Source organism: Lynx canadensis, chromosome B2 (genome assembly GCF_007474595.2).
Source record: "Lynx canadensis isolate LIC74 chromosome B2, mLynCan4.pri.v2, whole genome shotgun sequence".
In the NCBI taxonomy this organism is placed as follows: domain Eukaryota; kingdom Metazoa; phylum Chordata; class Mammalia; order Carnivora; family Felidae; genus Lynx; species Lynx canadensis.
In genome coordinates, this window is record NC_044307.1 from 64,103,063 (window position 1) to 64,315,858 (window position 212,796).

General features: G+C 36.6%; 2 protein-coding genes and 1 long non-coding RNA gene across 3 annotated transcripts; all 3 read left to right on the forward strand.

Moving 5' to 3' along the window:
* The first annotated feature begins 345 nt into the window (after positions 1-345).
* Positions 346-122,127, forward strand: FAM135A (family with sequence similarity 135 member A). Its single transcript, XM_030315786.1, is given in 27 exon segments — positions 346-619; positions 2,210-2,298; positions 15,677-15,766; positions 17,211-17,326; positions 19,939-20,018; positions 37,118-37,257; positions 37,369-37,439; positions 39,123-39,296; positions 42,940-43,066; positions 43,988-44,141; positions 47,840-47,917; positions 64,769-64,818; positions 70,229-70,384; positions 96,770-96,843; positions 98,187-98,341; positions 98,558-98,817; positions 98,819-100,917; positions 102,367-102,527; positions 104,590-104,625; positions 104,628-104,648; positions 104,651-104,679; positions 105,188-105,285; positions 106,924-107,075; positions 108,830-108,904; positions 108,907-108,939; positions 117,755-117,868; positions 120,429-122,127. Coding segments are annotated over 24 exon segments (4,620 nt in total). The 5' UTR covers positions 346-619; positions 2,210-2,298; positions 15,677-15,766; positions 17,211-17,249; the 3' UTR covers positions 120,635-122,127.
* Positions 122,128-127,557: 5,430 nt separating this feature from the next.
* On the forward strand, positions 127,558-159,001 carry SDHAF4 (succinate dehydrogenase complex assembly factor 4). The gene is made up of 3 exons (XM_030315787.1): positions 127,558-127,703; positions 142,200-142,349; positions 158,835-159,001. Exons 1-3 carry the CDS (start codon positions 127,640-127,642, stop codon positions 158,942-158,944), a joined length of 324 nt encoding a protein of 107 aa, XP_030171647.1. The 5' UTR covers positions 127,558-127,639; the 3' UTR covers positions 158,945-159,001.
* An 11,329-nt stretch (positions 159,002-170,330) lies between these two features.
* On the forward strand, positions 170,331-212,086 carry LOC116738076. Its single transcript, XR_004343641.1, has 6 exons — positions 170,331-170,765; positions 171,177-171,315; positions 189,605-189,745; positions 190,971-191,054; positions 195,180-195,283; positions 211,355-212,086. It is a non-coding gene; the product is annotated as an uncharacterized LOC116738076 (long non-coding RNA).
* The last annotated feature ends 710 nt before the right edge of the window (positions 212,087-212,796 follow it).

The following is a 212,796-nucleotide window of genomic DNA, read 5'->3' on the forward strand; positions in this document are numbered from 1 at the left end:
AGAAATAGAGCTGAAGTCTTAGCACTCCCTCCTTTTGCGATCCTCCTATACCCTCCTCTTCAGCATGAAACACAGACTCTCGCCTCGTTTCTTTAAACCCCTTGTCAGACACTTCTACAGGCGTTCGCGCATTTTATTGACGCAAAACTCCCGTTCTCGCGAGAGCTTGGGATAGAGAGTCGAATAGAGTGGCTAAATCCCTAAATCTGTTGGCACTGGCGCTTGAGAGGCTTGGAACGCGGGGGAAGGGGCGGGGCTAAGTGTCTGCAAGGGGCGGGGCCTAGCCTCAGAGAGGGGAGGGACCAGGGAGGAACGGGGAGGCGAGAGAAGGCCGGGGGCGGGGCCGCAGGGCCGGAGACCTGTTGATCGCAGGTAGCGCTGGCTGGCCGGGAATCCCTCGAGACTGGGGCGACTGCGCATGCTCACTGGCCGTGGTGGGCCGGTAGCCGAGCGGCGGTGACGAACCGGCTCCTCCGCTGCGGTGGTTGCGGTTGCTGCGATGGCGATGTGAGGGGGCCCGGGGCGGGATGGTGCTGACCCGGGTAGGGCCGTCTTTTTCCAGCAGGACAACGAGTTCCACCGTCCGACAGGCAGTGGAGGAGGCCGAACCCGGCGAAAGGTAAGCCTCTGTCTTCACCGTCTCCCCGGGTTCCCTACACCCAGGACTCCTCCCTCCCTCCCTCTTTCCCACGGGCCCGGCAGGAAGCGGCCTCCTTCTCCTAGTCCCCGCTCGCCAGCTGCGGCCCCTCGTCCGGCGGCTGCCGGTCGGAGCCCAGCCCTGGGCCCGCTGAAGGTCGGTGGGGACGGCTGTGCAGAGTGCCCTCCGGGTGGCGAGGAGCCACGGCGCTCACCGGGTGCTCCCTGCCGCCCCTGCCCCTGCGGCATGTTCTTCGGCCGGCTCTTCCTGAACCTCACTCCAGTTCCCAGACCTCGCCTGCCCTTCGCCGTCTGCTCCATCCTCGCCGCTCTGTCCTCCCTTTACCCCTCTTTCGTAGTTCTGCTCTTTCATCCCCTCCTCCCACGTGCCCTTTCGCTCGGCTGGTCTCTCCGTTGAGGCAGTGTATCCTTTTTGCTCCCCTCGATTGCTTCCATCTCGCTGTGCATCCCTAGTCTGGCTCTTCTTCCTGACTCTCCTTACCCTCACCGACCAAGTTTGCCTCTGTGATTTCTTCCTTGGCTCTCTTCTCATTTTTCTCCTGTCGGCACATCTTCGTTCTCTTTTGTGAGTTTACGATTGTGTGTTTGCTTTAATGTTTTGCGCTGGAGTTCCTTCGGTGCCCCACCTTACCTTCGCAGGCCCTTACTCCCATAATCTTTAGCTCTTTTTGGTACCCTGTTTCATCAGTTTCCGTCTGATGGCTCGCGTCCTCCCGTCCTTTTCCTTTATTCCTTTATTTCTGTTATCTAATCTTGGGTGTTTCTCTCTCTCTCTCTCTCTCTCAAACTGCTTTTGGTGTTTTGAGGTTTTGTTTTGTTTTTGTTTTTTGCTTTTTCATAGCCTTTCAGTCTGTTTTACTTTTCATTATATCTCTGAAGAGTTGTCTCTTGTGCTTTCTACCTAAGCTAGGTATCCTCTTAGTATTCTTAATTCAGCTTCCAATTTAATAAAATCTCTTTTATCTCTTTTCTTCCCTCACTGGGAATATCATCAAAAGAGTGACAGTAGCAATAAACCTCTTATATTTACTGATTGAACCTTTAATTTCTAAGAATTACGTTTATATGTCAGAAGAAGTAAGTTGAATATAGACTTGATGAAAGTATAAAGGGTTAAGATTTGTTAAAGGCTGATCTACAAACATAAGGTTAAAATTTGGAAATTTTGTTGCCCTTCAGTAAATACAGTTGTCCAAGAGCTGACCTTAAATGAAATTTAACAAATTTTATTTTAGAGAATTCGTTAATTTGCTATTTTATATATTTACTATTGCAACTGATTGCATCATTTTCTTGAGGGTCTCTGTTCTCTTTAATAAATGCATATAATTTCTACTAATTTAAGAATAGGTGTAATGTGCCTACTGAATGAAAAATATGTGAGAATACAAGTATTAAATTTTTGAATTGGGCAAAAGACCTTTCTAACCAGTGTTGGAGCCCCCACCATTTAATTTACATAAAACTGCTCTGTTTAAATAATGGTGTAGTATTTTATTTTGAAGGCATCTGCTGAAGCAGTTACTTTCAGTGAAGTTTGCCTTTATTCTAGGGTTGAAGATCAACTGGATTATGTATTTCATTCTGGAATCTCAAAGCAGTCCACAAACAGTAAATTCTTCCTTACATTGTCTATGTCAGGTAGGACTTAAATTTTTCTGTTTCTGTTGTACAGAAGGGAGACACCAAGGCAAAAAAATGTAGTTTCTTATTCAAAGTGATACTAGAAATAAAAGTGGAGGGAAATACAATTTAGGATCCAGTGTCATTAAGCCACACCTCTTGGAAGAACCAGCAATTATTGTGTGTGGTAAGAGGTGATGAACTCCTCAACTTTTAAGACTTTTTTAAAGTGATTTTTCCAATGCAAATAGAGATAACTGCTGCTTCTGAAGGAAGCTTTCCATCTTTCAAAGACAAATCTTTTTTATTTTTAGGTAGCAATTCATGAAAAAAGTAAATGCCTACAAATTCTTGTTGTTGTTTTTTTGTTTTTTGTTTTTTGTTTTTTTTTTTTTTTTTTTTAGTGTGTTGATTCTGTGCTCTTAGAAATTAAAAAAAAAAAAATTATGGTGGACAACAGGCACAGGACTTGAAGTCAGAAGATCTAAACTAGGGGCATCTGGTGGCTCAGTCGGTTAAGTGCCTAACTTCGGCTCCAGTCATGATTTCACAGTTCATGAGTTCCAGCCCCAGGTCGGGCTCTGTGCTGACAGCTCAGAGCCTGGAGCGTGTTTCAGATTCGGTGTCTCCCTCTCTCTGTCTGTCCCCCAGCCGCGTGCTTGCTCTCTCTCTCTCTCTCTGTCTCTCTCAAAAGTAAATAAACATTAAGAAGATCTAAACTATTATGATGACTCATGACATTAATTTGTAGAAGCCATTTAACCTCTATAGGTAGGTGTTTCTACCTGTAATAAGTGGGTAAAAAAGGTGGCCACTCAGTGATCTTTCAGTGGCAAAGAAAGCCTTATTTAAAGATACTTAGGGCCACCACAGGCAAAACTTGCTATATAAATACTTTATTTCCATCTCTTTTAGACTGTGTAAGAGAATAATTGAATGCTTAAATTCCAGATCAAACTGGAACTTCAATTTTTTAATTTAATTTTAGACTTCTGTGAAAAATCTAGTAGAGTGCTGGTGAACTATATACTAGCTTATACTAATGTTCATATTACAATGAAACAGATACTGTTGCATTCAGTATATAGAATTAAAATGCCCTTTGTCAGGATTTGACACTGAAAAATGTAGGAGTTATTCATGTCACTTTGGTTACCTACATAATTTTCTGTTGTCTTATATTTTAGTTTTGTTTATCGTAGAAATATACCCTTGACAGTGGGGGTTCTTTAGGAATTAGAAAGGGCAAGAATTTCCTTCACTTTGATTCTGGGTATTGAGGAAAAACTGCTTAAAAGTGAATGTTGTGGTATGTATCTGTGTGTATTTAAGTGAATGGCTAGAGGTGGGTGCACATAGATTTGAAATGAGGAATGTGTTTTTTTTTTTAATTTTTTACTGTCTTTATTTTTGAGAGAGAGAGAAAGACACACAGAGCATGAGTGGGGGAGGGATAGAGAGAGAGGGAGACACAGTATAGGAAGCAGGCTCTAGGCTCTGAGCTGTCAGCACAGAGCCTGATGCAGGGCTCGAACTCACGAACTGTGAGGTCATGACCTGAGCCGAAGTTGGATGCTTAACCGACCGAGCCACCCAGGCACCTCGAGGAATGTGTTTTTTATTTTTCTTTTCCTTGAGTTGTTTGTCAAGAAGAAAGTCTGGAAATGAATAAGAATAAGCAGAATGGTGATACAAAAATAAAAGCTTAATGAACTCAATGATTTTTTAGAAAAGTTACAAAGCACTGGTTGTTAGGTCTAGATTTTTCAGAAGGAAGAGTGAAACAGCTCCATAATGGGTTTCACCATTTTATTTTTAAAGATAAGCATTTTTAAATAAATGCATGCTTAGTTATCAGTAATGTGCTAAATTTAATAAAAATTAGCCTCTTTTTTCTTAACAGGAATATAGAGGTGCCAGGCATATTGTCCCAGATTATACCAGGTCTCTCCTGCTTGAATAACGCCTTCTTATTTTGATGAAATAATCCTCATGAGCTATCTCTCAACCAAAACAATATCCTGAGAAAATATAGCATATTTCCTTTTATGGGATTAAGTCTCTTTACACCATCCATAATACAGAAAGTATTTCTACATTATATTATCAATATAGAAGTCTATAATTAATAGTATTTTGGAACATTTCTGTCAAGTTTTATGAAATGTCCTTTTGCTACAGTTCTTAATATAATCAAAAATAGAAGTATTCCTTTTTGAAATCCCCTTGAAGTTGTCTTATGGGATGCAGCTGCTTCATTCAAGATTGTTTTTAGGTCATTGGTATCTCTGACATCTGCTGCTTGATGTCTTCAAGTTGCCAGTATAAGTCATGGCCTGCAACTGGAAGTACTGCTCACTGTAAATGTCTAAACAGCAAGGTCAGGGCTTATTGACAGTCACAGTTTCAGACCTTAGAAGCCTATATTTCCTTTGCCATCACCTTTGTCTTCTGGAATTGAGGACCCCATATGTTAAAACCACCCTCATTTGTCCTCAGGCTTACTGAAAATTCATTCTTTTCCTCAGGAGGGTAAGATTAGAGTATAGGTGTCACTAGTCCTATTCTATAAAATTAGTAATTTTATTTCAAAGTATGATAATTATATAATATAATGCTTGCCAAGGGCCCCAGTTTTGTAGAAGAGTTCTGAAATAGCCCTCCAGTTAGGGGGAACCAAAGAAATGTCTTTAGGGAGTGAAATCAGTAGAAAAAATTTTTGAATAGAGAGTTGTAATATTCACGTTTCCTTCTTTTTTCCCCTGGTTTTTGTCAACACCTAAGATCTTAGTGGAAGCCAACTCTTTTCCCTTTAAGGTCTGATGGCCTGTAAATGACAATATATATTTTTAAGTTTATTTATTTTGAGAGAGAGAGAGTGCAAGCACAAGCAGGGGAGGGGTAGAGAGAGAGGGAGAGAGGGAATCCCAAGCAGGCTGTACGCAGTCAGAGCAGAGCCCGACATGGGGCTCTATCTCACAAACTGCAAGATCGTACCTAAGCTGAAACCAAGAGCTGATCGCTTAACCTACTGAGCCACCTAGGCACCTCCTAAATCACAGTATTTTTAAACCACGAAATTGAAACTGGTAGTAAAAACCTATTTAGTTGAGTTACATTGTTTCTCTAAATGAAGTCTTATTTTAAAAATTGAGATAAGGGACACCTTATCAGTTAAGCATCTGACTCTAGATCTCAGCACAAGTCTTGATCTCAGGGTCATGAATTCAAGTCCTGCATTTTGGGCTATGTGCTGGACATGAAGCCTACTTAAAAAAAATTAACATATTGAGATGTAAGGAATTGTTGAATCACTTTATTGTACACCTAAAGCTGATATAATACTGTATTTTAACTATACTGGAATTAAAATAAAAACCTAATAAAAAAGGAAAAAAAGTTGACATAAAATAAAATCATAGTATCAGCTGTTTATTGAGCACCATGTACCAAGTACCATGCTTATGGCTTCATGTGTGTGTGTGTATAAAATCTTTTTAATTCTTACCTTTTGACCTAGAAGTTACAAATATTTCCCCATTTGAGAAAAGTAAGATTTAGTAAGTCTGGATTAGAAGCCACATCTCTCTGACATCAGAGTTACTGCTAGACTAAAGAAAGCAAGATAGCATAGACTTTTATGAAAGCATTGTTTGTTTCTTAGAATATTTTTCAAAGAGGGGTTCCTGGGTGGCTCAGTAGGTTAAGCATCCAACTTCAGCTCAGGTCATGATCTCACCATTCATGAATTTGAGCCCTGTGTCAGGCTCTGTGCTAGGAGCCTGGAGCCTGCTTTGGATTCGGTGTCTCCCTGTCTCTCTTCCCCTCCCCCATTCACACTCTGTCTCTCTCTCAAAATAAATAAATATTTAAAAAAATTTTTTTAATTGTTTTTTATAGTTATGCATTTTTGAGAGACAGAGAGACAGAGCACATGTGGGGGAGAAACAGAGAGGGAGGCACAGAATCTGAAGCAGGCTCCAGGCTCTGAGCTGTCAGCACAGAACCCAATGTGGGACTTGAACTCATGGACCGTGAGATCATGACCTAAGCCAAAGTCAAACACTTAACTGACTGAACCACCCAGGCGTCCCCAAAATTTTTTTAAAAAAATAATATTTTTCGAAGAGAGCATTATACTTATTTTTGTTCTGGTCCTGAGCTTTGTTGTCTGTTGAGATAACCAATATGATGAAATATTTTAAGGGATGCTGGGCAGCTCCCTGAACTAGGTAGTAGATAATGGCTGTGGTTCTTTGTGAATTTCTCTTCATGTTAAAAGAGGTAACTAGTTTTTGGTCATTTGGGCTATTCTTGTTTTTTTTTTAAGTAAATAATATACTACATTCAAAGGAATTCTGTATTAAGTTACTGGCAGATTTGTTTTATGTCATTGATGTGTCCCTGAAAAGTTTATGTGAGCTGGGTTTAATAAATTAAATCTGTTTTCTCATTGTTGATATAATGTCAGAGGTAGCTTTCATTAAGTGTCCCATAATGAGCAATAGAAGTTATTTGTCTGTTTATGTCATTCTCATTTAGTAAGTCAACCATGGGAATACTCTCAGAAGTTACCAACATTCTTTCAGTGTTTAAAAAAAATTCTTTGTATGGATTTTCTATCACATTTAATACAGTTATCCAAAGTGAAGAATGTTTTTTTTTTAATGCTTATTTATTTTGATTGAGAGAGAGAACATGTGCATGAGCTGGGGGAGGGGCAGAAAGAGAGAGAGAGAGAGAGAAAGAGAATCCTAGTGCCTGACATGGGGCTCAGTCTCACGAATGGTGATCATGACCTGAGCTGAAATTTAGACTCAGATACTTAACCTACTAAGCCACCCATGCACCGCCAAAGTGAACAGTATTTTGTTTTGAGAATGCTTTCTTCTTAATCTAAGTGCCAGTTCTAAGATTAGTAATCATGTATTTCTCTTTTATTAGATAATAACTGTTCAAAACCAAATTTTAAAGAAATTAGAAGATAACAGTGCCTTTACAATTTCAGATTTTGTGTTTCTAGGTGTGGGATGTGAGACATTTGAAGATTTCATAATTAGAGAAAAATGCTAATTACATGGAAAATTAAATGTGGTTAATTTATCAAGGATTATTTTTTTCATTAATGCTGCATTCTGATTTCAGTTTTTCTTTTAGTGGGGGCATATTTATCTCATGGCTTGATGATTATTCAATCTATTTCCAAAACAGGTCAGGTGTGGACTTTACAATTATGTAAGTTTAAATTTAGGCCATGTAGTTTGGCACATTTGAAGGTTTTGTCATTTTTCCATTATTTCTTAACTGTAATCTTGGATAAGTTATATACACATTTTGCTCTTTAGTTCCCTTACCTGTAAAGTGGAGTAATGATAGCTCTTTTCAGATTTTTATGAGAATTAAATGAAATCACATAAAGTTACTGGTATAATAGTAGGTACTCCAAAAAGTTCTGAATGTTTGTATTTGGTTTCAATTTGATAGTGCTGTTGGGTTTATATCTGATATCAGTAGAGAAACATACAGCTATTTCAAATATACTTTGTCTATCAAGCTGTTCTCATTATTTTCCCTTTGGAAGGTCTCCTCTTCCCCTGTCTCTAAAAGAGAAGAATTTAGTACTCTTTTCTCTTCTTAAATATTTCTGTAATTTGGGCAGTATAGCATATGGCTGACTCTCAGGAATTCATTGTGATGAGTAATCACTAGCAGCAAAAGTTTCTAGACCAGTGATCTTCCTTAATTTACATCTTCCTTAGTAGATAAGCTCATCTTCACTGTGAATCATTTTGTGAAATGAGAGATGTTACTGATGAAAGTGTGTTGTGCATGTGAAATATTGTGAAGGCAAAAAGAGAGTTAAAAGCCATCTGAATGGTATGAACTTCAGAGTCAGGCAAGTGACAGGTGGCTTGGCCATTTCGAGCAGGATATAATACAGTGACTTAGCATGTTTAGCCCCTGCAAGAGGGAGCTTACAAAGCTGAGCAGGGTGTCAGGGCTTCAGCCAAACAGAAAGAGAACTAAATGTAAATCAAGAAATAACATATTCAGATGTTTAGATATTTAGACTGATATTTAGACTGAACCAACCAATGTAGACTTAACCAATTTAGGTGGCCAGAATTATACCAGATGGCAGGGTTAGGGATGCACAACTAATCCAGATATCACTGGTTGATTGTTCTCAGTTTGCTGTTGTGTAGTCTGACTTGGTCAGGATTAGCTCAAAGACTGTAGGGGCCTGAGCCTATGTAGATTGGAGTTCTACAATGCTCTAGGTGAGTGGGATTTAGAAAAGGTGGCAGCTCAGCACACTCCCACACCCAAAGTACACATCTTCAGACTTTTCTCAGTTTGCTGTAGCACTTGACTGTTATAAGAGTACTTTTTTCACAAAGTTAGGAGAACAGCATTTTGAAGGCTTCTGAAGGTGCTCCTATTTTGAGCTTCCTGCTTATTCATTAGGAGAAGGCCCAAGAAAATGAATCCAAAGCTGACTAGCTAGTAACAAATGGATTGAGTTAACCTCCTTCTTTGTTCCCATCATATTCGTATTTAACATATTTGAATTGAACTGTACGTATTAGATGCTTTCCTCTGTTGCTTCCAGATCCCAAATGTCAGTCTCAGGCCCCACATCTCTCTCAAAGTGTAAACCCCTCATCTATTTGGGCTTGAATGTGTTGTTCCTTCATTTGGTATCAGTTCCTATATGTCTGTCATATTTGGAGTTTCTCGCTATATTGAATATGAACATTTAAAGATGTGTTTATTTTTTGTACAATATGGCCCCTAAATGCAAGGTTACTGTGTTTAGTGTTCAGCTGAAGAAACTGAATTTTTTCCTAAAGCTGGAAAACAAAGTGAAACGTGTTTTACTCACTGGTAAATGGTATATTGATTGTCAACGTGGAAACTTTCTAGGGGAATTTAAGAGTAAGTTGGCCCATAAGTGATTTTTGCCTTACGTTATGTCTTTAGTATCTTCTACATAAGATTAGGCATCATTATTCAGCCTGTCATCGCTGAACCCATTTGTGCCATGGCTGCTAACTTGGGGATAGAATCTAGAAGCTGGAGTTGTTGGCTCTGTAATTGATAGAAGTGATTCCTTTATTCCTTGCGTTGGCAAAGGGAGTGTCTCAGAGTTCTAATTTTTCAACTCCTTTACTCTCTTCCTTAGGAGAAAGAACATCCATCTCAAACTGGGTCTGCAGTTTGAGTCAAGGCTGTTAGTTTTTTTATTTCTGTGAGAGGATCTGGTCATCCCTTGTGGTCTCCAGTTCATCTTAAGGAACCTCTAAGCTGTGCCTCTTAGTTTCAGGTATTTCCACATCCTTATAGACTTCTGATAACACTTATGAATTCAGACTGTGTTCAAAATGGTTAGTGGTTAGCTTTTGCTTTAGGATTAGTATAGATGATTTATGAGCATCTCCCACATTTTTCCAGATATCCATATCTGGACTCCCCTTTGTGGATATTGGAGGTCTCTCAGCTGATCTGATGGGAGTGAACATCTCTATAGTCTTAGAAAATATGCATGGTTTTTATGCACCTAGTGCTATTTCTGGGGCAGTTACTACACATTCCATCAGTTAAAGAGATGGCTTGGTATTCCTAGACTAACATATTCAATAGACCTTTGTATATGTAATTTAAAACTTTCTAGTAGCTACATTTTAAAAAATAAAATAAGCTGGGAAAATTAATTTTTATAATATATTTTATTTAACCCAACATATCTAAAATATTATTTCAAGATGTGATAAATATATAAACATATTAATGACATATTTATGTTCTTTTTCTGTACTAAGTCTTTGAAATCTAGTGTGTACTTTATGCTTAGAGCATATCTCAATTAGTGTACTACATTTTTAACAGTTAAAATAGAACATAGTCCTATCAAAATGATAAAGTTATGTTCAGTGGAAAAATTTATACTGTGTTAGTGTTTGGATTAAAATTTAAATTACTAAAAAAAATAAATAAAATTTAAATTACTTTAAAATTAAAAATTCAATTCTTCAGTCACTGTAGTCACATTTTAATTGTTCAATAGCCAGGTGTGTCTAGGGGCCACTGTGTTGGACAGAGCAGCTCTAGAGGGCCAAGAACTTCTCTTGCAGGTTAACAGGTGACTTTGTTTCTTTGGAAGTAAGCTATATTTTCCTGAGGTATTATAAGGTAATTGTCAGATTGTTCTCCCTGTCAGTATAAGAGCCTTTCAGTATAAATTTCCCATTTAGTATCAGAGTCAGTTTCTGTTTGAGGTCCCCAGTGCCTTCTTTGGATTGGAGTTTGTAGTTTAGTCAGCTAAATTCTCTTAGGGACCTAGGTAATGGCCCAGGAAGGAATCCTACTTCAACAGACCTCTCAAATTATTCTGTTTAGCTACTTTGCCAGGTCCAGGAAACAGAAAGAATTTAGTCTCAGGTAAATCAGCTTATCCCCGTAGCTCCAAATGCTCAGATTAAAGTGACAGATTCTAAGCCAGCAAGCTGACTGTGGAGCAGAGTTCCCATACATCATCTGGGTAAAAGGAAAGATGTTCTTTCTTCACCTTCTTTCATTCTTAAGAGAGGACAGACCAGGATTTTTCTGTTTCATGAAAGATCCTTTTCCTGAGGAGCAGAATGCCTAAGAATCTGTGTTAGTGAGAGATTGCAAACTCTAAATGCATTTGCCCTGTAGATGAATTTGATTTGAACTACATAGGTATTGTTTGTTTGTTTTTGTTTATTTTTTAGCTGTTTGGCAACATCTGAAGTTTAGTAGATTTCATCTTCAGAAAAAAAATTTTTCCAATTTCTCCTTGAAAACTTAGAACTGCTGACATCTCTGGGCCAGCAAGAATTGGCTATACCTATGTGGCAGTTGCTCCCTGTAATGGGAAAAGGGAAGTTTATGAGTTTATGAGAAGAGAATCACACAGATCCCCTTTGACTGTGAGAGTCCTCTGAGTTTTTCTTGTCCTTCTCTTTTTGCCTATTCTCCTTTTCCTTTAGTCCTTCTTTGAAATTTTTCTTCTACCAATACTTAAACATAAAAATAATTGTTTACTCCTTTTTTGAGGGGGAATGAAAATCAGATTTATCAGCATCACTCTGTCTATTCCTGTACATGTATTATATATTTCTACTAAGAGAATAATCAATAAAAAGACATGGATTTGAGAAAAATGAGACAGTAACAATAGAACAAAAAACAGCAGAATACGAGAGGAAGAGTGAAAGATGTTACAAACAGACCTAGAACATATGCTAGTAAAGGAATTTTATCATAAAAGTTTATTCATGCATGTCTCTTGTTTTCCTTAAATCAGTGTAATAATTCCTTTCTTCAAGTTGGTTGGGTTTAAATAGAAAAATAGTTACATTTAATATTTATGGAAGAGTCCATGTTAATTTATTAAATCTTTGTTAAATATTAAATTGAGTGCCTACTGGGTGTCAGGCAGTGGGGAGACAGCTGTGAACAGAGTAGTCAGAAATCCTGCCTTTAGGGGTGTCTGGGTGGCTTAGGGACACCTGGGTAGCTCAGTCAGTAAAGCGTCCAACTTTGGTTCAGGTCATGATCTCGTGGTTCATGAGTTTGGGCCCTGCATTGAGCTCTCTGCTGTCAGCGTGGAGCCAGCTTCAGATTCTGTGTCCCCTCTCTCTCTGCCTCTCCCCTAGTGGCAGGTGCTCTCTCTCTCTCTCTGCCTTTTTCTCTCTCAAAAAAAAATAAAGATTAAAAAAAAAAGAAGAAGAATTCCTGCCATTATAAAGCTTACATGTTAGTGGGGAAAAATAATAAAAACTAATAAATTAAAGCCTTTCATTTGTTAGATGGAGATAAGTTTGAGGGAAAACAAAAAAACATAAGGGAGGAAAAAGGATGTACCAGGAGAGTTACTATTTAGTTTATTTTTTTTGAGAGTTACTATTTTAGATAGTGTGCCCAGGAAAGGGCTATTTGAGTTCAAGACTGGAAAGAGGTGGAAGAGTGATTCATTAAAATATTGGGAGGGAGGGGCGCCTGGGTGGCTCGGTCGGTTAAGTGTCCGACTTCGGCTCAGGTCATGATCTCACGGTCCATGGGTTCAAGCCCGCGTCGGGCTCTGTGCTGACAGCTCAGAGCCTGGAGCCTGTTTCAGATTCTGTGTCTCCCTCTCTCTGTGACCCTCCCCCATTCATGCTCTGTCTCTCTCTGTCTCAAAAATAAATAAACGTTAAAAAAAAATTAAAAATAAAATAAAATAAAATAAAATATTGGGAGGGAAGAGTGTTCCAGAGAACAAATGGAAATGTCCTGGAGTAGGAATATATTTGGTGTGTTTGAGGAATAGCAAGGAAACTAGTGGGCGGAGTGGTAGGAGATAAGGTCAGAGAAGTTATAGAAGATACAGATTATATGAAGCCAACATATAGGCTGTCGTAAGGGAATTTTACTGAGTATTGTGGGAAACCACTGAAGGTTTGGAAGAGAGGAAAGAGATATAATTTAGGTTCTTTTCAAATAATGTATATTATTATATAACATTAAAATATACTACAAATTATGTATAACTGTATAGTATTAAATATATATGTTATGCAGTATATAAAGGATCATCTGGCTGCTTCTTTTGCAAATAGCTTGCAGTGGGTGGCATATTAGAGTATAGGTTAGTTGTTGTTGCTGTAACAAAGAGTTATAAGACATAAAAGGCTGAGCAGTCTAGATAGGTAGGACATCTGTGCTCTGTGAAGCTATTCAGGAGTCCAGAATCTTTCCATCTTTTTGTTTTACCATTCTTTGGGGTTTTGTCCTGATTTGCATGGTCAAAACTAGATCACTATCAAGAAGATGCTCCCCCTTTGAAAAAGGGAAACAATTGCATCAAGAAGAATAAAATACCTAGGAATAAATTTAACCGAGGAGGTGAAAGACCTGTACTCTGAAAACTGTTAAGACATTGAAGAAAGAAATTGAAGATGACATAAATGGAAAGATATATCATGCTTATAGATTAGAAAAATTAATATTGTTAAAATGTCCATAGTACCCAAAGCAATCTACAGACTCAGTTCAATCCCTGTCAAAATACCATTGACATTTTTCACAGAACTAGAACAAATAATCCTAAAATTTGTATGGAACAACAAAAGACCTTAAATATCAAAGCAGTCTTGAGAAGAAAAAACAAAGCTGGAGGTATCGGTCCCTGATTTCAAATTATACTACAAAGCTATAGTAATCAAAACAGTATGGTACTAGCACAAAAACAGACATATAGATCTATGTAACAGAGTAGAGAGCCCAGAAATAAACCCAGCTTATAGGATCAGTTAATCTGTGACAGGAGGCAGAAATCTATGGGGAAAAGACCATCTATTCAATAAATGGTGCTAAGAAAACTGGACAGAGACATGCAAAATAATGAAACTGGACCATTTTTTTTATACCAGATTAAAAAAAAATCCAAAAGGATTAAAGACTTAAATGTAAAACCTACATCCAAAAAACTTCTAAAAGAAAACATAGGCAGTAAGCTTTTTGGCATTGAGCTTAGCAGTATTTTATATATATATATGTCTCCTCAGGCAATGGCAACAACAGGAAAAATAAACAAATGAGATTATATCACACTGAGAGGCTTTTGCACAGTGAAGGACACCATCAACCAAACAAAAATGCAGCCTACTGAATGGGAAAAGATAGTTGCAAAGATGTATCTGATAAGGAGTTGATAGCCAAAATATATAAAGAACTCCTACAACTTGATAGCAATAAAACCCCCAAACAACCCAATTAAAAAATGGACAGAGGACCTGAATAGACATTTTTCCAAAGAAGACATACAGATGGCCAACAGACACATAAAAAGATGCTCAACATCACTAGTCATCAGGGAAGTGCAAATCAAAACCACAATGAGATACCACCTCACAACAGACAGAATGACTAGTATCAAAAAGATGAGAAATAACAAGTATTGGTGAGGAAGTGGAGAAAAGGAAACCCTCATGCACTGTTGGTTGTAATGTAAATTGGTGCAGCCACCGTAGAGGACAGTATAGATGTTTCTCAAAGTATTAAAAATAGAAATACCATACAATCCAGTAATTCATTCTACTTCTGGGTATTTATCCAAAGAAAATGAAAACACTAATGCCAAAAGATGTATGCACCCCTATATTCATTGTAGCATTATTTAAAATAGTTAAGATATGGAAAGAATCTATATATCCATCAAGGGATGAATAAATAAGATGTGCTGTATTAATACAATGGAATATTACTTAACCATAAAAAAGAATGAAATCTTGCCATTTGTAGCAATATGATGGGACCTAGAAGGTGTTTTACAAAGTAAAAAAAGGCAGACAAAGATAGATACCATGTGATTTCACTTATATGTGGTATCTAAAACAAAACAAATGAACACAACAGAAGCAGATTCATAGATACAGAGAACAAACTGGTAGTTGTCAGAGGGGATGGAGGTAGGGGAATGGGCAAAATAGGTGAAGGGAATTAAGAGGTATAAATTCCCAGTTATAAAATAAATAAATCACAGAGATGTAATGTACAACATAGGGAATTTAGCCAATAATAATGTAATAATTTATATAGTGACAGATGGTAACCAAAACTATTGAAGTGGTCATAAGGTATAAAAATAGCAAATCACTATGTTGTACACCTGAAACTAATATATTAATGTATGTTAGTTATAAATTACTAACAAATAAAATAGCAGTTATTGAAAGTGGTAAAGTCTATATGTTTATGATAAAGAAAAGAAATCTATGAAGAAGAGTGAATGTGATCTTTATTCTAATATTTTTAGTATCTAAAGTAATTTTACCAAGGGCAAGTGGTTTATTTTTTAGGCTATAAATATTTGGGGTGTGAACAAAACTATCCATAGCATATCCAGGCATTCTTTTTTGTCAAAATGTTTAAAATAGTTCAAGTGTGTGTATGTGTGTGTGTGTGTACATACGTACATATGCACACATGCACATTTCATATATTTATAATTTCAGAAATTACTTACTCTACCCAAGGAGTTATTTTAAAATGGTAAGTTTTATATCTAAAAAATTAATAAGCTTATAATATTTTGAAGATTCATGAAGATTGTTTTTGAGCCACTGAACTAAGAAAGTATTCTTATGTATTATTGCCCTTTGAAGTATACACAGTGAATCCTTAACAAAGATATAATAGTTAATATTGATATCAGTGAAACTGTGAATGAAAAATCTCTAAAACTTATTTTTAAGCCTTATGCAAGATACAGATCTTTTAGATAAATTGAGATTGTTAAGTAATGAAGCATATGTTTCCTTAAAATGGACTTCTTTGTGTGTAAAATAGAACAAAATGTTTAAAATGTTATTTTCTTTCTTTCTCACAGGGGGAACAATATATTTTCAATAAGAATCAGTAACTGGAAGTACAAGTTTGGTTATTTAATAATGTTAAAATGAAGCTTTAACCAACAGAGGTAAGAATATGTTACTTTTCTATTTAAGAGATCAGAATATTTATCAAATTTCTCTGAAGAACTATTTCAAAAACTATGAAGGGTCTGAGATTTTATCCCATTTGCAAGCTAACAAGTTGGCCTGCCACAATGCCATGGATGTGAGCAGAAGACAGGAGACTACTCCTAGATCTAAGAAAAGGATGGGTTGTATTCACAGCAGTAGCAGTAGCAGTAGCAGTAGCTATAGTACCAGGCCACACCTGCATGTGAGTAGTTTGTATTATAGGAGAGGAACCCCAAGCTAAGGGGACCCAAATCTTTTATAATGGATAGTAAGTCTGTCTGACTTATGCCTCAGGGGGAGACTATCTCTACTAATGGAATAAACAGATTTGCTCTTTGTTCCAGTATGAGACACTATCTCTGACTTCTAAGACTGTTCGATAAACATACATCCCTGAAAAGTAGCATGGAACAGAGACAGTCAGTGTCTCCTTGCAAAACATGCAGAAACAGCAGACTGGAGAATTGTCTTTCAACACTTTCTTAACTCTGAATTGTGTTTTAAAGCATGTATTATTGATAAAGATGATTGTTACAGTACTTTTTTGAAATAGTGAAAAGATGGAAACCACTGAAATACCCAATAATAGGAGATGGTTTAAATTATAATAGTAAACAATTGAAAATAATATTATAAAACTATGTTTATTGACATAGGTGTTCATCAAAAAGTTAAATAAATAAACAGATTATAAAATATGCATGAGGTTTGATCCCATTTTTATAGAAATTTTACAAATGCACACACATATGAAGAATATATACCCAAGTATACATTTTAGTGGATAGAATCGTGAATGTTTTTATTTTTGCTTGTGTATATTTTTTTAAACCTCTTAAATGAATACTTCAGGCTTTTGTAATGAGGGAAATTTTTTTTTTGAAATTTAAAAATGAATAGTAATTTAAGAACTTCATGTAACAGAAAAAAACCTTCATGAATTTTAATGGAAATTAAAGAATGCTAATTCTCTTTTTGACTCTGGGGTTGCCTTTATGTGCAATGTGAATAATTAGATTATTTACTTTTTTCTTTACTATTTTATCTGTAATAGATAAAGTCCAGAGTTTCTTTTAGCAGTTTGCTATATTATTTATTATTACATAGATGTCACAAAGGGAAACAAATCTTAGAAAATACATTCTGTTAGAACATACCTGAAATTATAGATTATTGCTATTTAGTACATAAATTATTAGTAAGTATATTTAGTTGATTCTGGTGCTCTTTAGTTGGGATAGACTAAGTTAGGTACACTGAACTAATTTGCTTCATTGCTTCATTTTTATTTTCTGCCTATATATCATACTCTGAAATATGTTTAAATATTAATGGTTTTCTTAAGTTGGCATTTTGTTGTGCTTCTCGTGATTTTTTTTTCTGCCTTCTCTTACCAAGGTGCTGTCACCAGATTTGTCTTCTGAGTATAAATTGAAAATGACTGAAGTTCAAGCAATGGTAGAATTCTCTGTGGAGCTAAACAAGTTCTACAATGTGGATTTATTTCAGAGAGGGTGTGTATTTTAATCATGAAGATTATATATCTTGCATAGGAAAAGGTGTACAGTTTCCATTTAAATTTAATTACATACTTATATTCCAGTATATATAAGGAAAACAATGAACTGTATTCAAATAATTATTTTCTTAGAAAAATTTTATTTTAAAGTAGATGTTTGAGAATTATTCATATGAATTTAATGATAATGCTGAATATATGTAATGTGCGTTTATGATTTTGTACTGAGCCTTGAAAGGACTTTTATGAAAATGTATAAGATCTCATTTTTGCTTGTAAAAGCTTATAGTGTATGGGAAAAATAAAATATATGCACAAAACAGCTAAGTGGAAACAAAATGATGATCTTTCAAGAAGTGTATATAGAAAGTGCTCTAGGAATCAGAACAGAAAGACATTTTTTCTGGGTTAATATGTTAGGAAAGTCATTATGGAGAGTGCGGTTCAAAGTAGGCATAAGATGAAGTGAAAAACTCTTGGTAGGAGAGAGCAGCATGAATCAAGCCTTGGAAATAGGAATGAATATGCTATTTTAAAGAATATTTAGTAAATTAGATATTCTCTAGGAGAATTGCAGAAGAAAAGATAGTAAAGAAATGAAAGGTTATGTTTGTGAAGGGCTCTTAGTGTCTGGAGAAGAGTTGACAGTAGGGATTTGGGCAGCCATCAGTGGTTTCCAAGTAAGAATGAAATTATCACTATTATTACAACAAACACTAACATGATGAAGATTGTGATATATTAGATTGATTGTTGTAGAAGAAATAGAAGCATAAGGGACAGTTTAGAAGTGCTTGCAGTAACTCAGGGAAAAAAACCTAAAGGAATGTACTAAGAGTGGTAGTAACGGAACTCTGACTAACAGAAGTTGGGTGAGAGAGATTTTCTATTAGTTTTTGTTGTTGTTTTGTTTTGTTTTGTTTTACTACTTTTGGCTGCTCTTGGCTTTGCCATCTTGTTGAAAAAATAAAAACAGCTGTCCTCTGCTTTACATGGTCTCTCACTTCTCAGCAGGACAGGCTGAACTTATTTTTATGGCAGAGACAGGAGTCAAAGAAGGAGAGCAGAGGATGCAGGACCCCTTGAATTGCCACTCTTGTTACTTCCACTCCATTCTGTTGACTAGGCAACTTATGAGACCAACCCGGGAGTCTAAGTTGATAGTTCTTAGGCTAGTAAAACCTACTTAAAAACTTTATGAGGCTTCTCTGTGACTGATACAGTTCATTCCAAGCTCTGGAACCCACACCCACAATTGTCTTTTGAGACATGACTACTAGATGTAATCACTATTTGGGGATCAGAATTCTGTGGGATCATGCCCTTAAATTTCCTAAAAGTCCTTTTGTCAAATTGAATGTCTACTTAGACACTGTTTTAGTTTCTGTAGCAGTCTTAAGAAAGGGATTTATAGTCATATTCTTGGTATGATCTTTGTCCATGGCAGCATTTTATTTGGAAAATCTTTAAGGGGTTTTGTTTTCCAATCTAACAAGTTCTAGTCCATCTATATTCCCTCTAGGTCCTGTTTGTAAAATGACTAGTTCTTTCTTTAGCTCCTCTCTTTCTTGCAAAACCTTATGATACTTAGCAAGGAGCAACGAGTTGACATTTTCATCATTCTGCCTGGAAATTAGCCTGCTCAAGTCCCAAAGTTTCTTAGATACATTGTCCAACTTCTTCTAACTTATTGCTGACAGTGTATTTTACAAAAGTTTCTGTGATATATTACATGGGTTACCATTTTTAAAATCTCTGTAGTTTACCCATTTTTCTTGCTTCTGTAATTGTAACTGTTACATTAGTCTCCAAATCAATGCCATATATTTGAAGTTTTCCTTATGGTACATACTACTGCAAAGTTACCAATTTGTATATTAATATGTATTGTGGCAATATGCAACTAATAATAAACACAAGCTTCAAACACAAAGCTTGAATTGAAATGAAAATAAAACATTTATTTTTGCTCACAAGTCTGTGGATTAGCTGAATGGTTTTGATCATCTGGGCTGGCCTGGCTGACTTTGCTGGGCTCCGTTATGAGTTCACACTCAACTGGAAGGTTGGCTGGGTGCTAGCTGATACAGAATGGCCTTACTTGGGTGGACTCAGTTCTGTTTTATGATCTCTCATCCTCCAGCTTATTTTCACAGAGGAGGCAGTGTCCGAAGAGAGAATCATGCAAGAAGACCTTTTAAGACCTAGGCTTGCAACTAGCATTCTTCATCTCTGCCAGATGGTATTGCCCAAAACAAGTTATAAGGCCAGTCCAGATTTATAAACCAAATTAAGCAGTGAAAGTCTTAGATGCCTTACTAACTCCTCTGGTTGCTATGACATTCTCTCATTTAAAGTAAGAAATGCTGTATATATTTCTTTTGTTTCTCTCATTCATCTTTATATATATGCTGGTTTCCCTTTGGGTTTTATTCATGCTGGTATTTGACCTGTGGATCTTGTTGTTTTTCACCAGTAATAAATATTATGGGAAACTGATATAAGTAGAACAATTTTATTGTTTAATGCATACAGATATATAGATATTGGGGCATTGCATATTTTAAAATATTTTTTGAAATCATTTTTTTGTCTATTTTTCTTCAGTTTTTACCAGATACGTGCATCTATGAAAATTCCACCAAGAGTTCCTCACAGAGTAGAAGCTAGTTTGTTACATGCAGCAGGTAAGCCAAGGAATACTTTCAACATTTAAGAAAATCTGAAGCATCATTATAATGGCTAATAATAACATTTAATAATTATTCTTCTTTTGGAGGCGCCTGGGTGGCTCAGTTGGTTAAGCATCCAACTCTTGATTTTGGCTTAGGTCATGGTCTCGCAGTCTGTGGGATTGAGCACATTGGGCTCTGTGCACTGACCTGCTCAGAGCCTACTTGGGATTCTCCCTCTCTCCCTTTCTTTTTGTCCCTCCCCCACTCACACCTTGTCTCTCTCAAAATAAATAAATTTTTTAAAAAGTCTTCTTCCTTTAAAAAAATTACCATTTTTTAATTACAAATATAAGATACTAAAGGGTATCATTATAATACCTTTTATAAGAAATATATTTAAGGCCTCAGTAAAACAAGCATGATTATAGGTTCCTTGTCTTTTGATTTCTTGTGAAGAACAAATGAAAGAATGTATGTGAAATTTCCATGAAAACAAACGTAAGTAGGGGTGATATCAATTACATCATGTAAGATGTAATTTTTAAAAATATACAGTGAATGTGTACATATAATTTGATATATGATTACAAAGGTGTTTTATGATAAAGTTTTATAGTATGCCTTTGAGAATATTTATTAGCTACATTTTGGTCTGGATTAACTACAGTAAAAAAACAAAACAAAACAAAAAAACAAAACAAATGCCAGAAAGCAATATATAAGGTATAAGATGAATATATTACAACAGTTCAGTAATTTACTTACATTCTGTGGAGAGACCAGCATTAAAATGTCTGAGCCCAAACTGGTGGTCCTGACATAATCAGTGGGCATTTTTTAGCTTTCCTGATACAGTATACCCTGTTTCATTCTATACATTTAGGAAATGAAATGGTTAATGAAACATTCTAGTGAGTTAACATATATGTCAAATATGAATAATGAATTTTGAAGGTATCATTAAAAATAAAATACACCTAACACTAAAGCTATGCTGACCATAATTCACTCTATTTTTTAAATTTAAGAAAATATTTTAGGAATTTGAAGTGTTTAGGATTATCTTTTTAGTATCCTATGTGTACTAAAATGCTAGATTATGATAAATTGTAATGAATTGTACAAAGTGGAGAGTTTATTCTTTCTTTCTGAAGACTCTTCAAATGCTCAGGGAGACTTCTTGCTTATGACCAAAAATATGTACATTCTTTCTTTTAAAAAAAATCAATTTTTGTGTTGGCCTGGCATACATATTAAAGTATATATTTATTGTCACTTGGACTTTTGTAAGTCTGCTTTCTATGAAACACAGAGGTTAAAACCACTAATATTACAAGATAGATTTGGTCCTCCCTTTTTGAACTTCCTTAACCTAGTAAACTAAATGTCTTCCCTATTGTGTCATCTAAAGTTGCCAGTTGAAAAAAAGACCTTTTTATTTATTTTTTTCAGCTTTATTGAGAATTAGTCAAATAGAATTTCATATATTTAAAGTATACAGTGTGATTTGTTATATGTACATTATGAAATAATTGACACAATCAAGATAATTAACACATCCATCACCTCACAGTTTACTCTTTTTTGTGTGTGTATTTGTGCGTGTGTGTGTACAGTGAAAACACAAGATCTACTCTTAACGAATTTAAATATACAAATCTTTATTATTAAAGGTAGTCACCATGTTGTGCATTAAATAGAACTGAAAGTTTACACCATTTGACCTCTCCATTTCTTTCTCTCATCTCTCAGCCCCTAGCAAGTACAGTTCTGCTGTTTCTAGGAAATTGACTGTTTTGTTTTGTTTCCATATGTGATTCCATGCAGTATTTATCTTTCTCTGTCTGACTTATCTCACTTAGCATAGTGCCCTCCGGGTTCATCCATAATGTTGCAAACGGCAGGATTTCCATCTTTTTTATGGCTGAATAAGACCTCTCTCTTTCTCTTTCTCTCTCTCTCTCTCTCTCTCTCTCTCTCCCCCTCTGTGTGTGTGTGTGTGATACCACATTTTCTTAATCCATTCATCCACTGACAGATATTTAGATTATTTCCATATCTTGGCTATTGTGAATAATGCTGCATTGAACATGGGAGTGCAGATTTGTCTTCAAGATACTGATTTCATTTCTTTCAAACATATACCCATGAGTGGGATGGCTGGATCATTATGGTAGCTGTAATTTTAATTTTTTTGAGGAACCTCTATAAAGTTTTCTGCAGTGGCTGCACCAGTGTGCACTCCCACCAACAGTGCACAAAGGTTTCCTTTTCTCTGTGTCTTTGCTAACACTTGTTATATTTTGACATTTAGATAATAGCAATTCTAGTAGATGTGAGGTAATATCTCTTTGTGGTTTTGATTTACATTTTCCCTGATGATTAGTGATGTTGAGCAACTTTTTATATGTACCTGTTAGTCATCTGTATGTCTTCTTCAGAAAAATGTCTGCTCAGATCTTCTGCCCATTTTTTAATCAGATTGTTTTTGCTATTGAGCTATGTGAGCTCTTTTTTTGGACTTTAATCCCCTGAGATATATATGATTTTCAAATATTTTTCCACATTTTGTGGGTTCTCTTTTCATTTTGTGGATGGTTTCCTTTGCTCTGCAGAAGCTTTGTATTTTGATGTAATCCCACTTGTTTATTTTTGCCTTTGCTTTTGGGGTCAAATCCAAAGAACATTACCAAGATCAGTGTCAAGGGCTTTCTCTCTTATGCTTTCTTCTAGGAGTTTTTTGGTTTTAGGTCTTAAATGTAAGTCTTTAATACAATTGAGTTAATTTCTGTGAGTGATATAAGATAGGGGTATAGTTTCATTCTTTTCCATGTGGATATCCAGTTTTCTCAGCACCACTAGGACACTATCCTTTCCCTATTATATGTTGTTGGTACCTTGTCAAAGATTAGTTGACCATGTGTGTGAGTTTATTTCTAGGCTCTGTTCTCTTCCCTTGGTCTCTGTAGTTTTTTTTAAATGTCATTATCACACTGCTTTGATTACTATAGCCTCGTAATAGTAATACTATAGCCTTGCAATTAGGAAGTGTGATGCATCTAGCTTTGTTCATTTTTTCTTAAGATTGCTGTGGCTTTAAATGAATTTAGGATAGTTTTTTCCTGTGTCTGTGAAAAATGGCATGGAAATTTTGATAAAGATGTTATTGAATCTATAGATCCCTTGGGATAGTGTAGACATTTAACAGCATTAATTCTTCCAATCTAAGAACGCAGGATCTCTCTTCCTTCATTTGTGTCTTCTTCAGTTCCTTTTATCAGTGTCTTATAGTTTTCAGTGTACAGGTTTTTATCTCCTTGGTTAAATTTATTCCTAAGTATTTTATTATTTTCGATGCTATTATAAATGAATTTCTCTCCTTTTTAAATAATAGAGTGATTTTAAATTTATGAAATAAACATACTAGAAAAACTTACTTTTATTTTTTAATTGAAGTATAGTTGACACATAATATTATATTAGTTACAGGTGAGCAACACAGTGATGGGATTGCTTTCTTGATTTCTCTTTTGAATAGTTCATTGTTAGTGTATAGACAAGCAACTGATTTTTGTATGTTGATTTTATATCCTGCAACTTTAGTGAATTTATTGGTTAGTTCTAACAACTTTTTGGTGGAATCTTGATATCATGTTGTCTGCACTAAGAGATAATTCTACTTCTTCCTTTCCTGTTTGGATGCATGTAATTTCTTCTTAGTGCCAAATTGCGGTGGCTGGGACTGCCAATAATAGAAGTGATAAGAGTGGGTACTCTTGTTTCTAACTTTAGAAGAAAGATTTTAACTTTTAACTGTTGGGTATGGTGTTAGCAATGGGCTTGTCCTGTATGGCCTTTATTATGTTGAGGTATATTTCTTCTATGCCTAATTTATTGAAATTTTTATCATGAAAGTATGTTGAATTTTGTCAAATGCTTTTTCTGCATCTACTGAAACGATCATGATTTTTGTCCTTCATTCTGTTAATATGGTATATCATTTATTTGCATATGTCAAATCACCCTTGCATCCCAGGGATGAATCTCTTGGTCATAGTGCATGATCCTTTTAAAGTACTCTTGAAAAAAATAAATAAATAAATAAAAATAAAGTACTCTTGAAGGGGCACCTGGGTGGCTCAGTTGGTTAAGCTTCTGACTTCGGCTCAGGTCATGATCTTATGGTTCATAAATTTGAGTCCCGTGTCGGGCTCTGTGCTGACAACTCAGAGCCTGGAGTCTGCTTCAGATTCTGTGTCTCCATCTCTCTCTGCCCCTCCCCCACTTGAGCGCTCTCTTGCGCTCTCTCTCTCTCTCTGTCTCTCAAAAATAAATAACACAGGTATTGAGGAGAGCACCTTTTGGAATGAGCACTGGGTGTTGTATGGAAACCAATTTGACAATAAATTTCATATATTGAAATAAATAAATAAATAAATAAATAAATAAATAAATAAATAACACATTAAAAACATTTTTTTTTAAATAAAATAGTCTTGAATTTGGATTGTTAGTATTTTCTTGAGGGTTTTTGCATTTGTGTTCATCAGGGTTATTGACCAGTAATATTCTTTTCTTGTAGTGTCTTTGGTATTGCTAGCCTTTTGAAATGAATTTGAAATGTTACTTCTTGGTCAATTATTGGAAAAATTTGAGAAGGATTGGTATTAATTCATCTTTAAATTTTTGATAGAGTTTGCCAGTGAAGACATCTGGTCCTGGGCTTTTATTTGCTGGGAGATTTTTGATTGCTGATTCAATGTTTCACATTTTGGTCTGTTCAGATTTTGTTTCTTTATGATTCAGTTTTGGTAAGGTGTATGTTTCCAGAAATTTACCCATTTCTTCTAGTTTATCTACTTTGTTGGCATATAATTGTTCATTGTAGTCTCTTACCCTTTGTATTTCTACAAAGGATAGTTATAGTGTCTTCTCTTTCATTTGTAATTATTTGAGTCATCTTTTTTTCTTTTTTTTTTTTTTTTAAAGCTATCAACATCTTTAATTTTTTTTTTTTTTCAACGTTTATTTATTTTTTGGGACAGAGAGACACAGAGCATGAACGGGGGAGGGGCAGAGAGAGAGGGAGACACAGAATCAGAAACAGGCTCCAGGCTCTGAGCCATCAGCCCAGAGCCTGACGCGGGGCTCGAACTCACGGACCGCGAGATCATGACCTGGCTGAAGTCGGACGCTTAACCGACTGCGCCACCCAGGCGCCCCGAGTCATCTTTTTTTCATAGTCTACCTAAGGTTTGTTCATTTTATCTTTTCAAAAAACCAACTCTTAGTTTCATTGACCTTTTCTATTGTCTTTCTAGTCTCTATTTCATTTATTTCCACTCCAATCTTTGTTATTCCCTTCCTTCTGCTTACTTTGGGCTTAGTTTGTTCTTTTTCTAGTATCTTGAGGTATAAGTTTAAGTTGTTTGAGATTTTTCTAGGTTATTTGTATGGCAGAAATTTACATGTAGCTAATATCATTTACAAAGTAAGGTTCTTTTGACATTATGACAAATATTATTTCAGAAATACCCAATAGAGTACTTTCTTTTTTTTTTTTTAATTTTTTTTAATGTTAATTTATTTTTGAGAGAGAGAGGAAGGGGGGGAGGGGCAGAGAGGGAGGGAGACACAGAATCTGAACAGGCTCCACCAGGCTCTGAGCTGTCAGCACAGAGCCTGACGCAGGGCTCGAACCCATGAACTGTGCAATCATGACCTGAACCGAAGTCAGATGCTTAACTGACTGAGCCACCCAGGTGCCCCTAAGTACTTGCTTTTTAAGTGCCTTAAGTGCCTTTTCCTGGACACTGTCACTATGATTTTGGTTTAGGTTTTTTGTTTGTTTATTTTTGGTTGGATTTTTATTAGGTGTAAGTCCAGATTGAGTCATTGTCACTATCACCAGCTTCTGATACTAATAACTGTGTGTTATTGACTGTGAAATGTCAATTATCTGATAATTTACTAGTGTGTGGAAAGGAAGTATCTTTTAAAAATAGTTGATAGCAGACACCAGTCTTTAAAAGAGAAAGCTTGGGTTTGGAAAGCAATAGGATTTTATAATATATAATTTTAGTTTGTATGTGAAAATATTATTTATGTGTGCATTTTTTATAGCATTACACTAGAAATTTTTAAGAGGTTACATCTTTTTTATTAAATTATAACAGCCAAAATCAAGAACATGAGAACTAGATTTTGAACATAAGAAGAAAGTGTTAATTTCTTTCATACTTTTTCAAAATAGCAAACTTTTGTCTCTCATGTCTAAAATGTAATACCTAATATAATTTTTCAAGATCTTTTTTTATCCTGGGGTGCCTTGGTGGCTCACTTGGTTAAGCAACTGACCCTTGATTTCGGCTCAGGTTGTGACCTCAAGGTTGTGAAGATCAAGCCCTACGTTGGGCTCCATGATGAATGTGGAGCCTGCGTGGGATTCTCTCTCTCTGTCTCTCTGTCTCTCTCTCTCTCTCTGCTCCTCCCCCACTTGTGCTTTCTCTGTCTCTCTCTATCAAAAAGTAAATGAATAAACACTTAAAAATATATCTTTTTTAATGTTATATCAGTATATTTTCTTTTTCTCTAGTTTAGAATATCTTTCCTGTTTATGGTACATGATCATATCTATGGATTTTTACAAATAAAATGACCTTTAACAAATTACGAGGTGTGCATCTTTCTTCATCCCAATACCATTCCCAGCATGACTATCTTTTATATGTGTGTAGTACCCCACAGGTTCTTGTTTCATCCTCTGAACACCTCTGTGATAATGTGAATCTGGTATTTCAGTTGTATTTTCTGCCATTGTACCCCAGGATAGCCTATCATGTTAAATGTTTAAGTTCATATGAAAATTAGGTATAGTAGATCCAAAATAATGTTCTCATGTCCAGATGAATTTTTCCTTATCAGCGATCTGGAAGAACAAAAGAGAGGGAGAGAGAGCAAGCACAAAGAAAGCAACCAGTGTAGTCTAGTCTTAGAGGTACTGATTTGGTTCTCTTTTTATGCCCCTTCTCTTCCAAGATGTGTTTCATTTTAAAATAGTATTTAAGAGTTCCTGGAGTTTGTATCTTTTTAATACTAGTAAATTTGTTAGGAAAAGGTATCCTTCCCAAAAGTTTCTCTAGAAATTATTCCTGTGAATTTGGTTGACTTTGTTTTAATAAGTACAGATCTTTGATGTCTAGACTCATCCTTGATAACATAAATATATTCAGATAGGGGTAATTTTTCTTTATCTGGTGTGTTTATTCTCTTTTTACCTCTCTTCCTTAAAAATTCACTTTTTCTTCTAAGGGCTTGGATTTTCTCTATACTTTTATTACACACCCTATTTTTCTTGTTGGATTTGTACTATCATCTTAAGACCTTTCCTTTCCAGCACTGTATTTTACCATAATTCCTATACTTTGTGTATATTTCTGGAAAACTTTTAGAAGAAGAAAGAAAGTACTGATTTTGTCTTTGAGTTGCTGAAGGGCAAGTTAGATGTAGGAATTAGATGGTATCATACAGCTTATTGCAACACATTTAAATTATTTCCAGCATGAAATTGTGCTGACAGTGAGAGGTTTGAGTCAGGAAATAGCTGTCATTTGCAATAGCATCAGTCATAAAAGACAATGAGTATTTATAGAGCTGTTGAAAATTGATTAATAAGAAAATATTTACAGACTTCTACAACAAAGAAGTCATTCTTGATTCTAAGGAACTGTCCCCAGTTTGAAATGTTAGAGCACTATGTACTATTGTGATAAAAAGTGCAAATAACAACTCCCCGTTTCTAATAACGATAGCATTTTTTTAGAAAGAAACATACATTGTTTTATTTGCTTTTTTAATATCCACCCATCCCTTTTTTCTGAAAAAAAAATAATTTTTTGCAAATAATACAAATAGTTAAAAAATCTATTAGTCTAGAAAGATTTGTAGTGAAAACATAGTTACTTCTCTAGATGCATCCACTTTTCACTATTTCTTTAGTTCTAATGGTTTCCTTTATATAGGCTTTTTTACTTCCTGGTATGATAAATGACAACTGAAGATCACACTACTTCCTCCCTCTCTTCTCTGCTTTTTAGGAGATGCCATTATGCCCGTGTCATTCTTTGACTGTTTCTTTGACCTTGGCTGTAACTGTTAAATGATATATTGTTTAAACCTCCATTTTCGATTTTAGCAAATAAGACAAATCCTATTTTGTAATGCCTCTTTTTTCAAATTTTCTCTTTTCCTCCACCTTTCAACTTGTTAAATATATCCTTTGCTTTATGTTATCAAAGTTTCTAACATTCATATTCTGTTTTGTAACTGTAATTAAATCTTACTGTGCTTTGTCTATGGGTTTGTTCCAAATGTTGAAAACAAGTAAACAGCTTTTCATTTTTCATTTCATTTTCATGAGAGGGAGAGTACTTATAAAATTGAAACGACTATCCAACATAAATAAAGGATCTTAAGTTTCTGGGAAGACAGGACAAATCTAGTTACCATTTTGGTATTGATCTGGGTCACCTGTTACAGAGAGGTAGCTATAGATATATCTTAGAAGCTGTAAATTCAAAGATGTGGCTCTGTTGTAGTTAATAAAGTAGTGATTTGGAATCAGGATACCAGCTTCCTTTTATGTTACCTTGCAAAACTCACTTAACCTCTGTGAGCCTCAGGTTCTCATCTGTGAAGTGTGTTACCTGCTTTACAGGGTTGTTATGTGTTTAAGTGAAAGTTCTCGGTAAACTGTAAAGGGCTGTATATATGTAAAATATTATTATTTGACTTCTGGTACTATAAGAAAGAATGAGAAACAGTCACGTTTTGACTTACTGTGTATACTATTTGTGAACCATTTAATGCACAGAGCTAAAAATTATAATAAAGTTATTTTGATGATTTCCTGTGATATATATAATTGTGCAGCATAGTAAGTACATAGGATAACATCTCATGTTAATATGTAAATTACAATGTTTTTTAAATTAATAAAGCCATTTCTGGGATAAGAAGAATGAGCTAGAATGACCAAGGGCAAAAAGGGAAATCCGAGGGAAAGAAGAGATCTCACAAAAGACCCCTGAATTTATAACTTGTCAAGGAAATCTAAGTACCTACCCTTGCATTTCTATGCTTATAAAACTAACTTAATCTGTAGATAGTGTTTGAATTTGGATTTGTTCTGCCACTCACTCGTAAGTGTTGTTCTGCCACTCACTCGTAAGTGTTGTTCTGCCACTTACTAGCTTTTGGTCTTAAGCAAATTACTCTGTTTCTCTGAGACTTACCTAATCAGTGGAGGGAAATAATTCCTGTCTTACAGTGTGTTTGTGAAAATTAAATGAGAAAATTAGATACAGAGACCTGGTATAATGTTCAGTAAATATTGGTTCCCTTTGTCATGTCCTCTATTTCTACCCTAAATTACCCCAGATGTTAAAAAACTGAAATAAGGTGGACTCTAGGATCTCAGAAACAACTTGATTTAAGGACAATCATGAAGAAGGAGTTGCCCGTCAACCATATATGTGCCTTTTCTTCCTTAGTTTTCAAGAATTAGCCTTACTAGTAACACAGGATAACTGAGTGGTATGGTTTAACCTTTCTATACCTCCTTTGGGTCTTTTCTTCCCCTATGAAACACCTACTTCTTACTAGTGTAAGGGTTCCGTGATATGTAAGAGTGTACTGCATACCTATGTTTAAACTAGTTTATCAGTGTGACATAGAAGACCGAGCACAGGCTTTGGGGCAAACAGCAGTGGCATTTGCTCCTAGATAAATTATTTAAATTATCAGAGCCTTGGTATCTCTAAAATAGATTAGTTCCTGCACTATAAAATTGCCTAAAGGATTAGTAATAATATACATAAAGCACAGTGCCTGGCACGTAAGTGCTCTGTAGATGGTAGCTAGTAGTAGTAAAATAAAACAACTACTTTCTTCTTCTTTTTTTATTGGATAAATTTGACATACAATATGTAAATTTAAGGTGTACCATGTGTTGCTTTGATACATTTGTTTATTATAATGTGATTGTTGTAATAATATTTATTGACATTATATAATTGTAGTACAATATTGTTGCCTATATTCATTATACTGTACAGTAGATATCTATGGCTTATTTACTACTCCTTACAGGTTTGTATTCTTAAATAACATCAAACTTATTTCCCCACCCCCTCATCCCCTATTAACTACCATTTTACTCTGTTTTTTACGACTTTGAGTTTTTTAGATTCTACAAATAAGTGATAATGCATTATTTTTTTTATTTTTCTGACCTATCTCACTTAGCATAATGTGCTCAGGGTTCATCCATCTTGTTGCAAATGGCAAGATAGTCTCCTTTCTAACAGCTGAATAAAATTCCATTGTGTATATATACCCCATCTTTTTTATCCATTCATTCATTGTTTCTGTATCTTGGCTATTGTGAATAATGCTGCAGTAAACATAGGAGTGCATTTATCTCCTTGAAATCTTTTCATTTTCTTTAGATATATACCAGAAATGAAATTGCTGGATGCTATGGCAGATCTTATTTTAATTTTTTAAGGACCCTCCATATTGTTTTCCATAGTGGTCAGGCCAGTTTACATTCCCACCAGCAGTGGATAGGGTTTCCCTTTCACCACATTCTTGTTAGCACCTATTGTCTGTTGTCTTCTTGATAATAGCCATTCCAATACATGTAAGGTGATAACTCATTGTGTTGTTGATTAGCATTTCCCTGATGATTAGTGATGTTGAACATCTTGTCATGTACCTATTAGGCATTTTGATGTCATCTTTAGAAAAATTTCTATGTAGTTTTTCTATGAGACTGCTATTCATGAGGAGAAAGAAGGGAAATTGCATAAAACTTCAAACAATAATATATGAGGAAGGTCTTATTACTATATATATATATTTTTTTCTCTACTTTGATAAAAATTTCACAGCTAGATAAGCATTTGGACTAATAAGAAATCAACCCTGCTTGAACAACAAAAACATTTTTCCAGTTATTTGTATTTGACCAGATTTTTTCAAAGTCATTTATTCTAGATAAAATTTTTTGCGTGTATATGTATTCCTATCTACCACCACCCAGTGCTTTTATACAGGTGATAGCAGTTAAGAACAAATTAATATCAAGAAAAAAAGGAAGGTTGGGGCACCTGGGTGGCTCAGTCTGTTAAGCATACAACTCTTGATTTCAGCTCAGGTCATGATCTCACAGTTTGTGGGTTTCAGCCCTGCATCAGGCTCTGCACTGACAGTGCATAGCCTGCTTGGGATTCTGTTTCTCTCCCTCTCTCTCTCCCCCTCCCTCTCTCTCTCTATCTCAAAAATAAATAAATAAATAAACAAACAAACAAACGTTTTTAAAAAAAGAAAAAAGGGTGGAAATAAGGACTAGCTATCAAAGTAAGGAGGGGTTGTCCCAGTTATGTGCCTTGGCAGTGGTTAATTGGCCACTAGAAATAAAGCTTCAAATATTTTGACATGCTGGTAGATGAACCATCTGTTTCCTCCCTGTTAGTTGTCTCCTTAAGCTTTTCCCAGCTATCAACTTTTCCAGGCCTTCCTGTGAGAGCCATTGAAATATTTTGACAGTTTTGCTGAATTGTTAAGATTTTTCATGATTTGACCCTATCCTACATGTCTAACTTTATTTGCTACCATTTCCTTGTGGATTTCTCCCCATGGAACCACTTCCAGTTTCTCACATTTGAAGAGTTCTAACTTACTTCATATTTTGTGCATGTATTTTCCACCTCATTGTCTCCTTTGTCCTAGTTTAGAAGTTTCCTCTGCTATGTTTCATAACACTTTTCTATAAACATCTTTTTAACATCTTATAATTTTTTGTTATTTATTTTATTACAACACAATCAAACATCAAGAATCATAAAAGGAGATTGCTTTTTTTAGAGTGAGGAAGATTTGGGGTGCCTGGGTGGCTCAGTCGGTAGAGCGTCCGACTTCGGCTCAGGTCATGATCTTGTGATCTGTGAGTTCAAGCTCCACGTCGGGCTCTGTGCTGATGGCTCAGAGCCTGGAGCCTGCTTGGGATCCTGTGTCTCCCTCTCTCTGCTCCTCCCCCGCTCATTCTCTGTCTTTCTCTCCTTCAAAAATAAATTTAAAAAATTAAAAAAAATTTTTTTTAAATGAGGAAGATTCTGGGGTGCCTAGATGGCTCGGTTGAGCATCTGACTTCAGCCCCAGTCATGATCTCACGGTTTGTGGGTTCAAACCCCGCATCAGGCTCTGTGCTGACAGCATGGAGCCTGCTTTGGATTCCATGTCTCCCTCTCTGTCTGCACCTCCCCCACTCACTTTCTCTCCCTCTCAAAAATAAACAAACATTAAGAAAATTAAAAAAATATAATAAAATGAGGAAGGTTTAAATAAATAAATCTTCATTTTATGTCACTAATCCATTACTGTTAATAGTAACTGAATGAGCTCAACAATCATGAATGGAAAACTCAGCAGAGTTAGATCTTTCAATAAACTTGGCATAGCTTATGAAACTTGAGTCCATTTGGCATTATAGCCCTCCATTTTGCTTTCCCTAGATTGAACAGCTTCCTTCTGTCACAACCATTGTCTTTTTACCTGGCTTAAGAGATAGTGATAATTACATTGGCATTTGCTTTGGCCTCCAAAATAGGGAGTTAAGAGATTATCCCATTGTAGTCCAATTATTTGCTTGAATGTTTCTATTCAAACTAGATTGGGAACTCTGAAAACAAGGGCAGGGTTCTTATTTATGTTCATATCTCTTAGTTCCCGATACTTTAGAAGCTTAATAAATTATGGTTGAATGAATGCTTACTTGTTCACAAAATTAATAACAGATATCAGTACTAGCTGTTTAAGCAAAGGGAATATAAATGTGAAAGATAATGATAGGAATAAAATATAAAACATAAATTATCACAACTTAATGTAAGTATTCATAGGCCTCTATCACAGGTCTCTAAAAGTGTAGATCAGATGTTTGGGTTAGCAGATAACTGACAGGCAAAGTGACAATAGAGTTCTTTCAACAAGAAATTAGGGCACTAAATTAAGTTTGATGAAAGTTCAAGTATTCAATAAATACATGCTAAGGGCTTATTATGTGTAAGACATAGTGCTCACTCCTAAATTATAGCAATGAAAATGATATATGTGGTCCTGACCTCATTGATGGAAGTTATCATCTAGTAAAGATTAAAAAGCACAGAGTGTTTCACATTCAAAACAAGAAAAGAACTATACACATATGTTTGGGTCTTTTTGTTTCTAAGACTCTTCGGTAATAGCAATATAAAACACAAAAAAGGATGGGGCGCCTGGGTGGCGCAGTCGGTTAAGCGTCCGACTTCAGCCAGGTCACGATCTCGCGGTCCGTGAGTTCGAGCCCCGCGTCAGGCTCCGGGCTGATGGCTCGGAGCCTGGAGCCTGTTTCTGATTCTGTGTCTCCCTCTCACTCTGCCCCTCCCCCATTCATGCTCTGTCTCTCTCTGTCCCAAAAATAAAAAATAAACATTGAAAAAAAAATTAAAAAAAAAAAAAAACACAAAAAAGGAATAGTAAAATATTTCAGTAAGTTTTTGCAGGCAGAAAACAGAAGTGAGAGCTGAACTGCTTTTTAAGGACACCTTCTCCCAGGGATTTCAGGAAGGTACAGCAGGTGAAGGGAAATAAGGGGTGGGCCTGAAATCAGAGATGAATTAAAGGTCTGTAATCAGGTCAGCTGTTATAGTTGGCCACCCCAGACCCAACTGCAGTATGTCAGGAAGATTAGTGTTTACCTTAGGATAAACACGTGGGGACTTTTCTCTAAGTAAATTGCCATGAGATATTAACATATTAATGCTTCAGAGTAAAGCACATTCTTTTTTGCGTGTGTTAAAAATCTACTCTCAACAGACTTTACAGTATATAGTACAGTGTTGCTATAATTTAGGAGTGCACATTGTTGTACAGCAGAGTTCTAGAGCTTTTTAACTTTGCATGACTGAAACTCTGTACCACTGAATAGCAGTTCCTGATTTCTCCCTCCCTGCGGCCCCTAGCAACCACTATTCTACTTTCTTTGATGAGTTTGACTATTTTAGATAGCACATATAAATAGAATCATGCAGCGTTTGGCCTGTTTCACTTAGCTTAAGTTGTCATGGTCTATCCATATGTTGCTGCATATTATAGGATTTCCTTTTATTAAGGTTGAAAATATTCTATTGTATAAATCATTTTCTTTACCCATTCACCTACTTACGGACAGGTTATTTCTACCACTTAGCTATTGTGAATCATGCGGCAGTGAATTATGGAAGTGCAGATATATCTTCAAGATCCTGTTTTCAATTCTTTGGGATAAATAGCAGATGTATAATTGCTGGATCATATGATAGTTCTATTTTTAATTTTTTGAGGAACCTTCATTCTGTTTCCAGTAGTGGCAACACCATTTTACATTCTCACCAATAGTGTACAAGTGTTCCAGTTTCTCCACAAGTGCTGACCCTATACATAATACCACTATATGGAGTAAGAAGAATGTGAGACATGGACCTTGACTTCAAGAAGTTTATATTCCTTCTCTTCAGATTCTCTCCCTTTCCATCTTCATTTGACTCTTTTTTATGGTATTGTCAAATACCATCATCAATAGGGTCTTTCCTGAGATCCCAGACAAGGTTCACCCTCATAAGATAACATAGCACTCTATTTCTGTTATACTCAGTACAGATGTAATTTACAGAATTTGAGGAGGAAAGGGAAAGTGGGTTTTTTTTTTCCTTTGGTTTGGTGTACTTAACTTGAAACAATGTATGTCACAGAGTAACTGTACAACACATATTTAGAATTTTTATGAAGATCACACATTTTTGAAGATCATATAAGACATTATTTTATTAAATAATAAAATGAATACCCAAATACTCATTCCTTCATTTAAGAAATACAACATTGTTGGGGTGCCTGGGTAGCTCAGTCGGTTGAGTATCTGACTTCGGCTCAGGTCATGATCTCATGGTTTGTGAGTTTGAGCCCCACATCGGGCTCTGTGCTGACAGCTCAGAGCCTGGAGCCTGCTTCGCATCCTGTGTCTCCCTCTCTGTCTGCCCTCCACTGCTCATGCTTTCTCTCTCTCTCTCAAAAATAAATAAAAACATTAAAAAAGAAAAAAAGAAATAGAACATTACTACTACCATAAAAACCTCCTGTATACCCCACCTCATTTTTGTGTTAATCATTCTTTTTGCTTTCTGTATAGTTTTATCACCTGTGAATGTCATCCAAGTATATATCTGGTTGAGTTGGAGAAACTGAATAGTAAGCACAAGCCTAGTTGTGTAAGAAAGCTGTAGTATCACTACTGTTAAAAGAAGTCTCCCAGAGAAAAAGCTGAATGAAGTCTCTGGGTCATAGTACGCTTCTGTATTCTAAAAAGTTTTAAGACCCCTTTTTGGGGGAAGTTAGCCGACAAGGTCAGGAGTGAATCATGTGAAATTTAGATCTCATCACAGTGCTTCTGGTAAGTTTGTAACACGATGAAGTATTAGATAACAAACACATTGAGTAGGCTGATTTGCCTCTAAACTTAACATTTAACTTTTCTTCCTCCAAGGGAATGGGTCAAAGCAGAAACCTTCTGTTCAGTGAAAAGACTGCCCTCTTATGATCTAGGCAATAGGGCAGAAACTTCCATCAGTGTGCCCTCAGATAAATTGAGCAGTGAAAAGAATCTGGTCAAGCTTTTAATCTGTTCTTAAGTTAAAAAATGATACCATGGCAGCAAGAATCTTTCATATGACAGACCTCAAAATATCTATTTGTTGAGGCACACTAATCCAATATTTATTAGCCACGTTCTAGAACTAAGGCAGAAGAAGGGCTCTTAGTACCTCACCCTAAGTCATCCCTTCACTAGGTTTGCCCTTTTCATCCTACACAGGTTCTGACCTCAGGCCACCACTCCATATGGATACCTTCTTATTCCATTTGAACTCTGGTGCCCCACTCTAGGCTCCCTGCTGTGCAGAGATACCCACCTTGTTGAAATGTTTAGATTCCACCTTGTTGGAATGACCTGACACCAACAACCTGGACGGAGGTAGAACAAACTTGACATGTAAAGGGCATGGTCTTCCATGAGACTGATCTTACTTCAGACATAAGGTGCCACTTAAAGGGTCCACTGGCTACCCTCATTTCTGATTAGATAGCAACAAATTTGGGGTTCCCATTACACTTCAGGTGTGATAATTCACTGAAACAACGCACAGAACTCAGGAAAGCACTCTACTTATTATTATAGTTTTATTATAGCAAAGGGATACATATCAGAGCCAGCCAAAAGAAGAGGTGCATAGGGCAAGGTCTGGAAGGGTTCCAGATTTGTAAAGCTTCTTTGTTCTCTCTGCAAGGAGTCAGGACCTATTACCCTCCCAGAAAGTTTGCATGTGACAATATGTAGAATATTGCCAATCAGGAAAGCTCACCTGATTGAATCATTGCTCAGTCTTCAGCCCCCTTCCCCTCACTGGAGGTTGAGCTTAAACCATGTGGGTCAGTCGCCAACTCTGTAGTCACGTAGTTGATCTTGTGTGGCCAGCCTCCATCCTGAGTCATCTCCTTACCATTATTTGGGCCTACCATGAGTAACTCGTCACTGGGAAATTCTAAGGATTTAGAGGCCACTTACAAGGAATTGGGACAAAAGCCAAACTCTTTATTCCAAGGATTTAGAGGTTGCCACCCAGCAACCAGAACAGTGGCCAATCAAATTCTTCAGTATGCATCTATGGAAAACTAAATTGCTTCCTTCTGCGTGTACAGATCAATTGTTCCTTTTAAAAGAATCTACCTTGAGATTCCTCATTTACCTTCTCAGATTAAGATAAGTTGTACAAAAATTTTATGATGGTTGTAATGTACTTATTTATTCATTTTTTTACATAGAAAGTAGTAAACTTTCAGAAATGTTCTAATACTGCTATGTAAAATGGTAATGGTACTGGAGTAATACAGTAAAACTTATGGTATTTTAAAGTATTAATTTACTTGTATTGTGTTTTTACTTTTTACCTGTCAGTTACATATCTTATCTGTTTTAGGTATGACTTTAGCCTTTCCAGCTTCAGTTCATGATTCTCTGATTTGCAGTAAAACATTTCAAATTCTATATAAAAATGAGGAGGTTGTTTTAAATGATGTCATGATCTTCAAAGTTAAAATGTTGTTGGATGAAAAAAAGGTAAACATCTCTTCATATATATTTAGATAAATATTTTTTATAGAGCCTCAAGGCTTATTTCTAACTTTGTGTAAGTATTCAAAAATATCTTACATTGTAATTTCTCTTGAGATTGAAGAAACCCTTGAAGAAATGAATTTTCTGTTATCTTTGGATCTACACTTCACAGATGGAGATTATTCGTAAGTAGACTAATCAAACAATTAAAAATCTTTCGTTTCTCATAACTGGTATCTATTCTCCATTTTGTTAGAAATCTAGCCTGTCCCTTTCTTGTTTATTTAAACTACTTCTGTCTAGATACCATATGTTTTCACTCATAGATGGATCTTGAGAAACTTAACAGAAGACCATGGGGGAGTGCAAGGGGAAAAAAAACAGTTACAGAGAGGGAGGGAGGCAAACTATAAGAGACTCTTGGATACTGAGAACAAACTGAGGGTTGATGGAGGGTGGGGGGAGAGAGGAAAGTGGGTGATGAGCATTGAGGAGGGCAATTGTTGGGATGAGCACTGGGTGTTATATGGAAACCAATTTGTCAATAAATTATATTAAAAAATAAAATTAAATAAACTACTTCTGTCTAACTGGAACAGTCTCATGAGAGTGGTTACACATACTCTTTTGTACCCATGTCAATTCTGTGTGCCCCAGGTAGCAAATCAGACAAGTTGAAGAAATATGATACAATTTCCTAGACTCTAGAAACTCCACTGATAATACCACTACTATGAGACATTTAAATGTAACTGAACTCTCTTTCACTATATCACTGACCATCTTAGTGGCATGAGTGATGCCGTGTTTAGGCGGGACTCTTGATATGTAGAGTGTTATCAAGACTGATGACTCTTATACTTTGCAGTTATTTCTAGTTCAGTAATTCCTAGAGCCCTTGAGGAAGTTTTAGGACTGGCTACTCTGAACTTGTTCACACATGTGGACATTCAGTCATATATGTTAGGGACACGTGCTTGTATTCATTTAAAACAAGAATCAGAGATTTGTTTAGCAATTTTATCTTTTGCAGTTTTTTTTTTCTCATTTCAAACATACTTGTAGAAATACTTTTTAAAAATTGTACATACATTTAGACTCTTGTGGGAAAAATGGCTAAGCAGTCACATCCTGAAAAGTCTACTTGAGATGTCCTCTTTACTATCAGGGAGGAATAAGAATTTTTGATGTGGCAGCTACTGCTCCTCTATAATACTTGTTTATTACAAAGAATTCCTTAAGGGATTATTTTCAAACCAACTCAGAATTTTATAAATAAAGTAAAATGAAATGAGTAAGTAGTTTAACTATAGGTAGTTATAACATACGTATGGGTTAAAATACATACACACACACAAACTCATTGGGAATCATTCTCATGGCATTGTTTTAATTTTTTATATGTAGAAATCTGACAGACTAAATATTTATAATAAAATATCTACCAGTTGCTTACTTTCAAGCATCACTTAATAACAAAATTTTGTATAATAAAAGTAATTTTAACTGTCTTTTGGGATTTATTATTATAGGATTTGACTTCTGTTATACTGCAACCTTATAATGAACAGTATACCCTAGGGAGTAAAATTTAGTGTAAGGTAAGAGTACTTCTTAGTCTGTCAAAAAGGATTCGTTTTATAGGAACATTAGTAAAAAAACAACAACAACAAAAAAAAAACCAGTCTATATCATGGACTGGTAGAAAACTAAAGGTAAGATCTGGTTATTTTTACTAGATTTAACATTTCTGTCTAATGAGATGTGATGCTTTAAAAATTATTCTGAGTTTTTAAAAAGTAATTAATTAAATATTAGCCTTTACTTTATTATGCCATACTTATATGCAAATGTGTTGCTTTTTATAGGGCAGACGACCTGAACGCCTTGCAGCTAATAAGTAGCCGAACATTGAAGCTGCACTTTAGCCTCCATAGAGGCCTTCATCATCATGTTAATGTTATGTTTGATTATTTCCACCTCTCTGTTGTGTCTGTTACAGTCCACGCATCATTGGTTGCACTGCACCAGCCACTAATAAGGTAAATTTAACCAATACCCTGGTCCTAATTAATGTAGTATCTTTTATTTTATAGTGAAAACATATACATTGATAAAGTTAATTAGGAATTTCTAAATTTATAATTATTAAGTACTTTCATTTTATACTAAAGTTATAAAATAATAATATTTAAGAGCATGGGAATATTAGATTGATAACTCTTTTAATGCAGAAGTATGAAACAATCTTTGTCAAATAAACTGATCAAGAAAACCAGTGCAGTCTGGAAATAATCATACAGCATTGTTTAGTCTGTACCTGTGTTTTTGTTTTTTAAATGTTTCTTTATTTTTGAGAGAGAGAGAGAGAGAGTGTGTGGGAGGGGGGGGAGAGAAAGGGAAAGAGCTGGGGAGAGAGGATGACAGCCTGATGCGTGGCTTGAACTCACGAATTGTAAGATCATGACCTGATCCAAAGTTGGATACTTAACCTGCTGAGCCACCCAGGTGCCCTTGTACCTGTGTTTTTTGTTTGTTTTTTTAACGTTTATTTATTTTTGAGACAGAGAGAGACAGAGCATGAACGGGGGAGGGTCAGAGAGAGAGGGAGACACAGAATCTGAAACAGGCTCCAGGCTCTGAGCTGTCAGCACAGAGCCTGACACTGGGCTCGAACTCACGGACCGCGAGATCATGACCTGAGCCAAAGTCGGATGCTCAGCTGACTGAGCCACCCAGGTGCCCCGTACCTGTGTTCTTAAGCAGTGCTGTACTATATTCATTCTCTGGAAAAGTATATTCATTTTTTTCTTCTTTTTTTGGCCTCGTCTCTGGATCAGCTAATTCTTTCTTAAATCTGTTGCTATATAATAATTCTTGTTTTCCAAGTCATTAATCAATTTTATGGATCTTTACTAATAAGCTTTTAAACTGTATCATGTACCATTTTCTCCTAAAGGTACATGATATTCTGGATTATAATAAATGCATTGAGATAATTATTTATTTCTGCCCATTTCCATAGGGAGATGAATTGTTTTTCATTATGTAAGAATACATGTCAAGCTTTTCAGTTTTTTACAATAAAACATTGTCCTTTTGTGGTGTGGGCAACAGATAGACACTTAAAATCAGTAACTTACATGAAAAAGACTCCAAATTGATTTGATTTCTGAACTGTCTACTTTACAATTTCTGTCACAAATCTGATCCCAACAACTGATACTTAGGATGGTGCTTCAGGAATGTGATGTTAAACTGATTTGTCAGAAAAACTAAGTAGGGGGCGGGGGCGCTTGTGTGGCTCAGTTGGTTAAGCATCTGACTCTTGGTTTCCACTCAAGTCATGATCTCATGGTTCGTGGGATTGAGCCCTGCATTAGGCTCTGTGCTGACAGCTCAGGAAGAAGTCTTTTTCCTAATGACTTGCTTTGTTTTCCTTATACCTGTGACTAGTTGTTTTATTATCTTTTTTTTTAACTCTTAGGACTTCGAGAGCTTGTTCTCGGTTGCTATAACTTTTGTAAACAGGAAAGTGTTCCTATTATATAATTTTATTGTAAACTTTTTCAAAAAATTTTTAGATATTGATTGAATAAATTAATATGTGATAACATGAAAGGTAAATGAAATTTCTTTGATAAGAAAGTGCTTCTTTTGAAATATGACTTTGAAATGAATAGTATACAATATTTTTAATGAATTACATGTTAGGTTTTAATGCTAAAAGTTTATTTAAAAATATATTTCTGTAGTTTTCTGAATCTCTTGTTACTGTAATTTCAATAATCTCTAAAATATTTCAGCCATTTTTTTTCTTTAGAATATTGGCTTAATTTCTCTTCTGAGAAATATACAAACAATTTATAGAGGTTAGCTCATCTTATTGATGTTGCTTCCTAAGGCCCCAAATAAATAGAGTTAGTGATATTTACATCGCTAATCCTAGTGAGTTAAATGTGTGCTTCCTCTTGCAATGCAGCAGTTTTTGCCACAGACTAGTAGGAGAAAGAGGCAGCTCATCTCCTAGAGACCGTCCAGTGTCTCCTAGAGACATTTTTGGCTCTGAATTAGAAGCCAAGAGGATTAGCTGTTGGCTCTGGTTAGTGACTGGAAAAGAAAATGAGATGCCACAACAGCTGAGGTTGCTGTTCTTTTATTTAGCTGCCGTGGGCCTTGATCTCCCCTCTGTTGTGGCTAGAACTTTGCCATGAAAGATGCAGCACCTTTTGCTGCCTTTTTCCTTTCCTGGAACTGAGAAGGGAAGCAAGGAAGGGGTAAAGAAAAGCTTTTTGCTGGTGCATGCCAGTAGAGGGGTCACGTTAAGGGTAACATTCCTCACTATGCTTTGACAAGTTTTTTCTGAGGTTTTATTAAATGGCTTTTTTCTCCTCTAAACAAAATGAAACAATATTTTACAGATATCATCTTTTTAAATGTTATTTTTATTTAAAATAATTTCTATGATCAACACAACTACAGACATTAAATCAATTGCTTATAATAAGTGGGGTTAGATTTCTTTCTTTGCTTGTTTTTTACATAATCTGTTTTTAGATTTTTTTTTTTTTTAAGTTTATTCATTTTTGAGAGAGAGAGAGACAGAGCATGAGCAGGGGAGGGGCAGAGAGAGAGAGGGAGACACAAAATCCAAAACAGGCTCCAGGCTCTGAGCTGTCATCACAGAGCCCGACTTGGGGCTCAAACTCACGAACCATGAGATCATGACCTGAGCTGAAGTCCAACGCTTAACTGACTAAGCCACCTAGGTGCCCCTATGTAATGTTTTTATATGTGAACTTTTCTAAGTATAACTTCTGTGACTCAATTCTGAAAAACACATTGTGGCAAATGTAAGTTACCATTGACTTGCAACTCCCTTCTTTGCTGGGATGTGGATATTTAATTTTTGCAAAGCAAATTGATTTTGCAAATGAAGACTGCTTTCTGCTTATGGCAAAATTGACTTTCATTCCTGTCTTTTCCGTTTTGCCAAACTGTCAAACAGTCCAAATGTTTTGGGCTACTTATAATTAACCAATACTTTATCTCAAAATTGTATGTGACTTTAAACATTCAAATAGAATATGCCTTTTACTGTATAGAACTTATGGTATATTAAATGTAATGTTAATATTAACAATAGTTCATATATGATTGAGACAGTACCTTGAACTGCTTGAAGATTGTCTTAATAGAGTTCATAGGCTTATAGTAAAGAGAAAGGAAATACCTTGTTTTTGCTAAATAGAGGCAACAAATAGATTTAGTAGCTTTTCTTTTTCTATATTTAAGTGGGAAGCTATTTCTATAAGTAGAGTCCATATTTGATTAACTTTATGAACTTGGTACCAGTTCTGACAGATTAGTATTTCCAAATTAAAGCTTGATCCTCATTTGTCATTTAACTACTTGGATTCTACACTGTTTTTATTTTTAGAATCCTTTGAGACTTCCTAAAACCCAGTTATGGAGACGTTATCTCAGGCATCTAGTCTTGATTTTTTATATATTCTTTGTCTTTTCATAAATGATTTCAGTTATTAAAGGAAATTTTTCAGAATACTTTAGAAATTATAACTTTGCAAAACCCTTGCTCTTTATTTTTATAAGATTTTCTTTTGTAAGTATTCAACATTCAAATAGGCTATTAGGACAATAATAATGTAATAATTATTTCTCCAGCTTTCCTCGCCCTGTGAAGACAACTTGGCTAAATAGAAATGCACCAGCACAAAACAAAGATTCTGTGATTCCTACTCTTGAAAGTGTGGTCTTTGGTATAAACTACACAAAACAGTTATCACCAGACGTAAGAACTGAAATACTTATGCATCCTTTTTTCCTCTTATTTTATTTTTAAAAAAAAATTTTTTTTTTCAACGTTTACTTATTTTTGGGACAGAGAGAGACAGAGCATGAACGGGGGAGGGGCAGAGACAGAGGGAGACACAGAATCAGAAACAGGCTCCAGGCTCTGAGCCATCAGCCCAGAGCCTGATGCGGGGCTCGAACTCACGGACCGCGAGATCGTGACCTGGCTGAAGTCGGACGCTTAACCGACTGCGCCACCCAGGCGCCCCTCCTCTTATTTTAAATGAAGTGTTTTTTAACTGTTGTATCTGTGAATGTAATGTTTATGTTATTAATTATTTGAATTCAGTAATTTACAGATCTAGTTGAATATGATCTTAACAAATTGGTTGGTTCCAGTTGTTTATTGTGAAAACTAACCTGATACTTAGCGATTAACCAGATTTAATGGATAAAGATCTTTGACAATGCCTTTTTTAACTTGTTACTATCACCTCTTGCTCCCTTAACAGAACTGGTAGAATCATTCCAAAGGAGCTTGTAAAGAACAGTTGCCAGAGTTGAGACTCAGCTTGCAATAGTATAAGTACAACCAATATTTCCTTAAAAGGAAAGGGACTTATACTATAGAAGCAGAGTATCTGTCCTGCAGTGCAAATGTAATTTGAATCTCCAATTTTCAAAAACCATAATTTAATCTGTTTGTTTTAAAAGCCCACTGTAACTGAAATTACTAGAGTCACATTTTATATGTTTCAATTACTTGTATGAACAGAAGCAATTCTCTAAAATATTACTGAATTTTTATGGTTTAGAATAGTTAGTAAATGTTTAGAATTTTTCCTTTATTATTCGAAGTTTTAAGTGTAGTATTTTTTGGTTACTAATACTGTATATCCCAAATCTATTCTTTGTTTAGGGTTGCAGCTTCATCATTGCAGACTCCTTCCTACATCATGCGTATCATTTCCATTATACACTTTGTGCCACTTTGCTGCTAGCCTTCAAAGGATTGCACAGCTACTTCATTACGGTAACAGAAGAGATTCCCTCTTGTCAGAAACTAGAACTGGGTATGTTAAAAGTAGCCAGACCTAATCTATAGTTCAAGTCTTCTCTTCATTCTCATTTTGCTAGTTATCAGCTTTGCCGTAGCTTTTCTTTACTAAAACTACAGTGTTTATATGCTTCACTTCTACTTCTTTCTCAATTCCATCTTTTTTGACCCTTGATATTACTTTCTGCAATTTAAAAATTCTTTTTATGCTATTGAGAAATAACTTCTTGGTTCTAAGTTTGAAATGAGTCTTTTGATAGATTTTTAAAAAATATATGTCAATATACCATTCCTATTAAAATATAACCAGAAAACATACTAGATAGCAAATGTTATAATTCTCTACAAAATCATGGGGAGATGAGCTAAATCTGTACTTCCAAATATTTAAGTCTAAGCAGATTGTAGGTGCTTGGATCATTTTTATATACATTTGGTTCTAAGTGATCTCAGGTCTTATTTCTTTTAATTCAGAGAATAATAATGTTACTCAGTTTTAACATTCTGAAATTTATTTAAATCATTAAAATAATCAATCTTGGTTTTAGTCCAGCAGTAATATCTGCATATATGTTACAGTACACAATAAAAAATGATCTTGTCTTGATTTTGCATACCATTTGTAGAATGGTATACAGAATGCTTTTGCACATATTTCACAGAAGATAAATTTTGGAGATTAGCAAAAATAGGTTTTTATTCAGACCTTTTATGTTAGCTTAATAAGCTTTTCTTTTCAAACATCAGCTAATAGTTCATCATAATAAGCACATTTTAAAATTCTCAGAATAAATTAATTTTATCATTATATACTTGAATAAATCAAGAATTACTTTTAAATTTTACTTAATCAGTTTTCTTTGTTTATTTGTTTCTCAAGGATCTCAGTCTTTTAACAGTATTGAGGCACTCTTAAAAATAGTCACTGTTATTGAAAATAATTCTTGGGTTTGAGACTAGTTAGCCTATTATTATAATTGCCTATTTGGGGATATAAAAGAATTGTAAGAACATGTAATGATTTGTATGTCACTTAAATTCAGCTGTGAGAAAATGCTGATATTGTGCCACTGCCTATCAGCAATTACTCCAGTGGATTTGATTAACAGATATCACTCAGTTGACTACTTAGAATACTTAATTCAAGGATCCCAATGTATATACAGATGTACAAACAATAGGAAAATTTATTCTTTTTTGTTCATGTATTCTTTCCCAAGACAAAAATGGTAGAAACATTTTGATTACTCTCTCTGAAATACTCTTTTTCCTTGCTATTTTGTGTATTTAGAATCCTTCTGTTTGTCTTAGGAAAATCTTGTAGGAAACCACTGCCTCAAAAGTCAACTTTTTTAAATGTTCTCTTTTGAACATGTAAGAAATGTTTTTAGAATAGAACTAATCTAGACTATCACTATCCTCAATTCATGGAACAATGATGCTCATATATTTTTTAATTTGATTTTTTTGGAACTCCAGCACATTTTCTTAGAATCATATTATAAATTTTGGTTAATGACCAAAGTACAAAATTATTAAATTACAACATTGATGAAGGACAATACCAAGTGCCTGAAAAAATAGAATTCTAAAAAGAAGCAGTGTGAAACTTAGAAGCCATGAATAATGGTATTTCTACAAGAAAAATATGTTAGTAGTTTGGATGTTGAATGGTGTAGTAGAACTCATAGAGGCATTATCTTGTAGTGCTTAAGAGTGCATGTTTGGAGCCATTTCTGTCCCTTACTAGCTTTGGGACTGTATACACAAAGTGGTTTTCATTTGAAAGAGTGATTGAAGGGAACCAGATGTGCATAAGTAGGAAGGAAAAACGAGGACATCCAAAAGGCAGAGGGTGTAAAGGAGCTCTAGGAGTAAGACTTCTTAATGGTGTAGTTTCCTTGGGCTTTTATGGGCACCTACTGTGTCAGGTATTAAGCTAATTACTGAGGAAAGAATAGGGTCTCTCTTTAAAGAACCTTGACTTCTCTTCTTTTAATAAGTGATCAGTTCAACATTGCGATAGGCAGGAGGGACTCACCCAGCAAGACAGGACTTCTTGGGGCTTTAATGTAGAGAGTTGTACCTGAGATGGGCATATAAATGTCTGTATAAGGAAGACATCTATCTGCATATAATTTTCAAATAGATTTAACATGTAATACTTGAGAACGAAAAAGCACGAGTCACATTTTAAGTTAGATAAAAATATTTCTAAAAGGAAGTAATATTTATTGGTAAATACATAATGATTAAAACAAGCACCTCTTCAAAGCCAAGATTTATTTCAAATATCTTACACAGTATTAGCACTTTATTACTAATTTATTAATATAATTCAGCATGATAATTCATTTATTTATCAGGTTATAAATTATCTTATGGGTAAGGGTGGCTTTTATGTTATATATATTACTTTGGCCTTATACATGTAATATAGAAAAATCATAATTAAAAGAGCCCTTATATTTAATATCAGAAGTTAGGTACTAAATGAATACAAACTTTATTCCAAATTATTTGCTTAAAATATTTTATCACAAACCAACTTCTAAGGCAAACCTAGACTTTAGTCTTAAATAGTGATAGAATAAAATTATTAGTACCTTACACATACTACCTACTCAAAATATATTTGTTGAATAATATATATGAATGAATGAATGAAATGGCACAATATAGTTTTTGTTGTTACTTATAAAGTATATAGGCAACAACACATAACTTACCATAGTTTACTAGGGATCTTTAAAATCAAGACTCATCTTCAATAAATATTTATTGGTAGCATTTGTTATTCTTAAACTTTTCATCTTTATATTTTCTATTTATTGTGAATTTTAATTTATTCTTCAATGCATCTTCTAAATATCTAAAAAATACTATTAACTATTTAAAAAAATAATTACATATTCTCAATTATTAACATTATTTATTTTTATCCTAGCAAAATTATATTACAAGCACTAGCGAGTACTTCCATAAAGCACTGTTGACTATCATTATATTCACCAGTTTTAATAGGTGGATATAAAGTAGTTCTTAATTAAAGGGTGTTTATTGTGTTTCCTTCTACTATTTGATATTTTTCTTGAGTTTTCAAATAAGTATATATAAAAGTCTTAAACTCTACCATGCTTTGAAAAATAGCTCTAAACCCTATTCCCTCTTTTAAAATAATACCTTGAATTCCTTTCTGCTTTTGCCATTTTCTTTTCTACTAGTTGAATGATGTACATTTTTTTTTTTTTTTTTAAATAATGTGTAGTTAAATATGCGTTTGGTGCAAGGAGCTCTTACTGGAAATGGGAGTCACAAGTTCAGGAATCTAGGCTTTGGCAAATGATGTAAACTTTCTGGGCCCTGGTATCTACACTTGTAAAAGCAGGGGTTGATCTAGCTCATTTCTCGGATCCCTGCCACCTCTAAAATTCTTAGTCTAAGAAATTAAAACATAAAAATAACATTGGATTATGAAATGTTGAGTAGTTCATACATTTAAATAGAAAAAAGAACAAAGTAATATAAACTTAAATGTACATCATTTGCAATTCTAATAAGCTAATTAACTAACTGAAAGACTCTGCTGTGGTATTCTAATCTAACTGCACTGTCAGATCAATACTAAGTCTATTATCAGGTTGGAAAATTCTAGTAAACTTTATTGTAAAAGGAGTATTAGTAACTAGTGCTGTGTGCAATCCTTGTAACTAGCCAAGGCCAACATGCAGGTCCTTTATGAGCGCCTTCTCAGAAGAAAACAGCCACGAACCCAGAAAGACACCTGTCTAGGTATGTTTACAAATAGGTTAAGTAAATAATCCTTTTCTATTAGTATGAAATTTTGCTTTAAATTAGTGTCAAATTTCATAAATACGTATTTATTAATATAGTATGTTCCTACCACTATTATTTTAGAAATTCTAGAATCAGTTTTGTTTGTAAATAAGCTTCAGTTAATTTCTTAATTTATAATATTGACGTTTTTAATTAAAACTTGAAAAGGTAAATACAAATATTTCTTTGGCTATTTTCCATATTCTTTTTACAGTTCCTACAAAGAGCACTTTTTGGAAACCATGTTTATTGCCAGAATTTGTGTTTACTGATAATTACCTTAAATTTGTCCAAAGTCAGCTTATCTTTGGGTAGGCCCAATTATAATAAAATGTGTCTTAAAAACTGAAGCTAATTAATTTCATGCACTATTAGAAATAAAGAAGAGAAATATCTTCAGTATCTGGTTTTGCTTTCTAAGTCAATTTAGATTTATTTTTTACTGTTCTTAGCTTCAAAAGCAAAATAGTATCAAAACATTACTATCCAGATATTACATATTTTAACGGAAATAATCTGATTTCATTATTTTATTTATATGTTTCCCTGCATATTTTAGACTTTTGTTCTTGAATAGCAATAGTACTTAACTTACTGTACTTTCATAAGTATATTGAAGGTTTTTACTTGGTGTTGAATAGACCCATTACAATTACATTTTTTAAAAGTTATGAAAAACTATAGAAATAAAAAATAAAATCATAGTGTTTATTTCTTAGTTTTCAGAAATATGAACAAAATGAAATTAAGGAGCCAAAACCTTTCTCACTATTTCTCAGATGAAAATAGCTCAGAAAAAGGTCAATTTTCACTAAAACTGTTAATGGAGAAACTGATCTTATTGTCAGAAAAGAAAAAAGAAAGGTTAAAGATTTATTTGTGGTTATTATTTTAGAATATAATTTTATATTCTCATATAAAGTATAAAATTAAAGAATTCATAATATTAAATTGTGATAATTTCTGACATACTTTAGTGGATGAAAATATATTTCTTGTTTAAACTGTTATATTGCCAGCCTATCAGCTTACGTTTGAGCATGCTAAATTCTAAATAACTGTACAAAATGCTGCGTATATTAAGTTCTATATAAAGAAGGGCCCAGTTTTTGGTTAGATGGGAAAAGACCTGATTCAAACCATAATGAAGTTAAGGGATACTTTTATTGAGGTATTTTTTATCCTTAAAACCTGGTATTATATTGGCATTTTCTGAGCTATGTTATTACAGATATCAGTTGAATGAATGAATAGATGAATGGATGGGTGGATTTAGAAAATAAATGTAAGATATATTTACCCTTTGACCTAGCATCCCCACTTTGGTTAACCTTTATCATAAAAATATGAGTACTAGTATGTAAAGATATATGTATAAACATGTTTATTATAGTATTTATCTTTATGATAAAACTCTGAAAATAAAGATAAATGCCCATTTTTCAAGTGAAAAAGAGTAGAATATGAAGGAAATTTTCTTTTTTAATTTTAGTTAGTTAACACAGGACAATATTGGCTTTAGGAGTAGAATTCAGTGATTCATCACTTACATACAACACTCAGTGTTGTCACAAGTGCCCTCCCTTAATACCCATCACCCATCTAGCCCATCTCTCACCAACCTCCCTCCATCAACCCTCAGTTTGTTCTCTATTATTAAGAGTCTCATGTGGTTTGTTTCCCTCTCTTTTTTTCCCTTTCCTTCTCCTGTGTTCATCTGTTTTGTTTCTTTAATTCCACATATGAGTGAAATCATATGGTATTTGTCTTTGACTTATTTTGCTTAGCATAATACATTCTAGCTCCATCCACATCCTTACAAATGGCAAGATATCATTTTTTTTTATGGCTAATATTCCTGTGTGTGTATACCACACCGTCTTTATTCATTCATCAGTTGATAGACATTTGGGCTCTCTTCTTAGTTTGGCTATTGTTAATAATGCTGCTATAAACATTGGGGTACATGTACCCCTTTGAATCTGTATCTTTGTACCCTTTAGGTAAATACTTGAAATGTAATTGCTGGTTTAATTTTTTGAGGAACCTCCATACTGTTCTCCAGAGAGGCTGCAGCAGTTTGCATTCCCCCCCAACAGTGCAAGAGGGTTCACCTTTCTCCACATCTTCGCCAATACCTATTGTTTCTTGTGTTGTTAATTTTAACCATTCTGCAGGTGTGAGGTGTATCCCATTGTGGTTTTGATTTGTATTTCCCTGATGATGGGTGATATTGAGCATCTTTTCATTTGTCTATCAGCCATCTGGATGTCTTTGGAAAAAAATGTCTATTCATGTCTTCTGCCTGTTTCTTAACTGGGTTGTTTGTTTTTTGGGTGCCGAGTTTGGTAAGTTCTTCATAGAGATTGGATACTAAGCCTTTATTGGATATGTCATTTGCAGATATCTTCTGCCTATGGAATGGCAGTTTTCCACCATGTCACCATCCAGTTTTCCCAGCACCATTTGCTGAAGAGACTGTCTTTTTTCCATTGGATATTCTTTCTTGCTTTGTTGAAGGCATTTTAACAATGTTTGTTCTTCTAGGCAATGGGCATGGAATGCTTTTCCATTTCTTTGTGTTTTCTTCAGTTTCTTTCATGAGTGTTCTATAGTTTTCAGAGATCTTTAACCTCTTTAGTTGGGTTTATTCCTAAGTATCTTATTGGTTTTGGTGCCATTGTAAATGAGATCGATTCCTTGCTTTCATTTTCTGCTGTTTCATTATTAGTGTATAGAAATGCAACAGATTTCTACACATTTATTTTATGTCCTGCCACTTTGCTGAATTCATATATTCTGGTAGATTTTTGGTGGAGTCTTTCGGGTGTTTTATATGTTTCGGGTTTCCTACATAGAATATCATGTTATCAGCAAATGGTGAAAGTTTGATTTCCTCCTCGCCAATTTGTATGTCCTTTATTTGTTTTTGTTGTGTGATTGCTGAGGCTAAGACTTCCAGTACTATGTTAAATACTAATGGTGAGAGTTGACATTCATGTCTTCTTCCTGACCGTAGGAGAAAGACTCAGTTTTTCCCCATTGAGGATGAGATTTGCTGTGGGTCTTTCATACATGCCCTTTATCATGTTGTAGTATGTTCATCTAACCCTACTCTCTTGAGGGTTTTTATCAAGATTGGGTGCTGTATTTCATCAAATGCTTTTTCTGCCTCTATTGAGGGGATCATGTGGATCTTATCCTTTTTTTTATTGTGATGTATCACATTGATGGATTTGCGAATATTGAGCTAGCTGTGCAGCCCAGGAATAAATCCCACTTGATCATGGTGAATAATTCGTTTAATGTACTGTTGAATTCAATTTGCTAGTATCCTGTTGTGAATTTTTGCGTCCATGTTCATAAGGGATATTGGCCTATAATTCTCCTTTTTGATGGGTTCTTTGGTTTTGGAAACAAAGTAATGCTGGCTTCATAGAATGAGTTTGAAAGTTTTCCTTCCATTTGTATTTTTGGAAAAGTTTGAGAAGAATAGGTATTAAGTCTTTTTTTAAATATCTGGTAGAATTCCCCTAGGATGCCATCTGGCGCTGACTCTTGTTTGTTGGGAGATTTTTGATTACTGATTCAATTCCTTAATGGTTATGGGTTCATTCAAATTTTCCATTTCTTCCTATTAAAGTTGTGGTAGTTTGTGAATTTCTAGGAATTTGTCCATTTCTTCCAGATTGCCCAGTTTGTTGGCATATAATTTTCCATAGTATTATACTTGTTTGTATTTCTATCATGTTGGTTGTGATCTCTTCTCTTCCATTTGTGATTTTATCTATTTGGGGACCTTCTCTTTTGTTTTTGGTAGGTCTGGCTAAGGGTTTATCAATTGTGTTTATTCTTTCAAAGAAACAGCTGTTAGTTTTGTCAATCTGTTCTGTTTTTTTTTTTTTTAATTTCTATATCATTTATTTCTGATCTAATCTTTATTATTTCCCTTCTTCTGGCATGAGGCTTTATTTGCTGTTCCTTTTATAGCTCCTTTAGCTGTAAGGTTAGGTTGTATATTTGGGACCTTTCTTGCTTCTTGAGGTAGGCCTGAATTGCAATATACTTCCCTCTTAGGACTGCCTTTGTTACATTCCAAAGGTTTTGGACTGTTGTGTTTTCATTTTCATTTGTTTCCATGTATTTTTTAAATTTTTTCTTTAATTTTCAGATTAAACCATTCATTTCCTTAGTAGGTTATTCTTTAAATCTCCTTGTATTTGAGGGCTTTGCAAAATTTTTTCTTGTGGTTAACTAGAAGTGTCACAGAGTTGTGATCTGAAAATATGTATGGTATGATTTTGATCTTTTTGTACTTGTTAAGGGCTGTTTTGTGACCCAGTATGTGATCTATTCTGGAGAATGTTCCATGTGCACTCAAGAAGAATGTGTATTCTGCTACTTAACGATGAAATGTTCTGAATATATCTGTTAAGTCCATCTGGTTCGTTGTAAAATTCAAAGCTGGTGTTTCATTGTTGATTTTCTGCTTACATGATCTTTCCATTGCTGTATGTAGGATGTTAAAATCCTCTACTATTATTGTATTTTTAACAATGGGTTTCTTTGTATTTGTTATTAATTGATTTATGTATTTGGATTCTTCCAAGTTGGGGGCATAATATTTACAGTTGTTAGATCTTATTGGTGGATACATCCTTAATTGTGATGTTATGCCCTTCTTGATTTCTTATTACAGTCTTTGTTTTAAAATCTAGTTTGTCTGATATAAGTATGGCTACTGTGGCTTTCTTTTGACATCCATTAGTGTAATAGATGTTAGCTGCTATGTCACCTGTAGAATTGGTGTTTCTGGTGATGTTCTCTGGTCCTTTCTAGTCTTTGTTGCTTTGGGGTTTTTTTAATTTTTTTTTTTTTTTTTTTTTCTCCACTCAGAGAGTCCCCCTTAAAATTTCTTGCAGGGCTGGTTTAGTGGTCATGAACTCCTTTTGTTTTTGTTTGGGAAATTCTACATCTCTCCTTCTATTCTGAATGACAGCCTTGCTGGATAAAGAATTCTTGGCTACATATTTTTCCCTTTCAGCACGTTGAATATTTTCTGTCACTCCCTTCTGACCTGCCAAGTTTCAGTGGACCGGTCTGCTGCTAATCCTACTTGTCGAACCTTGTAGGTTAAGGTCCTATTGTCCCTAACTACTCTCAGAATTTTCTCTTTATCTTTGTATTTTGTAAGTTTCACTATGATATGTAGTGGCATTGACCTGTTTTGTTGATTTTGACAGGAGTTCTCTGTGCCTCTTGGACTTGAATGCCTGGTGTGTTTTTTTGGGTTTTTTTGTTTTGTTTTGTTTTTGTTTTGTTTGTTTGTTTTTTGCTAGATTAAGTAAGTTCTCAGCTATAATTTGTTCAAATAAACCTTCTGCCCCTTTTACCTGTTTTCTTCTGGGACTCCTATGATACAGATATTATTTCACTTAATGGAATCACTGAGTTCCCTAAGTCTACCTTCATGATCTAATAGTTTTCTTTCCCTCTTCTTTTCAGCATTGTTATTTTCCATAATTTTATCTTCTGTATCACCTTTTCTTTCCTCTTCTTCTTCATTCCTTGTTGTGACTATTTACCATCAGTTTTGCCTCTCAGTTACACCATTTTTTATTTCAGCCTGATCTGTTTTTAGGTCTTTTATCTCTGCAGCAAGAGTTTCTCTGGTGTGTTCAGTGCTTTTCTTTCAAGCCAAGCTAGTAGTCTTATGACTGTTGTTCTAAATTCCTATTTAGATATTGCTTATATTCCATTATAAGATATTGCTTATATCTGTTTTTAGCAAGTTCCTGACTGTGATTTCTTCTTGACCTTTCTTTTGGGGTGAATTCCTGTATCTTGTCATTAGCTAAGTTTCTGTCTTTTGCATGTTTTGAAAGTTTGTTATGTTTCCTGAGCCTGAGAGTAATGCTGTATTAAAAAGGGGTCATACAGGGGCGCCTGGGTGGCGCAGTCGGTTGAGCGTCCGACTTCAGCCAGGTCACGATCTCACGGTCTGTGAGTTCGAGCCCCGCGTCAGGCTCTGGGCTGATGGCTCGGAGCCTGGAGCCTGTTTCCGATTCTGTGTCTCCCTCTCTCTCTGCCCCTCCCCCGTTCATGCTCTGTCTCTCTCTGTCCCAAAAATAAATAAAAACGTTGAAAAAAAAAAAAAATTAGAAAAAGGGGTCATACACTGATCAGAGCCTGGCGCTTAAGGAAGTGTTTCTAGTGTATGCTGTGTGCACTCTGCTATTGGGTTTTGGCTGCTCTTTAAGACTGGTCAGCCCTCTGCAGAGTTCCTTGCTTGCAGTGGGGAGTGTTTGGACCTTTAACCAGGTGTGCTCTGATTTGTTTGTTAAAATAAGCCTGGAAAGAAAAGAACAAAAGAATAAAGAAGAGTGGGGGGGGGGAAAGAAACCTGAGCCAAAAGAAAAGGAAAAGGAATGAAAAAAACCCAAACAATCAAAATATATAAGCCTTATTCCAAAGAAAAAGAAAAGAAAAAAAGAGAAAGAAAATGAGAAAAGGAAATGAAAAAACAAAGAAAAAAAGCCATAAGGCTGATTCCAAAGGGAATAAAAAGAAGAAGAAATAAAGTAAGCCTGATCCAGTTTCCACCAGAACTGCAGGTGACGCTTTGAAGTACTCTATGACATTAACCTTGGTACATGCAGGGTGCTGCCTGTGCTGGTCTTCTGGAGGAGAGGACTGCTGGACTCACTCAGGGTCAGACCTGCCCCAGTAAATATGCAATTACCAGGCACAGAGGGACGGGGCTTGGTGTGAGCAGGTCCCACCTCCACTGGGGTCAGTTGTGTTGCTCTCTGAAGTCCCACCATGTCAGTGGTAAGAGGGAAAATGGTGCCACCCCACTCTCTTATCCTTGGACAGGGGATCTCACACCCCAATTTGTTCAGGAAGCCCTCAAAGAATAGTGAGGGCAGTCAGCACGCCCTACGCCACAGCTCTGGTGTGTGGCTAGGATTCAGAACTCAAAATCTTAAAGGACCAGGTACCACATGGACCCACTCTCCTCTTCTGGAGTAGAGCTTCTTTGTGCTATGTCTGATGTCCTTTGTGTCAGAAAAACAATCCCTTACCTGTGCAGAATCTTGGTTATCTGCCTCTGTGTGTGTGCGTGCTTCTGTCTGCCTTTCACGGGCACCTACAGGGTCTTTTGTCCTTGGAGAGGCAATATACTTCTTCCAAAAGTACTTCAAGAAGTGGAATGTTCTCTTCCAGTGCGACCCAGGAGATCCCTATACCACACTATCCTATCCACTCCAGGGCCAGCGCCCTCCTCCCCAGGGGCAAACACCACAGCTCCACTCTGGAGAAAGTCATACACTCCCAAAACCTCAGAGTTTGAGCTCCACAGACTATTTGCAAAAAACCTGGGACACTGAGTACCTCTCACTCCCCAGTCTATGGTCCAGAGAGGTTTTCTTCTTGTACGAATCCAACCCTTTCTTTTTCTCTCCCTTTTGTCTCTGCACAGAAAGGGTTCACTCCCCACCGTGGCACCACTGTTTTTCTCTCCCCCAATTCTCTTCCACACACCTCACACCTGCACACTGTCTCCTTCCAACTGTGGAGATCCTTCTGCCAGTCCTCATATCGATTTCCTGGGTATCCTGAGTGATCTGACTTCAGTTCAGTACAGCTGTGTTTGAGGGAGGAGAAAAACCAGGGTCCCCATATTTCTGTCATTTTCTACTGACCATCAATCAAGGAAATTATAAGGCATGCACACCAAGGAATATTGTGCAGCCATTTAAAAAAAAAATTAGGGCTACATACCAGATTTCCATGGAGTATTGCTGAGAGAAAAAAGCAAAGTGTAGAAAAGTGTGTAAAACACAATCATGTTTTTATTTAAAAAAAAAAAAAGTGACTCCAAAACCCATATAAAGGCATACCTCGTTTTATTGTACTTTACAGATATTGCATTTCTTACAAATTGAAAATTTGAGGCAACCCTGCACTGAACGGGTTTGTTGGCACCACTTTTCCAACAGCATTTGCTCACTCCATATGTCTGTCACATTTTGGTAATTCTCACAGTCTTTAAAATTTTTACATTATTTTAATATTTGTTACAGTGATCTGTACTCAGCAATCTTTGATGTTACTATTGTAATTGTCTGGGGCACCATGAACCACCCCCATGTAAGATGGTGAATTTATTAATAAATAAGTGTTCTGACTGCTCCACTGACCAGCTTTTCCCTCATCTCTCTCCGTTTCCTTGAGCCTCTCTATTCCCTGAGACACAACAATATTGAAATTAGGCCAATTAATAATAACCCTACAATGGCCTTTAAGTGTTTATGTGAAAAGAAGTGTTATACATCTCTCATTTTAAGTCAAAAGCTACAGATGATTAAGCTTAGTGAGGAAGATACTTTGAAGGCCACAACAGGCCAAAGGCTGAACCTCTTTCTCCAACCAATTAACTGAATTGTGAATGCAAAGGAGAAGTTCTTGAAGAAAATTAAAAGTGCTACTCCATTGAACACATGATGATGACAAAACAAAACAGCCTTATTGCTATTATGGAGAAAGCTTTAGTAGCAATTTCACTCATATGTGGTATTCAAGAAACAAAACAAAGAAGCATAGGGGACAAAAAAAGAGAGGCAAACCAAGAAACAGATTCTTTTTTTTTCTTTTAATATGTAATTTATTGTCAAATTGGTTTGCATACAATATCCAGTGCTCATCCCAACAGGTGCCCTCCTCAGTGCCCATCATCCGCTTTTCCCTCCCCCCCTACCCCATCAATCCTGTTTGTTCTCAGTATTTAAGAGTCTCTTATGGTTTGCCTCCTTCCCTCTGTGTAGCTTTTTCTTTTTTTCTCCCCTTCCCCTTCCCCATGGACTTTTGTTAAGTTTCTCAGGATCCACATGAGAGTGAAAACATAGGGTATCTGCCTTTCTCTGCCTGACTTATTTCACTTAGCATGACACTCTCCAGTTCCACCCACAGTGCTACAAATGGCCAGATTTCATTCTTTCTCATTGCCAAGTAGTATTCCATTATATATATAAACCACATCTTTATCCATTTGTCAACTGATGGACAGTTAGGCTCTTTCCATAATTTGGCTATTGTTGAAAGTACGGCTATAAACATTGGGGTACAAGTGCTCCTATGCATCAGCATTCCTGTATCGCTTGGGTAAATTCCTAGCAGTGCTATTGCTGGGTCATAGGGTAGATCTATTTTTAATTTTTTGAGGAACCTCCACACTGTTTTCCAGAGTGGCTGCACTGTTTGCATTCCCACCAACAGTGCAAGAGGGTTCCCGTTTCTCCACATCCTCTCCAGCATCTATAGTCTCCTGATTTGTTAATTTTAGCCACTCTGACTGGCATGAGGTGATATCTGAGTGTGGTTTTGATTTGTATTTCCCTGATGAGGAGCGACGTTGAGCATCTTTTCATGTGCCTGTTGGCCATCCGGATGTCTTCTTTAGAGAAGTGTCTATTCATGTTTTCTGCCTATTTCTTCACTGGATTATTTGTTTTTTGGGTGTGGAGTTTGGTGAGTTCTTTATAGATTTTGGATACTAGCCCTTTGTCCGATATGTCATTTGCAAATACTTTTTCCCATTCCGTTGGTTGCATTTTAGTTTTGTTGATTGTTTCCTTTGCAGTGCTGACCTTTTTATCTTCATGAGGTCCCAATAGTTCATGTTTGCTTTTAATTCCCTCGCCTTTGGGGATATGTCAGGTAAGAAATTGCTGCGGCTGAGGTCAGAGAAGTTTTTTCCTGCTTTCTCCTCTAGGGTTTTGATGATTTCCTGTCTCACTTTCAGGTCCTTTATCCATTTAGAGTTAATTTTTGTGAATGGTGTAAGAAAGTGGTCTAGTTTCATCCTTCTGCACGTTGCTGTCCAGTTCTCCCAGCACCATTTGTTAAAGAGACTGTCTTTTTTCCATTGGATATTCTTTCCTGCTTTGTCAAAGTTGGTCATACTTTTGGGGGTCCAATTCTAGGGTCTCTATTCCTTTGGTCTGTGTGTCTGTTTTTATGCCAATACAATGCTGTCTTGATGATTAGAGCTTTGTAGTAGAGGCTAAAGTCTGGGATTGTGATGCCTTCTGCTTTGGTTTTCTTGTTCAATACTGCTTTGGGTATTCAGGGTCTTTTGTGGTTCCATACAAATTTTAGGATTGCTTGTTCTAGCTTCGAGAAGAATGCTGGTGCAATTTTGATTGGGATTGCCTTGAATGTGTAGATTGCTTTGGGTAGTATTGACACATTTTAACAGTATTTATTTCAGTCCATGAGCATGGAATGTTTTTCCATTTCTTTATATCTTCTTCAATTTCCTTCATAAGCTTTCTACAGTTTTCAGCATAGAGATCTTTTACATCTTTGGTTAGGTTTATTCCTAGGTATTTTATGATTCTTGGTGCATTTGTGAATGGGATCAGTTTCTTTATTTGTCTTTCTGTTGCTTCATTATTAGTGGATAAGAATGCAACTGATTTCTGTACATTAATTTTCTGTTCGACTTTGCTAAATTCATGTATCAGTTCTAGCAGATATTTGGTGGAGTCTGTCGGGTTTTCCATGTATAATATCATGTCATCTGCAAAAAGTGAAAGCTTGACTTCATCTGTGCCAATTTTGATGCCTTTGATTTCCTTTTGTTGTCTGATTGGTGATGCTAGAAATTCCAACACTGTGTTAAACAACAACTGTGAGAGTGGACATCCCTGTCGTGTTCCTGATCTCAGGGGGAAAGCCCTCAGTTTTTCCCCATTGAGGATGATATTAGCTGTGGACTTTTCATAAATGGCTTTTATGATGTTTAAGTATGTTCCTTCTATCCCGACTTTCTCGAGGGTTTTTATTAAGAAAGGATGCTGAGTTTTGTCAAATGCTTTTTCTGCATCGATTGACAGGATCATATGGTTCTCATCTTTTCTTTTATTAATGTAATGTATCACATTGATTTATTTGCAAATGTTGAACCAGCCCTGCAGCCCAGGAATGAATCCCACTTGATCATGTGAATAATTCTTTTTATATGCTGTTGAATTCGATTTGCTAGTATGTTATTGAGCATTTTTGCATCCATATTCATCAGGGATATTGGCCTGTCGTTCTCTTTTTTTTGCTGGGTCTCTGTCAGGTTTGGGAATCAAAGTAATGCTGGCTTCATAGAATGAGTCTGGAAGTTTTCCTTCCCTTTCTACTTTTTGGAAGAGCTTGAGGAGGATAGGTATTCTCTCTGCTTTAAATGTCTGGTAGAATTTTCCAGGGAACCCATCTGGTCCTGGATTCTTATTTGTTGGGAGATTTTTGGTAACTGATTCAATTTCGTTGCTGGTTATGGGTCTGTTCAAATTTTCTTTTTTTTCCTGTTTGAGATTTGGAAGTGTGTGAGTGCTTAGGAATTTGTCCATTTCTCCCAGGTGGTCCAGTTTGTTGGCATATAATTTTTCATTGTATTCCCGGATAATTGCTTGTATTTCTGAGGGGTTGGTTGTTATAATTCCATTTTCATTCATGATTTTATCTATTTGGGTCATCTCCCTTTTCTTTTTGAGAAGCCTGGTTAGAGGTTTATCAATTTTGTTTATTTTTTCAAAAAACCAACTCTTGGTTTCATTGATCTGCTCTACAGTTTTTTTAGATTCTGTATTGTTTATTTCTGCTCTGATCTTTATTATTTCTCTTCTTCTGCTGGGTTTAGGGTGTCTTTGCTGTTCTGCTTCTATTTCCTTTAGGTGTGCTGTTAGATTTTGTATTTGGGATTTTTCTTGTTTCTTGAGATAGGCTTGGATGGCAATGTATTTTCCTCTCAGGACTGCCTTCGCTGCATCCAAAAGTGTTTGGATTGTTGTATTTTCATTTTCATTTGTTTCCATATATTTTTTAATTTCTCCTCTAAATGCCTGGTTGACCCACTCATTCTTTAGTAGGGAATCCTTTAACCTCCATGCTTTTGGAGGTTTTCCAGACTTTTTCCTGTGGTTGATTTCAAGCTTCATAGCATTGTGGTCTGAAAGTATGCATGGTATGATTTCAATTCTTGTATACTTATGAAGGGCTGTTTTGTGACCCAGTATGTGGTCTGTCTTGGAGAATGTTTCCTGTGCACTCGAGAAGAAAGTATATTCTGTTGCTTTGGGATGCAGAGTTCTAAATATATCTGTCAAGTCCATCTGATCCAATATATCATTCAGGGCCCTTGTTTCCTTATTTATTCTCTGCCTAGATGTTCTATCCATTGCTGTAAGTGGAGTATTAAAGTCCCCTGCAATTACCACATTCTTATCAATAAGGTTGCTTATGTTTGTGATTAATTGTGTTATATATTTGGGGGCTCCCGTATTTGGCGCATATATATTTATAATTGTTAGCTCTTCCTGATGGATAGATCCTGTAATTATCATATAATGCCCTTCTTCATCTCTTGTTATAGCCTTTAATTTAAAGTCTAGTTTGTCTGATATGAGTATGGCTACTCCAGCTTTCTTCTGACCTCCAGTAGCATGGTAGATAGTTCTCCATCCTCTCACTTTCGATCTGAAGGTGTCCTCAGGTCTGAAATGAGTCTCTTGTAGACAGCAAATAGATGGGTCTTGTTTTTTTATCCATTCTGATACCCTGTGTCTTTTGGTTGGCGCATTTAGTCCATTTACGTTCAGTGTTATTATAGAAAGATATGGATTTAGAGTCATTGTGATGTCTGTAGGTTTCATGCTTGTAGTGATGTCTCTGGTACTTGATCTCACAGGATCCCCTTTAGGATCTCTTGTAGGGCTGGTTTAGTGGTGATGAATTCCTTCAGTTTTTGTTTGTTCGGGAAGACCCTTATTTCCTTCTATTCTAAATGACAGGGTTGCTGGATAAAGGATTCCCGGATACATAGTTTTTCTGTTTATCACATTGAAGATTTCCTGCCATTCCTTTCTGGCCTGTCAAGTTTCAGTAGATAGGTCTGCTACTTCCCTTATGTGTCTCCCTTTGTATGTTAGGGCCCGTTTATCCTTAGCTACTTTCAGAATTCTCTCCTTATCCTTGTATTTTGCCAGTTTCACTATAATATGTCGTGCAGGAGATCGATTCAAGTTACATATGAATGGAGTTCTCTGTGCCTCTTGGATTTCAATGCCTTTTTCCTTCCCCAGATCAGGGAAGTTCTCAGCTATGATTTGTTCAGGTACACCTTCAGCCCCTTTCTTTCTCTCTTCTTCTTCTGGAATTCCTGTGATACGGATATTGTTCCATTTGATTGCATCACTTAGTTCTCTAAATCTCCCCTAGTACTCCTGAATTTATCTCTCTTTTTCTCAGCCTCCTCTTTTTCCATAATTTTATCTTCTAATTCACCTATTCTCTCCTCTGCCTCTTCAATGTGCACTCTGGCTGCCTCCATTTTATCTTGCACTTCAGTTATAGCATTTTTAATTCATCATGACTATTTTTAGTCCCTTGATCTCTATAGCAATAGATTCTCTGCTGTCCTCTGCTTTTTTCAAGCCCAGTGATTAATTTTATGTCTATTATTCTAAATTCTTGTTCCTTTATATTGCTTACGTTGGTTTTGATCAATTCATTAGCTGTCGCGACTTCCTGGCATTTCTTTTGAGAAGAATTCCTCCGTTTTGTCACTTTGGCTAGCTTTCTCTACCTTATGCGTTTTAAAAGCTTGTGTGCTCTGCACCTGTGAGCACTGCTATATTAACGGCAGGCCATACACTGTCCAGGGCCTGGCCCTTCAGGAGGTGTTTTTTTTTCGGGGCTTGTTATTTGCTCTCTGTTGTTGTGACTTTGGTTATTTTATTACCCTACTCATAGTAATATTTCGGACCCTACACCAGGTGTGCTTTGATTTGTTCCTTGGAGTAGCCCTGCTGATGTGATTAAGCGAGTACCCCAGTCTGTGTGCCTCGGTACCTAGATCTAACACTTCTAAAAAACGATTCCCTGAGCATCTTAGCTTGAGGCCTCCCCACATTGTGCATGACAGAAAGGATCCAAGAAACAGATTCTTAACTGTAGAGAACAAACTGATAGTTATTAGAGAGGAGGTTGGTTGGGGCAGGGAATGGCTTAAATATGATGGAGATTAAGGAGTGCACTTGTTGGGATGAGCACTGGATGTTACATGTTAAGTGTTGAATCACTAAATTGTATACCTTAAACTATTATTATTCTGTACGTTAAGTGGAATTTAAATAGAAAGTTAAAGATCAAACCATCCAAACATTCCCTTCAGGCAAAGCCTAATCTCAAACAAGTCTCTAACTCTTCAGTTTTATGAAGGCCAAGAGAGATGAGGAGGCTTTCAGAGAAAAGTTTGAAGCTAGCAGAGATTGGTTTATGAGGCTTAGGTAAAGAAGCTGTCTGTATAACAACAAAGTGCAAGATGACGCAGCAAACTGTTGATATAAAAGCTGCTGCAAGTTATCCAGAAGATCTAGCTAAGATAATTAATGAAGGTGGCTACATTAAACAATAGATTTTCAATGTAGACAAAATAACCTTTTATTGGAAAAAGATGCCATGTAGGACTTCCACAGCTAGGGAGGAGAAGTCAGTGCCTGCTCAAAGTTTCAAAGGACAGACCGACTCTCTTATTAGGGGCTAATATAGTTGGTGACTCTAAGTTGAAGCCAGTGTTCATATACCATTCCATAAATTCTAGGGCATTTAAGAATTATGGTAAATCTACTCTGTCTGTGCCCCATGAATGGAACAACAAGGCCTAAATGACATCACGTCTGTTTTCAACATAGTTTACTGAATATTTTAAGCCTGCTGTTGAGACCTACTACTCAGAAAAAATATTCCTTTCAAAATATGACTGTTAATTGATAATGCACCTGACCCCACAAGAGCTCTGATGGAGATCAGAATGAGATTAATGTTGTTTTCATGTCTGCTACCACAGTATCCATTCTGCAGCCATGCATCAAGGAGTCATTTGGCTTTCAAGTCTTAATTTCATGTATTTCTTAAATAATAAGGCTTGAAAGCCATTTCATAAGGCTGTAGCTGCCATAGATGGTGAGTCCTCTAATAATCTGGGCAAAGTAAATTGAAAACCTTCTGGAAATGATTCACCATCTGAGATGCCGTTAAGAATATGTGTGATTTATGAGAAGAAGTCAAAATCAACCTTAAAAGCAGTTTGAAAATTTATTCCAACTCTTGTGGATGACTTTGAGGGGTTCCAGACTTTAGTGGAGGAAGTAAGTGTAGATGTGGAAAGTAAGTGCGGATCTAACAAGAGAACTAGAATTAAAAGTGGAGTCTGAAGATGTGCCTGAATTGCTGCAATCTTGTGATAAAACTTTAAAAGATGAGGAGTTGCTTCTCATGGATGAGCAGTATCTAATACAGTATCTAAATACAATTTTATTTATATATTATGTGACTCAAATATTTATGTGTTCTAATGATTTTAGTTATTAGTGGAATATTTGTTCACATCATAGGTTGATTGTGTTTACCACATAAATGTAACTTTATTTTATCAAATTTAAATGTTTATTTTTCTTTTTATCAAATAGTATACATTGAAGTCTATCTACCTTATGAGATAGCGAGCTGATGAATAAATTCAGGGATGTTCTAGAATGTATTCTTGCGTTTGTGTGAGAATGATCAGTTAACAAGGTTGTGGAGCAACAAGACAATGGAGTTTTGTGTGATCACAAAAAGTTGTATTATAGTTCTTGTAGGAGAACTCATTTTAGTTTGATTTCTGATTAAAAATTAGGTGTACCTAAACATATTTCAGGCCTTAGTGAAATTTCTTCCTTGCAAAAAGCAGGCAACCTTTCTGTTCTATTAGTTTCTGTATTCCCTTCTAAATATTACTTTAATTTAAGTTAATCTGTACACCTCCTTGTAGAAGATTGTAGCATACATTAAGTAAATCAATTGTATGGACAAAATATACTTCAGTTTTAGACTGTCTTAGAGAAATCTGCATGTATTAAACTAAATTAGAAACTCAAAGATTTTTTCATTCATTACCATTATATAAACTTCTGATCCATGTATGTTTTAAGTGTTTTGGCGCTAAAGATTAATTTGACTTGAATTTTTTAGGAACAGCTTTTGTTAAAAAAACAAAAAACAAACAAGGCATGTACATACTTAAGACAAATGTTAAACTGTTTGAAATTTGCAACATATACAATGCAGTAAAACCTAATTATATGTTTTATCTTTTCTGTGATATAGTTGTGCAAGTTACTTTAGGTCCACAGTCAATATTTCCTTGACAGTGTTAACCTCTTATGAGAACTGGAACACTAATAATAAGAACATAGAATTTAATAGGTTTAACATTACCTACATGATTAATGTGTTTATGACAGTATATGACATTGAAATTTACTTCATTGAATATAGTGCAGATATTTCTCAACCTTCTGGTTTTTTAAAGGTAATTTACACTTGACTCTCAAAAACCTGGGACTTGAACTGCACAGGTCCATTTAAACGAGTATCTTTTTTCAATATAGAATAGGACTAAATGTATTTTCATTTATGATTTTCTTAACATTTTTTTCTCTAGCTTATTTTTATAAAAATACAGTCTGTAATACATACAACGTACAAAATATGTGTTCATCAACTGTTTATGTTATTTATAAGTCTTCCTGGTCAGCAGTAGGCTATTTAGTATTTAAGTTTTAGGGGAGTCAGAAGTTAGACTGCACGGGGGGATTGATGCCCCTAACCCCTGTATTGTTCAGGGGCCAACTGTATTTAGATAATTTTAAAAATAGATTCAGATCTAATATTGAAATATTTCCTCTAATTACTCTTTACTCCTTTCAGAGGAAATGGATGTAGAAGCTCGACTTACTGAACTATGTGAAGAAGTTAAGGTACTTGGATTTTTTTAAATTAACATTATCAAGTTATTTGAGTGGATTCTGTTTCCTATTCTAAATATTTTATCCAAGAAAACTTAATGATTTATTCTTCCTCAAGTGGTTGATCATAGTAGAATAACAGCTTAGCTGATAAAAAGTTATTTGGCTTCAGCATGAAGTTAACTTATTTTTAAAATATACATTATTCTGCATATGAATGAGATAGCAAAGACAACTAATTGTCAGAAGTGTGCATTTTCTTCAATTAGTTTACTCAGAAGAATTTCTGGACAAATTTTTAAATCATCCTTAAATTTACATATATTTACAAAATGATAGTTCAGAAATGAAAATTGATTTATTTCAGCAGACCAGTTTGTCTCAGACTATTTTCCCAGTAGTTTATTCTTGAAATTAAATTAAATTGATTTTTCTTTTTCCTTTTTTTTTTTTTGTTTTTTTTTTTTTTGGCCGTGAAACTAAATGTTCTATTTTAAGTATTCTGTTTTAAGATTACTATATATTTCACTCTTGGTTAGCTACAAATCAGAGACATAAACAAAAATATATATTTGGCTTTGGAATGTATTTCTGTATGTAAATTTGAATAAGGACTAGACCACTTTGAAAAGGTATTTACCTTCTCCTTGTAAAATTATACATATGCATGATACACAAGTAATTTTGTATCCTGTTCTAGAGGTTTTCCCCACAGCTCAAATAAGAGTATTTTCTTTAAAAATCAACAATGTTGTCATAATAGTTGCTCACAAGAACATTAAACATTTAGAAGTAATCTTAATAAGATGTGTACAATTAATGTGAAAAAATCTTCAGTGTTTCACTGAGATATTTGAATAAGTAAACATGATACTTTTGAATGGAAAGAGAAACAGTCACTGAAAGATACCAGTTTTTCTTAAGTTAATAATTGATACATTCATATCAAAATACCATTGGAAATGTTAAAATTTGACTCTCTTTAAAGAGCACTTGGAGAAAGGTAAAAATGACTAAGAAAAACCTTAAAAAATACATTTTTGTAGAGGGACTTGCCCAAATGTATGTTAAAATGTATATAAAACTAATGGAAATAGAGAATGACTTCTCTAAAAGAATAGAAAAACAGCAGCTTCTTGGTGGGGACTCAGTTCAGCATCTGAGTCTGTTTCAGTTCAGGTTATGATCTCACTGTTTGTGAGATAGAGCCCCACGTTTGGCTCCGCACTGACCACCAACCCTGCTTGGGATTCTCTCTGTCCCTCTCTGTCTGCCCTTCCCCTACTTATATATACATACAATACATATACTTTGTATCATATATATACATACACATATGTATGTATTTCAAACTGTTAACAGTAATACAGACAAGAGTTGCATGAAGGATGGAATTGTAAAGGAAAATTTTTATTCTTTGCTCTATATCCATCTGTGCTAGATTTTAAAAATACTGTATGTATTGATATATTACTAATAATTTTTTAGGTACACATTTAAATTTCAGTATGTAAATGGACATGATAAAATTTAAGATCAACAACATATGGTAAATTTTGACAGCAAATAGAATAGACAAAAGATATAATATTTGAAGAGCTCTTTCAAATCAATAAGAAAACCTATAACCATTTTTGGGGCGCCTGGGTGGCGCAGTCGGTTAAGCGTCCGACTTCAGCCAGGTCACGATCTCGCGGTGTGTGGGTTCGAGCCCCGCGTCAGGCTCTGGGCTGATGGTTCAGAGCCTGGAGCCTGTTTCCGATTCTGTGTCTCCCTCTCTCTCTGCCCCTCCCCCATTCATGCTCTGTCTCTCTCTGTCCCAAAAATAAATAAACGTTGAAAAAAAAAAAATTTTAATAAAAGAAAACCTATAACCATTTTTTAAGTTAGTATAGGATACTCATTTACAAAATAGGTTAATAATTGAAACATATTCAATCTCACAATCATGAAATAAACAAAATTTTAAGAATTCTTATACCTTTTTTAACCTATCAGGTTGGCTGTGATTTTCTAATAATGTAATGCTTGTTAAGATGTGATAAGATACAGATTCTTATATTTCTCTCATAGATCTTGGAGATCTTTTTCAGATATTAATTTGGCAGTATATATTCAAAGCCAGGGTATTACTTGTCAATCAGTACCAAATAAAAAATCAGAGATTCATATACATTGTAATTTATAATGTAAAAATATTAACCTAAGTAAATACCCAATGGTAGGAGAATGGTTAAACAAGTTATGGGACACTTACAGTCTAAAAAATGTTATATAGGGGTGCCTGGGTGGCTCAGTCAGTTAAGCATTCAACTTTGGCTCAGGTCATGATCTCACAGTTTTCGGGTTTGAGCCCTGCATCAGGCTCTGTGCTGACAGTTCAGAGCCTGGAGCCTACTTTGGATTCTGTGTCTCATTCTCTGCCCCTCCCCCACTTGTACTCTGTGTCTCTCAAAAATAAATACAATGTAAAAAAAAAATTTTTTTTTAATAAAAAAGTTATACAACCTGAAAAACATGCTTTCAAAGGGCACCTGGTGGTTCAGTCAGTTAAGCATCCACTTAGGCTCAAGTCATGATCTCACAGTCCATGAGTTCGAGCCCCATGTCATTGGACTCTGTGCTGACAGCTCAGTGCCTAGAGCCTACCTGAGATTCTGTGTCTCCCTCTCTCTCTGCCCTTCCCCTGCTCACATGCTCTCTCTCTCAAAAATAAATAAACGTTTAAAAAAATCCTCATTATTCAATGGAAATGGCATAATAGTATATATGATTCTAGAGTTTTCTCTATGTATATAACTGAAAAAAAATTGAAGACTCCACGCTAACATGCACTCAATTTTCTTTTTTGTTCTTCACCTGTTTTCCAAGTCTAATATTTAAGTAAGCAGCATTTTGTAATCAAACAAGATCAATGACTGCTATGAAAAAGTACATATCCATAAAAGACAAGATGTTATTTGAGAAAATATTATACAAATGTAAGATCGTATTCCTACATTTATACATATAACACAATTTATTAAAATTTTTTCTAATTTCCTTTTTAACATAAAAATATTTTATTATTATTTATATTTTGAGACATAGTGCAAAGATTTATGTAAACCAGAGGAGTAATTTATTTATGCTTGTAAGGATGCTTTCCTAATAATGAAAATACTAAAGTCCTCTAAGAACCTTGGTGCCATGATTTCTGAAAAGGAAAATTAATAATTACAGGGTAGCTAGACAGCCTTGCTTTCAGGGGATTAAAAAAAAGTGTTGTTTACATTGTTCAACCTATGGTAAAACCAAGAGAATTATTTCTACATGTGTGGAGATTATACAAAGAATAGCATTGCTTGCCTTACACACTGCTGTTTAGTTACTGTCAAATGTTTATTCAAGTCGTCTTTTTCTAAACTCCCTTAACACTATTCTTGGAACAAGACTGCTTGTTTCAACTTATTTTAGAGTACACTTTAATCTTCTGTTTGTTCTTAAGAGAGACATGAAAAACTTGTTAGCATCATTTCTAATACGTTTATAAACTATTTCCTGGGGCAAAATACATTTGTAGATTTATTATACATTGATGAATCAATATTTATTATATGTTGAGTCTCTTAGTTTCCATTCAGGAATTCTGGAATTTTTCAGCATTTTCTGAGTTTGTCCATAAATTTGGGGGGGCTTTTTCCTTATCTGAAGTCTGTAATTCCTTATTCATTCATTCATTTATTCATTCAATAAATATTTATTGAGTGACTACTGTGTGTACTAGTAACCAAAGTCACAAAAGTGTATAAAACACAATCCCTTCCCTTCTTACAAATTTTGCTGAATTTTTGTTTTATGTCCTCTCTGAGCTAGGATAGAAAAGAAAAGCCTACTGAATTGCAAACTTCAAAAATAAGTAAAAATAAGGGTGCCTGGGTGGCTCAGTTAGGCCCCCAACTCTTGATTTTGGCTCAGGTCATGATTTCATGGTTCCTAAGCTTGAGCCCCACGTTGGGCTCTGCCCTGACAGTGCACAGTCTGCTTGGGATTCTCTCTCTCCCTCTCTCTCTGCCCCTCCCTTGCTCTCTCTCTCTTTCTCAAAATAAATAAATAAACTTAAAAAAAAAAAGAAGTAAAAATAAACTGAGTAAGATTAAGTGTGATAAGCAACATTTTTTTTTTAAAGGGAGCATGAAGATATAATTAGTACTCTTTAGGATATGCTGAACTTGAACACATTTCTTATCACATTCAAATATAGTCATCTAGTGAGTGATGGCTCTAGAGTTCGGGAGAGATGTGGTCCAGATATAAAGATTCAGCAGTCATTAGTGTATGTGATAATTGAAACTATGAGAGTGGCTTTCAATCTTAACCGGAATAGACTACTACCTTCTTTAGGATGGGGAAATGAAATCATCATCTATCTGTATATTTAAGGTAGATTTCCTAGTGTTACTAGCAATTGAAGACAAATTTTTCCAGCAAGATATAATCTGCCTGAACAGTGCTGCCTCCGTGAATTAAAGAAAGGCTTGCCTTCATAACAAAAATGCCTGTCCAAAAGAGAAGGAATTATTCTGATGTATAATATAGTCTTATTTTTCTTTGTTCACAAATCCTTATTTTACTTACGCAAGAAATCCAATGGCTTATAGAAGATTCTGCATTTTGTGGTATAGTTCATTACTTTTAACTTTTATCATGAGTTTAGGTGAATATTTAAATAAATGGGACAATTTAATACCACTATTAGAACCCTCATAACAGCATAGTAAAATTGGTTATCCACTTTTGTTTCCTTACTAAACTGAGCTTCTCCTGTTAATCTTTGATGTAGATTGGAATGTGGGCGCTAGTATTTAAAATGTGCTCAATAAACAGTGGGTAAATGAATTGTTAGAAAAGAGAAAGAAGTGTTTGATGACTATAGAAGGACTACCAAGGGCAAAATAAAACTTAGAAACTTAGGATGAAGGAAAAGCAGTTAGTACTTTAGAAAGTATCTCTGTTCTTTCTGAGGAGTTGCAGATTTTCTAAGTACTTCAGTTAGCAGATTGGAGGAAAAAATCTTAAGATTTCATTATCTTCTAACACTTCTATAACTTTCATCATGATTTGTACTTATGTTTAAAATTCTCAAGATTTTAGTGTTTGGGTTGATCATGCTCTTTAGAATCCTATGTGTAATTTTAAACTATATTTGACATTATTTTGGTAACAAGATATCTCAGATATTGAAATATCAATTAAGTTGCTGTAGTAACTGTCAAATTTTTTTAAAAAGCCATTGCTCACTTGGTCTCTATACATATGAGCACGTGCACACACACACACTTTTTAAAACTAAAAATTTGCCTTTGTATTGATGTTCCAATAACATTATATTTAGATATAGTAAGTCTCAGGAAGCAGTGAAGTTTTTTTCTTGTCATTTCAGAAAATAGAAAATCCTGATGAACTGGCAGAACTTATAAATATGAATCTTGCACAACTTTGTTCCCTTCTCATGGCTTTATGGGGTCAGTTTCTGGAAGTTATAACACTACATGAAGAACTAAGACTTTTATTGGCACAAGAGCACCATACTTTGAGGGTAAGTTAAAGAAAAGTGATGTTAGAACATTTTGATCAGTATTAATTATCTTTGAATTTCATTATGAATAAAAAACCTGATTTTTACCCTTATGTTGATAAATTAGAAAAGAGACATTTACTGTTGTGTTATTGTTTGATTTCTTAAGTTAATAATAAAACAATACAGTTAATCACATGATTTGTCTCAGTTACAACTCTTGCCAATAAGAAAAATCATCTAAGTGTAACTAAAATAGAAAACTATATGATACAGGCTAGCCACTGGAACCTAAGAACAGGTATTAGTCAGGTCTCATTAGAAACGGAAATCAGGAACAAGAGAGCCATCTTAAACTAATCTAGACTCTTTTTCCGGCTTTTCCTCCTTTTGCCTCATTTAGGAATGTGTATTACAAACTTGGAAAGTCAGGGGGTAGTAATCTAGACACACATGTTTGCTGTAGGCTTACTATGGACCTTGTGCAGAAATTTTTGTACAATTTTATTGTATAGCTTATCAAGAGGCTTTGATATATGAAACATCTGACTACTTTTCCAATCTTATCTCTTTGTATGCTCTGTACACACATTAATTTTCCTGACCTACTTACTAGTAGGTCCTTGAAAACACCGTGTTTTCTTTTCTTCCTTTTTCTTTTCTTAATTATAAAACATATTATCAAAATTAGAAAAGTACATAAAACATGCACATTTTAACAATTAATTAAAGGCACATATCCTTTTAACTCTCACCCAGACCAAGAAATAGAAAATTGAGAATACCACAGCAGTGCCTTGTGTGTTTTTTCCAATTTCTCTTCTCTCCCTGACATTTAGAAATAATCACCATCTTGTCTTTTCTGATAAGGAGTTCATCACTTCTTTTAGTTTTACCATCTGTGTACACATTCTAAATAATACAAGTTGTTTCATTCTGTGATGTTATTCAGCCTATGTTATTGAATTCTATATAAATGAGATGATACAGTGTATATTCTTTTATATCTTCTTTCACTCAAGATTGTGTTTGTGAGATTAATCCATGTTTTTATCAGTAGCTATAACTGTTCATTTTCATTGGTGTGATGTATTTTATTTGCATATACCCACAGTATGTGTATCCATTCTGCTGATGGACATTTGGATTACTCCTAACTTGTAGCTATTACAAACCAAGCTACTATGAACATTCTTGTACATACTTCCTGGCATGATAGTTTCTCTGAATTATTTACTTGTAAGGGAAATTGCTATGTCATAGGATCTGTATAACGTCAGTTATTTACAAGCAAATGCCACACTATTTTCCAAAGTGGTGCCAGTTTTCACTGCCACTAACACTTGATGAGAGCTCTTGTTATTCCACATACACCCCACACCTCTTGATTTTTGGCAGACTTTAAATTTTGCCAGTCTGATACCATTGTAGTTTTAATTTGCATTTCTCTGATGACCTGTGAGGTTGAGCACTATTTTGTATGACTATTGGCTATGTAGATTTCCTGTTTGTAAAGTACCTGTTCAAATTGTTTAATCATTTTTCTATAGGATTACCTTTCTTTTTCATCTTGATTTGGAATACTTTTCTATGTATTGGCCTTTGTTACATGTTTTGTAAATAAATCTTCTCTTGTGTCATTGTTTTTTTTTTCCCCATTATCTTTGTGCTGTCTTTTGATAAATTAGAGGTCTTAATTTTAGTGTAAATGGAACAGAAGAGAAAGGCCAGATATAGACGTATCCATACTTGGACATAATATATCCAGAGCAACATATAGAGAAACCTCAAGATTTCAAGAAAAGTTGAGATTTTCAATAAATGATGTTGGGACAATTAGGTATTCATGTGGAAAAAAAATACTATGTAAAATTCAGTTTAAGGTGGATTGAAGACAAATATGAAAAGCAAAGTCATAAAGCTTATAAAATATAATAGAGAATTTACAGAAGAGTTACTAAAATAGTACAGAATAATCCTATATACTCTTCATCAGAATCACAAGTTACAATTTTGTCATGTTTATCATTCCTTCTTTTTTTTTTTTTTTTTTTCATTCCTTCTTTTTATAGATAGGTTATACACACACACACACACACACACACACGGATTTTTTTTTTCCTGGATCATTTGTTTTTTAGACGCATCATGTTCTTTTATCCATAAATACTTAAGGGCATATTGACTAAGAACAAAAATACTTTCTTACTTAACCATAGGACAGTGATCAACTTTATGAAATTTAATATTGATACAATATTGATATCTAATGCAAAACTCATTTGATATTTTATTGTTTGTCTTAATAATGTCCTGCCTGACTTTTCCCCTTTTCCAGGATCAAACTCAGAATCACACATTGCATTCAGTTTTCATGACCATTTAAATTCTTTAGACTCATTTAATCTGGAATAGTTCCTTGTATTTTCTTTGTCTTTCATAAAGAGTTTTGGCTAGTTTTGTAGACCATTGTTCAGTTTGGGTTTGTATTATGTGTATTATGTTTACTTATGGTTAGATTCAGGTGATATAGTAATAGTGGAAATATACTATATTTTATTTCTTTGTCAATCAGTTTTGGTAAATTACGTTTTTTAAGGAGTTTGTTCTGTCTAAATTTATTAATTTATTGGCACCAAATAATTCATAGTATCCTTCAATTATTTTTTTTAACATCTTAAGTATCTGTAGTGTTTTTCTGTTTTATTTTTGTTGTCAGTTATTTGTGCCTTTATTCTTTTTTTCTTGACTGGTTCCATCAGAAGTGTCATTTTACTAGTTTTTTCAAAGAACTAACTTGATGTTAATTGTCTCGTGTGTTTTGTTTTGGGTTTTATTAGTTTTCCTTTTGACTTTAGTAGTTCCTCTTACTTTCTAAAGGTTTATTTTGCTTTTTAAAGCTTCTATAAGTAGATGTTTAGCTTATTGATTATAGCATTTCTTTTTTTCTGCTTTATACATTTAAGTTGATAAGTTTTTCCCTAAGTACTGCTTTAGTACAAGTTTTTAATATGTTCTTTTTATCCTTTGGTTCTCAGTATTTTGTAAATTTTGTGAGCAGTTTATTCTTTGATTCAGGGTTGTTTAGAAGTTTTTTTCTCATTAGTATATAAAATGGTTTATAAAAATAATAAATACATCTATTCCTTCTTTTTCTGGATATAAACATAAACAATTTACTAGTCAATGACAGGACTCCATAGGACTAGTCAATGATAGGACTTTATACACACACACTACCCCAAATGGGAAATTATGCAGCATACCAATAATAATTTGGTTGGGAAATCTTTGATTTAAAGCACTATAGGTAAACAAAACCATTTTAAAGAATACACTAGATATGTTGTCCTATATTTAGCAGTTGTTATTTTTGCCTTGCTCAGAAATCCAAGAAATTGAGTGCCTGCCCATAGTCTTCTGAAATAAGGGACCAGAGACCGTTCTTGTCCAAAAATTGCCATATTTTGTATCAAGTGACCCTGCAATTTGAATTAGAGGTTGGCACTTAGACCAAAGGTAGTCATCTACAGCGTGAACATAGAGAAGACTGGTCATTTTTGAAGGTGGCTGCTGCATTAACTCTGCTGATTTGGAGCATTTTCTATTAGAAGAATGACTGAATAAAGTATTCAGATCATTTGTCTTGAATAATTCAAACATGGGACACAAAAGAAGAGACCCAGTTACTAAACAGTGGCAGAAACCAAGAGAAGGTCATAGACAAAAGTCATGAGACAATAGAAGCCATTAATAAACCATTTATTACAAGATAGGGATGAAAGTAAAAAGGATCAAAAGCAAAGCAGGGAGAGTGTCAGAGATAGAGAGGAACGTGAGAATGGAGAAATGAAAAGGAAAGAACAAACACTGGTTTCTGAACTGCTACTAGAGTGATACTAGGATATTAGTCTAGGTGTTATTTGCTAAATGGCAATGAACAGCATTTCAGTTTCATAAGAACTGGCTGTTTGGCTACAGAGTCACTTCCTTGGATGTCCTTACTTTATATCCTTATAAAAATCCCACACAGCCTGAGGTTATCTGACCACATCTCCATCTCTTGCTAACTAAAGAGCCTGTATTTCCAAGGCTGTGTTTCTTTGTTTCCAAATGTATTGATTTCCTGGTTGCCTTTTTGTTGTTGATTTCTAGTTTATCTTCATTGTGGTTAGAAAAGTCTGTGATTTCAGTATTTCAGTATTCTTGGAGACTTGCTTTATACTAGGAATGTGTATTCATCAGATTGCTGGGTTAAGTGTAAAATATGCTGGGTTAAGTTTATAGATCATTTTGTTCAAATTTTTCATATTCTTCATGAATTTATGGCTGCTAGTGCTATCAACTACCAAGAAAAGTGTGGTAAAATCTCCCATTATGGTTATAAATGTGTCTTATTTGTTGTTACCAGGTAGTAAGTGGCAGAGATGGGATTCAGACCCAAGCAATATGGTTCAATAGCCTGTGTTCCTTACCGTTTGACATACTGCCTCTCAAGATAGAGAAGGGAATTATAGCAAGGATCAGAGGCAACTTTGTAGCATAATATTTTATGAGGTTGGGGTTGTCCTGGGTAGAATAAGAACAAGAAGGTAAGCCAGTAGAGAAGCTGATGAATGCAACTTTGAAAAAAGGGAGCAAAGAAGGAAGGCCAAGATAAAATTGGGTTTATGGAAAACTAAAATGTCAAAGATAAACTGAAATTTTTCCTAGAGCTTCGTTTTTCTCACTCCATTCTAGATAATAAAAAATGGCCTATTTAACTCCTAAAAGAATCAAGGAAAGGTAATTAAGACACAGAGAGAAAGTGCCCTAATGTTACTTAACCAGGAATAATAATCCTTGCCCTGTCATGCCCTGCTCTGATGTATATCACAAAAACTGGAAATGGTGGTATATTATGTCCTTTGATTCCCATTTATGCAGTTAAATAGGAACTTTGTTCATAAAGTTTATCAGTATTCTGAGAATACATTGCTAAGCCTACAGTAACCGAAGTAGTCCAAAGGTCATTCATTGTTTGTACTGGGACAGAATTGGCTGTAATAAAGTGTATAGGCTGTCTGATAATGTATTCAGAAACCGTGCAATTGAACTAAGTTACAGAAGTGAACGTATGATATGGAATCTCTTGTTGGAGTGAAAGCAAATAATGAGGCAAAGAAAGAGTTGGACTAAAAAGAGGAAATGTAATTCTATACTTGATAAGAACAATGTAATGAATTAGTTTAACATTTGTTCTACCATGTTATGTGATATCAAGATTCAGAAAGGACAGATTTCCTGAATCTTGGAAAATTAAGTCACCCAGACTGGTAGAATTTTGTGGTTACATGCCATACACATTCACATTAAAGCATAGAGACTATTATGTATGAATGATTCCAGTACCCCATATTACATAAAAAGATGAAAGGCAGTAATATCAGCATCATGGCAGTATAAAATGTCTTTTGTTTTTGTCCCACCCACAACAACAAAAATTTAGCATCTATCCATGAACAAAAGTGACTGTGGGAGCTGTGGGATCTAATACCATATACTAAGGAACCCTGGAGGCATCTCACCCACCTGTGCATTGGATAATAAGCGGAAGGATTTCAGTCTTGACCCTGCAGTGGCCTGTTTACCAGCTCTTGATGCTCGTGGCTACAGTCTGGGAACTCCTGGGGAATTAGATTTAGATAGTTACCCAGGGTTGAGAGAACCTTTGCAGAAGTTCATATTTCCAGAAGAGAAGTTCCAGTATTCCATTGGCAAAAAAAAAAAAGTACAAGTTTGGATGCATTAGAATTCTAGCAAGAGGAATAGCTTGTCTTTAAATATATCATCCCTCGCCCAAAATAGCACAGCTTAGGTCTAAGAGAACCCTTCTTGGCCTGTGATTTTTCATGCAGAGAAAAAGAAGAATGGATGAGTTGAGTACCCAGCTTCCCTAGCTGTGCAGGACATTGCCAAAGTGGCTCCTCTCTCTCTCTCTCTCTCTCTTGCTCTCTCGCTCGCTCTCTCTCTCTCTCTCTCTCTCTCTCTCTCTCTCTCATCCCATCTAGAGTTCTAAATCAGGAGTTCCATGACTTGGGGGGTAAAGTGGAAAGAGACTGGGATAGTGGCAGATGGGTCTCTCAGAAAGCATTAAAGGGACTCATACTTCTCACTACATCACAAACTCCGTTAAAAGTTTGTTCATGAGCTACTTGGACAGCCTCGGCTGTGGATCCCTCCAACTGGCCATGGGTACCTCCACCATTCCATATGCCTCACCCACACCCTCCCTTCTACTCTGCATCTGGCTCCCTTTGTGCGCTGCTGAAGGCAGTGACAAAAGTAAACTTTGGCAGATCTGTAGCTGCAGGCCAGGAAGAGACCGTAAATGAGCTGTGGCATCACATTTGAGAAATAAAAGATAGGCAGTCAGCACTCAGCCTGATACGTTGCAGGAAGGAGAGAAGGAATACAATATTAAAAAATTTGCCAAAGAGGGAGCAAGAAATATAGAGCAGGTATATCCATAGAAAGTCTGAGAAAACCTCAGAATCCCTGTCAAGACTGAGGAAATATTTCTGCCCCGAAGACAGTAAATACTGGAGGAGGTGACTGCTACTTCAAATGTTAAGGTAGAAATGCAAAACTCCAAGAAACATGAAACATCAGGGGAAAATGACATCACCAAAGGATCATAATCCTCCAGTAACCGAACCCAAAAACAGGGAGATCAGAAATTTACCCAATAAAGAATTCAAAGTAGCCATTTTAAGGAAACTCAGCTACAAGAAAACACAGAAAGATAATTCAACAAGATTAAGAAAGCCGTGCACAAAATGAGAAGATTAACAAAGAGATAGAAATCATTAAAAAAAAAAAATCAAAAGCAAATTCTGGAGCTGAAGAATTTGGTGAATGAAATGATAAATGCAGTAGAGAGCATTCACGACAGAATGAGCCAAACAGAAAAAAAGAATCTGTGATAAAAGATAGGAACTTGAAATTCCAGTCAGAGGAGAGCAAAGAAAAAAAGAATGAAAAAGAGTGAAGAAAGGCTTCCTGATCTATGAGATACCAGCAAAAGTAATAATTTGTAATTATTCAAGCTCCAGAAGAAAAAGAGAGGGAGAAGGGAACAGAAAGCCTATTTGAAGAAATAATTACTGAGAGTGTCCCAAACATGGGAAGACATTTGGATATCCAAGTACATAAAGCTCATAGGTCACCACCAAACCAACTAAATCTAGGGAGATCCCCTCCAACACACTATAATAAAACTGTCAAAAATCAAAATCAAAGAGATAATATTGAAAGTTGCAAGAAAAGAGAAGATTGTAATCTACAATCAGTGGATTGTTAGGAAAAACAAAGACTGGAAGAAGAGAGCTACAAAACAGCCAGAAAACAACTACTGAAATGGCATTAATTAATCCTTACATATCAGTACTCTAAATGTAAATGGATTGAATTCTCCAATCAAAAGTCATAGAGTGGCTGAGTAGACAAAAAAAGAACCAACTATATGCTGCCTACGAGAGACTCACTTCAGCTTTAAGGACACACATGGGCTCAAAGTGAAGCAATGGAGAAAGACATTCAATGCAAGCAGAAACCTAAGAATAAGGATAGCTATACTTGTTTTTTTAAGGTTAGTTGTACTTATATCACACAAAATAGACTTTAAGTCAAAATGATAATAAGAGACGGGCAACTAGGTGGCTCAGTCGATTGAACATCCAACTTTGGCTCAGGTCATGATCTCCTGGTTCGTGGGTTGGAGCTCCGCGTCGGGCTCTGTGCTGACAGCTCAGAGCCTGGAGCCTGCTTCAGATTCTGTGTCTCCCTCTTTCCCTGCCGCTGCCCTGCTCGCACTTGTCTCTGTCTCTGTCTCTGTCTCTGTCTCTCAAAAAGTAAATCAACATTAATAATTTTTTTTAAAAAACAATGAAAATGAGATAAAGAAGGTCATTATATAATGATAAAGAGGTCAGTTCTTCAAGAAGATCTAACCATTTTAAGTATATATGCACCCAGCATTGGAGCACCTAAATATACTAAGCAGATACTAACAGATCTGAAGGGAGAAATAGAAAACAATACAGTAATAGTAGGGGACTTCATTACCCCACTTTCAACAATGGATAGATCATCCAGATAGAAAATCAATGAGGAAACATTGGGCTTGAACCATACTTCAGACCAAATGTACCTAACAAATATACATAAAATACTTGATCCAACAGCAGCAGAATACACTTTTTTCTCAGGTGTACATGGAAGATTCTTAGCAAATTTTAAAAGATTGAAATCATACCAAGTATCTTTAAATCACAACAGTGTGAAACTAGAAATCAATTAACAGAAGGAAATCTGGAAAAATCACAAATATGTGGATGTAAAACAGCACTCCTAAATAACCAATGGGCCAAAAATCTCAAATAAATAACCTAAATTTACATATCAGGGAACTAGAAAAAGAACAAACTTAAGCCCAAAGTTAGCAGAAGGAAGGAATTAACAAAGATTATAACAGAAATAAGACCAAAAAACAATGGGAAAAATCAACAAAACTAAGAACAAGGTTTGTTTGTTTCTTTGTTTGGAAAAGATAAGCTCAACACTTTTAGCTAGGCTGAGAAAATAATTTATAATATAAAATGAAAGAAGATAGAGTGCAACTGATAACCACAGAAATACAAAGGATTATGAACAATTATAAACCAACAAATTGGATGAGTAAAGAGATTCAATCGTTAACCAACAATTACTCATCAAAGAGAAGTCTAGGAAAAGATGGCTTCACTAGTGAATTCTACCAAATATGTAAAGGATTAAAGCTAATCTTTCTCAAATTCTTCCCAAAAAAATCAAAAAAGAACACTTCCAAACTTTTTTACAATGCCAACATTAGCCTAATACTAAAGCCAGATAAAGAGAATACAAGAGAAGTAAACAACAATCCAATATCCTTGATGAATGTAGATGCAAAAATTCTTAACATAATATTAGCAAACTGAACTGAACAGATTAAAAGGATCATACACCATGATCACATGGGATTTATCCCTGGGATGCAAGGATGCTTCAGTACACACAAGTAAATAAATGTGACATACCACATTAATAGAATGAAAGATTAAAATTACATGATCCTCTCAATAGATGCAGAAAAAGTATGTGGCAAAATACAATATTCTTTTATGATAAAAACTCTCAACTAGATATAGAAAGAATGTACCTCAACATAATAGTAATATGACAGGCCCACAGCTAACATTATACCCAAGGGTAAAAAGTTGAAACCTTTTCCTTTACTATCATGAACAGGACAAGGGTGCCCATTTTCATCACTGCTATTCAACAAAGTACTGAAGTCCTCATTAAGCAATTAGACAATAAAAAGCAATAAAAGACATCCAAATCAGAATGGAAGAAGTAGGGGTGCTTCGGTGGCTTTGTCATTTCAGCTTCTGACTCTTGATTTTAGCTCAGGTCATGACCTTGTGGTTCGTGAGTTTGAGCCCCACATCTGGCTTTGCACTGACATCAATGTGGAGCCTGCTTAGGAGTCCCTCTCTCCTTCTCTCTCTCTTTCTGCCCCTCCCCCACTCACGCTCTCTCTCAAAATAAACATTTAAAAAAAAGGAAGTAAAATTGCTTCTGGTTGCAGATGATATGATTTTATATATTAAAAAATGCTTATGACTTCATCAAAAAACTGTTGGTATTAATCAACAAATTCAGTAAAGTTTTGGGATACAAAATCAATATATAAAACTTAGTTGCATTCTGTACACTAACAGTGAAATACTTGAAAAAGAAATAAAGAGAAGAGTCCCATTCACAATAGCATCAAAAATAAGAAAATACTTAGGAATAAATTTAACCAGAAGCTATAAGATCTGTTACTGAAAACTACAAGACTTTGATGAAAGAAAATGACAGAAACACAAATGGAAAGATATTCCATGTTCATTGATCAGAATTAATATGGTTAAATATCCATCTATAGTTTCAGTTCAATCCTTATCGAAATTCCAAGAGTAGTTTTCACGGAAATAGAAAATCACAGTTCTAAAATTTATATGGAACCACAAAAGACCCTAAATAACCAAAGCAAGACTGTGAAAGAAGAGCAAAGCTGAAGGCTTCACATTTCCTGATTTCAGACTATATTACAAAGCTGGAATAATCAAAACAGCATGGTACTGGCATAAAAATAGGCAAATAGACAAATGGAACCAAATCAAGAGCCTAGAAACAAACTTTTGCATATATAGCCAACTTATATTTGACAAAAGAGCCAACTATACTCAATGGGGAATGGTGTCTTCAATAAGGGGTGCTGGGAAAACCGAGTAACCACATGTAGAATAATGAAATTGGACCCCTACCTAAAACCATTCACAAAAATTAGCTCAAAATGGACTAAAGACTTCAACCTAACACCTGAGACTATAAAACCCCTAGAGGAAAACAGGGAAAAAGCTCCCTGACATTGGTTTTGGCAGTGATATTTTGGATTTGACACCAAAAGCAAAGGCATAGGTAAATAAGTGGGACTACATCAAACTAAGAAGCTTCTACACAGCAATGGAAACCGTCAACAAAATGAAAAGGCAACTTAGTTAATCGAGAAAATATTTGCAAGTCATGTATATGATGAGCTTAATATTTAAAATATATGAAGAACTCCCGCAACTCAATTTAAAAAAAACTGATTAAAAAATGCAGAGGCACTGAAGAGCCATTTATACAGACATGCAAATAACCAATGGGTACATGAAAAGATGCTCAGTGTCACTGATCATTAGGAAAGTGCAAATCAAAATCGCAATGAGTCATCACCTCATACTTGTTAGAATGGCTGTTATAAAAAGTCAAGAGATAACAAGTGTTAGCAAGGATCTGATAAAAAGGGAACCCTTGTACACTGTTGGTGTGTATGTAAATTGGTGCAGACACTATGGCAAAACAGTGTGGAAGTTTCTTAAAGTCTTAAAAATAGAACTACCATATGGACAAGCAATATCACTTCCAGGTACATATCCAACGGAAAAGAAAACAGGATCTCGAAGAGATACCTGCACTCCCATGTTTATTGCAGCATTATTCATAATAGCCAAGACATGGAAATAACCTAAGTGTCCGTTAATGGATGACTGGATAAAGAAGATGTGGTATATTTAGGTTTCCCATACTATCACTTTGCTTTTGTGAAAGACCTCCACTAGTTACCTGTTTTTGCTAACCAGAAGAAATACCAAGAAGATTGTTGGTTTTATGAAATGGTTTTATGACCATTTATGAAATTGTCATTGCTTTCTTACTTTATGCCAATTCAGCTTAAGAAAGGTTTCATAGTCGGGGGGTGCCTGGGTGGCTCAGTCGGTTAAGCGTCTGACTTCACCTCAGTCATGATCTTACGGTTTGTGAGAGTTCCAGCCCCACATCGGGCTCTGTGCTGACAGCTCAGAGCCTGGAACCTGCTTCAGATTCTGTGTCTCCCTCTTTCTCTGCCCCTCCCCCATATGTTATCGTTCTCTCCCTCTCTCTCTCTCTCTCTCTCTCTCTCTCTCTCTGTCTCTCTCTCTCTTTGTCTCTGTCTCTGTCTCTCAAAAGTAAATGTTAAAAAAATGTTTTTAAAAACTCAAAGTTTTCACTAGAATCCTCTGTTTTTAGATAGTGGGAGAAACCTGTATATACAATGGAATATTATTCAGTTATTAGAAAGGACATCCTTCCATTTGCAACAACACAGATGGACCTTGAGGGCATTACACTAAGAGAAACAAGTCAGGGAAAACCAAGTACTGTATGATATCACTTACATGTAGATTCTAAAAAAGCTGAACTCCTAGAAACATAATAGAATGGTGATTACCAGCAGTGGAAGGGTGGTGTGAAATAGGGAGCTACTGTTCAAAGGGTACAGACTTCCAGTTATAAGATAAATAATTTCTGGGGATCTAATTTATATCATGGTGTTTTAGTTAACAGCACTGTACTGTATACCTGAAAGTTGGGAAGAGAATGGATCCTAAATGTTCTTACCACAAAAAAGAAATGGTAATTACGTGACATGATGGATGTGTTAGCTAATGCTTAAGGTGGTAATCATCTTGCAGTATATAAGTGCATCAAATCAATACCTTGTACTCCTTAAACATGTATGTTGCATGTGGTATGTCAGATATACCTGAGTCAGTATAGCTGAGAAAAAAGGTTAAAGGTATTTAATATCAAGTGAAAGATGTCTTTGTCATTTTAAACTGAGAAATGGAATTATCAAGGAAGATAACTTATAAAAAGCAAAAAAATAAATCGAAAATCAATAAATTATAATGAAGTTTCTATGTGTCAAGAACTATAAAGAATCTGAGATCTGTAAAGGACTTACAAGCACATAAGGTAACCTGTAACCTAGCATACATTTATTGATGCATAGGGGTCCCACATTTGCAGTACATGTCCCATTTTGTAATGGACATGGGCATGCATGCTATTTACTCCAAAGGGAATCTTTATCTACCAAGGCTGTGAGCAAATCTGCTCTTTGCTCCTGAGGAAGACGTATCTCTGTCTTCCTAGGCTATTCTCAATACAAACATCCTTGAAAAGATAGTCTGTAACAAGGACAGTCAATGTTTCTGCTCACAAGACTTAGAAATGTAAGAGACCCTGAAGAATTGTCTTTCAACAGTGTTTTTGGAGAACTTATTTTCACCAGTTTATTTCCTCAACAGTTTCACTGATCTTTATTGCTAGTGCTTCCAAAGATGCCTCTTGGGTTACAGTGCTTCCCATTATACCATCAGAGATGCCATATTTAATGTGTAATGTAGCTTGTGCCTAGAATTGTTAAGTCCAGTGTTGAGATCAACATATGCCATTTACAGGTGTGGAGAGCCATGTTGTGTGCTTTGTACTTTGTCCTAGCATTGCAGACTTGTATTCTGCCCTGAACAAGCTCTTGTTAGGGCTGCTGAAGTAAGACAGAATAACAGTTGATCTGGCATTCTTTCAGGGACAACTTGAATAAATCTTTACTTCTGTCCTACTAAATAAATACCTTGAGTTGACAGATAAAATACAGAGTACCTGATTAAATTTTAATTTAGGTAAGCAATGAATAACTTTTAGTATGCAGTGTTTGGGAAATACTTACACTAAAAAAATTATTTGTATTTCAATGTCCTGTTTTGTAGAATTGCCAGATATAGCAAATAAAAATATAGGATGCCTAGTTACATCTGAATTTTGGGTAAGCAACAAATAATTTTTCAATTTAAGTATGTCTGGTGCAACCCTGTCAAATAGGATACCAAAGCGGATTTAACCTTGTTTTATATATTTTTGGATTAATGAAGTATGTCTTATGGAGGTGCAGAAAATGGGAAGGAATTCCTTGGTCAAGAAGAAAATAATTTTGAGCTTAGTAATCTTGTGTGGAAGCAGAACATGTGGTAAACATGGCTTTACTCAATATGCACTGATATTTATGATCCTAACCTAAAGCAAAGAAATCCAAGTTGATGTAATGTTTTTGCTGTTTGATTACTTAATATTCTTTGCTAGTACTCATTTAAACTCTTCATTTAACGAGCCTTTCCTTAGACTGTAAAATGAAAATAATTTGCTTTATAAGCCTTCGTAAAATAGTATTTCAAAGTATACAATTGTCAGAATTAGGGAAGTTTTAAGAATTTTCATTGATCTCTGTATATTCCTCTGAATTTGTTTAAGTTTATTTATTTTGGGAGAGAGGGAGAGAGCGTGCATACACATGTGAGCAAGCGTGAACAGGGGAGGATCAGAGAGAGAGAGGGAGAGAGAGAAGCCCAAGCAGGCTCCACTTTGGGCTCTCCACTGTAGAGCCCAAAGCAGGGCTTGATCTCCGGAACCATGAGGTCATGACTTGAACTGAAATCAAGAGTTGGACACTTAACCAACTTGAGCCACCCAGGCGCCCCTCCTGTCAATTTTAGTGTGAACCTAAAACTGCTCTAAAAAAGTAGTCTTTAAAATAATATTTTTTAAAGAAATCTTCATTGGACATCCTCATATGCAAATTTCTGTGCCCTGTTTGGCATCTATGTTTTATTCAGAGTTGTGCCCACCTTTGCTCCCATAACCCTATTTTCTTTGAGTAACATCTCTTCTACCTTGTAGTTGCATATTTAGTGATTCTCCCATAACCAATGACTAGAAGCCAAAGGATTCATCTTAAAATTGGAGAGAGAAAGAGCTATTTTTTCTTTCTGGTTAGATAGAATACATTGTTGTGCTCTTAGAAATGTAAAGTTTGGGTTGTTTTTTTTTTTTTCTCCGTAGAATGTTCAGGACCATAATAATTTATTCATGTATTTTTACTTAACAAAGTATGTATAACAATTATTATCTTCCAGACATGAATTGCCTTACAAATGTTAACTAATTTAATCAAAATGCCATAAAGTAAATACTTTATGATACTCATTTTACAAAAGAATTTAGAAAAATGAAATAACTTGGCCAAAGTCACACAGCTTGTACATGATAGAGAGGAGATGCAAACCCTTGCAGTAGATGCAGATCTGATATTTTTATGTTTCATCTGTTTCGCATGCATTTTTAAAATATCAAAAATGAGGTAAATTAAGACTTCAAACAAAATAGTTCAGACTTGTAACTTTGGAATACCATTCATTCTGATGCTGGTGTGCTATGCTATTCATATTTTAAAAATAAAAAGAACACAGTCTCAAACATAATTTTCAGTGATCACTTTCTAATGCAAAATATGATTTTGTATTTTTTTCCCAGTTGATGTAAAGAGAAAGTGCCATTTGCATTTATTCCCTGGGATTATAAAAAATCCTGTGGAACACTAAACAATCCACAGATGATATAATAGCTAGAAAATCAAAGCATCATTTATTGACAGCACCACAAAAAGAACAGTCAAAAGCATAGGTTATATGTAATATAATGGCTATAGGTAACTCTTGTCTGAGACTGAATTTTTGAAGAGATGGGTTTAGATTAGTTTAGTTTTCTTTTTTTACATAAAATTTACATAACCATGTCATATGTACAATTTAGTAGCATTTAATACATTCACAATATTGTACAGCCATCACCTCTGCCTGATTACAATACAGTTTAAACACCCCAAAAGGAAACCCCATACCCATTAAACAGTCCCTCCGCATTTCCTCCTCCCTCCGTTCTCTAGTGAACACTAGTCTGATTTATTCATTCTGGATGTTTCATATAAAGGTAATTGTGCAATATATGACTTTTGTGTTTGGTTTCTTTCGCTTCATTCATTCATGTTGTAGCATATATCAGTCCTACATTCCCTTTTTTTAAAAATTTTATTTAAATCCAAGTTAGTTAATAGATAGTGTAATAATGGTTTCAGGAGTAGAATTTAGTGATTCATCACTTACATAAAATACCCAGTGCTCATCCCAACAAGTGCCCTCCTCAATGTCCATCCCCCAACTAACCCATCTCCCCACCTAACACCCCTCCAGCAACCCTCAGTTTGTTCTCTGTGTTTAAGAGTCTCTTATGGTTTGCCTTCCTCTCTGTTTTTCTCTTATTTTCCCTTCCCTTCCCCTATGTTCATCTGTTTTGTTTCTTAAATTCCACATATGAGTGAAATCATATGATATTTATCTTTCTCTGACTGACTTATTTCACTTAGCTTAATACCTTCCAGTTCCATCCACGTTGTTGCAAATGGCAAGATTTCCTTCTTTTTGAAAAGAGTAATATTATTTCTCCGAGTAATATTCCATTGTATATGTATACTAATCTTCGTTATCCATTCATCATTCAGTAAACATTTGGGCTCTTTTCATAATTGGGCTATTGTTGATAGTGCTGCTACCTTTGCTTTCCATGTCTGGGGCTCTTTTAAATCTTGAGTAGGGCAAGATTTGTTATTTTTATTGTGGCCAACCTACTGGGTTGCACAGTGGTATTTCATTGTGGCTTTGATTGGCATTTCACTAATGACTAATGATACTGAGTATCTTTTTGTGTGCTTGTTGGCCATTTGTATATTTGAGAAATGTGTATTCAAAGAAGTGTGTATTCAAAGTCCTTTGCCCATTTTTTAATTGGTTGCCTTTTGTTAATTGAGTTTCAGGAGTTCTTTATATATTCTGGAAACTAGACCATTATCAGACATATTATTTTCAAATATTTTCTTCTATTCATGGATTGCCTTTTTTACTCTCTTGATAGTATTTCTTTATACACAGGGCATCAGGACAGGAAAAAAAGTCCTAAACTAATTTTTTTAATAAAAGGGTCTTATAAATTAAGGCCAATATATTCAGCAGTTATTTTCATAGTAAAATTTTTAAACAATATAACTTAACCCTTTTTTTAATTGAAAGTGTTATTGTTATGAGTCCTACCAATAAAATTTTCTTGGAATCATTCATTTATTACATACAGTTGGAGAAAATCCACATAGCAAGGGAAAAATGGGTTTTTTAATTTAAATTTCCTTAATGTATATATCTATGTTACAGTTAGATTTTCATTCCTAATATCTATGTATGTATGTCTGTGTATATATGTATGAATATATGTCTGTGTGTGTATGTATATATACATAATATATATAGTCCTCATAGAGGCTTATTAGCACAGAAACTTTACATTCAAGAGATCTAAATTTTATAAATACTAATACAAGCTTCTTGAATTATCATTGGTAACATATTTTTTAAAACCAGGCATAAAATATAATCTCTGCCTCTTCTGTTTAACCACTTAACTGGAGAAAAACATGAAAAGGAATTAATTTTATTATCTCTAATCAATATTGTCACATATGCTTTAATGTAAGGTGAGGTTCCCCTCTCCCAAACAAAGGTATCCTGTAAAAAAAGAAAGATTTACTTTCTATTTAAGCCCTTATAAACATATTATTGAGTGCTCTCTCAACTTTATTTTGAACATAAAGTAAGAGAAAAAATTTATTGTCTTCAATATAAAAGGAAATAAAGTCAGAGATTAAGGTTGTATGAAACATGGTGGCAAGTGAAAGATAGAGTTTCTTAAATGACTTTAAAGAGCATTCCAAAACAAAATGCTCAGGGAATAGATCACTAAAGTTCTTATCACTATTTAGAGACTGTTTAGAGAAGGCTTGTTAGCTTAAAACACCTTAGGCCATGACAGTGTTTTAAATGATTTTACAGGTTACCTGATAAGATCAGTAAAAAAGGGAGTCAAAGATATGTACACATATTAGTCATTATTGCTGCGATTGAACTTTACACTGGCAAGTGTTGAATATCAGTTTAAACAAACTTTGTAAAGATTTTCTAAAAACCAACACAAAATATTGTTATAGTGATCACAAATTTATGAAACTATGAAACTAATGAAAAAAAATTAGTATTGCACAAATGACTTGGGATAAAATTTCCTATGAAGGCATTATTATACATGGATCCAAAAGGGGCTATATCTCAAAACACTTGGACAAAAGTGAGGATTATGATTGAGTTGAACTCAGTGTTCTTGAGAACTTAAAGGTTCTAGAGAGGTAAGAGTTATATGATCTAGGAGACTCAGCAACTCATGTTTGCCATTGATTGAAGTGACAGAGGCCAGTAGACCAACTCCCAGTGTCAGTGAAACACAATAGATTGTATAAACTACACATCCAACAGATAGATGAGGATATGAGAAGAGTAGAACATGGATTTTATTGTGACAGTCTACCAAATGTTAGAATATATGTATTACATCAAGTAGTGAGGGTTTATTTTTATTTTATTGAAGTCAAGTTTAAACCAGTGAAATGCACAAATTTCAAGTGTATGATCAAATGAGTTTTGACAAATCTGTTCACTAACACACCAGTCAATATATAGGACATTTCTGTTATTTCAGGAAATTACCTTGTGCTGCTTTTCATTTTGTTCCCACATCCCATAAGCAATCCTCTTCTGATTTCTATAACCACAGTTTAATTTTATCTATACTTAAAGACCTATAGATTCAGTAATACAATATGTACTCTTTCTGCATCTGACTTGCTTCACCCATTTTTAGATTGATTCATGCTGTGTGTATATCAGTAGTTCATTCTTTTTTTTGTTGTTGTTGCTGAGCAGTATTCAATATCTGTTGTCCTGTTATTTGTTTTCATTTTTTGGCTATTATGAATAAAGAAACTAACAATTCTTTTTGTGAATGTAGGTTTTTATTTCAGTTATATAAATATATAGGAATGGAATTGTGTGATCTTAGAGTAGATTTATCTTTAACTTTATGAAAACTGCTAATCATTTTTTCCAAAACAGCCATACAGTTTTAAACTCCACCATCAATATATGAGAGTTCCAGTTGCTCATATCCTTGCATTATTTGGTATTTTCAGTCTTTGATTTTAGCCACAACAATAGGTGTGAAGTAGTATTTCAGTATGGTTTTATTTTGCATTTCTCTGATGACTAATAATAATGAGATTTTTTATTTTGAATTCAGTTTTGTATAGTGTTAAATTAGGTTGTTTTTTATTGTTTACCTATTTAGGAGTATTTATATATTCTTGTTATAAGTACATTGTCAAATATATGTATTAAAATTTTTTCTTTAGTCTGGGGCTTGTATTTTCATTTTGTTGATAGTACATGTAGATGAAAATACTTGTTTAAACCCAGTCTCTCTTTTTTTTTTTTTTGATTTTGGTGATTTTTGTGCCCTAAGAAATTTTTGCCTATCCCAAGGTCATGAAAATACTATCCTTTGTTTGCCTCTAGGTGTATTAGAAATACATCTTTTACATTAAAGTCCATTGTCTGTCTTTAATTAACTTTTGAACATGATTTAAGGTAGAGGTCAATATCCATTTTCTATCTCTTTTTTTTTTTTTTAAGTAGGCTCCATGCCCCATGTGAGGCTTGAACTCAGAACGTCATGACTGAGAGTTGCATGCTCTACCAATTGATGCCCCAAGATCCATTTTTTTTTTTTTAGTTAGTCTATTAAGTTGTTCCAGCACCATTTAAAAAAATTTTATCATGGAGGTGTAGTTGACATACAGTGTTATATTAGTTTCAGGTGTACAACATAGTGACTTGACAATTCTATACATTACTCACTGCTCAACATTGATAAGTGTAGTCTCCATCTGTCACCATATACTGTTATTACAATATTATTGACTACATTCCCTATGACATACTTTTCAACTCCATGTCTTAATTTATTTTATAACTGGAAGTTTGTGCCTCTTAGTCCCCTTCACCTATTTAGTTCATCCCTTGAACCCCATCCTCTCTGGCCACTACCAATTCTCTGTATTGATGAGTCTGTTTATGTTTTTTTTGTTTTGTCTTTTAGATCCCACAGTAAGTGAAATCATATGGTATTTGTCTTTCTCTGACTTACTTCATGGCATAATACTCTCTAGGTCCATCCATGTTGTTGCAAGTGGCAAGGTTTCATTCTTTTTATGGCTAAGTAGTATTTCATTATATATATATCCCACATCTTCTTTACTCATTTACCTGTGGATGGATGCTTTAATTGCTTCCATATCTTGGCTAATGTAAATAATGCTGCAATAAACATAGGGGTGAATATATATTTTTGAATTATTGTTTTCATTTTCTTTGGGTAAAGTCCACTACCCAGTAGTGGTTATACTAATTTCCACAGTGGTTGTACCAACTTAAATTTCTACCATCAGTATACAAGGGTTATCTTTTCTTCATATCCTCTCTAATACTTGGCTTTTAGATACTAGCTATTTGGATTGGTGTGAGGTAGTAGTTCATTGTGGTTTTCATTGGCATTTCCCTAATGATTAGTGATGTTGAGTATCTTTTCATGTGTCTCTTGGCCATCTGTATATTTTCTTTGGAAAAATGTCTGTTCAGGTCCTCTGCACATTTTTAATTGCATTATTTGGGTTTTTGTGTGTTTTAAATTGTGTAGGTTCTTTGTATTTTTGGATATTAACCCTTTATTAGATATATTATTTGCAAATATCTTCTTCGATTTAATAGGTTGCCTTTTTGTTTCATTGATGGTTTCCTTCACTGTGCAAAAGTTTTTTAGTTTGATGTAGTCCCAAAAGTTTAATTTTGCTTTTGTTTCCCTGGCTTAAGGAGACATATCCATAAATGTGTTGCTAAAGCCAATGTCCCAAGAAATTACTGCCTGTATTTTTAGGAGTTTCACGGTTTCAGTTCTCACATTTAGGACTTTATTTTACCTTTGTGTTTGTTGTAAGCACATGGCCCAAATTTATCTTCTTGCATGTAGCTGTCCAGTTTTCCCAGCACCATTTATTAAAGAGACTGTTTTTTCCCACTGTATATTTTTGCCTCTTTTGTCATAGATTGGCAGTATAAAATTGGGTTTATTTCTGGGCTCTCTATCCTATTCTGTTGATCTGTGTGTCTATTTTTATACCAGTGCCATACAGTTTCAACTACTCTAGGTTTGTAGCATATCTTGAAATCTGGGATTGTGGTATCCGCAGTTTTGTTCTTTCTCAACATTGCTTTGGCTATTGGGGATCTGTTGTGGTTCCATACAAATTTAGGATGTTTGTTTTAGTTCTGTGGAAAAAACTGTTGCTATTTTAATAGGAATTGCATTGAATCTATCAATTGCTCTCAGTAGTATGGACATTTTAACAATATTAATTCTTCCCATCCATGAGCATGGAATAGCTTTCCATTTGTTTGTATTTTCTTCAGTTTCTTTCATCAGTTACTATAGTTTTCAGAGTACAAGTCTTTGATCTCTTGGTTAAATTTATTCCTAGGTATTTTATCCTTCTTGGCGCAATTGTACATTCTAACCTTATACCAAGAGGAACTAGAAAAAGAAATCCAGAGATAGTAGAAGTAGAAATAATAGAGTGAAAATAAATTGAGACTAAAAAGTAATAGAAAAGACCAATGAAATCGAGAGCTGGTTCTTTGAAAAAATAAAATTAATAAACCTTTAGCTAGACTCATAAAGAAAAAAGGACTCAAGTAAATAAAATCAGAAATGAAACAGGAGAAATAACAACCAATACCATAGAAATACAAAGGATTATAACAGAACTATGAAAAACTATATGCCAACAAATTGGACAACCTAAAAGAAATGGGTAGATTCTTAGATTTTCCATAACTGAATCAGGAAGAAATAGAAAATTTGAACAGATCCATCAGTAGTAATGAAATTGAATCAGTAATTAAAAAACTCCCAACAAATAAAAATCCAGGCTTCACAGGAATTCTACCACAAATCTAACACAGAGTTAATAGCTATTTTTCTCCAACTATTCCAGAAAATAGAAGAATTTCCAGACTCCTTCTGTGAGGCCAGTATTACTCTGATACCAAAACCAAAGACACTATAAAGAAAGAAAACTAAAGGCCAGTATTCCTAAAGAACATACTTGCAAAAATCCTCAGCAAAATATTAGCAAACCAAATTTAACAATACACTAACAGTATCAGTCACTGCTGTCCCTGGGATTTATTCCAGGGATGCAAGAATGGTTCAATATTCATAAGTCAGTCAGTGTGATATATCACTTTAACAAGACAGAGGATAAAAACCAAATAATCTTAACAGACATAGAAAAAGCATTTAACAAAATATAACATCCATGCATGATGAAAACTCTCAACAAAGTGGGTTAGAGAGAACATACCTGAACATAATAAAGGTGACATATTAAAAAAAAACACAGCTAATATCATACTGAGTAGTGAAAAACTGAAAGCTTTTCCTCTATGATCAGGAACAAGACAAGGATATCAACTCTCCCCATTTTTATTAAACATCATACAGGAAGTCCTGGCCATAACTATCAGACAAGAAAAGGAAATAAAAGGCATTCATAGTGGTAGTGAAGAAGTAAATCTGTCACTATTTGCCAATGACATAATAATATATAAAGAAAACTCTAGGGTCCCCTCAGCGGCTCAGTCAGTTGAGCGTCCAACTTTGGCTCAGGTCATGATCTCATGGTTTATGGGTTTGAGCCCCGCATTGGGCTCTGTGCTGACAGCTCAGAGCCTGGAGTCTGCTTCGGATTCTGTGTCTTCCTCTCTCTGTCTCTCCCTCGCTCACACTCTGTCTCTCAGAAGTGAATAGATGTAAAAAAAAAAAAAAAAATTTTAAAGAAAACTCTAAAGAGTTTTTCTACCAAAAAACTATTACAAGTAATAAATGAATTCAGTAAAATCACAGGAGACAAAAATTAATATATAGAAATCTATTGCATCTCCATACACTAATAGCAAAATAGCAGAAAGAGAAATTAAGAAAACAATGCCATTTGCAATTCTAGCACCATTATTTGAAAAGCCTTTCTGTCTGTCTGTCTGTCTGTCTGTTTGTTTGTTTGTTTGTTTGTTTGTTTTGGGGAGAGCGCAAGCAGAGGAGGGGCAGAGAGAGGGAGACAGAGGATTTGAGGCCAGCTCTGCACTGACAGGCTGACAGCAGCGAGCTCAATGCGAGGCTCCAACTCAGGAACCAGAAGATCATGACCTAAGCTGAAGTCAGTCACTCAACGAGCTGAGCCACCAGGTTCCCCGAAAAGACTTTCTTTTATTGAATTGCCTTAGCATCTTTGTTGAGACTCAGTTGACTGATAAGTTGAATCTATTTCTTGGCCTTCTTTTCTGTTTCATTGATCTTTTATATATCTTTATATGAATACCACCCTAACTTGATTGTCTTGTAGTTGTACATTCTCCAATTTTGTTTTTCTTCTCTTTCAGATTGTTCTGTCTCTTTCAGATCCCTTGCATTTTTATGTAAATTTAAAATCAGCTGGTAAATTTTTATTTTAAAGAATCTTGCTCAGATTTTGGTTTACATTGTGTGCTCAAGGGTTTAATACACCGGTGTTTCATGCTATTAAAAATGTCTAGAGTCGCCTGGGTGGCTCACGGTTAAGTGTCCGACTTCAACTCAGGTCATGATCTCACAGTTTGTGGGTTCGAGCCCCACATCTGGCTCTGTGCTGGAGCCTGCTTCTAATTCTGTGTCTCCCTGTCTCTCTGCCCCTCCCCCACTCACACTCCATCTCTCTCTGTCTCTCTGTCACTCTCTCTTTCAAAAAATAAACATTAAAAATGAATGAATGAATGAATGAATGAATGAATACAATGAAAATGTTTGGATGTTAGATCCTCCATTAAAGGGTTCCAAATTATATTAATTTTAATTTATTTTGTCTGCTTTTTATGGGATTGTTGTAGGTTTATGTTTTATGCTTTTAAAGCAGGGCCTTTTTGTTTCAGTATCAAGCTCTCATAACTGCCTAGTATACTTATGTACATTTATGTATATTCTGTTCTCCTTTTTCCTTTGTCTCATTTGCTTTTTTCATATGCTGTGGATTGAAAAGTAAATAACTTGGGGTGCCTGGGTGGCTCAGCCAGTTAAGTGACTGACTCTTGGTTTCAGTTCAGGTCATGATATCATGGTTCATGGGTTCGAGCCCTGCATCAGGCTCTGCACTGACTGCACAGAGCCTGCTTGGGATTCATTCTCTCTCTCTCTCTCTCTCTCTCTCTCTCTCTCCCTGCCCCCCTTTACCTCTCCCCTGCTCTCTCTCTCTCAAAATAAATCAATATTTAAAAAAAAAAAAAAGAAAAGTACATAAACCAGTTAAGTTGTATCTGGTAGTGACCATAAATCAGCATTGTGCATAAAGGGATCTTTAAAGTATCCTACTATGAGTACAGTCTTAAGAATTTGGGGCACCTGGGTGGCTCAGTTGGTTGAGCATCTGACGTCAGCTCAGGTCATGATCTCACGTTTCATGGGTTTGGGCCCTGCATTGGGCTCTGTGCTGACAGCTTAGAGCCTGGAGCCTGCTTCTGATTCTGTGTCTCCCTCTCTCTCTGCCCCTCCCCACTTATACTCTATGTGTCTCTCAAAGGTGAATAAATGTTAAAAAAAAAAAAAAAATTAAAAAATTTGTGTTTAGTAAACATGTGTGAGGTGACTGTTTTCTTCAAGGTAACATAGGTAATATGATCTATCTGATATTTAAATCCTGCAATCCTGCATTCAAGATTCAAATATTACCTGGATAGGCATGTATAAAATTATTATCATAAATATATTATTAATGTATTATAATTATGTTAATAATACATGTTATTTATTATAAGTACTATAATAAATACTGTGATTTTATATGCTAGTCATTTTATACAAATGCTATTTGTAATATATTATTATACTATAATAAATTTATGTTATAAATTTATGCTGTAATAAATATTATTTAGCAATTTAAGCAGCATGTTAGAGTGAACACAGATACATTAACAGTTCTGTAAAACATTGATAAATACCCATTTTGAATGTTGAGAAGCTTTTTTTAACATCCTAGCTGTTTGCTAAATTTTAAATAGTTGATATTGCCAACTAAGTGAATTTTTTAAAATTAGGGTACATACGCAAAATTTGTGTTACAAGCATATATACCAAAGTAGTAAATATATATTACTTATCCTAGGTTTGAATTTGTAAATTTAATATTTTTCTATGTATGTCTTGCCCCAAATTAAGTAGTGCTGCCATCAGGTGGCAGTCATACCTTAGTTCTAGCCACACAGTACATTGAATAGGGTTATTTATTACACATTGCCATAGCACAAAATTATGGCAGGGGAAAATTAGATAAAGAATTTTGTGTGGGTACATAGAGGGAAGGAAAGGCTTTCTCTTAATAGGGAGTCTTTGTGTAGAAGGGAAGAGACAAGTGGTTTGAAGCAAAGATCTTGAATTTCTTAAATCTTTATTTGAATCCCATATTTATCAATGAGTAGCTATGTTATCTTGGCCAAGTAATTCCCTCTTTGTCCCTGTTTCCTCACTTATTAAATGAAGACATACTCACTTCATAGGGTTTTTTATGGTTTAAATAACAGAATGAAAATGAAATGCTTAGCATGGAGCCTGGTAGGTAGAATGCTATCAAGAAATGATAGTTATTATTGTCAGATCAGAGCAGATAAAGAGAGAAGGAAAACCAAGCAGCCAGTTTTGTAGGCCCAGCAACAACTGCAGGAATCCAGATGGCTTCAAGCTGCATTTCTTCACATTTTACAACCCTCAGGGGAAAACATCTCTCATAGATAGACAGGCAGGCTGAACCCTTTCTTCATCTTTCCCTTAGTGTTGGAGAGAAAGAAGAGACAATTGGACAGTATCTGAAAGTAAAAACACAAACCACATTCTTCTTACAGATGCCTCACATCCATCTCTCCTTAACTCCCTCCCTGACTTCTTCCTCTAAAGACCCAGTCTCATCTACTTACGGAAGCAAGTTTAGTAAGTCAGAAATTTAGCTGGCTAAGTGTTGATGACAAGTAAAATATATCTCCATTTTACTTTATGTTGAAAACCAAAGAACCTTAAATCATATTCCCTTTTAGAAAAGAATCTTAGCTATAATATAATCTCAGGATGTATTGTAATTTGTCTCTCTTCCCTGTACCTTCCAAACAAAACATCTTTTCCATCTCTTTACTATTGCTTCATATTCCTCTGATAGCTGATAGAGGCTTTTCTTGAACAGTTAGAAATGAAAGGGTCTAAATACAACAATGATGAAGGAAGTATTCAGCTAGATTCGACCAACATTTACCAAGTACTTCTAAAACATACCAAGATAAATGTTTGGAGGTAACCAAGATCATCAAAACAAAAACAAAACAAAACAAAACAAAACAAAAAAAAAAAAAGATCATCAAAACATAGTTCATACTCTAAAGAACACTACACATTGGTAGCAGAGACAATTCATGTATACTAAGTATTTTAAGGAAAAATATGATAAATGTTATAATGGCAGTTATAATAGCTTTTATTTATATACACTTACCAGACCACAAACTGCTGTCACATGTTACCTTGTTTATTCTTCACAATAACCTAAAATGTAGAACAGGGTATTAGGAGAAATTTGAAAATGAGTCATCTGAAGCTCAAAGGTGAAATGTCCTGGAGTCACAATGCCAGTAAGTTGGTCAGTTAGTTCAGCTGGCTATTGTTCAGCATATACTTGCATAATTGGCATATAGTATGGTGTAAGTGCTGGCTGATTCTTTGATTTTTTTTCCATGCGTTGGACACTGTTCTTGGTACTGGGATCTAATGGTGAATAAGACAAACTAAATCTTTGTCTTCGAGGAGGATAGATCATGGATCCATAATGTAAACCTAAACTTCTCACTCTACATTTTGTTGTTTCTCTTATTTCATGCAGTACCAAAATACAGTACTTTAGCAACATTGAGGAGGGAAATTAATTCTTGTATAGGGGTGGTTATAGAAGGCCTAATGGAGGGAAGTTTCTTTTTCTACCATTGATTGACCTTGTAAATCATGCCATTTTATTCATATACCCTTTTGGATTTTTTTCAGGTACGCAGATTTTCTGAAGCATTCTTCTGTTTTGAACATCCAAGAGAAGCAGCCATTGCATACCAGGAACTTCAGTGAGTAGCACAGACCCATAGTTTAAAGGATTATACCTCCTCTTGAGATCTCTGTCTCAAAGTTTTTCACACCAAATATATGGTATTTACAATAGAAGAAATTAGGAGAATTTAAAGTTCAGAAATTCCTTATTTAAACAAATTTGGTTTAATTCTATGAATAACTTTACCAAAGACCCATACCTTACATAAAGAAGCATATGCCCTATTCTCATCACTCCCATATCAGACCTATTATAACCTTGGTAGTCCTAAACAGCTCTGGCTCCAGCCTTCCATTTTTCCATCTTATATCTTTATATTTGCAGGTAAGAATCTCTTAACATCTGTAATATATAAATTACAGATTTTCACAAGTGGTCTGACACTGCCTTTTTTTATGAAAATGATCTACAGCTAAAATATCCAGAATAGATGCCTTTCATTTTTCCTACTGAGTATATTTAGATCTGATTTTCTTTGGCTTTAAAGAATATTTTGAGGACATTATGCTGAGTGAAGAAGTCAGACATAAAGAGTAAATATGGAACAAGCAAAAACTAAGGTGAAAAAAGTCGGAAGAGTGGTTGTCTTGTTGACTTGGGCTAGGTGTTTGACTAGAAAGACATGAAAGAACTCTCAGAGTAGATGGAAATATTCTGTATTGTGTATCCATTTGTCAAAATCATACAGCTAAGATTTGTATATTTCAAAGTGTGTGAGTTATACCTCATAAAAACTGTAATAATGGAGTATGGGGGTGGGCAGTGAGTGCAGGTATATAGACAAGAAAAGCAAAATGTTAATTGCTGAAGTTGAGTGACAGGGTTTATTATACTATTCTATTTACTTTGATATGTTTGAAATTTTCCATAAGAAAAGGTTTTTAAAAAAGCATTTTGTATTAAAAGTTAAGCACCTTGTTTTTAATAGTTGTTAATTATATTCACAAACCATATGTTAAGTATAGCAGTAGCCGTGGAATACATTTTTTCAATAGTATCATCAAGTTATTAGTAGGCATTTGAGCTTTTGACATTTTTCCTGTATGCTATTCTCAGCAAATCAGTAAATTTGCACATCAAGCATAGATAAAATTTTGAAATAACATTTAAAAATATAGAAGAATATAATAGAAATTAAATAGTTTATCAACAAACATAATTTTGTAAGTCCATAATTGTCAACAAACCATAATGTTCACTGTACCAGTTTCTATCTCTGACTACAGAGCTCTTTCATTAGGAGGTTATATCTTTAGGAAAGGGGCAGATGAGAATGGTGAGAGAAAGGGTGGTGTCTATAAAGTGGAATTGAGTATGATATTTTTTAATTACACTCTGACTTAAAGAAATATTTTTCAGTGCTCAGAGTCATCTACAGATGTGCACCGCTATCAAAAATACTTCCTTCTGCAGTTCTCTTCCACCTCTACCTATTGAATGTAGTGAACTAGATGGAGATCTCAATTCATTACCTATAATCTTTGAAGATAGGTATTTAGATTCAGTTATTGAAGGTAAGTATAATCTAAACTATCTAAGTTGTGTGTGTCATTTTCAGTATATTCTTCGTAAGATATATAATACCATTCCTTGGTGTGGGACCCTTTTTCCCCTCTAGTGTTATTTATCTTTGAGGATATTAGAAGGTTATAGTCAGTAAACATAGTCTTAAATCATGTGAGTTCGTACACGTTGTTTTAAATCTGAATCTTTTTTTCTTTGGATAAAAGACTTAGATGCACCCTGGATGGGAATTCAGAATCTTCAGAGATCAGAGTCCAATAGAATGGATAAATATGAGACTGAAGAAAGCTCTATAGCTGGACTTTCTAGCCCAGAGTTGAAAGTCAAACCTGCTGGTGCCTCCAGTTTTTGGTATACAGAAGGTGAAAAGCAGCTAACAAAATCTCTAAAAGGAAAGAACGAAGAATCGAATAAATCCAAGGTTAAGGTTACTAAGCTCATGAAAACAATGAAACCTGAAAACACAAAAAAAATTAATAAAACAGAACTCTAAGGATTCTGTGGTTTTGGTAGGCTACAAATGCTTGAAAAGTACAGCATCAAATGATCTCTTTAAATGCTTTGAAGGCAATCCTTCACATAGTCAGAAGGAAGGTCTGGATCCCACAATATGTGGATATAATTTTGACCTAAAGACCTACATCAGACAGACAAGTCAAAAGGAAGCTAGCTTTTTGCCAACTAATACAGAGAGAACTGAACAAAAGTCTCCAGACATTGAAAATATGCAACCAGACCTGTTTGATCCTTTGAGCTCTGGCAGCCTAAATCTTTGTGCAAATTTGTCCATTTCAGGTAAACTTGATATCTCCCAGGACGATAGTGAAATTACACAAGTGGAACACAATGTGACATCTAGAAGTTCATCTGACGATTGCCCTGATCATCAAACAGCCCCATCTTCAGGAGTCAGAACAATTGAAGTGAAGCCCTGTAATAAGGATCCTTTCAGTGGAGAGAAAATAACTGTTAAAATAGGACCTTGGACAGAGCTTCGACCAGATGAACTATTTGTGGATAATTTACACCTACCCAACTTTGAGTCCTTAGAATCTAATGGTAAATCTAAATCTATAGAAATAACACTTGAAAAGGAAGCTGTGCAGGATGCAAAGTGCCATTCTATTGGAGAATCATTAGCTAAGTTAAGAAGTAACCAACCTGCTTCTTCTACAAAAGAATACCATGTTGTAGTAAGTGGAGATACAATTAAGTTACCAGATATTAATGCCACATATGCCTCGTCTAGATTTTCAGATTCAGGTGTTGAAAGTGAACCAAGTTCTTTTGCAACACATCCAAATCCTGACGTATTTGAAACTGTGCAAGGGCAAGGTCCTTACAATAACGAAAGATTATTTCCTCAAGTTTTGATGAAACCTGATTATAATGTAAAATTTTCATTAGGAAGTCATTGTACTGAGAGTACAAGTGCTTTAAGTGAAATACAGTCATCTTTGACATCCATAAACTCTCTACCTTCTGATGATGAACTGTCACCTGATGAAAATTCTAAGAAACCTGTTGTGCCTGAATGCCACCTAAGTGATAGCAAAAGTGTATTAAACGTAGGAACAGTTGACTTGCCAAAATGTGACGATAGTAAAAAGTCCAGTATTATTTTGCAACAGCAGAGTGTCATATTTTCAGGGCATTTGGACAATGAAACTATAGCAATACATTCCATAAATTCAAGCACTAAAGACCCTTTACAATTTGTTTTTTCAGATGAAGATACTTCCTGTGATGTGAAAAGTAGTTGCAGCTCCAAACCTAACTTGGACACTATATGTAAAGACTCCCAGAGTCCTGATAAATCTAATAACTCTGCAGGGACAGCAATTACATTAAATTCAACACTGGTTTGTGTAGGTGCCCCTTGTGTCGTTTCAGGTTCCATTTCTACTAATACAGAAGTTAGAAAAGATGAAACTGTAAAAAGAAAAAATGATGATACCTTAAATCTCAAACAAATAAATTCAGAAGCCCAAACAGTTAAAAATGAAACTCACCTGGGTACAAGTGATCCTTTTTCAGCCAGTCCTGATATGGTTAAACAAGGGCTTGTGGAAAATTATTTTGGCTCTCACAGCAGTACGGATATTTCTGACACATGTGCTGTTAGCTATAGCAACTCAGTTAGCCCTCAGAAGAAAACTTCTGAAAAAGAAATTAGTAATCTTCATCAGGAACAGGGTAAAGAGGATGAGGAGGAAGAACAGGATCAGCAAATGGTTCAAAATGGGTATTATGAAGAAACAGATTATTCAGCTTTGGATGAAAAAGTAATGCTCACTATACAAACAGGAGATGCACTAGAAGAAGAAAGACTTATAAAATCTGAAAAACTAAACAGTGATTATCTAAAAGATGGTATAAATATGCCTGCTGTCTGTACTTCTGGTTGTTTGTCCTTCCCATCTGCACCACGAGAGTCTCCTTGTAGTGTTAAGTATTCTTCGAGAAGTAAATTTGATGCCATTACAAAACAGCCAAGCAGCACTTCTTACAACTTGACTTCATCAGTTTCCTGGTATGACAACTCACCAAAACCTCAAATACAAGCGTAAGTAATAGAGCACAATGGCATGTGCTACTAAATATACGTATAGAACATATATATGTATGTCTCTGATAACATATATATTTCATGTTCTGTGGTTTCCTGTAATACAGAAAGTCCTTCTTGATTACTATCTAAAATGGAGACATGAACTCCGTATACTCTGTGACAGAAGACATGTAGTTCTCCATATGATTGTCCTGTTCTGTGGGCTAGACATTTTTGATACAGATTTTCCATTGGTAGTTATATGCCAGATGTATGGAATAATTGGGGTTAAAACTCTTTCTTTCATCAGTACCTCATTTCTCCCCCACTAACTTCCAGACAGCATAGATTTTATAAGCGTATCTAGCAAATAAGGGCAATATTAGATAATGAACAAAAGGTTAGTAGAAACTTCCTAAACCTACCAGACCCAGATTATCTCAGCTAAGTCCGTGGTTTCCAGACTTGAGATTTCGTGGAGCAGTAAAGTATTCAGAAAAATTTGAGGATATAAGTTTACTAACATGGCACTAGTTCTCAAAATACTCTGCTACCTTATTCCAGTTGGAATTATAATCCCTGGAGTAAAAGGTCTGGACATGTCTACAATAGATTTTCCAAGTTCCCAGATTATTCAGATTTATATATATAATTAAGATACATAGTGCCTAAAGCTAGTGAAACAAGGGAGGTGGTATGATCTGTTAAAGAATTGTAACACTGAAGGTTATATCACCTTCTGGGTACCTCAAATTTTTCTGAGTCATTAATGAAAACAATTTATGTCTTCATCCAATGTATCCTGCTCAGTTTAGTAGGGTTCATCAGCTTCTTCTCAGTCCAAATGATATAATGTTATTTTAACAATTAACTATTTTAGTTAATACTTTTTGATGTTTGCAGTTCCTAAGTTGATTAGATTTATCACTCATTCAAAATGAGTGTATACCACTAATTTAGTCACGTCCCCCTCTTGGTTCTGTTCCTTTTTATTGGTATTTTTAGAGGAAAAATATAAATAATCTAAGTGTTATAACTACCATTCTTCCTGTTAACTTGTAGAACAGCTCCTCATTTTACATTTAAATAAAATTGAAAAGAAGCAAAGAGGATAAGCTTTGATTACAGAATAAGCATCAGATTGTCATCTTTCTGTTACTTGTCCCAGCTTTTCTACACAATATAAAATTTGGTAGGAAGCATAACTTCACTCTTAATATTTTCTTAGTTGATTTCAAGTTTAAAGCATTCATTGTATCTTAGCAGAATATGTACTAAAAATAGCAAAGAAAATTACTCTGATTTCTAAATTATTTAGGCGATCCCAAATATTTTGATTATTTTAAACCCCAATATCTGCTGGGTTTCTTCTTATAGTTCCCTAAATTCAGCATACTGTCTTTTTGGTTCTAAAAACTGAATATGATACTTAGTAAAGAGTATCTCTTATTATATTTTGTTCAGCTTCCTTCAGGCAAAAGAAGAATTGAAGCAACTTAAACTCCCTGGGTTCATGTACAGTGATATCCCTCTGTTGGCATCCTCAGTCCCTTATTTTAGCATGGAAGAAGAGGATGGTTCTGAAGATGGAGTACATCTTATTGTCTGTGTGCATGGGTTAGATGGTAGGTAATATCTATTTGATATAACCCATGGCAACTCAATATATTTTCCTAATAGATTTCATTTAGTTTTTATTTAATCTTTGACTTGGAAAATATTTTAAATTGCTTACATTAATTGAATCTTAAATACATTCTAAGACAAATATGTTTAACTTTGCGTAGTATTAGATTTCCTTTTAAATAAATTTTCCATGGAACTGTACCAACATTCTATCCATGTACCAACACTTATTTATTTTAACTTTGGATTTTTCTATCTTCTGTTGTTCGTTTTGTCAGCAGTCACCTCATGGCAGTCATTTTGTCTCCCTTTGATATTCTTCCTAGTGCCCTTTTAGCCTGATGCTTTAAGCCTTATGAACTAGAAAAATCAATACCTAAGAATTAAAGATTCACTAACTAGGTGTAATTTAAATTCTAAATACAGTGCTACAGTTTTATGGCAGCTATTTTGGTTACTGAACAGACTTTTTCCCCTAGATTAGGAACTATGTTAGAAAATGCCAAATATTTCTAGACTAGCAGATTATACTGTGCTATAATATTCTGTAAGAACAAATTGAGGAAAGATTTTGTAAATTATAAAAATACTAAACACAGGTCTAAGCTAGTAAATATTCACGAAATTGAAGATTTTTCTTTTAAAAAAAAGCAAAACTTAACTCTCAAGAAATAAAGTATCTCCAATACTGACCTCTCCTCCCCCCCCCCCCCCCAGCCCCCGGAATAAAATTTTCAAAGGATTATTGCCCAAGAAAGACTTCTTGGCCAGTAGAATCTCTGGAAAATTCTTCTTTGAGATTTTTATGAAACACATTACCCCCTATTACATAAATTGTTCCAGAATAATAGGAAAAAAGATGGAATGCAGCTTATTTTATTCCTTGAAGTTAACCTAACCTTGTTACTAAATCTGGAAAAGATGTCAAACCCACACCCCAAAGAGAAGCAGACCTATCTGACATAAATTTAATAATGATTTAATAACACTCTAGCAATGTTGTGGAAATAAACAGGTAAGTAAATGAGTAAAAAAAATTTTTATATGTCCCCCAAATATCTAGTAAGTAGAATCAATACATTAAGTCACTATAACAACTAGGATTTAATTCCCAGAATGCAAAGATAAGTACATATAAGGAAATTTAATAATAAAGCAAATTTATTAATAAAATATAACTACATCAGCAAATCAAGTAAGAAACTATTGATAAAATTCAACGTCCATTCCCAGTTTTGACCACTAAGCACCAAACCTTAAGTTTTAAAAAGCATTAATCTGATTTATTAATATGATTAAGCATATATATTCTCAGCCAGTGGAAAACATATACTTTGTAGTGAAACACTAGTAGTATTCCTTGTAAAATCACAAATAAAACAGTTATCTCTATCAATGCTTGAAATATCTAAAAGATAAAAATATTGGGAGGGTAAAGTAGAAATCCAATAATCGGGAACATCTTTACATTGCTAATTAAACCAAAGGAAGTAACCAAAAAGCCACTAATTTTTAAAAGCAATAATTATTTTATGTTATATATTATATTTAATAAGTATTCTATATTTATAGATATCTTTTAAGTTAGTAATTAAATAAACTCTCTTAGATTATGTAAATGGAATTTTATTTCTATTTAAACTGTTGCAATACCGCCAAAGGAAGTGAACAGATTAAATCTGAAACACATTCAAGGTTTGTTAAATGATCAACTATAATAGTGATGGAAGGAGTACTTCCGTCAGTCATTCACAGCAACCACATTCAGCAATCTCCAAAGCTAACAGTATAACAAATACACCGTCAGATAGGAAAGTGAAAGCATCAGTGTGGCCAAACTCCTAAGAAACCAGGTGTGAAAGACATTGTCTGGCTAATGGAAATCAGCTTTGAAATGAAAATTGATGGACTCTATTTCAGAGTGCTTTGTCTGTTCAAAACTGGCAGACATCATATTTAAAGACAGATTATATATGGTCTTCAAATATATGATGATATACTTTATACCTTTTGTTTTATCTCATCCTTTAGACATAATTTTTCATTGTCTTCATTTTCTAGGTAACAGTGCAGATCTCCGATTAGTAAAAACTTACATTGACTTGGACTGCCTGGGGGAAGAATGATTTTCTTATGTCTGAGAGAAATCAGGTTACAGTATTATAGCAGTGTTTCCAGTGGAAACAAAGATTTTTGTATTGCTTTCTACCTAAATATTTGCTTACTACAAAATGTCTGTTACTTCTAGAAATAACTTTTCTGATTTGTATGAAATTTAACATTAATACGTATCACAAGGAAATTGAAATCACTTACAGTGTGACTTATGAGCTCTTCACATGCACACAATTTCTAGAATTTCACATTTCTATGCAAAAATTTTATTACTTAAACCACTGTAAATAACCTTATGTTAAATGTGGATGGTGGGCTAAACAACCAACCTAATGAAGCAAGTGTTATTAAGAACACTGAATCTTTTCTTTTCCTAGAAATTTACTCTTTTGCTCATTTTAATATAATGAGTATTATTCACCAGCTTCTCTAAAAAAACATTGATCTTAACCATATTTTAATACCTAAATTAAAATGTTTATATTCAGTTTTTCATGTGATTATTCATATTCAATATATAATATGTCTGTTTTCCTTTGTTTAGAATGATACTTTTGCTGATTTTGATAGCATGACTGATCGCCTTCTAGATGAAATAATACAGTATATTCAGATATATAGTCTAACAGTCTCAAAAATAAGGTAACTTTTATCATCATTCTGTAATATTATATAACATTTTTATGTCTGTGAATTATAGAAAAATTACAGCATTTGTAGTAGTTTTGTTGCACTATTATGAAATATAGGAGACAATTCAGTTTATCCAATTTAAGAGAAAAGAAAAAATTTTAAAAACTTTAGGGAGAGACCATTATGTTTCCATTTATATGAATTATCCAGAATTGGCAAACCAGAGACCAAAGTAGATTAATGATTACTTAGGGCTCGGGGAGATGGCAAATGGGGAGGTGATAGCTAAAGGGTATAGGATTTTTTTGAGGTGTTGAAATGTTCTAAAAATCTCTTGTGGTGGTTGCACAACTCTGCGAATGCACTTAAACTATTAAATTGTACATTTTAAATGAATGAATTTTATGTTACGTGAATTATATCTCACTCAATAAAGTGGTTACCAATAAGAAAGATTATAGAGCAATGGATATATACAAACAAATGAAGCAACAGAAATACTTCCAAGATTTCATGACTGTACTTTGTAAGTCTGTTTTCCACAAGCAAGAGATGATGATCAGCCAATATAAGTCTCATAATTTAAGCAGATACTGTAGATAGACATGGGAGAGAGAAAAATGTTTGTTTGTTTGTTCTAGTATAGTAGGACTTAAAGAAAAAGTCAAAACTAATCATTCTGCCTCAAAAGTTTAGTAAACTTTTGTTTACTAAATTTAACACGGTGATCTTATATTCCTTTTATTCATTTGAAAATAATATTTTAGTTTTTTCATTCATCCACAAAAGTCTTACATCTTTTAGATTAGATTGTCAATTAAATCAACCATTATTCAAAAGCCTTATCTGGTTAATTGAGGCTTGTTAGTTACCATCATAACTGTCACCCCACAGCTTGAGGAACTTCACCTGGGAGGGGAGTTTATCCTGAGCTTCTCACTAGCTGTATCTATAAGCCAGTTAAGGATAGCTTTCAAACTTTCTTCTTTCCTTGCTTATTATTCCCAGGGATCAATATACCATCTATTATAAATGATGGTAAGCAGAAAGGCTCTTTGGATTTAACTATTCCTTAATAAAAGTGAGGTGCTTTATAAATATTAGTTACTCTTTTGGTATAATCTTAGACTTATAGTAAGATAATACACATATTTTATCTGTGCCTTGAAAGTACTCAAAGAACTCTCCCACTTTAGAGTGTAGACCAGAGAACAAATGAAAAAGATATGTAATTTCTCCTAAGTTATCCTTATAGGTACAATTCATTATTTGTTTAATCGTGACTTAATGAGTAATAATTGCAATGTGTGGTTAAGGAGGCCCATTTATCATCCAGTCAACTGTAGTTTACTTTAAAATGTATTGTTTCTAAGCACTTACAAACTATGAATATAAATTTTCTGATAAGCAATATCTTGTTTCTGCAGAATATGCATTTAAATTATATAATAGGAATTTTCTCCTACATTCTCACATTTTATCTTCAGAACCTAAGTTACATCATTTCAAAGTATCAAACCATAATTTAAAAACATACTCGAAATTTCCAAATTCTTAGTATTTCACATCAGTGTATAGTGATATTAGCGTTAATATTTCTTTTTAAAATTAATACTATGGGAGAAATGTCTTTTTTTTTTCTTAAAGCTTTATTGGACATTCGTTGGGCAATTTAATAATCCGTTCAGTGCTTACAAGGCCAAGGTTTAGATATTACCTCAACAAACTTCATACCTTTTTATCTCTTTCTGGACCTCATCTTGGTACACTCTACAATAGCAGTGCTCTTGTTAATACAGGTAAAAAGTTTTATTGTTCAATATAAAAAATACGGCATGGGGAGAAAATTTAAATACGGATTTAATGTTTTCTAGTGTTTATTTTAGAGCTGATATGTCACATACTTGGAATTGATGAAACAAAAGATACAGCTATTTTTCTACTTTGTCATGCACATGAAACAAGCTGATAAAAGTCATTTCAGAAAATGAATATTATATTGAGATGATATATGTCAGAAGTCACAAAAGCATTTTTAACTGTAAACTATCTAAATATTTTCAATAAATGTTTATCTTATAAACAGGCTATTCTGTTGTTCCATAGTTGAGCAGATAAAAAGGAAACACCTGTATTTAAGGTATTATAAAAGTTATAAAATATTAATGTAGGATGTTAAATCTGATTTTGTAACAAAAAAAAGGGATATTATGAAAAAATACATTCTAAAATTTTGAACAAATTAAATGAGAGTTAAGACCCCAATTTTGATTAGAATGAATATTCTCATTAAGAAAGAACTGATACTTGGGGCACCTGGGTGTCTCAGTCGGTTAAGCATCGGACTTCGGCTCAGGTTATGAGTTTGAGCCCCACATTGGGTGACCTCGAGCCCCACTTCGGGTGAGCCCTGTTTATCTCTCTTTTCTCTCTCTCCCCCTCTCTGCCCCTCCTGGGATTCTCTTTCTGCCCCTCGCTCACTTGTGCCTTCTCCCTCTCAAAAAAAAGAAAGAAAAGAAAAATCTGATACTTGGTTTGCCTTTTGTTTGGTTTGGTTCTTCCCTTGGATTTTTAAGTAGTTTTTATAGTTTAGGCTATTGATTCCCATTGTGAGAATAAATTAGATTTCATTTGTCTCTTGCATTGAGCCTTGAAACTCTTATTTCCATTTTCTCTTCTACTTTCATTGACAAAGAAACCATACTGTTTTCCTTGTGCCGCATTCCAAACTCTGGTATCCAAAATAGATTTGGATAGTGGTAGATTTTTATAATTTTAAAAAGAGGACATGAAAAGATAAATCAGTAAGTAACATAAACTAGAACCCAATGTGAATAGTATGCAGCATTTTGAATTTCTTCACTAAACTTGTTACAAATTTAATCAAAGAGTTTTTTTTCTCTTCTTCCCCTGTTCCCCTCTGTAATATCAGAAGTAACAAAAGTAGAAATTGATATTGCACAGTTTTGAAAACCCATTCCAGAGTGATTGGGGTTTCACTTAGTTTAAGAGGAAGATGCATTTAAGTATGGGTTACTGATAAGTAACCATTGTAAAGAAATACAATTAAATATGAAACTTCATTCAGCTCTTACTGGAAAACATTAACCAATTGCTAATCCTAAGAGTTAGTCCTTATACAATTAGTCCTCCATAACTATATTTATCTCTAGACTGAAGATTCAGTGCTTAAGTATTTGGATCTACTACTGCGTTGAAGTTTTTCCATCTCTGCTTCTTTATAATTTGAACAAATATACCTACAGGTATAATTTTCCCAAATTTGTTCTTCTTAAACCATTATCTATTTCATTACTGAATAGGCTAGAAATAGCAAGTCCTCTGTCAACCACCATTAACCCATAGTTAAATGTATATGTTTATATTTGTTATCAGAAAAAGGAAATATTTTGCAAATATATTTGTTATTAGCTAAGAAATGCTAGTTTGGTAGATGTCATTTTTGAAGTGAAATGTATTTTAAAATTAATAATCTTGACATATGTTACCCTGTATTTCCACTTTTACTCACATGTCATCTATAACTCTCTAGGTCTGTGGGTTTATGCAGAAATGGAAAAATCAGGTTCTCTTTTACAACTGACATGTCGAGATCATTCAGACCCCCGCCAACTTTCTTATACAAGCTTAGTAATAAAGCAGGTAAGTATACGGTAAGAGTTTTGAAAATATTCACTTGAAAACCTATTTAAAATAAGCCTTTAGCAAATAAATTATCCACATGTCTTTCTGGTGATTAAAAAAGTATCAGTCAGGCATGCTTGGGTGGCTCAGTCAGTTAAGTGTCTGACTTCAGCTCAGGTCATGATCTCATGGTTCATGAGTTCAAGCCCCATGTCGGGCTCTGTGCTGGCAGCTCAGAGCCTGAAGCCTGCTTCGGATTCTGTGTCTCCCTCTCTCTCTGCCCCTCTGCCACTCACACTCTGTCTCTCTCCCTTTCTCAAAAGTAAATAAATATTTAAAAAATTAAAATTAAAAAATTAAGTATCAGTCAACTGTAATTTTTTTAATGTTAATTTATTTTTGAGAGAGAGAGGGAGGAGCAAAGAGAGAGGGAATCTAAAGCAGGCTCCAGGCTCTGATCTATCAGCACAGAGCTTGACGCGGGGCTCAAACTCACAAGCCATGAGATCATGACCTGAGCTGAAGTCAGACACTTAACCAACTGAGCCACCCAGGTTGCCCCAGTCAACTATAATTTTTTAATAATGAATAGACTCCTAATTAAAGCTAAGCAATTAATAACATAGTTGTTTGATTTTAATGGATGTATTTGTGTTGTGTAAACACAGGTACTTCGAAATTATCCTTAACTTTTGACATTTATAATTTAGTACTAATCATAAGTCAGTTTGGCAACTAGGCCTCTGCATATCCTGGCCCTCCTGCCCCCACCTCAGTCTTTAACCCTTTTTATTGAATGCCATATATTTTTCTACCTTCCTATTCAATGGCTATAAAGCTCTTCTGGAAAATGTCGGAAACTAAACTATTAATAATTATATCCTTTACAGATTCTTACTACTGGATGAATCTTGTTACTCATCTCTTATTAACTGATTATCAAATATAGTCCCTATCTTGCGTTACATTCCAGGTTTTTACAACCTGAGGTCCTCAACTACTACTTTGCCATCCTCACTGTCTATAAATTACCTTACCTCTGACTTTACCATCTCTTCCTGTCTCACCCTCACACTCCTGTCTCCCTACCATATTTTTTTCCACTGTGTCCTTTGAAATCTCCATTTGAGTGGAACAGACTCAAATGTTTATCTTCTTCAAAGAATGCTCTCTCCATTTCCTTTAGAAAATGGAGACATAAGTGAAAACTAGATACTTCCCCAGCATACTCTCATTTCCCCACTCCCTCTGGTTGTAGAGCAGATATTGGCAAACTTTTTCTCTGAAGAGCCAGATAAATATTTTGGCTTTGCAGGCCATGTGATCTCCGTTGCATTGTAGCACAAAAACAGACACAGACAATACATAAATGAGTGTGGCTGTGTTAAAAAAAAAAAACAAAAAACAGTAACAACAACAACTTTATTTCAATTTTATTAACAACAATTTTATTTCAAATAAAAAGAAAAGAAAAAGCAGCAGGCCAGATCCCACAGGCCATTCCTTGCTAACTCCTGCTACAGGAGAAGCTCAGTTTCTCATATACTGTGTACTACTGAGAGGGGAGGAAGCCGTCCTCTTGCTTTCCTTTTCAAACTGCAATGATTACTCCTCTATTGTCATAAAACTTTCCTTTGGATTTGTACCATCCAAGCTCTGCTACCTTCTAGTCATCTTCTTTTTTTTTTTTTTTTTTTTAACGTTTATTCATTTTTGAGAGCCAAAGACAGAGCGTGAGTGGGGGAGAGTCAGAGAGAGAGGGAGACACAGAATCCAAAGCAGACTCCAGGCTCTGAGCTGTCAGCACAGAGCCCGACACGGGGCTCGAACCCACCATTTGCGAGATCATAACCTAGGCCGATGTCAGACGCTTAACCGATTGAGCCACCCAGGCCCCTAGTCATCTTTAGTATAATGATCTCCTGGTCACTCCTCACATATTCAGTGAGAACCCCAGTAAGAGTTCACTGACAAATACATAATTACACTTGGGAGAAGATATTCTTCTTGGATCTTAATATACCTAATCTTGGCATCATTTTTGGGAATTTGATTAAATCAACCCTTTAGATGATCATCAAGCATAATAGAGGCTTTCTCAACTATAGTAACCTTCCATTCCGCTCCACTTGGAACCCTACTCATGGCTGCATTCCACTCCTGAAATTTCAATCAATTTTCCATTCTGAGACAACAGTATTCTATTCTCTTTCTCACTCATTCCCTTACTCTCATCTGCTTTTCAGACTATTTAAGATCCCTACTAAGTTTTCTTAAATTACCCTGTCCTTCATGGTTCACTCCCTTCCTGTTCCATCCCAGACCCCATGATTGATCATTTTAATCATTCATACATTATTACCCCAGGTATTATCATCATGGCCATCTAGCAACCTGTGTTACCGTTTCTTTACCTGGCTTGTTGAGCTCTACCAAAGTGGATCATACAGACTTGCAAGTCACTACCACGGTAGATCCATGGAGTTACCGTCTAGTTAACTCTAATAGCATCTTAACCATTCCCTAGAAGCTTTTGCAGGTTTTACCTCTTTTCATCAAACTTCTAACTACCACTGCTACCTTCACTTCAACAAATGACTTTGTTTTCCTACTTTATCTGCGAGTCAAGGCTATCAAGCAAGAATTTTTCTACTTCCTTTCTTTTTAGCTACAAACATGACCACACCTGTGCTTTCCTTATAGTTCATAAAAGATATATATCTATGGTGCAAGAATAATTTCCCTTTCTGTTTTGGAACCCATTCCTTCTCTCTGTATTTCAGCATTCTCCTTTCAGTGACTAATTCCTTAACATATAAAGTTATTTTGTTTTCTCCTATCTTAAGTTTTAATAATAATAGATACCTCCTTTGATCAATGATTCTATGTTGTTCTATTTCTTTTTTTTTAATTTGTTTTAATCTTTATTTTTGAGAGAGAGAGAGAGAGAGAGAGAGACAGAGTGCAAGCAGGGGAGGGGCAGAGAGAGAGGGAGACAGAATCTGAAGCAGGCTTCAGGCTCTGAGCTGTCAGCACAGAGCCCAATGCAGGGCTCACACTCGTGAATGGCAAGATTATGACCTGAGCCAAAGTCAGACATCTAACCGATTGAGCCATCCAGGCACCCGTATTTCTCTTTTTTAATAAGAATTGAGCCTCATAAAAAAGAAAACAATTACTTTCACTACTTCCTCACCTTTATTTCACTCTTCAATTCATTATAATCTGATTTCTGTCCTCACCTCTCCATTGAAACTTGCCATATCCAAGTATCTCTTTTCTTTCTTTTAGTTGAACATGCTGTTGTTTGTGACTATTGAAAATACCCTCCTTCTTGAAATGCTTTCCTACCTCCCAGTCTTTATCAGCCTTTCCTGATTTTCTTCCATGCTGGCTCTTTGCTTCCGACGTAGATTCCTTTTCTCTCCTTGCCCCCTAAATATAGGTGTTCTTGGGCTCCAGCTTCTGTCATCTGCTCTTCTCACTCTGTACATTCTTCTTTGACAACATCATTTTATATCCATCTTCACCATTGGTAACTCAAGTATGTATCTTTACTTTAGTCCTCTAGGCTGTATTCTAGACTTACATGTCCAGCTGCCTACTAAATAAACACATTTGCTTAGATGTCTCATGGTTGCCCCAAATGCAATATTTTTAGATACCTCATCTTTCCCCTCAGATTCACTTCTCTCAATTCTACATCTAACACAGTCTGCACAACCAAAAACCTGGAAGTTGTCTTCTAGACTTCTTCTCATTCTCCCCACACATCTGCTTAGTTACTAAGCCCTGAAACATTCAGCCTTCTTAAACTAATAGAGGCTTCTCTTTCTTTTCTTTGCTATTTTCTTAGTTCAACCTTCATCACTCTTGCTGAAGTTATTGCTATGGCCTCCAAACTGGTTACTCTGCCTCCTCTGTGCCCCTTTCTCCCCAGTCTTACTTCTTCTTTAGATAAAATTATCTTCTGAAAATTACATCAGGCCATATTGCTCCTGTTTGAAAAATCTTTTCATGATGGCTTGTGGCTTTCAGGATGAGGTTTAAATTCCATGACTTACAGCATCAAATCCTTTATAATCTGGTTCCTGATTCTTTTACTGATTTCATATCCTGCTCTTCCCACAGATATATCCTTTGTTTTAGTCATACCACACATGTTTATGCTACACTCACCCATGCTTTTTCTACCACCATTCCTCCCCATGTGTTTACTCATCTTTTTAGAACTGATTCTCTTCAGGGCGCCTGGGTGGCTCAGTCCAGTTGCGTGTTGGACTCTTGGTTTCAGCTCAGGTCATGCATGATCTCACGGTTTGTGAGTTTGAGCTCCATGTCAGGCTCTGCACTAACAGCATGGAGCCTGTTTGGGATTCTCTCTCTCTGCTCCTCCCCTGCTCATGCACAAACACACTCTCTCTTTCTCAAAATAAATGGACAGACTTAAAAAAAAAACAAAAATTCTCTTCATCTTCTAAAGTTAAACTCAAATACTACCTGCTATTAAAAGCTTTCTTGATGCCCTCTCTCATTCAATGCTTCTCTACTCTCAGAGTACCCACTAGATTGCCCAATATATACCTGGATTTTACACCTCCACACTGACCTCATCAATGAATTCCAGTCTTCATTTGCCCTCTAGACATCTCTACTTACATATCAAACTGAATATGTCTAAACCTGAACATATTGTTTTCTTTTGCTAACTCTTCTTTCATCATTTTAATCGTATTCTGTCTTCTAAATTACTTAGTTTTTTGAAATACCTCAAAAAACTTTGCATTTTGCAAAACTTTGACCTCACTTCTTTGCATTCTACCTCCCAAGATTGTTAAAATTGTAACTGAACTCTAATTAAACACAGAATCTGAAGCAGGCTCTAGGCTCTGAGCTGTCAGTGCAGAGCCCAACAGTAGGCTCAGACCCACAAACCGTGAGATCATGACCTGAGCTGAAGTCAGACACTTAACCGCCTGAGCCACCCAGATACCCCCTGAGCCATAGTCTATTTAACTAACTTGGTTCTTGGCTAATAAAGTAAACCTGCCATGCAGAAGCACAATATTAGTATTAACGCATTGTTGTTGAAAAACTGTTATTAAAATTAGACCACTAACTTTTAAAATGCATTTTTAAAGTACAGTACTGTCAGACACCAGGGTGGCTCAGTCAGTTAAGCATTCAACTCTTGATTTCAGCTCAAGTCGTGATATCACGGTCCATGAGATTGAGCCCCATGTCAGGATCCACGCTGACAACACAGAGCCTACTTGAGATTCTCTCTCCCTCTCCCTGCCCCTCCCTCACTTGTACTCCCTCTCTCCCTCTCTCTCTTAAAATAAATAAACATTGAAAAAAAAAGTACAGTACTGTACTGTCATTTCCCTGTAGAAGCATGTCAGAATCTCTGCAAGGAGCTATTATTTTGAAAAATAGATGTTAATATAATGCCTATTCTTACAATATATGGTATAGAAATAAAACAGTGCCAAGAAATTGGGTGGTCATTGGGAGTATAGAGTCTAAGGACAGGTTCATTGATTTTTTGTTTAATGGGAGATATTACAGTGTTTTATTAATAATAATGATTCATACAAAAGAGAAAATTGATGATACAAGAGAGGGACAGGACAGCTACTAGAGCCATGTCTTTAACTAGGAAGGAGGGAATGGCATCTCACATTCTAGTGAAAGGGCTGGCTTAAGGTGGGAACATACACAGCTCATCAGTAGAAGAGCAAAGACAGAACATGAAGTCACAGGTATGGTAGGTTAGTTTGGTTAAGATAGGAGTATGTGGAAGTTCTGTTCTGATTCTTCTATATTTTTCAGTGAAAGAGGAAGCAAGGTCATGAGGTAAGACTGAAGAGGGGATAGAAGGTGCTGGCAGTTTGAGGAAAAATAGTCATTTAGCAAAGCACACAAATGAATGTTACCTAGCAAGGCTGCCATAGGCTGTGCAATGCGCAGCCCCAAGAAGTGTCATTCTTGTGACACCTGAAGTTGCACAGTATGATAGCCCTTTATGGGGAACACAAATATATATCTTTCAGAAAAACGAAAAAGCCAGCTATGCTGTTACATAGGCTGGTTTCATGCGACTTGGGATAAAATTTTAGTAAACAGCATCAACTTAGATTCAGAAAGCACAGTACCTAGAACAGCTCGGGTAGAAGTAAAGATGGTATACTACAGGACAGTTTTTTTCACGGTTTGGGCTACCCCTTAAAAGAATTTTGAAGAAGTATGTACCCCTTGTATAATTTTAGGGTGACACCTAAAAAAATTTTCTATAATTTTAAATAGTGGCAAAGGATATATTTTCTGGCATATAAGGTAGTACATACTTCCTGAAATTATATTTTCATAAAAATATAAATTCACTCAGTTGGAGTTATATATCAGTTCATATAGTTTCTAGAACTTGTGTGCCATAAAATCTAATTGGCAGTGCTAATTCTTACTGTCATACAGTCAAGTCAAACTTATTTTTGTCAGAAAACATTGTATTTCATTCGTATTTTGCTTCATTCCCCCAGAGACTTTTATACCTCAGGCCATATGCCACAATAAATCTGAAATAGATTGGAGAAATGCCTTTCTCTAATAAAGTGGGAGAAGGACAAGTCATTTTTAGGAAAACCCTCATACAGAAGTTGAGATCTAGAATTCAGTTTCCTTAAAGCTATGCATGCCCATCCTCACCATCTAGAGTTTTTTTTTAATTGAAGTATAATTAATATACGATGTGACATTGTATGTATAACTCTGTGCATATATAACATACAGTTTCAAGTGCATGGAAAGTCTTAAATTACCCCTGAAGGTAGATGTATACCAGTTTGAAGACCTCTGCTCTAGGACACACAGGTGATTCCCAGAGTAACGCCAAGGTGTCAAATCATGCTAAAAGTAGAATTAGTTTGTCACACAAAATGTGAGAATGAAGGGAAAAAATAATTTTTGTTAATATTTTTCTCAAATATGATTTTAAATATGTGTAATTGAATTAATTCCTGTTACAGACATTTGATTATTTCATTTATATCCCTAAGGTTTTATATATCCAGATTGCCACAGAGGGTTATCTTCTCATTGAGAAAAAGGGAGAATGACCTTATTTGACATAGAGGGTAAATACAGTCCCACCTGCCCGTATGTGCGTCTAGAATCTCTCATTATTAGGATCATAAGTTCCAAGAGAGAAAGGAGTATCTACAAAGGTGCTCTGGATATTCTGGATCCACAGTAGTCCCCACAATTGGCCTGTCTCTAACCCTGAATTTCAGTAGGCAAAAAGTATCAAAATTTTACTCTGGAATGTTCCAGAACAAAATTATATGACCTAAACTAAGCACCCCAATCCTAATGTATTGTCATTATTGGCTTGTATCTTATTTAATAACCACATGGATTTCTTATTTTTTATTTATTAGTCTGAGCTACATAGCAAAATTAGTAACACATAGTAAAATTAGAACATTACTGGTAGTGGGGTGCCTGAGTGGCTCAATTGGTTAAGTGTCCTAAACTTCAGCTCAGGTCATGATCTCACGGTTTGTGGGTTCGCCCGCATCAGGGTCCCTGCTGTCAGTGCTGAGCCCTCTTCGGATCCTCTGTCCCCCTCTCTTTCTGCCTCTCCCCTGTTTGTGCATGCTCTCTCTCTTTCTCTTTCTCTCAAAAATAAACATTTTTTTAAAAAGGCGGGGAGCCAACTGTTGGTTAAGCCTCCGACTCTTGATTTCAGCTCAGATCATGATCTCGTGGGTTTTGTGAATTCCAGCCTCTGCCTCAGGCTCTGTGCTGACAGTGTGGAGCCTGCTTGGGATTCCGTCTCCCTCTGTCTCTGCCCCTCCGCGCACCCCCCCTTCAAAAATAAATAGATAAACATTTTTTTTTTTTTAAGGCTCCACTAGCAATCCAAGAGTATTTAAGAAAAAACATTACTGGTAGTAAAGTGGACAGGAACTTGGTTTTTCAGTGCTTAAATGAGTTAATTAGTTCAAAGTATCACAAGACCTAAATTCACGCAGTTTGCTGAAAAAAAAATAGAAGAACCTGACTAAAATCCATGGATGGATCACAAACCTCCTATTTTTACTGAAAAATCTTAAGTATGTATTCTCTTGACTCATACTTCAATAAGGAGAAAATATTAACACTAGGCAAGAGTCAGATGAGAACTTAAAAATCAGCTTTAAATGATTTCATATAGGGTGTACTGTTTGTTCTTATGGAAAAGTGTGATTTTGTTTCTTTAGGAAACAGCCCTAAATATTGAGGATTATCTTTTAGAAAGTAAGAAGGTCATAAAATACTTCCTTGTAGAATTTTATCCCACCCTATATAATCTCTCTCGTACCCACGCACTACCATGTCACAGTCCTTGCTCTCACTCAAGCACAAACACACATTTCTCATACCAGCATATAAACTACATAACAATGAAGGTAGGGGTTTTTTTGTAGATAATATATGGAAATTGGAGAACGAATTCATCAGATTTAAAAAGCCATAAACTTATTAGTACTACTGAGGAAATTTAAAAAATTGTGGTCACTTAATATTAAATATAATATATTAATAGAAATATTTAATAGAATATAATTAATTAATATAATATATTAAATACAATATATTAATAAAATTAAAAGTTAATTCAAATTAACTTTTATTTAATTTGTATTAAATTATTATTTATTATTTATTAAATTAAATTATTAAATATTAAATTTAACTTAATATATTAAATTAAAAGTTAATTTAAATTAACTTAATAATTTAAATCTGGTTACTTACTGCATTATAATTCCATATTTTTTCTTCATAGGGCTTCACTATTTCAAAAATGTTGTGCTAGTGGGATCTCTACAGGATCGCTACGTTCCTTATCACTCTGCTCGTATTGAAATGTGTAAAACAGCTTTAAAGGACAAACAGTCAGGTAACTAAGTAAATTAGAAGTATTTTATCTCCATTTGTTCCTCTGACAGTGCATCCCATTGTGATTTGTATTTGTATTTCACCAACTACAAATGAGATTAAAACTTTTTTCCTATGTTAATTGATCATATTATTCTTTGAAATGCCTGCCTATGACTTTGATTCATTATTTTACATTGAGTTATTTATCAGTTTCTCAGTAAAATCTCTATGTATTAAAAAAAAAAAAAGAAGTATTTCAAACAGTTGTATCTACAACATGAGCTTTTTCCCAAATTTTTCTTGTAGTCTCTTTCTTTCTTGTTCCTCTCATCTCTCCCTTTATTTCCTTTTCCATCCACTGTTATTAACATCTATCCTTACTCTTTTTTTTCCTTTCTTTTCTCCTGGCATGTGGTGTTTTTGCCAATAAAACCATCATTCTTATGAAAGAGTTCTTTTATCTAATTACAAATGCTGCTTTTGCTGCCTCAAAGGTAATCTGTACTTTGATTTCCTCACAATTGTTGGGATTGGTGATTATGGTAACAATCATGCTGCGTGTTCTGCTGTATCTTGCTTTTCATCAAAGATGGCAGCAAAGACTTACCTCACTTTAATAAAGTAGTAAAGATTTTATATATTCTTTTGCTAGTTTTGAATAATAAAAGAAATTTAAATCATAGCTATTTAGAGCCAGAAGGAGACTTGGGTCTTGTTGGCTCATTTTATAATTGAGGCCCAGAGATGCTAAGTGGCTGATCCAAAGTCACTGGTGATTAATTAATTACAGGCTTAGGGCAAAAACACAGGTGTCCTTCCTTCCCATATTTCCTCAGTCCCTTTTTTGGAATGAGGCTGATTTTTAAATGAACTCTTAATCCTTTGCATTTTCCACAGTTTAACAGTGAGCAGCCTGTTTAGGCAGGGACTCTCTCTTACATATATTTGTATTGGCATTGCCTAGCATGATGCCTGACACACAATGGGTGCTCTGTTCATTTAACACATATTTTTTTAGCATTTTGTGACATCAAAATAACCTTTTTTTAATTATTATTATTAACTTCTGTTCTAGCAGGGATTTAAGGATAAATTAAGAAGAGATTTAACTTCCAGATGGGTCACAAAAACTAGAGAAATGCCCTTTGTTTTAACAGTGATCTTTGCCACTAGGGGGCAGGGGGAATCTAATAAAGACAGGTTTGGATTTCTTCCTATGTAAAAATACTTTTTAAATAGTGTAGAACCAGAAATCCAGCTTGACAACCATAATGAAAACTAAGAGAAGAGGTGAGAGAAAAAGTTTTGTATGAATTTATGTGATAATAATCTCTCAAATATCTCTCTCTCCTTTCTCTAAATGTACTTCCATATTCTTTTCCTTTCTCATGATTCCTCAGGGATAAACTCTGCCTCTCCTCAGAAATTTGATACTTGCCTCCCTAAAATCCACAGGTCCATGGATATATGTTTGCACTCGTCTATAGTAAGGTGGTGATACACAAGCATTAAAAACTGTTTGCCCCTCGTAAGGAACTTTGTGCTTTTATATATATATATATATATATATATATATATATTGTATGTATACACACACACACGTATATACTTGTATATTACGTATATATGTTACATATATGTATATATACATACATATTACATATATGTATATACATATATATACGTATATATAACGAATATATGTATATATGTATATATACGTGTGTATATACACACACACACACATAACCTTCATCTCTTATGCTTAGAATGAGCTCAATAAATTCATTGTAAGAATTAACCAAAGAGAGGGAGACAGGAGCACAATTTTGGATTTAAAAGCAGGACCCAAGCATTAAATAAACCCTTGGATGAAAAAAAGAATTCTGTCTGACTTTTGAGCCAAACTCACATTGTCTTTCTGACTATAGGAAGTTGCTGTTTTTGCTCAGAATAATGTGGAAATATGTGGAATACAGTTGAATGCCACAAACATTTTTAAAGTACTTGCTATAGGTTCAAGTTTTAAAAGTATAAAAAGCAAAATGTCTTTTTTTTTTAGTATAGTTGACACACAACGTTACATTAGTTTCATGTGAACAGTGTAGTGATTCAGCTTCTGTGTACATGATGCTATGCTCACCACAAGTGTGGCTACCATCTGTCACCATACAATACCATTACAGTATTACTGACTATTCCCTATACTGTGTAAAAGGCAAAATGTCTTAGCATGGCTACCTTATTGTCACAATGGTTCAACAAGTCATAAGTGACTTAATGTGAATAAAACTGTTTGTTCTGTTATATTCATTGCTTTGAATTAAAGTATCAAATTGACAAGAATTTATAATAAATTTGCAATTTTACTTGGCTAGATAAATAATGTGGTTATTTATATTTTTTATAAAATCATCTCAAAAATGATGGTCAAAGAAAAAGAAAACCTTTTAAAAGACATTTGTCTGCTTTAAATGGAAATAATAAAACTAAATTTTATAAATTACATAAAAGTTGGCATAGAATTTTTTTCAGTTACTTACATGAACTAATTTTCCTACTTTCTATTTGTTCCATAGGACAGATCTATTCAGAAATGATCCACAACTTGCTTCGCCCAGTTCTGCAAAGCAAGGACTGTAACTTGGTTCGATATAATGTCATCAATGCATTGCCCAATACAGCTGATTCACTCATTGGGAGAGCTGCACATATAGCTGTTCTTGATTCGGAAATATTTTTAGAGAAATTCTTTCTGGTTGCTGCCCTCAAATATTTCCAATAGGATAAAAACATTGTTAGAGACTTGATAATTACCTCATTCAACAATGATTCAAATAATGTATTATATTAAGCTGTAGATGCTGATAGTTCTAAGAATATTTATACCTTTTTGTATGGAAGATAATTTATATCATCCATGTTTAGAGCTTTTTAAACATCAACTTTACTTTCTAGGTAATGTGGCTGTGCAATATTTTTTTAATTTTATCTTTTTACTTTTCTATTACTTTTTCATATATTTTGCTACATAAGTATTTCAGTGAAACTTTAAGCCCATATGTATATCTGATTGTTTATTATTGGCTTTCCACAATTCTCACATCGGACACATCATATTAAAGGCCATTATCGCTAGAATAGCATGAGATTTTAAATTTTCTAGTATTGGGGTATTATTTAGTTAATTATAAATTTTACTTTTAACATTTTACTATGTTTTAACTGGAAATAAAACTATGGCTGCTAAAGTATATTTTTTGAAGAAATCAACTCTAGCCCAGTCAAACCAGGTAGTTCCTAGATGACATGTTAAAAAAGTTTTCTAGAAAAGTCATTATTACTATTGCTATTAAACATATGTCATGCCTATTAAAATATATTTTCTACTGGTGATTTCAACATTATTTCTCATACTGACTTTTATTACTGGAACTTTTCATGTTCATGTTAGCAGCATCTAGAGATTTTTGAATGTTTGAATGCCCTCTGCGTAGATTTGGTTGGAATTTTGCTAAATTTGGTAGTGTTGCTTGAACTTTCTGACTATATTTCTTTAACTTTTTCATGGACTTTCTTGTATGTACATAGTAAGTGTTGAAATTTATGAAATACTTTTATGAATTTAGATAATTTTTAAATATTGTTAAAATTTGTTGAACTAAAAAGTAATGTAAATAAAATAATTCATGTTAAAAATGGAACAAAATAATTACATGTTTGGGGATACAGATGCAAATGTTTTTGATATATGGAGATGTTTAAGTCTTTTGACTTTACTAAAGGTGCTGAATAGCATTAAATTCACTATTTTCCTTTCCTGTTTTACTTGTGAAAAATAATGCACTAAGGGTGGATAGAAGGTCTGTTTGCATCCACCAGTTGTGGTGGACAGAGGTTTTTGTAAGTATGTTGTATAATTGATGCATGTTTTATTTTTAGCATTGTGTTATTGCCTCTGATGTTAATAAATGAACAAATGACTATCTGGAGGAACAGCTAAAACACTTGCTTATTTTCAGAATACTAGAGTATATTTTTATTTAAAATTGGATAGACTATGTTAATTAATTGTATAGACCAGCATAATTATATAACTTACAGCCTTTGTATTTTTATAATTTATATCTTTTGCATATATTAAGTAGTTGAAAGGTACTTCATTGGCTCTCCATAATTCTTTACTTTGTAAAAGTGTTTGAAAATTCAGTGAATTGACTAAGCAATATATACCAAGTGCATTATAACTGGAAAATAAAATATATGCATTAACCACCACATATTTTTGCCACACACATTTTTCATCTTGACATACTTGGCCCTGAGTTTGAAATATGCTTATTCTAAGTTTGAATAATCTTCCAGGTTTATCAAAGGACTCATTCTTACTCATAATCATTTTATTTGAAGATAAATTGCTCTTATAATCATGGTTGGTTGGTTGTTGGTTTTAAAACAACAGTTTTTTTTTTTTTAATATGAAATTTATTGTCAAACTGGTTTCTATACAATACCCAGTGCTCATCCCAACAGGTGCCCTCCTTAATGCCCATCACCCACTTTCCCCTCCATCCCACCCCTCTTTAAAACAGTTTTAAAAGCACATCAATGATCATGGTTTAAAATCTAACAGATTTCACTTTTCATTTACCAGGGAAACTGTCATATGTTATTTACCTCCAAATTCGGATTATGGGTGGGATGGGGTTCTGAGGGAGAGGGGAAGTGATTGTCTGAAACACTATAATTGACTTTTACAGAATGAATCTCACTGAAGTGTATACCCGTAAGGATTCTTGTTGCAAACAACAAAAAGCAATTATGATTAAATTAAGCAGAAAAAGAATTTATTGGAAGAATATTAGGTAGCTCACAGAATTTCTGGAAAGGCTGGAGAATGAGCTTTGGAAAACAGATAGAAGCCAAAGGAAGCTGGATGACCAAAATTGTAGCCAAACTCTGACCTCAAAAAGAGCTGAAAGTTTGTGTATATGTCTACTGGTAGTGGTGCTTCTGAAAACAGGATTCCAAACACTCTGCTTATTTGAATCACTCCTTCCAGATTCAAAGTCTGATGGGAATGTCCAACTGACCAAGGTTAGTTTATGCCAGCACTCAGGCTGTCAGGCCTCAAAGACAGCAAGTATATCCAACCTTCTCAGCTTCTGCAGTAGAAGATGGAACCGTTTCTCTCACCAAAGTCCACCAAGCATATGAAATAGGATTAATGACTGAAAATCAAATATAGAAACATGAGAGATCAACTGTTGTCCATCTCTTTGTCTTTCTTTTTTATTTGTTTTTTTAATGTTTTGTTTATTTTTGAGAGAGAGAGAGACAGAGACAGAGCTCCAGCAAGGGAGGGGCAGAGAGGGAGAGGGAGACACATTCTGAAGCAGGCTCCAGGCTCTGAGCTGTCAGCACAGAGCCTGACGCGGTGCTCAAACTCACAGACCGCGAGATCGTGACCTAAGCCAAAGTAGGATGCTTAACTGACTGAACCACCCAGGCACCCCAATCTCTTTGTCTTTCTAATCAACATATACCATTCTTCCCATATTTACACATTTACATATTACTAACAGTACAATTTTCCTAACATAATACTATTATCCCTCATCCACTTTCAAGTCCAGAATCTCCATGTGATGTCTATTCCTCCTCTAGTTCTGTAATGATCTTGTCTCAGTAGTATGCAGCCCATAGACAAAATTGTGACCTAACCACCACCACCCCATATACAAAATAGTGTAAGATAGGAAAGAAAAGAGAAATTACTAAATATATAAGCACATGTGTGCACCAATGGGGAAGAAAATATAGTTAGAACAGGGCTTTGCAAGCTTCCTTGTTGAGAATTACCTGAATTACTTGTTCAAAATACAAGTTCCAGGGGCGCCTGCGTGGCTCAGTCTTTTAAGCATCCGACTTCGGCTCAGGTCATAATCTTGCATTTCCTGACTTTGAGCCCCTCATTGGGCTCTATGCTGACAGCTTGAAGCCTGGAGCCTGCTTCAGATTCTCTCTCTCTCTCTCTGCCCCTCTCCTGCTCATGCTCTCTCTCTCAAAAATAAAACATTAAAAATTTAAAACAAATTCCAGAGCCCTATTACAGACAAATTGAAACAATCTCCAGGGTAGGATATGAGGAGCAGCATGTTTTGTCCCAAAGGTCTGATTTAAAAACAAAACCATACAGCTCTCAATTCTGCCACTGGCCGGCCATGAGGCTAAATTGTTACAATTTGTCACCACTGCCATTTATTCCGTTTCCTTTGTGTTCAACCAGTATCTCAGTGAATGAAATGTCTTTACCTAGTGGTTGATGCAAGGATCTGAGTCTTGAGTGGCCTTGCCTATATATGATTGCAGATCTTTGTTTAATTTTTATAATTCAACATGGGTATTGTGAGGAGGATCTTATCCAGGAGATAAGATCTCCCAAGTTCTAGTCAGACTCCTTTCCCTATTCCCTTTTCTTCCATGGTCTTCAGGGCCAATCACCCTAGTTAGCACCATGACCAATTTTTTAAGTCCTAACCTAGAGGAATGAGCTAAAAATGACCAGTTTACAATCCCAACTTCCAATGCAGAGAATACATTCTATCCCCTTGTACCCCACTCTGTGTACAAAAATTGGTACACCAACAGAATCTGGAATCATGGATAGTGAGAACCATAAAGGGTCTAAGATTTTATCCTGCTTGTAGACTTGCTTGCTACAGTGAAATGGATGCCAACAGGAGACTCCCGGGTACCAAAGACTATTACAGCAAAATCATAGTCAAAGCATCAGCATATTTGCACTAGTTCATGGAGCCCCAATTCCCACAGTGATGTAGAGGGCCAGATGACTCCTGTACACACTATGGGTTGCATCACAGGAGAAAAGTCCAGAGCCAAGGGCCAAGCAGTTCTGAGCAAGCAGCAAAGAAGCCAGTCTCTTTTCCCCAGGGGAGCAGCAGTTAAATGGTAGTAATACTCTATTAGATGCCTATATGACTAACTACGGAAATTGCTAAGTATCAGGAGATGGATAAGCCTTGCCGTTAGCATACTCAGCAATAATATGAAGGGAGGCCCAGGACCCATGGCAGATTGCCTCTCCTCACAATGGAAAGCAAAATATACGGACAGTATATTAAATATAACAAGATATTAGTCCCTCTACTACTCTTTGGATCCTGTTATTCTGTCAACAGAAGAAATACTACTGAAAACACTGTTAAGTCATTTGGAGCATATGCCAAGACCTTTAGGACAGCATCTCAAAGTATTTTCTGACCTTCGTCCAAAAGTAAACCTTCAGTAGGGTTGTCCATTATTCTATAAGACCAGTTGGCTTCTGGTCTGATGGGGATATGTGATAAAGCTTGTTAATCCCAGAGGCATCAGTATTCTACAACTTTCATAGGAAAGTGAGTTCTTTGATTAGAAGCAATGTTGTGTGGGATGTTATATAAAGTATATGTAGTATAAGGTATTCAGTAAGTCCACAGAAGGAATGTATAAAAGAAGTATAAGTCAGAAGTATAACCAATCCAAATGCAGTATCATTGTTCCAATAGAACAAGTTGCTACCTCCTTCATCATCGTAAGATTCCATTGTAATCAAACCTGCCACCCAGGCTATATAGTGCTATATCAGGGAGACAGATTGTTCACTGCAAGTAGTGGTGCTAGCCAATCAGTCTTGGCAGGGGAAAAGACTATATTAAAAGTATATGTATATCTCTATGCCACCATGGCTACCTGGTAGTGGGTCCAGCTGTGGTGAGAGAAGGAGGCTGATTGATGTCTACAAAATGGGTCACTATGGTAGGCAGCCTCTAAAATGGCCTTCATTGATCACCATCTGCTGGTATTCATCCTTTGTGTAATCTCTTCCCCTTGGAGGGCTCTGGATATACTGACTCACTTCTAATGATAGACTACATCAAAGTGATGGGATGTCATTCTGAGATGAGATCACAAAGACTGTGGTTTCCATCTTGAGCAGTTTTCTTGTTCTGTCATTCATTCTGTGGAAAACCAACTGCACATATTATGAAGTGACCTTTGCAGAAGCCCACGTAGCAAGAGCTGAAGGAGGTTTCCAGTCCCAAAGCCCACAAGGCATTAAATCCTGCCAGTAATTGGGCTAGTAAACTTGGAAGCAGATCCTCCCCTAGTTGTGCCTCCATCTGGGACTGGATCCCCAGCTAAGACCTTGACTGCAACCTCCCTTAAGGCCTAGAGCCAGAGAGCCAGAGGTACACTGGCTCCTGGATTCCTGACCCATAGAAACTGAGAATAAGTGTTTATTGTTTTAAGATATGAAATTTTGGTGTATGTGATGGAGTGATAGGTAAGTAGCAGTAATCTCTTCTGATTAAGAGACCTTCTGAAATGGGAGCCTTTTTTTTTTTTTTTTTTTTTAATTGAGCAACAAGATCCAAATGTTCTTATGCTTTGGAGTGATTTTGAGAGGTCCTATTCCAAAGGACTATTCCAATACCTTTATATTCCCAGTCCCTGCCCACTTGACTAAACCAGTGCCCATGAAGTGATGTAGATCTTTAGAGCTTTATCTCAAGCCATGTCTCCTTCCGGGAAGGCAAAGTGTAAAATAAAGTTCTAGCCTCTTGAGAGGATCTCTCCCCCAGGCATCTCTCTCTGTCCTCCCCCACCCTGTTCCTTCAGGGCCTCTGTTAAATGGGGCTCTAAATGCCAAGGCAGTCCACTGACAGCTGAGTCAGTATATTTAGCAAAGCCATCTGTATAACAGCTTCGAATTTTTTCCTCAGTCAACTAGTCACAAGCAACTTGTTGTTAAGCTATATATAAAACTAAGGGTCAAATGTATGTGTGGGAGCTACCTGCTAATAAAAATTGCTTGAGTTTTGTTTCCGGCCCTGATCTGTATATAATACTCTTAGTAAAAGGACTCCTTATCTAGGAGGATCAGATAACTCCCAGTTCTTGATGAGAAACTCAGATTGCATAGCCCCCTAATGTCACACTGTCAGACATTACCAGCGCCCAATAGTTAGCCAAAAAATTTTCTGAAAAATAAAAAAATCTAGGGACCTGCACTGTGATTCTGTAAAGATTTCCATAAGTTACATAAAGCCTCCTGATCTGCCACATATGTTTCAAACACCACTGCAACTGTTGGAATTCAAGGGCCAATTGGCAGGGCTCCTTCCACTACAGCCTGGACCAGATGGCAAGCCCTCTTGCTCTGCACTTCACTCACAACTGTCATCTTTCAGGTCATCTAGTCAATGAGTCAGAAATCACGAATTAGTGCACTGAACAACTAGATGTTTAAAAAACAAAAGAGAATTGAGGGGAAAGAAAACTATTACACGGGCAAAAGAGTAAAAGGTACTTTTATCTTTGTATACTATAAAAGAGATCTTTCAAAAGACCTCTGCCTCAGATTAAGAGGAATACACGGAATTATTCCCTCATCCAACTTCAGCCATGATTTGGGATTTTAATCACCAGGAAGGTCAGGGTAGCTTGAGTCGCTCTTCGCGAAAAAGCTGACGCTCTCCATCCGCCTTTTCCTGCACACAGCCCAGGATGGGAGCACAGACTCCTAGAAGAGCTCTGGAAGCCCCGCCCCGCCCGGCCACACGCACGCCCGCCCCTCCGTACGCAGGCCCCACCCAATCTCAAGCACGCCCCGCCTCACGAGAGATCCGCCCCGCCTGTGGGTTGGGCTCCGAACTGCGCCGCTGGCTCCTTCTTCCTGCTCCTTCATCCTCTGCTGGGCCAGAGGACGCTGCAGGAGGTCGGCAACATGACTGTAACGAGGCTAGCTCGGTTGCTTGGCTACATCCCGGCCACCGCGTGGAGAGCGGCAAGTAAGGCGCCCGGCCCCGGGGCCAAGGTCGCGGGCGGGGTCGCGAAGGCCGAGCGCCGCGAGAAAAGCCTCCCTCGGGGAAGCCGCGTGTGTGTCGGGAGTCTGAAGGTGCTGGGTGTTGCAGAGCTTCTCTTCCTCGGCTCAGCCACCCAAGTCTTGGTCTTGGGCAGGTCCCTTCACCGCCCGGCTCAGGGGTGGGACTAGGGCTAGAAGATCACCCCAGCCCTTCGAGAGCCTGGACACCTGCGTCCTTCCGGTCACTGCTCAGGTCTGGAAGGGCAGCAAACATTCTAGGTTGTTTACTTTGGAGCTCTCAGGGCGCACTACGCTTTGATGCTCGTGAAAAAAAAAAATGGAAAAGACGGCCCTTGGGAACGAGAATCATTCATTTACTTTCATTTACTTATTTAATTTACATCAAAAAATGTAGCGGTTTACTGTATTAAAAAAAACTGGAAAAGTGCAGACGTCGCCCCACAGTAGCAAATTAGTATAATAAAAATTAGATGAAGTCGAATTGTTAACTACAAAGAAGTGTGTATGCTTTCAGTAAAAACTGACATTTTAAACCTATTTTTGTTGGAAGCTTTTTTCAATATTTTGAACTTAACCACAATTAGTTTAATTGAGGGCATCCTGGAGAAATTGTGTAAGTTGAAAACAGAATTACTGCTTCTCCTATTAATGAACTCCAGATTTCTATGCAGTTTGTTTTCTGTATTCATTTCTCCCCAGATATATTACTTGTTAATTGTAAACATTTAAATGTTCCAGGAAAGAATAATACAGAAAGTGAAAGTCCCATTTTTTTTTTTCAACGTTTATTTTTATTTTTGGGACAGAGAGAGACAGAGCATGAATGGGGGAGGGGCAGAGAGAGAGGGAGACACAGAATCGGAAACAGGCTCCAGGCTCTGAGCCATCCAGAGCCTGACGCGGGGCTCGAACTCACGCACCGCGAGATCGTGACCTGGCTGAAGTCGGACGCTTAACCGACTGCGCCACCTAGGCGCCCGAAAGTCCCATTTTTATCTAGCCTTCAAGGTAATAACTGCACATTTTGTTATGTGTTCATTCACCATCCCTTTCGCACTTGTGTTAAAAACTTAAGAATGAGGTATTTGATACCCAAAACACGTATAACACGAGTAAGTTATGAAGCACAGCTTACATTTATGAACCTATTTTCCAATTTAAGAAACAGAATATTTCTGTTATTAAACAGCAACCTGTGTGCTTTTTCCTGATGCAGCCGTGTAACTTTACATGTTTTTGATCTTTATAGAAATGCCTTCTTACCATTTGTATTTTACTTGCTTTTTTTCTACTAACACTGTATTTTAAGAGTCATATATGTTGCTGTGTAAGGTTGTAGTTATTTTCAGTTGTGAGAATATATCGTACAGTTTTTCCATTCCTCTTCTCAGTGGACATTTGGGTAATTCTGGAAACACCAAACTGGCTGCTACACATTCTTGCATAAGTTATGGGTGCTCTCATGCAAGGAGTGGAATTCTGGAACCTATGGTATAGGCCTTTGCAGTATTACAATGTGATACCAAGTTGTAAAGGCATTTTCTGTTCCTACTGGCAATTACGTTCCTACCAGCAGTGTATTAGAGTTCTTCTTGCTCCACATACTTGTCAATATTCGATAATCATCAGAAAATTTGATTTTTGCCTGTATAGGGTTTTGAAATGGTAGATCATTGTGATTTTGCTGTAGGCAAAATCTGGGTTTTATATCCAGTATCCTAGCTAAATTCCTTTTCTCTTTTAACTTATCCAATTAGAGAAGTTAAACATCTTTTCAAAATTTATATTAGCTTTTTTGGTGAAATCTCTTCATTTTCTTAATGGATTTTTTTTAATGTTTATTTTTGAGAGAGAGCGCGAGCAGGGGAGGGGAGAGAGAGAGGGAGACAGAAGATCTGAAGTGGGCTCTCTGCTGAAGGCAGTGAGCTCGATGCGGGGCTCAAACTCCTGAACCATGAGATCATGACTTGAGCCCAGGTCAGATGTTCAACCGAGTGAGCCAACTGGCACCCCCATTTTTTTTCTTCTTGATATTCTTTACATATATTTGAATGCTAAACCTTTTTTGGTTATGTAAGTGGCAAATAGCCCAGTTTGGGGCTGTTTTTGTCACTCCATGGTGTCTTTTTAAAAAAAATATACAGTGTAGCACAGTAAAATAATGGTTCTGCATGTACAATCACACATCTTCAAAAGAAAGTTGTCTTAAGATAATCATAATTATATTGTAATTTTGTCTTGATCTTTTGTTTATTGTCAGTGCTTTGTGATCTTGTTTAAGAAAGCCTTTTCTGCCCTAAAGTCAGAATTATTCTCCTATACTTTCGTCTCAAAGGACCATAGTTTTGCTTTTTATATTTAAGCCTTTATTCTACCAGGATTGATTTTTATATATGGTATGAGGCAGGAAACCAATTTCATCTATTTTTCATGTCAATAATCAGTTGTCCCAGGTCCATATAGTAGACCTTTCCCCCACTGATACAATGCCAGCTATCTTAAATCAAGTTCATAAACATATATGCATGGGTTTATTTCTTGGTTTCCTTTTCAGTTGCATCGATTTGTCTATTCCTGTGCTGATATTTATCAGCTGTCTTAATAACCATACCTTTATAATAAGTCTTAATATCTAATAGGGTAAATCCTCCCATTTGTTTTTCAGAAGTGCCTTGGCTCTTCTTACATATCTGCTTTGCATATCAAATTCTTTAAAAAAAAAAAAGTTCCTGTTGAGATTTGGTCGCTTCTCAATAATTTTTTAAATTATCATTTTCTGACTGCTGCTTGTGTATAGATACATAGTTGAATTATTAATGCTTTTGTATCCTGCAGCCTAGCTAAATTACTTTATTAAATAATTTATTTGTAGCTATGTGGGGAGGGTATGTATGCTAGGTAGACACTTATATTATCTGCAAGTAATGAAAATCTAGTTTCTTGCTTTCTAATATTTATATCTTTTTTTCTCTTGCTTTCCTTGCTCAGATTTACAGTAACATGTTGATATCTTGTTTGTGATTGTAAAGGGAATGTGTTCATACTTTAAGTGTCATATTAGCTGTAGATGTGCCCTTTATCAGGTTAATGAAGTCCTATACTATGTCTAGAAGGGTTTTTGTTGTTGTTTATGTATTTGTCTGGTTTTTAAGACAATAAATCTTGAAATTTACTGAACTCATTTTTCTTCATCTTCTCAGTGATTATATCATTTTTCTCCTTTAAATCTGGTGAGTTGGTGAATTGTAGATTTTGCTAATGCTCTAGCATTCCTAAAATAATTCAAATTGATCATGTATATTTTTTTAAGTTTTATTTATTTATTTTTGAGAGAGAGCACAAGGGGAGAGGGGCGGAGGGGGGGGGGGGGACCAGAAGATCCAAAGCCAGCTCTGTGCAGACATCAGGAGCCCAATGTGGGGTTCAGACCTTAAACAACTGAGTCACCCAGGCATACCATAATGATTATATTTTAATATGTTGGATTTGATATGTTTATATTTTGTTTAGAAATTGGCCTGTAATTTTGCTTTTTTGCAATTTCCTTTTCTGGTTTTGAAATTAAGTTATTCTAGCCTCTATTCGAGAATCAAATTCGAGAGTCTTCCACCCTTTTGCTGTCTTTGTTATATTTTGCTTAAAGAGGTTATTTATTCCTTGAGTGTTTGGTATAACTCGCTATAAAACTATCTGCTCCTTCAGGGAAGATTTTAAATTACTGATGTAATTTCTTCGACAGTTATTGCATTGTTTTATCAGGTTTTCTTTTAGTTTTGATAAGTTAAATTTTTCTAGAAAATTGTTCATTTTGTATACTTTGATTATATAGGCATAAAGTTCCCTTTTTAAAAAATTTCTTCTCTCATTATGTAATCTGCTTTTTAAATTTTTTTCCTGTTTATTTATTTTTGGAGAGAGAAAGAGACAGCCAGCAACAGAGACAGTGTGAGCAGGGTAGGGGCAGAGAGGGAGGGAGACACAGAATCCAAAGCAGGTTCCAGGCTGTGAGCTGTCAGTACAGAGCCCAACACTGGGCTCGAACTCATGAACGGTGAGATCCGGACCTAATCCAAAGTCAGACACTTAACTGACTGAACCATCCGGGCTCCCCCCATTATGGAATCTATTTTCTTCATGTTATTTATTTTGCCTTCTCTGTCTCTTTTTTTTTTTTTCATGTTTGCCTAACTAAATACTTTACAGTAGTTTTAGTCTCATCAGGGAACCAACTCTTGGTTTTGTTGATGCTCTCAGTTTTTTTTTTTTTTTGTTAAGTTTATTTATTTATTTTGAGAGAGAGAGGGCACAAGCTAGAGAGGGGCAGAGAGAGGGGGAGAGAGAGAATCTCAAGCAGACTCCACCCTGTCAGCATAGAGCCCGATGCAGGGTTCCAGCTCACAAACTGTGAGATCATGACCTGAGCTGAAACCAGGACGCAGCCAGTGGCTTACTGACTGAGCCACCCAGACACCCAATCTCTTACCTTTTTATGCCTTTTGTTTGTGTTATCATTTTCTTCTCTAACTGTGATTATTTTCTTTCCATTTTCTGTGTGTCTCTCTCTTTAAAACAAAACTAAACAAAACATGGAAACGGTGCATCTCCCATGGCGTAGTTGGGGCTGCAATAACAAGTTACCAGAGTGTGGTTTAAACATCAGACATTTATTTCTCCCAGTTCTGGAGGCTAGGAAGATCAAGGTGCCAGGACATCTGGTCTTTGGTGAGAGCCTACTCCTGGTTTGCAGATGGCCGTCTTCTCATTGTCTCCTCACATGGCAGAGAGCAGAAGGCCACAGCAGGCTCTCATATCTCTTCTTATGAGGGCACTAATCCCATTCATGAGGGCTCCACTTCATGACCTAATTACCTCACAGGGGTCACCTCCTAATATCACTACATCAGGGGTTAGAATTTCAACATATGAATGAGGGTGGTGAGGGGAACTCAAACCTTCAGTCCATAAAATGGGTCTTCTTTTTTTGTTTGTTTTAGAAACATGGTGTGGTGCTTGTTACATAAACAGCATGTAGCTGGATTTTGTTTTGGAGTCTGACAAGTTTATACCTTTTTAACTGAAGAGTCCATTTATAACCATAATTATTGATATAATTGGCTCTATTTCTACCATCTTTTTTCACCTTCTGTTTGTCATACTTTGAGTTAAATATTTTCTTGTTCCATCTTTTTTCCTTCTGCTGGTTTGGGAGATAAACATTGTCTTTTATTGGTTATCCTTGAAATTGAAATGCATACCTAAGGAAGTCTAAAGTTAACACCTTATCCTAAACATTACAAGGTGTGAAAATGCTTTGAATTCACTCACCCTCTACCTTTGTTGTTCACCCTTTTAGGTGTGTATATGTGTGAGTTCTCATGTATATGTTGGAATGGGTTGTGGTTTTGATAATCCCACATCACAGTTGTTATGGTTTTATACAGTCAATGAATGAAACTTTTATTTTCCTCTATTCTTATCTCACACTTCACCTTTGGGATCACTTTCTTAAAGTAAATTGCTTAGAAGTTCCTTTCATGACAGTCTTTTGTGATAAAGTTTCTTAGTGTTTTTTTGATATATATCTTATTTTTAATCCAAAAATCTGGTTTCTTTCACTTTTTGTTTTTTAAAGGTGGTTTTAATGGGTGTATCATTTTCTCATAGCTCTATCTTCTGGCTTCTATTATGGCTATGGGGAAGTTATCTGTCCAATTTTTGTTCCTTTATTAGTAATCTGTCTTTATCTGTCTTCTTAGATCTTCCTTTGATGTTGGGATTGTTCATTTTACTTTGTGTCTAGATGTACTTTTTTGCCCCTTTAATTTGGCATTTCTTTGTGCTTCCTACACCTGAAGATTCCTGTCTGCTTTATTTCTCATGGTCTTTCCATTATCTCTTTGTGGAATTATGATTAAACAAACATTTGTTAGACCTTCTCATTTTATCCTCCACATGTGTGAGCTTCTCTTTGGTTATTTTCATCTTTATCTCTATATTTTTTCCTGCATAATCGCTTCAGAACTAAATTCTAGACCACAAATTCTCTTTTCAACTGTATCTGTTCTGCTATTTAGCCCTTCCTTTGAGCTTTAACTTTAAATTGTTATATTTCTTAATTTCTGTGTTTTTTAAGTTGGTCTTGCATAGTCTCTTACTCATTTCTCCTTTTTTTGGCTTTTTTTTTCCTTGAACACATTAAATAGTTATTTTATATTCTGATGTCAGTGATTTCAGTATGTTGAATCTTTATGGTCTGGCCCTGTTTGTTGATTCTGCTGACTGTTGCTTGTGATGGCTTGTTTCCACACATATTTTCCTGAGATTCTCTCTGTGAGACTTACATGAGACATGGGTTGAGAGAGTATTTTTCAGAGGATTTGCTTCTGCTTTTGCCATGTGACCGGGGCACTTCAACTTTAGACTTGGGTCCACTTTATATAAGGTATTCCCCTCGGGGTTTTCGACCGTGCAGATGGCGTGCAATCAGGCATACATAAACATAGGTATGGTCACTTATCCTTCCTTCACAGTTCTCTTCATTAACTGGAAGTTTTTTTCTAGCTCCTTGTTCTTTAGACCAGCAGCATGAGCATCACCTGGAGATTGTTAAAATGCAGAATGAAGATGCCACTCAGACCTACTCAGAATCTGCTTTTTTAACAAAGATCCCCGGGTGTTTTATATGCACATTAAAATCTTCAGGCTTAATTACTTTTCTGAGTGCTGTGCCTCCTTGAGTCTTGGCCTCTGATAGGCTTTTTGTTTTGCTCAGGTTCAAAAGACTCCTCTCCCTGCTGTCCTGGGAGCTCTGTACCCTAAACTGTAGGTGAGAAAGGCAAAGGATATATGGTGGTTTAAGTGTTTGGTTACCTCACTGGACTGCTTTGTTAGTTTCTCATTATTTACTTTCTTAAAGGTTCTTTGATTAAAAAATTTTTGTATATTTTTCAACCTTTTTAGATGTTTTATAGCTATAGGTTTTTGGCATCTCTAATTTATCAAACTGTCAGAAACAAGTTCTGAAAAGTTGTTTGTTGTTTTAATTTTTTAACAGTAATTCAGTTTTTTTCTGTTGCTTTTATTATTCTTTAATAATTAAAAAAAATTTTTTTTAATATTTATTTTGAGACGGAGACAGCACGAGTGGGGGAGGGGCAGAGAGAGAGACACAGAATCTGAAACAGACTCCAGGCTCTGAGCTGTCAGCACAGAGCCTGATGCGGGGCTCGAACCCATGAACTGTGACATCATGACCTGAGCCAAAGTTGGACACTCAACTGACTGAGCCACCCAGGGTCCCCTATTATTTCTTCTTTTAGAAGGTCATCTTCGGGGCACTGGGGTGACTCAGTTGGTTAAGTGTCCAACTCTTGATTTTGGCTCAGGTCATGATCTCACAGTTGGGGAGTTTGAGCTCTGCTTGGATTCTCACTCTCCTCTCTACGCCCCTCCTCCACTTGCACCTAGTCTCTCTCTCTCTCAAAAAAAAAAGGTCATCTTGTTTCTTGTAATGTACTTGTAAACACAGTTCAGAGTAAGCTTTGGATAAGGCCAAATCACCCCTTGATGAAGAAGACATGGGCTTTATGGTGGTAATTTTGTTTCTCAAAGGATAATTTTTGCTTTAAGTTTGTCAGCTATTTCCCATGTAGTTGATACAGTCAGAAGCTTGCTGATGGCCAAAATGTAATACTAACATTAATATACAGCTAACTTTTGAATAATTTGGGGGTTAGGGCCTGAACCCCTGTACCATAAAAAGCCCACATATGACTTTTGGGGTGCCTGGATGTCTCAGTTGGTTAAGTGTCTGACTCTTGATCTCAGCTCAGGTCTTGATCTCAGGGTTGCGAGTTCAAACCTCACGTTGGGCTCCATGGGCGTGGAGCCTACTTAAAAAAAAAATCCACGTATAACTTTTGACTTCCCCAAAACTTAACTACTATTAAAGCCTACTGCTGAACGGAAGCCTTAGGATAATGTAAACAGTTGACTAACACGTATTTGCATATTACACATATTATATATTCTTACACTAAAGCTAGAGAAAAGGTTATTAAGAAAATCATAAGGAAGAGAAAATACATTTACAGTACTGCGCTGTAAAAAGTCCATGTGTATGCAGACCTGTGCAGTTCAAACTTGTTTGCTCAAGGGTCAGCTGTAATTACTGATGCTTAGTAATTACTGATGCTTACTGATTACTGTTGTTTGACAGGCAGAATTCATAGGAGTGGCTCTGGGGCTCACCTTCACCTCTTTGCTAATCCTTATCATCTGATAGACCCTTTTTTCTTGTTGTCTGCCCATCAAGCTACTCACATGTGTCTCACTGTCACCATGACTGCCAGGTTGCTGTGCATGGACTCGTTTCCAAAGCTATAAAGTTTGTGGGTGCCAAAGAGCACAATGTCCCTATCTTCTCTTGTACTGTCCAGAAATGAGAGGAATTCTCCACATTCTGTCACCCTGTTACCTGTCTGCAAAAATAGTTCTTGTAGGCCTCCCTGATCTCAGAGTCCCCTGAGAAAACTGGTTTTTTAGCTTTTCCTTGCAACTTTTTTTTCTACAGATAAAGGTCTACACTTTGCAACTCTTCTGTCTTTTCCAACAAACACCTACCTTCCTGTTCCTTACCAAAAACCCTTTTGTACGTTGACTCTTGTGTCCTAGAATTAGGCTCAAGTTATTATTACACTCAGTGTGCGCACATAGAGACATATGCATTACTTAATTTCTCTGAACTAGCCTGCAAGATAAGTAGAAGTACCCCCATTCTGTAAATAGGGAAACAGACTCAGTGAGATACATACAGTAACTTTGTCAGGGCCACATTGCTAATAAGTGGTGTCGCTATCATTGGGACTCGTGTGATTCTAATGCCCTTGGTTTGCAAGTTTTTGTTGGTTTTTTTTTTTTTACTTCTTTGTTGTATTACTGAAGCAAGGGGCCAAGCTGCTGTAATGGTTCTGCTGATGGGACAGGCAGGACACCTCTGCTTTGACAGGTAATTTGGGGATCCATGTTCTTTTCATCTCATTGCTCCACCATCTGTAGGGCAGTGCCGATGATCGGCCCCATATACAGTAGTAGAATTTTACTAGTTATTTACAACCTATGTTCTGAATGGTTGGACATATGTTCTGAATGGGCACTGTCTATACAAGTTATTAAATATTTTAAGTATCACCTTGCTCTGGATTTTGTCCACATCTGCATGGTTGAAGCTGGGTCCATGCCATGTCTATATTACAACCCAAGGAAATGGGAAAAGAAATCCAGGGCAGTTAGCTTGTTGCAAAATTAAGGCAACCTAAAATTTACACGTATCATTTTCGGTCACAACCCATTGGTCACAACTTGCACACATGGATGCTTGGCTGCAGGGGAGGCTGGGAAATGTAATCTCTGAGTGGTCTGATGCTCAGCTTAATAGCAAACAAGGTGGGAGTGGGAATCCTAGAACTAAATGGAAGAAGGGAAAAGTGGCTACTTGAGACATTTAGCAGTCTCCACCACATTGACCTAATGCCACTTTTTCAGAAAATGATTTTGTTCATATTGAACAGAATTACTGCAAATTAAAGACAGTCACACCTGCCCCATCAGATAATTGTGAGGTCTAGTGGCATGTCCTATTTTTAGCTTCTAGCACAGTGCCTGGCACATAGTAGGCATTTAACACATATTTATTACTTGTATTATTTACATTTAGTATATCTGTATCACTTAAGAGGAAAAAGATTTTTTTGTTTATTTATTTTGAGAGAGAGAGCAGGAGGGGCAGAGAAAGAGAGAGAGAATCTGAGCTGGCAGCGAAGAGCCCACCACAGGGCTTGATCTCACAAACCATGAGATCATGACCTGAGCTGAAACCAAGAGTCAGATGCTTTACCAACTGAACCACCCAGGTGCCCCAAGAGGAAAAATTTTTAGCTTCAGATTTTGTCTGCATTATAATTGGTAGCCAAGACTATATTTTGTGCCATTTTATGATTTTGTGTAAGTGCTTAGGAATTTCTACAGATTTGGAACATACCAAGATTAATTTTTACACTGAATATCATTTCAAGCTTTGAGTTAAGAGATTTTTTGATTTGCAAAAACAACCAAACCTAAACAAAAAGTGCTAATTTTATTGTATTGAGTTGAGCTTGAGTGCACAGGAGCAGATGGCTATTGGTATATGTTAAATACTTGCCGATTTTTAGGCTTCAAAGTGAGTTATTTGATGTACAGTAGCATAGACTTACTTAGTAACCCGATGCACAGTCTACTCAGTCATTAGCCACAATTTAGATCTAATCTGTATTATCACTGAATTATCACAACTTACAGCCTTTCATGCTTTACAAATTTGTAACATATTTGTAGATGGATAGATAGTTGGACATCAGATGATGGACTGAAGTTTCTATTGTGGAGGATGGCCAAACTTCCTAAATTGGGATATTTTGATGTCAAATTCTAAAGAATCCTACATTTCAGACAAGAAGTGACTAATTAACAAAAAGCCCATGATTTGGAGTGGAAATATCTTTCAGTTGAGCATTGTCCGTGTTCACCAAAATTTTCAATATAATTTTTCTAAATAGTTAATCACAATGAACCAAGATCAGATTGTTATATGAAGTATGTTATAATCACAAACTCAGATTTCTATATTTTCCATTTCTTAAATAAAAATAAATGCTGGGGCACCTGGGTGAGTCAGTCGGTTGAGCGTCCGACTTCAGCTCGGGTCATGATCTTGTGGTCCATGGGTTTGGGCCCTGCGTCAGGCTCTGTGCTGACAGCTCATAGACTGGAGCCTGCTTCGGATTCTGTGTCTCCCTCTCTCTCTGCCCCCCCCGTTCATGATCTGTCTCTCTCTGTCTCAAAAATAAGTAAACATTAAAAAAAAATTAAAGAAAATAAATGCTGCCTTATAAGATGTTATTACCAGTTTTTCTCTTTAGCCTTTTAGTATATGTTTAAGTATTATTATGAGAACATAAGAAAAAATGCAATATGTGCTTAGATACTGAAGTGGGAGTTTGAAGGCAAAATGATCTGTACTCTAAGTCAATAAATAAAAATTTTAAATAAATACATGTTTTCATTTTAATGTATATAGAAATTTTTATAAATTCCAGGTTGGCTGTGGACTGAGCCACCCAAGCGCCCCTGTAATTTTTTAACTTTTTTATAATTTTGTTTATATAATTTTTAAAAATTTTTGTTAATGTTTTATTATTTACTTTTGAGAGGGAGAGGCAGAGCATGAGTGGGGGAGGGGCAGAGTTTTTCTCAGCCAATTAATATCATAAATATGAAGCATTTATATAAGTGAGCATGTAGATGGGAGAAAACTATATTAATCCTGTAGATCATTGTCATAGCTTTATTAAAACATTCAGTTATATATTTTTTAATATTTGTGTTTTGTGGGCTCTTGGATTTGTGGGAGAATGCTAGTTTGTATTCCAGTTGGTCAAACTATAATTTCTCTACTCACTCATACAGTAGATAAATGAAGAGCCTGATGTACTATTTTGAAATTGCTAATACAGTTTGTATGTAATTTTAACTTTATCTAATCTTACAAACAAATCTTATATAAATTCCAAGTTGGCTGTGAACAGTGTATATGTATAAAAAGACACACACACACACATATATATATAATATGTGCATATGTGTGCATATATATATACACTTATATATATACATTATACATATATATATATATATAAATACATAAAATTTTTCAAAGTAATTTCTGTGCTCAACATGGGGCTCAAACTCATGACTCCAAGGTTTCATGTTCTACTGACTGAACCAGCCAGGCTCCCCTATATATAATTTTTTTAACTTTTTTAATGTTTGTTTATTTTTGAGAGAGAGAGACACACACAGAATGTGAGCAGGGGAGGGGCAAAGAGAGCGAGACACAGAAACCAAAGCAGTCTCCAGTCTGTCAGCACAGAGACTGACGTGGGTCTCGAACTCACGAACTGTGAGATCATGACCTGAACCACTGAATCGACTGAGCCACCTAGGCACCCCTATAATTTTTTATTTTTTTTATAATTTTGTTATATAATTTTTAAAAATTTTGTTAATGTTTTATTTATTTTTGAGAGAGGGCAGAGCATGAGTGGGGAAGGGGCAGAGAGAGAGGGAGACACAGAATCTGAAGCAGCTCCAGGCTCTGAGCTGTCACCACAGAGCCCGGCACGGGGGTCAAATTCACGAACCGCGAGATCATGACCTGAGCCGAAGTCAGACGCTTAACTAACTGAGCCACCCAGGCACCCATGTTTATATAACTTTTTAAAGCAGAGGGTAGGGTGATGTAGTGATAACTAGAATATGAATAAAATACATATAATGAAAGAAAATTCTAATTATATGTAATGCTACCAGGAGCTTCCAGATAATACTATGATGATAATAGATAAAATTTGTCACAGTACTCAGTGCTATGCATGAATTGTCTTATTTAATCTATTTAGCAACTCATGAGCTAGGTACTCTTACCTTCAATTTAGACAGGAGGAAACAGATTTAGAAAGGGTAAGTCACTTGGGGTGCCTTGGTGGTTCACTCAATTAAGTGTCAGACTTTGGCTCAGGTCACATACTCAGGGTTTGCTGAGGGTTTGTGAGTTCGAGCTCCGTATCAGGCTCTCTGCTGTTAGCGCAGAGCCTGCTTCAGATCCTCTGTCTCCCTCTCTCTCTGATCCTCCCCCGTGTACATTCTTCCTCTCTCTCTCTCTTTCTCTCTCTCTCAAAAATAAATAAACATTAAAAAAAAAAAAACTTTGTAAGTCGCTTGACAAAGGTCCAACAACTAGTAAGTGCTTGTATTAGTTTCCTACTGCAGCTGCAACAGATTGTCACAAACTTAGTGGTTTAAAACATTTTCCAGTTCTGGAGGTGAGAAGTCTCTGGACTGAAATCAAAGTGTTAGGGATATGTTCCTTCTGGAGGCTCTAGGAGGAGAATCTATTTCCTTCCTTTTCCACCTGCTAGAGGCTGCTACAGTTCCTGGACTCATTGCCCCTTTCCTCCATCTTCGAAGCCAGCAATATCCATCAAGGCTATTTCATACTGCTCTCTCTAGTTCTCTCTTCCAGTTGTCTCTTCCCCTTTTAAGGATTCTTGTGGTTACAGCAGACCCACACAGATAGTACAGGATAATCGCCCTGGTCCAAGGTCATCTGATGAGTAGCCTTAATTCGAACTGCTACCTAAATTCTCCTTTACCATGGAACCTAACTTATTCATAGATTCTGGGTATTAGGTTCTGATCTTCAGAAGCCATTATTCCACTTAACCACAGTGGTGGAACTGGAACTGGTCCCTACCTTGGTTTGCCTTGGAGCCATTCCTTTAGAAAGTTGAAAACCCAACCCTGAGGTCATTTTTTCAGGGTGGGTTAGCCTTTTGAACATTATCTTGACAAGGGTTGCATAACTTTCATAGTACTGAAAGTTGTTCAACTTTTCTCTTTATAACCTATAGTGAAAGTGATCTCACTTTTATATTGTAAATGCCTAATACATTTTTAAATGTTAATTGGCAGGAAAAGAAGACCATGATTAGGATTCAAATATATTTTAATTAGGATTAAGATATATTATTTATTTATTTATTTATTTTTCTTCAATATATGAAATTTATTGTCAAATTGGTTTCCATACAACACCCAGTGCTCATCCCAAAAGGTGCCCTCCTCAATACCCATCACCCACCCTCCCCTCCCTCTCACCCCCATCAACCCTCAGTTTGTTCTCAGTTTTTAAGAGTCTCTTATGCTTTGGCTCTCTCCCTCTCTAACCTCTTTTTTTTTTTTTTTTCCTTCCCCTCCCCATGGGTTTCTGTTAAGTTTCTCAGGATCCACATAAGAGTGAAAACATATGGTATCTGTCTTTCTCTGTATGGCTTATTTCACTTAGCATCACACTCCAGTTCCATCCACGTTGCTACAAAGGGCCATATTTCATTCTTTCTCATTGCCACGTAGTACTCTGTTGTGTATAAACCACAATTTCTTTATCCATTCATCAGTTGATGGACATTTAGGCTGGATTAAGATATATTTAAATCACAAGTCCCTTGCGATTTAAAGAGTAAATCCTGTCATTAAACTTTGTACTATTAGTTACTGTTAATGATCTCATTTCTGGTATTTTGGGCATTGCTTCAGACAGGAATCAGTATTTTATATTAGAATTTTTTATGATTTTGATAATGGTTAATTTATTTCAGAGCTCTTCTTTTAAACTGATAATATTAGTTGCCTCCAAGGAAGGGAAATGCCTGTCTGGAAGATAGAGGGAAGATTTTTAGCTATATGTCCTTTTGTACTTTTTGAACTTTGATCAAAGTGAGTGTATTAACTAAAAACAAATAGTTAATTTTTTAAAGTAGAATAAATAAGCAGCTCCTATTTTTTCACTGTCTCCACTCTCTAGGATCTCCACTTGTGTGTTGTTCCGTGAGGAAAATGAATTCTCAAGGAGAAAAATCCAAACCCATCAAACAGTCTCATAAGAAGCCAAAGTTACCAGAAGGTCGTTTTGATGCACCAGAAGATCCTAATTTAGAGAAAGAACCACTGACAAGTGAGTATAGGCACGTCTCACAGATATTACAGGTTTGGTTCCAGAATACTGCAATAGAGCAAATGGCAGTAAAGCAAGTCACATTATTGTTTTGATTTTCCAGTGCATATGAAAGTTATGTTTACACTCTATGGCAGTCTATAAAGTGTGCATTAGCATTGTGTCAAAAAAAATATGTATACCTTAATTTAAAAATACTTTATTGCTGGGACACCTAGGTGGCTCCATCGTTGAGCGTCTGACTTTGGCTCAGGTTGTGATCTCATGGTTCATGAGTTCAAGCACTGCATTGGGCTCTTTGCTGTCAGCACCGAGCCTGCTTGAAATCCTCTGTCCCCTCTCTCTTTATCCCTCCCCCCCCAAAATAAATAAATATTAAAAAATACTTCACTGCTAAAAAATCCTAACCATCATCTGAGTTTTTAGTAAGTTGTAATGCTTTTCTGGTGGAGGGACTTGCTTTGATGTTTATGGCTGCTGACTAATCAGGGTGGTGGTTGCTGAAGGTGGGGGCTGTGGCAATTTCTTACAATAGGACAACAATGGAGTTTGCTGCATTGATTCATTCCTTTCATGAAAGATTTCTCTGTAGCAGAGATGCTGTTTGATAACCTACAGTAGAACTTCTTCCAAATTTGAAGTCAATCCTCTCAAGCTCTGTTACTGGTGTATCAACTATGTTTATGTAATATTCTGAATCCTTTGTTACCATTTCAACAATTTTTTTAATTTTATTTTTTAATATGAAATTTATTGTCAAATTGGTTTCCATATAACATCCAGTGCTCATCCCAACAGGTGCCCTTCTCAGTGCCCATCACCCACTTTCCCCTCCCTGCCACCCCCATCAACCTTCAGTTTATTCTCAGTTTTTAAGAGTCTCTTATGGTTTGCCTCCTTCCCTCTCTGTAACTTTTTTTTCCCCCTTCCCCTCCCCCCATGGTCTTCTGTTAAGTTTCTCAGGATCCACATAAGAGTGAAAACATATGGTATCTGTCTTTCTCTGTATGACTTATTTCACTTAGCTTAACACTCTCCAGTTCCATCCACATTGCTACAAAAAGCCATATTTCATTCTTTCTCATTGCCATGTAGTATTCCATTGTATATATACACCACAACCTCTTTATCCATTCATCAGTTGATGGACACTTAGGCTCCTTCCACAATTTGGCTATTGTTGAAAGTGCTGCTATAAACATTGGGGTACAAGTGCCCCTATGCATCAGCATTCCTGTATCCTTTGGGTAGATTCCTAGCAGTGCTATTGCTGACTTACAGGGTAGATATATTTCTAATTTTTTGAGGAACCTCCACGCTGTTTTCCAGAGCGGCTGCACCAGTTTACATTCCCACCAACAGTGCAAGAGGGTTCCCGTTTCTCCACATCCTCGCCAGCATCTATAGTCTCCTGATTGTTCATTTTAGCTACTCTGACTGGTGTGAGGTGGTATCTCAGTGTGGTTTTGATTTGTATTTCCTGATGAGGAGTGACGTTTAGCATCTTTTCATGTGCCTGTTGGCAATCTGGATGTCTTCTTTAGAGAAGAGTCTATTCATGTCTTCTGCCCATTTCTTCACTGGATTATTTGTTTTCCGGGTGTGGAGTTTGGTGAGTTCTTTATAGATTTTGGATACTAGCCCTTTGTCTGATATGTCATTTGCAAATATCTTTTCCCATTCCATTGGTTGCCTTTTAGTTTTGTTGATTGTTTCCTTTGCGGTGCAGAAGCTTTTTATCTTGTTGTGGTCCCAGTAGTTCATTTTTCTTTTAATTCCCTTGCCTTTGGAGATGTGTCAAGTAAGAAATTGCTGTGGCTGAGGTCAAAGAGGTTGTAGCCTGCTTTCTCCTCTAGGGTTTTGATGGTTTCCTGTCTCACATTCAGGTTCTTCATCCATTTTGAGTTTATTTTTGTGAATGGTGTAAAAAGAGTTTATTTTTGTGAAAGTGGTCTAGTTTCATTCTTCTTCATGTTGCTGTCCAGTTCTCCCAGCACAATTTGTTAGAGAGACTGTCTTTTTTCCATTTGATTTTTTTTTCCTGCTTTGTCAAAGATTAGTTGGCTACACATTTGTGGGGCCAATTCTGGAGTCTCTACTCTATTCCATTGGTCTATGTGTCTGTTTTTTTGCCAATACAATGCTGTCTTGATGATTACAGCTTTGTAGTAGAGACTAAAGTCTGGGATTGTGATGCCTTCCGCTTTGGTTTTCTTGTTCAATATTACTTTGGCTATTGGGGGTCTTGTGTGGTTTCATACAAATTTTAGGATTGCTTGTTCTGGCTTTGAGAAGAATGCTGGTGCAATTTTGATTGGGATTGCCTTGAATGTGTAGATTACTTTGGGTAGTATTGACATTCTAACAGTATGTATTCTTCCAGTCCATGAGCATGGAATGTTTCTCCATTTCTTTCCTTGAATCTTCTTCAATTTCCTTCATAAGCTTTCTATAGCTTTCAGCACACAGATCTTTTACATCTTTGGTTAGGTTTATTCCTGGGTATGTTATGATTCATGGTGCAATTTGAATGGGGTCAGTTTCTTTATTTATCTTTCTGGTCGCTTCATTATTAATGTATAAGAATGCAACTGATTTCTGTACATTAATTTTCTATCGCAACTTTGCTGATTCCTGTATCAGTTCTAGTACACTTTTGGTGGAGTCTGTTGGGTTTTTCATATATAATATCATGTCATCTGCAAAAAATGAAAGCTTGACTTCATCTGTGCCAATTTGATGCCTTTGATTTCCTTTTGTTGTCTGATTGCGATGCGAGAACTTCCACACTAGGTTAAACAACAGCGGTGAAAGTGGACATCCCTGTCATGTTCCTGATCTCAGGGGGAAAGCTCTCAGTTTTTCCCCATTGAGGATGATATTAGCTGTGGGGGTTTTCATAAATGGCTTTTATGATGTTTGAGTATGTTCCTTCTATCCTGACTTTCTCGAGGGTTTTTATTAAGAAAGGATGCTGATTTTGTCAAATGCTTTTTCTTAATTGATTGACAGGATCATATGGTTCTTATCTTTTCTTTATTGTGATGTATCACATTGATTGATTTGCGAATATTGAACCAGCCCTGCAGCCCATGAATGAATCCCACTTGATCATGGTGAATAATTCTTTTTATATACTGTTGAATTTGATTTGCTAGTATCTTGTTGAGAATTTTTGCATCCATATTCATCAGAGATATTGGCCTGTAGTTCTCTTTTTTTGCTGGGTCTTGGTTTGGGAATCAAAGTAATGCTGGCTTCATAGAATGAGTCTGGAAGTTTTACTTCCCTTTCTACTTTTTGGAACAGCTTGAGAAGGTTAGGTATTATCTCTGTCTCTTATAGACAGCAAATAATGTGTCTTGTTTTTTTATCCATTCTGATACCCTATGTCTTTTGGTTGGGGCATTTAGTCCATTTACATTCAGTGTTATTATTGAAAGATATGGGTTTAGAGGCATTTGTGATATCTGTAGGTTGCATGCTTGTAGTGGTGTCTCTGGTACTTTGTGATCCTTGCAACATTTCACCCACAGAATCCTCCTGAGGATTTCTTGTAGGGCTGGTTTAGTGGTGATGAATTCCTTCAGTTTTTGTTTGTTTGAAAAACCTTTATCTCTCCTATTCTGAATGACAGACTTGCTGAATAAAGGATTCTTGGCTGCATATTTTTTCTGTTCATCACGTTGAAGATTTCCTGCTGTTCCTTTCTGGCTTGCCAACTTTCAGTAGATAGGTCTGCCACTAGTCTTATTGGTCTCCCTTTGTAAGTTAGAACCTGTTTATCCCAAGCTGCTTTCAGAATTTTCTCTTTATCCTTGTATTTGCCAGTTTCACTATGATATGTCATGCAGAAGATCAATTCAAGTTACGTCTGAAGGGAGTTCTCTGTGCCTCTTGGTTTTCAATGCCTTTTTCCTTCCCCAGATCAGGGAAGTTCTCAGCTATGATTTGTTCAAGTACACCTTCAGCCCCTTTCTCTGTCTCTTCTTCTGGAATTCCTGTGATAGGGATATTGTTCCGTTTGATTGCATCACTTAGGTCTCTAATTCTCCCCTCTTACTCCTGGATTTTTTTATCTCTTTTTCTCAGCTTCCTCTTTTTCCATAATTTTATCTTCCAATTCACCTATTCTCTCCTCTGCCTCTTCAATCCATGCTATGGCTGCCTCTATTTTATTTTGCACCTCATTTATAGCATTTTTTAATTCATCATGACTATTTTTCAGTCCCTTGATCTCTATAGCAATAGATTCTCTGCTGTCCTCTGCTTTTTTCAAGCCCAGCGATTACTTTTAGGACTATTATTCTAAATTCTTGTTCCGTTATATTGCTTAAGTTGGTTTTGATCAATTCATTAGCTGTCGCGACTTCCTGGCGTTTCTTTTGAGAAGAATCCTCCGTTTTGTCACTTTGGCTAGCTTTCTCTACCTTATGCTTTTAAAGCTTGTGTGCTCTGCACCTGCAAGCACTGCTATATTAAAAGAGGGTCATACACTGTCCAGGGCCTGGCCCTTCTGGAGGTGTTTTTTTGGGGGATTGTTACTTGCTCTCTGTTGTTGTGACTTTGGTATTTTATTACCCTACTCGTAGTAATATTTTGTGCCCTCCACCAGATGTGCTTTGATTTGTTCCTTGGAGTAGCCCTGTAAAGGAAAAACTGATAGACAAACAGGAGACAAAAACACGCAAACCACAAACAAATAACACAACAAATAAACAAAAACAAAAACCTAAACACTAAAAACAAAAAAACCCCAAACACGGACTACAAGTAAAGAAGAAGGTGGAGGCAATGCTGATGGAAGAGCACATACAAAGAGAGAAATGACAGGGGTGGGGGGGGGGGGGCGGCTGTGGGTGTGTGTGTGTGGAAATAAAAGTTGACTAGGCAGAGAGACTAAAAGGCTTAATCCAGAGGGAGAGAAAGGAAAATAAAGAAGGAGGCAGGAAAAACGAAACGAAGATAAAATTACCCAGACAGGTTAGATGTATATGGCTAGATTATTCTAGAGAAAGAGAAAGGAGTGTAAAGAAGGAGGTTGTAGAACATGTATCAAGACAATGGATTAAATATGCCTGTTTAGACAGACCAATAACCAGAGTAACCAGCCTAGGGGAGGGAAGAGATAAGGAGGAGAAATTGGTTGGGGGTGAGAATATATCTATATATCCAGAATTGACCTAGAGTTAATCCAGGCAATGCTGCATTGCTTGTCTCAAGTAGCTGTCTGCAGGGTCTGTGCCACTCTGGTGGATATGCAGTTACCCAGTGCAGAGGAGCGTGGTTTGGCATTATCTGGACCCACCTCCACTATGGACCCCCAGAGTGATCCCTGAGGCGCTTCCTTGGTGGTGGTGGGGGAGGGGGGAATGGCGATCTTCCAGTCTCTTCTCCACGGAGCCGGACCTGGTGGACTGTTGTTTGAGTCGTCCTCACCGTGCTGCGGGCGCAGATGGGGCAGTCCTTCTCGCTCCACCAACTGCCTTGACCCTGTGCTTGGCTAGAATTCAAAGTCCCGCTCTGTGCGCTCTGGCGCTGGGAAAGCGCCTCTCAGTGCCGCAATATGTGTTCCCAACTGGCTTTGTCTGTGCCACCGCACTTCAGGGAAGACTGACTTCTGTTGCAGACTTATTGCGACTGAGAGCTGCTGCCCTCGCCGCAAGCCCCTGGGGTGGCAGATGCAGGCAGGCTTTGTCTTTTCCCACAGCACTCCAGGGAAACTGGAGCTGCCCTTATCCTCCTGCAGACTGAGCCCTCGGCCCAGCCACTGCGCCCCAGGGTGGCAGATGCAGGCAGGTTCTGTCTCCAGGGAGGGAACCACTTTCTCCAGCTGCAGACTGAGCCTCTGAACTACCACCACACCCAGGCCTGGCTTCCTTCCTCTCCAGGTGCTCGAACAGGGAGCTGGCCCCTGTCTGAAGAAAGCCCCACAGTTAGAGATAAGATCCCTCTCCGGGCGCCTGGGTGGCTCAGTCGGTTGAGCGCCGACTTCAGCTCAAGTCACGATCTCAATGGTCCGTGAGTTCGAGCCCCGCATCGGGCCCCTGTGCTGACAGCTCAGAGCCCGGAGCCTGCTTCAGATTCTGTGTCTCCCTCTCTCTGACCCTCCCCCGTTCATGCTCTGTCTCTCTCTGTCTCAAAAATAAATAAACGTTAAAAAAAAATTAAAAAAAAAAAATCCCTCTCAGTCTCAGTCCAAGGTCTTTCTCCTGTCCAGCTAGGCCCTGCACTTCCCTAGAGGCTCTTTCTCTTCCCTTTGTCTCTCCACAGAAGGGGGTCCCTCCCCAGAAGGGGGTCCCTCCCCTCTGTGCCCACATGGCCTTTTTTATTTCGCCCAGTTCGCAGTTACCCACCGATCTTTTTTCCAGCTTTCCCATTTTCTTCCTAGTAGATTCAGTCTCTTTTCCTCCCAGGCTCTGGTGTTCAAAGTCCTTTGGCTTCTACACTTCTTTGTTGAGAGACGCGGGACATATGGATCCCCCTACTTCTCCGCCATGTTGGCCCTCTCAGCATTTCAACAATCTTCACAGCATCTTCAGTAGGAGTAGATTCATCTCAAGAAACCACTTTCTTTGCTCATCACAAGAAGCAACTCCTTACCCATTAAAGTTTTTTTTAAGTCTCTCTCTCTTTTTTTTCTTTTTTTTAGTGTTTATTTATTTGAGAGAAGAGAATACATGCATGAGCCAGGGGTGGGGGCAGAGAGAAAGGAAGAGAGAGACTTCCAAGCAGGCTCCTGAGCTGTCAACGTGGTGCTCAATCCCACAAACCAGGAGTTCATGACCTGAGCCAAAATCAAGAGTTGATTGATTAGAGATCAACAGTTAATGAGCTACCCAGACGCCCCATTGTCCATTAAAGTTTTATCACAAGATTGCAGCAATTCAGTCACATCTCAGGCTCCACTTTTAGTTCTAGATTCTTGCTATTTCTATCACATCTGCATTTTCCCCAATGAAGTCTTGAACCCTTTAGAATCATTTATGAGAGTTGGAATGAAATTCTTTTCAACTCCTTGTAATGTTGATATGTTGACCTTTTCCCATGAATCACATATGTTCTTAATGGCATCTAGAATGGTGAATCCTTCCAGAAGGTTTTCAATGTAGTTTGCCCAGATCCATCAGAGCAATCACACATCTATGGCAGCTGCAGCCTTATGAAATGTATTTCTTAAATAATATGACTTGAAAGTCAAATGACTCCTTGATCTTTGGGCTGAAGAATAGATGTTGTGTTAGGCATGAAAAACAATATTAATCTCATTGTACATCTTCATCAGAGCTCTTGGGCACCAGGTGCATTGTCAGTGAGCAGTCATATTTTGAAAGGAATCTTTTTTTTTCTGAGCAGTAGGTCTCATCAGCAGGCTAAAATATTCAGTAAACCATGTTGTGAACAGATGTGCTGTCATCCAGGCTCTGTTGTTCCATTTATAGGCATAGGAAGAATAGATTTAGCATAGTTTTTAAGTGCCGTAGGATTGTGGAATGGTAAATGAACACTGTCTTCAGCTTAAAGTCACCAGCTACATTAGCCCCCCTAACAAGAGAGTCAGCCTATCTATGAAGCTTTGAAGGCAGGCATTGGCTTCTTTTCCCCAGCTATGAAAGTCCTTTTTCCATAGAAGCTGTTTGTCCACATTGAAAATCTATTGTTTAATGTAGCCACCTTCATTAATTATCTTAGCTAGATCTTCTGGATTGCTTGCTGCAGCTTCTATATCAGCACTTGCCGCTTTACCTTGCACTTAGATGGTATGGAGATGGCTCCATACCTCATGAACCAAGCTATGCTAGCTTTAAACTGTTCTGCAGCTTCTTTACCTGTCTGTCTTTAAAGAACTGAAGAGAGTAGGCCCTTGCTCTGGAAGGCTTTATCTTAAGGGAATGTTGTGACTGGTTTGATCTTCTATCCAGACTACTATAATGTTCTCAATGAGCAATAAAGCTGTTTGTTTTATCATTTGTGTATTCACTGATGTAGCACTTTTAATTTCCTTCATGAACTTTTCCCTTTGAGTGCACATTTTGGGTAACTGGTTATCACAAGAGGCCTAGCTTTTGGCCTGTCTCAGCTTTCAATGTGTACCTTCCCTGTTAAGCCTACTCATGTCTAGCTTTTGATTTAAAGTGAGAGACATGTGACTCTTCCTTTCATTTGAACACTTAGAAGCCATTGTAGGGTTATTAATTGGCCCAATTTAGTCTTATTTTGCTCCCGGGAATAGGGAGGCCCAAAGAGGGGGAAAGACAAGGGAACAGCTGTTCATCGGAGCATTCAGAGCATTCACAATGTCTATCAGTTAACTGTTTTATATGGATATGAGCCCTGATGCCCCAAAACAATTACAATAGTAATATCAAAGATCACTCATCACAGATCACATAGCAAATATAATAATAATGACAAATTTGAAATATTGTGAGAATACTAAAATATGACACAGAAACACAAAGTGAGGAAATGCTGTGTGGAAAAACGGCACCAATAGACCTTGTTCACTGTAGGGATGCCACAATTTGTAAAACATGCAGTATGTCAGGCTCCTGGGTATTTCACTTGGTTAAGTGCCCAACTCTTGATTTCAGCTCAGGTCATGATCTTGTAGTTCATGGGTTTGAGTCCTGTGTCAGGCTTGTGCTGCTGACAGTGTGGAGCCTGCTTGGATTCTCTCTGCCCCTCCCTCCCTCTCTCTCTTTCTCTCTCTCTCTCAAAATTAATAAACTTTTTTTCAAATGTAGTATGTGTGAAGCACAATAAAATGAAGATGCCTTTATAGTAAAGCTCCTTAATTTTTGAAGTATCAAAATATTTAGTTATTGAAGAGAAGAATGAAAGAAATATGTTATTGTTTATAATTCTTTATTAACAATAATGAAGCATATTTCACAATGACTAAATTCCCATATTGACCATCAATATGTGTAGATTAAAAAAAAATAATTTCTAAGTCCCTGACATTGATTGATTGTGTTTGATTGTTTTATTCGTTATAAGCCATTATTCATGTGACAAGATATATGAACTGAGACCTGCTTTGATCTGAGTAACAGAAAACCACTTGAGCAGACTTAAACAAGAGGTAGTGTAGGTTGTATTGGCTACGAGGTACATAGGTGGGGTACTCAGGGCAGTGATGCTGCTGGACCTTGGAAAAAACAGACCTTAGGAGAAACAGTATATGGAAACCAGGATATTCTCCCTCTTTCTCTTGTCCCCGGTCTCTTCTTTTTGTTGTTTTCTGTCATTAGACTCCCTTTTTTTAAAAAAAAAATTTTTTTTTAACATTTATTTATTTTTGAGACAGAGAGAGACAGAGCATGAATGGGGGAGGGTCAGAGAGAGAGGGAGGACACAGAATCTGAAACAGGCTCCAGGCTCTGAGCCGTCAGCACAGAGCCTGACGCGGGGCTTGAACTCACAAACCGCGAGATCATGACCTGAGCCGAAGTTGGACGCTTAACCGACTGAGCCACCCAGGCGCCCCTAGACTCCCTTTTAAGTCCACTGGGCAGAAGGAACTGTTCCCAGCATCTACTCAGGTCAATAGAGCAACTAGCTGAAAATAACTAGTTGTTTAGTTATAATTCCAAAAGTATTTTATTTTATTTTTAGTAGGCTGCACACCCAGCATGGGGCTTGAATTCATTACTCTGAGACCAAAAGTTGCCTGCTGTACCAACTGAGACAGCCACATGCCCCTCTAATTCAAAATTTCCTAAGAAAAGAGCTCATTGGCCAAGCTTTGATTGGGTGCCTATAGCTAAATCATGTGGGTGGCACTGGGGTGGGTCACAGGTGAAGGTGGTGGTTCTCACTGTAGCCATATAGTTGGAGAAAGAGAAGAGGAAGTTTGGAGAGGAAAGGGGTTTTTGAGGATGGTGGGATGATAGACTAAACATGTTTTGTATTTAGTGTACACAAAATTCCACTCATGTTCTAAAGCTGTGTTTTTTTTTAAGTTTGTTTGTTTGTTTGTTTGTTTGTTTGTTTGTTTTGAGAAAGAGAAGGGCGAGCAAGCCGGGAAGGAACAGAGAGAAAGGGAGAGATAGAATCCTAAGCAGGCTCCATGCTATCAGCACAGAACCCAGTGTGGGGCTTTGATCTCACAAATCGTGAGATCACGACCTGAGCTGAACAAGAGTGGGCTGCTTAAACCAATTCATCCACCCAGGCACACCAAGCTCTGATTTTTAAAATGGTACTTTATTTTATTCTGTACTCTTTTGTATCTTTGAATTGTGGAACATGTGCATGCATTTGCTATTCAAAAATAACGTTGTAGACAGCATACATGCAAACATACCAGTTGAAACTTTGGCAAGGATGCCCTGCTTGTCTAATTTATTCCAGTCTCCTGAGAGTTTAACCCCATCTATGCGGTGAAGCATCCTAGGTAAGAAGATAAACAGAGGATATAGGGACCTGTATCTGGAACTCTTCAGAATATGAAAACTTCTGTTTTTGTTCTTTCAGTTAAATATTTCAATTTGTAGCATCTTTTCTAAGCCCAGTCTAATAACCAGATCAATCTGCCAAAATGATGGAGACCGTTAAAGAGTTGGTATAATTTAAAGGTAAAATTCTTTCCTGGTTTTAGCCAAGCACAAAAATTTGAGAGGAATATTTTCATTAAAGCATCATACACAAAAGCAGCAATCCCAGAAGTAACCCCCACCTATTGCTCAGTTGGTTTTTGAGAAGGTTGCCATGTTCATTCGGTGGCGGAAAGGACAGTTTTTTCTATAAGTGGTTCTGGGAAAACTGGATAATCACATGCAAAAGAAAAAAATTGTACCCTTACCTTATACCATATATAAAATTAACTCTAAAAATGTCGAAAACCTAAAATTAAGAGGTAAGCCTAAAATTCTTAGATGAAAACATTGGGGAAAATCTTCATGATATTGAATTTGACAACTGTTTAATTGCTATGACACGAAGAACATAGACGACAAACACAAAAAATAGATAAAATTGCACATTAGCAAAATTAATAAATTTTGTACATCAAAGGACATTATCAAGAAAGTAAAAAGATAACCTACAGAATGGCAGAAATATTTGTAAATAATATAGCTGACAAAGAGTTAATATCCAGAGTATGTGAAAAGCTCCTACAACTCCACAAAAACAACCTAATTCAAAAATGGGCAAATGACTTGAACATACATTTCTCTAAAGAAGTTATACAAATAACTAACAAGCACTTGAAATAGGGCTCACCACCACTAATTACAAATCAAAACTACAGTGAGATACCACTTCAACTGCAGTGGGTGTGTATGATGGCTACAATTTAAGGAAAACTGGAAAACAAGTGATGGCAACAACGTGGAGCAACATAGCAACTGTTCATAGCAACTTTATTCACAATAGCCAAAAGAAACGACTCAGATGTTCATCGATAGGTAAATGGGTAAACAATATGTGGTAAGTACATATAGTGGAATACTATTCAGTCATTAAAAGGAATGGCATGTTATTTTATTTATTTTTTATTTTTTTTTAATGTTTATTTATTTTTGAGACAGAGAGAGACAGAGCATGAATGGGGGAGGGTCAGAGGAGAGGGAGACACAGAATCTGAAGCAGGCTCCAGGCTGTGAGCTGTCAGCACAGAGCCCGACACGGGGCTCGAACTCACAGACTGTGAGATCATGACCTGAGCTGAAGTCAGACGCTTAACCGACTGAGCCACCCAGGTGCCCCAGGAATGGCATTTTAATAATGTGCTACAATATGGATGGACCTTGAAAACATTATGCTTAGTGAAATAAGTTAGACACAGAGGGACAAATACATGATTCCACTTAAATTATGTACCTTGAGTAGGCAGATTCATAGAGACAAGGTAGAATAGAGGTTATCAAAGTCTAGAGGAAGGGAGAAAGGGAAAGTTTTTGCTTAATGGGTATAGAGTTTATATTGAGGATGATGAAAAACTTGTGGGTGTAGATAGTGTGATAGTTACCAATGAGAATATATATAGTCAGTGCCACTGAATTGTACACTTATAAGTGGTTAAAATGATAAACTATATCATAATGGGATTAATATGATAAATGTTATATATATTTCACATAGTAAAGAAAAAAGCACATTTCAAAAGGTAATCATCTGTTTGACACAGTGCCAGCTATTCATCTTAATTTTTGAGTCGCTGCAATTTATGTTGAACCTACCATCTCTTAGAAGCTGGTCTGGTAAATATCACCAAACCCAGCAAATGCCTTTCAGTCCTCATTTTATATGAACTGTCTACAAGCTTCAACATTGTTAACCACTGCTGCTAGAAATCTGCCTGTCGTGGTTTTGGTTATGCTTTGCCCAGTTTCTCCTCCTATTTCTTCAACCAATTTTTCCTCACTTCTTTTTAAGCTCTTCTACCTCTGCCCAAAAGTAGAGAGTCAGAAATCTGGGGATATCCTTCACTCCTGCTTCTCCTGTGTCCTGGATCCAATACCTTCTTAACATGTCAAACTCATTCATCCTGCCAATGAAGCCCAAATTCAAGCATCTGTGGTTTTGTTGGTCTCCTAACAAGTTTGTCTTCTTCCTTGTTTCCTTCTTTCTGGGCTTGTCTCCCTGCCTATGCTACGCATGTCATTCTAAGAAAAATATATAGGTGGTCCCTTTGCAAAGAGTAGACTTCATTAAGATAATAAAGGGGCGCGCTTGGGTGGCTCAGTCAGTTAAGTGTCCAACTTCAACTCAGGTCATGATCTCATGGTTCGTGAGTTTGAGCCTCGTGTCAGGCTCTGTGCTGACAGCTCAAAGCCTGGAACCTGCTTCAGATCCAAGTCTCCCTCTCTCTCTACCCCTCCCCCACTCACGCTCTGTCTCTCTAATAAACATTAAAAAAAATTTGTTAAGATAATAAAGGAAGATTGTTTGCATCTGAACACCCTGTTTGATGCAAAGATGAATAAGGAAAATGAGATACGAAAATAACTATCAACAGGACATCATGTGGTAACTGGCATAAGAAATAATGCAAAAAGTTCAGGGGCGCCTGGGTGGCACAGTCGGTTAAGCGTCCGACTTCAGCCAGGTCATGATCTCGCGGTCCGGGAGTTCGAGCCCCGCGTCGGGCTCTGGGCTGATGGCTCAGAGCCTGGAGCCTGTTTCCGATTCTGTGTCTCCCTCTCTCTCTGCCCCTCCCCCGTTCATGCTCTGTCTCTCTCTGTCCCAAAAATAAATAAATGTTGAGAAAAAAAAAATTTAAAAAAAGAAATAATGCAAAAAGTTCAGAAAAAAAGGAGAGAAAAGAGATTAACATTGAGCTTGGTTTAAAAGGCACAATAAAATCATAAGTAGTTAAGGAATGGTAGGGAGACATTTCAAAAAAGAGAAAGATGGGCACCTACGTGGCTCATTCGGTTGAGCATCTGACTCCTTGATTTCGGCCCAGGTCATGATCCCAGAACATGGGATCAAGCCCTGTGTAGGGTTCTGCACTGAGCATGGAGCCTGCTTAAGATTTTGTCTCTCTCTCTCTCTCTCTCTCTCTCTCTCTCTCTCTGCCCTCTTCCCTGTTCATGTGCTCTCTCTATAAAATAAAAAAAAAAGAAAGATGTGGTCAGAGAAAGAGAGGCCAGGGAGATGCATGCAAGATACATCCAGTGTTCCTGTTTTGCTGCAGCATAGGGTGTATATAGTGGATTAATAGAATATAAAGCTAGAAAGGTAGATTTGGCTCAAGTTTGGGAGTGCCTGAAGTACCAGTTTATAGCATATGGGCTTTATGCAGTAGACAGTGAAGAAAGCTCTCAAGTTTTTTGAATGGAGATTATTTTAATCAGCTTTACTGTAGTATAATCTGCATATAATAAAATTCACCCATTTTAAGAAACAGTTTTATGAATTTTAACAATGTTTATAACCATATAACCAACACAAAGTATAAAACAATTCAATCCCACAAAGAGCCCCTGGTGCCTCTTTATAATTAGTTTCATTCTCCCCATTCCCCTGGCAACCATGAATCTGTTCTCTGTCACTGTAATTTTGCCCTTCCTAGGATTTTATATAAATGAAATCATACAGTACATAATCATTTGTGTCTGGCCTCTTTCACTTAATGTAATGTGGAGGAGGGATTCTGTTTTAGAAAGATTAATTTATCCTTCTATGCAGGTTAGGCTGGAGTCATGAGAGTCAGAAAACAGAGATGAGTTAGAAAATGGTTGCATTAGTCTAGAATATGACTCCAAGCATGACTCAGGATGGAACTAATGAGAGTAAAGAATTTCAGAAAGCTATAGATTATAATGAGGGTGAAAATTGGGTTAAACAAACATGAGGGAAAAGCCTCCATAGGAGGCTACAGTCAGAAAGAAGAAAGCTCAAGAGTGTGAGACTTGGAGAAGGAACACATTCAGGAGATAATGAAATCAAAATGGATAGCACAAGTGGATGTGAAGATCACTAGGAAAGAGGATTAAGGACCTCCATGTCCCCAGTATGTGAGGATACTAATGTGCATGTTGATATGAAGAACAATGGGGAGAGATCAAACTATGAATCAAATATTGATCCTATCCAAGAAGTTAGAAGAGTCTTTGACTTTATTACTGGACTACAGAAAAGCACTGGACAAGTAAATGGTGCAGAATTCAAAAGAGGAAAGGCTGTAAAGATTTGGTGGTAGAATGAGAGACTGGAAGTAGCAGTGAGGTGCAGGGACATCTTGACCCTTTCTTTCTTGCCTAGTGCTACGGACTGAGTTGTGTCTCCCTAAAATCCATATGTTGAATCCCTAACCCCCCCAATGGGGGTGGTATTTGGAGATAGGGCCTTTAAGAGATAATTAGTTTTTTTTTTTAATTTTTTTTAATGTTTGTTATTTTTGAGAGACAGAGCATGAGCGGGGTAGGGGCAGAGAGAGAGGGAGAGACAGACTCTGAAGCAGGCTTCAGGCTCTGAGCTGTCAGCACAGAGCCCGATGCAGGACTCGAACCCATGAGCTATGAGATCATGACCTGAGCCGAAGTCGGGCTCTCAACCGACTGAGCCACCCAGGCGCCCCTAGAGATGGTTTTAAATGAGGTCATGAGAATTCCCTATGTCGGAATTCGTGTCCTTATAAGAAGAGACACTAGAGAGCTCGCCATCATTCTCTCCCTGCCATGTGAGGACACTGAGAAGGGGCTGTCTACAAGCCAGGAAGAGTCTTCACCAGAACCCAGCCATGCTGGCACCCTGCTTGCAGACTCCTAGCCTCGAGAGCTGTGAGAAAGTTAGTTTCTGTTGTTTAAGTCTACGGTAGTTTGTTTTGGCAACCCAAGCTGATGAAGATACTCGGTGAGCCCCAGAAATATGGGAGATGGAAGAGCTTCCATTAGATGCTTTCAGAGGAAGTCCCAGCAAGGAGTTGTTAGAAAATAGAATGACAGGGTAGGGAATACTTGATTCACAGTAGAGAAAGAATTTTAAAAACAGATACATATTTGAAAATTTTCAGGGTTAATTGTCTTTTTTCCTAGACAGGGACTATGGGATTTTGGTGATGTTCATCTAGTTTTCTAAAGAGACACAGAGTAAGAATTGGGGTTCTTTCTAATAGCTGACTCCTCTTCTGTCCGCCCCATATACAGAGCAGTAGTTTATGGGTTAAAAACAAGACTGCAACCAGACTGTCTGAATTCAAACTCTGTTTATCACTTGGTAGCTAGCTGTGTGATCAGGAGCACCTTTCTGAACCTCTTTGTGTCTCATGTTCCTCATCTATAAAATGGAGACAATAATTGTTCCTGTCCCATATGATTATTATGAGGATTAAATGAGTTACTGTGAATAAAGTACTCAGAATTGGGCCAGACTCAAGATGAATAGTCCTTTATGAACACACAGTATTCAGAGTAATAGTTGTTATGTCCATGAATGGCAGTGTCAGCTAACCATTTCATGAAGCCAAAATCCTATGATGAAGAACAATAATACTCATAACTAAAATTAATTGGGCATTCTTAGGTACCCGGCAGTGAGCTGGATCCTTTACATGCATCTCTTTGTTTAATTTTCAACATAGCAAATCAGATATGGTTGTTATACCCATTTTACTGATAAAGAAAACTGAGGCAGTGAGCCAAAGTAACCTTGTTTCACAACCTTCCAAACCCTATGGATTTGTACTCTGTATTCCCTGCATTCCTTTCCCTCTCTTTTAATCCATCCATACAAATGCAGCCACTCCCCATATTGGGGCCTGAGAACACTCCAAGAATTCTAAGTAATTAATGTAGGTAATAAAGTTCGTTGGATATGACAGTTGTGTCCAGAAGTGATTTCTCAAACTTGGGGAAAAGAACCACATTTACAGTTCATTTAAAAGACTGCATTGTAATAACCTAGTCAGTAGTATCTAGCCTATTAACTCTGGAACTCGACCACTCTGTCTTCAGAATTGGTCTTCATGCTTTTGTCTCTATTGACTGTTTTTTTTTTTTTTTTTTTGTATCTTCTGTCTTTCTTTAGAATTTCCAGATGATATTAATCCCGTTACCAAAGAAAAAGGTGGACCCAGAGGCCCAGAACCTACCCGATATGGAGATTGGGAACGAAAAGGACGCTGTATTGACTTTTAAGCCATATATTATTAACTTCAGTATCTTTTTCTGAATATGTACATCTGAATTAATTTATTTCTCATTATTTTCTCTCTGTATATCCTTTAAGTCATTTAATCTCTATAATGTGTTTAAAAACACAAATAGGGGCGCCTGGGTGGCGCAGTCGGTTAAGCGTCCGACTTCAGCCAGGTCACGATCTCGGGGTCCGTGGGTTCGATCCCGGCGTCAGGCTGTGGGCTGATGGCTCAGAGCCTGGAGCCTGTTTCCGATTCTGTGTCTCCCTCTCTCTTTGCCCCTCCACCGTTCATGCTCTGTCTCTCTCTATCCCAAAAATAAATAAACGTTGAAAAAATAAATAAATAAATAAATAAATAGATAATTAAATAAATAAATGAGAATAAAAACACAAATAGGGGTGCGTGGGTGGCTCAGTCAGTTAAGCTTCCAACGTCGGCTCAGGTCATGATCTCTCAGTTTGTGGGTTTGAGCCCCGCATCGGGCTCTGTGCTGACAGCTCGGAGCCTGCAGCTTGCAGCTTCAAATTCTGTGTCTCCCTCTCTCTCTGCCCCTCCCCTGCTCATACTCTGTCTCTCAAAAATAAATAAAAATGTTTTAAAAACCCACAAATAATGCCTTGAAAGGAAATATGCTGCTATAAATTAAGAAAGGGGAAATATTTCTACATTAGTACATTAATTTCAATTTAAATATATTGGAGTATATAAAAGATGATTAGAGCTGCATATTTCATCATATTGCATTTTAAATTAATCAGCTACTTATAAAGTACAAATGTAAATAAAACAAGTTTTAATGATTTTTATTGCTATATGCTAGGTAATAGTGCTTTTTGAATGTGAGTTAAATAACACGTTACAGTTTTATAAGGCCACAGTAATAACAGAAACTCTAGCTCCAGAGACAGATTACTTAGGTTCAAATTTTGGCTCTGCTACTTACTAGCTGTGTGACCTGGGGTAAGTTATTCAACTTTTCCACACCTCAGTATCTTCATGTGTAAATTGGAGATAATACTGCCCTTTTTGGGCAGTTGAGAACTTTAAATGAGTAGGTACATGTACTTGGAACAGTGCATAGCACAAACCTCTCATTAAGTGTTAGCTATCTGTAAATCATAAGTGTATTTTTCCAAGTCTCTAGACTTTCTGGGGGGAAATATTTAGAAACTAAGTTTGAAATACTTTAATTGAAATTGTTTTAGGGGTGCCTGGGTGGCTCAGTCGGTTGAGCGGCCGACTTCAGCTCAGGTCATGATCTCGCGGCCCATGAGTTCGAGCCCCGCGTCAGGCTCTGTGCTGACAGCTCAGAGCCTGGAGCCTGTTTCAGATTCTGTGTCTCCCTCTCTCTGACCCTCCCCTGTTCATGCTCTGTCTCTCTCTGTCTCAAAAATAAATAAACGTTAAAAAAAAAAAGAAATTGTTTTATGAATATAACATTACAAAATCATTAGTAAGAAAATTAGTGATTTTTTGCACCGATGAACTGTGCAGAAATATGCACTAGTTTGTTAAAACAAAATTTAGGTACAGAGGGCCAATTTGTGACAAAAGCAGGGGATGAAATGGGCCAGCTTAGTCAGTTTTGATGACTCAAAAGCTCTTGTCCTGTGGCCTTTGGATAACTGGGTCAGGAAAAGTCAAGGCCAGTTTATAGACATGGAATGGAAAGGAAGAATAGAAATTGCTGGGCTTGCCTGTGGCAACCCATGCTGGCCTCTGGCCTTACTCTGTCACAGGGATTGGGCCTTCAGCCCCCAGGCTACACTGAAATTACCTAGGAAGAAGGGGTTTGCACGGCCTGTAGAAGATAATGCAGTGGGCTGATGATTGTGTGACATGAATTATAAGTGTAGTATTATTTGAGAAGATTGTAGGAGATTTATTTACATAAATAAACTTTTTGTAATGTGTGTTCTCAGAAACAAACTAACTGGTGTGGTAATTGGGCCTAGTCATCAGTCTTTGTCAACATTTGTTCTTCTAATGGCAGTTACTATGTATGTTGCTAAGTAAGAACCACATTCCTTTAAAAACATTCTGTAATTTAGTCAACCTTCAATTAGCCCACATTAATGGAGGTTTTTATTATGTTACTCCAGAAATACTGTATCAAATTATTTTGTATTGCATATTCTTGCTTGTGTTTATGATGTGATAGAGGAAAGACAACTTAGACACGTCAAACACTAATATAAAGTATGTTACAACCAAAGTGTTGTATTAAGATAACAGAATCCTTAACCTCTGTTAATAGTAACATGTTTCATGACAACTGTCAAATATATAGGTAAGATTTGATGGCATGAAAACATTTATGGTCTTTATGTCCATCAAACATTAAATGGAAAAACCTGAAGTCTTCAAAAAATGATACAGCAGCAATGGATATGCATCACTCACATCTCCTATGAGAAGCAGAGTTGACTGAGAACCCCAGCTACTATCCCATGGAATCCAACACTGTGTTCCTGCTGAGGACACACTTTCCCCAGGCTGTTCTCAGCCAATGAATGAGTATGCTGGCCCACGCCCCTGGTGGGTGGCATTGACTCAAACACTCCCCATTAACCTGCCCAGTACTTTGTTCAGACCATGCTTTCTTCAGACCATCTGAGACTCTTCCTACCCAATCCTCCTTTCCTTCTCTCTCCCCTTCACAGGAGTCAGACTCTGCCTACTTTTCCCCTTTATAATTCAAAACATCTCCCCAATAAATCTCTCACATCTAATCCCATCTTATCATTTGTTTCTCAGAGAACCCAAACTAACATGGATGATTTTAAAAGAACAGCTTATAGAAGAGCAATTTATAGGCAGGATTTTTTTTCTAGTACAATCATAGTCTAATCACTTAAATTTTACATTGGAGATCTCTGGGAAATTATAGGTTGTACTTTTATATAGAAGGCACCATGGAGCCTTGTACCCATTAGGTGTTTTGGTAGAATTAAGTTATGCCCATCCTTTTTTCTTATTTTGATGTCAGTTGCTGTGACCTACTAGTCAAAATATAATATTGCCTATTATTAAACTTGAAGAACCAGGGGCACCTGGGTGGCTCAGTCAGTTAAGTGTCTGATGTTGGCTCGGGTCATGATCTCGTGGTCTGTGGGTTCCAGCCCCACATTGGGCTCTGTGCTGACAGCTCAGAGCCTGGAGCCTGCTTTGGATTCTGTGTCTCTCTCTCTGCCCCTCCCCTGCTAACACTCTTTCTCTCTCTCACAAAAATAAAATAACTTTTAAAATGTTTGGAAGCCATAAAAAAAAAAAAACAGACTGTAAACTGGGGGCTAATACTCAATTTCACAGAAAAATAAAACAAACTTTTAATAAAAAAAATAAATTAAATAAAATAATTTTTTAAAAAATGAAAATAAAAAAATAAACTTGAAGAACCAGCCTAAAGCCATATTCTGCAAGTAAATAATAAATGTTCATTAGATGGATAGAATAGTTTACAATGAGAGAACTTAGTAAAAGTAATTGTTAGTGTTGTATCAGGAGTTTTAATGATAATTTCAGAACAGGACAGTAATTTTTATAAGTACAAGATAAGAATGGCAATGGAGTGTTAGTTAACCAATACGGATTGATCAATTTGGGAAGAAAAGCAAAATGAAGAATGCCCGAGTTCATTCCTTCATTCTGTTGATTGTCTCATTTAATCAGTGATTATTTGTCTACCATGTTCCAGATACTCGGCTAGGCTCTGTATATTTGGTGACGAATGAAACAGAGCCCTTGCCATCCTGGCATAAAATCTGATGGATTTGATCTGCACATGAGAACAGTTCCAAAAGACAACTGATTGAAGACAGTGCATTGCAAGTGACTGTATTTCACCCCAACAAAGCCAAAGGGAACTTCCCGTGTTTGATGAAGATACCACTTTCTGGATTTTGTTACTAGACGACTGTTTAGAGACCTAAGTTTTCACCTTTTTAACTCTAAACTGATTCTGTGAGCTATGAATCAAGTCAGATATCCATTCTGTGATCAGTTGTGCTCTGACCTTGCCAAATATCAGACATTGACGTAGACACTGACCAAGAAGATGTGGAGTGAACAGAGTGATATAATTAAAATTCCTAGACATGTAAAGATTCTTCAAGCCATTTCTGGCTCCAGAAAAGCATTTTTGGTAGGCATCCCTCTGCACAACCACTGGCACTAAAGCTGTCTCTGACTTCCCTAAGCTAGGACTGGCTGCTATGAATGAATTATAAAGATTATTGAATGATCCATACAAATGAGGGTATGTGTGAATATTAGGAAATATTTATGTTTATTAGTATTCGGTGTTCTGTGTCCTCTGGGGACCGTGTTCTAAGTCTGTCTCCTTCAGAGCTTTCATTTCTAGAAATAGATAACTCTCTTCTGACCCTCCCATTGACTTTGGTCTTGGTCTAACATATGCTGCTTTTCATCTCCCTCTCCTTAGTGGGAGCAGTACTGTGTATTCTCTCTAAACCACCTTTTCTCTTATGATCAACCCAAATCTGGATGAAAAATTTAAAAGGCAGCCTTCTGGGGGTCAGTCAGTTAAGCGTCGGAGTTCAGCTCAGGTCATGATCTCACAGTTCATGGGTTCGAGCCACAACTCAGGCTCTGTGCTGACAGCTCAGATCATGGAGCCCGCTTCAGATTCTGTGTCTCCCTGTCTGCCACTCCCCCACTCACACTCTGTCTCTCTCTCATAAATAAATAAACATTAAAAAAATGTATAAAAGGCAGGCCTCTCTGTTATTCAAAGTTTTCAGATACCGTAAGAGAACCTACTGTGTTTCTGTGGCGGTTGAACTTTTTGTTCTTAAAACCCTCAAAAGGTCTTTGGAGGCCCCTAAGTTGTTTAGGACCCCAAGGAACTTTTGTTTATGTTTGTAACATATATTGATATTTACTATATTAGGAATGAAAACTGAGCAGTCCTTAAAATATTTAATTAGTTTTAAAATAACCCCACAAGGGGCGCCTGGGTGGCGCAGTCGGTTAAGCGTCCGACTTCAGCCAGGTCACGATCTCGCGGTCCGGGAGTTCGAGCCCCGCGTCAGGCTCTGGGCTGATGGCTCGGAACCTGGAGCCTGTTTCCGATTCTGTGTCTCCCTCTCTCTCTGCCCCTCCCCCGTTCATGCTCTGTCTCTCTCTGTCCCAAAAATAAATAAACGTTGAAAAAAAAAAAAAAAATTAAAAAAAAAATAACCCCACAATTGGGGCACCTGACTGGCTCAGTGGAGCATGTGACTCTTGATCTCAAAGTCATGAGTTCCAGCCCCACATGGGGTATAGAGATTACTTAAAAATAAAAAATAAATTTAAAAAAAACATAATAAACTCATTACATGTTAGCATATAATAGCATTTTTTTTGGAAAAATAAAATTTTTCCAAAACCAAAAAAAATTAAGAAGGATGGTATTGTTTCCTATTTTTGTAATTCTCTTTAATGTCTAACAGTAGAAGGCAGCTGTATTTTCATATCATCTTCTGCATTCAATCTGTTGGGGTATTGGTTTTTTGTTTTGTTTTTTAATTTTAACATTTATTTATTATTGAGAGACAGAGAGACACAGAGCATGAGCAGGGGAGGGGTACAGAGAGGGCAAGACACAGAATCTGAAGTAGGCTCCAGGCTCTGAGCTGCCAGCACAGAGCCCAGCCGATGCGGGGCTTAAACTCACAAACTGAGAGATCATGACCTGAGCCGAAAGCGGTCGCTTAACCGACTGAGCCACCCAGGTGCTCCTGGGGTATTGTTTTGATTGAGGTCTATCTAAGAAAAAAGCTGACTTCACACAGATACATAGTTAGAAAAGGGAGGATCTCGCAGATCCCCTAAAAGGGTCTTGGGGACCCCTAGAGCCCTTGGACCACACACTTCGAAGAGCTGCTGAGCCAATTTAAGTAGAAAGAAGGTACTAAATGCAGACTCTTTGGAAGGACGAGCAGAATAGGCCGAGCCTCTAAAACCAATATCAGAACCACACAACAGCGCTGGCTGGAGAAAGGAACTGCTGTCTGAAATCCAGGTCAACTGCACATCTTGCAGGCAGCAACCTGCCACCACCACTGCTACGGACCTTGGAACCCCTGAGGCTGCTGCTGACCACACTAGCAAACCAAAGTCCTAGGAGAGTTTTTTCCCCCTCATCTAACCTATATCTGCATCACTGTCTTATGTGAGTGGACACTAAAGTCAGATGTTTACCCTAGTGGAGGATAGGACATGTACTTTTATCGAATTCTGTGTGGGTAAGGGAGACTCCACATGGGGAACTATCAGGTGTAGAGATGATGTTCAAAAAATTTTGTACAGATGTTATTGTTGACCACTATCCTCTGAGAAAACTAGTTAGGAATCAGTTTTATTGGGGTATAGAAGTGTAAAATACTTAAAGTATAATGTAGATGTGTAAACATAAGGTTTGAGTAATCCCTAAAACATGCTGAATGGCTATTCCTGTCCATTTGAAGAATGTTTCCATAAAGTTTGGTCATTTGAGCCTATTAATTTCTTTTTATGCCACTTATATAGTCTTTGTTTAATGAAATGAACATTAGTTATGCGAAAGTTGCTTAAAATTCAGTAACAGCCCATATTCATTTAAAATACAGTCTAGGGGCACCTGAATGGCTCAGTCGGTTAAGCGTCCAGCTTCGGTTCAGGTCATGATCTCGCGGTTCTTGGGTTCGAGCCCTGTGTTGGTTACAGTCCTGTGCTGTACAGCTCGAAGCCTGGAGCCTGCTTTGGATTCTGTGTCTCCCTCTCTTTCTACCCCTTCCCTGCTCACACTCAGTTTCTTTGTGTCTCTCAAAAATGAATAAACATAAAGAAAGAAAGAAAGAAAGAAAGAAAGAAAGAAAGAAAGAAAGAAAGAAAAGAAAGAAAGAAAGAAAGAAAGAAAGAAAGAAAGAAAGAAAGAAAGAAAGAAAGAGAAAGAAAGAAAGAAAGAAAATAGAGAATTTGGGGTGCATGGGTGGCTCAGTCGGTTAAGCATCCAACTCTTGATTTCAGCTCAGGTCACAATCTCATGGTTCATGGGTTCAAACCTCACATCGAGCTCTGTGCTGACAGTGAGGGGCCTGCTTGGGATTCTCTCTCTCTCCCCCTTTCTCTGCCCCTCCCCTCAAAATAAATAAATAAAAACTTAAAACACAGTCTAGATATATTTAGGCCCTGTATTTCTAACTTAGACGTGGAATGTGAATCTTGTCTACCTACAGCCTTGAAACTGCAAGTACTCCAAATTAGGTGTTGCCAGTACAAAGGAATCATGGACAGATTGAGAAGGGAATTTTTGTTATGCAGGTGTGAGAAGGGGATGAAAATCAAAGGAGCTTGTGGAAGCACCTTACAATATTGGAAGCTGAAAACATACAATGGAGAAAACTAGGAGAGTGTCTGCAAGGTTGTCTGTCTTTGGACCCTTTGGAAAAATCTGAATTTATAAATTGAGATATTATAGACTGGACTGTAACCATTATCTTAAAACATTGCCTATTTCTAAGCACAGAAGATCAGTGTAGTTAAGTTGGCACCTACAACTTTACAGATAATTAAAAGTTTGGATTCTTTGGGTTTTTCAGAAGAGCTCCTATTTTGTCTCTTCCCTAAGTCAATGACTCAGGTGGATCCCTTATTTTTAAAAAAGCTTATATAAGATTTTATTGTGATAGTATCCTCTCATTTTCTGCTGGTCAGAAATGTCAGAACTTCTGAGTGGGTTGTCTCCCACCAAATCCGAACACTTGATTACATGACCCTCGGCCATTGTCCACACCCACACACTAAATGTTTCAACTGGGCAAAACAACCCAGATCTTTTTACTTCACAGTTTTATATAGATAGGTTAACGCTGATTAGAATGCCCCCTGCCTTTCTCTACAAACACATACCTTTTCTCTCTTCCTCTGGTCCTTTGCTGGAATGAGGCAAGGTATAAATTACATAAGTGAAATGACCTTCTCTACTTAAAAAAAAAAAAAAAAAAAAAGATTCCTGTCAGACCTTAATGTTTTTCCATGTGATGAATCCCAACCACCTCTCATCAAGCCTGCCCCTGCAGCAGCTTCTCATCCCTACTGTAGATGCCACTGGGGGCACACACAACACTGCCCTGCATGTATGGACTGTAGTGTTTGTGGTGACTTGGCCCTTGTCCTCCTTCCCAATCTGTGTTTTTCTGTTCTGAAGGTTCTGAGAGTAAGTTAAATTCTGCCAATTAGATGCACTTGATGAGATTTGAAAGGGCATGTGAGGCAGGGCTGTCATCCCGTTGCTAGCTTTTTAGGTGGCAGGCTCAGCCACTCAGACTTCAGATTGTCTTGGAGTGCTGCTGCACTAGGCCCTAGCCTTGTAAGGTCAAGAGGCATCGCAACATCTGTGACTCCGGATTCCTGGGTCACTACTACGTTGGCGTATTGTACTGAACAGTTCCAGGTAGAGACTCCTCATTCCCCACCTTCCCCACTGTGGCTGAGGTGATGGCCATCCCCTGCCATAAGCCATTTTGGCCATCTTTTTCTTGAAATTGTTCCTAGAATTCGTTCTGGAGTCTACCCACCTAGCCCTTCCACTGTCCTCACTTGAATACCTTCCCACTTAGAGTAACTAGAGAGGTTTCTGTTTCCTAAGTTGAATCCTGACTGTCAAGCTGTTTATCTGTGAATAGACCACTTATGTCCTGTTTTGTTCCTAGATTCTGTACTTCCTTTTCTCTATATATCTGAAGCTACTTGACCGCCACCCACATGGCAATCCCTACTGCAGCTGACTAATGGGAGTTCCAGAATGACAGAGAAACAGGGTAGAAATTATTAAAGAGGCAATACAAGACTATTTAGCAGAATCAAAGAATATATTACCAGACTAAAGAGGCCCACCAATACTAATTCCAAGTCATAATGAAATTATAGACTACTAAGGATGGTCAAAAATCTTCCAAAGAAGAGGTGGGGCGGGGGGGAGTCCATAGAAAAGAACAAATGGTACCAAACTTTCCAGGAGGACACTGGAAAATAGTGAAGCAATCTGATCCAATTTTTTTGAGGGTAAAGTTTTTTCATTTAGAATTCAGTACAGAATTTCATTTAGAATTCAAATGTGAGCATAAAATATATACAATTAAGTATGAATAGACTAAAAATAGTTTCAGACAGCAAAGTCTAGGGAAAAAAGCTTTACTCCCATATACCCCATCTTAGGAAGCTGCTGGTGGATGTGTTTTAGCAAAAGATGGTACAAAAATTAAAATAGATGGGATCCAGGAAGCAAGACATTCAACACAAGGGGTTCAGTAAAGGAAGATTCCAGGGCAGAGCTGAGTAATAGCCCAGAGAACAACCAGCCTGGACAAGAGTAAGAGGTGGGAGGTGTGTGGAAGGAAGATATGGGAGAGAGAGGGAAGTGGAAAGATGTATTATTTAATGTGCTTGAGCATTAGAAAACTCATTGATAAGCATTTGACAAATGTTGGAGAATTTAGGAAACATCAACAGGAACATAGGAAACTATGCAAACAAAAAAAATGAGATAATTTTTAAATTATCAACTCTAGGGAAAACAAAACTTTGTACAAGAAAAAATGTGTACCTGCAGTAGTACACTGCCTGTTTCAGAAGGTAGCTCAGAATGTATATGATTATTACATAATAACAAGTTTTTAAAACATTATTTGTTGAATTTTTTCACGTCATGACTTACCTGTAAGGAGAGGAGCAGGGAGAAGTGGGCAAAAGATGGTAGTGTTAGAGAACTCAATCTACAACTCTGAATTTTTTTTTCAACGTTTTATTCTTATTTTTGGGACAGAGAGAGACAGAGCATGAACAGGGGAGGGACAGAGACAGAGGGAGACACAGAATGGGAAACAGGCCCCAGGCTCTGAGCCATCAGCCCAGAGCCCGACGCGGGGCTCGAACTCACGGACCGCGAGATCGTGACCTGGCTGAAGTTGGACGCTTAACCGACTGCACCACCCAGGCGCCCCGTACAACTCTGTATTAAGAAGCCATTATCAAGAGGTAATGGCTAAAATCGATTCTCCAGAAATAACAGTGTATGTATATCATTTAGAAATATGGAGGTAAACACCAGAAGAACCAACTGAAAGAGCTGAAAGTGGTAGCCCCAGGAGGTGAATTGGCTAGGCAGGAACTGCTGTTTTTCATTAGAAGCTCTACTTCATTAGAAGCTCTATTTTGTAAAATAAATGAATATATTAGTTATTATTCTAAGAATGTATATGGGTTTATTGGGAAAATTTAGAAAACAAAGTATGAAGAAGAAAACAAAATGATCTATGAAACCTCTATACCTGCTTAACCTTTGGTGAATTGTCCTTCAATTGTCTTAAGTATGTAGATAATGTTTTTTATGTAGGCGTTATTCTAACAATTTCATAGCCAAAATTATATTTCACTATTTTAATCTTCACTCTCTTAGTCACAAGTGATATTAAACACTTCTCCCTATGTTTATCAGCCTTTTGCATTTCCTATATTAATTGCTTTTACTTGTCTCTTGTTCATTTTCTTTTGGATATTGGTCTTTCTATTATCAATTTGTATGAGACTTTTGCTTTTCAATTCTGCTTGGTTAGGCTGAAATTTTTATTTTTATGGGGTCACTTAAAAAAAATTTTTTTTTGGTATAATTTGGCCTCTATGACCTTAACTTATTAATATCCCTTAACAAATTCCTTTGGCGGTTCTTGCCCATGATGAAGTTCCAAGTTCTGTGTCCTTCCTGGTCTGGCCTTTGACATCTGTTCAGGCCTGTCTTCCACAGGCCCCTTCCATTCCAGTCAAGACCTACCACTCAAAGCCTCTCAAACAGGCTTTTCAATATCTCCACACCTTGACAGATAAACATGCTTTCTGCCTGAAATGACTTTTCTTTCCTCAAAAACACCTTTTGAGCTATACCTCACCTTCTTGACTATCTTTTGTGTGTTATTTCCACATTCAACTATTACAGACATACTAACTTGTTTTAGAATTAATTTTCAATTCTGTCTCCTCCATTAGTCTGTGGGCTTCCTTACCTATCTTTTTTCAGCTTTGAACCCCCAGTTGCAGTACAGTGCTAGGTATTTAATAAACAATGAATGTCGGCTCAGTGTTGAATAATTCATTATTTGTGGTAGGCAGAATTCCATAATGACCCCATGGTGTATGTGAACTGTATAATCCCCTCCCCTCCAGTGCAGGTAGGACCTGTGAATATGATGAGAGTCATTCTCTTTTTGTTTTTGTTTTGTTTTAGAAAGAGAAAGAGAGAGCATGAGCCAGGGAGAGGGGCAGAGGGAGAAAGAATCTCAAGCAGGCTCCAAGCTCAGCACAGAGCCTGACACAGGGCTCAGTCCCAACCATGACCCTTGGATCATGACCTGAGCCAAAATGAAAAGTCAGACACTCAACCAACTGAGCCACTCAGGTGCCCCAAGATAGTCATTCTCTTGGTTAGTTTACATTATAGGACAAAGGTGTTGGAATAGTTGTTCTAGTGGTCGTGTTGCCTTTGTAAGACTCCACTGTAGCCAACTTGAGGAAGATTCTCCTGCTGGCTGTGAAGAAGATGCTCTGTTGTGAAAGTGCCATGAGCTAGACCCTGAAGGCAGCTTCTAGGAGCTGAGAGTGATCCCAGTTGACAGCCAGCAAGAAAACAAGGACCTGAGTTCTGCGACCATAGGCTCTGAATTCTGCCAACCGCCTGAATGAGGATGGAAGAGGATTCTGAGACTCCGATAAGATCCCAGCCCCAGCAGACAACTTGATTTCAGTCCAATGAGACCCTGAGGACAGGGCCTAACTGACAGGTAGGTGCCCAGCCTAGTCCAAGGAAGCTGTAGATAAGTTTGTGCTGCTTTAAGTGACTAAATTTGTTGTAATTTCTTATGCACCAGTAGAAAATTGATAGAGCCTTCAAGCTGCTATTACTAGGGCATTGGCCTTGAATTGCAGGAGAAATGACTGAGTGGGCTTTAAGACCTTATAGTTTGGACAACCTGGATCCTTATTTTGATTGTTTGTACACAAAATCCTTCTGAAAGACCTGCCCTGCCAAACTCTCACCATTGCGTCTCTTAAGAGAAACAAAGCCCTATGACCAGCAGGCATTCTTCTCTGTGCCAACCTCCTATTGATCAACAACAAAATTTACTTACTGCTCTTGGGTTCCTTCTTGCCATGCTCTGTCTACATATAATATCATTCCTGTTATTTTGCAGTGAATCTCCCTTCCCTATGGAAGCACATATGTGTGAACTACCACCTGCTGTTTTTTGTGACAACTTTTGTATGCTGCGTTAAGCCCGCTTGACTGAATCCTCAATAGCCCACAGCCTGGTCTTGTTCGTGGCCCAGAAGGTAGATCTGCTTCTTTCACAGACTCCCCTCTAATAACAGTTAACGGGGCCCAATATTCTAGATTTGGGCTGGGTGGGTCCCTCAGGTGTGATAAAATGATTAATCTAAGTCATTGAAAGAACATTTAAATATATAATGCTATTTGCTTTAATTTAGAAAATATAATGAGAAGCATTTTTATAACTTTGAATTGCTATAAAAAGTGTCCACAATTCTTTTAGGTATTGATTTATTAAATAACAATGCACTTATGAAAGATGAAGTTAGGGCAGGCCAAGTTAATGTGCTGCTTGAGGGAAGACAGAAGGGCTGGAAGGGCTGGGAAGGGCCAAGTTGTGAGGAATTTAACCCAGTAACAGACTTGGTCTCAAAATATCTGAGACTGGGCCTGGTCTTAACATCATTTTTATAAGGATATAAGCTGAGCCACAAGGCAATTGCCCTCTGTTTTCTGTAAATGAACCAAGAACTTCAGGCTATATAAGAGACCTCATTTACCTTTCAGAAACACTAAATTCACTTAAACTACCCATGTTATTTGTGTTTAATTTTTTAAGGAAATCTAAAAATAGTGTACTAGAAATGGGAATCTATAGGGGTGCCTGGGTGGCTCAGTCAATTAACAGATGACTCTTAATATCAGCTCAGGTCATACTGTCATGGTTCATGAGATGGAGTCCCATACAGAGCCTGCTTGGGATTCTCTCTCCCTCTCTCTGCCCCTCCCCCTGCTTAAATAAATAAACATTAAAAAAAGAAAAAAGATAGGAATCTATAAGTACAGCAAGTGCCAAAGCAACAGAATAAAGTTTCTTTACCATGTTCAGATGCTTTCCAAAATTTTAGAATAATTGAAATGTAAAAGGCAAAAATAGTTTTAGAAGAGAATAATGCTGACATTTTCAGATACCCTGCCAAAGCAAAGCTCCTCTTCTGGCGTGTAGCAGCCTGACTTCAGCGATCACCAGTGGGGGATTGAGCTCCTGCTGACTTCCTGCCAGGCCCCTCCACCCCCACATGCCATCCCCACTGCAGGCAACCGAGCAGGCCTTGTCACCACACCAGGGTCAAGTCACTAAAAAGATGCTTAGGCGAGAAATGTCATAGCTATTTCAGTAATTGAAATATGAAGTATTTCCTGTTTTCCCCTTCACAAGGTGAGTACTAGAGAAATTTTTCAGGACACGTGCAGAACAATTCAAGACCTACATATCATGATTTAATTTAAGCCCCCTTAGAGAACTTGCTTTTCTCCAAACTTTTTCATCCTACACTTAGTAACATTCCTACACTAGAATCACTCCCAAAAGGCTCTCTAAATACATACTTGTCACAGTTAAAGATAATAAGTGCACGTTAACATGTGTATAACTCATTAGAATGTGTTAATTACTTTTGGTATATTCATTGCCACTTGGCATTAAGCAATCTCCTGTGGAAAGATACCAGCTATCATCTTTATTATTGTGGCTTAAGCTTTTATTATGGAAACTTTAAAAATACACAAAAGTAGAAAGAATGATATAATGTGTCCCCCATGTATGTACCCATCACCCAAGTTTAACAATTATTAATATTTATCAACAGTTATTAATTTTGTTTCATTATCCCCTTATCCACACTTTTTCTCTCCTCTGAGATATTTTATGGCAAACAACTTTCGACTAGATGTGTAATATTTTGTAGAGTGAAGTTAAGCAAATTTCAGAGAATAAGTCCCTTACTGGACAGCCTGTCTAGCTGTTGGTGGGTGACGTTAGCAGAGGTTGTCAGCAGGAAGGAGGTACTAACTAGTCGAGGAGTGGGGTACTGAAAGGTCAATGAGGTTTTTTAAATGGATATTTTCTGAGAAAGAAACAATTGATCTTGACTGCAAACCAAAAAAGAAAGAAAAGAAAAGAAAAGAAAAGAAAAGAAAAGAAAAGAAAAGAAAAGGTCTAATTTTAAGGCTTTGTTTCATCTTAAGTATAGGAATATTGTGTCTATATTTTCATTTATTTCAAAGTATTTATTTTAGACTTAAAATACTCATACTTACACTGAGTTTAAACATCCTGTTGTAGGCAGGCTGGCAACCCATTGGTTCTCACTTTCTCAGTTTCACAACCTATTCTTAAAGACCAAGGACAGTGATTTCACAAATTTTAGGAAATATATTAAAAAGTTTCACCATCTTTTACATTCAGGAAAATTACTGTTTCAGTTCTCTTTGATTATATAGTATATTTCCATTTCTTTTCCTTTGGAGAAGTGGCAGTTAAACTCTTTGGGACTGTTAACTATTCCTTAAACAAATCTCTATTTCCAAATATTCACCATACAGTCAGTCCTTCAAGTAGTCCCTTGTCTATCTTTAAATGTAAATGTAACCCAAGTGACTAAGTCCTCCTTATACTAGCATGTTTGGGAAAGGGGGGCTATTCCAGGACATTGTGTTCCTAACTGCAGAGGTGACCTCCTTGCCACTTGGCCACTCAGTGCCTGTCTGTGGCTCATAGTCCTGCCCATACCTCCATCACCCATGCTTCCTCTCAGAGGAATGCTGATGTTGCCAGTCATGACATGATGCAGGGTGCAAGAAGAGGGCCATACTTCCCTGTACTTCTGACACAGAGGTACACACTGTTTCTCACACCATCCTCTCAAGGTTTGAGGGGACTGAGATTGTGTTGCGAGCAGCACAAGACAGGGTACACTAACATGATAAGGTAAGCTATTATGGAAAAATCCACTGGGTTTTTTGTTTTTTGTTTTTTGTTTTTTTTGATGTTATTGGTTTCCTTCAATCCTTGTACCCTCAACAGAGAAGTATAAATTCTCTATCCCTTTCATCAATCCAGTAAGAAAAGGCCAGTCTTGTGTTTTAAGGCCCAAGTTCTTTTTACTCTCTGACTCCACCAGGGAATCTATTGTGATTCGGATTCTTTGAGGGAGGCTAAACTAGGCTGCCTCTGAAGGAAAGGGGAGGAGGGCTCAGGCTTTGGCCTAAGGAGGGAGTGTGGCCCATTTGTACCCTACCCCAAGCAGCACCCCTGCTGGAAACACCTTTGAGGGGATGGAGTGGGGATACCTGGGGACCAAATGCCAAGTGCCCCAGCCTGGAGAGCTGTATTCATTTCCTAGGGCTGCCACATCAAAGTATCACAAACTGCCTTGCCTGGCTTAAAACAGCAGGAATTTATGCTCTCACCATTGTGGAGGCCAGAAGTCTGAAAATCAAGGTGTCAGCAGAGTCATGCTCCCTCTGAAACCTGTAGAGGCGAATCCTTCCTTGCCTCTTTCTAGCTTCTGATGGAACGCGGACAGTCCATGGCATTCCTTGGTTTGTAGGCACACAACTGCAATCTCTGCTGTTGTAGTCACATGGCATTCTCATTGTGTGTCTCTGTTTTCACATGACCATCTTCTCATAAGGACACCAGTCATATTGGAGTAGGGGCTCACCCTACTTCAGTATGACCTCATCTTAACAAATTACATCTGCAATGACCCTCTTTCCAAATAAGGTCATATTTTGAGGTATTGGTCTCAGGACCTCAACATATCTTTTTTGGGGAGAGACACAATTCAACCCATAACAAGAACCATGGTACAAGATACCTGTACCAAGCCTGCTATGGAGGAGGCAGCCACCAGCCTTTGAATAGGCCAAGCAAGCTTGAATAAAGAGTGTTTTCAGCATCGACCAACCAAAGACCAGAGGCCATCCCCACATTTTCTAAGTTGTGTAAGCATTTAGAGACTCTTACACAACCTGAAGAGGGTAAGGAAAACTCCCTCGCTCCACCTCCACCATCCCAAATAATATGACTGCTTGTACTCCCTGGGAGGACAGATACACTGATTCTGCACTTGAGTGCATGGAAACATATTCAGATGATTGCACTTGACATCATGGTTCTTAATGCTCCCTGGGCCATCCCTACCTCCAGCCATTTCTCACTGGCTGCTTTTTCTCCTAATGCCTCACTCTTTCATTTTCTGTCCACAGTTGCTAGTGTTCTACCTTTAGAATACTCTTTTATTTTCCATTTGAAACCTTTGTGGACCGTATACACATAAGCAAAAAAACAAAGGTCATTTCCTAGTCAAAAGGAACCATCTACTCCTAGTCGGCAGGCTTAATAATAAAACATTTTGCAGTGACAATTTCTCTTCAATACATCCTATATAAAATTTGTAAAAAGATCTTATTACCCTGGCCGACCCTATAAGCAGCAGGGAAGAGACAGAAAAACATGTTCCTCTCCTCATAGAGTCAGTCCCTAGGTGTTGAGAATATGAGAGGCTGGATTTTTTTCTTCCAGTTATATAAAAATCAAACAAATTTCTGCTCAAGTTCATTTGAGATATCACCACTCTGATTTTTCCTTAGTTTTAAAACTAGAATCTGTCTACAATTTTTTAAGTCCCATAAATAGCAACCTCCTACTCAGAGACAAAATGGAAACCTCTGTACACTGCTCTGTAATCAAAGCATCTTCACACAATTGCACATAGAAGTCCAAGAAATAAGGCAACGACAGGCAAACTATATTTATAAAAGCATTTAAATGTTATGTAAAAGCATTTTAGTTATATTTGATAATACAAGTAATTATCAATAAAATTGCCAAACCACTTTATTTATTGAATACTTTTTAAAAATTCCCCTTTAAAACAATGAAAAGGTGGGGCTGTAGGAAACTGCCCTCACCTTCCCTTAATAGAATATCATTAAGACAGCTCTAACAGTCTGAATACAGGATCATTTTACAAAGAAGAATTAAATTTGTTTTTTTAAATACATATATGTAGGGCACCTGGGTGGTTCAGTCAATTGAGCTTCCAACTTTGTCTCAGTTCACGATCGCAGGGTTCATGAATTCAAGCCCCACATCCAGCTCTCTGCTGTCCACACAGAGCCCGCTTCAGATCCTCTGTCTCCCTCTCTCTCTCTCTCTGCCCCGCTTGAGCTATCTCTCTCTCAAAAAAATATTTAAAATACATATATGTACATATAATTTTTCTTCATGGCTGTGCATATTTGTGATCCAATGCCTGAATATACCCACAGCCAGTCCAGGGAAAATTACTGCATTTCACTGACTTATTTACCTAAAGCTTTATTAGCCATAACCTATTAAAATGTAAAAGAGGAAAGGGGGGTGGTGGGGACCAGAGAATGCTGCCTGGATTCTATTGTTTAAGAACCGAGAGCAGTGCCTGGAGTGTACTGTTGCAGGGTAGAGTGAGAGTGGGGCAGATGCACTTGAGGAAGGGTGTTGGGATGAGGATAAGATGTTTATCTTAGAATCATGGCTTCTAGACCCTAACCACAGGTCTTAGATCTTGGAAGTACTTAGAGGTATCTAATGTTCAGCCGAGTAAACAGGTGCAGAGACTAATAAGTGACCTAGATGAGCTCATCCTCTCACTAGCTCTAGGGCCAGTACTTAGCTTTCTAGACCTCCAAGTCAGTGCTTGCAACCCTCCCTTCTACCTTCCTCCCATCCCACCCCTCCACTTCATTGCTTCTTTTAAAACTAAATTTAAAATGACTAACTTAGAAAAGGAAGTTTCCAGTTTGAATTCGTTTTGAGGTTTATATGTTAGATCACTAATGTATTTTCCTCTGTATTAAGCCATTTCAAAGTATGACGTATAATGTAGATGAAACTGATAGTCCAGCAAATATCTTTTTAACTTTAGAAACAGTTGCATTTGCAGAGATTCTCAGCAAGCCTATTTGTCTCTTAACTGCTTCTAGAATTTAAAGGGGCACAGTCAAGAAAAGCATTATATGATTACTTGCCTAAATATGTTATCCTGGCCTCTGGCATCTGGGTAACGCTATTAGTATTTCAACTCCCTCTTTGCCCCAGCAGCTGTCAGCTTGAATTCATTTCCCCACACAATCCATTACCCTCTGAAAGACATTTAGCAATACATCATACTCTCACACCAAGAAATATGAGCATTGACAGTTTAATAGCCAGTTACAAATCATTTCCATAAAGTTTATGAGTTATTTCTTGGGTTTAAAAGTATTGATACAAACTAAATTACATACTGGTAATTTTTTTTTTATGAAACCATCCATTTTCCTTTATTTACTCCCAAGCAAAGCAAAACAAAGCAAAACAAAACAAAACAGCATACTTGTTACATTTTTCTTAAGTCAAACCAGGGTGTTAACAGGGTGAAGAGTCAATATACAAGGTATTCAATGAAAATTAATCGAGGCCACTCTAAAAAATGTCACTTGTGCAAACCAAACCCATTTGTCATTCATATTCTTGAGAATAAGTAACGTGAAACTCAATGATCAACTATTTACCACCTGAAATGTTTATAGTGACTAGTGCAGTCATTTTGACTCCTCACTTTCAGCTTACCAGCATCCATACTAAGGTTAGAATTATTCAGAACTGGCGGATGATCATGTGGTATAATACTATGGTTGGTTTTTAGAATGGCACATTCATCACCTTCCCCATAATGGCTGCTTTTCCTTGAAACTGTTCTCTCTCCTGGGACAAGCCCGTCACCTGTATATAGAGAGCACCCTGGTGTCTCCTGTCAACATCAAGGTGGTGATATTAAAGATGGACAAACCTCCCTCCAACTCACTCTCACAAAGGCCCTTGGCCATTGTATCGATTGTCCTTGTGAACCCGACATCATGTCTGTATCATGGGACAACACCCCTTGTACGCTGAGCCCAGGGCCTGGAGCAAAGCCAAAGCCAGACTGGGGTCCCCTTCAGCAGAGGTGTCTGGATGGTGGGAAGCTCCACACCTTCTCACAGAGCCTGTGGCTACCCTTCCACCTTTCCTGGAGCTACCACCAACTCTAGTTAAATTGATCAGAAGTTAAAACTGGACACCGCCTATGTATTACAAATCCCAGATGTTATCCAGAGCAGAGGAGAATAATTAGGAAATTAAACAATTTATGAACTAATTGCTTCAGAGGCTCTTGAGAAGTAGCTGTAGCTAAATAAGAACGTGGACAGTGCATGAATTCTCCATTCAGTTCCTGCAAGCTAGGAATTCAGGTTCATCAAGTCCTTTTGGAAGGTAAGATTTCTGGTCAAGGTGGAAAATCTTACTTAAGGAAATGAATAATCCCAATTATAGAAGAATCAAAGAACTTGGAATAAACCAAAGAATTGCTGTCTCCAGTCCTCTTATCTCATGGATAAGAAAACTCAAGCTTAGAGAGAGTAAGTGTGGGAAACACAAGATCACATGGTCTCCTACCCTCTCATGTAAGACTAAAGTAACTCAACCAACCAAAGCAGCCTCTCTTGATTCAGCCTCCTTCATCAGGGTACCCATTGCCAAGGGCACCCGAGAGGTGGCAAATAGTTATCCACCAAGAAACTGTCTGGCCCATGTCCCAGGAATCTTTCAGAAATTGTACTGGGTTCTAGTTTACTGACTTTTTCCCTATTATTATGAAATAGCCCTTTCCATTTCTTTTTTATTTTTTTTAAATAATTTATTGTCAAGTTAGCTAACATATAGTGTTTACAGTGTAGTCTTGGCTTCAGGAGTATATTCCCGTGATTCATCACTTACATACAATACCCAGTGCTCATCCCAACAAGTGCCCTGCTCAATTCCCATCACCCACTTTCCCTGCCTCCCCTCCTACCCACCCCCACTCCACTCCCCATCAACCCTCAGTTTGTTTTCTGTATTTAGGAGTCTCTTAGGGTTTGTCTCCCTCTCCTTAACTTATTGTTTCTTCCCTTCCCCTATGGTCTTCTGTTAGATTTCCCAAATTCCACATATGACTAAAAACATATGATATCTGTCTTTCTCTGACTGACTTATTTCCCTTAGCATAATACCGTCCAGTTCCATCCACGTTGTTGCAGATGGCAAGATTTCATTCTTTTTCATCACTGAGGAGTATTCCATTGTATATATACATACCACATCTTCTTTATCCATTCATCAGTTGATGGACATTTGGTCTCTTTCCATAATTTGGCTATTGTTGATAGCACTGCTATAAACATTGGGGTACATGTGTCCCTAAGAATCAGCACTCCTGTATCCTTTGAATAAATTCCTAGTTGTGAGAAATAGCCATTTTCAAATGAAATATGGATATATATATATTTATGTGCCAAACTATACATAGAATGGCTTACTGTTTCTGCACATAGCATTCTGCACAATGCTTTCACTGCCATTCATTAATATGTTTGGTAGGATCATATCAAATTTGAAAAGAAAATTACCAGTCTGAACCAACACCTTGATTAACTCCAAGCAGAATTAAATGTCAATTTGTGAGAGTGCTAACATTATCTTGAAAACAAAATACACTAAAATTATTATAAAAATAAAAATAGACCACTACTTTTACTTGGTTTGTAACCATTTTTGTTCTTAGAATTACAAAAATGAACACATTTGATAATTTCCCCCTAATAGGAGTATGTATATGTATGCATATATAATACATTCAAACAGATAAATACACACATTTACACATATACACATATTAGGTAAAGAAAAGTTAGATTTTTTTTAATGTTTATTTTTGAGAGAGAGAGTATGAATGGGGAAGGGGCAGAGAGAGAGGGAGATACAGAATCCAAAGCTGTTTTCAGGCTTTGAGCTGTCAGCACAGAACCTGATGCAGGGCTCGAACTCAAGGACTGCAAGATCATGACCTGAGCCAAAGTTGGACACTCAACCAACTGAGCCACCCAGGCGTCCCCCAGAAAACTTAGATTCTTAAAGCTGAGCAGGGAATTACTCCTAGGAAATAGTACCCCCCAGCATTCCCACCCCACCCCCATGCATTCACTCCTATATCCATCAGCATACACTGGGATCTGCTGAGGTAATAAATAACCCTTGGGTTGGGGGCCCAAGGGTCTTTTTAAGATGCGAACAATCACACACATTTTTATCCAGGATTATTATTTCTTTGATAGTATAACTGCCTCAAAAACTTAGTTGGTCCCTTCCCTCTTCCTTTGGTTGGGATAGGGACACTCAGCTGATGTGGTTCAAGTGCTCAGCAGGGTAAAGGAAACTTGGTCATTGTGGTCTGTGTGTCCAGAAGAGGTAGAGCCAGAGATCTTGCCTGAATGTTTGGAAAGCTGATTACATATGGAGGGATTGAGCAGATAAGTAAATATATTGAGGATAATAGGAGCCATGTTTCTTACTGTTAGAGAAAAGAGGTACAAATATGGTACAGGGGAAGACCAAAATAAATGCTAGAGTATCAAACTGGAATTGGAGATAGAGGTATCAGTATGAACATTTGATTTTCAAGGAAGGTGTGTAGATAGTTGATAGGTATTTGTATACATGTTTTCTTGTGTGTCTATATTCATACATATATCACTTAGCTTTTTCTGCTGAGAAGGCCTAGAAGTATTGATATTTCTGTAGAAATGAGCATATGAAACTCCCAGATTTTGGTTTCTCAATACTATTTTCAATTCAAGAAACTAGGGTTGTTAAATAAGTGACTGATAGGGCTGGAGCAAGGAAAGTACAAAATAAGCCTAGAATATCCAGTTTTGTCATAAAGTAAGTATGTGTTCAAAGAATAATAAGCAGAAGGCCATAGGAGCCAGCTTCAAAGATCTCCCACTGGTCAAATATGAAAGATTTTGAGGGTAAATGGTGATCCATTTATACTATGGCAATGTATACTACTGCCTCTAATAATTTGGAAGGCAAATGATGTGCCTCTAGACTTGCAGTTTTAGGGGAGGGGATGAGTTAATATTTGCTGCATTTCACAAATTATTTCAAGATAGATGAGTTCAGACATAACTTTGTTAGTTTATAGGCAGGAACAAAAGGGAATAGAGAATCTAGAAATTTGGAACTTGTAGCATTGAAAGAGGCACCTGCAGCTTAACTCTAAGTAATAAAAGATGAAAACTAAGAAGTGGCTTGAGTTTGCAGCAAGGATCAAACCAAGAATATGGCTTCAAATTCATGGTTTGCATCAATGAATGGATGAGGTACCCAGTAAGTCCTTTCAGTTGGAAAGAGAGCTCAGGGAAAACACACTAGAGAATGTGTCATTCTAGAATTCTTCAGTCCTTATCAACCACATTGACCTTATTACATTCACCATCTCTGTGTTCTGTCTCACCACAACACACACACACACACACACGCACGCACACACACCCCGTTACTTTTTCTGCACCCCTTGAGAAAGTAAATGGCAGACATGATGCCTGTTATCCCTAATACTTTGTTAATCTATGTGAATTCCACGGCTAACATCATACTTAATGGTTAAGGCTGAATGCTTTCCCCCTAAGATCAGGAATAAGACAAGGATGTCTGCTCTTGCCACTTCTATTCAGCATTGCTCTGGAAGTTCCAGACAGAACAACTAAACAAGACAAAAAAAAAAAAAAAAGATAAAAGTCATCCAAATTGGAAAGTAAGACATAAAATAATCTCTGCTTGCTGATAATATGATCATGTACATAGGAAAGATGAAGGGATCTACTAAAAAGATATGCGAATTAATAAATGAGTTTGGCAAAATTGAAGGATAAAAGATAATATACAGAAATCAATTGTATTTTTATATATTAGCAATGAAAAAATCAAGATGACATTAAAAAACAATTTAATTTATAATATCATCAAAGAGAATGTGATACCTATGAAGAAATTTCTTAAAGGAGATGAAAACTGTATTCTGGGAACTACAAAACATTGTTGATAGAAATTAAGGAAGACCGAAATAAATGGAAAGACATTCCCTGTTTATGCATTGAAAGACTATGTTGTTAAAGTGGCAATACTCCCCAAATCGATCTATAAATTCAATACAAACTCTTCAAAACATCATCTTCCTTTTCTGAATAAATTGACAAGCTGATTCCAAAATTCCAATGGAAATGCAAGAGACCCAGACAAGCCAAAAAATTAAACAAAACAAACTTGGAGGATTCATGCTTCCCCTCCTGATTTTAAAACTGACTCAAGCTACAGGAATCAAGACTGTGGTAGTGGCACAAGAATAGACATATAGATCAAAGAAATAGCACTGAGAGTCCAAAAAAAAAAAAAAAAAAAAAAAAAAACCCCTTCACATGGTAAATTGATTTTTTGATAATGGTAGCAAGGCAATTCAATGGAGAAAGATAATCTTTTCAACAAATGCTGCTGGGAGAACTGGGTGTTCACATGCAAAGGAATAAAGTTGCACCTGTCTTGGGGCACCTGGGTAGCTCAGTCGGTTGAACGTTGGACTTCACCTCAGGTCCTGATCTGGCGGTTTGTGAGTTTGAGCCCTGTGTCAGGCTCTGTGCTGACAGCTCGGAGTCTGGAGCCTGCTTCAGATTCTGTGTCTCCCTCTCTCTCTTCCCCTCCCCTGCTCATGCTCTGTCTCTCTCTGTCTCTCAAAAATAAATAAATGTTAAAAAAAATTTTTTTAAGTTGCACCTGTCCCTTACACCATAAACAAAAAATTAACTAAAATTGATCATAGACCTAAATGTAAGAGCTAAAACCATAAGTCTCCTAGGAGAGAGAATAGGCATACATTTTCATGACCCAGAGTTAGGCAATGAATGTTTTCTTAGATATGATACCAAAAGCACATGTGATAAAAGAAAAAATAAACTGGTCTTCATCCAAATTAAAAATCCTTGTGTTTCCAAGGACAACATCATGAAAGTGAAAGACATCCCACAGAATGGGAGAAAATATTCACAATTCACATATCTGACAAGGGACTTATGTCTAGAATATATGAAGAACACATACTATTTAATAATAAAAATGCAAATAGGCGCAAAGGATCTGAATCTATACAAATGATGAATGAGTATGTCAGAAGATGCTCAATGTTATTAGCCATTAAGGAAATGCACATCAAAACCACATGCAATGCTGCTTCACATACAGTCTGATAGCTATAATGAAAAAGAAAAAAGAAAAAAAGAGAAAAGACCATTGCAAGTGTCGGTGAGTATGTAGAGAAACCAGAGCCCTCATTCAGTGCTTTGGGAATAGATAGCCACTTTGAGAGAATGTTTGGCAGTTCCTCAAAATGTTGAACATAAAGGTACCATATGACCGAGCAATTCCATTCCTAGGTACATAGCCAAGAGAAATGAAAACATGCCCACACAAAAACGTGTACATAAATAGTCATAGCAGCATTATTCATAAATTTGTTACGTTTGGGATTTCTGCTAATTAGACTAACATATGTGGTGCTTTGGTTTGCTTTAACTGATTTCCAGATAGGTAGACTATTTCTGTATATGTTTACCACTTTTTTGGTTTGTTTTCTCATTTATGTCTTTGACCACTTTTCCATTTTATTTCTTTTGGAGGCTATTTTTCTTACTGACCTGTATGTAAAGCAAGTCTTACCAAAAACAAGTTGCATTTGACAGGAGGGGTGAGGAGGTCTGAGATTTAGGGATTCACTGTAGAACTTGGCCCAGAGTGAATAGTGAGCAATTAGGAACAAATAAGAATGTCTGCTCTCACCACTTGTATTTTACAATATAAATATTGGGAACAATGCTTCTTCTCAAAAGAGTGGGAACAACCCAAATTCCAATTTGATGAATGGATAAATAAACTGTGGTATATGCACACAATGCAATATTATTACACAGCAATAAAAGGAATGAAATATTGATATTTGCTACAGTATGGGTGAACCGTGAAAACATTATAAACACTACATGAAAGAAGCCGATAACATGAAAGAAGCTGATAACAAAAGATCACATATTGTAGAGTTCCATTTATATGAAATGTCTAGAAAAAATGTACAGAGATAAAATGTGTATCAGTGTTTGCCTAAGGGTAGGAGGGAGAAAGGTGGATGGGGTGTGTTGTTAACACCTTGGGGCAATGAAAATGCTCTAAATTGATCATGGTGATGGTTGCACAACTCTTAATATACTAAACACCATTGAATTGCATACATTAAATGTGTACATTGTGTGGTTGTAAATTACATCTTCATAAGCAGTTTTTTTAGTGTGCATGTATTAAAGTGGAAGGCTAAAAAAGTGAAATTTCCAATCAATTAGGGTTTAAGATGTGGCATTTCTTTTCTGTTTTTACATTGAGGGTAGATGAAGTACTGTGTTCAGAATTACCTAGATTATTTTTTCTGTCTAAAGTTATGTTCATTTGAAATACAAATAGGTTCATTTGTTTCTGTTTATATTCAATTTTAGAGTTATACCTACATTTAATTTTATTTTTTAATAATTAAAACATTTATGTTTCCAAAATAAAAACTATACATGTTATGCTCAGACAAGCATTGATCCTTCCCTTATTCTTCCCATTTTGTTCCCACCCAAGCCCCATATATGACCAATTTCATTAGTTTCTTATTATCTTTCCTAAGGTTCTTTTTTTCTTTAAGATTTTATTATTTTTTAAAGATTTTTTTAGGTTTATTTGCCTATCTTGAGAGAGAGAGGGAGGGAGGGAGGGCCAGCGAGAGAGGGAGAGAGAATCCGAAGCAAGCTCCACCCCATCAGTGCAGAGCCCACCCTGGGCTCTCATGAACGCTGAGATCACAACCTGAGCTGAAGTCAAGAGTCAGATGCTCAACCAACTGAGCCACCCGGGTGCCCCAAAGATTTTATTTTTAAATAATCTCCACACCCAGATAAAGGGCTCAAATCCAGAATCCCGAGATGAAGAGTTGCATGCTCTACCGACTGAGCCAGCCAGGAGCCCCTGGAAGAAGATTTTTGAGAAAAACCAAGTAAAAAATGAAGCATTAAAAACTTAAAACATAACAGCATTAGGTGATATAACTAATGTAAAATGGATTGACTTGCTTATTAAAAGATAAAAATCTCAGTTTGGATTACAAAGCAAACCTAAATATAATCACCAAAAGGAGATACACATAAAAAAGTGACTCAGAGCTTTAAGGTAAAAGAATGGTGAGAGACACAAAAAGAAAATAGAAGCCCCACTATTAATATCAGACAAGGTTGAATTTTATAGGAAAAAGCATTTAAACTAGACAAGGAAGATCATTTTACAATAAATAAAAGGGTTCAATAGAAATGCACTATGGATTGGCCGAGGAATTTCACTTTTAGTTAAGATGTATGTGAAGGTTATGACTACAGTATTGTTTATAATAACAAAAGACAAGAATACAGCTCCCCCACACCGACAATTTCTATCATTAGGATTGGTTGAATAAATTATAGTATAGAATATTATCTAACCCTGGAAAATAGTGCATTTCTAAGGAACAGCATCAAAGATATATTAAGTAAAAAAAAGCAAGATACAGAACAGTATGTACAACATGCTTTCATTTGAAGTTATATTGTGGATGCCTAGACAACTTCTGGGAGATCTATTTATTGCCTTTGGGGAGGACGATTAGGGAATTGGAGCTGTAGGTTGAGATTTAAATATATATAATATATATATATATTATATATAATATATATAATATATATAAATATTTAAATATTCAAGTAGGGTAAGAAAATTCAAATAGTGTAAGAAGGTATGTAGGTACATCTATATATTAGAAGGTTTATACCTACATACCTTCTTACACTACTTGATTTTTCCTGTATGTATTATCTTTTTACTTAAAAAAAGAGCTAATTTTAAAAGTTTTAAGAGATGAAAATCATTTCCAGGCCCCAAATTCTGTTGTATCATCATACTGCATAACACTGTTCAATAGAGAATCTCCAAGAATACAGTATAAATTGAAGTAGTAACGGTAGAAAATGGTTGTTTATGTTATTTGGAACTTACATACTGCTGAATATTTTGTAAACCATGTGTTTAATTTTGTCACCAGAGGATTGTATGTTGTAGAATGTGCCATAGAATAAGTCTGGTTATTTCTTTCCACAATGAAATGAATAGTCTACAAAGTCCAGTTTCTTGAAATAAGTGGAAAAGTTTTAGGTGAATTCTACCTTCCCTAAGGTAGAGAAGGCATCATGGTAAAAAAGTACATTGCTGTTTTTTTTATTGGACTAAGGTTTGAATCCTTCTTACCACTTATTTTCTGTGTGACCTTGAGTGAATCATGTTGTCTCTTGCAATCTAAGATTCCTCTTACATAAAAGGGGGATCACTTCTTCTCCGCTGATCTTATGAGGGATTGCAGGGATCCAGGAAGATAATGGATCTGAGGAAATTAATCAAGCCTAAGGGATTATTAATAATGTCACGACTCAGCATACGTAGACCATGTATTGAAAACATCCTAAAAAGGAGTAGCCAGGTATTCAACTGTCAGTTTACTAGAGTTTTCTGAGAAGACAGATTAACTGAAACAGCCACAGTGTGCTGGTTCGGAACACAGGAGGCTACAGTGCTCACTGAAGTGTGGAAACTGATACCATAATGAAACATGAGAGAGGAAGCTGTTGATCAGATACCTGATTTTTAGGATCATGGAGTGGTACAGAAATACTCAGGGTAAGATTTGAAGTACTTGAGTTACTGGGACCTCAGTGACTCACAGTTGTGGCGAATATACCACTACATCTTGCTTTAGGAAAATTGTTATTTCCAAGTGTGATACAAGAAGAGTAGGGAGAGATGGCCTAAATCAAAAGACAATTCTAGGGGTGCCTGGGAGGCTCAGTCGGTTGAGCATCTGACTTTGGCTCAGGTCATGATCTCAGGGTTTGTGAATTTCAGCCCTGCATCAGGCTTGTTGCTGTCAACCGGAGCCTGGGTTGGATCCTCTGGCCTCCTTTCTTTCTTCCCCTCCCCAGCTTGTGCATGCGCTCCTGCATGTGCGCTGTCACTCTCTCTCAAGAATAAATTAAAAAAACATTAAAAATTTTCAAAAGGTAACTTTAATAATTCAGATTAATGATTAGGAATGCTCTTTCCACATGTGATCCCACACAAAAGGAACAAAGGGCATTTTACTTTAATAAGGTCAAGGCTGCAGGTGGATCAGCTCTGGGCGGTTAGTGCAGGTGTCATTCAGAGGCAGGACGAGGAGCACAGTGTATGCATTCCCCTGCAATTTGCAGCTGTACACTCACCCATAAACCTGTATCTCCAAAGATTAACTAAAATTCTTATGCATTAAAAAGGTATTAGTATGGCGAAAAGGTATTGCTTAATAATTCAGTGCATACATTAACCTAAGAAGGGTTTAAAAGTCATTTATTGGTATGAACAATTCACTGCCAGCCCATTTTCAACTGACAATTTTATTACTATTTTATGTCAAAGGTTATCATTTCTCTCTTTCATATTTTCTTTTATATCTGCTTTAATATTTTTTATGGGACAGATTTAATAATAAATTGTGAGATATTTCTTAATTACGTCTTTACCTCTGCGTTTTTTCACTCTTCTGCTGCTCCTTGTCCCTGGAGCACATAACAGATTTCATCAACAACAAGAAATTAGAGGTCTTAAAATAAAAAGTACTCGTCTGATATAGACATAGTGATGCTACAACAGGAATGTATGTTAAATAGAAAGTGGGGACTGGATATTAGTAACCAATGAGCTTAAAATGCACAATAGATTGAGAGATGCTTTAAAAAAAACCCAAGAGGCAAAATAGGTTTAGGTTCCATATGTGAAAATAAAGTTCTTGGAGCCCAGGAAAGTAGTAATTCTGTTTTCTGCTGATCAAACCACAGCTGAGATAAAGAGTTCAATTTGGGAAAACATAATCTAGAAGAAATATGGAGGAGGGCCACCAGAATAGAAGGAATCTGGAAATAGGCATGCGAGGAAGCACAGAAGGTATTTGGGAGGATTGGCCTGAGGAAGAGAACAAAAGAAGGACACAGGACAATGCTCTGAAAATAGACAAAGAGCTACTAAGTGAAAGAAAGTGTGAATTTATTATATTTATCCACAGAACTAGAATTCTTATGCAGAAATCAGAGGGAAGTACATTATGGGTTAAATTATTTAAAGTTATGTTTTAACAGATAGACCTATTTAAAAATGGAATATGCTCTTAGGACATAGCTATTTCCCCACCATTCAAGTAGAAGATAAACAGGCACCAATTAGGGACACTATAGAGCAGTGCTATCCAATGGAACATTGTACAGGATTACAAATGTCCTAGATATGTCCTATCAAAACAGTAGTACTAGACCACATGGGCCAAAGAGCCCTTGAAATATGACTAGTGTGACCAAGGAACTGAATTATTTTAAGTAATTATATAACTCAAATTTAAACAGCCATATGGGCATAGTGGCTACCATATTGGAAGATACAGATATAGAGTCTAGAAGAAATTCCTGCATCAGGCTGAAATTTGGAACATACCACCTCTAAGAGTTCTAAACTTACCTCCTAATGCCTCCTTTCATCCTGCTTCCTTCCCCCCACTCCTCATACCCCACTCAAATAATACTAACTTGCTTATATTTCCTTGAATATATGGTGCTATTTCATGTTTGTGAATGGTATATTTTTATGGAATGCTCTCCTCCAACATAATCTACTTTTCCTTATTCTTCCTTACATTATCAGTTATTCTTCTTTTGTAGAATTTTCCTGATACCCCAAAACTTCTGTCCTCTGATATTGGCATGTATATCTTTTTAAGTGCATCAGACAATATTCCAATTGTATTTCTTTTTTTTTTTTTTTTTGAGATTTTATTTTTAAAATCCAACGTGGGCTCAAACTCATGACCCTGAGATCAAGAGTCACATGCTCTACTGACTGAGCCAACCAGGTGCCCTGACTCTGAGTTTCTAAGGTTTAGGGCAATTTTGGGTCTCCAACATGTAGCATAACTGGCTTCCATTAGTAGTTCCACAGAAATGGAGGATGCGCATGCCTGATACTCCAACTGACACATGTATTTACAAAATGATACCTAAGAACTCTCCATACAACGGGAGATGTTACAACTTAAAATTTATAGCTAAGAATAAAGAAGTCAAGGTTTTAAGATAATTTGTCCAGTATAACACACAAAAAGTAGAACAAATTGGCAAATGATTGCATATTAAACTCACCTCACTGCTCCATTCCTGAATATCAGTGTGTCAAGTTAAATTCAGTTACTTTGGAAGAATTTTAATTAAAGCTCTTAGATTCGCAAGGGATCTCAAGATATATCCTGCCTTTTAGCAGGAGATCCAAAAAGGCTAAATAAATTTCCCAAATTTACTCAGCTAGGAAGTATCAGAGTTGGCTTTAAAACGAGTTCTCCTATTTATTAAGAATTTATATCTCTGAGATATAATACTAATTGTTATTTTAAAATTAAATATATGATCAAATTTTCCTGATTCCAAAATAATACTTGTTCTTCATAGAAATATTAGAGTGTACAGAAAAAAAATAGGAAAGTATGGAGACTAAAGATCATCCATAATCTCCAAATGCAAAGACTGATTCATTCATTCATTCTGTCAATGTTCACTACAAAAGACCACCAGGAACACAGCTGGAATTGAGTAAGTTGGACTTATTACTCATTGCAGTCAGGGAGAATACACATCATGGAGAATCATGGGGTCTCTCAGTAAGACAGTGTCTCAGAGAGAAGATATTACAGGATTTGTGCCTTGGTTAAGTGATTCAGGGAAGGGTCTAAGAAATAAGAGAAGGAGTTTCCTTCTAAACTGGTTCATGTTAGAAAACAAGACAGTTCTGTGATTGGGTATGTCAAATTTTAGTTACAAGAAGGGTACACCCAAATGAGAATGAAATTTATAAAGAAGCAGTCACTTATTTTGTCCAAGAGAGAAAGCATCTGGGAGTAGAACATTGACCTTGTTTTTGTTTTGCCTGTTCTTAGACAAAATTATGAAGTGGCCTTACTTGTTTCATTTCATCATGGTCTCAGATAAGCTTGAAGTTGTTGATCTCTGAGATGGTTTATGTCTAATGGGAATATAATGTGCCCTACTGTGTCAAGGCCCGCTCTGAATGTCAGGGGCTGCCACTTTTTGTCTTTCTTCTCTATGCATTTATTCAGTCAATAAATATTTATTGAGCACCTACTTAAAATGCAGATAAAGAAGTTAGAATATAGTGGATAAAGTATAGCCCACGTTTTCCTGGAGATTATATTCTAATGTGGGCATTTAACTAAGGAAACAAATAAGTATATAACACAAGGTCATGTAATGCTGACTGTCACAGTCAATGCTATGAAGAAACATAAAGCAAGGAGAAAATCCCGAGTGGCAGGGTTCCTGTTTTTTTTTTAATTTTTTATTAAAAAAAATTTTTTTAGGGGCGCCTGGGTGGCTCAGTTGGTTAAGCGTCCAACTTTGGCCTAGGTCATGATCTCGCGATTTGTGAGTTCAAGCCCCGTGTTGGGCTCTGTGCTTAACCCACTGAGCCAGCAGGCCACTTTTGAAGTGGTCTGATCAAAAGTCTAAACAAAGTGAGGGAATAAACCATGAGATGTCTGAGGAAAAAGAATTCCAAGTAGAAGGAATAGCAATTGAAAGTTCCTGGTGGGGAGGGGTATGTTTGCTATGTTTGAGGAGCAGCTGGGAAGCCAGTGGGGTGGTAAAGGAGTGACAATGGGGTCTGTGGGGAGGGGAAAGTTGGGGAAGGAAGTCAGATCCTGTAGGGCTTTGTAAGCAATGATGAAATATTTGGACTTTAAGTGTGATCATTGGAGGATTTTGAGCAGGGAATAACCTGATCTTGCCTATATTTGTAAAGGATCACTCTGGCTGTGGGAGGACAGCAGGCGAGAAGCGTGATATAAGGCAGGAGACCAACTAAAATACAATTTTATTAGTCCAGGTAAGAGATGATGCACTGTTCAATATGACAGCCACATGTTACATGTAACTACTGAGCACCTGAAATGTCCAGGGTCACCTGGGTGGCTCAGTCAGTTGAGCATTGGACTCTTGGTTTCAGTTCAGATCATGATCTCACGGTTCATGGGTTTGAGCCCCAGAAATTCTCTCTCCCTCTCTCTCTCTCTGCCCCTCCCCTCACCAAATAAATAAATAAAACTTTAAAAAAATATGGCTAGTTCAGATTGGAGGTGCTATAAGTGTAAAATACACATGGGATTAGGAAGATAGCTGAAAAAACAATGTAATATCTCATACCTTTTGTTTATTACACACTGAAATAATAACATTTTGGATATATTTGGTTAGATAAAGTATATAATTAAAACTGATTTCACTTTATTCTTTTCACCCTTTTTTTAAAATAAATTTTTTATGTGAACTCTACACTCAATGTGGGGTTCAAACTCATGAGCCCAAGACCAAGAGTTGCATGCTGTACCAACTGAGCCAGCCAGGTGCCCCTCTTTTTATCCTTTTTAATATAACTACTAGAAAATTCAGAATTATTCTTGTGGCTTCCAGTATATTTCTATTAAATAGCACTGGTCTGGAGGCGAGGGTGAAGGTGATGTATTTCCAGGGTGATGTTGGCATTACTTGCTGATAGATTGGAAGAGGGGTATGAGAGAAAGAAAGGAATCAAGGATGATTCTATGGCTTGAACTTGAGTATCTGGGTTAATGGAGATGCCATTTGCTGAGCTAGGGAACACTGGAGCAGAATCACGTTTGGGGGATAGGAGACTGAGAGTTCAATTTTGGATATGCTAAGTTTAGTGTGTCTATTAGGAATCCACGTGGAGGTATCTAGTTGGCAGTTCAAAGGAAAGGACAGGACTGAGGATATAAATATGGGAGACATAAGCGTTTGGATGCTATTTAGTCTTGGGACTGGATGAGATCACCTTAGAAATAAGAATGGTGGAGAAAAGAAGCAACCCAAGAACTGTGCCTAGGAGCACTAGGGGGAAAAAAAGGAATCTGTTGGGGAAAAAGTCCATGAGAGTGTAATATCTCAGAAGTCAAATGAAGAAAGTGTTTCAAGAATTTGGAAGTGATCGGTTCTATCAAATGCAGCTAAGAGATTCAATTTGTGAAGGACTCAGGATTGACCATTGGATTTTAAAATGTGGATCAGAACATTGTCAATGCTGTGGTAGAGATGAGTCCTAATATGAATGAGTACATGAGAGATGGGAGTTGGAGAAGAAGACATAGTGATTCAAGTCCATGCTTGGGTTTTGCCACAAAGAGGAACAAAGAAATTAGAGGTAACTGTAGGGCAATGTGGAGTCTAGTAGTGACAGGGATGGGATCTGGTAACAAGTGGAGAGGTTGCCTTAGGTAGGAACCCACATTGTACTTCCATTTCCAACATAAGGGAAATCAAAGAACACAGCATGGAGGCAGGTGAGTTGAAAACAGTTTGGTGAGGGCATTTGGAAGTTCTCTTCTGATTGATTTAACTTTCTTAGTGAAGTAAGAAACAAGCTATCTTCTGACAAGGGCAGGGAGACTGGTGAAAGACTGAGGAAAGAAAATGTGTAAAATAGTCACCTTGAAGAGTTGGAGAGGGGATATTACTAAAGAAGATTATAGCTCTTGGGTCACTATGACTTTCCCAAACTTTCATAAAATGCAATGATTTCAGTATCCATGTGCATAATTCTTCCAATACTCTGGCCTTGCTCTGGCCTTGTTCCTTGCTCTCCTCTCTTCCAATGATCTTCTCCTCTAGCACTCTATCTTTTCCTCCACTTACTCCCATGATACCCTAGACCTTATCATTTACATGAAAGGGCCACCCTCCCATAATTTCAATTTCAAGCTCTCCACTTTCTGACCACCACTTTCCAACTTTCTAGCTTATTTCCTTTAGTACCCCAATCCCAGCAATCCTCCACTCCATCCCTACCTTTTCACTATCCTTCTTTTATCTATCCTTCACTGCCCTCCTATTCCATCTCCCTCATTTGGCTCAGGTACCTTTGTCAATCATACGCATCCCCTTGACTATTGCTTCCAGTCCCTTGCCCTGAATGTGCCTTGTCACTGCTCAGGAACAGCGCTCTAGCAATTTTCCCCACCTCCACCCCCAGTTCCCTCAAATTATCTTTCTCTTCTTTTCTTTTATTATACAATACATGCTGTGATTTCTCCCATCTTAAACAACACCATTTTTAAAATCCCACATTTTCCATTAACTACTATGCTTTCTCTCTTTCCTGTATAGAAAAAAAAAGTTCTTAAAAGAGTTACCTCTATCACTGATTTCACATCGTTCCTTCCATTTTCTCTTAGAACCTGCCTGGCCTAACTTTACCACCACCCCACTAAAACTCTATTTTGCAAAGTCTAGTTATTTATTCTCAGTTCTTATTTTACTCTGTCAGAGATTTCATCTTCTTTCATCCTTTTCTTCACTTGGCTTCCAGGAGATCAGAGTTTTCTGATTTTTTTTTTTTTTTCTATATCACTGGCTAGCCCTTCTGAATACCAAAATGCTCAGACCTTGGACTTCTCTTTTCTATCTCCATTCACTCCATTCGTCATCTGATTCAGCCTCATGGCATTAAATGCCACACGTATGCTTATGACTCCCAGATCAATATTGTCTTTGGCCAAGATCTGTTTCTGAATTCTAAGCTTGTATATAACTGCCTACACAACATACCCACTTGAGTGTCTAACTGGCATCTCATATCTAGCATATCCCAAACTGACATTTTATCATCTCTGCTAAACTTAAACCACCCTGTCTTCTTCGTCTATGGTTAATGGCAACTCCACTTTTCCAGTTGTTCAGGCCAAAAGCCTTGAAGTGATCCTTGACTTTTCTCTGTCTTGCATCTCACAATCAATGTGTTAGAAAATGTGCCCATTTCTTACCATCTTAGGCCACCCTAGGTCTTCCCTGACTGCTGCTAACTGAGTGGTTTCATGTCGTTCACTTTTGGTCTGCAACACAGTATTTGCAAAGCCGTAAGTATGTGGAAGAGAATGGTGGATGTAAGAGGATAAGGAGAAGTTTCCTAAGCAAAAGAAAATAAAACCAGGGAAGAATAAAATGACTGCTAGCCATTTTTGAAGGACTACTAGTAGTTCATCATAGCTAAAGCAAAGGATATAAGAGATAGGCCTGGAAAAATACACAGGGGCCAGATTATGAAAGGCCTTCTATTATTTACTAGGCAGTGTGGACCTTATTTTGCAGGCAATGAGGAGTCAATGAAAAGTCTTAAGTAGGAGGGAGCATAAGCTGATTTGTGTTGCAAAGATCACTATTACAGCAAAGGGGAAGAGAAGGTAGACAGAACATAGCTGGGGTAAGGGGTGGAGGGTAGACAGTCAAAAAGAAGAACTTTTGGAATAGCCTAGGAGAAAGATGACAAGGACCTGAAATAAGGTAGGTTTTGTGGAGATTGAGAAAGAGAAGACAAAGCTGAGAAACCTTAAACATATAGAATCTTTTAGATCTGGTATATGATTGAATATGGGGAATGGAGGGAAGCAAACGCCATGCCCAGTTTTCTGCCTTGAGTGTATTTGGATGGTGGTGCCATCATCTGAGAGAGGAGACCAGAGCAACAAGTATAGAGGAAAAATGATGAATTTCTGTTGGACCAGGTACTAGGTCCAGGGACATCTCACTGAAAACATTCAGGAAGTTGTAAGTTTTATAGGTCAGGAGCTCTGGAGAGAGGTTTGGGCAGTAGATGTGAATTTAGGAGTTATTTGAACACAGCACTTTGTTCTAGTCTGGGCATTGTGAATTGCTCAGTGATGGTACACTATGGGAGAAGAAAAATAATCTAAGGATAATATTAAGTATGTGCACAGAAAAAGAAGCCCCTGAACATTCAGAATGGTTGGAAGTAGATGAGAAACAAGAGGGGGTGGTGTCTCAGAAATTCAGGGAGAAAAAGAAAAAAAATCAGGGAGGGATTTCAAGAAGGGGAGTTATCATTAAGAAGTAAGATGAGGGCTGTCTTAGTCAGTCCAGACTGCTAAAACAAAATACCACAGACTGGGCATCTTTAACAACTGATTTTTATTTCTTACAGTTCTGGAGGCTGGGAAGTCCAAGATCAAGGTGCTGGCTGATTCAGTTCCTGATGAGGATGCTTTTACTTACTTGCTGTCTTCTTGCTGTGTTCTTATATTTGAGGTGGGTTGGGGGAGAGTGAGAGAGAGAGGGTGAATGAGTGAGCTCTGGTCTCTCCTCTGCTTCTCATAAGAACACTAGTCCTATCATAGAGGACCCAACCTCATGACCTCATCTTAACCTAATTACCTCCCAAAGGCCCCACCTCTAAAAAACATCACATTGAGGGGTAGGGCTTAAACATATGAATTTGGGGGAGACACAAACATTAAGTCCATAACAAGAATTAAAGGAGTCCCTTAGAGGGGCGCCTGGGTGGCGCAGTCGGTTAAGCGTCCGACTTCAGCCAGGTCACGATCTCGCGGTCCGTGAGTTCGAGCCCCGCGTCAGGCTCCGGGCTGATGGCTCGGAGCCTGGAGCCTGTTTCCGATTCTGTGTCTCCCTCTCACTCTGCCCCTCCCCCGTTCATGCTCTGTCTCTCTCTGTCCCAAAAATAAATAAACATTGAAAAAAAAAAGGAGTCCCTTAGAGCCAATACTATACTGTCTTAATGATTACAGTTTTGTAGTAGAGGCTAAAGTTTGGGATTGTGATGCCTCCCACTTTGGTTTTCTTTTTCAATATTACTTTGGCTATTCAGGGTCTTTTGTGGCTCCATACAAATTTTAGGATTGTTTGTTTAGCTTTGAGAAGAATGCTGGTGCAATTTTCATAGTGATTGCATTGAATATGTAGGTTGCTTTGGGTAGTATTGACATTTTAACAATATTTATTCTTCCAATCCATGAGCATGGAATGTTTTTCCATATCTTTGTGTCCTCTTCAATTTCCTTCATAAGTTTTCTATAGTTTTCAGCATACAGATCTCTTATATGTTTGGTTAGGTTTCTTCCTAGGTATTTTATGATTCTTGCATGTCTGGCCTGGTGGAGGACAAATATCAGGAGGCCTGTGTGGCCGGAATGGAGCTCATGTTGGGCACAGCAGCTTGTGAGGAGTTCAGAGAAGTAACAAAATTTGTACAGCAACAAAAGGAGAAATGGTGGTGGCAGAGACCAGCCTGACAACAGTAGAGATAATGACAATTGGCCAGAATCTGAACATATTTTTAAAGTACACTGATTGTTGATGGGAGTGATGTACGAGGAGTGTGTGAAGATGGGAGGTGGGAAAGAAAGAGAAGATCAGGAATGACTCCAAAGTTTTTGGCTTGAGGAACCAGAAGCATGAAGTTGCCACCAATGGACAGGAGAAAAACTGCAGGAAGGGAAGGGGTGTGTTAATGGGTATGTGGGTGGAAATCAGGGATCTGGCTTTGGACATGTCCACTTTGGGGACTCTACTAAACAATCCCACAGTGAAGCTGAGTAAACAACTAGATATGTGAGTCTGGGCACTGGGATGAAGATCTACATTTGGGAGTTTTCAGCATATAGATGGTATTTGAAGCCACAAAGCTAGCTTAAACCATCAAGGGAGTAAGTGTGGCCAGAGAAGAGAGGATGACCAAGAACTAAGCCTTCTAACGTAAAGAAGTCAGAGAAACAGGAGAAACCAGTTAAAGGATTCAGAAGGATAAAAACAAGGACTATCTGGTGTCCTACAGGTGAGGAAAGTACATCAAGGAAAAGCATGATTACCTGTGCCAGGTGGTGCTGCTGGATCAATAAAACGACTGGATTTACTTGTCATTTGCAATGACATGGTTGGAGCTAGAAAGTATCACGCTAAGCGAAATAAGTCAGTCAGGGAAAGACAAATACCACATGATTTCACCCAAATGTGGAATTTAAGATATAAAACAAAAGAGCAAAGGGAAAAAGGGAGATAGAGAGAGAGAGAGAGAGAGAGAGAGGAAAACCAAGGAACAGACTCTTAACTATAGAGAACAAGTTGATGGTTACAAGAGGGGAGGTAAGTGTGGGGATGGGTGAAATAGGTGATGAGGAGTAAGAGTGCACTTCTGATGGACATTGAGTAATGTATGGAATTGTTGAATCACTATGTTGTACACCTGAAACTAATATAACACTGTATGTTAACTAACTGGAATTTAAGTAAAAACTGAAAAAATTTAAAAAACATTAAGGAGTCCCTTAGAGAGGTGCCTGGGTGGCTCAGTCAATTGAGCGTCGATCCCAGGGTCATAGGATTGAGCCCCACCCACGTCAGGTGCTGCACTGAGCATGGAGCCTGCTTGGGATTTATTCTCTCTCTCTCTCTCTCTCTCTCTCTCTCTCTCTCTCTCTCTCTCTCTCTCTCTCTCCCCCTCTGCCCCCTATTCGTGTGCTCTCTCTCTCTCTCTCTAAAATAAAAAATAATTAAACTAAACTAAACTAAACTAAACTAAAAAGGAGTCCCTTAGATTTGACAGTCAAGAAGCACTTGCTGGCCTTCATCAGAACAAAAGTTGGTGAAGCTGTGAGTGTAGAAGTCTGAGAGCAGATAAAGGGAAAAGTCTGAAAGCCAAGACAATGATCTCATTCTAATTTCCCAGTAACTGACTTCAAAGGGAAGGAGAAAAAGAGGAATGTTTTTGGAGAGGGGTGCAGAACTGTTTTAACATGGAGAGATTTGAGCATGCTCAGTAAAGAATAATTTGATACTTTTAAAATAGTGCAGAGAAAGGAGATGACAAATGGAGCAAAGTCGTTCAGGGAATGGAAGAGGATTGCACCAAGAGAAAGAAGAGTTGGACAGGAAGCAAGACTTCTGCTGGGATTACAGAAGAGGAAGTAAGTTTGGGGGCAGATAAAGTAACATGCAAATGTTAGCAGGGTCAGCTTCCTGGGTGTGTGACCTGAGCAGTTGCCTAGAGCTCACTCTCAGAAGGAACCCTGTTCTTCATTTAATCTCTGCCTTGAGCACTTTGAAATTCTTAATAGTGTTCTCTTTGAACTTGTATGTCATATGTGAAATTCAGTGGTACAAAGAAGCATGAGAAGATCTGCCTGGCGACCGTGTGCACACACTCAAGTTTAAGCCCACAGATGTGGGAGGCAGCAGGCAAGTCACAGGCATACCTGACACAGACCTGGAGAACTACTGAAGGGTGTCTGGGGCTGAGAACTGGGTCCAAATTTGGTGGTGATTGTGGCAGTAGCAGCAGAAGCAACTGTAGCCCAGGAAAAGAGGAGGGCATGGAGGCAGCATCCGTGCCTGCAGTAGGAAGCAGGCTTGCATCTGTCCCAGGACCCCAGCTCCACAGCATCTACACAAATATGAACTTTTTACATGAGCAGTGGGACAGGAGCTGTTGGTGTGCAGGCAGCAAACTTGGTAAAATTATGTCAATTCAAAATGGAAGTTTACACATGGGCATTGCAATCATGCATGTCAGAGAGTTATTAGACTATTTCAGAGTTCAGAAATCCTGGTATTGAAAACTACTCAACACAGTCAAGCAAAGTCCTGTTAAATTGCCATTGTATAAATTTACATTTATAATTAAATTCAGATTTGACAGGAAACTGATTTGTATGAAGAGTTAAATCTTTTTAGAAAAGTTGTTTAGAACATCATGTAGCTGTACTAAAATTTATACTTCAGAATAATTTATCGGAAATTTATCTCAAATGTTGTCATAGCCTATAAAACACTCTTAAGAGCTCCAATAATAGTTGCTTCAGCAGAAAGATCCTTCTCAATATAAAAATTATCAAAAATTATTTTCAATCTTGCATTTGAAAAGAGCTACTGATGTTGCTTCCAGTTAATATCATTTGAAAATGAAGTTGTTAAAAGTAAAAAGTGTGCCAACCTAATAAATGAACTTGAAGAAAAGTGAGCCAGAATAGTCTTGTGATTAGGATGTCATGTTAATAAAATACTGTTATTTATTGTATTATATAAAAGTATGAAACCAAAAGTTTTTTTTTTCAATTTGAAAGTTTATGTTTTATTCATATATCACTATGGATAAAGCTTTATATTTTAGTACCCATAACTGCACTTTTTTCTTTTTTCTTGCTTTTTAAAATAAGGGGCCCCAGGGCACCTGGGTGGCTCAGTCTGTTACGCATCTGACTTCAGCTCAGGTCATGAGCTCACGGTTCACGAGTTCGAGCCCTGCATTGGGCTGTCTGCCATCAGTATGGAGCCCACTTTGGATCCTGTTTTCCCTTCTCTCTCTGACACTCCCTGGCTTGTGTGCTCCCTCTTTCTGTCTCAAAAGTACATAAACATTAAAAAAATAAAATAAAATAAAATAAGGGGCCCTGTTTTTCACTTGGCATTAAGCTCTGCAAAACATGTAGCTGAACCTGGGTGTAAGGATGGGATGTTGAGGAAGCCTAGGCCTGATATACTCAGTTTCTTTTTTTTTTTTTTTTTCCTTCTAGAAAGTTGGAGGCAAGAAAATGAAAACTGTAGGGAATAGGAAGTTGTGTTCTGAGGGTTGCCTTCAAGGAAGAGTTTTAAAGATCTAAAATGTGGGGTGCCTGGATAGCTCAGTCAGTTGAGCATTAAGCTCTTAATTTCAGCTCAGGTCATAATCTCACAGTTTGTGAGTTCAAGCTCTGCATCAGGCTCTGCGCTGACATTGTGGAGCCTGCTTGGGATTCTCTCTCTCTCCCCCTCACTGTTTTCCTCTCCCCCACTCTCTCTCTCTCTCAAAAAATAAATAGATAAATAAATAAATAAATAAACAAACATTAAAGAATATAAAGATTTAAGATGTAATGGGGGAATCAGTAAGGGAATATAGCATATTGTCTGGGGGTTTTAAAATACTTTCAACATAATAACTTCTATAAGCTTTTGAAAATTACTACATCTATAATATGCATTTTATGACAAATCATAAAGAAAATTACGTTGGTGGATTATCCTATTTCTGCCAAAACATTTGTTAGGTTTAATATCATGTTGTGAAGAAAAGTCAAATACAGTTAGCCTGACTTGATATGAAATAAATGGTGTGCTAAGGTCTCAACTGCTATAGATGATAGAGAATGAATGTAAAAATGTCATATAAACTGTAAAGCATTATAAATACTATAGTTGTTAAATTTAGTTCTAGTAAATGATCTATAAAATGTGAATTTTTAAAAATGTGGTTTTGTTTATAAAAGTATAATTTTCCATATTAGAAAACTGGCATATGGCCTCTGTGGAAAATGTGAAAACTTTGTTATATGGAGAAAAAAATTACGGGTCCTTCTTTCAAAGTCTATTACTGTTATCATTTTGATATGTTTTTTTTCCAGATTTTTTTCTCAGCAATAATTAGAATCTAAGTGTGATCATATAGTTACATGTTATATAAATTTTTCATAAAAATTGTTTTGATATTTGCATGATTGTCCATTATGTGGCTCTGTCATATGTGACTTATCCATTTACTTATTGTTGGACATTTAGGTAGTTTCCAATGTTTTTGTAATTTTATATAACTACATGAAGATTCTTCACTGAACTCCTTTCCAGTTAAAATATTTCTAAAATTAAATGAACATCTTCCATTTCTCTGCCTGTACCCCCCCCCCTTCTTAACAAACACAAATATGTGAGTCACTGATGTATTTGAATCTTGTTACTAAGGCCATTGTGCATTAAGAAAGTATCCTTAGAAAGTATCCTTAGAAGGCCATTGTGCATTAAGAAAGTATCCTTAGAAAACACTAAGCTTAACCCCATAGGAAATTACCTTTATGAATTTATTCTCTGTTTTATGGCCACACAATAGCAATGTCTGAGAATTTCTTAGCAGGGAGGAAAGGCAAAAATTCAGATATTGTGTGGTAGTTGGGTTAATCATTGCAGAAGAGAACACAGGCTGGAAACAGGATGAGGATCCCTGCCAGGTATAATTAGCTGTTTTCTATCACCTCTAAACTATTTAAATGGAAATGGGTCATTTGGAATCACATTTAGATTTTCTCCAAAATGACTATTCTAACTAGGAATATTTCACTTGTCCTCTGTTCAGTTCAGTCTGTTTATTTTGTGGTCAGGAGACTTGAAGGAGTTAAAGCACTTTGCAAATGCCTTCCTGTGTTTGGGATTATTTTCCTCCCCCAACAGGATCTGGCTTATTAGAGCCTCAAATATGTCTAAAGAAAATTCTATGTTAGATGCATCACTGAAATGCTTGCTGTCTCACTAGGAGCCCACATGAAAATGGCATGGTGGAGTAAACTTATTTTTGTCTCTTCTCATGAGTTTTCCACAAAACAGCTGGCCTTTTCTAAAAGGAGGCTGACAAACAATTTACGAGGTTTGAGAAGGGACTAATTAGTATTGTAGGTTGATTAGGGATCACATCTATTTTTATTTAAAAAGTCACACACAGAGAAGCATTTGTTAGGTGGCTTGCTATAAAATTACTTTTCACTAACCACAGCGTTACTGTGTGGCTATTGCATTGGAACAAAGCCCATGATTCTTGATCACTGTTTGAAATTGGGTTTATTCGTAATCGGTGTCCCTCAGCTACATGATTTTACACAGCTTTACAGGTTGAAGCAAGAGGTAGCAGGAACCCTGACTTCGGTCTTAATTAATTTTTCAAAGTAGAGACTAGGACTAATGTGCCTTTGCAGGCCGTTCCCATGGGGGTGAACAGAGATGACCGGTACAACACAAGAGTCCTGCATTTCAGAGAACAGTGACCAAAAGGGGCCCCTCCCCACCACCCTGTCCCATCCTGACCTCTGAAGAGGAGGCCCTTTCAATGCCAGGCCAACACTGGGCCAATCCGTACCTCACAAAACATGCATAATGAATAACACAAAAGAATGCCAAGAGATGGCCTTTTTAGGGTTGAACTCTCTAACTTTAAATCTCATTACTATGCTTCTCTCACTGTCCTCCAACTAGATTAAGTCTTCTGGTTAGTCTGAATTAACTTGGAATTCCTAAAGAATCAGGATCTCTCTTTTCTCTTTACATTTGTCAAACCTCAGACTCAGGCTACTTTTCCCTACACCACTCTCCTTTCTCTGGCTCTTTTCACCGCCCCCCCCCCCACGCCTCACCCCCCCAATGCGGTTTTGGTTTGGATGTCAGCTTCCCTGACCACACCTCGCCTCACTAGAACCCAACAAACAAACAAGCAAACAAACAAACAGAAGACCACAAATACAATAGCAGCAATGACAAATTTAGAGACTGTTGACTGTTTTCCCACAGCATTCTGCTCCTAAGCTTTAAATGATTCCTATACTTTGTTAGAATCACCTATTTACTGGGGGGTGTCTCCTCTGTTAACTGGTAGCATTCTTATTTGTTTATTTATTTACTTATTTAAATTCAAGTTAGTTAAAATAAGTATAGTATTGGTTTGAGGAGTAGAACCAAGTGATTCATCACTTCCATATAACACCTAGTACTCATCTCAACAAGTGCCCTCCTTAACGCCCATCACCCATTTTGCCCATCCCCCCACCCAACACTCTACCAGCAATCCTCAGTTTGTTCTCTGTATTTGAGTCTCTTATGGTTTGCCTCTCTCTCTGTCTTTATCTTATTTTCATTCCCTTCCCCTATGTTCATCTGTTTTGTCTCTTAAATTCCACATATGAGTGAAATCATATGGTATTTGTCTTTCTGTGACTGACTTGTTTCGCTTAGTGTAATATACTCTAGCGCCATCCATGTTGTTGCAAATGGCAACATTTCATTAGTTTTGATTGCTGAGTAATATTCCATATATGTATACATATCACATCTTCTTTATCCATTCTTCAATCAAAGGACATTTGAGCTCTTCCCAAAATTTGGCAATTGTCGATAGCAGTACTATAAACATTGGGGTGCATGTGCCTCTTCAAATCAGCATTTTTGTATCCTTTGGATAAATACCTAGTAGTGCAATTGCTGGGTCATAGGGTAGCTCTATTTTTAATTTTTTGAGGAATGTACATACTGTTCTCCAGAGTGGCTCTACCAGTTTGCTCTCCCACCAACAGTGCAAAAAGCATTACCCTTTCTCTGCATGCTTGCCAACATCTGTTTCTTCCTGAGTTGTTAATTTTAGCCATTCTGACAGTGTGAGGTGGTATCTCATTGTGGTTTTGACTTGTATTTCCCTGTGATGAGTGATGTGAGCATCTTTTCATGTGTTTATTAGCCATCTGGATGTGTTCTTTGGAAAAGTGTCTGTTCATGTCTTTTGCCCATTTCTTCACTGGATTATTTGAGTTTTGGGTGTTGAGTTTGATAAGTTCTTTATAGATTTTGGACACTAACCCATTATCCTATATCCATTTGCAAATATCTTCTCCCATTCCATTGGTTGCCTTTTACATTGTTGATTGTTTCCTTTGCTGTTCAGAAGATTTTTATCTTGATAAGGTCCCAATAGTTCATTCTGGCTTTTGTTTCCCTTGCCTCTGAAGACATGTCTATTAAGAAGTTGCTGCAGCCAAGGTCAAAGAGGTTGTTGCCTGTGTTCTCCTGTAGGATTTTTATGGTTTCCTGTCTCACATTTAGGTCTTTCATCCACTTTGAGTTTATTTTTGTGTATGGTGTAAGCAAGTGGTCCAGGTTCATTCTTCTGCATGTCACCCTCCATTTTTTCCATCACCATTTGCTGAAGAGACTGTCTTTTTTCCATTGGATAGTCTTTCCTGCTTTGTCAAAGATTAGTTGGCCCTACACTTATGGGTCCATTTCTGGGTTCTCTATTCTGTTCCATAGATCTATGTGTCTGTTTTTGTGCCAGTACCATACTGTCTTGATGATAACAGCTTTGTAACACAGCTTGAATCTGGAACTGTGATACCTCCAGCTTTGGTTTTCTTTTCCTACATTACTTTGGTTATTCAGGGTTTTTTCTGATTCCATACAAATTTTAGAATTGTTTTTTCTAGCTCTTTGAAGAATGGTGTTTGTTTGTTTGTTTGTTTATCTGTTTTTTTGTTTTTTGTTTTTGACAGGGATTGCATTGAATGAGTAGATTGCTTTGGATAGTATAAACATTTTAACAATATTTGTTCTTCCAATCCATAAGCATGGGATGTTTTTTCATTTCTTTGTGTAGTCTTCAATTTCTTTCATAAGCTTTCTGTAGTTTTCAGCATACAGATATTTTACCATGTTTGTTAGGTTTATTCCTAGGTATCTTATGGGTTTTGGTGCAATTGTAAATGTGATCAATTTCTTGATTTCTTCTTCTGTTGCTTCATTATTGGTGTATAGAAATTCAAGTGATTTCTGTACATTGATTCTGTATCTTGCAATTTTGCTAAATTCATGGGTCAGTTCTAGAAGTTTTTTGGTGGAGTCTCTCACATTTTGCACATAGTGTGTCATGTCCTCTGCAAAGAGTGAGAGTTTGACTTCTTCCTTGCTGATTTGGATGCCTTTTATTTCTTTTTGTTGTCTGATTGCTGAGGCTAGGACTTCCATTACTATGTTGAACAATAGTGGTAAAAGTGGACATCCCTGCCGTGTTCCTGACTTTAGGCGGAAAGCTCTCAGGTTTTTCCCATTAAGGCTGATATTAGCTATGGGTCTTTCATATATGGCTTTTATGATCTTGAGGTATGTTCTTTCTAGCCCTATCTTTCTTTTTATCAAGAAAGGATGTTGTATATTGTCAAATGTTTTTTCTGCATCTAATGAAGGGATCATGTGGTTCTTATCCTTTCTTTCGTTAATGTGATGTATCATGTTGATTGATTTGCAAATATTGAACCAGCCGTGCAGCCCAGGAATAAATCTGACTTGATCATGGTGAATTATTCTTTCAGTGTATTGTTGGATTAAATTTGCTAGTATCTTCTTGAGAATTTTACATCCATGTTCTTCAGGAAAATTGGTCTGTAATTCTCTTTTATACTGGGATCTTTGTCTGGTTTTGGAATCAGTGTAATTCTGGCTTCATAGAATGAATTTGGAAGTTTTCCTTCCATTTCTATTTTTTGGAAAATCTTCAATAGAATAGGTATTAACTCTTCCTTAAATGTTTGGCAGAATTCCTTTGGGAAGCCATCTGGCCCTGGAGATTTTTGATTACTTATTCAATTTCTTAACTGATTATGGGCCTGTTCAAGTTTTCTGTTTCTCCCTGTTTCAGTTTTGGTATTTTATATGTTTCTAGGGATTTATCCATTTCTTCCAGATTGCCCAATTTGTTGGCATATAATTGCTGATAATATTCTCTTATTATTATTTGTATTTCTTTGCTGTTGGTTGTGATCTCTCCTCTTTCATTCCTGATTTTATTTATTTAGGTCCTTTATTTTTTCCTTTTGCTAAATCTGGTTAGGGGGTTATCAATTTCATTAATTCTTTCAAAGAACCAGCTACTGGTTTCATTGATCTGTTCTACTGTTTTTTTGGTTTTGATAGCGTTGATTTCTGCTCTAATCTTTATTATTTCCTGTCTTCTGCTGCTTTGGGCTTTATTTGCTGTTCTTTTTTCCAGCTCCTTTATTTTATTTATTTATTTTTTAATTTTTTTTAATGTTTATTTATTTTAAGAGAGATAAAGAGAGACTGAGTGCAAGCAAGGAAGGGGCAGAGAGAGGGGGAGACATAGAATCCAAAGCAGGCTCCAGGCTCCAAGCTGTCAGCACAGAGCCTGATGCGGGGCTCGAACTCACGAACCCATAAGATTATGACCTGAGCTGAAGTCGGATGCTCAACCGACCGAGCCACCCAGGCGCCCCTTTCCAGCTCCTTTAGATTTAAAGTTAGGATGTGTATTTGAGACATTTCTTCCTTTGTTAGGAAGGCCTGCGTTGCTATATTCTTCTCTCTTATGACCACTGTTGCTGTATCCCAAAGGTTTTAGATTGTCATATTTTCATTTTCATTGGGTTTCCATGTACTTTTTAATTTCCTCTTTAATTTCTTACTTAACTCATACATTCTTTAGTAAAGATGTTCTTTAATCTCCAAGTATTTGTGGTTTTTCCAAGTTTTTTCTTGTGCTTGATTTCAAGTTTCATTGCATTGTGGTCTGAAAATATGTATGGTATGATATTGATCTCTTTGTACTTGTTGAGGCCTGATACATGACCCAGTATGTGATCTATTCTGGAGAATGTTCCATGTGCACTGGAGAAGAATGTGTATTCTGTCGCTTTAGTATGAAATGTTCTGAGTATATCTGTTCGGCCCATCTGGTCCAGTGTGTCATTCAAAGCCATTGTTTCCTTGTTGATTTTCTGCTTAGATGACCTGTCCATTGTTGTAAGTGAGGTGTTAAAGTCCCCTACTATTATTGTATTACTATCAGGGTCTTTCTTTGTGTTTGTGATTGAGTTTTATATTTGGATTCTCTCAAGCTGGGGGCATAAATATTTACAATTCTTAGGTCGTTGGTGGATAGACTGATTACTTATGATATAATACCCTTCTTCATCTCTTGTTACAGTCTTTGTTTTAAAATCTATATTGTCCGATATATATATGGCTACTCCAGGCTTCTCTTGATGTCCATTAGAATGATAGATGGTTCTCCATCCCTTTACTTTCAATCTGGAAGTGAGTTTGAATCTAAAATGAGTCTCTTTTAGGCACATAGAGATGGGTCTTGTTTTTATTTTTGTTTTTGTTTTTAATCCATTCTGATACCCTATATCTTTTTATTGGAGCATTTAGTCCATGATTGAAAGATATTTAGAGTGATTATTGAAAGATATGAATTTAGTTCCATTGTGCTGCCTGTAGAGTTGGTGTTTCTGGTGATGTTCTCTGATCCTTTCTAGTCTTTGTTGCTTTTGGTCTTTTTTGTTTTGTATTGTTTTCAATCTACTCAAAGAGTTCCCCTTAAAATTTCTTGCAAGTCTAGTTTAGTGGCCACTAACTCTGTTAGTTTTTGTTTATCTGGGAAACTCTTTATTTCCCTTTCTATTCTGAATGACAGCCTTGCTGGATAAAGAATTCTTGGCTACATATTTTTTCGATTCAGCACATTGAATATATCTTGACGCTTCTTTCTGGCCTGCCAAATTTCCTCAGACAGATCTGCTACAAACCTGATCTATCTTCCCTTGTAGGTTAAGGATGTTTTTCCGTTGCTGCTTTCATGATTTCTTTCCTTGTCTGTCTATTTTGTGAATTTAACTATGATATGCCTTGGTGATGGTTGGTTTTTGTTGAATCTAATGAGAGTTCTCTGTGCTTCTTGGATTTTGATGTCTGTGTGCTTCCTCAGATTAGGAAAGTTTTCAGCTATAATTTGCTCACATAAACCTTCCACCCCTTTTTTCTCTCTTCATCTTCTGGGACTCCTTTATATGAATGTTATTCCTCTTTAATAAGTTGCTGAGTTCTCTAAGTCTTGTATCATGATCCTTTGCCTTTGTTTCCCTCCTTTTTTTCTGCTGCATTATTTTCCATAATTTTATCTTCTATCTCACTGATTTGCTGCTCTGCTTCCTCCATCCTTGCCATTATAGAGATTGCATCTCATTTATAGCATTTCTAATTTTGGCCTGACTAGATTTTAGTTCTTTTATGTCTGCAGAAAGGAATTCTCTGGTGTCTTCTATGCTTTTTTTCAACCCCAGCAGTCATACTTACCATTGTGGTTTTAATTTTTTTTTTTTAACATTTATTCCTTTTTTGAGAGACAGAGAGAGACAGTGTGAGTGGAGGAAGGACAGAGAGAGGGAGATACAGAATCCAAACAAGGCTTCCAGGCTCCTAGCTGTCAGCATAGAGCCTGATGTAGGGCTTGAACTCAAGAACCGTGAGATCATGACCTGAGCCGAAGTTGGATGCTTAACTAACTGAGTCACTCAGGCGCCCCTATAATCGTGGTTTTAAATTCTAGTTCAAACATCTTACTTCTATCTATGTCAATTAAATCTCTGGCCATCATTTTGAAGATGCAGATTTCTAAATGAAGCCAGGTTCTCCCAATGGAAATGGCCAGTGAGGCACTGGAGATATAGACTTGAAGCTGATGTGAGAGATCTGAAGTCCATTGGGTGTCTCCTCCTAGGGGCCTGACATGGCTGCTGAATCCCAGGGTCTTGGCAGTCTGGGTTCAGTGAACCTGCCTGGGGAGGAAAATAGGCAGATAACCTGAGAGGCAAAGGACAAAAGGAAAGTGTTGCTTCAGAACCTCTAGGCCAAGGAGTTAGTGGAACTCCCAGTACAAAGTGTCAAGGCAGAGATGTGGAATCTCTGGGGAGCTGATTGAATGGAAAATGAGGCTCCAGGAGAGATGGGAGTTTTGAAGAGCATGACAGAAATTAGAACTTGGAAAAGATTCCCTGATCCAAGGGGAAAGCAGCTGTCAAGGCTGTCAAGGCTGTCAAGGCCTGTAGAGTGGCAGGCACAAGGATGGACCCTCCACAGTTCCTTGCAGTAGAAATGATAGTGAAGTTGTGAGATGCATAGCCCCTGACACAAACACATGTGCTTTAGGAGTGAACAGCAAGGGGCTGAGGACTCAACACTGCCAAAGAAGGAAAGGACCAAAGTGGAGTTTTCTTAAGGCTTAACAAGGAGAGTTTGGATGTAGTTATACAGAAGTGCCAAGAGTGATGTTTCCAGAAAGAAGGGGAAGTCCTCAGCAGAGAATGAGGAATAATGGGAACAAATGAAACCAAATTATGCTCAACTTTCCAGTGGACCTATATTATATAATGTTACCCAATTCCTTTTCTCCATCTTCTTTTTATTGAGGTATAATTTATTTACAATAAAATGCAGAGGTTTTAGGGACATAGTTCAATGAATTTTGACAACTGTATATATCTGTATAAAATCATCACCCCGGTTAAGATACCAAACATTTATATCACCCTAGAAAGTTCCCCTGTGCACCTTTTCAGTAAATCTCCACCCTACTCCCTTCCCAGACAATTATGGTTCTGCTTTCTATGATCATATATTGGTTTTGTGTCTCCTCTAGAACTTCATATAAATAGAATCATACAGTCTGTATTTTTTTGTATCAGGCTTATTTTACTCCACATAATATTTTTAGATTTATCCAGTTTGTTTTGTAGATAGTAGTTTCTTTTAATTGCTGAGTAGTTTTCCACTATGTAAATACACAATTATTTGTCTATCCATTTTCTTGTTTATGGACAGTTGGGTTGATTCCAGGTTTTGGATATCATGAATTAAGCTGTTATGAACATTCTTAGGTGAGTTTTTTTGTGACTGTATTTTTTTTCATTTTTCCTGGAGTGGAACTGCTGGGTCATAGGAGAAGTGTATGTTTAACTTCATAGAACAAATAGTTTTGTAAAATGATTATAACATTCCATATTCCCACCAGCAATAAAGTAATATTAAGTGTCAGTTGCTCTTTAATATTTGGTATTGGTATTGTTGATCTTTTTAATTTTAGTCATTCTAATGGGTGTGAAGTGGTATCTCATTGGTTTTTTTTACATTCCCCAATAACAAATGATAATGAGCACCTTTTTTTATCTCATTGGTTATTTATGTATCTTCTTTTTGCCATTTTATTTTATTTTATTATTTAAAAAAATAAATGGTTTACTTTGGAGTGATTTTAGGTTTATAGAGAAGTTGCAGAGGGTCTTTTGCCATTTTAAATGAGTTGTCTTTTTATCATTGATTTGTAGGAGTTCCTTATATATTCTCTAGGTCTTTTGTATTTATCATGTATTACAAATATTTTCTCCAAATCTATAGTTTGCTTTTTATTTTCTTCTTAAAATATATTTTCTAAATTTTATATTTTCTCCAGGTTTTTGAGATATAATTGATATCTAACATTGTGTAAGTTTAAAGTTTACAATGCTTTTTCATATGGATAGTGTATCTTGTGTCCTACGAAATCTCTGTCTACCCTAAGGTAGTAATGGATAAATAATATTTTTAAATGATTTATAATAAATCTATGCTTATTTCCTTTCCCTTTTTTTCCTAAAATGATGCTACTTTTGGTTTAAAATTACTAAGATAATGCACACTGTTTTGGTAAGAAGGTCAAGAATGAGAACAGCAGAAAATTCCACATAAAAAGTGTCTCATCCCAGCAAAGTTACAAAACCTCAAAGGCCTAGAAGAAAAGGACTAAGTTCCTTTAAAGGGTAGCGAAGTTCTTTGAGAACATATCCCTTCCACTTCTATCAAATGGCACACGACTCATTATCAATAATTTTGGTGCTCTACATAAATCAGTTTTAGTTTGACTTTTTATATCTAACAAACAAAAGAGGAATGCGTTAGAAGACTTCCTGATGGTTAAAGTATCTAAAGGGAAACTAAAGAGGCAGCTTCAGAAAGACAGCAGCTGAAGTAGCTGTGAGGATCAAGGGAGCAGGATCCAATAGATGAACAGATCTCAGTAGGGATGAACCATCTCCAACTGTTCTTGTCTTTGTGCCACTCAGTTCAAGCTCAACTTTCTAGGGGAAAGTATCTGAATGGCCTAATTTGGGCACACGCCCAGGGGACCTTGGCTAAAAGTCCCTCCTTCAAACCTGGATTCAATAGAGGAAGGAGATAGTTCCCTAGAGAAAAAATGGGGCACTGCTACTAAAGAAGGCGAATGGATTCTAGGAGGACAAAAACAATACATGCCCACAACATGCCTTAAAAAGGCAGAACATATATCTTTCAATTTGTGTTTGTGTCTTCTGCTTTAAGCAGGATGAAACTGCCTTTATTCGCTCATCTTTGAGTCTTCCCTCAAATAACTGGGCTTGGTTGAGTTAAAATATATTACTGCCAACGCCAAATTTGTGAAAGCAAAGCCCATCCCAGGTTAGTTTTGTTGTGGTGTTGTTTTAAATCTTGAAGTGCAATGTGTACTTCTGATGACTTAGAATTTTTCTTTCTAAATTGAGATGCAGAAACTCTGTGGACTCTAATATTAAGTGGGGGAAAAGGGATAACACTAAATAAAATATAACTTGGTCAAGATTGGAAGTGAGTTAGGATTGAAAGTGATACAAACAATTTTTATGCATCAGATTCCCTTTTTAAAAAATCACTTAAAAAGTTATGTTTATTAATTTTGCTCTTAGACATTATATGTTTTTACAGACAAGTTCCTACGTTCACTCTTTTTGCTCATTCATGCATTCCGCAAACATTAATTAAGGTCTTGCTGTGTGCATTAGCAGCAGAGGCTCTGGAGATCGGTGATGAGATTGTGAAAGAACCTGATTTATGAAGATACATGATAAACTATGATAGGATTGAGGGATGGGATTGGCTGTTTTGTTCACTAATTTTTATCTTTAGTACCTAGCGCAGTGCCTGAAAAATAGAAGGAACTTAAAAGTATGCTGCTGAATGGAAGACTAAATGAATGGAGGGAACAGTCAACTGGTGGTGTTGGAAGTACAGAAGATAATAGGATGGTACAAGTTCAGGAAGATTTTCTTAGAGTTGTTTAACTCTGCTTCAGCAAAATTCTACTTCAACAAAACTCTTAGAAGAATGAAGGCTTGAGTTGCCAAAGCCCAAACTTGAGGACTGGCTATCCCTCTATGTTTCCATCAGGCTCTGCATTTAGTTACAGATGGAAGTTGGTTGTCTTATCTCCAACAAAGACTGCAAGAGTGGGATGTGTCCTTCTGGCTCTTTGTAATCAGGCTTTTTGTGACTGGGGATGCTGGTTGCCCATATGACATTAAAATTTTTTCAGTCTCTGTACTGGGGGTAAAAATATGAGCAGAATTTGAATTTGAAAATTACTTCTTCCTACATTGAGTGGTGTGATGGTGTATGTTCTTCTACAATAGACACTCGCTCAACACTGTATATTTGAAATAACTCCCTTCTGGAGGAAGGTAGAGAAGAAGTGTGTGGAAGTTATATATCTTTGACAGAAACCACACTCTCCCTACACTGAGGAGAGTCCACTGGTACCTAAGCATTGATCTCGAGTACTCCACACACCAGTTGGGCAGGGTTTTTAGGAACCACAAACCCATTAACATTCCCTGATCCAACTTTTGAAAACAAACGAAAATAAAATCTAGGTCTTTCCTGGGTTTCCTCTCTTTGCATGTTGTAAGTTGTATTTGTTTATATTTCTCCATGTTTGTGTATTCTCTTGCTTTAACATACTTGGTCTCTCTTTAACTCTCACCATTGTTGGATCTAACTTGTCCTACTCAGTTTTCCATCCCAGGGGGGTAGCATGGCTTATGAAAAGAGCAGGACCTTAATGCCAAAAAGCAAAAAGACCTAGCCTCAAATGTCAGTTATGCTCTTTCATATCTAGGAAACTTTCAACAAAGTATTCAACATCTTTGAGCCACAGTTTCTGTGCTGTTCAGTTATATTTCCGTTTCCTCTTTCTGGGTGCATGGTAGGATTATACTTCTGGTTCCCTTAATATTAGCACATGTCATGTACTTGTCAGTGGATTGAGAATAGAAGTAGACACGTGTTATTCCTGGGGAGAAGGCTGTAAGAAACTAATCTTGTTGCCTTTCTGCTGAAACATGACAGAGATTCTATCAGTCTGATCCTTGAGTGAGGGCAACATGGAGCAGAACACCAACCCAATGGATACATAGCATGACCAAGAAATAAACTTCTCTTGATGAAGTGAGGTCATTAAAATTTGGGGGTTGTTTGTTACTCAACATGAATTATCCCATCTGGCTGATGTCCCCTAATATGAATAATGATTATAAGATTTACCTCAAAGAGAATTACCAACCCACATTAGA

Excerpts from the sequence above, each read along its gene's own strand:
- SDHAF4 (XM_030315787.1), top strand. The coding sequence starts at position 127,640 with ATGACTGTAACGAGGCTAGCTCGGTTGCTTGGCTACATCCCGGCCACC. Across the intron at positions 127,704-142,199 it reads CACCGCGTGGAGAGCGGCAA|GATCTCCACTTGTGTGTTGT; the intron begins GTAAGGCGCCCG and ends TCCACTCTCTAG. Across the intron at positions 142,350-158,834 it reads AGAGAAAGAACCACTGACAA|AATTTCCAGATGATATTAAT; the intron begins GTGAGTATAGGC and ends GTCTTTCTTTAG.